The 286,616-nt window shown below is 49.5% G+C and overlaps 3 protein-coding genes, 1 non-coding gene and 1 pseudogene across 5 annotated transcripts; 3 read left to right on the top strand and 2 right to left on the bottom strand.

Moving 5' to 3' along the window:
• The window catches only part of LOC101537474 (mitochondrial ribonuclease P catalytic subunit-like), a 117,646-nt pseudogene extending 8,918 nt beyond the window's left edge, over positions 1-108,728 (bottom strand).
• Positions 108,729-137,686: 28,958 nt separating this feature from the next.
• HABP2 (hyaluronan binding protein 2) lies at positions 137,687-171,874 on the top strand. The gene is made up of 13 exons (XM_055119556.1): positions 137,687-137,811; positions 149,946-149,982; positions 158,553-158,663; positions 160,746-160,853; positions 163,247-163,363; positions 164,215-164,334; positions 164,797-164,968; positions 166,173-166,264; positions 166,936-167,194; positions 168,006-168,148; positions 168,493-168,627; positions 170,034-170,179; positions 171,521-171,874. Exons 1-13 carry the CDS (start codon positions 137,740-137,742, stop codon positions 171,677-171,679), a joined length of 1,671 nt encoding a protein of 556 aa, XP_054975531.1. The 5' UTR covers positions 137,687-137,739; the 3' UTR covers positions 171,680-171,874.
• A 180-nt stretch (positions 171,875-172,054) lies between these two features.
• Positions 172,055-249,478, bottom strand: NRAP (nebulin related anchoring protein). Of its 2 annotated transcripts, XM_055119554.1 has the most exons (42): positions 249,249-249,478; positions 248,690-248,784; positions 248,064-248,151; positions 243,575-243,679; positions 242,263-242,367; positions 239,420-239,524; positions 238,682-238,786; positions 237,712-237,819; positions 237,220-237,324; positions 233,963-234,067; positions 232,730-232,846; positions 230,386-230,490; positions 228,248-228,355; positions 227,200-227,304; positions 222,621-222,719; positions 220,845-220,949; positions 218,757-218,864; positions 218,390-218,491; positions 215,871-216,068; positions 215,155-215,259; positions 213,140-213,238; positions 211,142-211,246; positions 209,955-210,062; positions 207,180-207,491; positions 205,928-206,032; positions 203,213-203,311; positions 201,323-201,427; positions 200,483-200,590; positions 199,826-199,939; positions 197,728-197,925; positions 195,568-195,672; positions 193,668-193,766; positions 191,430-191,534; positions 189,940-190,047; positions 188,831-189,142; positions 184,178-184,282; positions 183,202-183,300; positions 181,663-181,767; positions 178,093-178,200; positions 173,740-174,051; positions 172,990-173,121; positions 172,055-172,391 (listed from the first exon to the last, which is right to left on the bottom strand). In XM_055119554.1, exons 1-42 carry the CDS (start codon positions 249,318-249,320, stop codon positions 172,287-172,289), a joined length of 5,193 nt encoding a protein of 1,730 aa, XP_054975529.1. In that variant the 5' UTR covers positions 249,321-249,478; the 3' UTR covers positions 172,055-172,286. The 2 variants fall into 2 exon arrangements, with proteins under 2 accessions (XP_054975529.1, XP_054975530.1); XM_055119555.1 differs by lacking the exon at positions 230,386-230,490 and having other exon boundaries at positions 172,056-172,391.
• On the top strand, positions 208,856-208,960 carry LOC129399552 (U6 spliceosomal RNA). The gene has a single exon (XR_008627172.1). It is a non-coding gene; the product is annotated as a U6 spliceosomal RNA (small nuclear RNA).
• A 12,266-nt stretch (positions 249,479-261,744) lies between the features above and the next one.
• Positions 261,745-286,409, top strand: CASP7 (caspase 7). Its single transcript, XM_055119265.1, has 7 exons — positions 261,745-261,826; positions 268,185-268,300; positions 276,960-277,081; positions 277,900-278,028; positions 281,708-281,883; positions 282,381-282,504; positions 284,966-286,409. Exons 2-7 carry the CDS (start codon positions 268,185-268,187, stop codon positions 285,199-285,201), a joined length of 903 nt encoding a protein of 300 aa, XP_054975240.1. The 5' UTR covers positions 261,745-261,826; the 3' UTR covers positions 285,202-286,409.
• Positions 286,410-286,616: the final 207 nt, after the last annotated feature.

Raw genomic sequence — 286,616 nt, 5'->3', positions numbered from 1 at the left:
ATTTGAAAAGTGTCTTTAGCCCTTTAAACTAGTGAAAAGCAAATTAAAATTGTGGGCCTTACCATCAAAATTTTTAAAAAGTAGAGGAGGGTGTCAAAAACATAAGTCAAAAGGTTGGTGTGTATCTGTGTGTGTGTGTGTGTGTGTGTGTAAGGCCCAGAATTGAGCCCTAGCACTACTATATACTTCCACAAGCAGTGCTAAGGACCCCCTAAAAAAAAAGAAATACAAGAAAAGAATAAAGTGCATGTTATGGGCCTGGAAGAATAGCTCAGTGACTTGGAACATCTGCCTTGCAAACATAAGGTTGAGGGTTCAATCCCTGGTGCCACCACATGTGCTCAGCATGTTCCTGATTTCGGGCTTGACCGCAGTTGGAGTAGGGGGAGAGCATCATAGCCAAGAGACAGGACTCCTGGCTGAGCAGTATGACCGAAAGGATGTGTGAGCATCAAGACCAAGAAGTTTGACCCCTGGCAAGCATGTGTGTGAGCACCACCACAACCCAGGTGAGCACCTCAATCAGAATGTAAGGAGGGACCACCACGAAAGAGGGCAGTACCACCTGGCATGTGTGTAAGAACACAGCTAAGGGAGCCTTCCGTGAGCACCATAGCCAAGTGTGAGCAGACTCTGGGGCAGGGATTAATAAAACAAACACACATAATCTGGTGAGAGCAGGAACCCCAAATAAGCGTGATGGAAAACAAGGCGGGAGTGAAGGCAGCCTTCCTGGAGCAACTGGCGTGTGCCAAAGGCTGCACTAAGTGCCTGTTCTCCAAACAACCCGACTCCACGGACACTATTTGCTGTTGCCAAATGCAAAGATCGGGGCCAGAAAATTACACTCACTCAGCACAGTTGTCCCAAAGCCACTCCTCCCAAGCAGGACTGAGGACTTAAGCCTCGCGGGACAGTCCTCCAAGACACGGGACATCTGAGGGCCACGCGCAGCGGGACCGGCTCTGTCCTGGGCTCTGGGAGGACCCATGGCTGCTTTTGTCTCTACTGGCCATTCTTGGCATTTCTTGGAGCCTTTTCCTTGAGAGGTCCCCTGTACCCTGTTTGGGGGACCCGTTCCAGGGACAACTCCAGACCGTGAAGAAGACCTGGCCAGTGGGGGCATCACTTATGATGCGGGTTCATACTGGGAAAGCTGCCACAGGAAAAGAGGCAGGGACCATGGCATCGACTTGGCTTGTCTCTCCTCTAAGCTGAAAATATTGAATATCTGGGAAGACTCAGCTAACGATCTTCAGGGAAGGCCTTCGAAATCTTGACAGGCAACATCAATAGCCTTTCGAGGCCTCCTCTCCCCACTCCCACCCTGCCAGGGGCCTGCAGGGGAGGGGTCTTGGCCCATGGTTCTAGCGGGTGGTGCCAACTGTGAGTCAGCGGGCAGATTTCCACCCTCCGACAAACACTCCTTAAAGCCAAGGGCTCTGCCTGTTTAGGGAAACACATTCACAGCTCTAAGTAGCTGGATGGGGGTGGGCGCTGGGGGTTGGAGTTTGGCCACATAATTAGTGGCGTCCCGCACTAAGGGTGGAGGGACAGGCTCAGCTTCCCCCTGTGCCAACAACCATGCCCACCATATGTGGGACAGCCGCATCCACCTCTCTTGTTCTTTGTAATTATTCCCCCGTGTTTGTTTATTTTTTCACACAAGTGCATGAGCTATTCATTTGGAAAATTCACTGTGACTCCCAGCCCTTGCCTTTTTATTGTACTTCACCCTCTTTTCAAACTAAGACCTATTTTCTTCTTCACAAACTCTATTGAGATATAAAATTACTATCATTTTCTCCTTAATAAAGATTGTAGTCAATTCAGTGATGGACCTTGAGGTCAGAAACGGTTACATTAGCACGGGCCGCGCAGCGAGACCTATAATTAGGGAACTAACTGTGCGGAACACTCAGGGCCATGGGGGTGGCTCCCGAAGTTTCTTTCCTGGCCTAGAGAAAGTTCGAGAAGCAGAGGTGGACAGAGGGTACTCTGACTGGTTTTATTCTTCCCTTTTAAAGATTTGCTCTTTAAAATCCTGTGCTTTTTTTTTTTTTGCAGACAAGGTGAGGGAAACGTCCAGAAACAGACATCACAAAAGATGCAGCTTTCTCTAACCCTTTAGGGAGGGAGAATCAATCACCTTGACTGAATTAATTAGATTCTTCAGGAAAGCAAGTATTTCAACTGGGTCTTGGTCTTTCCATTCAATTGATTGTTTGCCTAGATTGGCTTTTTAGCTCTGTCTGCACAGGGAGGTTGTCTCAGAGTTCCCTGGAAGACAGACAGCTGGAAGGTTCCAGTAAATGCTACAGACTTCTCTAGTTCTTTCTTTCTTTCTTTCTTTCTTTCTTTCTTTCTTTCTTTCTTTCTTTCTTTCTTTCTTTCTTTCTTTCTTTCTTTCTTTCTTTCTTTCTTTCTTTCTTTCTTTCTTTCTTTCTTTCTTTCTTTCTTTCTCTTTCTTTCTTTCTTCCTTCCTTCTTTCTCTCTTTCTTTCTCTTTCTTTCTTTCTTTCTTTCTTTCTTTCTTTCTTTCTTTCTTTCTTTCTTTCTTTCTTTCTTTCTTTCTTTCTTTCTTTCTTTCTTTCTTTCTTCCTTCCTTCCTTCCTTCCTTCCTTCCTTCCTTCCTTCCTTCCTTCCTTCCTTCCTTCTTTCTCTCTCTTTCTCTTTCTTTCTTTCTTTCTTTCTTTCTTTCTTTCTTTCTTTCTTTCTTTCTTTCTTTCTTTCTTTCTTTCTTTCTTTCTTTCTTTCTTTCTTTCTTTCTTTCTTTCTTTCTCTCTTTCTTTCTTTCATCCTTCCTTCCTTCCTTTTCTTTCTTCTTTCATTTCTTTCTTTCTCTCACTCTCTTTTGCTCTCTCTCATTTTCTCTCCTCTCTCTCTTTTTCTTTTTATCTCCTTTCTTCATTCCTCCTACTGCCCACCCTTTTCTTCCAGAATTTTCTCTTGTTCGCTTATTCTTTCTCACTCTCACTTTTCCTGTCTCCTTTTTTCTTCTTATCCCCACTCTCTATCTTGCCCAGTTCTCTCTCTCACTTTTTCCTTTCTCTTTCTTTCTTCCCTCCTTTCCTTTCCCCAACTCTTCCCCCCCACTCTCTACCCCCCCAACCTTACCAAGAGAAGACAACTTACTTTACTTTACATGAACAGAACTTTGACCCACCTCTCACCTCTTGAGGGCACAAGGGTATGGAGAAGGCACTGCAGGGAGAAAGTCGATTGGGAAATAGGGCCCAGGGTGGGAGGAAGGGAGTCAGGGTGGAAGTTCTGACATACACATTCAGAAGCCACAAAATCATTTTCCAAGGCAGGTAGGAAAGCCAGCTCATTGGGTACCTTGGCTGACCAAAAGCAAAACTGCCTCTGGTTCCACAGTTCTAAATGTATCCCAGATCCCCTCTGCACAGTCACCCCACAGCCTCCACCCGCTGGGACTGCAGATTCCCTGCACGGCCCGTTACCTTGCTGAGCCTCCTCCTGCCTCTCTTGCCGTGCCCAGGCTTCCTGCTCCTGCCATCACTCCCTGCTCCAGACGTGCCTCTCCTCTGCCTGCAGAAAGGCCACCTTGTTTGGCCTGGGAAGCTCTTGGTCCCTTCAGGGCTGTCTTTGAAGAGCTTCCCAGGTGAGTGTCCACTCTCAGTGGCTAGAGACTATATTAAAAGTGCTTGAGAGCAACGCTTTCTTCTTAAATACAAAACCGTTCCTTTTCTAAGGCCCCCTGTAGAGCCAGGAACATGCCCTGACTCTAGAGAAGGAAACATTCTAGCCCAGGGATTTTTGAAGCAGGGACACACCCAACTGAGAGGACAGCTTAAGTATTGTCAGCCTAGCACACGTGTGGCCCAAGTGGCTCTGCATCCTCGGTGCCCCCACTTTCCCGTGTGGTTCATGAGTGCTCATGGCTCTGGGAGGGAAGGCTGCTGAGCTACTTCAAGCCTGCAGGTTAATTGTATGGCCACAGTTTGGCAGAAACATCCTAAGAGCTCTGGGGTCTTCCTTTGGACACCTCAGGAGCTCTAGCCCAAGATTTTGAGGTCTTCAGACTGAAAACAGGCCAAGTGGAGATGAAAGTACTAGGACAAGGAGGCAGTACTGACCCAGGGCTACTTAGAACTTAGCTGTGTGACTCTGAGCAAATCACTTAACCCCTCTGAGCACTGTTTTCCCATCTATAAAATGAATCCCTCTCTTCTAGGGTTGCTAGGAGGATTAAATGACACAAGGTGGATATGGTATTTAGCACAGGGCATGCGACACGGTGGAGACTCAATAAACATTAGCTGTCATCATCTGCATCATTGTCTTGAGACTTAAAACTTGATTTCAGACCCATTTTCATCAAAGATGCCAGCAGCCAGGATCATGATCCTCCCTTACATTGTCAAAGAAGTTTGGTGAAAGTTATCTAGGCAATGAGTGCTTTCCAGAACTGTCTAGAAATTTCTCAGGGAAATTGAAGACAACTTGGAAGATAGGCATCTATCACCCATAAGGAAGCATGTCATCAGAGGTGTCCTAGCCAAGGTCAAGAAAACTTAGTGACTGTGGACAGGGTGAGAGTGGAAAGGGGTGTCTAAGGCCCCTGCTCCTCAGCCCCCTTCCATCTGTGCAGCTATGGAAGCAGGAGCTTTGTGGAATGTATCAGTCCATTAGTGTGGAGGATATTTTGGGTAGTATCTTACCTAGCAAGGGGTTGATGCAGATGTACATGGAAGCCAATGCTATGGCATCTGCTTTTGGGGGAGTAAAAAGATTCATTGAGAGGTCAATGGACAAGGTGTCAGAAGACAGAGCTCAAATATGTCTCTCTGGTCTTGGGGCTAGAGGGTTGCTGTAGGGTTTGGCTTTACATGAGAATTGACTTTAGCTGTGAGATAACTTTGTTTTAGCAACGAGAGCAGTTCATGAAAGGGAACTAGAGTGTTCCCAACATTTTCTGTCTTCTTGTCCTTTGGGGCTTCATTTTGTCAATGGCTTCATTTAACATTTTTTTTATTGCATTCCTGCAAGGTGTTGTATTAGGTTGTATTAGGGAACAGGAACTTTAGACTGAGACAATAATAATCCAATGTTTTAAATGCAGATTAACAGGTTGCCCCAAGGAGTAGAAAGGGGGGGAGGTGGGCACTGAGGTTAATGTAAATGCTGTGTATGGGGGCATACAGGGGGGAAGGAGTCCCCATAAGAAGAAACCTTGAGTTTGAGACAGTGAGAAGGAACCTGCAATTGCAGAGCAGAGACAAGAAGATCTTAGCAGATACAAATTCTGTGAGGTGGCATTGGAACCATACACAAGTGGTTCCAGGGAGTCAAGGGCGAGAAGGAAATCTGCAGCTGGATTATTTATCCAAGAGGGCAGCAAGGACATAGGACTTAGCATGTGGATGGAGCTCAGGCTGAGCACTTGTGGGCCATGTGAGGATCTTGGGATTTTACTCTAAGAGCAACGGGAAGCCACTGGTGGGTTTTACTTCTGAATGACATAAACGGATGGACTCATGTTCAATATCTTTTCCATTGTAACCATCCTTTATCATTGCTTCTTTCAAATCTTAAGAATCTTGTCTGCCTGGGTAGATCAAAGCAGGAAGGGAAAAGTCTTCTAAGAAGTCCATGGAAGTCGAGGAAAATATTGGAATCTCGATTGACCATAAAACAAACTTTGAAAAGCTGGAGAAATAGTCCCAACCGATTGCTGCTTCTGGGTCTGCTTTCAGCTCACTGGAGCTATAATGAAGGTGGTCCTTATCAGTCTGAGCTTGAGAAGCCTTAATTAGACCCAGATTTTCTATCTTTAAATTGCTCTTACATCAAAGGGAGAGTTATAATTGCAGGTGCTGCTGAGACTGTGGGCTGCATTGTTATATAGACGACAGCCAACAGCAGGTTGTGTTGGGATTACTGAAAAGCAATTTGCAGGGGAGGTCTATGGGGGAAAGGTGGTTCACCTCACAAAGCCTTAAAGAAGAAGAGCAGAACTAGCTTGAGGCCTGGGGGTGGGGGTGGGGGGAGTATGTTTAACCAGAAGTATTAAAAGAAGAATCAGCATTTTCCCAGCTCTCTGTCACATGTACCATCTGAAAGCTCTTTCCCCCAGGAGATGTGTGACTGCTAAGGTCCACTCCTCTGGAGGTCGCTGTGGAGACAGAGCTGGTTATCTGGAAGCTCAGGCAGCTGGAGGCATTGCATGGCCATTCCCCACTCTAGAACTTGGGTCAGGGGAATCACAGGCTTTTAAGATGCCCATAAAAAGAGGCCTGTTGGGTGTCTATCTGTGCATAGTGTGTGAGTGTAGCATGTATTTAGTAATGTGTATAGTGTGAGTGGTGTGTATGATATATTTAGTGTATGGTTCATGTATTGGGATGCATAGGTGGTGTGTGGTGTATGCATATAGTGTGTAATGTGTGTGTATTATGGATTTGAGTTGGATTTGAGATGTGGGGGGTTGTGTGTGTGTGTGATTGTAGAAAGATGCACTCTCACTGGAGAACCTTCTCTTGTTTCTCCAGTGCAAAGACACTAAGGCTTTGTTCCTAAGTTAGGAGAAATTGGGGGTATTTGTGACTTGCTGAGTCTCAGACTAGAATGTTTCCGTACTTACAGAAAGCCACTGACATCAAAGGGCTCCTCCCTTGCCAAACCTTCTGGAGGCAAAACCCACTAAGGAACAGCCATGCTTGTTTATTAACAACCGAGATACATTCCTACAGCTCAGAATGTCTAGGAACTAGTTAAGAAATGGTTTCCAGGGGCCAGAGAGACAGCCCCAAGAGCTTGAGTGCACGTTTGCATGCGCTTACACAGTGCACAAATATCCGCCCCCCACCCCCCAGTCAAACCCTTCGGCATCACGTCTCAGCTTCACGTCTCAAGCCAGGTTTCTCCCACATAACCTGGCCAGGAATCTCCAGAAGTGGCCTTGAGTTTATCCTGGTTGGCGCTTAGAGGCACAAAGCAAAACATCATCTTCCTCTTCCTTGATCTGCTTCGTAGAGTTCCTGCTGAAGTAGGAACCATGCAAAGAAACGGGGCGAGAAATCCTTCACCCTGCTTACTTACATTCTCATTTTGGAGCTCCTTTGTGAACATTCTAGAGTCTCTCAAGGTGAGGTCTGATCCCAGGAGCCATTGCTGACATGGTGTTGTCTACACTCGTCTCTACAGTCCATCGAAACCTCCGGTCAGTTCTGTGGGTTGACGGTGGGGGTAACAGGAGGGGACAGCCGTCTGTCAAAGGTCTGGAAACAGTGCTGCATGACTGTACACTTTACTTTCAGCAGTTTATTCTGGTGGTAAATAGTTTGGACCTCTGGGGGAGAGAGGTAACCTCTTGCTTCTTAAATTAGGATTAAGTCCCCAAGGCAAGAAAGCGTCTCCTTCTCTGTGGGCTCCATGGGGGGAGGGGGGGGCTGTCGCATGAGTCACTCAGGGCAGGGAATCCTGGTTTTTGCTCCAAACCACATTGACTTTTCTAATCAAACTGGCTCATCTGATTCCAATTATTTTTCCATCCTTTCCAAGGGCAGTGGGCCACAGGGTAGGCTGATGACCTGTGAAATTTCAATTTTAGAGAATGAAACTGGTTTTGGTTTATTCAAAAGTCAGCCCATTCCTCTTGTGTGGATGCAAAGAGGGTAAAAAGAGCTGCCAAAAGGCTGGGCCGTACATGATGACCCGGCCCCCCACTCCCGGCCCAGGCCCCCTGGAGAACTCTCTTCTGACGTGCTGGAGAGGTGGCCTGCAGCCAGGGAGCCGTGCACCAGCTCCTGACCGTGTCAGCAGTGCGAGCTGGGTGGGGTTGCGTGGGGGCAGGCCAGTGCAGATGTCCTGGAAGAAGCAGACGGGGTTGGGGGGTGGCTCAGAGACCTCTTGGGTTGGTGTGTAAGCTGGAAAGGAAGCGACTGGGTGTAGCTGCTCCCCGAGGCAGAACTTGTTCTTTGTTCTTTCAGACTCCACCCGTGACTCTTCAATCAAATCACCTGCACAGAGGCCGTGCTAATCTTCTCTGTGTCACCTGATGAGCTGGGGGAGAAGGCAGCTGGAATAGAGAAGGGGATTACTAAGTCAATGATGGTTGGAGGGATCCTTTCGGATGGGAGCTGTCTGCTGAAAGTAAATAAAGGACCAAACGTGATGGCCTCTCAGTATCTGTAATGCAAACCATAATGCCCAAAAGTAGAGAGAGAATATGGGGGAAATTTTCTGCCATAGAGGCAGGGGAAGAGGTGGGATGGAGAGGTACTGGAGACATTGGTGGTGGAAAATGTGCACTGGTGGAGGGATGGGTGTTTGATCATTGCATGACTGAAACTCAAACACAAAAGCCTTGTAACTGTATCTTACGGTGATTCAATTAAAAAAAAAAAACAATCACCTGCATACCCTCGGTGTTCTCTGTCTCCCCCACCCCAACGCCTAGCTTCCCTTGAAAGAGTCTCTGATTATAGGATCAAATAGACTCTTTGGTGTTTGTATACACAGGTCTGGAACTTAAAACATGGTCCTGTGGGGCAAGGGAGGGAGCTCAAAGGGCTGGGTTCCATGTTTTGCATGTGGGAGACTTGGGTTTAATCCTTGGACCTGCATGGATTCCCAAGCATCCTGCCTGGAGTGCCCTCCCCCCAAACAACAGCAAAGGTAATGGATCTGGAAAGATAGTGCAGTGGGTAAAGCACTTGCCTTGACCTCGGTTTGATCCCTCATACTTCATATGGCCTCCAAACCCTGCCAGGGCTAATCCTTGAATATAGAGCCAGGAGCATGTCCTGAGCACAGCCAACCATGGTCCAAAGACCTCCCTCTCCCCCGACTCAGAAGAGAAAAAGTGAAAGCATGATCCTGAGTTACAAAGAAAAGATAAGATAAAGAAGTAAAATGAAATTCATAGGCTATGGTTCACATAAAGATGCATTTAAAGGAGCACTGTGGGAAAAACAGAATGATCACATTTGACACCTGAGAAGATTTGCCTATGAGAGGAGAAACATCAAAATGGAATATGTAAATCAAAAGAAAGAAATAAACAAGTGAAGGAAGGACCCAAGCTGCTATGGTGGCAATGGAACATCATCTGGAAAATAATTTACTCAAGGTCCTGGTTTTAGGATAAAGAAATCATAAAAAACAACATAAGACAGCACATGAAGTGGAGGACCCAGTGTGTTTGCCTTCGTCTGCACTCTTCCATAATTGTGGATTTTATACCTGGATGCAAGGAATCAATGAGGAAAAAATATGGGCCATTCGTCCAGGACAAGCACGTTCCAGAAGAGCATGACAGCATTATTATAAAGCACAATCCAATGAGGAATGTTATAGTATTCAAAAACGCGATGATGATAGTGAGCCTTTCATTTTAGTCTTCTCTTTCTTGTGTAAACCTTGCTCTGAAGCTCCAATTTAGGAGTTATCTTAAAGTCTGTGGAGTCTGGCCAGACAACATGGAATTAATGAAACTGAGGAGGTCCTCTGAGATTCTGAAGACAAAATGCTGGTTGTCTTCTTAAGTCTCCTAAAGACAAGAGGACCCTAAAAGGCAGGATCTAAACAAAGGAAGTTCACAGCCATCAAGACTGACCGGGAGAACCAGTTGCATCCAGAGCCGAGTGAGAAGAACAGGAGGGAGGAAGAGGAGCCATGAGGGATGCTAAGGAATATCTGTGACCCAGAGCATGTGTTAGCAGCCTGTTTATCCCAGATGCTGCTTTCCAACCCACTCTGAATGTTTCATTGTCCAAAGTTCTTAATGCATTTTATCTCATTGTAGCCTAGCATAAGCTTCTAAGGAGGTATAGAATCTTTTGTTTTACAGATGGGAAAACTGAGGCCCAGAAAGGCTCAAAACCATAAAGAACATTTATTATAGAGATGGGCCTGAAATGGAGACATTCTGATTCCCAATTAATTGAATTTTTAAGGTAATACTAATGATAATTATTACTAGATGCAATGAGTATATACAATGGCTATAAGAACCAGGCGGCTTTTCGGGGGGTGGGGGCTATATTTTATTTAATGCAAAGGGACAATGATGTGGGTGAATTTGCCATCCTTGATTCACCACTGAATGTTAAGGTATGAAGAAATTAGGTTAAATGACTACAACTGCCCCGCCTGAAAATACGGAAACAGGGTGAAACTCTGAAGATGCATCTTTACCTGCTTTGCTTCTGCCTAGAGAACCAGTCTGTGATGTCCTGGTTCTTCTCAGGATAAGGAGCTCTCATGGATCTAAGGATGGCGTGGTACTCATCTCTTAACCTTAAGATAAAGAGACAAAACCTTGGGTCTTGGAGCTCGGAGGAAGTGGTGTCTGTAGTTTCTGTTGCAAAGTACTCCACCGTCTCAGCTCACAGATCTGGTCAACTGGTGGTCTCTGCTTCGGGAGAGACCCATGTCCTTTTTTCTAAAGCATGCACAGTGGAGCTCTCCATAACGTCTCTGGAGAACAAAGGTGGCTCAATGACATTTAGAAATTCTAGGTTAAATGTCACTATTTTAAAGTACAGAATTTTTTAAAGTACATAATTTGCCAGAGTCTTTATTATAAAAATGTGCACTATGCATCTTCATCTGGAGAGGGCAACAAATGTATCATCCCCTGCAGGTATTCTGCCAATGGTCTCATCCTATTCAAGGTGAAGTTTATGGGTAAATTTGAGCAATATTGAAAATTTGTTTTCATAGAAATGGATGGAAAAAAAGAGCCAATAAAAGGTCAAATTCACTCTTGTTTCACCGTGAAGCCTACATATATCCCTGCTCTCCAACTCGTGGTTACAACTCTCCCTGGCCCCCACTCATTGAGGACTGAGCACTATGCTTAGGTCTTACCAAAGTTGGGAGCCCCTTTTCTCTGTACACTGCAGTAGAATTCCAAGCCTTGACAGGTCAACCTTGTAGGAAGCAAACTGCCTTTATTTCAAACTGTAAAGGGTTCTGAACACTTTGACCTTATGAATTCATTTGGAAATATGCTGGAAGCTCTGAGCTTTGTTCCTGAAGGAGATAAAATTTATGGATACAAAATTTGCAGATAGTATTGAGGGATATTTTAAACCCCAAAATACATCTATGGAGCCCTTTCATGTAAACACATTGCCCATTGACCCCTCTGTTGGGTCATAATTATTTTCCTTTGTAGCAGTTTCACTGGATGCTTCAGTGGGTAGACTTGACCCATTCACAAAATTGACTCTATGGCCCCTCCTTGACCTTGTTGCCAAACTGACCAGCCGGGACCTATTTTATCCGGGGTGGTATTGGGAGGAGGCCCAGGGAGATTTATGAATTTGTTTTTAATTTAACAACTTCGTCTTTGTTTGGAAACAAAGAGGAGACAGATGGAACAGTCTGACCAAGAGACTTTGTGCTACTTTGTGCTTCTCTTAAGTCGTAAAATTGGAGGAGAAGGAGGATGAATGGGGAAGAAACTTTCACTGGGGCTCTGTGCTATGGGTCCCAGCAGAACATGCTTTTGTAATATGTTTGTCTTCAAGATCACCTTGAGGACAGAACCAAAATATGCTTATTTCTAAGGACATTGCTTCTGAGAGAGAAGCAACGATAACTCTGCTCCCTCCGTGTTTCAAACTCTCTCACCACTTCCCCACTCCACCCCAACCAACTTTCATTTTCAACATTCTTGTCTCATTTTAAGACTCATTCTTAAGTACACGAAAGTCAGGATTTGGGGCATTCTCAAAATCCAATCTGAAAGTGCTTATCCTTTAATACGATGACTTCGATCCATTCACACTTATTGTGATGACAACAGATGTTTGGATTTATTAGCACCCTTTTCTTTTGTGTTTTTCTTTTCCTCATTCATCAAATTTTTCTATCTTCCCACCTTGTTCTGTGTTGAGCCTAAGGCATGGGAGAAAACATCCTGTAGTTCTTTTAACTCATGAAACTACTCATGAGTGCTACCCTGACCTTGTGAAATCTTGTCTTTTGTGTTCTGAGTCTCTCTTCCAATGTCTGTTTTTCTGAAACTTGGAGGTCTCATTTAGAGGGGAAAATACTTAGTACTTAGCCAAGAAGTGAATGGGTGTTGCTCTTCTGGTCTTTCTCCCTCATGGATATAGGGGAGAAGGACACGGGCTCGCAAGGCGGGGGAGGGGGGCAGAGGACTTAGAAGCCTACCTGATAGAGCCAGAAAAACTTCATAATCTCAAGGGTATCACACGAGTCACCATCTGAGGACCGTGCACTGATGGCAGGGGCATTTCAACCCTCTGAATCTTTAGGACTGGAAAGAGGAAAGCAGACTTTTCCCCTGTTCCTGCCCCATCAACTTTTCCTCCCATGACTGTGGCTAATGAGCCTGTACTTGGAACTTAATCCCATGGCCTCCAGATGTCAACAATAGCTGTTGGTTTCCAGAAGACTCAGCCAGCTTCCCCAGTGGCTGGCCCAGTTGACCAGTGGCTATACACTTGCCCTAAATTTGGCGGGGCTCTGGGAACAAGTGGTCAGGGCCTGTGCCGAGCAGATTATGTGTGTCTGTGTGGCCCAGCTGAAAGTTCTTAATGCATGCCCTGAGAGACACAGCCCATAACAAGCAGTTGTAAATTGTGACTCCAGCCAGAGGTCAAGCGTTTTCACAACTCTTTGAATAGAGAAAGAAGACTCCAAGTGTCCCAATGCTTGTCCATAGTCTGGGAGCACTTCCTGTATCCAGAGGAGCATTGCCCACATAGATACTTAATGGGCAGTGTGAAGCACAGGGGTCTCGCTAGTGCCGAGAGGAAGGGTCACTGAGCTTCCTTGTGTCAGAAGGAACCAAGCCAAATAAGTCATCTGGGCCCCATGGGTGACTTCCTGTTTTATTTACATGGACACTGACGTTTGCTCTAAAGTGATTGTCTGAGGCAGTGGCCTGGTACAAGCTGGCTTGGCTGAGACATAGAACACACACAGACTAAGCCATGGAGGTGGTGGAACAGGGTATGCATGTGGCGGGAGGAGGGGTGGTAGTGAGTGAAGCTCAGCAGTCTCTACACATTGGCTGCAACTGGACCATCCAGAGGTCAAGGCCCAGGATGCAATTCAATTCAAATGACATCTACTCAAGTCAGGGATCTGTGCCTGAGTTGGAGACTCAGTGGTAGGAAGAGCTATCCCTCTGGTCAGATCCTAGCATGGAATCTGAAAGTGAGTTGAGAGTAAGAGGAACATTGACTGGGAGAAGACTCCAGGAATGGAGCTGACTGGGCTTCTGAAGTCTCGGAAGCCACAAGCAAAATGTGCCCCTAACCTGCAGATTTGACAACGCTCTGAGCTAGGATTCACTCTCTTCTGTTTCTGTTCACAGATTTCATGGTCTTTGGCCTCTGGTCACTTCACTTCTTTTTCGTCACTTCTGTAATCTCACCTTTTAGGATTTTGTGAATATTGAATTAGGTCAGATCTGTGGAGGGTTTGGTGTTGTGCAGGACATATAGTAAGTGTTCAATCAACAAATGAAAGCTATTCTTCTTGTTAGATGAAGTGGTCATTTGGGGAAGCAGAAGGAAAGTAAAAGAATATTTAGGGATAGCAGAACAAAGAGATGAATAGAAATTTATAAAAAGGACTGCATACAAAACTATGTTGGACAGGGAGTGGAGGTTTCCATGCATTCAGTGAATATAGAATAAGTGACTCTGGGTTAGATGGCATAGCACATAATACAACATAGTATATAATACAACAATGTACTCTTGTTCTCACTGGCCATTGTGCAGAGGAATCAGGAAAGGGTATAGAAATAGGCTCATTCCAAGGCAATACTTAGTCAAAAACAGAGGGTTTTGCTATGGAAAAGACACATATATAGGAAGCCATATATATATGTATATATATGTCTGTATATATACATATATATGAATATATATTCATGTATATATACATATATATTCATATATATGAAACAATCTTGTTTCAGAACACCATTGCTAGCAGTTCCACCATGCAACATGGTGCACAAAATTCACTAATACCATGGAATTCCTGGGAAGTCATACAACACTGAAATGAGTTCTATAATATGAGGAACATATAAAGGGTGAAATGGTGAGCAATGAAACTGCTCATCAGACTCCTTTTTTTCCTTCCCTGATTAAGTGACAAGAGTGCTGCTTTGTGATTTGGCCCCAGTTCTGGAGGTCATTGCATCCTTCTAACCAATAATAGGTTCAGAAAGGAGCATGAGACTCAACCAAAGACAATCTGACATGAGAAGAGGTGGGAAGGAGGTTCTGAGAACAGCTGCCCCTCTTAGTGTATCCAGAAAACATTTTCCTCTGCCACTCCTTGAAGGAGGTGACAGAAACCCCTGATCCTAGTATGATAGAAACCCCATTATACTCTCTCACAAAGGACCCTGCCTCTGGACAATGCTTACTCTACAGATGCTGGAAGGAAGGGTGGGAAGAAGATCCTCCATGAGTGAGTTGATTGGGAAGGACCAAATGGGAAGCACAGTTAGCTCTGTGTTTTCTGCCCCTAGACTAACATCATGGTTTAGTGTTTATGCCTATTTGAATGGAATTTTCTGTTATTTGCAGCTTAACACATTCTAGCATTTGAAAGTGAATAGGAATTTATGGGTCTATACCTCCAGTTGGGGCTAGAGCAGTAGCACAGTGGGTAGGGCATTTGCCTTGCATGTGGCCGACCCGGGTTTGATTCCTCCGTCCCTCTCGGAGAGCCCGGAAAGCTACCAAGAGTATCCCGCCCGCATGGCAGAGCCTGGCAAGCTACCCGTGGCCTATTCAATATGCCAAAAACAGTAACAACAAGTCTCACAATGGAGACGTTACTGGTGCCCGCTCAATCAAATCGACGGACAGCAGGATGACAGTGCTGCAGTTCTATACCTCCAATTACCTTCACCAACTGGTCCTTCACAGGAGTAACACATTCAAGTCCAGTCTAGACCCATCTGACAGATTATATGAAGTTCCCAGAATTTTCATTCTCATGTGAATGAGGAAATACTTTCCTGTTGAAAACACAATTGTGGTGACTGTGTGTGTGTGTTTACATAGAGCTTTCATTTTTAAATAAAATTTAATCAGAGAAAGCACTTTTTCAGAGCACTCTGTGCTTCAAGGACATATCTGAGCCACTTATAGTCATTATTTACCCATTTAAACAAACATGTGAGTTGGGTCTGATTATTATTTACATTTGTGGGTGAGGAAATGGAGATCCACAGACACTACATAACTTATCCAGAAATGCACAGATAATAAGTGGTTAGAGCTAGGTTCTAGTTTTGTTCAGCTTTTCAATCTGTGCCACAAGCTGAGTTCTCATTTAAGATGGCTGTACGACCCAGCTAAAAAACGTAAAAGTCAAGAGACATAAATGATAGATTAAAATTAAACTCAGAGAAATTATAAAATGAGAAAAACATACATTCATTTTTTTACTCCTCTCTGGGAAAGACTTCCTGAGCTTTCTGAGTCAGAGTATGAAGCAAGCCTCTCCTGCCCATCCCTCATCACTCCACCAGTAAACCGAGCCATCATTTCTCTGGGAAAGTCTTCCTCTCTAAGTCTGAGTGAAGGGCAAGTGAAACAACAACCTCTCATATCAGACAAATTCTGCAGGACCAGAGTGAGTTTGAAATAATTCTATATTTTTGCTAAAATTATTCACATAGCCAAAACATGGAACTAACCTAACCAAGGAGATGACTGGTTAAAGAAGTTGTACATATACTCATTGAAACACTACTCTGTCTTAAAAGAGAGAGAAAGAGAAAGAGAAAGAAAGAAAGAAAGAAAGAAAGAAAGAAAGAAAGAAAGAAAGAAAGAAAGAAAGAAAGAAAGAAAGAAAGAAAGAAAGAAAGAAAGAAAGAAAAGGAAGGAAGGAAGGAAGGAAGAAAGAAAGAAAGAAAGAAAGAAAGAAAGAAAGAAAGAAAGAAAGAAAGAAAGAAAGAAAGAAAGAAGAAGGAAGGAAGGAAGGAAGGAAGGAAGGAAGGAAGGAAGGAAGGAAGGAAGGAAGGAAGAGAGAAAGGAGGGAAGGAAGAAAGAAAAAAAGAAAGGAAGGAAGGAAGGAAGGAAGGAAGGAAGGAAGGAAGGAAGGAAGGAAGGAAGGAAGAAGGAAATCGTGCGTTAGAGAAATAGTACAGCAGGTAGGACACTTGTCTTACAAGTGATCAACTAGAGTTTAAACCTCAGCACTATATTATCATTTCCCATGCCCTGCTAGGAGTCACCCCCTGAGCACTGAGCCAGGAGTAAGCCTTGAGCACCCCTGGGTATGACTCAAAAACAAGAACAAAATTTAAAAAAAAAACCAAACCATTGAGATAAACTAGATGGAGCTTGAGGTGATTGTGCTAAGTAAAAAAGAAGACAATTTCTGGACGGTGTCAGTCATAGGTTGAATATAATTACCTTTTCCACTCTGGAGAAGCCCGTATTCTCTCTTGAACACCTATCTCTCTCTCTCTCCTCTCATAGTTCTCTAAGGAAAATTCTTTCAATAAAAGGGCTGAATTTCACTGAAAAATGGAATATAAATAATGGAAGCAGATGAATTGTCAGCCCCTGCCCTCCCCCGAAATCACTCCTCAACAGTGCCAGTGAGGGTGGCTCCTGAAGGGAGGGGTGGGCAGGAGCAGTGGCCAGAGTTGGTCTTTCTGCTGGTGTGACACGCTGGGACTTTTGTGGTGACTCTGATGCAGCCTATATCCAAATAAAGGTGTGAAGTAGCAAAAGGGAAATTTAAATTTTTTTTCTTTTCTAGCCACCAAGCAGGCAAACAAGTTAGGTCTGATTGAGAAGAAAGCTCAGGGGAGTCTCCGTCTCCAGCGCACGGCTTGGGCTCTCCCACCTTTTTAATTTTGAAAATGTTGGCGTAGTGCCTCCCAAGTCCCAGGGTGCTGGGGGGGGGCGGGGGGGGACGGCAGGCCTGAGGGGATGAGCTCCTGGCTGGGCCCTCCCGGCCTGCAGGTGCTCTGGAAGAGTGGCCAATGGGAAAAGCTTCCTGGAACCTGCTCCGTGCGTTCCTGCCGGCTCGGGACGAGGGCCTCCGCTCCCTCCGGCCCAGCTTCAGGTCACCAAAAGGAAATGTATTTAATTTTCAGATCCCTCCCAGAGCCAAGAGAATTCCAGCAAAACAGTCATAAACATTGAAAGAGTTGTCTGATTTAGGAAAACATTCCATCGGATTTAAAACGAAATATCCTGTGACTAATCTCCTGCAAGCTGGGGAAAGGGTCTAACGGCTCGCTGCGGTGGTCAGCGGGGGGACCCCAGAGAGACTGTGCCCCTCCCTCCCACGATGCTGGGAACGGTCGTACATCTCAGGGCTGAGCTTTCAAACAAAGGCTGCGAAGGCTTTGCTGTGTGATCCCGGAGACCCTCATCTTCTCAATTTGTCATTGATTTCCCATCAAGAGAGTTTGTGCAACTGAATCCCCCTCGCGATTCTGGCACTTCGTAAGCCAGTAAATAAAACCCAAATGTTAATTCTTACGAGCACAGCACTTCCTGCCAAGAAATGAATAACACGCCGTGGAAGAAACCCCCACATGCATCCCGGGAGGAGGGAGCAAGGAACCACGGAGTGGGGGGGGGTGGTGGGAGCCAGTTGCAGCAGTGACGCAAAGGAAGAAGGGGCTCCGTGTCTTGTAAAGGCTTTTGTTCTCCCTCCTGACCTGAATGAGAGCGTCCCATGGCAGCATGGAAACTGTACAGGGGCACTTCCATGGCAGAGTCTTGGTGGGCCCTGTTCACAGATGGAGAAACTGAGGCTCAGAGGAAATGAACAGCTTGCTTACTGATAGAGAAGTGGAACAACAGCAACCCTCCCCCCCACATGCTCTCCTCCCAGGGGAGGAAGTGTGAAGGGGTCTCCCCAACTATCCTAGACTGCCTGAGATTGAAGGGATGTACCTGGCAAGCAGGACATCCAGAGCCCAGGCCGTGAGGAGTTGAGGCACCTGGAACCCTCCAGCCATTGTCGTTTTTCCCGCAGGCAGAGCTGAACATTTGTAGAGTCTCCACATACATGGGCTGTCTGCCTTGCACTCTGGGTGACTTCACACAGCACAGGGTGGATGGGGCGGGTGACTGCCACGTTTCCCATGGTGCCTCCTTCGTGCTGGGGTGAACAGGAGAGCAAGTTGTAGAAGATCACGCACTAAGGGACGTGATCACGCAGCTGGACATCAAGCCAGACCGTTCGAGTTCACCTGCAACATGCCTTTGGTGATCCCTACTACTATAGTATCGGGAAAGTTGAGTTATTGTAATACCCCAAGGATCTTAAAGCAAATAGTGAGAAACCCTCAATATAGCTCTCTCTCCCCCAAACAGGACACAGTGTTTAGCATCATCAGTGATGAGGTGAACAGGGACAAGGGGAAGATGTGACACCCCCACCATGTGAACCAGACTGAAGCTTGAATCCCACCCTATTCGCCCCTCTATGAAAGTGGCAAATCACTGAGCCAACAGCGTCTTATTGGGCAGAAGAACGGTGAGGAGATGGCCAGAGCTGTCGTGAGAAATCTCCGTAATAGCTGAAGAGGCCGTGGTACAGTATCATCCCTTCCTGCCAGGGCTAGGGGTCAGGGCACTGCCATTGACCCAAGCTGACTAGGCACCATGCCCTACTGTCGGGGGCAGGCGCCTGGTCTGACTCTGGGGTCCCAGCGTGAGGGCCTGCTCTCTGCTCAGCCCACTCACTTCCAGGGCTGTGGCAACCTTCCCATGTGTGCCCTGGGCCAAGCTTCGGGTGATAATTAGCTCTCAAAGAGGGCCAGGGCTTTAATTCCAGCATCCTGACTCCATTACAGTGGAGATAATTAAATCAAGTGTCCCAAGTGGACACAGTGAATGAGGCAGGGTGGGCAACTTCAGAGTCATGGGTAGCAAGCATGGAGCCACAAGCATGACTCAGCATGGCTGATTAAGTCAGGGGCATTCCCCACAGCACTGACCACACTCCTCTGTTCTTCACTCTCAGTCCACCAGCTCTCAAATCTCTAGGCATGTGGATGTCCAGAAGAGTCTGGGACTTCTGCCTTTTTGCCCTACCATGAGTTTAAAGAAAAAGTATGAGCAGATATCTTCACCCTACCTGACCCTGTTTTCTCAAGTGCAAAAGAAATGAAACAGTGAAGGGGCAGCTTGTAAAACTGAAAGAGGAGCTTAGGATCAAGGGTATCCAGTCTCCCCCACTCCTGCTATGATTACGCTGCCCCCCTTGTCACAACCTTTGACAACCTCACCTTCACAGCCACAGTAGGGCTCCATGCTAGTTTCCATTCTTTTAATCTGAGGGGAGGTCTTGATTGACCCAGCTTACACTACATGTCTACCTTGTGAACCAATCACTGTGGCTGGGAGCAGACAAGATTTGTGTCAATTCCAATAGATCTATTGATCACCAGAAGCCACTAGGATCCATTCCTTACACAGTGACAAAAATGTCCCTCATATTGCCTTTTCCTTTCTCTAAGATGCAAGTACAGTTGTATTCCTATATTCCTTGTATGAGTGTGTATGTGTATGTGTGTATGTATGGATGTGCCTATATGTGTGGGTGTGTTTATATACAGTGTATGTATGTAGCATTTTTGAGTATGTATATAAATGTGCATGTGTGTTTGAATCTGTCTATAAAGTGTGTGTGTATGAATGTTGTGTGTATGAAGGTCATGTTTGTATGAAGGTATACCTGGTATGTATGAATGTATGCAAATGTGTTTGAGTGTGAGAATATAGAGTATGTGAATGTAAGTATGTGTGTGTGTTCATCCGCTGCAATATAAATAAGCATTTCATCATAGACATAATGCTCTGAATGGTGGTTATTCTAGAAGAATCTGAGGAGAGTAACTGGATGCTGCAAATACGCACTGACTATCTGAGTCTCAGTTTCCTTATCTAGGAAATGGTGAATTGTTAAGATGGCTGATTCTTGGGTTACTGAAGTAAGTAAATAATCCAGGTAGACTCAGTACTTAGCACAGGCTGGGCATCAGGTTTTTTTGGTTTTTTTTTAATCAATAGTCGCCATTGCTTCTTCCAAGTGAACTATTGCATGTATGCTTTAAAACAATAGTAAAAGAAACATACTCACAATGACATAGAAAAAACCGACCAGATCCCTGATATCAACAGTTTCCTGCATTCGAGGCAGACCCTGCGGGTATGGAAGGTCAGTTTCATGAAAGAGTGGTGAGAAGATTCTGAAGTGGCTCCCAGCACTTTCAAGAACCATCAACAGCAAATGTGCTCTTCACGGCCAATGTGCTCTTGGCAGCCAGTTTTGCTCACCACTTTCTTTTCAGTTCCTGACAGTTCTCATTTGCTTTTGAGTGGTGTTTGAGATGCTTTAAAAGGAAGAGGAGGACTCAAGAAGAGATCTGGAGGAGGAAGGAGACAAGAAAAAGAAAAATTGTCTTGATGGACCTTGGAAAAGTGACACAAAAAGCCATGAAGGATGGACTCAAAAGTGCTTAGAACAGTGAAGGAATCGTTGCTAACGGAGTAACTGTTTCCCGGACTGTATATGGAGGAGAGACAATCAGCTGAGTTCCATGCAGTGTGAGAGAGCAGGCCCGGACAGCCATCATCTGCCTCAGGAAGACAGTTAAATAGGAAACGTGCAGGGGTTCTGGTGCATGGCCCATGTGTTGCAGGAGGCCCAGAACAGATCTGTGGGTTCTGGAAGATTTCAAAGAATGCATCTCGAGAAGGGCAGAAGCTGCCACATTCACTTGAAATTTTCTTCCCAGCCCCTGTGGTTGACCCAAAGAATACCTAGCTCTACTACAACAGCAACAACAACAATGACAACAACGACAACAAAAACTGTCTAGAAAGTATTGTCTTGTTTTCAGAATACTTGGAGCCATGCTAGACCCACAGCCATTGGAGGAAGTTCATTCAGAAACCAGAGTCACTACTAACATTTTTCTCTGTGCTCGTGGTCTTGATGCAGCATCCCAGATGTCTCCGTAGAAGAGAAAGGGAATTAATTTGGATAGGTTTCGTTCATTTATCCGTCCATTCATTCAGTCAACAAATGCTTCCTGAGGGCCAGCTGTCTCTAAAGCCAGGCAAATGCTGAGGATGTTTGCGTAACTGAGACAGTCAAAAGCCTCCTTCAGTCTGTTTGCAGGAGAGAAGAGATGCCACTACCCTTTCATATACGTGGTCAGTGTCACCAGTAAATGTACAGGAGCATAGCCAAGGTGGTGGCTCAGAGGTAGAGTATATGCCTTGCATGTGTGAGGCCCTGGGTTCAATTCCTCACCTTGCAAGAGAAATTTTTAAAACGAGTTGCAAAACAGGAGCATATTTGGGAATAGAAGCCTGAAACTTAACAAGAAGTTGATGTTCTGGTCCCTGTTTCCAAATTACGACTCACCTTCTTTTCACTTCAGTTATTTTTTTAATAGTCATAAAGGAAATATATACTCATTAGGGAAAACCTGGAAAATATAGAAAGCGTAAAGATACAAAAAATCTCCCATAAACCACTGTTAAAACCACACTTATTTTATGCCTACTTGGGATCACATTGCCCTATATATTTGTAACCTGCTTTTTCATTTCAAATTACATGGTGAACCTCTCCTCCAGTCATAAAAATTTAATAGAAAACATCATTTTAAATAACCGCATCACATGCCATTCTACAGACGTGCCATAAATTATTTAATCACCCCTCTATTGTCAAACGTTGGGTTAGTTTCCACTCCTACAAATCATGCTTCAGCGGCTCCATGCTCCTAACTCTTCACTGGAGACGGCTGGGGCCTAAGACCTGTGTCCGGTGGCTGAGCCTGGAAGTATTAAGCAACGGTATGTGCCGAGCCGAGGTCCTTGCTCCCCGGAGCCATAAGGAGTACTGGGCCACGCTACCCTCCGCTTTGTTCCCCTGACAAGGTGGGCCTGTTTACCCTTCCCTGTCTTGACTTTCCTTGTGCCCCTGGGCCCAGGGCCAGGGGGCCCCCTGTCTGACCTGGCCTCTTCTCAGGATTATCCGGTTTCCCCTGATCTTGCCTCTCTTGGAACCCAACCTCTCATGTGCTGTGTGTTGTGCTTTCACCCTAGATTTACTGTGTCTTTTGCATTCTCTCAGGACTAGAGACCAAATTGGAAAGGGTCCCCAGAAATTAGAACAGCGTCTCTCTGAGAACTTATATATGTGGGGTGGGAAAAAGCAAAGCTTTAGCACAGCGGATAAGGTGTTTGCCTTGCACACAGCCGACCTGGGTTCGGTTCCTCCGCCCCTCTGGGAGAGCCCGGTCAGCTTCTGAGAGTATCTCGTCCACATGGCAGAGCCTGGCAAGCTCCCCGTGGTGTATTCGATATGCCAAAAACAGGAACAACAAAGTCTCACAATGGAGACGATACTGGTGCCTGCTCGAGCAAATAGATGAGCAACGGGATGACAGTGACAGTGAGAGTGATAGTGGGAAAAAGCAAGGCAATCCCAGGGTAGAAAGTTTTCAGGCAGTCCCAAAATTCAGACGGGGCCAACCAGAAACTGGCCCGGCTTCCTCCTGCCCCTTTCGTAGGATGCACTGAGAGAGGAACGTTCTTTTATTTGTTTTGATATATTGCCTTTGGGGGCCACACCCAGCAGTGTTCAGGGATTACTCCCAGCTCTATGCTCAGAGGTCATTCCTCTTAGAGCCTGGGGAGCCCTATTTGGTGGTGGATGAAACTGGGGTCAGATGTAGGCAAAGCAAAGGCTGTACTTTGGTATTATCTCTTTGATTCCAAGGAAGGACTGTTTATCATGAACTGTTCTTAGTCTGTGAACTCTGGAAACTTGCAAGAATGGCACTGTAGACCAAGTAGAAGAATTGCCTCTCTGAACAGCCTCCTTTTACCCATGCTATAGTAGTCCCTTCCCACTCCAAGTTTGACATAGCTAAGGGACGTGTTGGTCAACGAGATGCTAGGAAAGGTGACGTGAGTGCAGTTGGTGGAAGTCCATACCTATTTCTGCCAACCTTCTTGCATAAGTGGTCTCACTTCCTGGCAACTTATCCGCTGCCATAAGCTCGTACCAGGATTAGTCCAGGAAACAGTATCAAGAGCTTTGAAGCCATCCTAGAACAGAAGTCCCTACCCATCTGCCAACAGACTCCAGACACATGAGCGAACCCAGCCCAGATCAGCCAAACTGACTCACAGACTGTGAGAAAAAAAAAAAAATAAGCCGGACCTTGGGGCTAGGGTTGTTTGTTATTCAGCAATGAGAGGTGGGAATATTGAAAAGCAGAGAAAAAGAAGTAACCAGGAAGAAAGCCGGCAGGGGGAGGTGCAGCGATTGGTCCAAGCAGTCAGAAAATCCAACTCTGAATCCACATGAACCACTGCCAGAGGCTGGAATTTCACCCCTGAAATTGCGGTGAAACCTTTGGCTCCCCCTTTCCTATAGACACGCTTCCTTCTGGGTCTCCTTAGTAGCAGTCATGGGAACCGTGTTGTTGACTTTTCACAGGGGACATGTCCTGAAAGACCATCCTACTTCTGAGGAAGCTTCTGAAACTGCTCAACCATAAGGAATGTGCTCTAGAGTTCCCTGGCAAGCCCCAGCAGTGATCTAAGTTCTGTGGGTCCCATCTACACTTTTGCTTCCTCCCCTGCCCACATGCTGACCTCCAGCTCAAGTTTCACTGGTCACCAGCGTACATCATCAGAATCTTCCCAAACCAGGCAGCACCAGAGAGGGGAGGACAGATGCTCATCAACCATGACCAGTCTATAGCCAACCCAACCGTCTCCACTCCTATGCGCTTCTCTGCATCTTTGGAGTGCGCAGAGCTGTCAAAAGCCCCCTGGAGGAATCAAAAACACAGAGATACAGCTCACTCCGTGCAAATGAAATGACTTTGTTCTCTCTCTCTCTCTCGTTTCTTTCTCTTCCAATCTGGTTTCCGAACAAGAAATGCAAGTGGCGCTCCAGTCTTCCCTTAATATTACATGGTGGTTTCCATCTCGTCATTATTGCATTATATGTAGCACATCTGTTACTGGTCAGGAGCCAACTATTTAATTCTATTAGATACATCTATACAGCAAAGTGATAATCTACACCAGGTTTGTGGAACAAGCACTTAATACTTGGCAGCGAGCAGCCAGAGGCTTGATGCACCAGTGAGAGAATGTAGGGGGGCGGCGGAGCAGAGGGTCGCCAGTGGCCAGGAAAGCTCCAGCCTCCTTCCCAGCACGGGCATTCCAGTGTGGGAACAAGTCAGCCTTTCGATCGCCCCAACATCTGCAAGATATTGATGGAGAGGGGAGGGAGACGGGAAACGTTTACCTAACCAAATGCTAACTCTTCCGAGGGGATTCATGTCAGCGCAGACTAAATGATGTGAGAGCTGGAGGCACATGTGGTAGTATTTACCCCCCAAGAAATGGACACAGATCCATGTCTTGTTCGGTAAGTGCAGTGCCTTAGACGTGACTTCTGCAGCACCCCTGGGTTCCTATTCACGCTTCCTGGCTGCAGAGCCAGTTTTGCTTTGGGCACAAAGAGCGCAGATGGGCACTGTGTAGCTGAGGTCCCTGGCCACGGCTCTGACCCAAGAGAGGCAGCTCTGCAGGGCTTCCCGCTCTCCCCAACCCCCCCATCTTGTGGGGGATCGGCCCCCAGCTGCCCTCGCTCTCTTCCACAGAACTGGCCGCCTTTCATCTGCTTTTCCTTTTGCATTTTCACCCAGTGGACTGGAGGGAGGGGAAACGAATGATGATAGGATGGATGTCTAATTTCCTCCCTATCCAGAATGAAGAATGATTTTTTTTTTAATTTCAAAATTGACAAAGAGGAAGTGGGAAGGGACTAGTGGAAGAGAAATCCTCCTACTTCATTGATTCCAAGTAAGAAAGAAGTCATCAACTTATGTCTAAAGAACTGCTATTGTTTTATACGACTAAGACAGAAAAAATGCCAACTCTTCCACAATTTTTGAGATGTCATGAATGGAAGGATAGATGGCTCCTAATTTCAGAGATGTTACACTATAGGGTAAAAAAAAATTGTTCCTTAGGAAACTACCCCTGGACTCTCCCAAGACAGACCACTTATGATTTATGTGAAGGTGTGCAAGTTCTTCAACCTTATTGCCTTAATTTCCTCACCTGGAAAATGAGTACTGTGAAAGCAACTACCTCCAGTTGAATCAAAGATGAAATAAAGGAAACACTGTGTAAGTATTGGTTGTGTGACCTTCAAAATGTTGTGAAGTATATGAGCCTCAGATTCCTCAGTGACAAAATGAAGGTAGCAGTCTCAGACCCTCTTAAAGTAGACTAATGTTAGGATCCGCATAACAGGGAAAGGGAACAGGAAAGGGTTACTGGTTCCAGGAATGGGTCTGAGTGGACTCAAGTACCAGCAAGAGGTCCCTTGACTCCCTGTCTCCAGCTACCCTTGCACACAGCATTCTGTTCAGTCTCCCGTGAGTGTGATGTCCTGGGTATCTGTAGCACAAAGAGAACTTTTGTGGTGGGAAGACCCCAAGATAGTAGGGTTGTGTGTTACCCCAGTTAAACCTAATCCTTTTGAGCTAACCTATGCAGTTTTTTCAAACATCTGCTGCATGCATGCCCTGGATCTCTGTTCTCCTAAGGTCTCTGCTCTCTCAGAAAGTGGCCCAAGGGCCTGGAATAATAAGCTCTGCTTTATAGTCTAGCCAGCCCACCCGTCTTCATCTACCCCACCGAGGCTCTCTATGAACACGAAACCCAGTCATTCTGCCCAGACATGAGAACAGGGAGTTTTAACCAGGGGGTGCCTGGTGTTATGGTTGGATTGTGTGTCCCACCTTTCACGTGAATATTCATGTGCCGAGAACTGAATCTCCGAGTCTCTGATTGCAATTTGAAGATAGGATTTTTATAGAAAAATCATATCAAGCTGGCATCACTGGCAGTGAAAGGCAGTAACCCAATCTGACGTCCTCATGACCCTGGGATCCTGGAGTTGCACACACGGAGAGGGAGACACAGGCGGCCACTAGACAAGCCAGGGACAGTGACCTGGCACAGGTCTTCCCCTCTTTGGGCCTCACTGGTGACCCACCTTGCCAATACCTTCATTTAATTTAATTATTTTTGAATGGTTTTTAATGGAATCACTGAGAGATAGACCCTTACAAAGCTGTTCATGATTAGGTTTCAGTCATACTGTGTTCCGACGCCCATCCCTCCACCAGTGTACATTTCCCAGCACCAGTGTCCCCAGTTTATCTACCAACACCCCACCCAACCCCTGCCTCTATTGCAAGGCATTCCTCCTCCTCCTCCTCCTCCTCCTCCTCCTCCTCCTCCTCCTCCTCCTCCTCCTTCTTCTTCTTCTTCTTCTTCTTCTTCTTCTTCTTCTTCTTCTTCTTCTTCTTCTTCTTCTTCTTCTTCTTCTTCTTCTTCTTCTTCTTCTTCTTCTTCTTCTTCTTCTTCTTCCTCTTCTTCTTCTCCTCCTCCTCCTCCTGTTCCTCCTCCTCCTACTTCTTCTTCTTCTTCTTCCTTCTTTCTTCTTGTTCTTCTTGTTCTTGTTCTTCTTCTTTCTTCTTTTTCTTTTTCTTCTTTTTCTTGTTCTTCTTGTTCGTCTTCTTCTTCTCCTCCTCCTCCTTCTTCTTCCTTCTTTTTTCTTCTTTTTCTCATTTTTGTTTTTCTTGTTCATGTTCTTCTTTCTTCTTCTTTTTCTTGTTCTTGTTCTCCTTCTTCTTCTTCTCCTTCTTCTTCTTTTCTTCTTCTTCTTTTCTTCTTCTTCTTCTTCTTCTTCTTCTTCTTCTTCTTCTTCTTCTTCTTCTTCTTCTTCTTCTTCTTCTTCTTCTTCTTCTTCTCTCTCTTTCTCTTCATTGCTCTCCTTTTGGGCATTGTGGTTTGCAACAGATAAAGAAAGAGTACTTAATTTTAGAGTTTTAGCCTCCCAAAGTGGGAGATGGTAAAGTGGGAGGGATTTCTCAGTGGATTAAGCAAGACTTTATATGTGGTAGGCCTGGATTAGATTCTTAGCAACTGCATGGGCCCCTGAATACTGTTCAGAGCACATCCTGAGCACAAAGCCATGAGCAGAATCTGAGCACACTGGGTGTGGTCCAAAACTCAAGCTTTTTCCCCCTCCCCCAAGAAAAGTGTTGAATGACTTTTTATTGGTGTTTAAACTTCCCACTTTGTAATGGTGACCCTTAATATCTTAAGGCCAAAGGCCACTCTACCTATGAGATCAGTATGAGAAGAACCTTGGTAAATAAAAATGGAAGTTGGAAGTAAGAGGTCCCCTGGGCAAAGTTGAGTGTGACACCGGGAACCCACCTTGTCTGAGGTGGCGTGGGGATATGTTGGGAGGAGACAGTGTGGGACTGGCTGATGGAAGGAAGCCTCACTTTTATTCTTATTTATTTATTTATTTATTTATTTATTTTTTATTTTTTGCTTTTTGAGTCACACCCGGCAATGCACAGGGGTTACTCCTGGCTCATGCACTCAGGAATTACTCCTGGCGGTGCTCAGGGGACTATATGGGATGCTGGGAATCGAACCTGAGTTGGCTGAGTGGAAGGCAAACGCCCTACCCGCTGTGCTATCACTCCAGCCCCCTCACTTTTTTATTCATTATTCATTCTTTTGTTCATTTTATTCACTGAATGCTTTTGTTTGTGCTGACCAAAAACTCTTCATGGCTTTCTGAAGAATAATCCTGGCGAATTGGGGATTTGGAAATAGTCACAGTTTAATGAGAATTAAGAGCACAGGGAATCCTTAGGTCTGACAAAAGCGAAGGCTTTTGAAAGGGTTTGACTTTCTGTAAGCACAGAATACTTGCTTGTAACTGGGTCTTGGAGAAGTAGCTTTGTTGATCAAACTTGGCTTATCCCATGGCCTGGACCTTCCATCAGAGCCTCAGGAAATGACACAAGAACCCTGGTGGGGCTGAATTCCTCTTTCTAGCCCCTTACTGATAATCTATTCACTCCTGAATCCCCTGATCTGGGAGCAAGAATATCGCAGCCTTTGACTGCCAGCAGAGGGTTTAGAATGAGACGCCTATGCAATGCCTTGCCTGCCGAGCTCCCTCAAGCTCCGGGCCACCTCCTGGACACACCAGCCCCATCCACCTTTCAGGTTCCCCCCACAATGAACTGGTAGCCATTGGAATCAGTCTGGTGCCTCAGCATTTACATATATATGTATATATATACATATATATATGTATGGGCTGGAGCAATAGCACAGCAGGTAGGGTATTTGCCTTGCATGCAGCTATCCTGGGTTTGATTGCTCCGCCCCTCTCAGACAGCCTGGCAAGCTACCAAGAATATCTCACCTGCATGGCAGAGTCTGGCAAGCTATCCATGGCGTATTCCATATGCCAAAAACAGTAACAACAAGTCACACAATGGATATGTTATGGGTGCCCGCTCAAGCAAACTGATGAGCAATGGGATGACAGTGATACAGTGATATATATGTGTGTGTTTATATATATATATACGTATATATATATACATATATATATATATAAACACACACACACACATATATATACACTTTTTTTAATTGAGCCACTGTGAGCTACACAGTTACAAAGATCTTTATGATTGGGTTTCAGTCATACAATGATCCGATACATATACTTCCACCAGTGTCCACTAGCATCCATTTCCCACCACCAATGACCCCAGTTTCCCTCCCACCATTCCCCACTCCCCCAGACTGCCTCTATGGTGCCTCAGTCTTAATTTTCCTCTCTCCTTGGGGTTGGGGAGTTCTTCTTCAGACAGTGGGGGGTCCTTCTGCCTGAAGAACCTTAACCACATGCTTCCCCCCTCCCCTCCCCAGGGTCCCTGACCCTACTCAGCCTGGGCTTAGCTTGTAGGCTATAACATCAGTCAAGAAGGGCATCATCTGTTTCTGGTGGGCTTCCCACCCTGAGAACCAAGGACCCCAAAAACTTCCTATGGAGCTCTGTCCCCCATCCTAGAATCGCCATCACTCATTTCCAGGGGAGGTGGGGCAACCGGCTGCTTCTGCAGAAACTGAAAGTCTGTGAATACTCAGGTGCCCGGAGACTTATAACTCAATGCAGGTACTGCAGGTCCGGGGTCTCAGCTTATCCTCCGCTGCCCACCTCAGTCTCCTCCTCTCCTGCCCAGTGGGGGACCCGGCCAGAGCCAGGGCCAGCGATCCAAACCCCTTGCTGAGTGAGTGACTGTCCAGCAGCTCATTTTCAAAAGCTTGATGCAGATATTTTTCCTTCCTCTAACTTGCTGTGAGAGAAAAGGATGCAAAAGCAGTACCCCAAGGGACTAACTGGTGATTAATCTTGAGGAACTCCAAGCGTTAAGCATTCCAGTCCTGGAGCGAGCCTGTGATTGGGGAACCTGATCCAGCTGACACATTGGCTCGTGCCCTCGGCTCCTGCGCCAGTCCCAGTGCCCCCCAATTCCGGGGGGGCTCGAGGGGAAGGCTCGGTTTGAAAAAAGCAGACTTGGGCTCTGTCTTGGGAAAGACATCTGTTTGCAAGAAGAGCCTGCAAGGATTCTGTAGTGCTTTGCTCTGTGACATAGATGGTCTCAGTGCTCTTCCTCACAGCCCCCGTGGTCACACATTCTATATTCTTTTGAGTCTTTGGCTTTGGAAGCACATTGGGTCTTAGCTGACCCTGGGCCCCATGGTCACCCTAAGTGACATCGGTGACTGTGCACCATTCTAACTCCTCTTTAAAAGCAGTGTGGAGATGGAAAGAAAGTCCCAGGTAGAAGACTTGCCTTTCAGAAGGCTGACCTGGGTTCGATCTCTGGCACATAAAGCAGTCCCCTCATCTCCTTCAGGAGTGATCCCTAAGCAGAGGGCCAGGAGTAAGCCCTCAGCACTGCTGGAGGTGGCTTAAAAACATAATAATGATACTAATAAGAATGTAGATAGAGTGCATCCAAGGTCCAGAAAGGGACTTTCTACCATGTGTCCATTCTGACTAGGAAAGAATAATCCACCCGCCTCCCCCCGCCAGCCAGGCTTTGGTTATTCGTCTCAGAAGTGAGATTGACACTGTCCACCAGACTCCAACAGTGCTTGGGGAAACCAAGTCACTTGAGGACTATGGTCATCTGTCGGTATTTTGGCCCCTTCTTGGAGATTTACAGAACTTTGAAGGGCTTGTGCATGTAGCATGCTTGCAGTCATGCCTGGCACATGCCAGTGAAGAATCCACATTGGCCACGCTGGCTGTTGGTTTTGCCTAACATCATGCTTTCGGTGCCAGAAGGAGAGTATTTGACACCCACAAAAGCTTGAATTTCCTCCCAGTCGCTGTGTCCCTTGGGCTCTTTCCTGCAGTCATTGGACAGGAGGTTCTTACGCCCAGCTGAACTGGCTATCGCCTTCATACCCCGGGGTATGCCAACGGTTGAGTTGGGCTTTAGGATAGGCTGCTTTCAGTCAAGGTACATTTCTATTTGTCCTTTGGATCGTGAACCAATCGGGTGCAAAAGTACCTTTGGATAAAAAAAAAAATTAACAGGAAGGCCTGGGCTGCAGAACCACGACAGGGCATTTCCCTTCCATGTGTGAGGTCCTGGGTTTGATCCTCATGCTGCAAATAATAAGGATATAATAATTAATTACAACAAGTCTAGAAGTTAACAAGAAATAAGGGCAATTGATGGCTTCAAGCCACCTTCATTGTCTGCATCCAATCTTGTCCTTGAAATGGAACACGTGGGGTAGGAGGAAGGATTGTCATCATACCAACATTCTGGTTGAGATTTTTTTCACTGGGAATGTAAGCATTGGTCTCCCGGGCTATGTCTGAATTTTCTGGGTCACAGTGGTGATGTCAGATGCCTATCTCGCCCCCCCCCTCCACCTGGACTACCCAGACTTCTAGACAGAGCTGCCTATCTGGCACTTAACTCCAGGGTGTCACAGGATGTTTGTAGGGGCTGGATCCAGGGGAGCCCCTGAGCAGCTTTACCCCTAAAGGAAGGAGGCCACATTCATGGCCTCACAGATGCATGAAAACCTAGGTGGGGTGCCACCGTGTCCGGGATTGGAAGGCATTTGCATTAATTGGCCACCATTTACGGCTTCATTCCCAGCTCTGATTTTAATGAGCTGCTTCCGAATTTAATCTCCCAAATGTTCCGCCTCTGTCCACGTTTAATCCTGCAGACTGCTGACCTCTTCCTTATGCTCGTCAATACTGTTTACAAACATGAAAGCCACCCGGCAGTGTTTGAACTCTGGGCATCGCCATCGGTTATCGATAAGGAGAGGCGCCTCAGCAGGAGCGCATCAATACTAGGGGTCAATATTCCACCAGCAGGCTCGAGCCTGGTCCTTCTGCTCGAAATAGGGGAGCCAGCTTCAGGGGCGGAAGAGCGAGCAGACCTGCTAGGTTGTGTCCCCTACCTGACCATCTTCTCTCCCGCCAGAGTCCCTGCAGAATATCCAGGGACCAATGTCATGGTGGGGAGATGACTTTGGTTGAGCCAAAGGAGAAAGACCCCAGTTTGAGGAGGAAATTTCCTCCACTCAGACCCAAAGGACTGCATTTGGTGTCAGTTTTCTGCCAGGCTCCTAAAAGTACAAGCTGTATGATACAGGCAAGGCAGAACCTCCCTTTTCAAGACCCAGCACTGCCGGTGTCTATGGCTAAAGAGATAACTTGGGCACGGTGTTTTGATGAGCTGTGAAGGGTCAAATGTGTTGAGCAATGGCGTCTGGAGCCAGCCAGATTCAATTCCTGGAAGTCTGCCGCCCACTGACAAGGTCTTGCAAATCCTCAGTTTACCCCTATGTTGAATGGACTGAATACTGGTGTGAATGTGGAAGAGGGTTGGAGAACTCAATGGGCTTAAACACTAAAGAGAGCAGGTTGTTTAAGAAAAACGTATTTCATCTTAAGGGTTGGCCCATTAGGATGACGATTTTTATTAAACTTTGGTCATTCTTGTCATTAGAACACTTCAGTCCACCAATTCATAACTGAGGGAACTTGTGGAGTGGGGAAATGTCTTTTCCTTGGGACCCCAGTTTCCTCAGAAGTGAGATTTGAATCCCAACACCAACCTCTCAATGTCTGAGGAGTGCATAAAAATGGGTGTAGTCCTACTTCAGCTACCCTGGCTCCCTTCCCCTAATGCCTGTTGCCTCTCTCTCCTTCTGTGGAGCTATGTACATGTCCTTTCTTTCCCCAGTGCTCCTGGCGAATCTGAGGAAGTGCCCTCAGCCTTAACTAACCCCACTTGGTGCTGGTTACCGTGAGGCAAAACTAACTCCCTTCAGGACACTCCAGGTGGGCAGTGCTCATGTGGGCCTGGGGTTTGGGTTTTGTTTTATCATCACTAAAACATAGCCTTCTCCTTCACTCTGTTTTAACACTGCAACATGAGGGTATTGGGGGTGCCTGTTTAATTTAGGACTTGATTTTCACACACACATACACCCATGAAACAACTCCCACACCAAAGGTTAAGGCCCACAGTCAGGTCTTGTGCAATGTGACTAGGAAGGTGTGTTCCTGACTTCTGCTGTGGAGTCTCATCTCTCTCTCACTCTCTTTCTCCCTTTCTTTCTCCCTTTCTTTCTCTCTCTCCTCATATCTTTCTCCCTTCCTTCCTTCCTTCCTTCCTTCCTTCCTTCCTTCCTTCCTTCCTTCCTTCCTTCCTTCCTTCCTTCCTTCCTTCCTCCTTCCCTTTCTTCCCTTTCTTTCTTCCCTTTCTTTCTTTCTTTCTTTCTTTCTTTCTTTCTTTCTTTCTTTCTTTCTTTCTTTCTTTCTTTCTTTCTTTCTTTCTTTCTTTCTTTCTTTTTCTATCTTTCTTTTTTTCTTTCTTTTCTCTCTTTCTTCCTTCCTTTCCTTTCTTCCCTTCCTTCCTTCCTTCCTTCCTCTTTCTCTCTTTCTCTCTTTCCCTCTTTCTCTCTCTTTCTTTCTTTCTTTCTTTCTTTCTTTCTTTCTTTCTTTCTTTCTTTCTTTCTTTCTTTCTTTCTTTCTTTCTTTCTTTCTTTCTTTCTTTCTTTCTTTCTTTCTTTCTTTCTTTCTTTCTTTCTCCCTCTCTCTTTCTCCCTTTCTCTCTAACTCTCTCTCTCTCTCTCTCTCACACACACACACACACACACAAAGATGGTATCATTCTGGGAAGTCTGGATGTTCATGGAGTCTGCGTGCCAGCTGGATGGTGTGGTAGAGTGACATGTCACGTTCAATGCCCCTCAACAAGCAACCAGTTTGCTCTGTCCATTTGCCTGCAACTGTCACTTTTTTTGAGTACTGGAAGTCTAAGTACCCAGAGTCTCTCAGACTAAGGCGACACTTGAGCACCCTCCTGTGAGGGTATCAAATGATTTTCCTTTTTTTATATTATTATTATTATTATTGAATCACCGTGAGCTACAGTTACAAAACTTTCATGTTTGAATTTTAGCCGTACAATGATTGAACACTCGTCCCTCCACCAGTGCACATTTTCCACCACCAATGTCCCCACCAATGTCCCCCCTCCCCCACCCACTCTCTTTCCTCTATGGCAGATAATTTCCCTCTTCTCTCTATTCCACTCACGGGCAGAACAAGAGGAATGTGGGAGTAAGGTGGCTTAAAACAAGGAAGTGAAATAGTTCTCATGCCTCAAAGTGCTGAGAAGGCAGCTCCTCCCCTGAGGGGACTCTAGAAACATCCAGATGGTCTGATGGGACCTGTCATTTGTTCACCCAATTTCTTATTATATTTTATTTATTTATTTATTTTCCCCTTCCCTTTGCTGCTATTGTTGCAAAGGCCTGGAGGCCACACCCATGCCTGGGGGTGCTGCTTGAGTGTTGTGTTAGCAGAGCCGGCCACGGGTCTCGTTCTTAATCATGGTGCTCATAGAGGTTCCGGTTAAAGTAACCCAGGGGGAGATCACACTGCACCTGTCTGGGTGCTCTGGAGATTGTGCTCTCTCTAGCTGCACTGGGGGTTCCCGAGAGCAGAGCTGTGGGGACTGTGCCTGGTACACGTGGGTGGCAGCAGGGATCAAATCATGTGCTCACCCTCGCAAGGCAGGTGCCATTGCCCCAGAGCCCGCTTAGGACTCCACGGTTCACTTCTTGTACACCCCCATCCCCCACACCCTTTAAGCCTGTTGCGGACCCTGGAGGAGCAGAGCAGCGTCCAAAGTTTAACCTATGAATTTTGGCATGACTGGGGGGGTTACGAGTCAGAGACCCCTATTTTCTTCTAGAAGGAAAAGCTGAAGACATCCCATCAACTATGGAAACGGAATCTTGAAGTAAAGTGAGCCCCACGAAAGACTCTGGTGAGAAATTCCGGGGCTGCTGGTATTTCTGTGGACTGGGTTTTCAAGCCTAGTTGAGAGGGAGAGGAAAGCAGGCTCGGCAATGTTTCCTGAGCGCTTGGCTCGTCCCAGGCTCCCAGCTTCCAGAGGTGTGAGTTCACCAAGTGTGAGGCTGTGACGCGTGTGTTCCGTGCCCAAGAGCCACCTCCCCAGGCTTCTCCAGCAGAGAGACAAAGAGATGGGGACCACAAACTGATGGTAAAAATGTCCTGTTTAATGCAGAGCTGTTAGCATATAGAACATCTGAAGTCCCGAGGTACAGGACTGCACGTAGGTGTGATTGATCATTTACAGACGTAAAGCGTTTCAGCAGAGGCCATTCTCTTGGGGGGATTAACTCAAGGAGACACTGTCTCTCAGGGACATCTACACTGCTTTTATTCCTTTCCCTTTAGTTGTACATATTAAACAATTAAGTTTACTTCTTATTAATACTTGCAATTATTTGGATAAACACAGTAAGAGAAATAGATTCCAAAACTTAGTTCTCTGGGGTCCAAGGACAAAGCTGCTGGGTGTCTACCGTAAATCTCAGACTAGGTCCCCAGTCTGGTTCAGCTTGTCCTTCCTCATGGGGGTCCTCTCACTAAAGTCATAACGGCTTGCATCAAGACCGTGCTTTTATGCTTTCTAGATTGTTTGATTTTGATGCCGGGGTAGCGTCACTGCTCACCCCAGATCCATCCCAGTTTCATGGCAGGACCTCTCTTTGTGGGTGTTAGGAACTATGGCAACCAAAGCCTGATTCAAGTAATTATGACGGATGCCCAGGAGTAGATATATTTCAGAGGCAATCAATTCCCACATATTAGGGCACAACATTAATTCTGTGTTTAAGCAAAGAGCATTGCTCCAAGTCTATAGGGGAAATAGGAAAGCAAGTAACTCACTTCAAATATAAAGTCCAGAGTTACTAGAAGTTTGGCTTATAAGTAATCAAGACTGGCTTGGGGAATTGTGACAAGATGAGGTAAAACACAAAGGAAAGGTTAAAGATAAACTCGGGGGATTAGGGGTGCTCACAAGAGTACTCTTCTCTGGGAGGAGGAAAGGGGGCAATTCACTGATGAAGCCCAAAACACTTAGCGTTAATATCCAGCACAGAGGTTTGCATCCTCTGATCCACAGACCAATGCCGGTCACAGGTGTAAAACATTTGAAAGCAGTTGATCGACTACAGTTATGAACTGTCAGTCCGGAGACCCACATCTGGATGGGCTGTATTTGTGAGAACACGGAGGCTCAAAACCACTGGTGTGTTCAGCTCACCTCCTTCACTCCCGATGCAGCCCCACATAACAGGACAGTTATCATTTGCATTCAGAGACGCAAACACGCGTTTCAAAGATGGTGGAACGACTGGTCTCGGGTTGCATTAGTAGCAGGTGGCAAGGCAGGGATTTGGACCTGGATCACGAGTAGGCTGAGCCAGGCTCTGAGCCAGTGTGCTACCCCATCTGCCACTGTCCCCTCTTCCCCACTCCAGGGTATAACTGGTCTCCCCAACTGTCCTGAAGGGTTTTGCCCTAGTTTTCTGAAAAATCCTTTAGAGGTGCTTGGCTGAGGATGAACCCAAGCAACCCAAACCAATGGTATTTTAATGCTAGCATCTGCACACACACACACACACACACACACACACACACACACACACACACACCTCTATTAGGCAAGGCAGACTCCAGAGGAATCATTGTAAAGCATGCAGCTTTTGTTTGAAACTTAGAGGTTGTTTTGTTTTGTTTTGGTTTGTGTGCTTGTGTCTCAGGGAATCAGGCCCGCAACGTAAGCACCAGAGGCTGAGTGAAGCCAACTAAATTCTGAACCCAGGCTGGAGAGCCGGCACAATGGATGCTTCACATGGGGGAGACCCAGTTTTTGTTCTTGGTGCTGCCTGGTCCCCTGAGCACTGTGTGGATTGATTCCACCACCACCACCACGGACCAGGAGTAGCCTGTAAGCACTACCAGATGTTGTCCTCCACAAAGTGCTGAGGAACTTCAGAGAGCATGGGGAGAGGGATGATGGAAGGTGCCAGAAAGTTGGATTTTTTGTTGGTGTTGCTTTTGTTTTACTTTGTTTCGGTTTTGTTATGTCTGGGGGCCACATTCGATGAAGCACAAGGGTTGCTCCTGGCTCTGCACTTAGGAATTACTCCTGGCGGCTGTCAGAGACCTTATGAGATGCCGGGAATTGAACCTGGGTTGGCTGCATGCAAGGCAGGTGCCTACCAGCAGTACCTTCACTCTTCTAACCAGTGTTAGAAGGTTGGAAAGAGCCGCCGGGGAGGAGTCAGAACCTCTGAGCGGGTCAAGGCCCACCCCACATTCTCAATCTTTGGGGAAATTAGAAGCTGGATGCTCACAGAGGCCAGGAGCTCACCTGGGCCCACCTGAGGCCTCACCGCTGAAGTGATGCTCAGAGTGGCCGGGTGAGGGGCTCAGAAGCAGCCGGAGGAGGGAGAGCTCTGGACTTGGCTGAACCGGGGACAGAGTGTGTGGAACTGGAGGCAGCCACACTCACCTCTGTCCCTCAGGGGAAAACCACCTTATGGGGACCAGACCACCTGCATTCTTAAGTCCCCACCCCAGTTACTGTCTGTTGGAGGTTCAAGAGAGGAGCACAGACACCGGGCCAACTTGCCGCTGTCCTGAGACCCTGGTGGGCACCTTGGAAACCCAAAGGCTCTGACAGCGCTACAAAGCTCCTTTGCATTGCTCCCCCCTTTCTCAGATTCCCTTCCTGACCCCTCACCCCCACCCCATGCCCACCAAGACATGCTGTCCTATTTGTCAGTTGTTGGGAGTTTGCCAGCTCTCAGTGTAGCATGATCCTGGGGGTGACAGAGAGGGAACTGTCGACCTCCTCTGTGGTCCCCTAACTGGACGTAAGACTCAGTGCCAGTGAGTCACGTGGGGAGTGACTTCTTGGAGATTTTGACCTTCAACTCAAAACGTGCATACTTGCCCCTGAGCGGGAGGGCACTTGATGTTCCATTCAGGAAGGCTCTTCTGTAGGGGATAGAGCCAGCTACTCTGTGCCTGGGGTTTGTTCTCCAAACTTCCAGAACTTTCCTGAAGCATCAACAAGTCCTTGCTGGGTCCCCAATGGCGAAGCGATATCTGAAAAAAAGAGTCTTCACAAGGGAAAGCTTCAGGCTGCAATTTAGGACTTTCCCCCCCCCTCCTCCCCTTCTATAATTTTTTTTCTTGCTAATTGGCAGAAAATTAATGAACGAGGCACTGGCTGAGCAGATGCTCCTCCTGGAAAAAGGCGGAATTGGAGTTTCTCGTGCCCTCTGTTGTTTTGAACACTTCAAGGAGGCAGTAGCATGTGGCAGGTCAAAAGTGAAGAGAAGGTAACAGTACAGATTGTAAAGAACACATGGAAGTTGGGGCATGTGTGACTGTGCGTGCGTGCGTGCGTGCGTGTGTGTGTGTTTGTCTGTGTGTACACGCGTGCTCACACATGTGTCTGTGTGTGTTCTCTTTTGTTTTAACTTCCTTGCATCTGTTTTTTTCTTTTTTTTTCAAACCCATATTTGGCTGTAGCTCATAATTAGCAGCTAGGCCTCTGGGACCTAATTAACCAATTCAATTAACAAAAAAAGCACTCGAGTCACCCTGACATTTGTCAGCCATTAGGAGGGATGTCAGGCTGGCAGTTCCAGCCAAAACATTAATGGTGATGAGCTCATTTGCAACTCATGTTACTCCACGTTCCTCCTGGAGAGGCAGCGCTAAGCCTGACTGCCCAGAGCCTGACCTTCAAAGGTCACTAGGTACATCCCTCCTCGCTCTCTCCCTACGCAAACTTAGCTGGGACGAGCCTGTACTTCTGCCAATCCCCACCGGTTTCCTCTAGGGGAAGCCCCGTGCTCTTAGCTATTTCTCCAGCAGGTGAGAATTCAGCAGAGGTAACTGTATTAGGGATGAGACTTTTAGAATCTTATTACCATGATGATTTGGGGCCCGTGGGTGCCCGCATTAGTGTCCTGTGCTCAGCAGGGCAGCTGCTTCGAGCTCCAGCGGGCAGTTCCTTCACGCGGGCCTTGTCTTTGTTCTTGGACTTGATTAACTCCAGTATCTTATATAATGTGGACAGGTATTTACGGTCGCCTTGGTTATCTCTGCCTTTGATCTTCCTTAATTTAACTCCACTTCCCCAGCAGCCTTGGTTTAATAATAAGCAAGAAAGCCTCGGTTCTGAGAATCTCTGGCGCGTGGGCCAACAGGTAGAGGGGGAAGAGGGGAAGTCCTGCAGGATCTGGGTTTGTGTGGCAGCCTCCCAGTGAGAACACCTCCCTCCTTTCCTCACTCTCCTGGAGAACCTCCAAGTGCGGGCTTTGCCAACTGGGAGAAATAGAAGGAGCCGGTGTCATGATGAGATCTGTGCGTGGTGGTGGCGAAGAAGAGAAAGCTTCCACCGCAGGGACGCAAATGTGTAGCAAAAAGTCCTGAGGAAAGAGGTCAGTTTCTCTGGCTAACCTCCGTCCTTCACTCCCTCTCCTCTTCACACTCATGGAGTTTGTACTCAGGGCCACTAGGTGGTAGCTGCCACTGCTCCAGCCCTCATGACTGCATCCTAGAGAGAAAGAAAGAGGGAAGGGGAAAGAGGGAAACAAAAACAAACAAACAAACAAAAAAAAAAAACAAGAGCAACCTTTTGTGACCATTTGTCATTTACTTACTACCAGAAAAACAGTAAGTTCCCAGAAAGCCAAACATAGCAGACACCCATCTCTGCTGGAGTCCCCAAACTGGGTCAGCACCCCCATGCCAAGCAGAACTGGGAGATCCAGATTTTTTTCTTTTTGGGTCACACCCGGCGATGCACAGGGGTCACTACTGGCTCTGCACTCAGGAATTACCCCTACTGGTGCTCAGGGGACCATGTAGGATGCTGGGAATCGAACCCAGGTCAGTTGCGTGCAAGGCAAATGACCTACCCACTGTGCTATCACTCCAGCCCCCAGATTTTCTTTTCTTTCTTTCTTTCTTTCTTTCTTATTTATTTATTTATTTATTTATTTATTTATTTATTTATTTATTGCTTTTTGGGTCATACCCGGCGATGCACAGAGGTTATTCCTGGCTCTGCACTCAGGAATTACTCCTGGCGGTGCTCAGGGGACCATATGGGATGCTGAGAATCGAACCCGGGTTGGCCGCATGCAAGGCAAACGCCCTCCCCGCTGTGCTATCACTCCAGCCCACCCCCAGATTTTCTTGAATGCTGGACAAGAAAGGGAATCTAGGGGGAGGAAGAAAGAAGACTGTCTATTGGTCAATTAGCAACACCCGCCATACCGATTTATTGAAGTCCAAGGAGGGGACATTACTTTCTCTGCCAGGGCTTTGCAAGGAGGTGACACTGCCACACGGGGCAGGTGAGACAAGGGATGCACCCAGAGGTTGTCACTAGTCTAGGGTCACATCGCTGGCAAGGGCCAGTGCAGCGGCAGAGATCACACAGTGTGAGCCTGCTAACCAGGGCCAGCTGCCCCACCTCACTCAGCAGCCCTGGAGTGGGAATTCTTGATGCTGAAGATATTACCCAGCTGAAAAATGGGGGTTGGGGGGGGAACAAACCTCCAAAGACACTCTTGCCCCTCCAGCCTGACTCGGTGGTCTGCCTGGCGCTGCGCCACACCTTCCACACCTTCGTCACCTACAGACTTGGGTTTCATTTCCTCCAGAGTGTGCTCCAGGAAGACCCCCCCCCAAGCAACGCTGCTTGTCACCCTCCACTTTTGCCCATCAGCCCCCCAGTCCCAGCCTATGACCCTGTCAAGCTGGAGAGACCCAGGAGGAAACAGACCCCGTTTCCAAAGGTGACTCCCGACCGTTCTGAAAGAAGACTTCATTAATTGCTGGCCCCGTGGATTCCTGACTGGGGGAACAGGCTGAACTGCTTGGCGTGTAGCATAACCTTTCTCCACAGAGGGAGCCGGACATTCTTGGCAGGTAAGCTACAGGCCCCCACAGCAAATACCTCGAATTGGGGCCATTCATGCATGAACAATATAGCAGCTCCTTATTGTTTAGCCGCATTGTTCCGGCACAAAGAACAGCGGGCAGGTTCAATCTATTGGAGCGGAGAAGGCGCGACAGAAATCCTTGCCACGGAGCGTGTGATACCGATCACAGAGTCGCATCAGGGAACAGCCGCTGAAAGGAGAAAGTCATTTTCATCGCCGGACTTGAGAGGCTGCCAGTGCCTTCCCCGCTCCAGCTCCCCAGGACTCGGGCCTCGGAGCGAGCGAGCGTGAGGATTTTGTTTTGTTTTGTTTTTCACGCCACCCCACGAGACGGAGTTTCCAAAGGGACCAGGGGTAAGGCGATGTGAGGAGGGGAGGGTGGAGGGATGCACCGGGTCGCCCTCAGACAACGCAGGAGAACTTGGGATGGATTCCCGTTAGAGAACACGCTCCCCGGGGGGACCCCGTCGATGCAGGTGATGGGGAACGTGTGTAGTAGGACCTTTGTGGGACCATTCGGGGCCACGCGGCTAGGGTCAGAAAGTAGGAACTGGACTCGGCCTTGGAGGCTCTGCTCTTTCAGGCGACAGAAATGCCGCCAGCTCAGGTCACGCCCTGGTGCCCAGGGTGAGCCGGCTGGGAGCGCTGTTGGCGAGAGGAGATGCGGAGAGAGGATTTGCCAGGATTTGCTTCTCCAGCCTCGTGCTACAGCCTCGGAGAAGGGAGCGGAAACGCACGTGTCTGGTACTGCTGTTCCCGCCGCCTCAGACATGGCTCCAGGGTGCCGGGTGGACATGTGGGCACCGGGCAGTCTGAGTGAGGCCCACCTGCCAGCACGGCTCATGCCCCCCACTCGGCCCCCGGGGCCCCTGGTCACCACTCACCTCCTCTGCGCTTCTCCACCCAGACTCCCAGCAGCCACGAACGGGTCACCGTTCCCATAAGTGTCCCTTCCAGGGGTGCTGTGTGAGTGCACACGCGTAGAGATTTTTATAAGCATACAGATACACATCAGAGTCCCAATTATACACATTTACGGAGGCTGCAGAGACGGTACACAGAGGAGGCCACTTGCAGTTGACCCAGATTCAGTCCCTGAAACCCACCAGGAGTGACCCCTGAGTGCAGAGCCAGGAGTAAGCCCTGAGCAGAGCCAGGTGTGGCCCGGTGTTCCCCAACACATTTACATACTATCATCAAATATTTTATTTACATGCATCATATAATTATATTACTACATACATTACATACATATATTAATATATAACTATATCTTATAAGTATGCATAGCACTATATCACTGTCATCCCGTTGTTCATCAGTTTGCTCGAGCGGGCACCAGTAACATCTTCATTGTGAGGCTTGTTGTTACTGTTTTTGGCATAACGAATACGCTTGCCAGGCTCTGCCATGCAGGTGAGATACTCTTGGTAGCTTGCTGGGCTCTCCGAGAGGGATGGAGGAATCAAACCCCGCTTGGCTGCGTGCAAGACAAACGCACTACCCGCTGTTTCCCGTGCTGCCAACTCTAACCACAACAAGTATGCATATGTAACAAAATACAAATGATCTACATATTATATGATGCACACCATATAAGCATATATACATAGCATATGTTATGTAATATTATATAATATACATTTATGTATACAATTATTTATGATGTAGATTGTAATTATATATTCTATAAATATTACTAAAAAGGTCTTTATTTTTATTTTTAATTTTTTAAAAAATTTTATTTATTTTTTTTCCTGCATGGCAGAGCCTGGCAAGCTACCCGTGACATATTTGATATGCCAAAAACAGTAACAACAACATGCTCTTCGTGTTCCTGGAGTGAGCAGACGCCATTGGCTACCTTAGCACATGATGGGGACAAGTGAAGACATTTCTGGTGCCCGCTCGAGTAAATCAATAAACAACAGGATGACAGTGATACAGTGATACAGGGATAAATATAACTATGTATTTGTTATAAGGTAGTATAATATATGATACTTCTTTTCTATGTAAAACCTTTGGAAGGACTTTCTTTTATGTTGTCTTACTGGGGGTGTTTCCCTGGCTGTGTTTAGGGCTTATTCTTGCTCTGTGCTCAGGGAGCACTCCACAGAGCTTAGGGGACCCTATACAGTGCTGGGGACTGACCCAGGCTGGCCACACGCAGGCTAGCGCCTTAGCTGCTGTATTACTGCTCCCACCCCCGCCTAAACTGCCTTTCTGGACTTGGCTCTGTTCTTGGCTTTTGCCCTGAGGTGTGGACCCCACAGTTGGCTAAGCCGTTTGCCCTCCAAAAGGCCTCTAGGCTGTCTCCAGGTTTGAGATATTATTCGTGAGGTTTCTATGAACATGGGTCTTTATTTCTCTGGAATAAACTCCTGAGACCCTGTTAGCTGGGCCAATAGTGACGGTATATTAACTTTTGGGGGGTCTCCCAAATAGTGTTTGGGGTCCAGGGCCACTTATCCAGGACAAACTTAGTCACCTGGGTTAGAAGTTCAAGACCTGAGAGTGCAGAGCGATGGTGCTCAGAAGCAGAGGGGCTCTCCTGCCAGTTCTGAGGGTCACCCGGGCTACACCCAGTGATGCTCAAGGGGTCACGAAGTGTTCAGGTTCTAACTGGGGTCAGTGATCACTGCACTACCTCTCCAGCCCCCATCACTGCATTTACAAGAACTGATGTTTTCTAGGTGAGAGTACCATTTTGCATTCCCCCGGCAGTCAGAGAATGATCCGGTTTGTCTACATCTGGTGTTTGAGATTGTCTTTGTGCTTTATTTTATTTCAGTTTGTTTTAAGACCACGCCTAGTGATGTTCAGAGTTTGGTCCTGGCTCTGCCCTCAGGAATTACTCCTGGAAGTGCTTGGAAGCACCCCATATGGGATGCCTGGGATGGAGCCCAGGTTGGTAGCATGCAAGGATAGTACCTTACCCACTGTACAATGGCTCCAGGCCCTTTGTGTTTTACTTTAGCCATTTCTGTGGATGTACAGTGAGGTCTCATTGTAGTGCATTTTCCTCATGGCTAATGATGGTGAACATTTCTCCATTTATTTATGGGGCATTTAAAATATATATTCTATGGGGCCAGATAGCATAGCAAGTAGGGTGCTTGCCTTGCACATGGCCAACCAGGGTTTGATCCTAGCAGCACATATGGTCCTTGAAGCCCCACCAGAAGTGATCCCTGATCTTCAAGCACTGAGCCAGGAGTAAGCCTGAACACAGGGTAAGGTACAAAACTAAAAAAAAAAAGGAAAGTACAACAGTAACTTTATTAGATAGTTAAACTATACACAAACAAATTCTAGGAATGAATCCTTTGTCATATATGTACTGCAGATATATTTTTCTTGGATGGTTTTAAGCAGTTTTACATACTGCTTGTAACCTGCGTTAGCAATTTTTCCCCCTATATGAGTTAAAGTCTCTCAATCCTAAGTTTTCCAGCCATGAGGGCTTTGTGTGATGTCACTGGAGAGAGACCATCACCTGACCGGGAATCAGGTCTGAAAAGGGCGGCTGTGCTGAGGGAACAGTTGGGAACCTCCTTTTTCTCAAGCTGCAGCATCCACACCAGCCATTTTGCATACTTTTTGAAATGAAATTTTATTCCCTTTCCAGAGAACATGCTGGCATGCCATTCTGGTTCTTCTCTCCCCACTAAAATAGGCTCGGTAAACCCTCGTCTGTGTCTGGAAAGCGTACACATGCATACCTCAGCAATAGCCACGCCACCATGCAACACAAACTAAGTCCTGATTACTTCCATGGACCTCATCATCCTAACTTGAAAACCAGTCACCTGCCCGCCCCCACCCCACTGCCCAACAAAACCTACCAAGTGTTTGTGACATCTTCTCCGAGTCCCTGTGTGTTTAGAATTCATCTAAGCAACCCATGTCTGTGAGAAGTGTGAGCCTGCCGCGTGAATGCAGTGGTGCCTGGACAAAATGACAGGTAGAGCAGATGTGATCCCTGGCCTCGCCCAGCTCAGAGCCTGGTCTCTCCACCCCTTGTCAGTGGTGGCCTCGTCTCCCCTGCTCCCCACTTACCTGTCCCTCCCCTGTGCCTCCCCTGTTCTCCTATTGAAGAAGGCTTACAATGGTCTCAGAGTGGTTACACTCTGTCTCCAGATGTGGTCAGAGCTCTGAGTTCTTTTTATTTGGGGGAGGACCATGCCCAGTGGTGCTCAAAGCTTACTACAGGCTCTGTACTCAGGGACCACTCCTGGCAGGCTCAGGGGATACACAAGTGGTACAAGGGATGAACCTGGGTCGGTTCTTGAGACGGAGACGTCCCCATCAATGCTCTTTCCAACTATCTCATTTCATGTTGGGTGACTGTTCACGAACCTTGATTGCGAACCTTAGAAACTCAAAGTCTCTACCTGATGATGATCATATACCAAAACCCCACAATCTCTTCCACCTTCTCCTCCCATCTGGGACAAGGCCATGATACTTAGACTCATGGTCTTTAGAAACCCAAGTCTGGCTCATTTGCTCCTTCTTCCAGCGATGACCGACTGAAGGAAACCAAGTGGCAAAGAAAGCAGTTTTAGGAAAAGTTTGGGAGAAGTGGCTGGGTTGGGCTGGCCAATGAAGAAGCGATACAGTTTTTAGTTCTAATATATCACGAATCATGAATCACGAAATCCCGTTGATCGTCAATTTCTCGAGCGGGCTCAATAACCTCTCCATTCGTCCTATCCCTGAGATTTTAGAAGCCTCTCTCCACTTGGCCTTCCCAACGATGCAGCATTGGAGGCTCTTTCAGGGTCAGGGGAATGAGACCCAACTTGTTACTGGCTTTAGCATATGAATACACCATGGGAAGCTTGCGAGGCTGTCCTGTGTGGGCAGGAAACTCTCAGTAGCTTGCTAGTTTCTCCCAGAGGGAGAAGTAGGTTATAAGATATCGCTTCTGGGAGCTTGATTTTCAGTCTCTGGATGTTGGCCATTGATGGGATTACACACACCTGGGTAACTCTGCCAGTACCTTCATGCATGAGGCTTGTCCGAACGTGTGGAGAGGGGCCTTGAGCATGGCTGTGGCTAGCTTCTGGTGGTCTTCGGCTGCCGGGAGCTCTGCTCAGGGCAGGGAGGGAAGCTGGAGCCCATCCCCTCCGAGTGGCCCCGGGGAAGACAGCAAGGCTCTCTTATATTACTGTTCTAATATGAACAGTAGCAAAAAAAAAAAAAAAGGAAAAAAACTGTTAGAGTGCATCTAGTATGGGGGGTGATTCAAGGCATCACCCTCCAAGGATTATAGCGTATGCATTGGAGCTCCCCTAGATCTGCCAGATGTGTTTTTATAGGTCCCCCAGAAACCACCTGGGTTGCCTAGGTATCCCCAGTACCTCGGGGCCCTTGCATGAAACCATTGGCCCAGTTGGCCAAGAATTTCCAGCAGGGTTCTGGGCCACCTGAACACCTCTGGAGAACCCCCACCCACCCAGCCCTGCAACATCACACAAGTGAAAAGAAAAGAAGGAGACTTCCATAGCTAGGATGAAAGTTGTAAGAAAGTACAAAAGGAGACGGGGCTTGTGATAGAAGACCAACGTGATTCCCTCCTTACCCGCTGGAGATGAAAATTCAGCCAGCGCTTGCCAGGGACTAAGACTGCAGGCAGTGCAAGTGGTATTATCCTGCCGAAAACATCAAGATTTCTTTGCAGGTTTCTGAACAATGCTTTGTTTTTATCTCACATCTTTCCTAGAAGAGCTTCAAGCCTCTCTTGGTGACCTCTTTCTGGTCCATGAGAACCAGAGATGGGGCTAAGTGCCATCCTAAATGGAATAGCATCAGCAGAAGGATCATTCTTCCCCATGGACGGACGCTTTTATTCTTATCTGCCTCTCATTCGTCTCAGCTTGGCACAAATCCTCTACAAAGGTTCTCTGAATGAATGTTTTTCTCTTTTGTTCAAGATTGTAGAATAAGTTACTGCCTAAAGAAAGTTTTCCTCAACCTTAATCTTGGAAACAACAGATGGTGGTAGTGGAGCAAAATAACTATCTCAGATAAACAGGATCCTGTGATAAATGGGGTTTAGTCTTGGAGAACTCCATGTTTAATTTGCCCAGTAAAGTTCTAAAGAAAATCACAATTAAGGCTCTGAGAAGTCCTGCAAGTATCAGTCAGTGTATTTTTCCTAAGGTGGCATTTAAAATGCTTTCTGGACCGTGGAACACTTTTACTTATTTGTTTTGGGTTTGGAGGGGCCACCTGGCAGTGCTTAGAGGTCTCTCCTGGATAGACTATGCCAGGCATTGAACTGAGGCCAGCCACATGCAAGGCAAATGCTGTAATCCCCGTATGATCTCCCTGGCTCTCACTCTGGACCATTTTATTTTATGAGTGAGAGTTTCAACCTTTCCCAGAAACCATGCTCTTGAGAACAGAGTTCAGGAAGGAAGCTCAAGAGTTTAAGCTGGTGCACGGAAAGAAGGATGGAAGAATATCCTGCATGCTTGAGGGAGACAGGTGAGAAATCAAGAGCGGTGGGCACTTTGGTAGTGCCAGAGTCTAAAGAGAAGAGGGATGAGCACAGAGGGGTCGTACCCGAGGGCCACATCCTGGAGAGGCCCTGGCCAACACCGCTATGAAGCTTGGACCAAACTGAGGAGAGGCTCCGGTGTCCTACTCTGATTGGAGCAGCGAGGGGTCCAATCAGTAGACAAAGTGGGTTGTTCTGGGGGTTGGGTGGAGGATGCACTGCCAGGAAGATATTAGGATGTCAGTACTGGGGACTGCCTTGATAATTCAGAGAAGATGGAGTCTGGTGTATCAGCAGGGCATTCATGGGGTGTGAGAGTACATTAACTATCACCTAGTCAGTTCCCTACCTCAGTGGACCCTGGAGAACCCCTGCCCCCGCCCCACCCAGAGCAGGTCTGGGAACGTAAGCAGGCCTTGTATCTTGGGGTTTTGCTGAAAAGTCACACCAGGATCAATGACTTTGTGGCGAAGGGGAAGGGGACAGAGAAGCGGGCTTCTATCTTGTTCCTCCCAGCCAACCAAGGGCTTGCAGATTCTGGCCTCAGTTTGAGGCTTCTAAGTGTTCCCGGAGAGGATGCACCAGGAACCTTGCTAGGTGGTTTTGCCCTGCACGTTTTCTAGCTCCTCAAATGGGGCGTCCCTGAGCAGACAAGTCACAACAACATGTCCCGGTTATAGAATTTTCCCCTTCAAGCTCTCATGAAGTTCCAGCCTCAGACGCTGTCTTTGGGGGTTAAACACTGAGCCTGAATTAGGAGATCTGGGGCTTTGGAGGAAGCAGCCCATGGAATGAATGGCCAAGGCACACAGAGAGAGGGGGTCTGACCAGAACCTGGGCCCTCTGCCCCCCCCAGCCACAGTCCATACGGTCCCACATCTCGGGTCCCTAATGGGCCATCCTGAGTGTATTTCAGGGGAAATTTAATCCAGATGGTTTTGATTCATTTATACTTAACTCATCAAAACACTGTTTTGTTTTTCCTGGGAGGGTTTGTTTCCATTTGGGAAATGTTTTCAGATGTGATAAAAAGCCTTTGTAATGACCAGGGGAGAGGCTGGGAGTGACAGCTGAGCAGGTGGACGGCCTGGTTCGGAGATGTCCAACTTTGCTCACATTTTTCTTCCCTAATGTCAGAAATGGACTAGCTTAGAGAGAGACGGAAAGCTCCAAAAAAAGAACCGGGGTTGGCAGCTCTGTGTGTGTGTGTGTGTGTGTGTGTGTGTGTGTGTGTGTGTGTGTGTTGGGGGTGGGGGGTGGGGGGCAAGGGGAGTGGCAGGAGAAAGCCCAGAGCCCTGAACCCTGTGTAAACACTCTCCTGGATGCACACAGCCCCTGGACTCACAGTCGGGCTGAATGAATAGGTGCTGAGGGAATGAATGCAGGAATGAATGAGTGAATGAGCCTGGCCTATTGGACACATGCCAGAGGGCTTGAACAGCAACACCTGGCCAGTTTTCTCACCAAGTGACTGGTCAAATGACTGGTGCAGGCAGCCAGGCGGGTGAGAAGCTCCCAGCATCTGAGTGGGGCCCTTGGCACCTGGCTAAGCCCAGTAGAGTCCAGGGCGCCAGCGTGAGGCCAGCAGGGGTGGACGCTAGAGGCCCACTGAGTGCCTCCTCCCTCCCCCCATCAAACCCCCACAGCTACCCAAACCAAGCCTGTCCATCCCAACAGCCAAAGCAGCCACTGCTCAGAAGAGCTCTTGGGCTCAATGCCGATGTTGTTGAACCCCTTGCCCTTCTCCCACACCGGGGAGAATGGGCTTCTGACCAAGGGCGAGCACCCTCCGAGCCCCCAGAGGCCCCGGCGCATGAGGAACCTTCAGAAATGCTGCCATCTGGTGGCGCCTTCGAGTCAGCGCAGGGAGCTCTGGGGTCGGCAGCTCCCACCTGGAAGGCGCATCCTTCCCCACGCTCACGCTTCCCCATGGACCGCCGCCCCCTGCTCCGGAGTGGGCGCAAACTCGCAAACTTGGATGTCCTTTGCGAACTCGGGATTTTTCTTTCTGGAGTGTTTCAGACTATTCGGAACTCTTAGGAGAGAGCTCTTGGCTGAGTCCGCGAGGAAGGACCGCCCCCCAGGAAAGACCACCTGAGCGGGCATCCCCTCAGGGGCCCCAGGCACCAGCCCTCCGCGGCGCAGTCCAGCGGCCACTCACCCACTCCGGAGCTGGGCTGGCCGCATGCGGGCACCGTCTCAGCCAGCCCGAACCCTCTGGCACCCGGAGCCCTTTCCGCAGGATCTCCTAGACTGTGCGTGTGTGAACACATGCGTGCGTGCGTGTGTGCATGTGTGCGTGTGCATACACATGTGTACATGTGCATGTGTGTGTGCAAGTATGTGTGTGGATGTGCATGCATGTGTGCTCACACGTGTTTGTGTGTGCATGTGTGCATGCATGAGTGTGTAGATGTGTGTGTGAGGGTGTGTGTTTGTGAATATGTGCGTGCATATGTGCATGTATGTATGAGTGCGTGCATGTGTGTGCTTGTGCATACATACATGAGTATGTGAATGCTTGTATGTATGATAGTGTGTGTGTGTGTGTGTGTGTGTGTGCGTGTGTGTGTGTGTGTGTGTGTGTGTGTGCTCTCACATCTGCCCGAAGCTCCCGGCTGCCCAGATGTCTTTACCTCCTGCTGCAGAGCCAGCCTGGGGCCAAACTGTCAGAGGGGAACTAATGATCTCTGGCACCTTCCAGCAATCCTGGATGCCATCAGATCTGAGAAGGGCAACGGCCCGAGGAAAGAGGCTGGGACACAGGACAGTAGGTGCATTTTGACAGAAAAGAAAACTGGGTACAAAGTCTAGGATGCCCCCTATTCCCAAGGGGAGGTGGGCCCGCTGAGCCCCTGGGGGTAGGGGGCTGCTGCACTCAGAGCAGACAGGGCCGCAGCGGGTAGCCCCCCCTGCCCCACTCCTGGGCAGTGGTCAGATGTGGGTGCAGGTTTTAGCTCTTGTCACCCACCTCTAAAACCCCCTTTAAAATCACAGGTTCAAGTTCCTGCTCACCCTTTTGTTGCTTTGTGATTTGGGGGAAGTTACTTCACCTCTCTGTGCCCCATAAAATGGGGGAAATAATACTTATGGCCATAGAGGGCTTTGGGGGACATAAAGTTATTTTAAAAGACTTGTTCACGTTAAATAACATGCCATGTATATCTGGAAGCAGCATGCCTCGTGTATGCTCCCAAGATCCTGCCCGCCAGCCCCGGGCTCCCTGGCAGAGGGGCAGGGGAGAGGAGGACATGGAGGGAGGGAGCCGTGAAGGCCTGCTGACGTTCACGTTCCGGTCAGAGAGAATGTTCAGGAACACTGGGAGGAGGAGAGACTTGCAGAGGGGGTGCAGGCAGGGGTGTAAGACCAAGGGACTGGTGTGACAGCAGGTGGCATCCCCCTTGTCGACTTTACAGCTTCCTGCCATCCAACGGCAGGGTGGGCATGCGCTCACTTCCTGTCCCCCCCCCCCCCCCCGCCCAGGCAGAGTTGGCGGGTTGCAGAAGCTTAGTTCCTGCTAAGGAGGGAACTGGAGGCTGCTGGGGTCCTGTTCCTCTGGCAGGGTGACACCCAGTACTTGAAAGACAGCTGCTCCCTGTGTCTGACTCCCTCCATGGGCCATGATGGACTTGTATAAGTGGTCGGTGATAAAGGTCAACACTTAATCAGGGGTTGTTTGTTACTGTAGCACCACGCAGCCTGTTCTGACTGCCCAATGGGTAGACAGCAATGAACAGTTCTGCTACTGAGGGAAGAAAGAATGACACTGATGGGGCCGGAGCAACAGCACAGTGGGTAGGGCATTTACCTTCCATGTGACCGACCTGGGTTGATTTCCCAGCATTCCATATGGTCCCCCGAGCATCACCAGGAGTAATGCCCGAATGCAGAGCCAGGAGTAACCCCTGTGCATCGCTGAGTGTGACCCAAATAGCCAAAAAAAAAAAAAAATGACACTGACCTCATTCCTTCCCTTCTTTCTCTTATCATGGTGACATGGCCTGCTAAGAGTCTAGATTCAAGAAGGGAGATGCAGAACCATCTAATGGTGTTTGAAACAGGCTCCAAACAGGTCAGCCACCCTGTGGGTTTCTCACGCCAATCTAAGGAGGTCGGCAGGGCAAGTTGGCATTGAACTTGCTGCTGATGAGGAAGCTCTCATGCCCTCTGGCTCCCCTGCTCCCTTGCCTTCCAGCCCCTGGCTTCCTTCTCCGGGGGGTTCATTCAAATACCCAGGGGAATGGTTCTTAGTTGATTGTCCTAAAAATCTCAATTTTTACTGATGTATTTTGAAACCGATTCTGTCACGGTTTTTCTTGGTTTGAATCTACTCTAGAGACCCAACCTCCACGACAGCATTACACGGAGAAGAGAGACACTTGTCCCAAAGGCCCCTGGGATGGGATGACATGTGAAGGTGTCTTCTGAAGTGAAAGATCCGGCACGACATGAAAGACTTTCGTGCCGGAAGGTGCCTTAGGGATCAATGGTTCAACGCCCTCGGGTTCTCCAGGAGAAAAATGAGACCCGGGCAGATGAAATGGGCCGCCCAGATGATGCTGTTACTAGAATCACACTCAAATGCCTCGTCTCCCAGAGGCAGAGCTGACGGTTTGCAGAGCCTGTGGGGACACACTCAGCCTGTCCGGGAGGGCCCTGGGCTTCGGGGTGTGTGTGAGTTTCCAGGCAGCCTGGTGAGCAGCCAGAGGTGAGTGGGGTTCCTGCTGGGGGACCTCCTGCTGCTCCAGTGGACCCGAAGAGAGAGATGGCCTTCTCCCTCCCCACCCCCACCCAGGACATCTGCTGGGTGCAGGCCTGGGCAGCAGAGGGAGTGGGGGGTGGCGGAGAGGTTGGAGACTGCCTGGGCTGCCCCAGGCTGGCATGTTGGAGGTTATTAAAAATGATTGTGTTCCCATTGTACAGAAAAAAAAAACGTAGAGGTTCAGAGAGTTCAAGGGTCTGGCCAAAGTATCAGGGCCAGAAAAATGGGAGTTGGGGCCAGCCTCCTCCAACACCCCAATATTATGGCGCTATCACAAACTATCAGTTACCTGGTGGCTCTAACAACGAGCTTTTGGCTTGACCAGAGGACAGGATGGGATGAGGCTGCACACAGGCTACTCGGGAGTCTCGCAGCAACATTTGACCTGTTGCTTCATCCTCAAAACTAGCAGGAGCGTCCCTCTGAGCCTGCTCCCATCAGCCCATAGCTCTCTCCATTTCCCCGGGTCCCTGGTTGGGAAGCACTCACGCAAATCATCCAGGAAAACCATCTTGCCTCACAAAATCACAGTAGTGACGTCCCTTCAGCCACATCAGGGACCATGCCCAGCCCTGTGGGCGTGTCCAGTCATTCTCTTCCTGGCACACGTGCCCCTGGACCCTGCTGCTGGTGGTGCCTCCCAGGCTTTCTCCCACCCTCCCCTGCTCTCCCCTTGAAGGCAGACTCCCCACCCCAACCAGAGGCTACATCTGCTTCCAAGTTGCCTGCTCAATTCTCACCAAAGCCACCATCCACTCAGACATGACACACAGACCAGATTATCCCTCCAGTTACTTGGGAAATGCAGAAAGTTTGTAACAAAAATCCAGCCCTGGGCTCCCAGGTAAAAAAGATTCCTTTTGTGTGAGAAAGAGACACACTAGCACACACACACACACACACACATACACACACATGCACAAATGCACAAATTCACACATACAGACATTTACATGCATTACATGTACACACACGTACACACATGCACACATATGTGCATGCTCATACACACATTTACACGCATGCACACATTCCCATGCATATACGTAAGTACACACATGCAACATTTATGCACACACACGCACACACTCATTCATACCCCATGAAATCATGCACACCACCCTCCCTGAACCCTTGAGGCCCGCCTGCTGGGAAGAGGCCACAGAATAGCCAGGACCTGCCTCAGTTGGTTTCACAACTCCAAGGAAGCGGAGGGGCCTGTGGCTGTCTCCATAGATCGGCCCTTAGGTTCTGCATCGGGAAAACCAACCCACTGGCAAGTCAGTCACGTCCTCTCTCAGAAGGCCAGCCAGGGCTCCTCTATAGCACCCCCGCCAACCCCCATGGCAAAAAGCTACAATGAACATGCCTCGTTGGAATGGGTGCCCCCCTCTCAGACTCTGCCAGCCATTACCCTACCTCAGCCCCGCCTCACCACAGCCAGCGCCCCCAAAGTCTCCAGAAGAGGGTCTGTGGGGAGGACACAAGGAAAGGAAAAGCAGAAGCCGATGGGGGTCACTGGGACCCTTCCCACATCAGCGCTGCTGGGGGGGTTGTGAGGCGGACAGGGCAACTGCCAAGTGAGCATGAGTGGGGGGGACCGTAAGGAGGAGAGAGGGGTGGTCTCCAGGATCTGCCCCAGGGTGTGGGGGAACCCTCGGGGTTCACTCTTTCCCCGCCTCTTTCCCCCGGCAGAGCACTGTTCTCTCCCCTCCTCTGGGAGACACAGCACAGCCCCTTTGGGGGTTCCCAGTGGCAGCTCCAGACCCCAAGGGAAGCTCATCTATCTCCAGCCGAGAGGCCCTGGTCTCTGTCCCCACCCCAAGCCCTCCCAGGAGCACCGGCTAATATCCTTGGAGCACCAGCTCCATTTCTAGAGGACTTGACCTAAGACCGACTCTAAAACAGAGACACACAAAGTGACAGAATCCTCTGGATTCCGACAGTCACTGTAGATAGTGTCCTAGTTGTAAGAAAAAGAGAGTCCACACTATCAATAACTTTGTTCTTGAACTAAAATTTAAAAAGAAATAAAGATAAAAAGAAAAAGATCTCAGATCGGATAGGAAATAAAAGCCATACAAATGAGCAAAATCCAAAGCCAGAAATATGAGTAACATTTAATACAGAATAGGCATCGTTTTTTTTTTTGCACAGTCTGTGTATAGCTATAGAGTATAACATTCTCTGAAATGGCATAAACTTAAACTGTAAAATAGTCCTCAGTAAGCTATAAAGAATGAACATCAAGCGACACTTTTTTATTCTGCTGGGAAAAATAAAAGACCAATATAAAATGGTGCTTGAAAAATTGCATTTCTAGGTAACTGAAAACGTTGTTTATTTACCCTGAGAATGCAAAGGACATTCTGACAAACAACTTTTAGGGGAAATGTAAAAGCTATAAAAAATGTTACAACATTGTGTCTTTGAATACATTGTTCAAAAAAATTATCTAACTTGGAACTTGAATGATAGCGTAGCAGGTAGGATGCTTGCCTGCATGGGGCCTTAGATCCCTGGCACCAAAAATGGTCCCCTGAGCACAAAGCCAGGAGTTATCCATGAGTACTGCTAGGTGTGGCCTCCAAACCAAAAATCACCTGCATTACCTGTGTCACCTATAGTCCATGGGCACCAATAACATCTCCATTCATCCCTGTCATTGTGCTAGTGTAGCCAAATGGCCTCTGCTTGCTCCAGGAACACGAAGAGCATCAAATCATTTTAGCAGCCTCTCCTTACTCGTCCTTTCCAACGCTACTGTATTGGGGGCTCTTTCAGGGCCAGGGGAATGAGGCCCATTATTGTTACTGTGTTTGGCATATCGAATATGCCAAGGGTAGCTTGCCAGGCTCTGCCGTGTGGGTGGGATACTCTCGGTAACATCCCAGGCTCTCCCAGAGGGACTGAAGCTACAGGAGATTCTGGGCTGGAGCGATAGCACAGTAGGTAGGGCATTTGCCTTGCATGCGGCCAACCTGGGTTGACTCCCAGCATCCCATATGGTCCCCCACGAGCACCAGAAGAAGTCATTCCTGAGTGCAGAGCCAGGAGTAAACCCTGAGCATCGCCGGGTGTGATCCAAAAAGCCAAAACAAAAAATTAGTAAGCAAAAATATATTTTTTTAAAGAAATCATCTAATCTTTGGTATCAAATCTTTTACATGATAAATGGCAATAAAATGGCAACCCTCAACAAAATAGAAATAATTAAAAATACAACATAGAAATGAAGACATAATTCAGAGAAGAAGAAAAATTTAAAATGTGGCTAACACAGGGTCAAAGAGAAAGTACAGGACTTAAGGCATGTGGCTAGTGCAATGCCGGCCACTGGTGTGGCCCAGGAACCCCCCTCCCCCCTACCTCCCACCCCCTGTGCACACCCACCCACACCCCCACCACCACGCCACCCTATAGGGCCAAAGCAGAACCTCATCCCCAGGGCCCTGCATGATCCACCTTCCTGGTAACTGAGAATTGCTGAGAGAGGTCCCTGGGCCTCTTGAACACAGCTTGGGATCAATGTCCACCTCCGAAGCAATACCCAACCCAACCCACCCCCAACAACAACAACAAAACCACCAAGAGCAAGAGCTACTGTTTTGCAAAGATTAATGAGAAGAAACAAATGATGGTTGAGAAGGTCGTGAGTTGCCACGCAATCATGACAGAGCAGAGACATCTAAGGTACTAAGTTTTCCCCAAAGGTGACATTTTGAGAGCAGTCCAGAGTGTAGCCAGAGACACTGAAGTGATACACTGTATACATATATATATACATAGTACTATGCAATGGACTGGAGCGATAACACAGCGGGTAGGGCATTTGCCTTGCACACGGCTGACCTGGGTTCGATTCTCCCGTCCCTCTCGGAGAGCCCGGCAAGCTACCTAGAGTATCCTGCCCTCACAGCAGAGCCTGGCAAGTTACCCGTGGTGTATTCGATATGCTAAAAACAGTAACAACAAGTCTCACAGTGGAGACGTTACTGGTCTCCACGAAGGAAGGAAGACGGGAAGGTGAGAGAGAGAGAGGGAAGAAAGAAAGGCAGGAGCAAATCGATGAACAACAGGACGACAGTGCGACAGTGTTACAGTACTATGCAATTTTGTCAGATATTTATGTTCTGCCATCCCAGTCAAGAAACTGAACCAAGAGTTGCCTCACATAAGGATCTCTCATGAAAACTTAATAAGCAGGGAAAAGAAGATATAAATAAATAAATGCATAGTGAGGGCAGATAAACATCTACAGAAACAGTAAAAAATTAGATTTGAAAGTAATTAAAGAATGATCTGTAGATCTGTATATGAAAAGCTTGGAAGCTTAGGGAAATGGAGACGTTGTCAGAAAATTATTTTTAAAAAAGCCCATAATTTTAGAATGTGAAAAATGGAAGCACTGAATATTTACAACTAACAAAATGATAGATGTGGAGATCTAAAACCTTCTGCTCCGAGCTCCAGGATCAAACAGTTTTAGAAGTAACTTCTGTAAATTATCAAGTAAGAGATAATCCTTAATTTGCACATGTTGTTTCAGAAATCAGAAGAGGTGGAGGGAATATATTTTATGGACACAATGTACCTCCATTAATCAACTAGGAGAGAATACAATGTCTAGAAAAATATCTGCTAACAAAATTCAACAATGTAGCTACAAAAAAAATATAAAGGCTAAAAGGATATATTTCAGAGTGTAAAGATAGCTTAATCTAAGATAATTTAATAACACAATTTACCTTATTAATAAACTAAAGAAAAATAACATGATTATCTCAGCAACTGCAGGAAACATTTTTAGTGAAGTTCAATATTATGATCTTTAATCCAGAAGAAAGGCACTTTGAAAAAGTTCTCCTTAAATTGGTATATGCTCAATATAAAAAAATTGAAGCAAAAACTACACTTGATGAAAAGGAGATCAGATTTATTTCTTTAAGATTGCCAATTAGGGCTGGAGTGATAGCACAGCGGGTAGGGAGTTTGCATTGCACTTGGCCAACCCGGGTTCAATTCTGAGCATCCCATATGGTCCCCTGAGCACCGCCAGGGGTAATTCCTGAGTGCAGAGCCAGGAGTGACCCCTGTGCATCGTCAGGTGTGACCCAAAAAAGGAAAAAATAAAATATTGCCAACTAGACAAAGATATTGTCCTCCATTTCACTCTACTATTTCAGTCAGGGTAATTTGTCTGTTAGTAAACACAAGAAAAAGAAAGGAGGAAATGGGGCGATAGAGCAGAGGACTGGAGTGCATGCTCTGAGCTGGGAGCCCCAGGTTTGGATTCAGCCCAAGCACTGCATGTCCCCTCTGCACCACCAGAGCAACCACCAAACATGGAGCCAAGAGTAGCTCCCAAGCACTGTAGAAGGAGGAAAGGAGGAAAGGAGGGAAGGCGGGAAGGCGAGAGGGAGAGAGGGAAGGAAGAAAGGCAGAAAGGCAGGAAGGAAGGGGAGGGAGGGAGGGAGGGAGGGAGGGAAGGAGGGAGGAGAGAGAGGGAGGAAGGAAGGAAGGAAGGAAGGAAGGAAGGAAGGAAGGAAGGAAGGAAGGAAGGAAGGAAGGAAGGAAGGAAGGAAGGAAGGAAGGAAGGAAGGAAGGGAGGGAGGGAAGGAAGGAGGGAGGAGGGAGGAAGGAAGTGAAGGTGGGAGGGAGGGAGGAAGGAAGGAAGGAAGGAAGGAAGGAAGGAAGGAAGGAAGGAAGGAAGGAAGGAAGGAAGGAAGGGAAGGTGGGAGGGAGGGAGGGAGGGAGGGAGGAAGGAAGGAAGAAAAAGGAAGGAAGGAAAGGAGGAAGGGAAGAAGGGAGGGAGGAAGAAAGGTTTTTCATTTTAGCTTAAAAAAAAACTATTCTTGGGGCTGGAGAGCTAGCACAGCGGGTAGGGCGTTTGCCTTCCACGTGCCCAACCCAGGTTCGAATCTCAGCATCCCATATCGTCCCCTGAGCACCACCAAGGGAAATTCCTGAGTGCAGAGCCAGGAGTAACCCCTGTGCATCGCCAGGTGTGACCCAAAAAGAAAAAAAACTGTTCTTATTTTTTATTGTGATAGTGGTTATTTTCATAGTGACTTCAAGAGACAATAGAAAAACCCCTGATTTAGAAGATTTTGACAAGACTGTCACATGCAGGAATGATTTACATATCTCAATGGAAAAATAAGCCACCTCTGACTTCTGCTTAGGGTCATGTTGAAGGATCTGGGACAGAACTTGCCATCCTACCACAAGCAGCCAGAAAACAGAATATAATATATGAAACAGCTGTTTTCAGTCAATGAACAAGCAGCGGCTGTGAGCTCTGAAAAACAGACAAACAAATGAGGTAAGCCTTCTAATCCATGACCTTCTGCCTGAAGGAACATTCTGGAATACGGCAAAAGGAGGAGGGGAATCCCAAGCAACCCAATCCCAGTTTAATCCTTGACACTGCATAACCTCTCCGCACCGCCATCACCTCTGAGAGAACCTCCTCCAAGCCAGAAAAGAAGAAAAGAAAAAAAGTCACCGGACCTGACAATATCCTAATAGAAATGACCCAAAACACGAAAAAGGGAAAAATTGGTAAAAAAAATAATAAACAAAAGTTGTGTAATATACACATTGTGCTCTTAATTTGGGAGACAATATCAAGTGGCCTGACCTCTATAAAATTTTTCTGGAAAAAGAGACATCTAGAGGTAAAAAGAAAGACACAAAACAATTTGAAAACACAACTTTCCAAGTAATCAAGCTGAACAGAATTGATACACACAGTGATCCAAGAAGGCATAGATTTTCAGAGAAGTCAGCCACAATGAAAACCATCCTGAGTGTGGCTCGTGCCATTCAAATCACAGAGAATAAGGATCAAAATTTTAAAACATTCTAAGGAAAAACATGTCTATAACCCTATTCTCCACCTTTACTTACCTTAGTGACCCTCCCCTCAAGAGCCTTTTCACGCTCTCTAGGGCTAGAGTGATAGTACAGAGGGTAGGGTGCTTGCCTGGCATGTAGCTGACCTGGGCTAGATCCCTGGCCCCCCAGATGGTCCTCTGAGCTAGTCCGGAGTGATCCCTGAGCACAGAGCCAGGAGTAAACCCTGAGCAGAGCCTGTGTGGCTCAAAAAACAAAACAAAACACTATATATTTGCTTTTGGGGTCACACCCAGCAATGCTCAGGGGTTACTTCTGGCTCTGCACTCAGAAATTACTCCTGGCGGTGTTTGGGGGACCATACGGGATGCCGGGGATTGAACCCGGGTCGACCACGTGCAAGGCAAAGGCCCTACCCGCTGTGCTATCTGCTGCCCCAAGACACCATTTTTAAATACACCCCTTCCCTCCTGTGACATTTTAATTCCATGGATATAATGTCTACCTTTTCATATAGTAAACACTACATACTGTCTGCTTTTTTATATATATGCATATTACACAGAAAAGTACACTTTTGGCTCAAAAGATGGCACAATGGATTTTTTAAAAGTGAGGATGGGGGATGCTGCCTAGCAAGCAGGAGACTGCAGGTCCGACGCCCAATGTGCCCGCATGCGCAGAGAGTGGTGGTGGCCGTACCGCAGTCCTGGAACCCCAGTGGCACAACAGCGTGTGAGAGTGAGTTCCGGGTCATCCCCCACGTGTTTCCGAGCATCACACTAAGGGCGGGAGCCCCTGGGGAGCACCAGCGCCAGAGAGAGCCTCCCAGGAAGCACTGTGTGAGCACCACAGCAGCCCCTGTGAACTCCGCAGCCCTCACCTTGGCACGTGTGAGTGCAGAGGACCCAAGAGAAGCCTGACAGCACATGGCTCACGAGAGTCCCGCAAGCGTGAAGACGCTGAGGCAGAACACGGTGTCAAGCGAAGTGAAGGTAAGGGTAAGATTACTTTTAGATAAGCAAGATGGCAACCAGAAAAATCCATTATCAGAAAGGAAAATGACAAACCCCCTACAAAATAGATGTGTAGGACCACAGGGATGGTGCAACCTGCTGAGGGCACGCGGTGCATGTGGGAAGCCCAGGTTCTAGCTCTGCCATTGCACGGTCACCTAAGCACCACCAGGAGCAATCTCCAATTTCAGAAGAGATCGAACACATTCAGGGTGGTATGGCCATAGACACAACCTCCAATTTCAGATCCAGGCATAGTCCCTATGCGTGGCTGGGTGTAGTTCCCAAACTAAAAAAAAAAAAATTATTAATAGGTTTCAGTAAATCTAAGTCAATTATGTCCTAAATAAATAATACATTAAACCAAGTAGGGTTTGCATCAAGAACACAAGGGTAGATTAATATTCAAAAATCTGTCTGTCTGTCATCCTGTTGCTCATCGATTTGTTCGAGCGGGCACCAGTAACATCTCTCATTGTGAGACTTATTGTTACTGTTTTTGGCATATCCAATATGCACGGGTAGCTTGCCAGGCTCTGCCGCGAGGGCTCGATACTCTTGGTAGCTTGCTGGGCTCTCTGAGAGGGGCGGAGGAATCGAACACCGGTCGGCCGCATGAAAGGTGAAAGCCCAACCACTATGCTATCGCTCCAGCCCACTATTCAAAAATCAATAAATAAAATTCACCTTACTAAAAAGGGTAAGATATATACATACAGTAACATATATATATACATATACATATATATATACACACATACATTTTGGAGAGCCTGGCAAGCTACCGAGAGTATCCTGCCCACATGGCAGAGCCTGGCAAGCTACCCATGGTGTATTCAATATGCCAATAACAGTAACGATAGGTCTCATTCCCCTGACCTTGAAAGAGCCTCTATTGTTGGGAAAGACGAGTAAGGAGAGGTTGCTAAAATCTCAGGGCTGAGTGTAATAGAGATTTACTGGTGCCCACTGAAGTAAATGAATGAACAGCGGGATGACAGTAATACTAAAAAGGGAGAAGTTCTTTATGATTCTGTTAGTAAACACACAGAAAGATGTGAAATGACACTCTGGTCCACTCATGGTAATAATTTAACAAATTAGGAATAAAAAGTCACCATTTCAAACTGATAAACGTAATCTACCAAAAGTTACCTACAGCTAACATTATATGTAAACTTTTAAATTTGAAATCAAGAAAATATTTTTGTTTTAAATAATCAGTTCAAATTTTTCCAGAGATGCAAACTAGTGCAATAATAAAGAGAATAATTTTTTCCAATTAATGGCATACAATTGGAAAGAAAGGAGTGAAATATTCATTTGGAGAATTTATTTGACAGCAATATAGAAAATTTATTTGATAGTAACATAAAGAATCTACAAACATGCAACTATAATCAACATGCTAACTTAGTAGTATTACATGACACAAGATCATATGCCCAAACCAACTATATTTCCAAATATTAACAAAAAATAAGAAAATAAAATTCTAGAAAAGAATATTCTAATCTACAGTAATAAGTAAATTAGCACTGCCTCGTGTGAGTGGAGAGCTAAAAATTGACCATAAAAGTCCCCAGGGAACTTTCATAGATGATAAGTATGTTCTGTATTTTTATTGTACTAGTTATTATACAGCTATACCACTTGTCAAGATGTATTACAATTGCATTGAGTGCATCTAATTGTTTATAAATGTTATGTCAATAAAGCTGACGTCCAAAAACATTTTTTAAAGTCATTGAGTGATAACTCGAAATATTTTTATTTTTCTTCTTTTTTCCTTTTGGGTCACACCCAGCGATGCACTGGAGTTACTCCTGGCTTTGCACTCAGGAATTAATTACTCCTGGCAGTGCCAGGGGACCATATGGGATGCTGGAAATCGAACCCGGGTCGGCTGTGTTGCAAGGCAAACATCCTACCCACTACACTATTGTTCCAGTCCCTTAAAATATTTTTAAATGTCTACCCATGATAAACAACTAGAAAATAAAAGAGAACCCCCATCACAATTGAGGAGGTACATCACAGTCCTCCCTGAGCCAAGGGTATTGAAGTATTTGTCAAACAATACACAAGTCTTTGCAGAGAAAAGTTAAAATAGAATACATGGAAACAGACCATGTCCAGGAATAGTCTGGCTGATGTTTCAGTTCTTTCTACATTAGTTGTTGTAATTTGTTCCAATGAAAATTTCCCTTTTTTACATTAACTCTAATATTCAGAAAAATAAAACAGCACATACGTGATTTTGAAAAATTAAAAAGAACAAAGAAAGAAAACTTTGTCCTGTATGTTATGAAGACATCACTAAGACAGTAATAGAGAGAGTGGGGAGTTACAGACAAAATGGAAGAAGGAAGAGGACTTTGAAAGACCTACAATCTATGATAAAGGGATATGAGAACCAGAGGAAGAAAAAAATCTAAGGCGTTCAGTAGGGCTAACTGATTCACTGGGTGATGATGAATCAATCTGGGTTCTAATTCAAACCACATTCAGAAATGGATTCTGAGAAGGCACCAGTGTGAAAGAAAAATGCTATATATTCGATGGAAGGATGTATAAAATGATGGTTTTTGACTTTTGGATAGTAAGGAGTTCTTCAATAATATGCCAACAGCAAAATTCACGTGGCATAAATCAGCAAACTTGACTTCATCAAAATCAAAATTATTTTAACAGGCTGCTAGAAAGAGGTAGAGTTCAGTAGTTCTGTGACTGATGACATGGTCGCCCAAGTACCACCAGAAACAACCTCAATTTCAGACTCAGGCATAGTCCCTATGCATGGCTGGCTGTGGTCCCCAAATTGAAAACAATAATATGAAAATCATCAATGAGGTATTAGCAAATCTAAGTGAATAAAGTCTTAAACAAATAATTGGAAGAAGATAAGGGACACTGTGTCAACTCAAGCAAGAACAGACTACTGGGAATGGTAAATGAGAAGAGACAGTCCAGTGGGAAAGCACCAGCAGTTTCAAGAAAGGGAATCGAAGGGCTGGAGCAATAGCACAGTGGGGAGGGCGTTTGCCTTGCACGCAGCTGGACCCAGGTTCGATTCCCAGCATCCCATATGGTCCCCTGAGCACTGCCAGGGGTAATTCCTGAGTGCAGAGCCAGGAGTAACCCCTATGCATCACCGGGTGTGACCCAAAAAGGAAAAAAAAAAAGAAAGAAAGGGAATTGAACTGGTCCTTTCTTTTATATCTAAGCTCATTGCTAATTAGAAAGACACAAATTATATAGCTAGTTTGCCTATTAGCCAATAGAGATGCTTTCCGGGCTGGAGCGATAGCACAGTGGGTCATGCGTTTGCCTTGTACACAGCCGACCCAGGTTCGATCCCCAGCATCCCATATGGTCCCCCGAGCACCGCCAGGAGTAACCCCTGTGCATTGCTGGGTGTGACCCAAAAAAAAGCCAAAAAAAAAAATAGAGACGCTTTCCAGGCAGCTCTCGAGCAAGCAGTCAGCACGGAGCACAATCATCGGGAGTCACCACGCCCCAGTGTCCCTCCCCTGTGAGCACTGGGTGTTAGCCGAGCTTGAGAGGAATGGCCTGGGCGAGGCTGTGATCCCTCAGGCCCCGCTGGACACAGGACAACAAAGACTGACAGAGTGGCACTGTGGTCCCCACTCCCCAGATCAGGCTGGGAGACATGGAGTCTAGGTGTGGGCACTGGGCCCCCGACACCCCTGCTCCTTGCCCTCCTTGCCCTTTCCCAAGGAGGGAGAGAATGGAGGCAGCTGGATTCCTGTTTCTCTGGTGCATCTGACAAGCTCTGGGGCCCCTCTGTGACCCCATGCCCCCCTCCACAGCCGCCCGCAGCCCACGCCGGCCAGGTTACATAAGCACAAAGGCCAGTCACTCCCAGAGGCCAGCGGTACGCTGCATCTTTAGGACAAGTCTGCGGGCAGCTTTGAGGTTTGACCTATTTCTTCTCCTTCAGGAGCTTTTTTGGAAACTCTCTTTGTGAAGGTTTTTCCTTCCTTCTTCCTTTCTTCCCCAGGACTTTGACGTCAGCACGAAAAGGCCAGCGTGGGCAGAGCGGGGCATTCAGGCACACCACAGAGCAGTACACTCTTCCCCCCCTCCCACCTGCCCAGGACCTGGGCTCTGCTTAAGGTGCCCGCTGAACAAGGCTGTTTAGCCTCCGGGCCTTGGAGTCGTCCTCACTCTCTGGCTCTCTGTCCAGGGCAGCTGTCCTAGGTGCCTGTGCTGGTCCGGAGTCAACTAATTCCAAAGGTTAGTCACATTTGCCCCAAATGATTACTCTCAGAAAGAAGTTTCCAGAAACAGAGTAGAATTGCCTGGGGTGTAGGGGGGGGATTAGGTTGGTGACCAGCTTCACATTCTGTCCAACTTTCTCTCCCAAGCTGACAGAGAGGTCTCTGCATTTGCTACGCGAACTAAATCAGATGGGGACATCTTACCCAAGTGAGAGGTGTGCTAGTGACAGCTTTATCAGCCCAGGCTGCCCCAGTGCGAGCGAGCCTTTTCTGAAGGCAGGACGATTCTAGAATCCTCCAGAAACTGGCCGAGTAAGATGAGCATTTGTTAAAGGGCAGGAGGCCCAGGCAGGCCAGGTGAGGATGGTTGGCTGGCCCTGGTGGGCACTGGCCTGTCCAGAGTCACTGGGGGAAGCTGGCCCATCCCTGCCTGCACCTCACCCCCCCACACACACCCTCCAGCTGGGTCCTGCCCCCAACACTGAGCCCTTTCTCCTCCTCTCACACCCCTCTTTTACCATCTCCCTCCCTCCCTCCCTCCCTCCCTCTCCCTCTCCCTCTCTCTCTCCCTCTCTCTCTCTCCCTCTCCCTCTCTCTCTGTCTCTCTCTGTCTCTCTCTCTCCATCTCATTTTGATTTTCTCTTATTTCCCTCTCTCGTTTTTCTTTGCTCATTTCCTGTCTTTCCCAATTTATTTTTGAAGAAATTGGTGTTAATTTCCTTCTGCCCATCTTTCAGGTTCCACGCTAGTCTTCTCCACCTTCACTTCCCCTGCTCGTTGAGAGACAGAGCCTGCTGGTGCAGGACCCCATGTCTCCCTCCACACCCGCAAGCTGTTTGTGGAGGTCTTTCAATAGCAAAGATGTGGGTCATCCAGCAGTCATGGCTCCACATCAAATAAGCAAACACCAGTCCCCTCTCTTCTCTCTTCCTACATTCTCCCTCTCCCGGTTCCCTCCTCCTTCCCTCCTCCCCATCCCGGCTCTACCTGTCTCCAGGCTCTTCTGCCCCGGCTCTCCCTTCAGCTGTGAGAACATCTCAATTGTGTCCTGCCGGCAGATCTCACGGGTCTGATATTTTATACTAGGTGCGTCTGCTTTAACCATTCCACTTAAAAATCAAACCCATCTGCCCCAAACTGAAAACAGCCTCTCCTTCACCAGGGACAATAAATATTGATGACTTGAGGCATGATTGGCTTTATGATGTTTGATGACAACTGGTATCAGTTACAGAGCTTACATCATTAAAAAAAAAATGAACCCCCCTAGCAGGGATGTTGCATGTCAACAGACATTATTAAATGTCAAAAGAAATACATTTTCTTTCAAGGCCCTGAAATTCAAACAATGTGAGGGTACCGCAGAGGCAGGCAGTGTCAGGGCTTCGGACAGTTTCCCTGTGAAGGGAGGAATAATGTTCCTTTTTGTGTCCACCCCCATTTGTGCCAGTTGACCCTTCCTGGAGCTCTTCTGTAGCCAACCCCCCAGACCTTGCGAAAGAAATCCTCTCCCCTTTTATTAGATGAGAAGCTGAGCCCACTGGGTGTCTGTCTCCCTCCCCAAGGGGTCACCTCTCAGGGGCTGCAGTGAGGGAAATCGGAAATGTTGAAGTCACCAGTGTTGGCAGCCAGGGGTGAGGCGAGGTCGCTGGGGCCTCTCCTTCATTTGTATTATCTGTCTGACAATCAGAGCAGCCTTGCTCTGGAATGAAAGCCAAGAACCTGAGTCTGCTATGTGAGCCCGCTACACTTCTGTCCTGACCCTGACACATTCAATAAAATTGGTTTGAGGGAAAGTGGGGGCACTGCCAGCATTTCTACTGGGGGCACGTTTGGTCATTAGACAAGAGTTGAAACTGATTTTAAATATATTTGTATGCTTTATGGAGCTGGTTTCTTTTATTTTCTTCTCTTTTTTATTTTTTGTTTTTTGTTTGGGGGCCATACCCGGCAATGCTCAAGGGTTACTCCTGCTCTGCACTTAGGAATTACTTCTGGTGGTGCCCAGAGGATTGTATGGAATGCCGGGGATCAAACCCAGGCCAGCCACATGCAAGGCAAATGCCCTACCCATTGTACTATGTGGTCCCCATGAAGCTGGTGTCTGTCAATATAAGATGCTTCTAGAGAATCATGTGGATGTATTTAGAAAGATCATAAATTCTGGTGATTATGAGGATGGTTGGGTGAATTAAGTCCTGGAAGGAGATTTATCATAAGAAAAGTTAGTAGCGTCCTCTCAAGTTCCTATCTATCTTCCATTCCACCATTACTGGTTTCTGCACTAGAAAATTCAGACATCATCATTATGAGTGATGTAAACATCATCATTATTAATGACCCCTTGACAGTGTTGTGGTGAAGGGTCCAGAAACTGTCTGGGGTCAGGGTTTGAAAATGGAGAACTGAGAGGTGTCTCTTATGAGGAGCAGTGTGTCATTGGGAAGTGTCTGGTTCCTAGACACAGTAGGAGTTCAGACTAAGCAACTAGTGTCCCCTCTTATCTGTGAAAAGGAAATGCTATTACCTACCTCTTAACTGGAAGACTGTTGGAACTCTGTGTACAGGCACCAATGGAAGCTGGGGTGGGAACGAAGCTATCAGGGGAACCCTGCTGATCTCCTTCATATGACTCAGTGAACCCTGAGGCATCTCTCAGGATTGGGGCAGTTCCATCCAGATGGAGAACAGAGGGAAGAAGTCCAAGGAAGAAGAGAAAGAGTATTGGGTTTGTAGACGGATGATAATTGGGAGGTGATTGGCCTGTTTGGGTAGACCAGCTGTCCAAGAACTGGAAGTCCAAGAATGGTGCTGACAGGAGGGAATGTGGCTGGATGGGAATAAGGGGGGATAAGGAGACCAGAGTGAAGCATGGGTGACCTTGGGTGAAGAGAATGACACACTCGGGGACAGGTTTGTTGGGACTTTCGTCAATAGTGCTCTTGTGTTCACACTGACAAGACTTTCCCTGTTTTCTCTTGGCGTTGTTATGGTGAGAATGAAGTAGGATTGATAGGGAAGGCCTGTGTCCAGATTCAGACAGGCCCTCTCCAGCCCACCCATTACCCAAGGGATCTCAGTCACCCGCAGTTTAATAAGGGGAGGGAACAGACATCAGTGAGAGTCTCTTAGAAAGGATTTGAGATTTGTCCAGCAATTCTTCCCCTCAGTCAAACCAGAAAAACCACTGACCCTGAGGTATTTGGCGTGATGGTGCTCTGGCTCCTTTAAAGGCAAATCACTGTGAAGTGAAAATGTTTCCTTTCCTTTATACGTATACTTTAGCCTGGGCCGAGAGAGAGAGAGAGAGAGAGAGAGAGAGAGAGAGAGAGAGGGAGAGAGAGAGAGAGAGAGAGAGAGAGAGAGAGACGGGGGGGGGGAGGGAGAGAGAGGGAGAAGGAGAGAGGGGGGGGGAGGGAGAGAGAGGGAGAAGGATAGAGAGGGGGGGAGGGAGAGAGAGGGAGAAGGAGAGAGAGGGAGAGGGAGAGAGAGAGGGAGAGGGAGAGAGAGAGAGTCTGAGTGTGTATGGGTATCTCTGTATGAGTGTGTATATGTGTGCGAGTGTGTGAGTGATAGCATGAGTTTATGTGTGGGAGAGTATGCGTGTGTGAGAGCATGTTTGTGAGTGAATGTGTGTAGGGAGGGAAGAGGGGGTTCATTTTTTAATGGGGGGGTTATACCCAGCCATGCTCAGGTGTTACTCCTGGTTCTGCACTCCTGGCATTACTCCAGGAGGTGCTTCCCGGACCTTGTGGGATGCAGGGATCCTGGCTTGTCTGAATGCAGGCAAGTGCACTACTGTCTCTCCAGCCTCTGATTTTTACTTCTAAAATTAAACTAAGCAAGAGCAGATGGGGGGGGGGGGTGCTGTGTGTATTTCATAATAGAACCGAGGTCTTCACTGACATCCTCAAATTAAAAACAAAATCCCTGCCTCCACCTCCCCCCCTTTGGAATTTACCCCTTTAAGTGAGGTGGCAGGACAGGGTTCTTTGCCTGCAAGGAATTTAGGAGAGTCAACACGTTTTTCTTTTTCTAATCACATCTGTGCTTAGATTACTTAAGATGATTCACTTCTGCGAGTCACCTCGGCTTGTTATGATGGATTTGGAGGGGGCGGGGAGGGTCGTTGTTTTACTTTGTCTCCTTCCCCCCCACTTTTATGCTGTCCCTGTTGTTATTTTGTTTTTAGAGTAAAGATAAGATCCGCTCCAGGAAAGTAGTTGGGGGACTGGAGGGGTGCGAGACAAGTTCCAGTTGTCAGAATCGGAATGCATATCAGTTATGCTGGGAGACAATGAAAACATCAAAAAGCACATACAAGCCATAAAAAATTCAGGTCCTCTGAAGCACTGTGGCCCGCGCTTGGCGGTGCTGCTCATTTGCATGTCAGTTCCCACAGTGCCCCGCGAGCTCCAGATCCTTCCGTGCAGCCTGGTGGCTGAGCTCTGGGGAATGCAGCCAGCGGGTAGTGAGAGAGCAGTATTGGGGGCTGCTGCTCCCAGCGGGGTGGGGGGGGGCGCTCATTAGCCCCCATCCTTTAGGGAGCAGGACCTCGCCTTGAGTTGTTTGGGTTTGTTCATTGTGGCCTCCCGCTTCTTTCCTGGTCCTGATCCCAGTCCCCAAACGGTCCAGTCTGTGATGGGGATGGGGTCAGTGCAGGGGAGGGAAATTCCCCACTTCTGGACGCCTTTTCTGGCTGCAGTGCCAGTGCATGGGCCCTGGAACCTAAGACTGGAACGTTCCTGCTGATACGAGCACTTTCTCCCTACTCTTCTCCACCACGCCCCATGTTTCCGCCCCCAGAAGCCAGCACATGGACCATGCAACTACCAGGCACCGCTGCCCCCCAAACCAGGCCGTGGGGGAAAGAAATATGCCCCTCCACCACCATGAGACCTCATTTTGTGGGTGGCAAAAGGATGAGGGAAGGGTTTAAGGGAAAGTAAAGTGCGTGGTTGTGTTTTTTAATAGGTAAACGCAATAAAGATAAATAATACGGGTGGTGTCATGCTGTCCATCTATCACGCACTCCCTCATCCTGGAACACAGCTCAGGGTTCTGTGCCTCCTGTATCCTTATAATAACTCTGCCAAATCATGGTGTTCTACCTGGGGTGAGGGGGGTGTCTCTTACCCCCCCACTTCCCATTTCCCGCCCTTGCCTGCTCTACCCTGGCCAGGCCAGAGAGTCAGTTTTTCCACCTGTGATATTACCATGGCCCCTGGTTCTGGCACATAACAAAACACACGCAAAAGGCAAGTTTCCTCTTTGAGGTTCCCACCTGGAAGGATTTTTGCCTGATGTAGACTTTGATTTTTGAGCCTCACTTTCCTCCACGCTTGCAAAGGAGCTTTGAGGCTGGATTAATGTGGACGTCGGAAGATCTAGGCAGAAGCACGAGGCTGGACGCTCCAGGCCTGTTCCCAACGCCCCCTACCCCAGCACACCCCTCTCCCTGAAACTCTGAGCTGCAGAGGTGACATGAAAGTCAGCCCTGGCCAGGAATTCACAAGCTGCCCTCTGAGCTGAATCCAACCGCCTCGTTCGCTCCAGCCTGGACACAGCGTTTGTCAAGATGTGTTGAATCCATTGCCAGCATTTGAAAATTGGGAGCTTTTATAGCATCGCTGCAAAACTTCTGAAGATCTGGCTCCTCGGGGCTTCCACGTCTCCAGGTCTTCATAGTAAATGCGGGAGGGTATTAATCACATCCAGCCTAGGTTGTGAGGACAGTGGCCCCTGGGGGGAGCAGGCACTCACCTGCAGAACCTGCCTTGCTGGTCATCCCCTATACCCCGGACTTTTTGGTCTTAGAAGAGCCCAATCCTCCTAGGGCTGTTCCCGTCTAACTTCTGCACACCGTCGCAAATTTGGCAGAATTCATCAGCCCCATCTCCCCAAGTTTACCTACTTGATTAGCATTAGTCTCGGGATCCTCCAGGCGCAATCCCTTTGACAGCTGTTGCTGGTAGGGACCAGGGGCGGGGGGAGTGAGGTTTGGGAGGTGGCCAGTGCCAGAAGCCTTGATGCCTAAGCACTCCCGGCCTTCCCATCCCAGTTCCCAAACACAGACTTTTTAATTTTTTTATTTTTTAGCAAATGTGATTTTCACCTGCTGTGGCTGGGAGTCAGCGCTGGCCCCGCCTTCTTCACACATGCCTTTCTGCTGAACGCTGTGCGGGTTGAGGGTTGTTGAATGGCAAGGTGTGTCTTTTGAAAAATTCCTTCTCCCATTTGTTGTGTCTAATTTGGGGCTGCCAGCGGGCTTGGGTGTCAATGCCTAACCGCTATTTGGTCTCCCAGCCTGGTGTGTTGTGCCTGTAAAGCTGTGAAGGCCCAGATTTCCCTCCCCCCCCCACCCCCGCACATAACGTCTAAATACAGCCCTGGTTGTTTATTCCCACATGTGCCTCTAGGTTTCTGCCTGTCTCGCCAGCAGTACCGCAGACGTGTTGGGGGGAAGAGGGCGGGTAACCTAACCCTGGACTGTAAACTGCTGAAGAAAAAACAAAACCCTCCTGATTTGACAGATTGATGAGTGGAAATGATGGTCCAGGTGTTGGGCTGAGGCTGTGGGGTGGAATTTCATTGTTTCTTTGTCACCTAAGGGACAAGAAGTATTACAGTAGACAAGATTGAGAAATAAAGGCGGGTATTGAGAACAGGAAGTGTTAAAAAGTCTCTTTTTTAAAATCCCCTGCCACCCCACTATGAACTGGAATTCTTTATCAATAGCAATGCCTTTCATATTTTCTTATGCTCACCGAGTTCTGAGATAGTTACAAACAGGCGACACCAGCATCAATAATGCAGGTGCTGCGCGGATATGCAGAGAGAAGTCAATTCGAAGGCAAAAGATGCTTGTGGGATGGTTTCACCCGCATGTGCAAAATCCAGAAGGAAAATTGATGAATGGACAAAACAAAGTCAAAACAAACCACTGCAACAGAGCAAAAACCTTCTGAGGAGAAGAGAAAGGGGTGTGGAGGAGGGCGTGGTGCAAAAAGATGAGGGAAGGGTTCAAGGAAAAGTGAAGGGCTAGGTTGTGTTTTATAAAAGGTAAACACAGTCAAGATAAATAATTATACTAGTGCTGACGTGTGCCTTCCATCCATCATGCAGTCTCCACGAACAGCTAAGGCTTCTGTGTCCTGTATCTTTATGATAACTCCACCAGGTCATGGTGTTCTGCCCATTTTACAGGCACAGAGCAGTAACACTTCCCAAGCCCCGTGGGTAGAAGGGATGGAGCTGGTACTCAAACATACAAACCCTCCCGCATTCCCTGGACTGAGAGATTGATGGCGTTCTCAGCAGCTGCTCAGAGCATCTAGCAGATGGCCTGCCCGGATGGTGATAGGAACTGGCTTGTGGAGGATGCAAGAAAACTGGAGACAGACAAATGGGGTGTTGGGCCAACAATCCCATGACCAAATTAAACAAATACTTTTAAAAAGCATAAAGTGCCCCACAGGGACCGACTAGAGCAGTGCCTGGCTCCTCTCGATGGAAAGTCCTTGATTTTCAGAGCTGATGCCATGGTAGGTCCAGCGATAGGATGGACTGCCATCTGGTCGATTATGACGGCTCCTTCATCCTAATGCACATGCACGGACTGGAAAACTCCTCTCCTGGGACCTGCCCAGGGCTAGGATGGAAAGGCAGAGTCAGAACTTAGAGGATGCGCCGTCCATCTTCTTCTGTGTAAGAGAATGAAAGGGGGGTCTGGGACCCTAGGAGGGTGACTAGAGAAGCGAGAGATCTTCGATGAGCCCTGCTTAAAGCCTGACGACTCTTTATATGGTGATCCCAGAAAATGGGCAGTTGCTTAAACAGGCCGACCTGGGCTCAGCTTTTATCGAGCTGTGCCTTAGACATTGAACACCTAAGGGAGGAGGCATTGTCGGGAGCTGTGGGAGACACCAAGAGGAACAAGGTAGGTTCTCTGCCCCTTGCAGTTTACACAATTTCTCGCTGGCAAGGTAGCTCTAACAAAGACTCCAATTTCAGCGGGAGACCATGCATGCTTACCCTCTCATCCCCCCATGTGGCCCACACAGTAAATGTCTTTTGATGAATGACCATTGCAGCCAATGACGTGATTTCTATATGAGCTCTTGAAAAGATTTGTGAAAAAGATAGAAATGGAGTGTACATTGTATATATGTTAAAATTGGACTCCACTCATAGCAAGTATCTTAATTAACAGGAATAATAAATAAAGATGAATTTTTTTTTTTTTTTTGCCAGACACTACGAAGTCTAGCTCTTGAGAATCCATGGCAATATGGCAGCTACCTGGTCCTCTGGGACCTAACCTCTTCTGCTCTTTCTGTTCTTCCATCTTAAGCTCCAGTATTCCATCCCCAATATTAACTCATGGTAACAGAATGGCTGCTGGGATGCCATTCGTTACATCCATGCTCCACGTAGAAGGAGAAAAAGTGAAGACCTTTTCTTGGTCTTTACAGAAGACCTCAATGAATGTCCACTGACATTTCTCTAGCCATTTGGCATTACAAAGGAGTTTAGGAAATAAGCTCTTTTATCTAGACACACAATCAACTTTTTTATAAAATCTTGCTTCTGTTAGGAATGTGAGTAGTGGGTAAGCAACTCCAGATCCTTCCTATTAGAAGCAGGGCTCAGCCATTTTAAGGAGAAGACAAAGAATTCTCTAGAGCAATTCCTGTCTCTCTCCTGTTCAGTGATATACACAGCTCAGAGACATTCTTTATTGTGCCCTGACGATGTGGCAAAGATAAATGTGTGGGTGCCTGGGGCACCCAATTAGTTCCTCTGCGATTCAAATCCTACCGCTAAGGGCTTGGTTAATTGCGTTGACTTCTCCTTCATTATTTTCAGCTGTTTAAAGTGCCTCTAAGAATGCTCAGCCTCTATTTCCTAATGAAGCTTCTGTTGAAAAATGGGATCTGACAGGTATGTGAACACAAATGCCCTGCAGTGACTGGCCGAGCCCGATGTGTTGGCCAGGCAGCTAGATGGACAGATAGGCAAACAAAGTCTTCAGTTAACACCAGGTATTGCTCAACTGTGAACTGCCTCTTGCTCAGTCCAACAGGCTCTTGCAGGACATGTCCTGGCTACGACTAATCGGGACACTAGAATTTTTCACTTTTTCTAAGGCCATAAAAATTGCTAGCTACTGTGTAAGGTCAGTGCCAAGTTTCCATTCATGTGTTTGTTCAGCTTTCTTTGCATTTCCCCCAAACTAGAACCTGAGAGAAGCGCTTGATTTCCCAGGATGCCAACTCAACCAGTGTATTCCCATATAAGGAGATTGCCTCAAAGACAGAGGGGAGAAAAGGTCTAGACCTTTTCCTGTTCTCTTCGGTGGGGACACTGGGATGAGGTTTCTGGGGGAACAGACAGTTGATGCAGATACCCCAGGGGAGTCTCCAACACATTGTTAGCTTTGCAGATGTTACAGAGATGGGCCACTCTATGGAGAAACCATCAGCTTCTCCTAGGCCTGGTGTACAATGGAGATTGGGATTGTTCAAAGTCCCCACCCTTACCTATGGTCCAGTATTTGGAGGAAAGAGTGATCAAAAGGAGAGGAAAAAAATGATTCTCGTTGTTTATAATATTGGCACTGTTTACAGTTTCCTTTTCCTTTTCACTGTAAAATCCACATGAAAGGTAATCTTTCTTACTGACAGTAAGTTCTATGAATGGAACATAAGTAGTGCCCAGTAAGGTATCACCTTAAAGACTCTAGTGGTAGCACCACCTAAATTCTTTCTAGAATAGTTTACTTGGCTTCTCCCATTCCCCTTTGTTAAAAGTCTTTTGACAAATTTTCTCCTGAAAATTTTTCTTTGTATATATTTTTAATGTTCTTGTTGAAGTAACATTGGTTTATGGTGACTTACAGGTTTCCGGTGTGCTATAATATAAATCAACATTGGTTTATGCTCTATTAGTTCACCATCAGCAGTCTAGTTTCCACCTTCCACCTCTCAAGGACCCTTTTCTTCAGGTAACCCTCATTTTTGTTCTTACAGTTTAATAGCACTTGGTCTCTGTTATGCTTGTCTATTTTTTCATTCTTTATCATGCACAAATACATGAAATCACATGGTATTTGTCGTCCTCCATCAAGTAATTTACTTAGTTTGATTCATCTACCGATTCCTTTATTTGTGTGACTTCCATTCGTAGGTTTGAAATTTCTGCTCTCATTTCTTCCTGTATTTTTCTTGGTAGTCCATTCCAGTGCTTCATTCATCTCCTCCCTTAACTTATTGGATGTCAGTTCCATGGTTGCTTGGAGTAGGTCGACTCTCCTCCAGATTTCCTCTCTGAATTCTTTATCTGAGAGGCCATAGATGTGAGTAGCCCCTGTTGATGTTTCTGGAATCTTTTCTTCGGGGATTTTCGCGGCTTCTTCATATTTTTACCGAAGTATAGAGTGGGAACTTTGTAGTTATCTATTCCTGTTCCCTCTTGCTGTGGAAAGGAGGGGCTCTGATTGTGCTAAACTTCCCTTATTCACTGATTGCTTTTATAGTGTCAAGTAAGCTAATGGATATTTTGCATGAGTGGTTGAGATGGCTAAAGTGATTTTCAAAGAAATAGACAATAACTATTGTGCTGAAGTAACAAAGAATAACTGCGACTGCCGCTCTGGGAGGAGGCCACGCCCACATTGAGACCACGCCCAATAAGATACAAGCCACGCCCCCAGTGTCTTTCTGTTAGAGAGCCAGGCGGGAAGACCTCAGGTCGTGGGAAGCGGGGGACAGGAGTGGGGGGCCGAGGGTCAGTGACTGTACCTGGGTGGGCGGGCCGCAGTTAGAGAGGCAGATCGGGAGACGGGGCGCGCAGTACACGGGGCGGGGCAGCTGCAGGATCTCGGGGACCCCAGGTGGCGGGAAGCGGGGGACGGGGGGCCGTAATTTACTTAGTTTGATACCCACAAGTTTCGCCCATATTCTCACAGGTAGTAAGATTTCATATTTTCTTTAGAGTGGAGTAGTTCCCTTTATCTATAAAGACCACATCTTATTTATCCTTCCTCTATTATTCACATTCAGGTTTCTTCCAAATCTTGGGTATTGAAAACAGTGCTGCGATGAATGTAGACATACAAATATCTCTTTCACTTGAGGTCACCTCCCATTGGATAAAACTTGGAACATGGCTACACTTTATTTCAAGGGAGGCTAAAAGCATTGTCTCTAGCTGATCAGTCATGTAAATTTAGCATTTCCAAATGTCTGATGGAGATTAATCTCTAGGGTTTACAAATGGGAAGTTGGTATTTCTGGGAACTTTGGAAATTCCTGAAATCATAACTTACTCTAGAGAGACTTCCAACATTCTTCATACTCAACAATGACCACCTAATAGAATTGGTTTAAAACATAATAAATATTAAATTTAGTAAATGTATAAACAATGTGGCCTGTAATAAATAACCAAACATTGGAAAATACCAGTAAGAATTCTTGAGTAACATTCAAATAACGTAACATTCCGCTGTCCTGGCAAAGTGAAAGCACTATCCAGAGTCACATGTTAAAAGAGCTCATTTAAAGTTTGTTTCTGAGATCACTAGCATGTTGTATGTAAAATGCCTACACATAAAGTAAATATTGCTTATTTTTGTAATAATAACATATAATTTGCAACAATTATGAACACATACTTAGGACAAAAGCTACAAGATGGGGGGGGGGTGGACATTTTGTCCCGCTAGCCATGAAAGTCCCTTGAAATCATGTGATCTGGCCCCTGAATGTAACTGGTACATGCATTTTATCTGCCCATGGCTCAAATGCCTGTATTCTATCACCATTAATAATGTGATAAAGATCCAAATGGCCCTTGGCAGAAAAAAGTTTCCCCAACCTGAATTAGATCGTGACTAATTCGCTCCTATTTTTTGCCTGTCCTGGTTCCCCAAAATGTCAACCTTAACCTGCCCTTGCTTCTTGCTCTGACTTTCAACTTGACATTGGTAGGTTCAACCAAGTGATGCTTCTATGTTGACTTATAAGCTTTTATTTTTTTCATGAGAACTGCAATCCTTTCCTTTATGTTTCTTTACTGATTTCCTTTTCAGATTTGGGAAAGCAAAACTTTCCCCAAAAAATACTTCAAAGGAATTCTCACAGTGAAGTCTCAGTCAGGCAATGGGAAGTCAGTCCAAACTCTTTTCCTAAAAGACAAGAGACGATGAATTTCCGGAGAAATCTGCTCAGAATCATTATATCATTACTAGGTTTAATTTGAAAATACGAGAACCCCTGTTCAAATAAATTAAGAATTTAAAGATAGTCATCATATGTAATTAAAGCAAATCTGAGTTGCCTTTAAGCATGAGACTTTATACATGAAATTGGTTCTGTTTCTATTTTGTATTTAATTAAAATACAATATATGTATGTAACTGGTACATGCATTTTATCTGCCCATGGCCCATATGCCTGTATTCTATCACCATGAAGAATAATTCATTTGGGGGCTGGAGCGATAGCACAGTGGGTAGGGCATTTGCTTTGCACGCGGCCGACCCGGGTTCAATTCCCAGCATCCCATATGGTCCCCTGAGCAGTGCCAAGAGTAATTCTTGAGTGCAGAGCCAGGAGTAACTCCTGTGCACTGCTGGGTGTGAACCAAAAAGCAATAATAATAATAATAATAATAATAAATCTCCTCATCGGCCACCTCCAGAACTCATGGCTGCTTCTCCCGAAAGGGAGCATAAAATGAGGCTCCCATAACATGCCACCGGACTCCACACCAGGCTGTTTTCACTCGAGAGCCCCAGAGGGGGGTGGGTGAGATCTCTCCCTGCCCCAAGGGACCCAGCCCCGGCAGTCCACCTCCACTACCCAACCGCCACCACACTCCAGACTGCTTTCCACATGCTTGGGCCAAGCCTCACATATGAGTGAACATATTCCTGGACACATCATAAGACACTCCTACTCATTTTCCATAATTACCAGACCATATTTGATGGGTTCAGATAGTAGGCAACCAATCATAGAGGGAAATGTGTGTGTGCATGTGTGTGTTTGTGTGTGTGTGTGTGTGTGCCTCTCAGAGAGCCCGGCAAGCTACCAAGACTGCCCACCTGCACAGCAGAGCCTGGCAAGCTACCTGTGGCATATTTGATATGCCAAAAACAGTAATAATAACAGGTCTCATTCCCCTAAGCCTAAAAGAACCTCCAATACTGCAGCGTTAGGAAAGATGAGTAAGAAGAGGCTGCTAAAATCTCAGGGCTGGAATGAATGGAGACATTACTTACAGTGATTTTATTAAAAATCTGATTGACATCATTTTAAGTGACTGCATAGTATTCCATTGTATGAATTTACCATAACTATATAAACCTGAAAACTTGGAGAATTTGGTGGCTTATAACTAATCAGTCTCTTATCAGTTCCAGGGTGATGGTCAACCTGAGGCATTTTGTTCAGAGTTAATGGATAGGTCCTTCTGGGCTGACAGATTTAGCAGAAATTAAACAACATGACAGAGGGATTCCCTACAGGAGTGAGGTGTGAGAAGAAATTGGAATAGTTGTCTTTAGTGCCAGACTCATCTTTAACACTGTCACCTGTCATTTATATCTTGGTGACGTCAAGTGACATGTTTAGCCTTTCTTTTTTTTTTTTTTTTTTGCTTTTTGGGTCACACCCGGCGATGCACAGGGGTCACTCCTGGCTCATGCACTCAGGAATCACCCCTGGTGCTGCTCAGGGGACCATATGGGAATGCTGGGATTCGAACCCGGGTCGGCCGCATGCAAGGCAAACGCCCTACCCGCTGTGCTATCGCTCCAGCCCCTGTTTAGCCTTTCTAAATCTGTTTGCCATCATCGATAAAATGGGTCCAATGACCCATTTCACAGTCAATGCCCTTTTCCTGGAAAAGACCACATGGTTTCTATTTCAGACCATGCAGAACACAGGGGTTTGGTAGCAAGTGCTCAATTCTGTCTCTGTAAATGAGAGCAGCATCACTGATACATACATGTTGCAGACTAAGTGCAGAGGACTGACTATAGGTTGCTGGCCCCTGCCTTACTTCTGAGAACTGTTGTAAGAATAAAATGAAATCATGTGTGCTAAGTACTTGTTAAACTCCAATAATTACACTTAGTCCTGTGCAGGGCAAAGGCAGAAAGAGAGTCAGGAGTGGAGAGTCCTGGAGTGAGGACTAGTCAGGAGTGAGTAGTTTTGCAAGCTCAAAGGATGCCCCCACATTGGTTAGCAAGACACTGGGTCCTTTTCATCCATTTTCTTTTCCTGAGAGCCAAGATGCTTAAAGGAGGGATCTTGAAAATCTTCAAAATCAAGACTCAGTGGCACATTTCTATGCCACTCAGTAAGTGTTTTTGAAGATGAATGTTGTCTAATATGTATTTATAAAATGCATGATCCCAACCATGGGGAGAAGAACCTTGGGTCATTTTCCAGCTCTTTACTGGCATCCTGTTTATTCTGAAAAGAACCTCACTCCTCTTCAATGTAGTCATCTCCAACTTTCAAAGGGAGGGCTTGGGAAGGAATTTTCTTGAACCAGAACTCCCTGTATGAGCCACAAAACATTGGAGGTAGTTAAGGAGGATGGTGTCCCCGGGGTCAAAACAGGAATTTATTCCTGCATTCTCTTATTATTGGATCTCTAAAAGAGCATGGGAAGATGGGGACTCTAAACCTAGCTTAGCATAGGACCTAGGAATCTGTCATTAAATAATATTTAAATAATGAGAATGATTAAAATAAAAGGTCCCCAGGTGGTGCTGCAGTTCAGCCAAGCATCTGCTCTGTTTTGGCCAGCTTCCTGGGGGTGTTTAACTCCCAAACCTCTCTCTCCTAAACCCCAAGTCCCACGGGCTCTCTGATTTGCCTCTTCTGTTCTTTATCCACTCGCTGTCCTCACCAGAAGGCTGAGAGCTTCGAAGGCGTGTTAATACCCACAGCAATGGCTCTACCCTCCAAGAAGGAAATGATTTCACTCAGGTCTGGCCAGCTGGGAATGCTAGAACATTGGGGCCAGGAGGATTTCAGTGTTTCCAAGTCAACGCCCTAGGCGACCATACTGGTGGATGGGAAAGTCATTGATTTTCTGGAGATATTAACTCAAGTTTATTTGTTCAGTGTCTTTCAGAACCTAAGCCTAAGTCTTGCCTGATTTTATTTTTGTTTGGTTTTGGTAGGTTTGTTCTGAGAAAGAGCTTGAGTGGTTAAAGAAAAAGGTTAGTGTTTTCTTATTGGGTGACTCCTATCACTGAGTTGCGTGGCAGCTGTCTATTAAATACATGGTCCCTCAACAGTGGTTCAATGAGTAAACTAAGTTGGGCACTGGAGGTCTTTGGACAACACATGAAACTTGACAGTGTCTGAGATGGATGTCCTGAACATTCTCCCATGAAGAAGCCGTTTAGTCATAATCCCAGATCCTCCAAAAATAGTTTAAGGAATTTGGAGCGAGTGCTCAGGAAATCATGTTTATTATCTCGCTGGACGCCACACTTCTTGTGCCCAGTTCTTGCCTTATTCTCCATCACCAAGTCTCTCCTTTCCATTTATTGAGAGGTTGTCCTGTATCATAGCACAAACTTTCTTGTCCTACAACTATAGCAAGTTAGAGGAGGAAACTGATATTCAAGAGAGATTATTTTTGCAAATAATAATTGCTATTTATGGCATATATATACATAAATGTTATCCAGATAATAAGAATGTATTTCTCACCCACATTTATCTGATCTTCACCAATGCTTCCTGGCTCAGAACTCCCCTTGGACTTCTTAGTGCACCACTGTTAAAGGTGACTTTTTTCTCTTTTTTCTATATTAAAGAAAGCAGCTTTGGAAAACAAGCTTTGTGACTAGAAAATTGGAACTTCCAGGGCCATAGAGATAGTATGTGCCATGCATGTGGCCAACCCCAGTTCAATCCCTGGCACCACATATGGTCCCCTGAGCATAACCAGGCATAACCCCTGAACACAGCCAGTTGTGGCCCCAAGACCAAAACTAAACTAAAATAAAGTTGGAACTTCCCATCTCAACCTCCCTTCTCCATTGAATCTTCAAAGAGGGACTGAGGATCAAGTTTAACGGCCAATGGCCAATGTTTATCAGTCATACCCTTGCACGGCAGCTTTCATAAAACACCAAAAGAGGGTCTTCAGGATGGACATGGAAATTTGGGGGGAAATGGCATGGATGTTTGGAGAGGCTGGGGGCAGTGTGAGGCTTTCCCCCATACTTGTCCTACAGAGGTCTTCCATTTGGAGGTAGATAATGTCCTTTGGGAATCTTTTGTAATAAATCAGTGATCTAGTGAATTAAATGGGTTTCCTGAGCCCTGTGCAGCCTGAATTATAATCTAAGCTTGTGATGGACATGAGAGGGACATGGGAGGCTCTTATGTATCCTAGCTGGCTAGAAGAAGCCTAAACTCCAGCGGGAGGCTCTCATCTGAGGGGGAGGGTGGTCTTACTTTTCTGAGTAGACATTGCCAGAATAGAGATACATTCTTGGACATGCTACTAGTGTCCAAGAATTGTATGTTGAGGTAGAGAAGGCCTCCCCACCCATGGAATCAGGTTCAGAAATCCACCACTATATCAGCTTTGAAGTTGAAGGGGACAGAAAAATGACCTGCTACACAGAGAAACCCTAGTCTCGCTACCAGAGGCTACCAGCATCAGGGAGTGGAAAGGCCCCAACCTTGCTTGTCTCTGGTAGAAATGGAACCACAGCTAGACCCTTAGCTGCAAGGCCCCATCGCTCCTCGCCCTACAAAGCTGTTAACTCCAATTCCTTATTCACGAGGGCTGGAAGACGCCAGCGAAGCCAATTGCCTCAGCGTCCCTGGCCTTCAAACCAGGAACTCCCTCCAAATCTCCCTGCGCCTAAAGATCAGGATGACAGTTCCTGCCTTCCCCCAACTGGGTAGAGTCCCAGCTCCAGGTAAAGGAGCTAAGCTCCCGGGGAATAACCACCTACAGTCTATCCCTTGATTCGAATATTCCACCCCTTCCGAACAGAAGGAAATGAAATGAGTAACCCATGTCCACTTGGGTCAGCGGCCTTCCAGATGTCCACTTCCACCATGAAAAGTGTACTGGACTTCCCTTTCAATAAACATACTCGGTTTTCAGAGCCTCTGGAACAGTCATAAATTGCTTTGCATTTTGTCCCAAGAGTCTCATCCTGTTCCCATCGAAGCTAGCAACTTCCTGACACATTCCCATCCCAAGGGACCCGCATGTCTTCCAGCAGAGTCCGTCCTTTTGGGAAATCATGAAACACCTCCCAACCCCACACTTCCCCACATCTGCCCCAGCAGTAACTGCCTCCTCTCTGAACTCAGATGTCTCTGAACTCACATTTTCTGGCCATACCTTGGCCTAGAATCTCTGAGAAAAGGCTCAGGATTCAGGTTCTAACAAGACCAGATGCTGTGCTCCCCAAATATGAGATGTGCCAACCTAGACCTGATGCCCACATGCCAGCACTGAGAATGTGTGCCTCACAGACCAAGGCCACATAACAAGTCCTGCCAAAGCAGAAAGGATGGGGGTGGGGGTTGGGTGGGCTAGAATGGGCATGTCTGTGTTCAAAAATTTAGAAGCACTGTCTATTCCATGACTCTCTTAGGACATCCTAAGGGTCTGTGACACCAGCGTATCGGAGACCACGAGGAGTCCTACAGGCAGAGCTTGTTGAACTTCTCTAGTCTGTCCTTGGTTTGAATTTTATTATTTGTTTGTGTGGTTTTGATTTGGGTTTGGGGGCCATGTCCAACAATGCTCAGTCAGGGCTTACTTCTGGCTCTGCACCCAGGCATCAGTCTTGGTGGAGCTTGGGAGATCATCTGGGGTGCTGGGCGTTAAACCCAAGTCAGCCTTGAGCAAGGCAAATGCTTTACACACTGTACTATCTCTCCAGCCCCTTGTTTCAACTTTAATTGTGGGCCTTTCCTTTTGCAAATTGTCTGTTGCTCTTTCAAGGAATAAGCAATGAGAAATGCTTCAGGAGAGTTGTTCACCCTCCTCAGCCCCCAAACCCTCACTTCCTGCATATCTATTAGAATGAAACACTCAAAAGTTCCTATCAGTAATTCAGGAACCACAAGGGTAGCTTTTGAAAATCCTTTCCAGGTCTATACAGTCTCTATGGCACAACTCCCTGGAACAGTCGTATGTGAATGGCGCCCTCTGGAATTGTGTGATGTTACAGCCCTACAGCCTGCACCAATTGCCAAATAGAGAACTAATGAAGAGTTGAGGAATGAAAATATGTCCCTCTTTCAGAAAGCATTTAGAGGCAAGGGGCTTAGGGGAGGTGCGTGAGACTGGGGAGAGAATTTTCAAGACACTCTACTTTTAAAACTGCATGGAAAGCATTCCAGAATGAACATTGCCAATTGTAACGATTCCAGTAAACAAAATTACATTGAATAGAATCATATTTCTGCTTCTTGAAGCTTAACTCATTTTACATTTTCAAAGCATTTGACAAGAACACTTTGTATTCAGGTAATGCCTTTCATTCCCCAAGTCTCAAGAATGTAGAGGGATTATTGGCAAGAAAATTTCTCCGCCATGGCCTATCCTTCCAGCATGATGGCGGATTTCTAGCAGAAGTTGGAAAACTTGGGGAACTGAAAATATCTATGAACTATTGAGATGTGGTGAAGTCTGGTCATCATACAGAGGACCCAGCTTGGACAGCCTGACCCTGAGCATCCTATTTCCATGAATTATTTGAATAAAAATATAAGGGGTGGGTAATCCCTGTACTCTTTGGGGTTCCTTTATGATTTCACAATGCATCACAAGAGGCTGACTGTCTGCAGCTCCCTCCCATAGCCCAAAGGTACCAGTTTGCCTTTGATGCTGGTTTCAGATTCACCAAGGAGCCAGAAATGAGACACATATGAGCGCTGGGCTTAGGGAGGTGAGAAGGGCCAGCTTTGCATTCCCTCCTACCTCCTTTGCTCTTACTGTCAAAGACATTTTGTTACTTTTTTCCTCAGGAGAAGAATGCACCTTTACTAGAGAAAAATTAGTACAATAGGAAATGCAGGAAGCGAAGAATCTCCCATTTCAATGCATTTCCCTCCAGTATTTTTTTCAGTGCAATTTGAAAAGCGAATTGAGATCACATCAACTTTATAATCTTGAATTCAGAGTTTTATGACAGATTGAGTGCTCACCCTCCTTTTCTCATCCCACATAAGCCGTGCACTCTTTTCACAGCTCCTTGAGTTTTTGTTTTTGTTTTGGGACCACATCTGGTGGTGCTCAGGGCTTACTCCTCGCTCTGCACTCAGGGATCACTCCTGGTGGGGCTCAGGGGACCATATAAGGTGCTGAGAATTGAACCCTGGTCAGCGGCATGCAAGCCAGTGCCTTCGCCACACTACCAACTTCTAGCCCCAACCCACACACTCTTAAATACCAAGGATTTAGTGTCTTTCTCAGAATGTGACTCTGGCCCTAGCACAGAGCCTGATCAACAGTAATATTCTTCTTTTCTTTTTTTTTTTTTTTTTGGTCTTTTGGGTCACACCCGGAGATGCAAAGGGTTTACTCCTGGCTCTGCACTCAGGAATTACTCCTGACAGTGCTCAGGGGACCATATGTGATGCTGGGAATCAAACCTGGGTCGGCCACATGCAAGGCAAATGCCCTACCCGCTGTGCTATCACTCCAGCCCCAACAGTAATATTCTTGAATAAAGCAACAATGAGCCTGATTTCATGGAGGGGAAATACACCAGATCACATATGACCTTTCCTAAGTGAACCTGAAAGTCACCTCCAACTTTTCATTGTTATGAACAAGGCAGCGATTCTGCCATACTAATGCTTTTCCTGGGCTGGAGCGATAGCACAGCGGGTAGGGCGTTTGCCTTGCACGTGGCCGACCCGGGTTAGATTCTTTCGTCCCTCTCGGAGAGCCTGGCAAGCTACTGAGAGTACCCCACCGGAACGGCAGGTGGGCAAGCTACCTGTAGCATATTCGATATGCCAAAAACAGTAACAACAAGTCTCACAATGGAAACGTTACTGATGCCTGCTTGAGCAAATGGATGAGCAATGGGATAACAGTGCTACAGTGCTAATGCTTTTCCTGTTAGGATTTCTTCATAAGGTGTATTCTTGACAGGACTGTGCAGCTTTGAGTGCCAGCCATTAACGGTGTCCAACCTCTGTGGTATACCTACATCGTATCCTTCTCTCCCATACTGTCACTCCTGGGACCACATTCCAAAACTACCACTTGCCTGCACCAAATCCTGCATCAGGCTCCACTGAGAGAATCCAAACAAAGGTCATTCATTTTTAGCTGAAGTCTGAGAAGCACAATTACAGGATGACTTCCTTTAAGACTTGGGGTATGTACTATCTAGCAAGTCCTTTCCAAGTCAGGGCTTTCAACGCTTTTACCAACGCTTATTTTCACACAAAGATTTAGACTATGAACTGGGCATTTAGGTAGAGGTGGACACAAAGCAGAAGGGCCATCAGCCCGCGGAATCATTAAGCAGTTTCACTGCAGTTTGCTCTTCTCTGGTTCATTTGTCTTCGTTGTTTGCCTGGCTTTGTCTCCCTGCTTGTTCTTGGATGTGGGCCAGTGGTTATAGAGTTCTCTCTTTTGTCTCTACAGATGGAAGGGGAAGGGGGACAGGAGGCAGCGGGGAAAGGAACCGTGGAAGTGGAATGAGTAAGATGACTCTGGAATAATATTTCCGTCTCGGTTCTCTGGAGCAGCATTGGCTGCTTTTATTTTCAGGGGAAATGAAAAGACACAGACTGTGCTGGAGGCAGGTTTTTTGTAATATTAGACCCTCGCAATTGGGGAGGAGTGGGGTTCCAAAGTGAGGCTGCGTGTTTGGGGATTGTCATAGCGACCCGGAAAGCAGGTCTGCCCTTGGGAAGCTCAGGAATGAAGCTTCTCCCTAGCATTGCTGCTCAGGCCAGGGCAGCACATGGGGAGAGGCCCAGGCCTTTGTCCTGAAAATGAGGAACAAATCATTCCTTCCTGCCCCAGATGAGCTGGGAAGCTGGGACGCCTGGTCAGCTGAGCTGGAAGAACCCTGGAGGTGGAAGGGGGGGGATTTGGGCACTGAAGTTTGTGTCTGGAAGAGAAACTCCTTTCTATTCTTTTGGGTTTTGTTTTAGTTTGTTTTTTGGGGGGTTGGGAGAGCTTTTTTTTGGCTTTTGGGGGGTTATACCTGGTGATGCTCAGGGGTTATTCCTGACTCTGTACTCAGAAATTACTCCTGGCGGTGCTCAGAGGACCATATGGGATGCCAGGGATCTAACCTGGGTTAGCTGCATGCAAGGCAAACACCCTGACAGCTATACTATTGCTCCAGCCCCTCTACTCAGTTTTTATACATTTCATGTGATTGAGTTTCCCTCCTGCCTTGTTTTATTTTATGCAGATTAGAGAGAAGGAAGTTTGTGTTGAATGTTAGTTTCAAGGCAACTAAGTTGGACATGTAATGTCCAGAGCATGTCAGATACCTCCCCGTTATCCTAGTTCCATAAAGCCTTTCCCAACCCAACCCACCATTTCAAACAGTCTCTTCTCTCATCTGGGGAATTCTGGCTCTTCCATAAATCCATGCCAGGTAGGACCCATGTGGAGAGAGCTGCAGGGCACACACCGACATGATGTAGGTTTGGTTGATGCAGAAGCAACGGTAGCAGAGTTGTAGGTCTGGTTACCACAGAAGTAGGTATTGCATGGACCTCTGTGTACAGACAATGTTTTTCCTTTTCCTTCTGGGCATACAGATGGACAACACTCCTCTCCCTCTCTGGCCTTGAGGTAGGAACACGTGATTTAGAGAGACGAATGTACCCATCATTTCCAGCCAAATTCTGGCCCTCCATGCTTTGTCTTTCTGCCATTCTTGAAACCAAACATGCAGGACTCCAAAGCCCAAAAAGATGGAGGGAAAAAGATGCCCAGGTCCTGTGACACAGCTTGAGGTAACCTGCCCAGGTCAATGGGGGACTACCTGGAACATTGCATGAGTAGGAAGTCATCTTTCATGCTGTGGAGCCGTTGGCATTTAGAGCTGTTTGTTATGACCGGTATTGTACTCAAACTTCAAGAGTCAGATTCTTCCCAATGTATTTGTGTCATTGCACCTGATGATGATACACCTGGGTGGTTGAGACCCTCTGCCGCTTGTCCTGCCAAGCCCCCACCCAGGCAGCTTCCATAGAGATGCACTCCATCACAGAGAAAGCATAAGAGCATGCCAGTCCCCAAGCGCTGATAGAACTTTACAAGAAAAAATCCAACCCTATCAAAAAATGGGGAGAAGAGATGAACAGGAACATCTTCAGAGAAGAAATACAAATGGCAAAAAAGCATATGAAAAAATCATATATCACTAATCATCAGGGAAATGCAAATCAAAGCGACAATGAGATATCACCTCACCCCATCAGAAAGAATTCATCAGAAAGAACAACAATAATCAGTGTTGGTGAGCATGCGGAGGAAGGACAATCTGAGCATTCCTCAAAAAAACTAGGAATTGAGCTTAGTTTGACCCAGCAATTCCACTCCTGGGAATGTACCCCCAGAGGGCCTAAAAGCACAAAGCAGAAAAAGACATCTACACTCTGATGTTCATTGCAGCACAATATACAATGGCCCAAATATGGAAACAAACCAAATGCCCACAAACAGATAACTGGAAAAGAAAGTATGGTACATATACGCATAGAATACTACTCAGCCATAAGAAAATATAAAGTTATGTAATTTGCTGCAATATGGATGTATCTGTTGAGTGAAATCAATCAGAGGGAGAGGAACAGATTCAGAGCAATCATTCTCATGTCTGAGATATAATGGAACTTCATAGGGGAGGAGAAGAACTGGTCTTCAGCAGGAAGCTTGGTCCTGGGGCAGCAGGGAGAGTGAAAGGTTAGGGAAGGGAAGACTGGGGCAGTGAGGGAGGAGAAAAGTGCCTGTCACAGAAGCATTCTGGGGGAGTGGGAGGCAAACTGGGGACACTGGTGGAGGGCAGGGGGCACTGGTAAAGGGATTGGTATTGGGACAGTATATGCCTGAAGCCCAATCATAAATATCTTCATAATTCACGGTGATTCGATTTATTTTCAAAGGAGCATGCCATGTGTAGCCAAAGAGGCAGTATGGTGGGTAGGGCTTTTGCCTTGCACACAGCCCACCTGAGTTCAATGGCTGGTGCCCGAGCACTGCCAGGAGTAATTCCTGAGTGCAGCGCCAGGAGTTGTCCCTGAGCACGCCATGAGCTTGGGGTTTATACTGGAACCGAGTGGGAAGGAGTTCCCGCCACTGAGCTTCCAGGCTTCCAGGTCTGGTCTAAGCCACAGCTGCTTAGGAAAGTGCCGTATGACGCAGAACAAACCCTACCACGCTTCACACACACACCCTGCATTTCTCCACGCTGCTGTCCACACACGCATGAAAGGCTGCCTCGCCCTCCTCTTGGTCAGACTGATCCCTTTCGAACCTCCCCTGCTCACCTTCTCATTTCTGTTTCCTCATCAGTTGAGCTCCGTGCAGGAGCAGTAAGGAACCCTCCACTTTCTCCCTACAGTCAGCCCAGATTTCCGCCCTTCCTGACCCCCCGCTTCCGGTCACCTGATGAGAACAGAGCAGTCTCAGCAAGACCACCAAGGCATGAATTCCTAAGGGCTGCCCTGGAGGATTGTGACAATGCAGGAATTATTGTCATCCGAATTACACACACAGTGATTGCCAGTTGCACCACTGATGATTCAGCTATGTTCAGTCAATACTTTTGTCTTTTATAATTATATATGGTTTGGGAGCCACACCAGGTGATCCTTGGGGCTTTCTCCTGGCTCTGTGCTCAGGGATTACTCCTGGCAGGTTCGTGGGATCTTACAGGATGCTGAGGATTGAACCAGAATGCGCTAAGTGTGAGGCAAGTGCCCTAACCACTGTACTATTGCTCCAGCCCCAGCCAACTTCTTAACACCTTTTGCCTCCTTGTCCCCTGTGATCTGTGTCTAGGAACTGTCCCAGGATGCTGTGGGGATGGTGGAGGTGGAATGTGCCCGGTGGATGTTAGCACCCAGCCACCAGTAAGCCATGCTGAGGTTCTGAACTTGCAGCTCTGTTCGACAACAGTAGGAAATGCAGAGTCCAACCCTATGGCATAAAGTAGGGTAAACTGAGGCCCCAACCACCAGCCACAGAGGCTGTTCAGGATCTCACTCTCGAGTTTCCTGGCCAACTTTGAGGTGACCTTGAAGGAGGAAGTGCTGTACCAGGCGCCTCCAGCTGAGTGTTGCCGGCACCAGGGAAACAGCCCCCCCTCGTCCTGCAGGGGGGTGGTGAAGGTTAATGAATTGGGGTTTGTGAAGTGCTTTGAGATCCCGGATGAAAGGCGCCTATGAAGTCCAAAGCGCAGAGATGATTATGAAACCGCCTTGCCTGGGGTCAGACAGCGCAGGACAGGCGCGGCAGAAAGGGAAGACGCGTTTCCTTTCTTCCATTCCCCTGCCAGAACAACCGAGAGTGTCACCTGCTCCTGTGAAGAGGGGCCGTCCCTCTGCGGGCGGATGTCCTCGGGCCTCCACGTCCTGTCTGCTTCATCAGAGCACCCTGAGAGGACTGACCCAGCTCTCCCCAGCGGGACTCACCTGAATGGCAGGCTGCTCCCTGCTGGGGGAGGGGGTAGCGGAGGGAGGGGGGGGACTCTGGCTTCAGGGGGGTTTAAACGCTCAGGGAAGCTGCCCTACGTGGAGCAGAACACCCTTCTGCACTGCAGACTCTCCTAGACACAGGGACGGTCTCTGCTATGCCAAGTGCGTCTTCAACTATAAACCGGGTCTCAAAATGGGTCTTGGTACTGGCCATCCTGGCATGGGGACACAGGGGGTGTGACTATACTCTCTTGCCAGTTCCTTCCGGTTGCTTCTCTCCTTTGCCCTATCCTGGTCCGCCTACCTGGCCATCCCAGCGTTGGTTTTACACACACACCCTTCCACACTTTTGTCTTTGCCTTCCTTGCTGTGGACGCTCGTGTAGACGCCTCATTACAATGCAGACACCTGTCACTTGCGTATGTCAGCGTGGCAGTTGCCGCACTGATTAGTTAAGATGAAGACAAAAAAAAAAATACAGTGCCATATAAATAAAAAATTAGAGACTGTCACGGTGTTGTAAAATAGGTCCCTCTTCCGAGGCTGGATTGCCCCCCGCCCCCACCCACCCAGCAGCCATCCCTCTATTTCTGAGGCGTCCCAGCTCCGAGAAATGCTTCTAATGTCTTGTTTTTAGTGATTAAGTAGTTAATGATTTAATGAACTAAAAAAAAAAAAAACTCATTTGTTGCTTCCCCTGGACTTGGAGAAAACCTCAAAGAGCTGATTTTCTGTGTACCTCAGTCCAATATTGCTACCTGCTGGGATTGGAACACGGTCTCTAAATAAATTGCGAGTGGCCTTAGGCGGGTGCTGGAGTCTCCCTTTGATCCTGCCCGAGTGGAGGAAGTCAAATGTTCAATCAATCAATCACGTTCATAACTCGCAGCTACAATCAGGCTGACAACAGCCTATTATTTATTTTTAAAATCATATATTTCATTATTGCAAAACACACAGGCTCTCGGGAGGGGGAAGAGACTAAATTATTGATAAGCCAGAGAGATGATGGAGTTTGTTGTTCCTGCCATGCTTGTCACTAACTATTGTCAGGAAGAATTTACTAAGATGGAGAGTCAGGAGCGTTGGCCAGGAAAGCGTGTTGTGCCGCCGCAGAGACAGGAGAGAAAAATCTAATGCGTGTTCTTGCTCTCTCTCTTTCTCTGTCTCTCCGTCTCTGTCTCTCCCCTTGCATTCTGGTAGCAAAAAGCAGCCGAAGACAGAAAAGATTCCTATTGTAAAGCAAGACTTGAAAAGCCCCCTGATTTGATTGCTACAGAATCAGAGATCTGGGTCTCAAAATAGCGCTGTGTCTGGGAAAATCATTTCTGCTGGTGTCTGTGCATTCCTGGAAATAACAATCGTAACTCTCCAGAATTCCCACCCGGACAGGAGCCAGGCATATTTATTTGGAGTTGTGTGTCAGCTTAGGGTGGAAGCCATGGGCAAATGCTGGGTTGAGGCCAACTTTGGGGTTCATCCCTGCTGTTCCCCCCGAAAGACCCAACCTACTCTTGGAATATCTGGGAGCATGTGCAGTGGAGGCATCTTCTGGGGGATCTGCCTGGATTTGTGTCATGGGCTCAGGAGGAGAAGCCCCTTCCCCTGTGCACTTCTCTTTTCTGTCCTTGCAGCGAATGGCTCTGGAGACCTGATGACGCTCCCAGCTGTATCTCGTTCCTGTCCATGAGCAGCAAGAGTGGGTCTGGGGAGGGAGATGTTTTATGCACTGTCGCACTGTCATCCCATTGTTCATCGATTTGCTCGAGCGGGCACCAGTAATGTCTCCATTGTGAGACTTGTTGTTACTGTTTGGGGCGTATCAAATACGCCACGGGTAGCTTGCCAGGCTCTGCTGTGGGGGCGGGATACTCTTGGTAGCTTGCTGGGCTCTCCGAGAGGGATGGAGGAATTGAACCTGGGTGGGCTGCATACAAGGCAAACACGCTTCCCGCTGTGCTGAAGGGAACTGAAACGTTTGCTTCTGCTGATCCAGCTCTGGCCAAAATCCAGCATGGCTGTGTGGAATAAGCCCACCCCATCCATACCCCACTTTCCCAACTCACACCCCTACTTCTCTGTTCATACTGCCCCCCTATTCATACACCCCTTCCCCGTTCATACCCCACCCTCGTCCTTCAATCCCCCTCCCCATTCATATACCCCCTTTCCCACTCATACCCTCCTTCCCCATTTATTCCTCCTCTTCCCAGCTCATACCCCCCTTCCTTGTTCACACCCCGCTGGAGCACACACACCACCTGAGTAACCCTGGAAGCGCCATCAGAGCGCCAGTGTAGCTCATTTTGTGCTTGGAACTATTTTGCTGCTTTCAAGCAAAACTCCTTGCTTCAAGCATGGTGGAAATTGGGGGCTGCTGGTGTATTCTGGAACCAAAGTTCCTCCAAGAGGAAGGAGCATTCAAAATCCATCCGTTCAGCCTCTCCCTCCCCTTCCCGTTCCGCGGATTTGAAAATGGAGCATCAGAAAAATGAGATCCGCCAGGGCTGTGGCAGGAGGCCAGGCACCCTTAGCCCTCTCCTCGCCCACAACCTTCCCTGAGAGACTCGGGGGCTGCTAACACGGTGAGAGTCAGGAAAGAGCCGTGGGGGTCCTGGGCAGCTGCACAGCCAATGCCCCCCTGCTCAGGTGCATTCTTCCAGCCCCAGGTTCCTTTCTTTTCAAACAACAGAACCCCATGGAGAACCCCTGGAAGACAAGAAAGTTTAATTAATCTCAGATACTCCCAGTGCTGGCCCAGACAATGAGTGGGCCATGACCAGGACAGGAAAGAAACTTGAGAACCCCATGGAAGAGCCTAATTTCCTCTTGCAGCGCTGCCAGCGCCCTACCTGTTCCTCTGGGCTGGCACAGCCCCCGCTTGGGCACACGTGCCGTCCATGACATGACATGGGGTCCACATGCGGTCAACTCTATTTCATTTGTTCTATTCTTTGGGGTGGGAACATCTATCAGCACCGCCCCGTGGCACGTGGTTCAGGCAGTGCTATGAGTCACCCAGGTGGGCACCGCAGGGGACCAGGCAGTGCAGGAGATGGAACCCAGGGCCCCCCAGGGGCCAGGCTTGAGCTCCAGTCTTTGAGTCTCCAACCTAGAACCCCACCGCAGGCCTTTGCCTTTGTTGTATGAGCATTTGGCAGCCCACATTGGCGTCTCTGGGAGCGGAGTTGAACACTAACTACAGCCGTGGCTCCGGACACACCCAGCCCTCATCACTCAGGCTACGGGGGAAGCGACTCTTCCCTGGGAACCCGGGAGACCTCTGCTGAGTCCGCGAGTCATCCCACCCCGCCAACACCAACCTCGATTTTCTAGTCTGAGAACCGGAGCTAAGTTGTTCCTTGTCGCTCCACCAGCTGGAGCACACTGCATTGGGGGTTCCAACTCTGTTAGGAAGGGAGAGGAGCGGGGAGCACGGCAGAGATGCCCCGTGCTGGGGGATTATTTGGTGGTGGGAATTTATTTCGGATGAGAGAGCTTGTTGCAAATATAAGATTACATTGTTAATTACCTTCAGATGCTGACCTATGTCAATAAGCCGTTTCCCTTTTCTGGGATGGGAGGGCTTGGGGCTCCGAGAAAGGGTGGGGTGGGACGCTTTCACTTCCTGGCAATGACTTTTTGAAGCAGTTTCAAGGAAATTTTTTGAGGAGGCAGAAAGAGCTGCTCTCTCTGGCTGGCTGCAGGGGGAGATTCGTAGGACCTGCCCCTTCTCTTTCCTCCCGTTCATGGGCTGGAGAGGGGGGGATTTGTCTGCTGACCCCACACAGACGGCTCCCCGGTGAACACTGCAGTCAATCCCCATGTGCGTTTTTCTTTCCCTTTTGATGTGGGTTTGCCAGAACTGCCAACACAAGGTGCATGGCTGGTGGTGGGTGGCGGGGCGATGTCAGGGAGACAGATGGCTTGTTACCTGGCAAGATAAGACTCTATTAACTGCGATTTTCTGAATAGTCCTTCTCCCAGCCCTGGGCCCCTTGGGGGCCTCCTGTGATGGGTCAGTTGTATGATAACAATAGGCACTAATTAAACCGGAAGCTAAGAAATAGCAGGCCTTGTAATTTACAAAGCCCTGGGTGATAGGAATTTGGGTAAACACAATGAGATAGGGAGGGGAAAAAAAAGCCAACTTCATCCCAAAGGACAAAGAAATTAGGTTTTGAAAAAATAACGAGAGTGAGTGATGTAGAGAAACAGTACAATAGAGGAACAGAAATAAAACAGAAATGCTTCCAGCTTTTCAGCTTTCTACCAGTGAGGGGAACACAGGCCAATTTGGATTTAACTCTGTGGGCCACAGTGGAGCCCAGAGAGGGTGGGCCTGACTGTGTCTTGGAAGGATGTTAGGGATGCTCGGATTTAAGTTCCTCCTTAAAGAGAACTGGGGTTGAGGGGGGCGTGTGAAGGTCTTCATTCCAGACCTCAAATATGTATATATATATATATATATATATATATACCTGCAGCCAAGAAACAATCTCAACCTACAACCCCCAAACAAATGACACATTTAGAAGGCCCCCTAGTTGTGTGCTCAAAAGACTCACCAGCCACTGCCCCCAAACAACACCAACTGTTCTGCAGTGCCTGGCCCTCCTGGAAGGGTGCCCCACTTAGCCAGAGTGACCGTGTGATCCTGTGGGTGACGAGCGCTCCTGTTACAGCAGGACCGACCCCACCAGCTTCAGGCTCCCGTGGGTGGTGTGGGATATTTGCAGGCTAACCTCTGGTCTTCAGTAACAGAGCTCTGATTTACAGCTCACGCAGGTATGTAAGTCTGGTTCCTGTACCCTTTTTGTGGCAGGGGGTAAGCCTGATTTCCTGTGAAGGGAAGCCGGGTTCTTGGGTCTGCTTTTGCCCATCACTCTATCACCCTGTCAGAGGAGGCTTAATTGCTATTCCCATGTTGTTCATCACAAGATCACCCTTCCAAATCTCTATACTGTATCACCTTGACAAGTTCCTGTACTTATCACCATGTCCTATGTCACCTGACTTGTTTTCTGCCTCATCTGCCAGTTCCCAGTACAAACCAGCCCCCCAACCCTGTCCCCAAAGATGCACCCGGTATTAAGGTCATCAGAATCCTGGGTCACGGGCTTAGTCTTTGGAGGAGGCTCTACTGAGCCAGCACCGGTGCTAAATATATATATATATATTTTTTTTCTTTGTTCCTCCAACTGCACGCGGTTGAAGACAAAGACATGCTTTGTCCCTCCCCTTTGTTGAGCTAATCTGCAGCAAGCACATCTAGGCAGGCTCTCTTTACTACAACCTTCATTAAAGGCAAGAACCTCCATGTATAAGACAGAAATCCCACCCGACATTATGCCCCTTGCCTCTTCCTCCTTGCCTCTTCTCTCTTCTCCCCACAACTTTTCTCATCGTCCGCTGCTCACATGCACTTTCACCAACTGGCTTCCCCATCTGCACGCCTACTTATACAGTCAGTTGTGTTTTTATATACAGCCTATTCCTGACCTTTAGCTGCTTCTGATATCTGATTGGTTAAGGCCTCTGTAAACTAGGTTTTGTGAAACCACCAATCAGTTGAGAGTTTTTGTGAGAGGACCAATTGGAGGTCCTGATTTTCTGCCCTCTTCCTCTTCTCTCTTATTTTTTTTTTTTGTCTAAGAGATTTATGACTTGCATCTCCTACTAGACCCCATGCTAGCTTCCTACATCCTGGTTTTGTGCCTGGGAACAAAGAATCTGTTGAACTGTGGAATTTATAACAATGTCACCCCTAGCTTCAAAATAGAGGGAGTTTTGCCATTTAATGTCATCACATAAAAGGTATCATGGTCAAACAGAGGCAACAGAGAACCCGGAGGAGCTTTCTTGAAAGAGTAATGGAGAATGGGAAGAAAACACATGGGTCAGGGAGAGTTGCTTCTTTCTGAAGGACAGCTGACTTTGAGATCAGGCACACACCAGAATGGACTTTTCATTTCTTTCTTTCCTAAAGCCTGGCTAGCTTCCCTACACTCGATGCAACCAAAGGGACAGATCAGTCGAGAGATAGGCAGTGGATGGAGACGGGTGGAGAAAGAGCTTCGTTGGTGTTGCTGGTGGGATGGATGGGGAGATGCAGGGTGGGAGAGCAAGGCCACAATAAAGAGAGCTCTACAAGCTCCCTGCTTTGCCCACCACAGTCCTGCTGGTGAAGGGTCTTGGCAGATCAGGACTCGTCAACACTGCCCAAGCTCCTATATGGCAAGCGCGTGATGATCCTTCTAGTCTGGTGAAGGCAGCTGTCGGGCTGCACCTCAGATCCACTGGGTCCAAGTGGAATGGGAGCTGAACCCTGCCCCAAGTGTTCAGGGAGTCACGGTTCTCAGGCTGAAGGGAAAGCATGCTCCTTGCAGGCATTGGAAAAGTCTCTCCTGAACACAAGCTAGCATTCCCAGGTTTGTTCCCTATCCTTGGAGAAAACAAATTTCAGAAAGACAAAAAAGTAAAGCCAATACTGTACCACTGTGTCTTTCCCATTGCTCATCAATTTGCTTGAGCGGGTGCCAGTAACACCTCCATTGTGAGACTTGTTGTTACAGTTTTTGGCATATCAAATATGTCATGGGTAGTTTGCCAGGCTCTACCATATGGGAAAGATACTCTCAGTAACTTGCTGGACTCTCTGAAAGGGACAGAGGAATTGAACCCGGGTCTGCCTCGTGCAAGGCAAATGCCCTAACCGCTGTATTATTGCTCCAGCCCATTATAATACATAGTCTGATTAAATCTTTGCAACCACATTAAGAGGATATAACTTAGATCCTTCCAACTCCTGACTCTTGTCCTATCTCCTTTGACAATTAAAATGCAAGGAACCAGGTCACTAATTTAATAAAAACAACAGTAAATATGATGGTGCATTCTGGAAAAATCATGGAACACAAGTTTGGCTTAAAACCAACTAAAACCGCCAATGAATATTCAACACAAAATCCTGGAATAAGTATAGAAATAGAAGAAGGTGGTAAGAAAATTGGTAATTATTAATTTTCTACTAAACCATATGGACATAAAGTAAACTACTAATTTCCCGCTAAACCATAAGGTGAGATCTCCACAGTCAACCAAGAATTTAAAGAATAATGTCAGAGACCATTAAAGACTTTAAAGAAACTTGAATTTAAGAATAACCAATGCACTCTAAAATGTTTTTGTCTTTTTATCTACACACTGACTCTTTTGAAAGCCAAGACACTTTATTAAAAGGAGGAGGAGGAAAAGGAAATGTGTGACAAAGAGAACATAGGCTTCTCGAGAGAGAAGAGTATGAGAAAAAGACCCTGAAAAATAGTGGAAAGAAACTATGCACCACAAGTTGGGATGTGCATGACTCAGCAAGGCAAAGCATGTGACTTCTGCTCTGTAAAGCTGGTTGTAGGGACTTTCTTCCGAGCTGTCCCAGTTTAGGGCTCTCTGCGCAGACTCGGAGTACAGGTAGTCTCCAAACTCTTTGTGTTCAATCAATCTTATCAGGGCCTTGCCTTTTCTCCTCTGAAGTTCCCTTGATGGTCCAACCAGCAGGTTGGCAAGTGGAAGGATCATATCCGAGAAGTCCTTTCACCAGCACAGCCATAAGAAACAACTTATATAAGAAAAGAACCCAGAAATCCACTTTTATTTTCATTTTTGAGATTTGGGCCATACCCAGGAGCTCTCAGGGGCTACATCTAGCTCTATGCTCAGAAGACATCCCTGGCAGTGCTGAGGGTCAAACCAGAGGCGGTTGCATATAAAGCAAGTGATTTGACCCCTGGACTATCTCTCCATCCCAGAGATCTACTTTTAGAAAGGTTGGATTTCAGAGCAGTGGTTTCTGGTCTGGTGAATAGTTTCCATATGGGTTGGTTCTCTGAGATTGAAGGGTTCAACCTATGTGTCATCTTCCTTGTGTAGACTTGTAAAGGGGGAAATAAAAAAGAGAAATAATTGTTACCTTCTCAATATCCCTAGTCCAGAGGAACTTTCTAGATTTCACTTGGATTCCAGCTCTTCCTTCCTTGTGGGTGGGTTTCATTAGGCGTGGCCAGGGAACCTAAGTGAGGCTGTGGGCATTGAGCTACTACACTGCTCCCCTTTGGAATATGTGACCACAAGACTGGGACACACCCAGGAGATAAATTGCTGGTAGCCAAGTTCATTAGTTGTGAACCCGCAACGTTGAGTCCTGAAGTCCTGAAGTCAAGTTCAATGTTCTTAGACATTGGCTTACCAGGCCCTGTTTATACTGTTCCCTGTTCTTACATAGCCAAATTGCCTACCACTCTGACTGCTCTTCATTCAGATCCAGATGCCTGAACTTCTAGCTATTCCTTATAAGCCTAACTCTTGCCCCAGGACCTTCCACTCACTCACTCTTTCTCTTCTCTGAAAACTCTTCTCGTAATGGGTCTTCAAACCTCTCCAAGTCTTCTGCTGATCTCTGCTCAAAACCTTTTCTTTCAAGCTATCCCTAAAAGCTCCCAAGAGCCACAGCTTCCTTCCTCTCCAAAAATGTCATCTTCTTTCCAAGAGACTTTTCTACACAGCACTGATCACTATGTGACACATTATATGCTCTTTCATTTGTATCCTTAAAAAAAAATTTCAGTCAATTTATTGTTGACAAAAGCCACAAATGTTAATACAATTCTAGAGTTGAAATTGATTCAATAGCAAAGCTCCAATATTAAAATCAATAAGTATATAAACTCAATTTTTATTTGAAAGTCGTTATATCTGATTAAGTTGTTAAGTTCTTAAGTCTTGGTCTAAGCATTTATTAAGCTCTTTGTTGCTAGCCAAGTCTTCTGTGTTATTGTTCTTATTTCTTGGCTTCTATGTTCCTTTCCCATCAAATTTGGTGTGATCCTACAAGAATTTCAGTTTTGAAGAATCAGGAAGTGTTGCACGACCAAAAACTTCAGGATCATGGTTTGGAATAATGGGCTGACATGACAGTGGATACGGTAAATGGGCTTTGCTACCAGGTAGTCCAGGTAGTCCTGAAGTCCAGGTAGAGGGAGGCTGCCCGCCCTGACTCAGAGAGGGCTCTAGAGTCCTCAGCCTGATCACTGGGGTATCTGAAATTATTCACACTTTGACATCTCTGCAGAGAATATTTGTGAAGTGATTGTGTCGAGCCCTTGCCATGACTGCAGTGGTGGGGTGTGGGTGTGGCTTTGGCGGGGTGGTACTTGGCCTGCCCACCTCCCAAGTGAGTCCTGGAGATTTCAGCTTCAGGGACCAGCGTTTCCATGAATTTTAGCTGCTTGGCATGCATCTCCTCAGAGATTCGATCAGGAATTGGTAGAGCAGTGCCAGTGGGTGAGTCAACAACATGCCAGTGGCTGTGGGGGGGTGGGGGTGGGGGATGAGCCTCTTCTATTTATCTTTGTCTTTTCCCATGAAAGAGAAAACTACTTCATTCATACTTTAGCAACCCCCGGTCTTAGCACAGTCTTGTTCCCTAGTTGGTGTTCAAACGAATGTTCACTGAATTGAATTGGAATTCAGAGCTCCACATAGAGCAGTTGACCTGGATCTCTACTCAAGACACATTGTCGGCAACCCACAAAGACACCTCCCTGGGGTGATATATTAGAGTATCAGCCACTTCTTTGATACTTCAGAAACGCACACACACATGGTGGGTGGGTGGCACTGTGAGGTTATAATTAAATATTAAAATGGAAGATGCCCTCTTGTGGCTAGCTGAAGACTTCAAAGCCTCCCTGTGCGTGTTGTTTTCACTTTTGATCAACCTTGCAAAAGCTGATTTCTAGACATCTTTTTTTTTAAGCAGGATAGCAATCATTTCATGAGATACCACTTTCCTGAATTGTCAGTGATATGGGTATGTTATTCAACAGGAGACCAGAAGAGGCTGGCTCAGTCCCTTGCTTTCTCTTGGAGTTTGCGCCATAGCAACATCTCATCCATCTCTCATCCAGATACCCAAGAGATGATTTCAATGACATCATCATCAGCTTATGTCAAAAATGATGATGTCATCATTTTTTTCTCATGCTCTTTCACTGTTCTTGCACTGGCCATGCAACTTGCCTTGTGACTGGGGTCTGAAGTGTCAGTGTGTCAGCTGTCTGACTCCCACATGAAAAGAACAACCTCATAAGAGCTATCAATCCAAGAATAAGAGACACAGGAAGGTGATCTGAACCAAGGGAACAGCCTGAATCAGAGCTGCCTCAACCAATCCAAAGAACCCCTGAATGAGAATAGCATGTTTGATGTTGAAATTTTTATAGCATTTGTTACTCAGCATTATTATACCAAAAGCTGACTAATACACTCAGGAGGAGCTTCCCAGTGGTCAAGATTTAGGCTTTTGTTTTACTTCTCCCACATATTTCTTACAAGTCTTTAAAGATAAGGCTACCAAAGATATATTTGCCTAATTCACCTTTGGGATATTCTCCAAAGTATTAGTCAAAGTAGACATCACCAACTGTATTACTTAAGAGCAACAGCAAACTGCCACATTAAGGATGCAAGGAATGGACTAGAAATGACTTTCAGGTTGTCCTTTCCAAAGATAGAGTGATTTTATTTGTCTTTTTGGCCTATGTTTTAGAGGCAAGTCTACATATATTGACTACTTCGGTGAACTCAAAAATTCCTAAATTAGTGATCTATGTTTTCCTAGGTACAACAGAAAATCTCTCCCGGAGAGTCCGGCAAGCTACCAATAGTATCCCACCCACACAACAGAGCCTGACAAACTACCGGTGCCGTATTTGATATGCCAAAAACAGTAACAAGTCTCACAATGGAGACATTACTGGTGCCCGCTTGAGCAAATTGATGAACAAAGGGACAACAGTGCCACAGTGTTACAGTGCTACAACAGAAAAGACATCATTTAAAGACATTACACAGAGGTGAACCATTCCTCACTTTTAGTACAAAGTCTGGGGACTCAGCAAAGCTCCACTAGAAGACAATGTCAATTGTTACTGCAGCAGAGCACTATATGTGTAGTAGTGCACACAACTCTATTCTTACCTGGGTCAACCTTTTAATAACACTAATATTGATTGAGTATTTACTATATGCTAGCTTATTTATATACGTGATGGTTCCTTGCTCACGTCCGCTCAGTTGGATTCAGAAATACCATATACTTTATTTCTGGGTATATCTGTAAGTTGCTCCTTAATGGAAGCAGCATTTAAGTTGCAACCTAAGGACATAGTCTTCACAAATGCAACAGAGATTAGCAATTATGTTGGTAAACAAAGTAAGAAAGATAGTTCTCACCTTCTCACCAATGCAGCTGGGTTCATGCAATCTCTTGAACGTCTGGGTAGAACAGAGGGCAGAGGAAGGGTGATTTTGCTTTTGGCCTGGGCTGGAATATACTTCTTCTCCTACTCTTGAACGTCCATCCTTCTGGTTCCAGGATTTCAGACTGACTTTGAAATTCACACCACAAACCCCCAGTTTCAGGCCTTTGGACCTGGGACAAATTGCAACACTAGACTTTCTAATTCTATTTGAAAGGGACATATTGGGACTTCTTTCTTTCTCCTGTCAGATTTCTCCAACTATGAATCTCAGGAACTTCGTTTAGGGTTCTATTCCCATCCCTCTTAATGCAAATGAGCATCAGAGTGATGCCTCTCATGGAGAATCAATGGGACTCTCCGAGATCAATGCCGGCTTGCTATTCTCACATTGTGTGTGGTCCTGAATGTTGAGCTACCTGGTCTTGTATTCTTTGGACTCCCCAGAATCTGTGTTCTCTACTAATCAACCCTTTTGCTGTTGTAGTAGATACTGTGTACCAAACTTGGGGATGTTGGCTCCAATAGGATGCAAATGTCCCCCGCTTTTAAGATGCTTATAGTAAGAGAAGAAAAGCGAAAGGTGTTTATGAAAGTAAGTCTTTTTTATTATCATATTTTAGGTAACATGGTTATAATAGAGCTAACCTTTACGGTTACTGCACCCTCCCACCACCAGATCCTGCACCCCACCATCACTCTGCCTATGTCTCTTCTAGTCCACTTCTTTATACTCCACAACCTTCTCCCCATTGCTTGGTAACCTCATTTTTTTTATCCAGGACTGAGATTTTGTCATTGTTGGGCTGGTGCAATAGTACAGCAGATAAGGCGTGCATGTGCGCATTCCTAAAATATGTCTCACCTGTGTTCAACCCCTGGCACCACATGGTTCCCTGAATAATGCCATGTATATAGCTGTGGAGGTTTTCAAACACCACCTGGATGATGCTGATGGTCTCTGGCACTATGGAGCATGAGCAGCACCACATCCTCAGACCCTAGAACTATACCACTGACCCAGTGGCTGAGTATTGCCAGCAGTGGTTCTGGCGTTCCCTCAGCACCTCTTGGGATGTCTCCATTTCAAAATTTTTAGTCCAACCTCTTTTCTTCAAGGGAAGGGTGACATCTGATAATATGACGTATGCTGATGTCACACTGCTGGAAATATTCAGCTCAGCCTCTACAGCAAACATGCCTTCTCACAAAAACCCCGCCTCCAGGAAAGAGAAGAGCCTGCCAAGAGATTTTTCCAGGAGAAGCCAAGGTGCTAGACTGTTCCCAAATGCATAGTGTGGCCCTCATCGCTACAGAGACTGAAGAAAAACATCTTCAGGGACTTCTCCACTTGGCCATCTGTCACTTGGTCGCCCCCTCTGAGCAGTAACCGAGGGTGAGCCTGCCACCTTCCTGGAGACCAGAGTAGAGAGGAGACTTCAGGTGGATGAGAATGGCTGCATCCTTACTTGGTTTCTGCAGGTATTTCCCCAGAGGGTGAGAGCAGGACATTTGTCCCTAACGGACAAGTCTAGGGCAGTGGTGAGGGAAGCAGGAACAACCCTCAGACCTAGTCCCTTTCTGTTCTTTTGCCGTTCTCCTCCAAGCCCAACAGTAGGGAAGACTGTGTTGAGGGCATAGGAGACCCCAACGGACTGAGTGTAGTACAATTTCCATCACAGCAAGGTACCCTGAGTACCCCCAGGAATAACTCCAGAGCACTCCCAGGTGTGGACCCCAAAACCAAAAAATAAAATAAAGACGGTATCAGTTGCTTTTGTTGGCCAATGGTGAGTTATCTCATAGAACATGGGAGGATTCTTCTCGCTCTTACTTCCCACGGAGTCATAGTTCTAAATGGGGACTACAGTGACAGAAGTCATTTCTTGGAGAGAGCACTCAATTGTTGGTACAAGATCTCCAGTGTTCTCCCTTTTCTGTTAAATCCTATTCCAGATTGTGAAGTGGCTGGACCTATGTTTAAAAGACACAGTATATGGCCCTCATCCTATTCTCCTCCTCAGGATAACAATCCACAATCCAGAATACAAACGTAAGCCATTTCTCTCTCACTAATCATTGCAAACATCAATAATCAATTAAGGAATTGATTAGTATTTGCCTTAGAGTTTTTCCTCACTACAGTGATCCAGGAAATCACTTCTAATCAATCAGAAACAGCATTCATTACTTCTCTACCTGTCCTCGGGATATTTATTCTTCATTACACACTGTCTCTGTGTAATGCCATCTGCATTTCAAACTCCCATTCCTGTTTCCTCCTCCCATTACTGCTGAGAACGGAGAGCCAGGACCTTGCTTATGATCTTCTAGCAGTTTGGCATGGCCTTGTGACCTAAGGGTTGACCTAGGGTCCTCTCAGAGACTTTTGCTATCGCGATGATAATAGAGACACACACACAAAGGAGATTGGGCTGGAACCCATGCCATCTCCTTGTGATTTGAGCACAGACATAGCTTTTAACTAGAAGGAAAGATGCATGAAGACAATCAGCTTGCTAATTTACAATGACCTTGTCCTTTTGGAACAACCTGAGGATTGTATTGTATGTTTAGTAAATAGCAAAGGACCTTATGGCTAACACTACTTATTGCATTTCTCTTACATGAAGCCAAAAGTCTTCCTAACTGATAAAATCTCTTTTATGAATTTTTGTCCTATTAAGCACTTAATACATTAACTGCTGCCAAGGCAGTAGGGTCATTGTACAAATTTAATCAGCAAAATAGGTTTTTTTTAAGTATTACTATAAAATTCACATAACAGAAAAATCACTTTAATTACTTAAAAGCACACAAGTTAGTGTTTTTTTTTAAAGAAAAATGTTGTGCAATTAGTACTGCTATATAATTCCAGAATATTTGCATCATTCTGAAAGAAAACTTCCTGCCATTACAGTAACTCCCTACTTCTTCCTCCATCCAAGCACATCTCTAGGTCTCTGTGGATTTGCCTGTACTAGAAATTGCATATACATGAAATCATACAACACGGGATGTTTTGTGTCTGGATTTTCTCACTCAGCATATGTTTTCTAGGCTCATCCCTATAGCATGTATCAATACATTATTTCTTTTCATTACTGAATTTCATTACTCATTCATCAATGGACGGGCAGTTGAGTTGTTTCCACTTTGGAGTTATTACGGATAATGCTGTTATGAACATCTGTGTATGTGGTTTTAAAACATAAAATTTTAATTAACTTGGGTATATACTTAGGAATGAAACTGCTGGTCATAGTGTTGCTCTGTTTTTCTTTTTGAGGGGCTGACAGCTGCTTTCCACCATGATTGCTATTTTATATTTCCATTAGCAATATATAGGAATTCCAGTCACCTAAATCCTCATCAACACCTGCAATTCCCCTTTTTTTCATGTTCTGATTGACTTTCACATCATTATTTTAAGAAATATTAATTAGTCTTTTTCTTACTTAAAAGTAAGTTAATAACTATAATATCATATCAATAACTGCAGAGAGAAAATTTGACAAGATCCAATATCAATTCATTACAAAAACTCTCAATAAAATGGGGGCTAAAAGGATCATTCCCCCATACAGTTAAAGCCATTTACCATGAACCTAAAGTTAGCATTATATTTAACAGTGATAAACTGGAAGCCTCCCCTAAAAGATCAGGTACAAGACAAGGTTGTCCACTATCACCACTGTTATACAATATAGTAGAAGATGTTCTTGACATAGCAGTTAAGAAAGAAAGATATATTATGGACATCCAGACTGGAAAAGGGAAAAGTCAGATTATCACTCTTTGAAGTTGATGTGAAACTGTACCTTAAAGACTACAAAAATAAAAACCTCCTAGAAACAGTACACATACAGTAATATGTCAGGTTGCAAATTTAATTTGCAGAAATTCATGATATTTCTATATTCATGGAAGAGAAGAGAGAGAAATTTTTAAAAATCCCACTCACAATTGCACCTCACTAAAAACAAATCAAGTACCTGGAAATCAACTTAACACAAGATGTGAAAGGCTTACATAAAGAAAACTATAAATTACTAAAAGAAATGGAAATGTATCTCTTACTCATGTATTGGAAGGATTAATATTGTCAAAATAATAATCCTGCCCAAAGCACTATGTAGATTTAATGCAGTTCTATAAAAAATACCCCTGATGTATTATTAACAACAGACCAAATGCTTTTGAGATTTAAATGGAATCATAGTACTGCCCCCTCAAAATAGCTAAAGCAATCTTAGGATAAAAGAAGATGGGAGGCTTCTCTTTAGCCAACTTTAAATTCTACTATAAAGCCATAGTAATCAAAACAATGTAGTACTTGAATAAAGACAGACTCTCAGGCCAACAGAATAGAATTGAGAGTCTAGAGAGATCCTCAGGCATAGGAAGAGTTCATGTTTGATAATGGAGTAAAAGAGTATGAAGTGGAGATAGAAAAGCCTCTTTAACAAACTGTGCTGCAAAGCTAGTCATAAATTTAAAAAATGACTTAGACTGATGGTGAGTGTGGTGTTTGAATGAGTGCACGAGAAGCCAGTGTTACTAGTAAACCATAGAAATTGCAATTAAAAATAAATTTATACCCCTATCTCACACCATGCACAAAAGCCAATTCAAAATGGATTAAAGACCTTCATTTTAGACGTGAGTCAATAAAATATATTGAGGAAAACACAGACAGAGCATTGAATGTTCGTGACATTGAATTTAGAGTTCACACTGTCGCACTGTCACACTGTTATCCCATTGTCCATTGATTTGCTCAGGTGGGCACCAGTAATGTCTCCATTGTGAGACTTTTATTACTGTTTTTGGCATATCGAATATGCCACACGATAGCACAGCGGGTAGGGCGTTTGCCTTGCACGAAGCCAACCTGGATTCGATTCCTCCGTCCCTCTTGGAGATCCCGGCAAGCTACCGAGAGTATCCTGCCCCAACAGCAGAGCCTGGCAGGCTACCCATGGCATATTCGAATCTAGAGGTATCTTCAATAATTAAATGCCATTAGCCAAGCAAACAGGAGCAAAGATCAACAAATGGAACTACACCAAACCAAAATTCTTCTGTACTTCAAAAGAAATAACAATCAGAATTAAAAGGTACCCACCATTCATCTGACAAAGGATTAATAACCAAAATATATAAAGCAGTCATAAAATTTAACACACAAAAAAATAATCAACCCCATCAAAAAGACATACAGTTGGCCAGTAGTGTGTGGGGAAAAATTGCTCTGTAGCTCTTACCATCAGGGAAATGCAAATTAAAATAAGATTGAGATGTCACTTAATACCAGTGAGGCTGGGACACATTAAAAAGAACAAAAACAGTGTTGGTGCAGATGTAGTGAAAAGGGAACCCTCATCCACTGCTGATGGGACTGACAACTAGCTCAAAATCTTCGGAAAACCATATTGACACTTCACAAAAAGATAAGAATTGAGCTTCCATATTACCCCATGATTTCACTTCTTGGCATCTACCCTAAGAGCCCCAAAGCTCTATACAGAAAAGGCATTTGTGTTCCTATGTTCATTGCAGCGCTATTCGAAGTAGCAAAAATCAAGAATATATGTTTAACAACAAATGACTTGATAAAGAAACTGGCATATTTATGCAGAGGAATACTACTCAGCTATACGATAAAATCACCCTATTTGCTGCTGCCTGAGAACTAGTCTACAGTACTGAGTTCACCAAGGTGTATGATGGGGCATGGGGGAGGTACAGAAAGACAGAAGGACACTCAGGTGGAGGGTCTGGTATTGGAACATTACAAATAGGAAACCCTATCATTAGTACCATAATAAGTCATGGTGCCTAATGTGAAACAATTTTTTTATATTCTATTGCTTATTTCCTTGTGGAGTTTTAGGAGTTCTTTCTATGTGCTGATATTAAGCTCATATCGGATACATGATTCATTAGTATTTTCTCTCTTCCTATAGGTTGCTTATTTCATCATAATATTCTTTGATAATCAAACCCTTAAATTTCAATGAAGAAAAACTTACCTACTTTTGGTAACCCATCATTTTGGTATCATATTTAAGAAACTGATGCCTGAACCAAGGTCATAAAAATTTATATCTCTCCCAAACAGTTCCCACTGGTCCTTCTAGACTCCCGCTCTTCAAGTTAGAAATGTGGACAGAATGGACATGGAGCTCTTGAAACTCGGTGAGAACTGCAGGGTTCTGCGTAGACTGACTGAAAGTAGGGGACTGAGAGGGACAGAATAAACTTGTGCTGGTCTGGTTAGCTAGTGTTCGTGGCTGTGCCTCAGATGGTCACATCAGCCTCCCAAAGACTCTTCTAAGCACTTAACTGAGTTCTGCTCTTTGCCAGAAAATTCTTGGTTGCTCTCAAATTCTACTATATCATTAAGCTAAGACATATTTATCACTTGCTAGAAAGTTGGTAGACAAAATATGGAAGAAAAATTCAAGATCCATGCCCTAAAGAGTGCAAACCAGTTTTTTTAATGCGTCTCTTTCTTCCTTCTCACTTTGTTTCCTCCCTCCCTCCCTCCTTCCCCCCTCTGTACTTCCCTTCCTTCCTCTCTCCCTTTCTCCTCCCCTCCCTCCCTCCCTCCCTCCCTCCCTTCTTCCTTCCTTCCTTCCTTCCTTCCTTCCTTCCTTCCTTCCTTCCTTCCTTCCTTCCTTCCTTCCTTCCTTCCTTGCTTCCTTCCTTGCTTCCTTCCTTCCTTCCTTCCTTCCTTCCTCCTCCCTTCCTCCTTCTTTTCTTCCACCATCCCTCTCTCCCTTTCTTCCTCCCTTCCTTTCTTGCTTGCTTTCTTACTTGCTTTCTTGTTTTCTTTCTTCCTTTCTTTCTTTCTTACACCCAACTACGCTCAGGATTTACTCCTAGCAGGCCTTTGGAGACCAGATGCAGTGCCAAGAATTGTAGGGTCAACCAAGCTTAACCTTAACCCCTGTACTAGCTCTTTGGCTTTTAAAATAAACCCTTTATGTCTGGGGAACTCCATACCCCTAGGCATTCATCCTCTGACCAGGGCAGGAAGTGAGGGAACCGGTTTGAGGGACCCAGGAAGGAACCCACATTGATCCAGTTAATAATGCAAAATGGTAGGTAGGGTTGGAACAATATGATAGTGGGTAAGGTGCTTGCCTCACACACAACTGTTTCAGGTACAATCCACCATACCATGTATGCTCCCCGGAGCCAGCCAGAAGTGATCCCTAAGCACAGAGCCAGGAGTAAGGCCTGAACATGGGTGGGTGTGGCCCCCAAACCAAAATAAATAATTAAATTTAAAGTGCCCCAAACACTCTTCCCCACAGATAGTCACAAGACTGCAATGCAGGCTTCATTCCTCCTTGGTGAAAAGACAAAACCTCCTTGCTGTTTGCCAGGGAAGCAGTTATGCAACGCATAAGTGGATTTGATAAAATGACTAAGTAAAACACAGGCTTGAAAGCAGAGGGATTAAGTACCTAAGTCTTACACTAGAATCAGAAGAGGAACAAGAATCCGAGGTCGTGTATCTCAGTTTACACAAACATTCTCTAATTCTTATTTATTTTGTTAATGCTTTAGAGCTGGAGGGGGAAAGTTGAATGTTAGTTTCACATCAAAAACCTGTGTAAAGCTGCACTGAGCCGCCTGCACTGTGGAGGGAACCGGCCCTCCTGCCCCCACCTCACCCCCACCCCCCAGCTGGAAGGGCAGAGGGGACTCCAGGGCATGCTTCTGCACACGGTGATGTTCTTTCTAGAAACAGACCGATTTTAAGGGGCGGACTGGGAAGCATCAAGTTGAAGTTCTGGATTCTCTGGAAAAAATATGACATGGGGGCTCCAAGGCAAAAGGTCCTGGGCTCTTACCATTGCAGGAAGACAGAGGTAGCTCTTACAGTAGGGCTGCATGTCCTATGAGACTCCAACGAGCAGGAGATGGGTGGACACTTTGAGAAGTGCCCCATTCTGGTACCAGGGGCTATACATGGCTACCTCCTCGGGTTTTCAGAATTATGTGGTGAAAACTGTCTTCTCTGGCCTTTATCCAAAAATTCTAGGGGCCTGATGTGTTTCAAAATTTAGTTTTGCCCCCCTCCCTGCAGATTTTAGGAAAGGAACCCTTCGTGACACAGACCATAGAGTATACCCCTCCCCCAAAACACACACACACACACACACACACATACAGACACACACACACACACAGAGAACATTGTTGGCATCCTTGGGTCAAACATGGTAGCTTTTTCACACGGGCAGGACAAATACGAGTTATAAACAACTTCATATTGGTTTGTGTCAGATCGCTCCACTGGATGTTCTGGTTTCCAAGAGTTTGGGTATGGGAATGGCACGGGGGCAGCCTGGCAGCACAGGTCAGGGAATAAGGGCTGTCCTTGTTGGCGCTTGGTGTACCCTCTCCTCTCTCTCCCACTCCCTCCCACCCTCCCTCTCTTACTGTCATTTTTGGGGCCACACCTAGAGGTGCTCAGGGGTTATTCCTAGAGAACCATAATATCTGCACAGTCATATAGTTTAAACAGAAAAACAGAATGAAACAATTTTTATTTCCAATCTTTGGGGGGGGGGTCTCTGGGCACACCTGCTGGTGCTCAGGGGCTAGACCATATGCAAGCCGGGGATTCAAATTCAGGTTGGTCCTATGCAAGGCAAGGAGAGAGGCTGAGCCTAGAAGGGGAGAGGCATCTCTGAATTTGAACCTGGGCTTTTCTGCTTCCAAGCAGGTTAATACACTTCTTAGGCTCTCTTTATCTCAAATCTCTTGTTCTGGATTGATGAGGTCTACCTGGGACTACCGTGGTGAGGGTTTTGCTTGTAGAAACTATGGCTGGTGCTCGGCAAATGAACATGAGGGCTTTGTTGTTCTTTGCATTGGGACTGTGGAAGTGATGATTATGATAATAATGACGTCGAGGAGATGGACGGTGGTGACGAGAGCCACGCTGGTGGTAATGACGTTGATGATAATGGTGGTGATGATCCCGAGGGTGAGGATGACCATGCTATGATGCTATTGAGGATGGTTAGTGGGGATGACTATGGTGACAGTAACAGGGATGGTGCTGATAAAAATGATGATGTTGCTGGAGAGGATGGTGCTGGTGATGATCGTGATGGTGGAGGTGATGACGGTGGTGATGGTGAGGGTGACAAGCAGACACACGCACCTTCCTCTTGGCTTTTGACTCACAGCTCTTACGCTCCGCCTGCCCTGCCCTGCCTGTCTTCTTGGCTCCCTGGTTGCTAGGTTGCTGTCCCCCCGCCCCCCGCCCTCCTGGCCCTGACACTGTGACTGGTGTGATCCAGGCCCGGTCCTGCCCACATTGGGGAAGGGACTGAGAGGGACCGTTCTGACTTTCTTCCCAGCTCTGGAGCCCCAGGTTCAGCTCACACAACCAGGAACCTGAGTGCTCTCTAAATCCCGTCTCCCAGGGCCGAAGGACAGTGCCAGGAGATAGAGCGACAGCCTCTCCAAGTAGTTCCTGGGCTGATCTCCACACTGGAGTCTCCCAGACTGGAGGGAGAACAACCAGCTTTCCCAAGGCCGTGATGAGAGCCCTCCGCTGCCTTATCCACTCTCCTGAACAGGCAGCGTGGCAGGGATCTAGTAGGTGGTCAGTAAAGGTAGGGGACAAGTAGACTCACAAAGCAAAAGTCCACATGGCATAGGTTGCACTCAGGAAGTCAGGGTTAGAGTTTTGCATCAGTCTGTGGTGAGGGTCTTCTCTGAAGATTCATCACAGTGGACAGAATCAAAGCAACCACCGTTGCTGTCCCAGCCTCAGCCGCTGCTCAGAGGCCCGTCCGCGGCCTGCTGGTAGCTTTGTCTTTACTTCCCTCCAGTGGCCAAAGGCTGCTGCTGCAACTGGACAGCTGGAGATCTTATTCCAGCTGCGGAGTCTTCCTCCCGCAACAGTATATTTAGACTTCTCAAATCATTTTGAGGCCTACTGTGCACACTCATGTGTGATCCTTCTAAGTCCTTGAAAACGTGGCAAAGGAATGGAGGGTGTGCAATCAATAATGCCTGACCAGCACTGAAATGCTCATCAGAAAGATTCCAAATGTGAATCCTCTCTGGCTTGTACTAAACTGGGCAGAAAGGAAACTGACAAACTGGGGCTGACTTCTGCCCCCAAAGACCCAACAGTCTATTTGTAATAACCCTGAGGGAAGCAGCGATAGTACGGTGGCCACAATTCCCGCCTTGCGTGCAGCCAACCAGGCTTTGATCCCCAGCATCTCATATCCCCACCGGGAGTGATCCCTGAGAGCAGAGCCAGGAGTAAGCCCTAAGATTGTTGACCCGTGACTCCAAGACAAAGAAGCAAACAAAAAACCAAACAAAAAGAAAGGACTCAATCCGATAAAGGTTTATCAAAGTACTTGTCAACCTAAAGGCCAAGCTCAGGAACCAGATAGGAATATATATCTTGGTCATGTAACTCATTGCCTAGATGATCTTAACCAAGTCCTTTTTTTTTGGTCACACTCGGCGATGCACAGGGGTTACTCCTGCATCACACACTCAGGAATCACTCCTGGCAGTGCTGGGGGACCATATGGGATGCTGGGAATTGAACCCAGGATCCGCGGTGTGCAAGGGAAACACCCTACCCACTGTGCTATTGTTCCAGTCCCCATTAACCAAGATCTTTTATCATTCTAGGTGACCTTGAATAAGTTCTTCCATCCCTCCAGGGGACTTTGATCAAATTCCTCCTTTTCCCTGAGGATTGTTTCCTTATTTGCAAAATAGGCCTTCACAACCCTATGGATTAAACAAGATGATCTTTGTAAAGGCCTTAGTGAATGGTGCTGAGCACAGAGTAAGTCCTGATAAATATTAGCTGCTGTTTTAAGTAAGGTTTCTTTTTTTTTTTTTTTTTTTTGCTTTTTGGGTCACACCTGGCGATGCACAGGGGTTACTCCTGGCTCTGCACTCAGGAATTACTCCTGGCGGTGCTCAGGGGACCATCTGGGATGCTGGGAATTGAACCCGGGTCGGCCGCGTGCAAGGCAAACGCCCTACCCGCTGTGCTATTGCTCCAGCCCCTTAAGTAAGGTTTCTTATTGTTAGGTACAGATAGAGAACAGGGTGGGACACGTGATTCCTAGTCACCGGCTTCTCAAAAGCAGATCTCACATTAATTTTATTCTCGGAGCCCATTTCAACTAGGTATTTATTAATAAGATAATGCATCAAGGGCAAGATGGTCTGTAGGACTTTCCAGAAGCCAAAGTCCATCTGCTTCAGTTTCTCCCTCCTTTGCCCGTTGCAGACATCACTAATCTATCATTTTCTCATCTATACCTGTAGCTGACATGCTAATGACGTGAAAGACCACACGAATCAGCGAATCAGCGACAGCTCTCATCCCCACAGGATCTCAGAACTCTAATTGAGTTCCAGTTACACCCATGAAGCATGATGGGAAGGTGGCACATACTCAGATTTGCCTATTCAGGTCTGATAACAATGTGCCTTGTTTCAGGCCTGGAGTGTTGGGCATGCTTTGGGATGTCACTGGCAATTTCCTGCGGGCTCTGGCAACAGCAAGCTGGACCCAAAGGTAGAGTGACAGGTACGAGAGAGGGAGGGGAGAAAAAAAAAGATGAATGTATTCAGGGCCAGCCTCACTTCTGCTCAAAGCAGTGTGGGTAGGATGAGCAAAATTGCATTCGGGAGAAGGATGAACTGGGTGAAGGTCAGGGCTTAATTAAGAGGCCTGCGCAGCAATGCAGTTATTCCAAAAGACACCGCGAATCTGGGTCAAGTGTCCTTTTCACAAAATCACCAACAATGAGCAGGGGAAAAAATGGTTTTGGGTAATAGAAAACCAGTAAGTACCGTGGCCTGGACCTCTCATGTCCCCACTGCTAAGAAAGAAAGCATCTGCTGACGGCGACTCTCCGGCAATCAGATGGGAGGTCGGCGTGCTGAGGTTTAATCAGGAGACTCCGGTTTCTAGAGCAGAACAAAGTCGCTTGGGCTTGAGGGTCAGACAGGCCTGGATTTCAGCCTCAGCTCTACCACTTCCTAGCTGTGTGACCTCAGACAAGGTACTTAACCTCTCTGAACCTGGGTTCCCTCCTCCATCAAACGGAGATAATAGAACACTGTGTTCCTAGGGCTGTGGCAGTAATCAAATGAAGTGATGTATTTAAAGGTTCGTTCTAGGACTTGATAAAGAATACAGATTGAAGGCTGAAGAATTCTCTTTTGCCCCTGTGGCATAGCTGTTTAAGGAACAGGCTTGAAAGATGCGGTGCCTCTCCCAGTGGCCGATAAGGCGTGCTGGCACGTCTGCTTCTGAGGGCAGAGGCATCCCGAGTGGGCATGGACCAGGAGTGTTTCTTTCATCTAAGCTCATTGCACTGTTTAGGGCGGGGCAATGGAAGAGAAGCTTCTGGAATTCTATAGGTGAACAGCTCTGGGGCCGCCTCGTGTGGGCCTGTTTCCAAGGGATTCTGGAAGATTCGGCTTCCTGCCCTCTAGGACCCATACCCATTACCACAGAAGCTTACTGAGGGATATGCTGTGTCCCCCTAGCCACACCCACACACACACCATGCAGACACCCAATTATACCCAAGAGAAGTCCTAGAACCCAGGCTAGAGAGCAGAAAAGGGGTCCCTCTCCCCGGGATCCCACACCCCTCCTTGAGGGGTCTTTGGAAGAGTCACAGTCAGGCAGCAGCAGACAGAAAGTCTGGAAGGTTCTGACTCGTGAGTGGAGCTGAGGACGGAAAGGTCATCTTGTTTGGGGAGATTGGCCAGCACCCACTGGGAGCCAGGCGGGCCAGGAGCCCTCATCAGTGGGGACCCTCCGGCCTGCCCCACCCGCCCCCAAGTCCCACAAGGACACAGCAGTTTGTGTTCAGGCCTGTCCCCCCGGGGCCCCAGAAGCAGGACATCATGTCCCGGGGCCCTCACAGGCACGAAGGGGCAGAAACAGGTAGAAGTGAGGCGTGAGAGGCCGCTCTGAGGCCTGGTCTGACCCCTGCACCCACCCAGGAGCCTGGGCGCCCCCCAGGCCTGACCTGCTTCAGAGAGTCTCAGCTGCCAGGGAAGCATCTGCCAGGGGCCTGGGCCTGCCTGCCCGGTGTGGGGGGGGGACATGGTACCTGGAATTGAGTGTCCAGACAAAGCCCCACCCCCAGCCGGCCCGGGGTGAGTCACCCCCAGCAAGCCGCCGCAGGTGCCCCTGAAACCCGTTCTTTCATCTCCCGTCCTCTCTCGGGAATAAATAGGCCACGGGGAGGTTTTCTCTGGTTCCTATAATTACTCCAATGTTCTCTTCCCCACACGAATTTCTTCTTTTGCTTTTTTTGGTTTCTGGGCCACACCTGGGGTTGCTCAGGGCTTACTCCCGGCATGAAAGTCAAGGGGTGGCTCCCGCGGTGCTCTCGGAGCTGGTGGCGCTGGGAGTTGATCACGGGCTTAGAGAGCCTAGATGGACTCGAGCCTTTGGAGCCGTCTCCCTGCCTCCTGCACCACAAAGATGGATCTTTCAGAGGACAGGTGTCAAGCTCCCTGCTCTCCTTCCTCCTGTGATCCAAGGAGAGGCTCGGGGCTCCGGGCCAGGGTGCCTCCGGGGGCTCTCCTCCATGCAGTGGAACCCAGAGACCCGGCTGCTTCCTTTCGGATGCCCCCCGCCCCCACCCACCCAGATTCCAGGGCAGGGACAGGCCCTTCCTGGTTGGGGTCATCCCAGGGAAGGATTTCTACCATGTTCTGTGATAGCTACTGGCAGGACAGTGGGTGGGGGTGGTGGCCTGGGGTCAATTCTCTGGGAGATGCGATAGAGATGGACATCTAAAGAAGCCACTCAGCACCTAGCATCCTGGGGAGTCCTCCCCTTACTTCTATTAATGTCTTTTGAGTGCTCCCCAGACTCCGGGCCTTTCGGAGGTGGAGGAAATCGCCGTCAGGAGGGCTGGACTTGAGCCTGGCTTCTACCACCTCTACTCCTCCTGTCGCCTGTCCAGCCCGGTTGCTTTCTTCCTTCTGGGGCCAGTGTGGAGCATGTTCCCCAACCCCACGACAGGAAGGAGACAACGTGGAGACGACCACAAGCCAAGAGCCCGGCCAGCTTCCGGCCCACGTCTGCAGCCTCGTGGCTCCTCCAGCCCTCGTGGGATTCTCTGTGCCTGGGGCCTACCCTGGTCCCCAGAGCCAGCTTTGTTTCTCAGTCACCAAGCCACCTTCACCGTGTCCAGGAGGAACCGTCTCTTGCCTCTTACCAACATCCCTGCTGCGTGAAGCATGGCCAAGGAGGAAGCGGAGGCGTCCCAAGGAGGCCAAGGGTGTTCCCAGGGTGCCACAGAAGACACCCCAACCCGTGCGCACTAGTGAGCGCCAAGCCCGCGGCTCCATGCAGAGCAGGCGTAGCTTTCTGCATGTTGCTGCTGATTTCTCTTTTATCCACCCCCACCCATGCCCTGGACACGGCAAGGACTTGTCAGCCCAGAGACCATAGCTATGGTCAGGGCTGGAGCAATAGCACAGCGGGTAGGGCATTTGCCTTGCATGCAGCCGACCCAGGTTCAATTCCCAGCATCCCATATGGTTCCCTGAGCACCGCCAGGAGTAATTCCTGAGTGCAGAGCCAGGAGTAACCCCTGTGCATCGCAGGGTGTGACCCAAAAAGCAAAAAAATAACCAAAAGCAAAACATAGCCATGGTTACAGTTTGTGGAGGTGGATGCCTCCTGCCAGCAGTGGGAGCCTGAGGTCCCGGAATCGGGGGCAGGAGGTCGGGGGGTCGGGGTTGTCATGAGGAAGATAAGCCTGAAAGAGACAGACAAAGAGAGAGGCCACAGCCAGTGTCGCACTGGAGATGTGGGTTCAGGAAGGTGGCTGAGAGCCACTGTTGAAGGCTCCTCAGCTGAGTGGTCGAGGGGAGGTCTTGGGGTCTCCTAGTGAGGAGCGTTTGGGCAGAGATTCCAACCAGTGGGGGCAGGGGCAGCAGGGGGGGGGTGGGTGTAGGGGCACTCCCAGCTGGGGAAGGGCAGACGGCACTAACGGGGACCATGCCCGTGGCCAAGTGGGTGAGGTTGAGGTGGGGGAGGGGGGAGGAGGGAGGCAGATCACCAAGGAGCCTGGAGCCCCAGGTGGGCGTTTAGACTGGAGGCCACTGAAACTTTTGCTAGCTTCCTTTTATTTATTTCATTATTTTTGGATAAGCAGTTTCTCAGGCAACATTTAGGAGGCCCCTGATCAACTCCTAGCGACACTCTGACAACCAAGACAGTCAAATGCCACAGCCTGAGGATGCAGTGCTGCCCAGCCTCAGCCAGGCTGGGGACTAGCAGGGCCTCCTTGACAGAGGGTGGGGCTCTCCAGGGCTGCACCCTTCCAGGCACGGTGGCACCCCAGACCTACTGCTCTGAGACTGCAAGGGATGTCCTCACGTCGTACTGCCTCCCTGGCCCAGACTTGAGTTTCCAGAGACAGAATCGTGATGTTCGCTAATGCACACCAGTGCAATCTCAACTGCGAGGGGCCGGTGGGGAAGGTGGAGGGGGCGGGGGGCTATAGCATTGAGGGTCATTTTGCCCCTACTTTCCCACTCTGGGAGCACTTGGCAAAATCAAGAGGCATTTTGGATTATGCCAAATTTGGCTCAGAAGTGCCCCCCAGGGCCTCGCAGGTAGAGACTGGCGGTAACTCTCAACGTCCTAACCCGGGCAGGACTTCGCCTCTCCCGGCCAGCTTCCAAAGATGGTCTGGCCTAAGCTGTTGGCGTTCCTGAGGTTCAGAAGCCCAGTGTGGCCCCGCGATGGGCAGGAAGCTGAGCTCCCAGCAAGATGACCTTGGATGCTCACAAATGCAGTATCCGAGGCCCCCAAACCTCTGCCTCAGGCAAAATATCCCCATATCAATGTTGGAATTTTCTCAGATCTAAGGAGTCCTTCACTGGGAAGCATTCCAGGCCACTTCCTGCCTCTGGGCGCCTGCTGTGTGTCTGACCCAGCATGATGGATTTTCTGAGCTCGGACTCTCTGTGTGTGGACACAGCCCCTGATGTCCTGGGCACATCCTGCATCCAGAGGCATAACTTATGAGGCCTAATCCCTGTCTGGGGTAACAGTAAGTCTTCCCTGTAGACAAGCCGAGGAGGAGGTGGTGCCCCATTATTATTTCCTTAGGACAGCATTGGGGATTACAGGGGTCTCCGAGCAGTTTCCTTGAATGATTTAGACAGGACAGCTGGGGGTAGGGAAATCCATCCCTCCGAGAACACGGGACAGACGTGCACACATTTCCAAGCACACACATCCTAAGCTTACCAAGCTTACAGAGGGCACCACCCCGAAGGTGGCTCAGGGTCCTGGCCATCAGCTGACTTGACCACACTTTGCCCTGGGCAGGGTCAGAGCCAACAGAGCGAGGAGGTGGGTTTCACGGCGGGTCACAGGATCTGATCCCCAACTCACTCAGACAACTTGATCTTTGTGTGTGTGTGTGTGTGTGTGTGTGTGTGTGTGTGTGTGTGTGTGTTTCAATTCCCAGATAGCTTCTCTGGGGGCGCTTTCTTCTCCAACTTCCTGTGTGGAATCTGCCATTGATCTGCGTGAGAACCAATCATGGGACTTGATCAGCATAACAGCCAAGCATTGCTACCCCCGGTCACTGTCATGAGCGCCTATCTCACAGCTTTCCCTGTGTCTAAAGGAAGCATCTGGGTCCGGAAGAGAGCCTGGGGGGGCGGGGGTCTGTGGAGGCAGCAACAATGCTACATCCTGTTTTGGGGTGGGGGGCATCAAACATGGCTGTGCCCAGGGCATGCTCCTGGCTCTGCACTCAGGGATCACTACTGTCTGGAGGACTATCTGCGGTGCAAGGTCAACTGTGTGCAAGATAAGGGCTTAACTAACCTTTGCTCTCTCTCCGTGCCCTCACCACTTCCTTAACTGGGCCCCTAGGGATAATCATTGCTCCTCTCTGCACCCCGGTCTCTTCAGCTGTTGGTCAGGCCTCACCGCCCTTGCCACCTGGCACTGTTCTGAGCAGCCCAAGAAAGAATCCTGCGGAAGCAGGTTTCAAACTGTCACTGTCACTGTCATCCCGTTGCTCATCCATTTGTTTGAGAGGGCACCAGCAACATCTCTCATTGAGAGACTTATTGTTACTGTTTTTGGCATTTCCAATATGCCACGGGTAGCTTGCCAGGCTCTGCTGTGCGGGCTCGATACTCTCAGTAGCTTGCCGGGCTCTCTGAGAAGGGCGGAGGAATCGAACTCGGGTCGGCCGCATGAAAGGCGAACGCCCTACCGCTGTGCTATCACTCCAGCCCCAGTTTTCAAACTAGAGGCAGAAACTATACCCCTGCCCCCCTTAACTTGCAACTTTGCTTGCTGCGTTCCAGCCATCCACCGAAATCCTAAATTCCTAGGTCCAATAAGGTATTTGTGGTGTGCGGTGATTTGGGGCCAGTGCTCAGGACCTATTCCTGGCTCTGTGCTCGAGTGACTCCTGATGGGGTTTGGGGACATATGTGGTACCAGGAATTTGAACCCCAGTTGTCCACATCCAAGGCAACATCCAAGCCCACGCAGGCCCATACTAAGCCATTTCGAGAGGGATGGAGAGTCTCGTTCACGTAACTTTTATTATTCTGTTACAGTTCTGCTTCACCATGAGGTGTTGTTATGAAGTTCAACTCTGTCACCGGCAAGTATCTACAAGAAAACACATAGTCCCCGTCGAGTTTTAAACTTTTGGGCATCCACTTGTGGTCTTGGATGTACCCCCATGGCTCAAGAGGGAATATGTATGATGCTTGATGTGACGGGGTGGGACAAGAGGAGGAGAAGGAGGAGGAGGAGGAGGAGGAGGAGGAGGAGGAGGAGGAGGAGGAGGAGGAGGAGGAGGAGGAGGAGGAGGAGGAGGAGGACAAAGCTAGCCTCTCACAGACCTGCTCTCAATGGGACCCGGCTTGGTCCTATTAAATAGGGTCTGAGCTCGGTGTGAGCTCTTTGGGTCCATTTTCTTCATCTCACCCACTGAGGAGGAAGCAGCAGGAGCCGGTGCCTCAGTACCGCAGTCCACAGACACATTTGGGCTCTTTTCTGGAATCTTCTGTGGTCAGGCTCTGGGTGGGAAGAAGACATCTGTCAGGATAGTCTTCTCAGCGGAGGAACGGCTCCGGGAGCCCTTTGCTGGCTGACAATCTCTTTTGTGAAGAAGCAGTGATGGCTCCTCACCAAGGAGAACCCTCGCTGACCCTGTGATCTCCAAAGGTGCCAGTGCCGACAGCACAGGGGGGACCCTCGCTGCTGGGGATGGGGGGGGGGCCTGGCCCTAGCAAAGATCCAAACTCCAGGCAGAAGGACAGTTCTCACCCAAAGCGCGCTGCCTTCTCACTTTCCATCATATAATGGGAAAACCGTGTCTGTTGGACCATCCAAGTGGGGGGTCGTGCAGGGAACAAGAGAACACCCCCCCTTCTTCCCACTTCCTCTGGACAGCCAGCCCGGCAGTCACGGAGGAAAGTTCACACACTCGGTTTCCAAGTCATTTCTGTTTAGCTCATCAATAGTTGCCTTATAAGAACCAGCCCCGGCCTGCGCAGTCTTTTAAGCCTTTCTAAGCTCCAAAGATTAGGGTGAACGGAGGAGGGGCGGGGGGAGGGCCGATAAACCCCAGAGCCGAGCGCGTTCTCTGCCGGGCAGAGCAGGGAGGCGGAACTTGGGTTCGACTAATCCCCAAATTGAAACGGGGCCCGCACATCCTTCAGAGAGAGAGGGGAGAGCCGAGATGAGAGAGGCGGGCGCTCCCCCAAGCGCCGCATTGAGCGGCTTGTGCAGTGCAGGCGCGCGCCCCGGCGTCCTTCCACCCAGGCCGAAGGACAGGCAGCGCCCGCAGAGGACGAGTGGAGGGTGCGGGCCCCCGAGGAGGGTCGGGGAAGTGGGGACAGAGAAGGACCAGGGCCCGAGCCTCTCGGGGCGGCGCTGGCATGTTCTAGCACACCAGCTACGTCCCTCTGCTCCCCAGCCTGGGACCCCCCACCCCAACCCCGCAGCCAAGCTGCTTTTACGCCCCCAGAAATAAGGAGCCTGGGACACTGCCCAGGCTGGAAGGGTGGGGCTAGTTGGCGTCACTTCTGGTCAGGGAGCGACCACTCCTCCAGGACCTCACCTGCATCCCCACCCCCTCCTAGTGGCAGGTCTGTGCTTGCAGACAGCACCGAGGACCTTGTGGAGACAATACCCCTACATTTCCAGGGGACCCCTAGTCTACTGTCATCACAGAGTTGGTGGGTTCTGGGCTCTGCATGTGGGACCCCACTGGGTGAGAGCAGCCTGACCGATATTCCTGGGGCTCCAGGATCACTGAGAGTTCCCTTGTAGGCCCTGAGGGTCCTTCGGAGGAGCCGGTGACTTCCTAGTCACACCTGCAAAGACTGAGTTGACTATAGGGAGAAACTTAGTGCTGTGCCCCTGTGTCCTACGGGTGCACCTGCCTGCCCACCTGCCCCCTGCCTGCCTGCCCACTTGCACACCTGCCCACCTTCTCACCTGTGCACCCGCCCATCTGTCCGCCTGCCCACCGACCCACCTCGCCTATCCACCTGCCCACCTGCCCACCCGCCCCAGGTGTTGGGAGCAAGGATGGGCCGAGGCAGAGCACAGCCCAGCAGAGCAGCCCCAGAGCACCAAGCCTGGTCTTGTTGAACAGTGGGCAAGAGGAGGACAGGAGCTCTGGCTCAGGGAAGTGGCTCTTTCTTCTTCCCCTCTGGGGAAGACCGGCTAGCCTTCAGGCCCTGCATCCAAGCAGGAACTCTGGGAAATGAGGCATGGGGTGGGAGCTCTGTGGGGATCTTGGTAGAGTTGCAGGAAGACTACCTGGAGGAGGAAGTGCTGAAGGAAGACACTGAGCTGTTTCCTCCCTCCTCCAGGATCTGCCTGCTCTGTGTGTGTGTCGGGGGAGGGCTCCCCGCATTGGGGAGGAGATCTGGGGCACTGGGGACTTGATGTCCCAGCACTGCATCCCCCTAGGGTCAGGCTCTGTAGTTCACTGTCCCTCAGTTGGGTGGGAAGTTAGGTATCCCTGCTGGTCTGAGATCTGAAATGGCCCCAGGGAACCTGGAGGTAAGATGGGGACATACGAGAAAAGGCACCTGCCCGTCTTGCCACCAACCTGGGGAACTTGGGAGATACGCTGATCTGATGTGGGTGCTGCAGTCTTGGCTTGGTGTCAGCTTGTATGAGACCCTCAGCACAAACCCTCTCACCTGTTCTATTTCCTGTCTGCAACTTGATTGGTTTTATCTCTGGGGGGAAAATACCTTGCATGACTACTTTAAAAAGAAACATATTTTCAATGTTTAGGAAGAAATAAAAATATACACTTAAAAATGAAGTATGGGGTCTGGAGCAATAGTACAGCGGGTAGGGCGTTTGCCTTGCATGCGGCCGACCCAGGTTCGATTCCCAGCATCCCATATGGTCCTCTGAGCACTGCCAGGGGTGATTCTTGAGTGCAGAGCCAAGAGTAACCCCTGTGCATTACCAGTTGTGACCCAAAAAGCAAAAAAAATAAAAATGAAGTATGTTCAACATTGTAGCAAAGACATATGTTCACATGTTTTTTGTTTTTTTTTTTTGATTTTTGGTGTCACACCCGGCAATGTTCAGAGGTTACTCCTGGCTCTGCACTCAGGAATTACTCCTGGTGGTGCTCGGGGACCATATGGGATGCTGGGAATCGAACCTGGGTTGGCCGCATGCAAGGCAAGCGCCCTACCCGCTGTACTATCACTCCAGCCTTTGTTCACATGATTTTTTAAAAATTATAGTGAAGGACCTGGAGAGATAGTCAGCAGGTCAGGCACTGACCTTGCATATGGCCGACCTGGGTTCTATCCCCAGCACCACATAGGGCTTTTCAAGGCCTCTGGTCCCTGAGCACAGAGCCAGGAACAAGCCCTGAGCACTGCCAGGCAGGGCCCTCACACAAAAATAAAAAAACTTTTAGCGAGACACAAGAGACAGTGCAGTGGTTAAGACACACACCTGACCCCAGTTCAACCCCTGGCACCACATGGCCCCCTGAGCATCACCAAATGCAACCCTGGGAGTTTCCTTGTATGCCAACGTGGTCTGGATGTTCCCCACAGAGAAGGGCCTGAGCACCACATCCTCAGGTCCTCACCTTGAGCCACTAGACCAGTTGGCCAAGGAGTACCGGGAGAGATCCCTGAGCCTCTGGAGCACAGTTTGGAAGGGCCCCGAGCAAAAACATGCACCTTGTAAATATGCACTCATCTCACTCGTTGGTGGTATATAAAAAACATGCAGCACAAACAAGGTCGGAGACTCTGATCACAGGAGGGAAGTTACCAAGTGGGGTGAGGGGTGCTAGGAAGGGTACTTAGAGGAAGGGAGGGACAAGAAGGAACCTAGTGGCAGAGAGGTGTCGGCACTCTGGGGTGTTGGAGCATACAGTAGCACCATGGGCCTAAAGCAGTGTCCATATACTACTGTCCACTGTCACCTCCATTATGAACTGCTTATCAAAGATGCAAATTAAACATCCTAGTACTAAATGCCCCGTCCACGTTCCCTCTCCAGCCCAGGGGCAGCTTCCGCAAGTGCACAATTTCGAGTTCTTCTGAGGCTCGCCTCCCCGTCCCCCAATTCACCCTTTCTACTTCCACTCCTCACCCTATTGATCCCACACCGTATTGACCTTCGGTGGGGATAGATGAGGATTTAGTTCACTCAGGAGCACTCACCACCTTGCCTCCTTCTTCCCGATAGAACTAAATCACCGCTCTTAGTCCCTTCACTGATCTCCTTTGTCTAAATATTGCATGCTCCCGTAGTATTTAAAATAGATGCCTCTGCAGACTGCGTGCCTGGGCATGGTTGTGCAGCCCCATCTCCTGTCTGTCATCATTCCTCTTGCTTCATCTCTGCGCTCTCAAAATAGCTAACACATTGCGGGCTGAAATGCCACTCACCGCTCTGTGGCTACGCCGTACAGAAGCAGGAGAAGGACAGACAAAGAGAGGGGAGCGGGGGGGGGCCCCCCGGTCTGCTCTAGAGCAGAGGCCAGCCCGTGCTTGCCTGCGTGGAGGGCTGCTCGAGGGAGGGCAGAAGCCAACACAAAGGTGGGTGTCAAGGCAGAAGATGCTGGAAGTCGATGAACACAGGCTTCCTCTTGCCTACCTGCCCCCCACCCCCCGCCTTTTCTGCCACCCTGGAAACCATCATCCACAGACAGGGTTGGTTGCTTTCCATGGCCGCTCTGTCCGTCAGTCCGATATTCATAGCACTCCGAGATCATAGGCAGAGAAGACTGGAGCACCATGACAGGAGTCTGACCTCTGGGAGGGGCTCAATGGGACAGACACCAAATGGATTGCCTGGGGTGAGGGGAGCCTGTAGCCCGGCAAAAGAACCTTCTGGGACCAGAGCTATAGTACAGCAGGTAGGAAATTTGCCTTGCACGTGGGCAACCCAGGCTTGATCCCTGGTACCCTATAGGGTCCCCTGAGCCTGCCAGGAGTAATCCCTGAGCCGAGAGTCGGAAGTAAGTCCTGTGCACCACTGGGCATGGCCCCAAAAACAAAACAAAGAACAAGCTTTCTCTCTTCTAAGAAGAAATGCCCCAGACAGGACAGTTAAAACAGAGAAGGCTCATGCAGAGCAACCCAAAGGGAGTTCTGAAAGAAGGGAGTTCTGAGAGAAAGAAGTGACTGTGCAAAGGTCCTGCGGCAGGTGGGAGCCTGGTGTGTCGAAGTCGCCAAGCGAAGGCCCTTTCCCGAGCTCCCCCAGGACCTGACTTGGCCAGGGCAAGAGTTGGCGTTTTACTCGAAGTGGGAGTGACCCTGTGTTTGTGCTTCAGGATGTGCTAGACTGGAGGCCACAGTGGGGCTGCCTGTCCCACCTCAATGCTCAGACACCCTCTCGTCCTTGGGGAGAGGGGTGCCTCTCTTTGACAGAGGTCAGCTGTGTCTGCGAGCAGCTAGGGGCTGAGGGGAATCCCAGAGGAGCCGGGGTGTTTCTCCTCCTGGAATCCTGTGTCTCTGGCATCCCCCGCCGGGCGAGGGGCAGCCTGGCTGGGCAGAGTCACGTGCCGGAGAGCGCCAGAGACTGGCATCACAGCCCGGGCTCAGCAACCCTCTATTAACATTTTTTTTTTATCACCTGAACTCTTTTTCCCAGGCTCCGGGGCTCCACAGCAGGGGTCCCCATGTGATGGCTGCCAGGATCCACCCCCACTTTCAGGGAGCAGGGTTTGAGGCTCTACCCCTCTACTTTTCAAAGCTTTCCCCCCCTGGTCATCAGAGAGTCTCTTCAGGGCTGGGCTCTGTGAAATCAGGGCCTCCTCTCCCCGCCCCTCCGCGCGGCCTCTCCCCTCTCCCCGCCTTCACTTTTCCCTCTCCTTGATATGGAGTGCTCGGTGCAGAGCTAACCCGCCTCCGGGAGCTGCCTGAACGGGTTTCGTCTTCCATCAAAGCCGTGGAGGCTTTTTCGGGCTCAGCTCACAGCGCCTGGCAAAACTTTAGCCGCCGCCTTTGGAACCAGCTCTTCCCTTCAATAGCCAGTGTGAGCGCCCGGCATGGGCTGAAGACCGCCTGTAGGCTGGGTGGCTAGGGCGCAGATTTGGTCACTAAAGTGAGCCATTGGCTGGCCCACACAACTCGGAGAGCAAGGTTCTATCTAGAGTTACACTTCCCGCGTTTACATTCTGGCTTACAATGCTGATGGCAAGACTCATGAACCTCTCTAGGACTCAATTTCCTCATCTGTAAAATGGGGTGAATGACCAAAGCATCCTTTTTTCAAAGCATTGATGAAAGACTTAAGATGAAAATACTTGGAAGGCACTTGACACATGTCATGAGGAGTGAAGGGGTAGGGAAAAAAACAAGATATCCAACTGGTTTCTTATATATGCTACCCCATTGATTGGCTTGCACTTATTTACATAGAGCACAATATGTAGGATATCATTGGTTTGTCCTTTCTCCCTTGCCACAGAGTTTGGGCTTATCCGTTAATAATCTCGAAACAATTCTAGACTACATTGGTATGTCCTGCTCCCCTTGCCACTAGGAGCTTATATCAGTCACGCCCATCAAAGTGCTCCCAAGTCACTCCCACTCCTTTGTCTATAACCACTTCTACCAGTTTATCAGCTCTTCCCCTAATCAGACTCTGTTAATTTGTAAGGTCAGACCTTGCTAGGACAGTGAACTTGTATTGTAAGTTAATATTGTCTTTCTCCTCTCTTATGTCTTTTGAATAGTTTACTTTAAAACAATATTCTTTTTGTATGGACAAAGAAAGGCAGTTGTTAATATGCTTTGGTAACATGGGATTTAATTGGCTTCAAATATTATTCACTCCCGGGCATCTGCTTTCTCGACTTAAGCCTCAGCTGCCCTTAATTCCTAGCACCCCCAAAAGCAGAGTCCCAACGAGGGACGGGATGGACCCAGGGCAAGTGGTGAGTTATGTGCTACCCTGGCATCGAGATGGGCCTGGCCAAAGCCCCTAATGCTTAACTATATGTTAAGAGCCTGGTCATGGACATGTCATGTAATGATCCAAATGCAACGACGAGACTAGGACCCTGCTAGGGATAGGGAAGACTAAACTGACCTGAGCACTATAGTCTGAGATCGAGATGACTCCAGGAGAGAATGCTATAAGCTTAATGTATCTCTTGCTATGTCCATACAAAATGACTAATATTATGAATACTTATATGCTAGTTGGACAAGGAGAGGAGAAACACACCCATGGGATTCCGCTCTTGGGTGGGTGTCCTGCTGAAAAGGAATCTGTCCTAGAAGAAGCATCCCCTAAGGGAAAGAATTTTACCCCCTATTGATTGTGACCACACCTATGTGTAAGTCTCAGACCCTCATTCTGGGGTATTTAACTAGTCTGTGAGAGTGGGCTGGGAGTCAGTGCCAGTCCAGTCCCCGGCCAGTTCCAGGGCCAGATCTGGAGAAGCTAGATCAAGATCCAGATCCAGAGAAGGAGAATGAAGTAGGATGGGGGAGGAAGAAGCAGGAGGAGAATCAGAGGAGAATGGAGATGGGAATGGAATAAACTGCAACTGAGACCAACCAGCCTGGCTCTGTTCCTTCCTTCGCCTGCCTCATCATCACCATCAACCTCCCCGGGGTGGGAGAAGTGGCTGGAGACTACCGAACGCGGGTGGCGGGAGAGACAGCGCCCGCTGCCCTGTGCCTGGTGCGGTGAGGTGCTCCCCTCCTCGCCCCTTTCTTTTTCTTTTTTGTGTTTTTACACAACAATACAATCTGATCGGTGCAACCAATCAGAGAGCAAGGGGTGGTGACGTGTGACCTAAATATAAATGCAGATGGCAGTATGGAGGTGGGGTTTGCTCTGTGGGTGGGGGTTGCCGCTGTTGGACTTGTTTCTGCTGCTACTGAGAACTCTGGAAGAGTCATCCCATAGAGATGTGCCCATATGCGCCATAAGTAGACAATATGACACCAGTGGTCAGCATGCTAATCTCACCTGCTGTCCACAGGAACCTGAAGTTAGTCAAATCAATTATTCAAGAACGTTCTCTGTCCTTATAACCATAGAAATCTCACCAGTGTGGATGCTGAGACCCTAGAGGAGACAAATTTCTGGAGATGACACAGGAAACAAAGGATGGGGAGGCAGGACTGGGGTGTTTCACTATCTCCCAAGGTCCATTCTCTCACCAGCGCCCCCCAAGGGCCAGACTCCCTTAGCAGTCAGAAGACAAAAAACCAAAGCAGGTGAGGGTGGGAATCAGCTGAGAAAGTTCATGGACAGTTGCCCAGTCTGCGATTTCCAAATAGTGAAATTTGATCGAATCCGGTATTTGCTCTAGGTAGAATGTTCATAAAGATAACAAGAAATACCCACAAAGTGCTTTCCATATCCACCCCTTAGAGGACAGCTTCCCAAGTCCTCTAAGGTCAAGAAACTGGGGTTGAGAGGGTGGATTTGAACATGTGTTCCCAGCGGCCACTCCGTCCAGTCCAGCCTGAAAGTGATGTGGTCACACATACTTGTCCCCTGTAGGGCTGGGGGGTGGATTCAGGAGACTGAGCCAGGAACAAGGGCCTGGACCTTGAGGAAAGGTCCTTGGACCACCCTTGCTAGACTCCCACTTGTCACATACACCTCAGATCACCCCTCAACCTGGCTCCATTCATAGCCACATGGTAAAAGTTAGAAGAACCATTCCCAACACCCCCAAATAAATAAGCAGGTGGCAGCTGGGGGAAGAAAGATGCTGGATTCTATTACTGTAGTAATTATAGATAATGCTATAAATACAGTGTCCATGAATTTCTAAGAAGGCATTCACATCCATTTCTCAGCCCCAAGACTCCAGGTAAGCCTGGGCAGTTTTGGGGGAAATGGTAACAACTGGACTCCACCCCCTGGCTTCCGGTCAATCCGAGAAGCAAGACCCCAGCTGGGCCTTCTCTGCAGAATGGGCTCTGTGGTGAAGCCCACAGGTTATTTAGTTAGCAGACAAAGCAAGCCAATAAAATGAGCTCCTTTGTCTTTTTGTGTCTTCCTTTGGGGGGGGGGTCATGGAGCGGGGGTGGGAAAGGGAAGAGGGGGGATGATCTCACTGCTGTTTTGAATAGTCACCTGGGGCCCTTATTGGCAGGGAGGTCAGATGTTGCATCCACCTCGTCCAGCTCTGCTGAGACATGATCCTACTGATCTACATCATCACCCCAGGGGCTTCCTTGCCCAAGGTAGAATCTATACAAGACGCGGGAGGGAAGAGTGGGGCGCGGAAACCAGAGGGCTTTAGTGACTCACCTGTGCTAAAAACAACGAGAGAGTTATTCCTCTTCCAGAAATGATACCTCAGGGTTTCTGGCTTCACTCAAAAAAAGACCAGCTCCCTGGCAACCTCTCCTGCAGGGCAAGGGGACTGACGCAGGAACAGGCCGGCCCATGGAAGAAGCCTGTGCACCCCTGCTTGCCAGAGTCCCCCACCCCCACCCCTGTACTCTGCCCTAACATCCTGTACCCTGCTGTGCCGCTAAGCTATGCTTGCCATCCCTGACACACTCAGGCTGCCTCCTTGCACCTCACAGAGGCATCCTGCGGACGCTGTGTGCCGCCCAGGCACAGTTCAGCCCTGTGTGCACCCCGGACACTGTTCCATTCCTTCCTTCAGAGCAGTCCAGAAAGGTGAAAGTTGGCTGTGCGAAGAACTTCAGGTGTCTGACTCAACTGCATCTGCCTCATTGGTTCCAACTGGGAAGATCAATCAGAATAAACCATCCAGTCTCAGGCCATGGAGTTCGAGTCAGTGACCACAGGGATCCAATCCGAAACTCCCTCCCCCTGCTACTCCTGCGTGTAACAGCGACCCTCTTGCACGTAGGCCCCTTCCAAAAACCCATTCCCACTCGGGCCCCTCAGAAGATCCTTGTGTATGTATATAGAATATATGTTGTGCATCAAAGATAAGTCTATTTTATATTATACAATTATGGAGCCCCTGCTGTGTGTCATGTGCTGGCCTTCTAAAGATGAGAAAATAACGTCTCTTGGGACCCATATTCCGGTCCCGAGGAGTCACATGCCAAGGCCTGAGGCCAGATGCCACAGGAGGTCCAGTGCAGCAAGCCTCACCCAGGAGAGCAGGAGCTGAGGGTTCCAGGATGAAAGGGTGAAGCCGTCAGGCCACCCTCGGGCCGGTGGGGAGCTGGGGAGGGAATTGGGACCTAAGTTAGGGAAGACTCGGGCTCAGCGGGGCAGCTTCCGGTGGGAGTTGAGGTGCAAGAGAGAGTTGATGGTGTTTGCCAGAGAAGGGCTTGCGGAGAGAGCCGGGGCCAGCTCAGCAGAGCCTGCCTGCCATGCCTCTGGCCTGGACTTCGCCCCGCTGGCCAGGAGGCACTGCTGACGCGTGCGCACTCTAGGTGGGGCTTAGAGAAGGCGGTTCCTCTGTCGTGGGAGGGGGGTTGGGGGGGCAGCATGGAGAAATAGGAGACTGCCGTGGAATTCTCCACGCTGATGTTGCTGCCTCAAGTCACGGCACGGGGCTGGGAGGACAGGGCCGGGACAAACATCTGGTGGGTGCACACGCCACTCACACACACCCCTGCAAAGGTCTGCGAGCTGGAAGAGGCGCATTCCGCCTCCCCAGGGAGAAAAACAAACTGGCGAAAGGGGCCTCTTCCCCAGCCTGTCCCCCCGCCAGCTGATAAGCTCTGATTGTGCAAAGGACTACAGAGAGGCTTCGAGGAGCACGCCCCTGGCAGCTCACACACCAGTATGGCTCAGGCAGGGGTGAATGAACTAGCCGGCAGAAACAAGACCAGAACAGTCCCTTCTGTTTTTCTTTTTCAATTTAATTTTTTTTTTTTTTTGCTTTTTGGGTCACACCCAGCGATGCACAGGGGTTACTCCTGGCTCTGTGCTCAGGAATTATTCCTGGCAGTGCTCAGGGGACCAAAGGGGGTGCTGGGAATTAAACCCATGTCGGCCGCGTGCAAGGCAAACGCCCTACCCACTGTGCCATTGCTCAGCCCCTTAATTTTATTTTTAATAACTTTTATTGGATCACTGTGAGATATAGCTACAAACTTTCATTATTATGTTTGTCATACAATTTTCGAGCACCCATCCCTCCACCAGTACACATTTTCCACCACCATTGTTCCCAGTCTCCCTCCTGCCACACCCACTCCATCCCACCCCCTGCCTCTGTGGCAGGTACTTTCCTTCTTATGCTCTCCCTAATTTGGGCATTATGATTTGCAATAGATACTAACAGGCCATGATGTTTGGTCCAGAGCCTACTTTTAGCACATAACTCCCCTCCCGAGTGATCCCTCCAATCATCCTTTACTTAGTGGTCCCTTCTCCCTCCCAGCTGCCTTTTCCCCCAATACAGCTTCAAAACTGTGGCGTGATCCTCACGGCCCTCATCCCTGCTGTCCTTAAGGGTCAGGTGCTTCTGGTGAGGGGGTGCCGGCTCTCGGGGGCCCAGTCCTATCTCGCCAGCAGGACCAGATGACCTATTTTAGCAGTAAGGCTGGTGGGAGTGGCTGGGACATTTGTCACGGAAGCTCTGGGCTAGTGGAGGGGAAGCTAGAAGGATCCCCCTTACCATTTGGCCACACAGCCCTGACTTCCCCCTCTCACGTTCCATTCAAGTTGCCCACCCACTTGTGATCTGCCACTTGGCCAGTCGCTCATCACCCCCGAGGGTGGGGTAGCTCAGGAGTTGAACTCTGACCTATGTGGCTGTGCTTCTTTCAAACTTGAACCACTGAGAGCTGACCTGGGCCCATCAGGACCTACCAGGCTCTTTAGGAAAAACGGGGCCTCCGTTGACTGGGGGGCTGAGAGCCTCTTGGTTTCCCCTTTCGACCTGCTCCCCGATGGCATTACAATAAAAGTAGCTCTCCTCCATGCCCCAGGAGGCTCCAAACCAGCCACGATCATGGAGGGGGAGGGGGGCTGCTGAGTCCTACGCTGCCTTTCCAGAACCCCCACATCCCACTATGAGAAGGGGCCACTTTGCAACCATTCCCGAGGGTGGGGAAGCTTTCTGAGGGGACGGGAGTCTGTGTAAGACCCAAAGGAGGCCCAGACCCAGAATCCTTCTCCAAAGGTTTCAGACAACCAGGTTCACCAGCTCACTTGTTACTCCCAGGGCAAAAGGGGCCTGTGTTCAAGCATAGCTGACCATCCACCTGGACCATCACTTGCTTCAGCATCAGCAATTTAATTCTTAACATCCTCCGGGCTGGTTGGCTGGGTCTCCGGTGGAGCCTTAGGCAGTTATATGGGAAGTCCCTCCTACGGACTCCTGGGAAGATGGGTGATTTTGTTGATGGGTACAGATGGCTTTGGAGGACACATTTCATCATCCATTTCATTGTCCTGACAACCCCATGAGCTAGGTATTAGTGTTGCTCGCTTGTCCCAAATAAGGAAACTGAGTCACAGAGACGTTAATCATTGCTTCTCCACATAGAGTGTGAGAGCCTTCAAGATACAAGCCATGGGTGTGGACTGTCTTCCCATCTCTACCCACAGACTTATATCCAGGGTCTCACATAGAATAATAACATCCAGGAAATAGACCATCATCACCAATATGGTTCTCAAATGACCTCGGGTTGGAGAGTGTGTGGGTAAGGATGAGCATGACTGAGCATCAACTCAGAGATGACCTACAAGGTCTCACGAATCCCATTTTGCACCTGTCATTCTTCCTATACGCCTTCCTCCAATTCTCACACACCTTGTGGAGTTTGGGTTGGACCTTGGCAAAGACCTGGTTTCATGGGTAAACAGAGTGATTGGGTACTGCTCTCTCTCTCTCTCTCTCTCTCTCTCTCTCTTTCTCTCTCTCTCACACACACCAATAACTCCTATAAAACTTGCTTCATTGATCAGTGTTCCCAATTTGGAGGCTGCTGCCTGGTTTCTGTCATCAATTAAAAATCCACCAAGACATGGAATGGAAAAAGACAGATGGAGCAAGACAAATGAAATAAATGTGCAATAAAATTGAGTACTACTGTGGGCCAATCGCTTTCACATGTTATCTTACCTAATCCATACAAAGCTTATTTTTTTACAAAGCTTATTTTTTATGTTTAATCTTGTTTATTACATGTTTTCATTTACAACCTTTCCATTTTAAGTCAGTTCCTCATCTTTTCCTTCATGCTATACATGTTATGTATTACATAGAGTATAGAGTTAGGGAATCTGGGGACTGGAGGGATAGCACAGCAGGTAGGGCATTTGCCTTGCACACGGATGACCCGGGTTTGATTCCTCCATCCATCTGAGAGAGCCTGGCAAGCTACCGAGAGTATCCCACCCGAACAGTAGAGCCTGGCAAGCTACCCATTTGATATGCCAAAAACAGTAACAACAAGTCTCACAATGGAGATGTTACTGGTGCCCGCTCAAGCAAATCTATGAACAACAGGAAAACAGTGCTACAGTGTATAGTTAGGAAACTCATTAATAATGAAAGTGAGGAGCACAAAGTTCATAGTTCATACCAGGAATTCTACTTCTATGACTAGAATCTAGAGAAACTCTAGTTCCACAGGAAAACACACACAAAAAAAATGTTTCCAGGACTGCTTCTCATAGTTAAAAACTGGAAGCAACCTACGTTTCTCCAAGCAGGGAAAGGAATTTACAGACAAAAGCCAATGAAAGAATGTTCTTAACAATGAGATGTCAAGATTGTTAATCACCAGATCTGTTTCCTCTGCTGGGGAAAATCATTTCACATTGATGCAAATGATTGATGACTCCCACTCATTCAACAGCATTCAATGTTTATTTAAGATAGGCTCAAAGAAGTCAGGCAACTTGCCCCAAATCAAGTAGATGGCTTGGTCACCAAATCCACGTGATGTCAACTCAGGCTCTTGACAGCACACTGCTGAGGGAGCAAGTAAATGTGCTGAGGAAAGATGTTCAGACCAGGCAGGGTCTAGAAGTACATTTGAGAGGCATGTGCTAAGATCTGCCTTTATCAACAGAAAAAGAGCTTTTGAAAATATCACCACACACTCTACTGAGAAAGCCGACAAGTCTAGACAGAAGGGGGCACATCAGTCTCCAGATCCCTCCTCTCTTTCAGGTTTTCTCTTTACATTGAAGAGAGGGGAGTTGCTTTTCAACATCCAAAATGTATGCAGAGTTTTATTCAAAACTGTTTAATAAATCAAAGATACACTTAGAACAAGAAACATCACACAGCCCCAGTGATAGCTCTTTGTGAGGCTGGAGGAGATCCAAGGGGCATGTTTGTGTTTCTGTGCAACTGATTGATGGGACAGGAGGGATTGAGGTGTGGGGGGAGGATGACACTCCACCACAGACAACCCTGGAACAGAGGAAATTCAGATTGTGAGAGGTAAGACGGAAGCCCCACTGCAAGATTAAAGAAGTACAAAATGGGTAGATGGATTGTTGTGTGAAGATTCTAAAGTGTTTTATTCATAATGGGCCGTATTGCACCTGGAGATTAAACAGTTATACTGTAGGTTTCTATGATGTTAGGGTTCTAACATCATTCCAAGCCTCCTAGATCATCAGTGAATGAGGCCGGGGTTCAATTTGCTAAGAGGGAGACACCTATGAATGTGCAGTCCTTGGCTTGACATGAGCATTTGCCAACAAGAGGTGCATCTAGTCAAACAAGGCTGACCGCTATCTGTGCATGCATTCAGCCAACCAGCCAGCCATGCATTCATCAAAAAATATATGAACACCCCAAGTCAGGCCTAAGTGGAAAGATAAGGACATGGTAATGACCTTGACAAAGATCTGGTCTTACAAGGCACACTACTTACCTGAGAATGGCACTCGATGAGGCTGAAGAGATAAGCGAAGACTAGAGCAAATAGGATCTCCCTGAGAATTGGGATTAGGGATCCATCAAAGAGTTTTAAGCAAAAGAGTGAGCTCAACTGGGTTCAGTTTTTATATAACAAGTGCACTTGGATGATAGAGAATAGATTTAACAGGAGATAGGGGGTGACACCAGTGGGGGATTTTTTTGCAGGGGACCTGGTGGAAGATGTGGGCTTAGACTACACAGGGGGCAGTGGGGTAGAAGGTACTGGGAGGATTGGAGATACATTTTTTTTGGCTTTTTGGGTGACACCCAGAGATGCATAGGGGTTACTCCTGGATCATGCACTCAAGAATTACTCCTGGCGGTGCTCGGGGGACCCTATGGGATACTGGGAATCAAACCCAGGTTAGCCATGTGCAAGGCAAACACTCTACCTGCTGTACTATCGCTCCAACCCTCTGGAGATACATTTTTGAGGTAAAAACACACCAACGATTCAGGTTTGGGGGCGGGAAGAGAAAGACAAGATGACTTCCAGATCTCCCACTTGAAATCAAGGTTGTACCATTTTTCAAGATGCAAAGTATTCAAAGAGAACATCTGTGCCTCCCACCCTGCATTAGGTGCCGCTTCCAAAGCACCTAATTTCTTCTGGGTCTCAACTTCGTGGCTTTTCTAGACTCCTGGCTTAGCTGGATGGTTGTGAGCCCGACTCTGCCAATGCTGAGGAACCATATAGATTCCAGGGTACCATTTTTTCTCTGGGGCTACTTTATGCTATTTACCTAACTTCCACCTGTGCTAGTCAGATTTAAAAAGTAAAAACCTCTTAAATGTCAAATATGACCTGAATCTGGAGCTAGAGGAACCCTTTGTTTTTCCTATAAAATCATGCCAAATGATTAGGGTTTTCTTTTCCTTCAATCAACAGGGAGCTTAGTCATCTCTTTGTTGCTTTCCTTAATATCCGTGTTGCATTTATATTTCCATCACAGCAGTCTGCTTTTCTCCTTGGTATTGATCAGCCCAACTAAACATCTGTTATTGTCTGCCCCGTAGACCTGGATCACCTGACCATGTTGGTGGCTCCAGTAACCACTGATTAGACCAAACAGAGGCTGGAGATGTTGGTCAAAACCGAGCCATTCACTGTTCCTGCACTAGATATTTAAGCCAAGGTTTGGGGATGGTCTGCTACCAGATCCCATCTGCACAAATGAGAAACTCTTTCTAAGCTGCCAGGAAGGCTCTGGGCTGAGTCTGCTTGGAAAATCCTCACTTAGCCAGAGTTGTCTTACACAAGACACTCCATTTTGTGGGGTAGAACCACAGTCAGTGAAGGGAGGCCTACAGCACAAAGTGCCCAGCCCTGTTAGCTCACAGCAGTAAGCTCTGGCCACCAGCTCTCGAAAGTCCTTTATGAAGCTCTGTTACAAAAGCATTGCCGCTCAGCCACTCCCTATGCACAGTTCTTCTCCCTGCAATCCAGAATCTAGGACAACCCCCTATTTTCTACTCACAAACTCCAGTCTTTCTATGTGTCCCAGGAAACCCCACCAAAACCAACTGGGCCTCACTTTGCTGGAGGACGTGGCTGATTCGCTAAACTCTGGGCACTTAGCCACACCCAATATTAAGAGAGCAGAGAATCTGGTAGTTGTGTGGGTGTTGAGAAATCTTCCATTTTTGATGCATTACTTTATTTTCTTCCTAGTAAGTTCTTTGGTGGTCAGGGTACATAGCAAAATCACTACCTGAAGACGCTAGAGTCCAAGTGATAGATTAACAAGAACATCCAACTTGAAGTCAGACCCCTGTCCTGGAAAACCCGTGGGAGAAGGGCTCTGTGAGGGGGTGAGCTTCCATGCCCTGCCCTGAAGAAGGAGTCTGAGAAGTGGACTTTTCAGCATGTAGCACCCCACAGGGGTGCTTACCACACCCATGCCCTCTGTGTTGGGCACTCAGAGCTCTGCACTAGGGAACTTAGCTTTGCATTCTCATGGACCCAGGACATGGAATGAAAACCACTTTATCCCTACTTGGCAGAAGAGGAAACTGAGGCCCAGAGAGATTAGGCGACTGACTCAAAGTCACACCACAGGGATGTAGAAGAAGCGTAATTGTACCAGCTCTGTTGCCAGTTCAAGCTGCCATTCCTAGGTGCTCCTCTCAGCTGTCTCCCCCGCCCCCACACAGAGGGAAGCCAAATACAGGTGACAAATACAGGTGGAGGGAAAGGAATACAGGTGAAGCAGGTTAGTCTGGGCCTGGCTGGCAGCCCATGAGCCTCTACACAGGTCCCAAGGCTCCCACAGCAGAACAGGGGTGCTCTCTGGTGTCATGGAACCCAACATTGAGAAAATATCCCCCAGAATACAGAGAAGATAGACTGGCATGAAAACATCCAACTTCGCAGTAAGGGGACTAAAGTCTCTCCCAAAGGGGCAAGTTCCAACTCCCCAGAGAAGCACTTCTGAGAGAAGAAGCTGCCCTTTGACTTAAGAAATAAAAAAGTTTTTTTCTGTCAGAGAAGTCTCTCCTCCAGGGCTCAGGCAAAATTTTACTCGATTTCACTTTACTGTAGTGATAAAACTTTAGAGAAATAAAAGATAGTACATGCGAGGCCTGCGTTACTACACAAAGAGCAAAGTATTCCCTTTGTTAGCTTGAATTATAGGGAGGGTTACCTGTCAGGGAAATGCACTGGGATTAAAAATAACAATGGCCAAATAACCAGTGTTCACTTCCTGTTGACACAGGAAGGAAAACATTTTGGTTAGTTTTTAGGCAATCTGTACACAAAGTTGAAAGGTCAATTGTTCAACTAAGGCTGGACTGTGGCAAGGAAAGGAGCCACCTCTATTACATGAGTGACTCAGAGATTTAACCTGCCTGAGATGGTTCATTTCCACATTTACCTGCCCTCCCCTCCCCTCCTCTCCCCTCCCCTCCCCTTCCTTCCCCTCCCCTTCCTTCCCCTCCCCTTCCCTCCCCTTCCCTTCCGTTCCCATTTCTCTTCCGTTCCCATTTCTCTTCCCATTTCTCTTCCCATTTCTCTTCCCATTTCCTTTCCCTTCCCTTCCCTTCCCTTCCCTTCCCTTCCCTTCCCTTCCCTTCCCTTCCCTTCCCTTCCCTTCCCTTCCTCTCTTTCTTCCTCTTTACTTTCTTTTCTTTGACTTTTGGGGCACACCTGGTGGTGTTGAGGGGTTACCCTGAGCATGTGCTCCAGCCCTTTGAGGCCTCTCTCTGGTCCTTTTTCTCACCTGTGCCAACTCTGAGAGCTTTGAGCCCTGAGGTATCCCAGAATCTGAGATACTGCCAACCCCTATGCCAGCCTAGCAGATTCTTCTTAGCAACCAGATCCCCATAACGGCCTCACACCGACCCACACCCTCTTAGCTCCCACTGTCCCCACCTCCAGCCCCTCCTAGGGAGCCTGTTCCACTCCCGTTTCCTGCTTTTCGCACTTACCACCCACGACACCGGGAGACTCGCTCATTGCCCTCCTCCACTGAGCGCGTGCTTCTCCAGAGTGAAGTCTGTGTCTGCCCCTCTGTGGAAGCTCTCTGTAGATCTCTGGGGACGCCTGAGGCATGTGCAAGGAAGGTTCACAAACAACCTGAACTGTGTTTAACATTTCACAAATGCTTCCATTTTGCGCCTCCATTTTCCTTTCCCCCGTGAGTTGGGGTGACTCAGGCAGTGTTTCTCACCTATTTTCTGGCTGTGGCCCCCTTCTGGCCCTGCTTCCTTCCTGTGCTATAGGTTGTCCCCTCCTCATTTACATGATTTTCACCTGTGTCCCCCTTGGGATACCCTGGGGTCCCACAGGAGCCCGTGTGGTCCCCGGTTGAAAATCTCTACGCTAAGAAGTACAAGTTACCACAGTATCAACTGTCCCTTTAATAAAACAGTTACTCATTTGTTTGCTCCTTCAAAACATATTTATGGAGCACTTTAGCTCGTCCAGGCAGGGCCCAGGCTTCCCGGCCAGGCCTAAAAGGTGAGCTGAACCAAGCGAGTATGTCTGCACTCATGGGCTTTTGGCAGGGTAAGAACCAGGCATGAAATGGGAGTGCCCGCCTGCGTTAGCCCTACCTTGGGAAAGCTGCAGAAAGATCCAGGCTGGCTGCCACGGGAGACGCCTTTGGGCTGAGACCCCAAAGGCTTAGTGGTGAGGTGAGTTTGCGGGATGAACCTGCTCAAGAATTTAAGGGAGGAACAGTTAGGCTTGGAGAAAGGATGAGAGCGGATGTTCCCAAGATTATTAGGCCTACTACTCCCTTTCCAGAAACAGAACAAAACACCAAAACAAAAAAGCTCCGTGATCTGCTCCCCAACCCCGAAATTTCCCTTAGGAACCAACAGGAAGCAGCTCCCAGTTGTACCAACGGAGGCCCAGGTGGCTATAGCAGCCCTGGGTTGTTCCAGCGCCCCCTGGAGGTCAATAGTGCCCATTGGCTTGGTGAGGAACTTGACCGCTAAAATGTACTGATATGCATGCACAGTGGGCACAGGTGGGTGGGGAGTGGTCCAGGAAGGAATGGAAGGCCACCTCAGGTAAGATAGAGACAGCAGATGGGGATAAAGACGACGATGGGGGTCATGGAAGAGGTCAGTGTGTGTGCGGTGGGGGGAGGGGGAGGTTCTCATTCATGTTTCAAGGCCCCCAAGTAGTGGGGCACTGAGTCTGCCTGGCTCAGGGCTGCAGTGAGGAGGCACTCCGTGACCAGGCTCTGGCGGGGAGTATCTGAGCAGTTGGACCCAGGTGCCTGCAGGCGTTTCACAGCCCCGATTGGCTGTGCCTGGCTGTGGGACTCAGGCCGAGGGTTCCTGGAGCCCTTCTATAGCCAACCGCGGGCGGTCAGCTGTTCACAGGAGCACGATGGTGCTGATTAGACAGATCAGTGGTGTCCGGGAGAGCCCTCACCTTAGAGAGCTGCGCGCACGGGAGCTGAGGAAGGAATCTAGGAAACCCTTGGCCCCAATTTGAGCATTATGATTCCCCTGACCCTGGATCAAAGAAAGATGCCAAAGAAAGTGGGGGGGAGGAAGGAATGAAAAAGTAAAAACCTTATGTAATGAGATTTAAAAGAAAACTTTTGAAGCCAACAAGCAACCAAGGGCGATGCTTCAAAGGGCCCAGAATCAATGTTTGTCAATAGCAGTTTTGCATCTTTTAATTTATCTTTCATGAAATAAAGCGTAATGTTATTAGGAGCCTGTCCATGCCTTAATTCTGCTTTGAGATTTGATGAATCAGAACTCTATTAGCATTCTGTCCCAATCAGCAATGGTATAGACCCGGGGAGCAATCTTCCTGCTCTGGAACTTTCTTCCTGTGGCCAGGACTCGAGTTAACAGCCATAAGTTCCCCCCCCCCCCCCAGGTTCTGCATCTCCCAATCTTCCTTGGGAGATTCTGCCCAGAAAAGCAGCCACCCATGAATCAGCCCAGCCACAAAGTTCCCATTTGTTTAATCAAGATAGTTGGTTTGCAAAACATTAAACAGTATTTGATGCCTAGTTAATAATTTGCATCCTCTCTGTTTATTCCTGAATCCTTAGCGACTGATTGCCCGCCCCCTCCCCACCCTGTCTCCTAAAAGCAGAGGCCAGCAGATACTGTACTTGGGGCAAGACAAAATCCCTCAGTCTGTGAAGATGCTGGCCCGAACATCACTTCTCCAAGTAGTGCTGCTGTTAACGGAGCTGGCGGGAGAGGCAGCCTTGGGGGTGAGTCTTCTTTCCAAATCCTGGGAGTTGAGAGGCGCAGAGGCGAAGAGAGCCATGTCACTGGGGGGTGGGGGGGACGGATGAGAAGCTGTAGCTGTGAAGGGCTGACGAGGCCAAGTGGAGCGGGTCCTAGTGTCCAGCGCGCATACGTGCACAAGAGTGAATGCTCAAATGCATCAGACTTCTGGGACCGTGCTGGATCCCGACCGGGGAATCCTTTGCCAGAGATCCTGGCTATATACTGGCCGAGGCGGATTCACATTGAGTAGAGGCCCTGTGCTTTGGACTTTGTTTTGCAAGCCCCGTGGAGGGGACAGAGAGGTGGACAGGAGCCGAGGGACCCGGTGCTATGCAGCATGGGGCAGGGGGTGTGAGCAGAGGCGCTGGTCTGGCTGACTCAGACACTTGGGAGAGGTGAGCCATGGAGGTGTGGGGGCTCCTTGCTCTCTGCCCTGGGGGTCCTGAGAGCTGGCAGGATCTCGGGGGACATATGAGAAATGGAGCCTCCTGGGAGGCCAGAAGGGAGGTGGCCGGAGGCCTGACTGTGGGTGTGGGGGTCGGGGCTCCTGAGGCTGCGCTGGACCTGTGGAATGTCAGGCGAGTGACGTCACCTCTGCGCGCCTGTTTCCTCTGCTGCAAACCAAGAGAACTCCGTCGGCCCCTGACAGGGTCACCAAGCTGACCGGAGGCAATGCAGGGAGCTTTCTCTACGTGTTAGCTCCTTGCCCCGGGCACTTGCAGAGTGAACCCGATTTCTCTATGCAAAGTTGAAAATTGGCTCTTTGGTTGGTGAAGAGGAAGGGGTGGGCTTGAGGAGTGAGAGGGGATGAGGACAATGATAGCTTTATCATCACCATCATCATCATCATCATCATCATCACTATCATTAGTTCTTGCATTCAAATACAGGACCTCATTCAATGCAAGGCAACACTCAACCATTCAACCACTGAGCCACATTCCCAGCCATTTAATTTTATAAAATACCTGTGCATCTCCCTCCCTTTGCCACAATCCTGCCCCCTCTAGGGCGTCTCCTGCAAGAAGCAGATTAAATTCCAAGTTTTCTGATGCTCTTGTTTTAGTAACGACAGACTCCCCTCTCTCCACCACCTCCCCCCATTCCTCTCTCTGTACACCGTTCTCAGACACCAGCCCGAGCCCCGTGCTGAGTGGCCACAAAGCTCAGCTATGAAAGAGTGTTTTTGTTTTCTCAAAACTATCCTGCTCAGAAGCTGCAATGATAGGCGATGACACAAGTCCCTTATACCTTTTGATTGCTTCCTGGATGGCTGGGGCTGAGGTCCTGCTGGCATACCTCCAGAACAGAGACTAGCGGTGACAATTAGTTCCCACAGGACCCCAGAGAAGATATCAGTGAGAGAGAACGAGGTCCGGAAGTTGTGGGTAAGGAGGCGAAATGATGCTGTCTGTCTTAAGTTCACAAAAGGTCATGGTCCCCCCCAAATCCCATGTTTGGGTGTTTCGTGTTGTTGTTGCTGTTGTTGTTTCGAATCCTGGTGAATTTTTAAGGTTAATGATGAAATTATTAGTCAATCATGGGATGAAAGAGAAAATATGAGTTAGCCTTCAGGCAATGAGCTTAGCTAATTCCAAAGAGAGGATTCAGGGCTGGGCCACTCTCTCACCCCAGATGTGAGCTAGACAGGTGGTCGGAGGGAGCCGCCACTCACAGGCCCACAGGGATGGAGGGGACAACTGGCTCAAATACTTTTGTGTGTGTGTTGGGTGGGGGATGGGGGTTCGGGGTGTCATGGGTGGGGAGAAAGAGCCTCTTGGCCAGATGGGCTGGGCTATACCTCCCCGGATGTGGGGCTACAAACAATAACCACCTGCTCCTGTTTCGGGGGCAGCCCTGAGTTCCTGGCTGGGGGCTCTAGTGGTTGGATCAATTCAACTCTGGGAAGACCCTAGAAGTGAATCCTATTTGGTTCTTACTTTACTGATATCAGCGGGACCACCTGTCTCCAAGGTCTGGATCTGGGGGGCACCAGGCTGAGTTCTTGAGCTCATCTGGTGTCGATTCACATGGGCCCGAGGCCCAGCCCAGGACTCGCTTCTTTAGACCACAGAGCTGCAGGGCCTGGTCCTAGGCGTGAGAGGGGGAAGGAGTGTCCCTTGTCCGTGGTGGACGGAGTGTGATGGAGCGTCCATGCCTGAAACACAGCTGTCCACGGGGGCTGTAGGGTGGTCAGGGAAGCAAACCCCATCTTCCGGGAGTCAGGTTGCCCAGCTGGCCTTCTGCTGGTCCTGTGAGCCTCAGTTTTAATTCAGGGAGTCACTATCCAGAGACACCTGGGTCTTCTGCAACTGAGGTAAATACCAAGAAGCCCCTCACCAAACACACATATACACACACACTCACACACTCACACACACACATACACAGACTCACACACTCACACACACGCAAAAAACACTCACACTCACACATACTCACACACACATACACACATGCAAAAAACACTCACACACACACACACACACTCACACACGGCCTGCCTGCTCTGGTCTAGATGTGTCTGCTCTCACCTCTCAGCACAGAGCTTGTCCTCTGCACGGCCTCCGTTGTCATCCCCATTTGGCCGAGGAGAACAAAATCAGATATGCTCACTGCCCGGCCAGCCAGGCCGAATTCCACTCTTGTCTCTGTAACTGGGCTTTTTGAACCCTCGAGTCTCAACGTTGGCGTTTCCCAGGCCCTGAGCCGCCAACACCTTCGCTCAGGTCAGAGGTGGCCCGAGGCAGCATGGGGGTCCTCCTTTCGGTTCACAGACCAAGTTTGTCCGTTCTGCAAGTAGAGTTGACTCCAAAAACACCTTTATTTTTTTTTCTTTTGGAATGAGTTAGCAATGCTTGAAAATCGGAATTCTGCACATCCAAATACAAACCTCCAGCGTTTCTGGAAAGTCTATTGTTCTGCTAACACCCGCCCGCAAGCCCGCCTGGGTGCAGGGAGAGAAGGGGTTTCCGCTCCCGTTTCCACGGCCCTGACCCCTCTGCTGCCGCTGTGCATTATCTGCCTGGTTCTACCTTGGGCTTGGAAAACAAAAAGAGAGAGAGACAGACAGACAGACTGACCGACCGACAAACAGTCCATTCATTGTTCCGAAACATCCAGGCTGTTCAGGAATGAGCCCACTTTGAAAGCTCACGTATCTGGATTTATGTCAGATCCGATCTGACCTCCAGATGCCGACGGCCCCCACACCGAAGCAGGCCTTTGACCGAAGATCCAGGCTAACCTTTGCAGAGTGGCGCTGCCCCTGTCTGTCCCCGTCAGGCCTCAGAGAAACCTCCTCCCCGCCTTGCTCCAGTCACACACAGTCTCGAGGCACGACAAGGCCAGACTTCCAACTTGCAACTGATGGGTTAAAAGCAAAACAAACCCTCGTTCGAGGCCTCCTTCCCCTCATTAGCTACGACAGCGTCCGCGGGTATTTAGGGAAATCAGGTCGCGGGGAATTGCATGTGTCTATAGGCACAGATATATTTATATTTTAAATTCATTAGAGTCCCCTAAATGCTAAACCAATTCTGCTCTCACAGAGAGACGGCACGGCAGATATTCGGCAGCCGGGATTTTAAATAAAACATGCTTTTTCTTCATAATTAATATAACAAGGTTTCTTGGCTTAGGACTTGGCAAAGATCCCAGGGAGCGTGGGGGGAGGGGAGTGGGGGTTGGTGTGCGGGCTGTGACCCGGCAAACCAGTTCCTGGAAGAGCTTGCGCCCAGCGCAAACCTTTCTCCCTTGCTCCGAGTCACACTACCCCAAGCCAGCCGGCCAAACTCCCCGGCAAGGGCCGAAGATCACAGTGTGTCTCTGCAGCAGCCACACGTGAGTGGCTCGAGTCTCACCCAGGCCAGGCATTGTGTGCTGAGGTTTACTGTCTCTTTATTGCGGTGGGGCCCACTGGCTGCCTCGTTCCATGGACGAGATGCTAAGGAGTGACCGCGTGCGCCCGAGCTGGCCTCTTCACGGGGCCGCAGGGAGCTGGGCTTGGAACTCGGGTCGGATGCCAAGTTCCGGTCTGGGAACTCTGCAGCCCAGGGTGGCACTGTCAGACGTGACACCCTCACAAACAAGGGACTGTTGCGTGAGGTTTCAGAAGTGTCAGAAGGACCCGGGGGCTGACTTCAGCTTCAGTCGCACCTTCCAGCTCTTCTGTTCCACCCCGGAAGGATTCGGTTTTGCAGCCGAGCTCACCAAGGAGTTCGGTGTTCCCCGACTGACTTCAACCACGAGCGAATCCAGCCTCAGAAATTTGGCCCGCGCTCCAACTTTTTCTTTATGCCTTTAAAATACATACTTATCTATTCTAACGAAATCGATGGGGGCGGGGGGTGTCTGTGCTCAGGATCACTCCTGGTGGTGCTCTGAGCACTACATGTGGTGTTAAGGATCGAACTGCACTGGCTTTCCAGCCCTGAATAGCTTAATTTTTTTTTTAAAAGAAGGAAACTGTTAGGACTATAAACAGAAACATCAAACAGAAACACAAAGGCATTGAATTGTCCCTAGGGAGGGTGGTCAGGGCTAGAAGGGGCTACTAGCCTGAGTTTGAGGAGAGAAGGAGCCACTCAACCAGCATCCCCCAGGTCTGTCTTTCTGCAAGTCCAGGAGGGCTGCTGGTAACACTGGGATGGGAATGACTGTTCGGAGGTTCAGCCCACCCCGGTCAGGTACCAGTGTGCCTGGCGAAGGTGGTGTGTACTGGGGGGAAGGGGGTAGAATCTATGTTCCAAAGCGCAGAAAACACAAAAGTGAGCAGAGCGCCAGGGGGTGAGGTCAGGAGTGAACTCAGTTCCCCATGATGCAAAGTAACTTTTCTGAACCCCTGAGCTTTTCACCGGGGTTGGGAGGCTAAAGCCGTTTGCACAGGCATTGGTGTCCAGACTAACTTCTGATTTCAGTCGCCTTAGTTCACTTCCCGCCTCTAGTTCATTTGCTTTTTCCAAGTGCTCCTAAGAGCATGACCACATCCAGAAGGTGCGTCTCTGTCTCCAGTCTCTGTGTCAGGGATGGCCTTGTGTCTGACCTCTTCCCTTCTCCTCACCAGGCTCCCAGATCCAGAGCCCTGGGGTGTTTCATTTGTAACAAGTTCTTCTGAACAATCATAATTTGCAAAGACTGCACTACCCCTAAGCAGCCAAATCCCCTGTATAAGACAGAAGTTTGCATAAAGACAGTCACCTTAAATAAACTGGGGAAACAGAGAGATATAAATGTATGGTTTTATATATATATATCACTGTATCACTGTCATCCCATTGTTCGTCGATTTACTCAAGCAGGCACCAGTAACATCTCTATTACATTCAGCCCTGAGATTTCAGCAGCCTCTCCTTACTCGTCTTTCCCAATGATTGGAGACTCTTTCAGGGTCAGGGGAATGAGACCTATCATTTGTTTTTGGCATATCGAATATGCCACAGGTAGCTTGCCAGGCTCTACCATGCGGGTGGGATACTCTCGGTAGCTTGCCAGGCTCTCTGAGAGGTGTGTATATATCTTTTACTGTAGGAGTAAGTGCTTGTATATATATATGTATGTATATATATGTGTATATATATATATAATCATCATCCCGTTGATAGTCGATTTTCTTGAGTGGTCTCAGTAACGTCTCCATTCTCCTAGCCCTGAGATTTTAGAAGCCTCTCTTTACTCGTCCTTTCCAACAGTGCCGCATTGAAGGCTCTTTCAGGGTCAGGGGAATGAGACCCATCATTGTTACTGGTTTTGGCGTATGAATATGCCACGGGGAGCTTGCCAGGTTCTCCCAAAATATACATAATATATAGATATTAATATATGGTTTGGGGCTAGAGCAATAGCACAGTTGGTAGGGTGTTTGCCTTGCATTCGGCCAACCCGGGTTCGATTCCCAGCATCTCATATGGTCCCCCGAGCACCGCCAGAGGTAATTCCTGAGTGCAGAGCCAGGAGTAACCCCTGTGCAGAGCTGGGTGTGACCCAAAAAGCAAATATATATATATATACATATATATGTATGGTTTGTGTATATATTTATATGTTAAATATATAGATATAAATATATGGTTTTGTATATATTTATATATACTAAATGTATCATCATCATCATCATCATCCGTTGACTGTTGAATTTCTCAAGCGGTCTCAGTAATATCTCCGTTTGTCCAAGCCCTGAGATTTTAGAAGCCTCTCTCTATTCGTCTTTCCAATGATGCCATGCTGGAGGCTCTTTCAGGATCAGAGGAATGAGACTCAGCTTGTTACCAGTTTTGGCATACTAATACACCATGGGGACCTTGCCAGGCTCTCCCATGTGGGCAGGAAACTCCCAGTAGTTTGCCAGGTTCTCCCAGAGGGAGAAGTAGGCTATAAGATATCATGTGGCTGCTTTGCAGCTGCACGCTTCAGGAAGCTGGCTTTTACGTCTCTGGATGCTGGCCATTGACAGGATTACATGGTACCAGGGGCAATCCTTGGGTGTGACCGCCTGGCTACTGGAAGATGGGAAATATGGGTGGAGGAGGCCCAGTCCTGATCCGAGCAGCCTTGGAGGTCTCGACCCTGGGTCCCACATACCTGGGTTCCCCTGCCGGTTCCTTCATGTGTGAGGCTCATCCGAACATGTGGAGAGGGGCCTTGAGCATGGCTGTGGCTAGGCTCCAGAGGTCTTCGGCTGCCAGGAGCTCTACTCACGGTGGGGAGGGAAGCAGGAGCGCATCCCCTTCAAGGAGCTCCCGGGGAAGACAGCCAGGCACAGGGGTAAGAGACTCTCTGTGTTGCTCTCCTCCAGGGCCAGCATTAAATGTATAGATATAAATATATGTATAAATATATGGTTATATATATATATATATACAAAACTACAGTTTTTTTGAAAAGCACCATATGGTTTTGCACAAACATTCATCCCAGGGTACATGTTTGCAGTAGGAGGTGGAGTAGGAGGATGGTATGAATGTGCAGTGGGCAGCTAACTGGCCCCTAGGAATTCTGTGCTCTGTTACCTTTGTGCCTTAGCTTGACCTGTGTTTCTGGTCCACCAGTGAGACCCCGCCTTGTGGAGCTTGTGCTCCAATCCCTGGCCTGCATTCAAGACCAGCAATGGCAGCCTCTCTCAGCGGTGGTGCAGACTTCCATCCTAGCTGGCTGACGTTAAGGGTAGACCAGCTCTGCTCTGGTGGTTGGAGACATCTGGTCTACCACCAGATGATGGTGGCAATCCAAGTGATGGGCTCCACTTGGGCCCCAACTTTCACCCCACCCTCGCCCCCTTGCAGGTGCTACAGTGTTCTGACCCCAAGGAACAGACCCAGTCCTACCTCTTCCCTTCACTCCTTCCCAGTCCTCTGGAAATGCTTTTCCTCAGCTAATCCCTATAACTCACCAGCTCAGATGTGCAGGAGCCTCTGCTTTTTTGTTTTGTTACCCAGAAAATTGGACTGGAGCAATAGCACAATTAGTAGGGCGTTTGCCTGGCACACAGCTGACCCGGATTCGATTCCTCCGTCCCTCTCCAAGACCCTAGCAAGCTACTGAGAGTATCCTGTCCGCACAACAGAGCCTGGCAAGCTATCCATGATGTATTCAATATGCCAAAAATAGTAACAGCAAGTCTCACAATGGAGATGTTACTGGTGCCCGCTTGAGCAAACTAATGAACAACGGGACGACAGTGCTACAGTGCTACCCAGAAAATCCAAGAGTTCTGAAGGGAAAGGCAGACCCTGAGATGATCATTAAAGAAGGAGCAAATTTCTAGAAGAGAAATTTCTTCTCAATGATGTCTGCCTGCAAGGAGCGGGCATGTGAGTTAGTAAGACTTAGAGATTCGGGATCTTCTCTCTTTGTTCCTTTTCTCTGCTTTCACGGACCAACCTGAGCCTCGAGGAAAGCATGCACTGAGCACCTTGCTAAAGTGTAGACCCCCAGGGAAACTGAGGGTCCCAAGTCATGGCTCCATGGAGAAAGGCTGAGTGTGGAGCAGCCCAGCCGGTGAGCAGATGGACCCAGAGCGTCTCTCTGAGCCCCTTGCAGTGTGTCTGCCTTCCACCAGGAGCAACCTCCTGAGCACGGGACAGTAGGATGGGGAGCAGTGCCCACATGCTGGGGCAGCTCTGCAGCTTCAGGAAAGGCTGTGCTGGGAAGAGTGGGCAGTGGCTGACCCGCCTTTGAATCTGGGTGGAGGATATGCTCGGTGCTGGCCACCAAGGTGTGGCTGACACTGGAGCCAATTTTCATGGCCTTCCGGCAGTCCCTGGGAGCTAGTGGTCCTGGGTCCTGTCAGGCTTGTTGGTCTGCTCAGGTCCTTCCCAGGACTTTCTAAGAGTGCCCCGAGTCTCAGAGGACCCAGGAGCCCTCCCATCTCCTCCTCCATCCTTTGCCCCAACCCTTCTGAAACAAGGCCAGAAGGAGCTTGTGGGAGGTGGGCGTCAGGGCAGCGGAGATGAGACCCCCCAGCCTCTGAGGCACGGCTGCTCCATCAGTAACCAAGAAACCAGACAGAGGCATGGAGAGCATTTCACATGCTCTCGGACCCGTCAATTCTAGGGGAACCGTGACCTGTGATCATAGGGCTCCTCCTTTTGGAATCCGCAAGCCCCAAGGGTAGAGGGTTCTGTCTTTTCTGGGGGTGATGGGCGGGAGGGGTGGAGGCAGGGTGTGGGGCCACACCTGGCCGCCGTGCTCAGGGATCGCTCCTGGCAGTGCTTGGGGGACCATGCGGGGTGCCCAGGAGCGAACCTGGGTCTGCTGCGTGCATGGCAAGAGTGCCACCTGCTGTGCGGACTCTCCCTCCTGCGTGGGGGCAAGGAGTGCTTGGAACACTTCCTTGGCTGGTCCGGGGGGATGCTGAGAGGCAATCAAGCCCATCCAGGCCCTCCTCCAGGTGCAAATCAAGGATCCAGACTGGCTCACGTAACCAGTGACTGGCCTGTCCTTCCCCCTTGCGCCCCCCACGCCCTCTGCCCCTCTGCAAGTATCCAGGCTGGCATTTGACCAGCCACTTCCCACCTCTCCACTCACTTCCAATCCTTTGGGTGCTCCGGCTGCCTCCTCCCCCTTCCCAAAACGCGTACATCTCCGGGGCTGAAGAGGGGGTGGGGAAGGGAGCACCCGCCTCAGACTCCTAGAGGGCCAGTGGGATCAGAAGCCCCCCCCACCCATCCCCCACCCCCGCCATCCCTACCCCTGCCCCACCCCAGCCCAGACTGTGGCTACTTACATCTGGGTTCCCCCGATCTCGGGTTCCTGGGAAGGGCGCGAGCGCCACCTGCTGGCTGCATGCCGCGCAGCACCTACTGTCCACGCGCTGAAGTTAAAGCCGGGAAAAGGCCCAAGGCTGGGGTCCTAGAGGAACAACTTGATCCAGTTTATCCATGCTGCCCCTTCCCCCTCGAAGAATGTTCTCTGAAGCCCCCGGGTGAGAGAGCTGCTATGAATTTTCAGGAATTTTCCTCAGTGTTTAGCTCAATTAGGAGAATTCTGCAGGCCTGTGTCAGTGTAGGCGGGAAGGGACCTCCATGAGGCCAGGGGGAGCAGCGGGGGCAGGCAGAGATGACAGGCTGTCACCAGGGCTGACATGTGTCCTGGTGCTTCTCTCGTGGTCCGTCCTTGGCGTCTCCTTGGAACTCACATCCAGAGCTGCTCACCCCATACTGCCAGGCCCAATCATACTTGGGAACCCCACCCTGGCCTTCCTCTGCCAACCACCCACTCCCAGACTCTGCCCCCTTGATCTCTCCTGCAGAAACACGCAGGGCCCCCCGGGACAACTGAACTGGCACAGGCTACCAGTGGTCTCTGTCTGCTTCTACGTGCCTCCTCCTCCCCTTCGCTTCACTTGCATTTGTCAAGCAAGAGTCCGGCCCCGCAGGGCCTGTACCCAGCTCCTTGCAATAGTGGCTCTACCTCCAGGGCCAGGCCGCCCTGCAGGACTGTTTGAAGCCCCCCTCGAGGCGGTGGCAGAGCCTCTCCCAAGAGTCAGTCGCAGGCCATGAGTGAGCTAATGAAATCCAACTCTGAACCAAGACTCCCTCAGACACGCCATATTCCAATCTCCCGCGTGGGTTGGGAACGGCCTTTGCAGTCTTGGCTATCGTTGAGTCTAGCTCAGACACTGCAGGGGTGGGGCAGGTCTCTGGCTCACGAAACACCCCCTGGCCTTTGTTATCTTTCCCGAGGGGCCCTTTGCACAGGGTCCAAGTTGGTGGCGTCATGGTTCGGATCTTCTCTGCTCCTCATGGGTAGATTCAGGACAAGTGTTTTGGTTCAGAACATGGATGATGGGGCCAGGAAAAGGGCTCAGGGGGCAGAGAAAAATGTTTTGCATGAAGAGTCTCCCAGCACTGCATGCCTCCCCGCACCCAGCATTTCTAAGGGTGAAGGACCCCTGAGCTCTGCTGGGTGTGGCTCTTATCACATCACTGAACCCAAATATTGAACAACCCAGCCTGATTGGTTAAATGTGGTCAGGACTGGACTTGGAGCTCACAGAACGTGATGCAGGAGGCCAAGAAGGACCCCAATAAGCCTGTCCATCATGCCAGAATGCATTCTTCCTTGGCTGATCCAGCATCTGAGGGATTCCCAAACGGTAAGCAGGCCCATGTAAGACAGGATGAAAAGTTCTAGAGAGCAGTGAAAGGAAAGGTACCCAGAAGTCCAGATCCATATAGACTCAGAGAAAAACGCATATTGGCAGCCTCAACTTTGGGACCACCAGGACCCCAGGGGGATGTCCTAGGTGCCAGAACACTTGTTTTCTGAGTCAGAAGCCTGAAAACTAAGCCTTCGAATCACCAGACAGGAAAGAAAGTATTTGGGGCAACACAGTCTCTGTCACAACCGCTCCTCCACGGCTGCATGAAAACAGCCCTTCCGGCTGCATAGCCAAGGTGTGTGTGGGGGGGGTGGTCAGGGAGGTGCAAGTTCCAATAAATTTTGTTCAACAAAAGTCACAACTACTGGTGCCTGACCTTAAACTGACTTTGAGGTCTTGATGTGAAGGGCCTGGTTTGCTGACCCCAGGTTTAAACAAGAGAAATAAAATATTTCAGATATTAGATGAGTAAAAACTAAGTTCTGCATTCTAAAAGCAGAAGAGACTATTCAACTCCATACTTATTCAACCGAACTTCCGGGGGAATGCCCAGGTGCTCGGCATGACACAGGGAGGGTAAAGTATCAGGGTGTAGACAGTCTATTCTGGGGGACAGAGCCTGAGGGGATGCCCCCAGAATATGCCCATCTAAACCCCATGCTGTTCGAAGGCCTTGGAGGGGGGGGCGGTGGGAGGCGTGTGGAGGGGGCGGGCAGAGGAAATGGGGAGGGAGTTACACGGATAGACAGTCTAGGAAGGTGACATAATGGGAGCAGAGTGACAGTCACCAGCGGGAGCTGACTGGGCAGCAGGAACAGAAGTGCAGTGGCCCTGTGAGTCCCCACTTCTGTCTTGACTGGACCACTATGGACCCGGGATGGGTGACTGGTCAGGGGCCCAGCAGGAAGTACAGGATGGACAGGGAGGTGATCCATAGGACAGGACAGAGCAGGATTTTGCATTTGCTTTTGTTTTGTTGTCAGGGAAGCTCAGCCTACAGTGCTCAGGGGGGTCTTCCAATACTCAGGGGTCCACTAGAACCTGGGGCCTGAGGCCAGGCGCTCCATGAGCACCCGGGCCTGGGCGCTGTGTTTCCTCCAGAACAACAGGAAGCCAGGGGACCGTTCCAAGCCTCAGTCCCCTCCCAGTCCTGCCCCCAGAGAGAGCAGGAGTCCCCAGCCTCTCACAGCTGTTCACTCATCCCTAGAGAGGCTTACAAGAGGATTCTTTGGTGCCTGGCTGTGGCTGGGGGGTGGGGGGGCGGCAGTGTGTGCCCAAGCAGACAGGAGGTGCCCGCCCATGTCATCCTGGGACGAGCCCTGGGCAGCCATGTTCCAAGCCAGCCCAGGATGCAGATTTGGGGGTGGTGCAGGGGGATGGTACTACCACCTGAGTCTGAGCCCACCCGCCCTCCAACCCCGGGCCCAGTAGAAGATTAGGGCGTACCAGTGCCCTGGGTGAGAGCTGGGAGTTCCCAGCTGGCCCGCTCAACCTTGCTCTGTTTCTGTCTTCCAGTTCTCCCTGAGGTCCCTTCTCCAGGACCCAGATCCAGGTAAGTGGCCAGGGGCTCCCACAAGCCAGGGGAGGTGCAGGCGGGTGACCCGGGGCTCCCCCCAGCCTCAGGCCACTCTGGGGAAGCAGAAAGCGGGCCCCTGCCTGGCAGAACTGGAACAACCTCAGGGTTCAGGTGCTTCACAGCTATCCCGGGGGCCTTCGAGAATTTCCTCCAGAAAAGTGGGACTCCTAGAAAAGTCCACACACGCACCAGTGGACCTGACTTCAAGTTGCCTATGGACATTCCTGATGCCTAGAGCCGGGACCACCAGGGGAAGGGGCAGATGCAGAGAAACGCTTCCATTTCACGGAGGGGGGAGGGGAGGATTGGAGAGGGGAGAGACTCGCCCAGGTTCCTCACACAGCCCGTTGGCAGCTGAGACACACACAAAGGTCAAGGCAAAGCAAGGCAATGATTGGTCCCGTGAGGGCCTCCCCCGACCAATGCCCCCCTCCTCCATGCTGGGCTGCCCCTTCCTGCCCTCACCCACCCTGGACTCCCTTTGCTGTCCTGAGACCCAAAGGAGAAAACGCCATTCCTTGTCCCATTTGCTTCTGGGGGCCTCCACCTCCCACGGAAGCCACCTGAACTGGTCATCCCATGAGGAAGGAGGTGGACAGGCAGACAGGGACACCGCAGTCACACACAACCTCAGTGAGTATCTCTGGAGAGAGCCCAGAGGTCTGACCGCCGAGTGTGGGAAGGCCCGTGCTTTCCCCCAAAGCAGCATCCACTGACCTGTGATTAACATCCTTGGAGAAGCTGCTGTGTAGTGTCCATTGGCCACCCCAACATCCACCCAAGGAGTCCTTCCCTGCTGCCCTCTGCCCATCTTCCCTGAAAACTGTGCAAGCACTGCAGAAGGGGCCACTGTGGCCCAGGGTCCAAGAGACAGAGCCGTGCAACGTGGGTGGCCCAGAAGCAGGAACAGGGCCCAGAAGACTCTAGGGACCTCGCTCTCTGCAAGTGTCCACAAAGACGCCTTCATCTGAGTCCACGAGGGGACAATAAGACGCATCTTTGCCTCCAGACCGGTGCCACCGGCCACTGGTGCCTCTACTGTGAAGGGCACCTGCAATGACCCTGCATCTGTGACACCCCAGGGTTGTGCAGGGAACTGTTCCCGCGACTGAGCAGACGCCCAGAACAGGTTCTTTCACTGCACCCACCAGGCTTTTCAGGAAATAAAACCAACCGGAAGCTGTAGGTCACAGCTGATCTGAAAACAGGTGACTAGAAGCACCGCCCACATATCTGAACAAGAGGTAGTGAGTTCCCCGTCACCGGGGGCATCTAAGCACAGGACAAGAACACACTTAGCAGGAGAGGATGTTGGGCTTGACAGGGGAGATTCCTGGTTCTGCTGAGAGGCAAGGACAATAACCCAAAGCTCATGCCTGGCAGGTGGTTCTGTCCCCGGCACCGCCGACGGTACCCAAGCCTATCTGGGTCAGGCCTGGATTGCCCTGAGCACCGCTTGGGGCGGCCCAGGTAATCCCAGCATGGCAAGAGCCGGCAGCACTGAAGTCCTGGGCCCTCACGTTGTCCGTGCACCTGGTTGGATGAGAGTCACTGGGAGGGGCGCAGGGCCTCCTGACCACCCCAGAGGCGCAATAACCCCCTCGCCCCCAGAGGAAAGAGAACTTTGCAGAGGTCGTCTGAGAGCTCGGTCAGGGTTTGAAGGAAGCCTGGAGCACATCCCCTGGGCTCCCGTTTAGGGATGCTCTGTTCACCTCTGACTGGTGAATCGAGTCGGAGATAAGGCAGGGCCCCCGGCAAAGAGCAGGCGAGGCTTTTCCAAGCACCCACTGGTCCTGAGTGTGTCTCACACGGGGTAGGCAGTGGGGTGGGGAGAGAGGCGGCCACAGCTTTGATGGAATCTGTCAGACGCCGGCCTGCTGGGACCAGCTCTGAGCCCCCGATCAGGGCCAAGCCGCAGCTCTAACCGGGCTTGCCAGAGACAGTGTGCGCTGGGGGCCCTGCCACAGGCCCAGCGAGTGGCCGAGGCGGCGGCCATCAAACAGGAGCGAGCAGGTGACACAGCAGCCCGCAGGCCTGCTTCAAAGCCGCCTGGGCCCTGCGCAGCCGCACGGGCTGAGTCCGTCCATCAGCTGTCCGCCACCTGCCAGCCGGGGCTCCTCTGGGCCTGCCATGCCAGCCGGCTCGTCAGCATCAAATGCAGGCCGGCGGGGCCGGGGGCTGCAGGAGGCCCCCCGAGGAGCCGTCTGTGCCAGGGTGATGGAGGAGGCCCACCAGGCTGGCGTTCTTGGGATTTCTGGTCTGCCCCCACACATATGGCGAGTCTTTAACCCGAGCCACCGCAAAGCCCAGCCCCGGGACGCCGGGCTTCTTCCCAGAGAGCCTGGCCGGGACTGCAGAGAGGCTGCAGGCCCGTGCCGGGAGGAGATTTACGGACGCCGGCTGCTTCCCGGAGGTTTGACAAGATGCCCTCGAAGACTGCAGGACATGGAGAAGAGCCCGGGGACCTGAAGCGAGGTTGCGCGGGGGTCCTTGGCATTTCCTTCTGCCTTGCTGCTTCCTTCTCTGGGAAACTTGAATGACTGGGGTGGCAGTGGTGGCTCCTGTGACTCAGCACATGCCTGGCAGGCAGGAGGCCCCGAGTTCGATCCCCCACATCGCATGGCCCCAAGCACCGCTGGTTGTAACGACCATGAATATAAATAAGGGAGAATGGAGAGAGAGAACAGCGGGCAAGTTCTCGGCCCCGCATGTAGCCGACCTCCGTGAGATTCCCCCACACCACAGAGGTAGCCTGAGCACTGCCAGGACTGACCTTTGAGCATAAGTCCAGAGTGAGCCATGAGCACCACCAGGTGTGACAACAACAACAACAACAACAACAACAATGATAACAATAATCTGTCACGACTGTCATCCCATTGCTCATCAATTTGTTCGAGCGGGCACCAGTAACATCTCTCACTGTGAGACTCATTGTTACTGTTTTTGGCATATCCAATATGCATGGGTAGCTTGCCAGGCTCTGCTGTTTGATTATATTATATTCACTGTATCACTGTATCACTGTTATCCCATTGGTCATTGATTTGCTCGAGCGGGCACCAGTAACGTCTCCATTCGTCCCTGTTGCATGCAAGTGTAGCCGGATGGCAAATTGGGGGCTCTTTCAGAGTCAGGGAAATGAGGACCATCTTTGTTACTGTTACTTTGTTACTGTTTTTGATATAATGTAATATAATAATATATTATACTACATATATATAGTATATATATATATACAATATATAAAGTATCATATTATAATATATGATACTTTATATATTGTATTGTTTATATATTATTAATATACCATATAATATATTTTTATAGATAATAATAGTTAATTGTTACTGCTATTATTATTATTATTATTATTATTATTATTATTATTATTATTGGGCTGGAGCGATAGCACAGCAGTTGGGCATTCACCTTTCACGCAGCAGACCCATGTTTGATTCCTCCGCCCCTCTCGGAGAGCCCGGCAAGCTACCGAGAGTATGGAGCCCGCACAGCAGAGCCTGGCAAGCTCCCCGTGCATATTGGATATGCCAAAAACAGTAACAATAAGTCTCTCAATGAGAGACGTTACTGGTGCCCACTTGAGCAAATCAATGAGCAACGGGATGACAGTGACAGTGATTATTGTTATTATTATGGCCTAGAGTTAAAGGAGACCATGCAACCCTTTGTTTGGCCTAGAGCCTAATGCATAGCAAGTACTCAGTACACAATACTTACTCAGTACACAATAGCCTAGAATTAGGTCTCCCCATTCTTCCCATCAGTTTCGTCTGTTAAAGAGACAGATTCACAGTGTCTTTAGACCTACCATGAAATATTCCGACCCCTCCTTCTTCCCCCACGCTTTTCCTTCTAGGGTCTAGGCAAGTCTCAACTGTCTTGCTGGGCTCTGGAGCACCCTGCGTGAGGCTGCAATAAATCCCTCTCTGCACAGAAAATCACCTGGATACGCTTCTAGACTCCTCTGAGCTATCTAGGCATTTCCTTCCTCAGATGCCTGAGATGCTGATTGCACATCCCTCCTTCTCCCAGAGCCTGTTTCCTCTGCTCAGCACCCAGTGCCTGCCATGTGCTGGCCTATCAGAAGCAAGAGGAGCCTGGCCCCAAAGGGGACCCTTTCTCTCTCAACACAAAGCTGACCTGTACCTAAGGCCCAGCGTGGAACCCTGGGGGTAGGAAGAGAAGAGAGATAGACTTGGCCCTTGCTCTTGAGAAACCAACTCTGGCTGGAGAAAACATTCTACAGATCCAGTTATAACCAACCCCAGGAAGAGATGCTACCCCAGACCCACCCAAGAAACTGCACTCATCCTGGGCCACTGAGGAATGTTCTAGTATCAGAAATGCCTATCCTGGGGCTGGGTAGGGCATCTGCCTTGCACGCAGCTGACCCAGGTTCGATTCCCAGCATCCCATATGGTCCTCCAGCACCGCCAGGAGTAATTCGTGAGTGTAGAGCCAGGAGTAACCCCTGTGCATTGCTGGGTGTGACCGGAAAAGCAAAAAAATAAAATAAAATAAATGCCTATCCTGCTGGCCAGCCACTATCAATGCAATCGTCGGGGTCCACTTGTTATCACTGCACGATGTACTGCCCTAGACCCAGCAGCTTAAACCTCTGGCCATGTACTTAGATCCCAAATCTGTGGGCTAGCTTAGGTTTGCCTGAGCATTGCTTCTGGTTGGGACAAGCCTCCTTGGTCCTGTTTTATTTGTTTGTGGTTTGAGGGACACACCGGGCAGTGTTCATGGTACCAGGTGGTGCTGAAAATCCAAGCTGGGTCTCCCCCACACAAAGCATACATGCAGCCCCCTGAGCTGTCTCTGCGGCCCGGGGTTCACTGACCTTGGCTGGGCCTCCTCCTGTGCTCACCGTCAGCCAGTCAATGGCGTGGGCTTTCTCCTAGGTCTGAGGTCCCGTGGAGCATCCAAAGGCCTGCTGTGGTCTATGTTCCCTGTCCTCTTGGAAAATAGGCCCAGCTGCTCAGGAAAAAGGGGAGAGGAAAGGCTCGCGAGGTCTGGGGTCCAGGTTGGGGGCTAGGACTCCATCTTTTCACCTCATGCCACTGGCCCAAGCAGATCCTAGAGACCAATCCTGACCCCAAAGGTGGAGAACGGGCTCTGTCTCTCAATGGAAGGTCCCATTCCAGAGGTGTCGCTTCTGGAAGGGGTGAAGAACGGGCACCATCTCCCCCTGAAGTTGCCCAGACCACCTGACTCCAAGGTGGAATTGGAGGCCCTTGGGTCTCGTGTTGGCCATAGCTGTCTGCCACACTCTTTCTTTCTCTTCTCCTTCCTTGTCCAGCCTCTGTGTCCCACCTGGACTGGAGACTTTGGGGGAGGACAAGGGCTCCTTCCCACTCCCTCTTTGGTCTAACCCACCACAATTCCCCATTGAAAGCAGTGCCCCTACTCCTAGAGTTGGACCCATTGCTGCCATCGCCAATGGGGTTAACTATTGACCCCATTGACAAAAGGAGTTTTCAATCTGAGATGGAGACACCTTCCCCGCCACTGCTCCTGAACAGCGCCTCAGATCTGGTGGTAGTGCACCCCAAATGGGAAGGATCCGGGTGACTTCCTTGCACAGGCTCCCTGGTGCCTGGCTCCTGGTGACCTGGGAGCACTGGGTGGCTTCTCCTCCTGCTGGTCCGGGACTGCCCGGGCACCTTGCCTTTCTCGGCTAGAGTCTGAACCAAATCTGCATGTTGTTATCCTCTCTTTAGCTTCTTAGAGATATGAGCAGCTCTGCTGGCAGAGCTGGATTTAAGTCAAAAATTTTCACCACCTAGAAAAACCACAGTAGAGCAGCTGTGGCAAAACTCACCCATCTCAAATCTCTATATGAAAAGATTCTTTGGTTGTTGTTGTTGATTTGTTTGGGCCACACCTGGCCTTGCTCTGGGGTTACTCCCGGCTCTGCCTTCAGGAATCACTCCTGGTGTGGCTCAGGAGACCATATGGAAGGCTGGGGGTTGAACCCATGTCAGCCATGTGCAAAGCGAGAGAGCCCTACCCATTGTACTACCTCTGTACACCCACTGCACAATTCTTAATGGCTTAGCTGATCCATCCGTCTGACCCTGGGAGAAATTTCAGGAGTCATCTGAAGGCACTTATCTCTAAAAGCCTGTTGGGAAAACAAAACCAAGCTGTGCAGAGCAATATTAAATAAAAGATGGAACCCACTCGCTACCAAAGCCCGTTGTCTCTCCCAAATGTCAGTTTGAAATCTTTCATGTCAAACTCAGACAAATATTTTTTCCCCCGCACCCTTTCCCTCTCTGTCCCTGCTTTATCATCGCTAGATGGAAAGAGACTTTATTTGCTCCGCGAAGACAATGGCCTTATCTTCCACTTGGATCCTCGTCCCTGGAATGGCGGCCTCCTCTGGGAGTGGGGAACAGCAGCTCGGGAGAAATAATGAGCAAGCAAAGGGAGTCTTGACTTGACACTGTGATAAATGAGGTGAAACTTTGCCAAGGAACCAGAGTTGGCGTATTCAGAAAGGAAATAAAAAGATTGCTCCGTTTTAATGGGAAATATAAAACAGGCATTGTGCAAAAGTCGAGTTTTCAAAAGCCAATGAGATAAAGACTATAAGGGAATAACTGAGAGTAAGATAATGTGGTTGATAATCAGGCTGAGGTAAGTGCCCTCAGCTGAGCCATCAGCTGGCTGGCAGGAAGCCCTTTCAAGTTTGCTATCTGCATTTGCTCCTGCCTCATTATCATAGGCATCTCTGGACCAACCGCTCCTTCCGGCTCCCTGGCAGGCTTGCCGTACCCCCGCCCACTGGAGAGAGAGCAAAGTCAACCCGGCTTTCTTCAAATCCCAAACTTAGTTTCGGAGCCAAGGACACTCAAGGTCTCAGACAACAGGGAGTTGTGTCCTGTCTTATACACACAACACAAGTCTTCCGAGTGGACAGTTCATTGTGGGGTTCACAAATGTGAGCAATGCCATACATAGCCCTCTCTCACAGAGCAGCTCCATGCACAGCCCTCTCTCACAGAAACAGGAGCCATGAAACTCTCACACTGAGACAAGAGCCACACCACCCCCTCTCACAGAGACCGGAATCACGCAGCCCTCTCTCACAGAGACAAGAGTCATGCAGCGCTCTCTCACAGAGACAAGAGTCACGCAGCCCTCTCTCTCAGAGACAAGAGTCACGCAGCCCTCTCTCACAGAGACAAGAGTCATGCAGCCCTCTCACAGAGACAAGAGTCACGCAGCCCTCTCTCTCAGAGACAAGAGTCACGCAGCCCTCTCTCAGAGACAAGAGTCATGCAGCCCTCTCTCACAGAGACAAGAGTCATGCAGCCCTCTCTCACAGAGACAAGAATATGCAGCCCTCTCCCACAGAGACTAGAGTCACGCAGCCCTCTCTCACAGAGACTGGAATCATACAGCCCTCTCTCAAGAGACAAGAGCTATGCAGCCCTCTCTCACAGAGACTGGAATCATGCAGCCCTCTCTCACAGAGACAAGAGTCACGCAGCCATCTCTCCAGAGACAAGAACACGCAGCCTTCTGTCACAAAGACAGGAACACACAGTCCTCTCTCACAGAGACTAGAATTGTGCAGCCCTCTCACAAAGAACAAGAGCCTTGCAGCCCTCCCTCATGGAGACAAGAGCCTTACACCGTCTCTCACTTTCTCAAGGTGATCCTTGATGATTCCTGGTGAGAATGATAGTCCACGGGGATGATTGGACGCCTTTCCCCACAGCACATGTGAATAATTTCGAGGTAGTAGTAAGAAACTGGTTGAAATAGCTGAGCCCTGCAGTCAAGCTGGTGCAATTTAGTGGTTAAATGGAGATAAAGTGCCTTAGATTAGGCATGTCCTGCTATCTATTAGTTGTGTGGCCTTGGGCAAGTTCCTCAACCTCTTGCTGCCTCAGGCTTCTTAACTAAAAAGATTTAATAATAAATTTTTAGAATTGTATGAGCCTGAAATGAGATGCTTCACATATAGCACTTAACACACAGTCTGATACATCATAGATGCTCAATACACATTAGCGGCTGGGAGTTGTTTGAGAAAGTGAGAGAAGTTTGCTACCACGACAAAGTGGATGACGGCAAGTCTCTTTGACTTCACTAAACTAAAATGACCGATAAAGTCCTATCGAGAAATTTGCTGCATAGAGACCCAGCAGGGTATGCAATGCCGCAGATCCCATATAGAACCAGGGAGAGCTTCCAGGTACCATTCACCATCCTGCTGTTAACAGATGAGAAAGTCAAAGCACAGAGAATGATTGATCTGAGGTCTCTGTTAGTGGAAAGCCAGAATTTGGTACCCCCTGCCCGCATTGCCAGTCAGGATCCCCAGACCCTGTCAAGTGCCAACACTCCCTGCAAATGAGCACTCATGATAGAGAACCTCTTGTTCCCCTCACTGGAGTGAGGAGCTGGAAAGACACGGTTCCTCCTTCAAGTCTTAAATCTTGAAGAAGGGAAAATGCTTGGGTCTGATGATGAGTTTCTTCTGCCCCTTCCCACTCATATAGATTGGACTCCGGACTACTATGAGTACTACTATGACTATGACAACCCAGAAGAGCAAACTAGCAGCCCTCCAACCTACAGTGAGAATCCAGACTGGTACTACGAGGAGGATGGTAGGCACCAAAGCTCTCTGGAAGCCCTTGTGGGAGGGGGAAGTCCACCCTGGAGGGGAGGTGGTTATATATGTATCTATGTGGGGACTTCTTTCCTTCTCCCCTATGATCAGCACTATAAAATAGCTCTTGGAAAGATGACACTCTCCCAGTTGGAGTCACATGCTAGGGGACCGGGCAAGTTATTTAAGACCATCTCTCGCAACCTCACTGGTGTCTAACCCATGAAGTCATTGAGGTCAAGGAAAGAATTGACTCAGTCAAGCCCTGCTGTAAGTGAACACAACATTGGCAGGCCTTCTGGCTGCGTGTAGAGGAGTCATGTTCAAAATCAAACTCACAGCGGGGTTGAGGGTAGGTGCTAAGTATGCAGATGAGTCAGTCAGTCTTCAGCTCAGGCTGCAGCATCACCAGTCCAAATGGCCATCCTCCTCTGCCCCCAGGGATGGAATTTTCTTTCTCTATTTACTCTTCAGCTTTGCACATTTGTGTGTGGAAGAGAGTATATTTTTGAGTGTGAGTGGTGTATACATGAATGTGTATGTACAAGTGTGTGTGCATGTGTGTGGTATATGTAAGTATGAGTGTGTGGTATGTGTGAGAATGTGGAGTACATGTGAGTGTGTGCATCTGAAGGTGACTGTGTGTGGTGTATGATTGTGTGTGAATATATGAGTGCATTGTATATGTGTGTATGTACATGAGTGATCTGTGTGAGTGCATGTACATTTGACAGCGTGTGGTTTATGTGAGCCTAAATGTGTAAATGCATGTGTGTATGAGTGTGTGACTATGTGTGGTATAAGTATGCATGTATATTAGTGTGTTTGTGTGTGTAGTGTACTTGTGATATGTGTAGGTGTGGTGTAAGTGGTTAAGTATTAGTGTGTACATGTGTGTGGTGTATGAGTGTGTATATGTGTAGGTATGTGTGTCGTCACTGTCATCCCTTTGCTCATTGATTTGCTTGAGCGGGCTATGTTGTGTGTGAGTGTGTATATGGGTGGGTGTGAGTGGGTGAGTATAAGTGAGTGTGCATATTGTGTGTGAGTGGCGTTATGTGAATTTGTGTATATGTTGGTACAGACATGTGTACTCACTACCAGAGTGTGAGTTTGTCTGCATGCGTATGTGCATTTGTACCTGTATGTGGGTGTTTGTGTGTGTGTGGAGAGAGTATGAGTCTATGTGTGGACTCACTTCATGTATGCTTCTACTACTCCTGTTTTTGTTTTTGTGGCATCTTAACCTAAGCAATATGATAGAAGGAAATGAGGAATAAGCCCAAGTCAAGCCACGTGAGTCCGCAAGAAGAGGGAAGGGAAGGCAGGCAGCCACAGAACAAAAGCAGCATAACTGCATGCAGTGGCCTGGAAGGTAGGGCCAAGACACGGGGCATCAGGGGAACATCAGAAGGGACCATCAAAACAAGAGCCGGGCTGAGGGATCCTAGTTCCTGAACCAAAGAACAATGCGTGTGAACAGAAGGATAAAGAATTCCCCAAGGGAAGATCCATTCAGACAACCATGAAAAGCCAAAAGCACAGATGAAATATGACAAAATCTAACTGAACAAGGAGTTGAAGAAAGATGAAGGCCACTGGGTCACCTCCTCGCCGTCAACTCCTCTGTCACCCTCTCGCCTTTGGTCTTCTTTGCTGGTGTTCAGAAAGCTCGTGTTTCATTAGGGGTGGGTTTTCTTTCCACACTCCTGACCTCCACCCCTGAGCACGGGGAGTAAGGGATGCCTCAGCATCAGAGACAGACCCCATGGCACTCCCAGCAAGACTGGGAGGATACACATGCTGAGGGTGCAGAGAGGGAGTTTCTCTTTGAGAAAGGCTCATGCTAAGCCATCCGAAGGGAGATAGCCACGACTCCTTGCCTGTTCTCGCACTAACACGGCTCCTGCTCTGGTTGCATGAATGCACTTTCTCTTGCTCTTTAGAGCCACGTTTGCCCCTGAGCCTGATCACTGTCTGCAGCTACTCTCTCAATTGGGCCAGGACAAAATCCTGAGAGCTAGTGATAATTTTCCCCTGCTTCTCACAGCAAATGTTGACTCAGGCTCATGTGTCTTAGATCCCTGCTTGTCCAATCCATGTGAACATGGTGGCACGTGCGTCGTCAGTGGGGACACCTTCCAGTGCAGCTGCCCAGCCCCTTTCTCTGGAAACAGGTGTCGTAATGGTGAGTGCGTGTCCTGCAGATACACTCTCTCCTCTGAGGTGAATAGGAAGCAGTTCCTCCCCCAACTCAAAGGGGTAAGCAAGGGTCTTGGTGGTCCCATGGAAATGATTAAAACCACATTGCTGTGGGTCCTAACCCATGCCTAATGGGTTCACCAGCACCAGCATTTTCTCCCTGAATCCCCATACTACACAGGTCTAGGAATCTGTTCTATAGATGAGATTATTGAGGCTTCTAAGGGGCGCGGAGAGAGAGCTGGACTCCAATCGAAAGGAATTTCAAACTAAGGATTCTTGTGTATTGTTGTTTAGAGAGCTTAGGTGCAAGAGAATTTTTCTTTACAACTAAGGAAGGAAAGATCTTAAAGTACATGAAGCTCAACTCAGAGAGTACAAGGAGCAAACAGAGCTAGTTTGGAGAAGACCAGGACATTGAGCCCTGCTGCCTGATACCTGCTCCACCCTGCTTTTTCATCCTGCCATTCTCATTGTGGATATGTGGATAGAAGTTGTCTGCCTTTAGTGAGTTTGTGTAGACAGACAATGAGGCTGTATGATAGAGAATCAGGAATAGAACTGCCAAAGACTAATTAACCCCTGGAGAGAGTCTGGATCCAAATTTCACTTAGCAAACATTTAACTGGGCTGGAAAAAGCAGTGACAATTTTCAACATACTTCATTTTATAGTCAGCTCCTTTCTTCTGTACCCACTTCATGAATTACTTCAATTTTTGATCCTATGCAAGTCTTTCGATAAATGTTTCAGGATCATTAGTGGGGTACCAGAAATAAACATTGGATGTGTGTTCATCCTTTCGCTTCTCTAAAGAATGATGAAACTATACACAGAGAGTGAAATAAGATTTAAAATGGAGAAATGCTAGCTTCATCTCTTGAAAGTTTAACAGTCATCAAGCTTTTAATAAATTGGAAAAATAAGAACAATAAGAAAAGAGTTCAGAAGAAAGTATAAGACAGAAGTTTCAGGACCACGGACAGGGCATATCTTTCCAACTTGGTTTCCCAGTCCAGTATTCAGAGTTTAAAATACTTTATAAGACTGGCCAGTGCTTGGAACTGACCACAAGTGTGTGCAGGGCCGAGGGTAGGTAAGATAGAGAAGAGAAAAATATAACAATAGTAGCTGGGAATGATCACGCTGGACAAAATCTGAGGGTTAAAAGTAGGAAAGAGATATTCTTCATAACCTCCAAGTATCAATACTGCAAACCCCAATTCCCAAAAGGAGAGAGAGAGACAGAGACAGAGACACAGAGAGAAGAAAAGCACCTGACATAAAGGCAGGAAGGGGTGGGGGTGGAGGTGATGAGAGGAAACCTGGGGACATGGGTGCTGGAAAATGTACACTGGTGGAGGAATGGGGATTGGAATACTGTATGGCTGAAATCCAATCATAAACAGCTTTGTAGGGGTCTATCTCACAGTGATTCAATGTTTTTAAACATTTTTATATGATTTACTGAAAAAAATTCAATATTTTAAAACATTTTTACATGATTTACTGAAATTCTCTTGAAATTCCAATAATTTCAAAAATTCAATGTTTTTAAACATTTTTATATGATTTACTGAAAAAATTCTCTTGAAATTTCAATAATTTCTTTGCTAATTTCCAAAAAGTAGATATTTGTCACCTAATGTTAAAAATAAAAATCCAAAGATATATTTACAAAATAAAAATAAAGTAAAATACTTTTTAAGTGAGGTCATAAAATTGCCTATGCATGGATGAGCTTAGAGTGTTATGCTGAGAGAAATGATTCAGAAGGAGAGGGACAGATATAGAATGATTGCATTCATTTGTGATATATAAAAATAATAGTATGAAACTACTATACAGGGAACATGATCCAGGAGGACTGTCAATGGTTGGAAATCACCACAAGGGTGTGTGTGAGGGGGGCAGGGGGTAGGGTAGTTAAGATAGAGGAGGGTCCATTATGACAAAAATTAGTTGGAAATGATCACTCTGGACAAGAACTGAGTGTTGAAAGTAGGTAAAACAATATACATGATGACCTTTCAGCATCTGTATTGCAAACAATAATGCCTACAGTGAGAAAGAGAAAGAGAGAAGAGAGATGCCTGTCATAGAGGCAGACTGGGAGGGGTGGGTTTGGGGGGTGGGAGGGAAACTGGGGACATAGGTACTGGGAAATTACACTGGTGGAGAGATGAATGTTGGGACAGTGTATGACTGAGACCTGATCCTGAACATCTTTGTAATGCTCTGTCTCAAGGTGATTCAAAAAATAATATTTAAAAAATAATCCTAAAGCAAAATAAATAAATAATAAAATACCTTTTCAGTAAGATATGTTCTCCAAAACAATGGGTTATTTTGACTCTACTTTTCTATGGCTATCCCACAGTACACAACAACTGCAATGACAACCCGTGTGGCCGGGGTGAATGCCTGATTACTCAGAGTCCTCCCTACTACCGCTGTGTCTGTAAATACCCTTATAGTGGTCCAGACTGCTCCAAAGGTAAGCACCAAAGACTCGATCCACGCTATGCTTTCTCTGTCCTCTCACCCTGGAGCATCTGCACGGCTACTTTGTGAAGGTCCATTGGGAGTCCTTGGGTTATTGGCACTGGAGGTAGCAATTTTCACTAAAGACTTTTTAGAATCATCATCCCCAAAAAGTCCAGTGGGAGTGAACTGATTTGTGCCCCTGCCCATTCAAAAGAAATCATGGCAAAATTCACTTCCTCCAGGAAGTAGATCCTAATCTATTCCCAGAACCAGGAAGTAGATCCTAATCTATTCCCAGAACCAGGAAGTAGATCCTAATCTATTCCCAGAACCAGGAAGTAGATCCTAATCTATTCCCAGAACGGACCCTGTAAATCTAATAAATCTAGATTTAGTGACTGCTACAAGTCACACATTATCCTTACAGATTCACATCTTCTATCCCTCCCATTCTCCAAAGTACAGTGCAAGGAAGTTCTGCAAAGATATATAAACCTAAAATCAGAGAGGTTAACTAAGGTATTCATATTCACACAGCTATGAAATGGCAGAGCCAACTCGCAACATAACTCAGAGCAGCTCTCAAACTTCTGTTCACTCCATGCCTCCTGTTTCTCCTTCTTGTGTGACACATCTATGCGTACATTTATTTTTGCACAGCCCTTGTCATATTACCTTATCCAGGTTTGTTTAGGTTAACGAGGTTTTTCTGTTCATTTAGTTATGTATGACTGGATTTTGCTTTCCCCTGTGGTGGCCTATCTTTTGTGAAAGAAGGGACACCAGCAGTGTCACCAACCCTCTCCGATATAGCTGCAACTCCTGAAAGAGCTTTTCAGGCCCCACTTCCTGTGTTCACAGTGGTTCCTGTGTGCAGGCCCAATCCCTGCCAAAATGGTGGCACCTGCCTCAAGAATCGGCGGAGATCCAAGTTTTCCTGTACCTGTTCCAGTCCGTTCAAGGGGAAGTTCTGTGAAATAGGTGTGTACCTCAGCCAACATGCCAGCAGAAACTCAGGAGCCACAAATGAAGCCTCTGGGATCATTTCCTGTGTTAGATTTTGTTCCTAGAATGAAGCTCAAATAAAGCTTCCCAAGCTATTTATGCCAACTTAAGGGCGTGGGGACATCCGGAAGGTAGTATAGGCCACCCAAGATAACTAGGCATCCCCTGAGCCTCCACCCCAACCCTGGTCACCAGTTCTTGTGTGGGCCCAGTTGAAGAACCACGTCTTCACCCATCCCCACAACCTCTGTACGTGATGTTTTGAGAGTGGGGTCAATATACAACTTCAAGTCACTGTGTATGTGGGATTTTGTGGTAATATCTCAGTGTGACCAATAGGTAGGCCCAATCATTTCACTTCTTGATACACCCACCAAGTCTTTTGGGGACAGTTGCCAGATGCCGCCAGTTCTCACATGCCCGCCTGCTTTCTCCGAGGTCCTGACGACTGCTATGTGAAGGACAGCTACTCGTACCTCGGGAAAGTAAGCAGGACGGTCAACAAGCACCCGTGTGTTCACTGGAACTCCCACCTCCTCTTGCAGGAGAAATACAACATGTTTATGGAGGGTGCCGAGGGCCATGGGCTGGGGGAACACAACTTCTGCAGGTAAAATATTCCTCCTTCCCCACGCTGTCTTAGCTGCTTGTCAGAATAAGAGTTCTCTTTTTTGCCCCTTTCCCTGTTTCCACATTTTCTATCAGTCAGTTTAGAAATTTGGAGGTAGGGCACTGAAATTCACCCATCTTCTTTCCACAAGGCATTTCTTCTATAGAATAGGGTCAGTTGTACTGTTATAACAAACATTTCCCGAATGCTGGTGACTTCAATGCATCAAAAGTGAGTTTTTGTTAATCCTCTATGTTTCCTGTGGGATGTCGGGTCACATTCAGGGACCCTATGCATTGCCGGGGGACAAACTGGCATTGGCCTCCTGCAAGAAAAGTGCCTGAACTAACTTCCCAGGTATTGTCTACAGGGGTGTCTCCATGTAGAAGTGATGCGGAACCTCTGTCCAGACATTCTATTTGTAGCCCCACCTGGCCCCACGTAACTACAAGGCAGAAACATAGAGAAGGATCTCCAGGGGAGGAGCACTGTCTCTGTCACATGGATGTTAGGGTTTTCCCAGGAAAGAGGAAGCTCTTCCTGGTGGGGAGCTACCTTCCTCTCCGCTAGCCGCCTCCAGACCATTCCCCAGCTTCCTTTTATGGCTCCGTATCTAACTAAGGCTAAGGACACACATGATCTCCACGGAAGGAGAGGCGAAAGCTCCAGTTCTGTTTCAACCAGTTCTGCTAAGCCAGGTGATGTTCCTGGCATGAACTATAGTCACTGCCCACGTTGACTCATTCTGATCCTTCCCGCCATGGAGCTGTGTTCATGGCCAACCCTTGGATGGCCTTTCTCAGAGAATCCCCACACATGGAAATGGAGCACTGCGGGAGGACACTGACACTTACCATGTTTCTGTGTTGATGTCACTTTTATGACAAAGAAGGATCTTCAGCAAGGACCTCGGTTCTTTTCCTAGCAAACCATTTGATAGATCCAAGGGCTCTGATACAAGGCTTGAGAACTGCTTCCTGGTCCTTGAGATTCTCCTCTGGAGGTTAAGGTTTTGCAAAAACCAAAAGCCAGACCAATATAATCACCTGTGTGTGCCAGAGTTTGCTAACTGGCTGGAGGCGTGAGCTGGAATGTGGTCCCAAGGGAGCACGGAGACTTGATACTCTCTTACCCAAAGGCCCTTTCAAAAGACAAGGTGGTTTCACCAAGTCTTGACCCTGGAGGTTTTGTTTTCTTATTTTAGAAACCCCGATGGAGATCAGAAACCTTGGTGTTTCATCAAAGTTAGCAATACAAGGGTGAAGTGGGAGTACTGTGATATATCACCGTGCTCAGGTAAGAACATGTTTCCCAGATGGCCCCAAATGTGTAAGTGGGGATGGGAGTGAGGGACAGGGGTGGCACAAAGCCACAGAATGATGATCCTTGTACCCCATCTCTTCTGTCCTGGTCTTCCCACCACATTTCTTTACCAATCCCCGTTCATTCCCATGCCTTCTCACGCCAGCATTATATTCTTGGGTGCTTGCACTAAACCACTGGCCCACTTGGTTGAAAATTGTCAGTGGGGGGCTAGAGCTATAACACAGCAGGTAGGGCATTTGCCTTGCACACAGCCAACCCGGGTTCGATCCCCAGCATCCCATATGGTCCCCTGAGCACCACCAGTTGCAATTTCTGAGTGCAGAGCCATGAGTCACCCCTATGCATCACTGGATGTGATGCAAAAAAGAAAAAAAGAAAAAAGGAAATTGTCAATGGGGCCCTCAGACTTCCTGAGCACTGTTTGAATGCCCTCATTCAAAAAGAAAAAAAGAAGAAAGGAACATCTGGGCTGTGAATTCTAGAGCCTTGCTTGACACCAGCCTATGTCACCCCTGCAAGCCTGTGCAGGCTCTGCTCTGTGCAGCCTCGAGGTGTCTGCCCTCCCATCACACCTCTAACAGCTCCTTCCGGGGACTGGAGAGAGCTGACACGGAGTGACATGGCTTTCTTGTGCCCCACAGACACTGTGGACGCTGAGGAGAGCCCCACAGGCTCCCTGACTTCTCTCCCAGGCTTTAACTCATGCGGGAAGACCGAGATGGCAGAGCGGAACCTCAAGAGGATCTACGGTGGCTTTAAGAGCACGGCGGGCAAGCACCCCTGGCAGGCGTCCCTGCAGACCTCACTGCCACTCTCCGAACCCATGCCCGAGGGCCACTTCTGTGGGGGGGCCCTGATCCACCCCTGCTGGGTGCTCACTGCCGCACACTGTACCACTAAGTAGGTGCCCGCTGGGACAGGAAGCCTGGGAGGTGGGGTTTCAGGGGTCCCCCTTTCTGTTGGAATAGCATCTCGGCGGTTCTGGCAGGAGAGGCTTTCTGAACGGACCCAGTAGCTCTGTACACCTGAGTAGTAGGTCTGGCCTGCTCACTCCCAGCAATGCACACGGACTCCTGAACCTCTTGAGGACTGATCCCTGAGCTCTGAGCCAGGAGTAAGCCCTGAGCTGTACAGGCAGGAGTGTCCCCCCAAACCAAAGTGTGCTGCCATCTCCCCAAGTCACTGGGGTTGGGGGTCTGCAGTCACCACCCCACTCTTTGTCTCAGAGACCCCCACTGCCCCCAACACACACACTGCGAAGGGGACCTCTTCCCCTGCATCCTCTAAGTCTGTGATCAGAACGAGTGTCAAGAAGCCCAGGTTTGGGGCCTCCCCATGCCCCCCATTTCCCCACTTAATTCCTCTAGGACTCTAGGAATGGTCCCTCAGAAAGGGCAAAGGGGGGCAGATGCCAAAAGCATTTTCTGCAGATGGTAAGTGGCTGTTCTTGGGCCAAGCCAGGGAGAAGGAGGCATGGGGTCTGAATGCCAGCTGCCATTCAGACAGCACTGCACCGGGGACACCCTTTCCACCTCCCTTCTCCTCGGAACCCCAGGTCTGCACGCTGGACAGCATCCCAGGAGAGGATGCCCAGCAAGCACAAGACCTGGTCACATGTCGAGGTCCTCCCAGCACCCCACGAGCAGAGCACTCTGGCTCCAGTCCTGCGTGTCCCAGGGCGCGTTTCCAACCTTCACGCTTTCTCCTGCAGCTTGAAAGCCAGACATCTAAGAGTGGTGCTGGGGAAACAAGACCTGAAGAAGACAGAGTTCCACGAGCAGACCTTCGGGGTGGAGAAGATCATCCCGCACAACCACTACGATGAGAATGATGACATTCCTCACAATGACATCGGCAAGTCTCGCCTGGGCGCTGCGGGGCATTTGTTTCTCTTGGTGGGAGGAGAGCTGAGTGGGGCTTTCTATCCCAAGCCAGCCCAAGTTTTCTCAATCAAGCACAAACTTATGCTTGTTGGGGTGGTGGTGTTGTTGCATGCTGGGGGACGAGAGCACTCTCAGTGCCAGGGACTGGGTAGGGAGCACCTATTTCCAGGGACCAAACCCGGAGTCTCCCACATGCAAGATGACTCCTGTTCCTGACTTATAACACCTCTGTCACCGGAGCCCTGTCCCCCAGCTATAACACCTTTATAACAGAGGGGACACCTATTCATTCATTTCTCTTTCCCTGCCATCTAGCTTTGCTCAAGCTAAAGCCCGTGGATGGGCACTGTGCCCTGGAATCCAAGTATGTGAAGACCGTGTGTTTGCCTGAGAGTAACTTTCCCTCGGGGACAGAGTGCCATATCTCTGGCTGGGGCATCACAGAAACAGGTGAGTCTAGCTATGCATTCTCCTGCGACCTCGGTGAGTGATAGCAACCAAAAATAAAGGGTCCAAGTCACTTGTTCCTCTGAACTTGAAGTCAGTGCTACATAGAAAACTATTATCCAAAAGAAGAGAGGCCGCTCTTTCGAGCTCCAAGTCAATCTCATCATCTCTGGAGTCTTTCCTGACCTTCATAGCTAAGTCTGGTCCTACCCCTCATCCTTGACCCTCAAGAACTGATCCTGTGGGGCTGAAACAATAATACAGCAGGGAGGGCATTTTCCTTGCATGTGGCTGACCCGTGTTCAATGTCCGATATGGTCCCCCAAGCACTGTCAGGAATAATTCCTTGGTGCAGATCCAGGAGTAACCTCTGAGCATCACCAGGTGTGACCCAAAATAGGAAAAGAAAAAATGGACTCTGTATCCATGGAGACCTTCCTCCTTCCCTTGGTAGATGAAAAAGAAAATGGATTTGGGAGCCAGATAGATGCTCTAGATTCTTGATTTTTGTTTGCAAAGCCCATACTTACCTGTTAAGTTTGAGACTGTGGTTTCAGGGGCACTGGAATCTGATAGCAATTTTCCTAAGCCGTACCCCAGGGTGAGAACCTCAATTTTTCTCCCCCCCGCCTAGTGTTTTGGTCAAACCTTGCACATACTAGGTGTTCAATAAAGCTTGGCTAAATCCAAACCTTAGATTTGTTACTAGGATTTGTTTTCCCTTTTAATAGTAACTGAAGGATGAATTTTCCCAGAGTACTGAAAAGAGTATCTTCTGACACAATGAATTCAGAAAAGTATTTTATCCCTTTCCCACACACTCCAAATCGAGTCTTCCACAAAACCACATCCGTAGTCATGCAAAGCACGAATCTTGGTAAGCAGGCCCATAATCTAAAAGAAAGTGCGGTGCACTATGCAAATTTTGTTAGAAAGTTTTGGGGAAGAATAATTGTGATTATTTGTGAATTTTGTTGCTGTTGTTTATGCAGTGCTAGGCCTTGAACCCAGGTCTCACGCAGGCAAGAAATGTGCTTTACCACATGCTTTTCCCCGGGCCCAGGAAAGAAGATTTTATAGCTCTTTGGGTTTAGGGTAATCCCTCCACCAGAAAACATTGTTTGTGGTAGTTCTCTAAATATCCCAGCCTTAGACTGGCTGGACCTGGTTGATTGATTAGGACACCCTCGCTGCCATCCAGGACTCAAGGGTCCCAGCAGGAAGATAGAAGAAATGGTCCTGGTCTTTGGGACAGACCCAGCCTATTGTGCAGGCAAGGCCAGGGAAGAAAGCCAAGGACCCCCCCAGCTGAGGAAGATGAAGAAAATCCCTTCTTAGCACTGCTGACTTCTGAGTGGGTATCCTAGGCAACCAGAGAGGCTACTTCCTTTCTCTCCTCCACCCCCCAGGACGTGGGTCCCGCCAGCTCCTAGATGCCAAAGTGAAGCTGATCACCAACAAGGTATGCAATGCCCGCCGACTCTACAACCAACAGGTCGATAACAGCATGATCTGTGCAGGAAACCTGCAGAAGCCTGGCACGGACACCTGCCAGGTGAGAAGCCAAGCGCCTGTGGGGAGGCAGAGGGTGGCAGGGCACTCAGCTCCCCAGCTGCCCCGGGGCTTCCAGCTTTCCCCACCTGGGAGCAGGCAGCAGCTCAGTGGTCCTAAAGCTAAGACCCAGCAGACATACCTGTCCCAACAGAGGTGAGTCCACCCCATCCCGGGGTGCAGTATTGGGTCATGGAGTCTAATCATGATGCCACTCATGGGAGAGGCCTTTGCCTCTGACAGGTGCTAGCTCGACCCACGGAACCTGAGTCTTAAATGTCAACACCAGGGACTGTGCTTCTGTAGTACATGGGAGGCTGGTGCTTTGGCTTTGGGACTGGGTAGTGTGTGAACAGCTTGGTATAGAGTGAAATGCTAAGACTCAGGACTGGAAGAGAAGGATGAGAGCCCGGAGGATTCACAGGAGCATTAACAACTTAGTGTGTGCATGAGAGAGAGGGAGAGAGAGAGAAAGAGAGAGAGAGAGAGAGAGAGAGAGAGAGAGAGAGAGAGAGAGAGAGAGAGAGAGAGAGAGAGAGGAGAGAGAGAGAGAGAGAGAGATTGAACTACCGGGAACAGTTAAGGGTGAGGGACCCTTGGGGGCCCTTCCGTGGTCACAGGAATCTTAGGGTCCACCTGCCATTTCTTCTAGTCTGGGGTCTGTGCTTCCTCAGAGGTCTACAGCCTGGCAAGCCCCAAACTGACTGATCCTTCTACTCAGTATCACTCAGCAACCCCTCCCCAAACTCTACCCCCTTCCTGCTGCACTGGGGCTGCTACTGCCCCCTGGGTCTGTGCAGTCAAGACAGCGTCACCTGCTTTGGAAACACGGGCCTAGACCCTGCTGCCTCTGGGCACTGATCCCCACACAACTGCCCTGGAGACCCTGGAGAGGCCCCCATGGAAGGCACTGCCAGCCCCTTGCCCTGGCACTGTGGGAACAGAGACTCCCAAGGATATACAGCAATGAGTCCAGAGGATCAGGGTGAGGCATCATGGTTAGCCCATGGAACCAGGGTAAGTAGTCAGGGTCACACGTGGGACCAGGTGAGGCTCAGGGGGAGCCAGGAGACCAGGGGGAAACATCAGGGGGAGCCTCAGAGTGAGATACAGGTCGGGGGGGACACAGGACCAGGGCGAGAAGTCAGCATGAGCATGGCACATGGCCCACCAGAGGCTACTCCCCAAGCCTCCACAGGCTCTAGCCAGAGCTGCATGTCCAGTTGGGCACTGAAGAGCCGTGTCAGCATTTTTCAGAGCCACCGGCATCGCCAGCCCTCCCACCCCCATTTCCTCCCGGGCGCCCTGACCCTTAGGGCTGAATTCCTGTGTCTTTTCCCTTCAGGGGGACTCCGGGGGCCCTCTGACCTGCGAGAGGGATGGCACCTACTACGTCAGTGGGATCGTGAGCTGGGGCATGGACTGTGGGACGAAGCCGGGCGTCTACACCCAAGTGACCAAGTTCCTCAACTGGATCAAAGCCACCATCCACCAGGAGAGCTGATGAGGCATCCTGCGAAGCCCAGAGCCGGCCCTCTTCAGCCCTCGGGGAGGCGAGACGAGGCAGGGGGCCCTGTGGCAGGCAACAGTGCTCTAAGCAGAGACTCCTGCCCCCAGCCTGGGGGGTGGATGGGGGCTGGGGCAGCCCCTCACCAGTCATCCGCCTCCTCCCACCCGACTCCCCCAGGAAACTGCAGAACCGTCGGCGACTGTGAACGCTTCCTGCCCAGCACCCGCACCTTCTAGAAAACCAGCACCACCCACCCCTCTACCTCCGACGTGTGCAAATACAGGACTTGGAGACAGCCAGCCTCGGCGGCGATCACCTTTGCCATGTTTATTCCTCATCCCGGATACTCGGAGCCTGCAGCCCCCCCCCCCACACACACACACCTCCAGGAAGCAGACAGAGGACCCCCCCAATGCACTGTTCGTTGGCTTTCAGGGCTGCGTTTTCCAGTAACAGGCTGAGCTGGCGGATGGACGGGTGCGCGCTGCTTTGACGGACGGGCGCGCCGCTTTGACGGCTCGCCCCGCTGAAGCCGTCTCAGCACGGCTCCGGCGCGCAGATCCAGCTTCAATCCCAAGGATCCGGGGTGTGCGCGGCTCACTCACAACACCAGAGCCTTCCTCCTTTTGACGTGTAGGATTTCAGTGGCATCTGGGTTCACATCCCCCCTCTGATTACCTCCAGTCTCCGTAGCCTCTGGCCCCCCCTGCGGAAATCAAACAGCTGCCTGAGTTCAAATGAGCCATCCCAACCCCCGGCCCTTGCTCCCACAGAGGAAGCTGTCTCAGATGCCCGGGGGGGGGGGGGGGGGGGAACATTTAAAATGCTCCCCCCCCCAACCCCTGGCCTCTCCCCTCCCTCCCCTCCCCGGGAAGAAGGACCCTCAAGGCCCCAGAGAAGGCTGCACGTGCTCATTTAGCCCATGGCGTCTTTCTTCTGAACAAAGCAGGGTTCAGAAACTGGATTGTGGTGGCCGCAAGTCCCTGAGCCTTTCTGCCAATGTAACGAGCACGCAGTCGGCCCAGCCCAGGCCACCGTGGCCCGGGATTGATGTCGCCCCAGTCGGTTTGTCTCCGCAGAACTAATGGCTGTGACTTCAGAGCAAACCCTGCAGGAAGCTTAACCCGCGGGTCGGCTGCCTGGCCATCCCAGACCCAGGAAATTAGGCGCCTCGCTCCTGTGGCATCTCACACATCTTGAGAGCCAGCTGGCCTCTGACTGGAAAATAAAGTTTGAAAAGAAGCAAGGAGTTTGCCTTCTCTCGAGTCCTGGCCAGCAGGTGGGGGCACAACCTGGCTACTTACGGCTGCACCCCACAGGGCCAGGCCCCTGGCATGGGCCAGTTCTGCCGCGCGCCGGGCCATCTCCACTTTGTAAGAGCCAGGAGGGGTCCAGCCAATACCACGGGTCAGGTTCAAGTCCGATTTGTACTTGACCTGGAGAGAAGAGGGAGGCAAGAGGAAGCTGTCAGCAAGGCACAGGGTGGCAAAGACTCAAAAGGCGGCTGGAGGTGGGTACAGCCAGGATACAGGGCACCCCTTGGGGGGGGGCCTGCGGAGCCAGAGACAGTCAGCATCTTACTGTCCTGCCTGTCATCAACCAAGTGATGGCCACCACAGGCATGGGGTGCAGGGTGGGAGTCCCCTGCCTTCTGTGGCTCTGTGCTCGGAGACTCCACCTCTGGGTTTTAGCTCCATCTGAGACAAAGCAGAAGGCTTAATAAGGGGTGGCTACAAGCCCCCGGTGACAGGCTCTTAGGACAACCCAGAGCTGGGCTCCCCCTTCAAGTCAGCTGGGCTTCCCCTCACTCACCCGTTGACTGTCTGCCACTGATGGCGACTTCCCTAGTCCCTCGCCTACAACCAACACCTCAGTTCCTCTTCTGGGGCAGGGAGTGGTGCATGGTGGTTGTGAGGGGGCGTGTGGTGCTGGGGAAGGGTCTGCACAGAGCCGCCTCTCAGGCAGGACTCCAGGGTTAGCAGAAGGCCTGGATGCTGCCCGCGCCCTGCTCAGCTCCAGAGGGGAGGGAGCGGCCCCCGGGAGGGCCTGCTTACATCGCTCTGCAGCTGGTGCGCCTTCTGGGCGTGCTTCAGGCCCAGCTCCTCCGGGTCACAGGTGGGCTGGGGCAGCGGCTGCCTGTAGTGGACGTCGCTAGCCAGCTGCTGACTCCTCTTGGCCTGGAGGAAGCCAGGCTGGTTGGGGAGGCTGTGGAACTGGGACCGGCTCTTGGCAAAGTCTTTCTTGTACTCATTGTCACTCTGCAGCTTGCCGACACTGAGGAAGTGCGTCATCCGTGGGTCATCTTGGACGCTGCGGTACCCGATCTGTAGGCCCCGCTCTCTTTGGAAGGCCTCTTTGTAGCGGAACTGCGGGTCAGAGGAGCAGAAAAGGTGACGAAGGGTGACAAGGGGGACCTCCCCTCTGGGGTTGGTCCTGAGGAAGCTCAGCAGGACATTCAACAGTTGAATAGACACAGCTTTGGACGCGAGCTGGCCCGACCTCTGAGGCCTGCTCTCTTCTTGCTGTGCGGCCTGGAGCCACTCGGTCTCGCTAAGCCTCAGTTTCTCCAACCGATACAATGAGAGCTTAAACCTGCAGCCCAGAGGACACGAGCATATTCAGTGGGAGATGCAATTTGAGAGGGCAGCATTGGTATCAGGATGTCCCCGGACTCGCTTTTGCCTCTGCAGACCCCCCCAGTACACCGCTATACATGGGACAATGTTCCCTAATAAAAAGATCCTAAAACGAGCTTGCCAGTCCCTCCGCCACAGGCGCCAAAGGGCTATACCCAAACAGGAAGGAGAGCCGGAAACATGATCTCCCCACCAAATCCCACACTCAGTGTGGCAACCAGCCAGGAAGGAGCCAGCCAAAAGGAATCTTTTCACTGAGAAATGAGGGTTCTCCACCCACATCAGGCACCCAGCCTTGAGGACCCGTACTAAAGAGACAGGCCTCTCAAAACGTTTAACTTTTAGTGCTGGAGAGAGATCATTTAAGGGGATAAGCATATACTTTGCATGTAAGAGGCCCCAGATCAATTCCCCCAAGGTACCGGGGGTACCGGGGGAGGAACCCCTGAGTACAAAGCTGGGGACAGCCCACCCTCAAAACGGAGCTTTGAAAACTGGGCTTGAGATCAGGAGACACAAGAGGGAGTGTGGGAGAGTCTCCCCTTAATTAGCAGGTCTGTAAGCTCCGTACCCAGAACCCAAGGAGGGCAGTGAGAGCAATACCAAAGCATCCATGTCATCAGGAAGCTAATCCGGAGCTAATCTTCAAAGCACCTGCCAGGGACCAGGGTCTATGGAATCTCTTTGCAGGGACAGACAGAAGGTTTTGTCTATCATTTTGCACCCGCCCCTAGCTTTGCTGCAGCTCATCAGAGCCTCCCAGAAAAGAGACTCAACTCCTTCTTCTGGAACCTGGTCATTGTCATTTTCTCCATGGGGCCACCTCTATATTGTGTCTAGAGGGCAGTCAGTTGGGTCTATAACTGCAGTCCCACAGCAACAGACTATCGGTATTCATTTGGTGGGGGCGTTACTGTGGAGGGGAGGGAGGCCTGAAGACTCAGTCTGGGTGATGGAGGCTGCACACTGGCAAATTAAGAGGAGATTCTTCCACCCACCTCTTGCATCTCATGCTATTTTTTTTTTTAGGCCTGGGTTTCATTAAGTTGGAATTGCTGTTATTGGCATACTTTAAAAGCATACGACTGAAGACATAGCCTCCAATCAGTCAGAAATGATGTGCAAAGAGAGATTATCACTACTGATAGTCTGGAAACAGCCTCAAAGGCAAGGATCTATCAAGGTTAGACAAGGAGGCCTTGGGACTGGAGTGATAGTACAGTGGGTAGGGCATTTGCTTTGCATGCGCCTGGCCCAGGTTCAATTCCCAGCATCACATATTGTCCTGGGAGCACTGCTGGTAGTTAATACCTGGGTGCAGAGATAGGAGTAACCCCTGAACATTGCCAGTGTGGCTCCAAATAAAAAAAAAAAATTCAAAATAAACCAGGAGACCCAGACAGCCTCAAAAGTTCAAGAGACAACTACAAAATAGGGCAAAGTAGGACAAAGTAGGATGATAAGTTTAGTACTACACACGTATGGGCCATCCCTTCAAGATTGGGAGAGGTATCTACTTTGCTTCTGAGAGATGTTTTGCTCAAAGATGTGAGTAAAATGAAGAAACAAAAGGATATGTGACAAATAGAAGAGCTATATAAAACCTCAGGAAAAGATCATAATGAAACAGAAATAATCTATCAGATAAAGACGTCAAAGGAGCAATCATGAAGATTCCTTCTTCTGGTGGGGGTGTGTCCCACTCGGCAGTGCTCAGGGGTTACCCCTGGCTCTGCACTCAGGAATTACTCTTAGCAGAGTGCAGACGACCCTCTGGGATGCCGGGGATTGAACCTTACCTGCTGTGCTATCGCTCCGGCCCCAGTCAAAAAGATTCTTAACAAGCTCAGAATAAAGGGTAAGGATAGTGAAAATTTCAACAGAGACAGAAAATAAAAGCAAGCACCAAACAGAAGCCACTGAGCTGAAGCATATAAATACTGCACGGAAGAATACAATAAAGGGATCTTTCAGCACAAGTTATGAAACAAAATAAGTGAGCCTGAAGACAGAGCAGAGGTGCTAACCTAAACGAAAAAGAACAATTTTTAAAATAAAGAGAGCCTAAGGGATATATACGACAACATCAAGTAGAATAATATTTGCATTACAGGGGTTTGGAAAACTTAAAAAAATAATATTGAATACTTTCCAGTGGGCTGGAGCCATAGTACAGTGGGTAGGGCGTTCACCTTGCACGCGGCCAACCCAGGATCGATTCCTCCGTCCCTCTCAGAGAGCCTGGCAAGCTACCAAGAGTATCTCGCCCGCACGGCAGAGCCTGGCAAGCTACCCATGGTGTATTCGATATGCAAAAACAGTAACAAGTCTCACAATGGAGACATTACTGGTGCCCGCTAGAGCAAATCGATGAGCAACGGGATGGCAGTGACTTTCCCAATATGGGAAAATAAACAACTACTCAGGAATAAGAGTTTCAAATAAAATAAACCAAGAGAGAATAATACCACAGCAGAAAATACAAAAATGTCAAAAACTAAAGAGTTTAAAGAGTAAAACATGTCATATATAATCCTAGATACACTATCATAAAACTACCATCAGATATTTTTCATCCAAAAACTTTTAGGTGAGTACGTATATAGATAAATTCCACACTTTTCTGAGAAAAAAATACGGAATAAATATAAAATCAGAGTAGATCAATTTCTTGTAAAAAGATGGAATCAGAAATCAAAAGCCTCCCCTCAAGTAAGAGTATACAACTAGATAGCTTATCTGGGGAATTCTAGTGAACATTCAAAGGGGTGTTAATGCATATATTTCTCAAACTCTTATGAATAAGCTGAGGAGAGAAGAGGAGGGAACACTTCAAAACATTTTATGAAACTAGCAGTGCCCTGATATCAGAACCAAAAAAGGGCATCACACAGAAATCAAACCAATATCCTTGATGAACATAGATGTAAAATTTCACAACAAAATATTGCCAAGCATGCTTTCACAGGATCATAAATCATGAATAAATGAGATTCCTTTCAGGGTTTCAAGGATGGTTCATATTCACACAACAAGGGAACATAAAAGTTATTAGTAACTCAAAGGATGATGAAAGAAGTATATAACTTTATTTTAAAAATCATATATGATAGAAACTCTCAACAATGTAAATATATATATATATTGGCTTTTTTTGGGTCACACCTGGCAATGCTTAGGGGTTACTCCTGGCTTTGCACTCAGGAATTACTCCTGGTGGTGCTCAGGGGACCATATGGAATGCTGGGAATCGAACCCAAGTCGGCCGCGTGCAAGGCAAACACCCTCCCTGCTGTGCTATCACTCCAGCCCCTCAACAATGTAAATATAAAGAAAATGTACCTCAACATAAAATAGGCTATATGGGGCTAGAGAGTATAGAAGTTAAGGCACGTGCTTTGCATGCCCAGTTTGATCCCTGATACCATATGGTTTCCTGAGCATCACCAGATGCAGCTGAGCCCACACCTACTCCCCGACCCCTGCCCTGAGCACCACCAGTGTGGCTTGGCTAATCCATGGCACCACAGGGCTTTGCACTGAACTGCCACCCAAGTTGGTCGAGAATCACTGAGAGGGACTACTGGGGTCTCTGAGAGCCACTTGGGAGCCCCTTCCACAAATCAACTGCTAAGTGACTGATGCAGAATTGGGATTGAAACCAATCTAGGGCGCCCCCCCGATTTCCGTCTACCCAATCATGCTGTACTTCAGCTAAAAGCCTCTTGCTGCTCATGTTGACTGAGGGGAGAGAGGATGCAGGAGACTCACATCGCTGGCGATCTCCCTGGAAGCCCGGGCAGTCTGGAAGGGGATGGCATCCAGCCTGAAGTCACAGCCGCCAGCACGGGTCTGTTCCCAGGAGTTCCTGTAGGCTTTCTAGACCAACAAAGCAAAGCGCAGAGTGAGCAGAGGCAAGAACGGAGGTGACCAACCTGTGGCTGGTCCTCAACATCCCCTCTGTGCCTCGTTGGTGCCCAGGATGGCACAGACCAGGCTTAAATCCATCCTGAGGACCTTCCCAGCTCAGGAATTGAGGGGAGAGCTGGTGAAACTGGAGTTCAGATGTACACATCAGCTCTGCGGGGGGAGGGGGTTGTCTTGCCATCTCTTATTCTTGCTCATTGGCTACGCCTCTCCACCCCATCCTTCCCATTCAGACTTTCTTTCCACCTTTGGTGCCCTGGGGCTGAAGCTTCTAGAGACCAGAATTCAAACCTTAAGAACCAAAGAAAACCACAGACCCCAAGGGCCCTTCCTCATGTGCTGGCACACAGCGGGTGGGAAGCTGCATTGGCTTTCCAGAGACCACCCCACCCCCACCCCAGGCTTCTTCCTCTGGGACCACATCATGCCACTGCTATAAGCTTGCTGCATGCCGAGGCATTCCTGGTGCCTGCATGCAAGGAAGAGCTTCCCTGAGTTAATGGGACTGTCAGGAGCGTTGACCCAGTGCCTGACTCCGGCACACTACATCCCCCTTTTCCAAGTTTCCCCTTTCCACATCATCCTCACACTCCCCCTGGGAGTCTGAAGCACTTCCTCTGCCCTCGGGCTGACCCATGTCACTGACATCTGAATCTCCAGGCCTTCACGGAGTCAGTGGTTTTCTTTCTAATAAGGAAACAGCTCCGTGGGAGGAAGCTTCCAGAAACGCCACTGGACGGCTGTCTTTCATTCAGGCACAGAGAGGCGAGGTGGCAGGTGAGGCCCAGGGCCAGCGGCTAACAAACTGACAGCATCAGGCTATGGCCAGTCCCTCACTCCATGAGCCAGGGCAAATCAGGGCCCTGAAGAGCCTTCATTTCATCCCTCAGACTCAGAGTTCAGGGCTGGGGTTCTGTTCCTCAGGAGATGGCGATGAAACAAAGGAGAAATACATGGCCCATAAAAGCATAGTGTCTCAGGGAACCCCGTAACTAGAGGGGACCCCAAAGCTCCTGGGCCAACATGGTGCATCCTATCACCTTATGCCCAGCATCACCATCTCCTTCATCTCCTTCAGGTCCCCTCCCAGACCAATATCTATGATGATAAACCACAAGTCCCCGTCCCATGAGATGCCAAGAGTCCAGAAGCAGTAAAGGCCATCATGGTTGGGGGGAGCCCCTTGGGACCAGCTCTCAAACAGGCTGTTAAAGTTGAGTTTAGCAGAAGGACTGAGGGTGCTGGAAGAGGGGAGGCACCTTCAGACAGTGCCAACCCCAGCTCCCCATCAACGTTCTGCTTCCACTTGGGTGGTCTCTCTGACCTACTGACCTCTGACCTCAGCAGGGCAGCACTAGGTAGACAACCCCCTACTCACTGGAAAGAGCAGTCCTGGGGATCACCTATAGGCATCCCCACCAGATCCGTGCTGGGTCACCAGGTCCGGTGACATACCAAGCTACACTGCCTCAAACTCCAGTGACACCCCCAACTTTGGTGTTCAGAGCACCTTGATCTTTGAAGAGGCTCTGTAACTGGGGGTGCACTCGGGAGGACGGCCCAGATTGGCATCTGCCCCCACCCCCAGCCTCCACCCTCATACCTGGCGCTGACTCCTTTTCTCCCCATCACATCTCCCTGTAAACTATTTGCTTGGTTGACATCACTTCCTGCCTGCGTTTTTCTGCTTCTGTTGAGATTTTTGCCTTGCCACTGGGAGTCTTTAGATCCTGGAGGCGCTTTGATTTGGAACCCTGGGCATTGCTCTTCTTTATCACAGTGGGCAGAGTTTTGTCCTCATCCTCACACATTAGAGGCATTTGATTTTGAGTTATTTCGGCTGCCTTGCACATCTCAATGGCTTTCGTTGCCCAGGAAGGTCACTTTCCCCGCCACATCCTCCTCCCAGAACACTTGATCCAATTGTGCGCACTGCACACGCCCCCAAGGAGGGCTCCTTTCAAAAGGGGTTCATGAGTTCTCCATATCTGCATGCCCAGTGGCTGTTTTCAGCTGAGACTCTGCAACCCCAGCATACTCCGGAGGTGGGAGGAGGCTCCCAGCCCGGGGGCGACCATCCATCCGTCCTGGGGTGGTGGTGGAGCCCTAATGCCAGGCCCGGGGGTCTCCAGGATCTGCTCCCTTGGGGGCTTGCCTCTCCCTCTCCTTGCAGCATTAATGAGATGAAGGTTTTGTCCCAGCACTGCTGAGGGGGGAGGCCCCGCTTCCCCAGATGGAGGTCAGCCCACCGGAGCTGCTGTTCTAAAATTATCCCTTGCACATCCCTCAAAGGCATCAAATGGTCCTAATCACTCATATTTACAAAGCACCGTGGCCTTCACTGCGTGGGATCCCACAGGGCCTTACAAACGCAACAAACTAATACACACGCTAACTAGAAGGCATCTCTCTGGGGTGAAGGGGAGCAGCTGTTGATCGGCACGTAGCCCCAGGACACAATGGCCAGGCCCGGGAGGGAAGAATGGCCAGCTCTGGGAGGCCCCATGCGGCCCCAGACCGACACACTCGCCTGTGTTATTCTGATCTGACGGCATCTTTTGATGGTGCCGCGGGCTACCTGTTATCCTGGATCACAGCGATGCTGGCCAAGCGGCCGCCTATTCTATTACAACCAGGGGCCTCCAACCCCTGCCAACAACAAGCCGGGATCTGGGAAACAGCAACCTGGTGAGCCATGCAGAAGGGACACATCCAAGGAAAACCAAAGTGCAGGAGGTCACAGCCCAGCACAAAGAATGAATTGAGTTTAGACCCGAGGATGGGCTGCTTACAATGGTGGCAGCTTTCTCGACATTTCCAGTGCATGGAGAGAAAGTCAGTCTCCGGCCCCAAAGTTCTGAAGCTCTGAGTCGCCAGGGACAGGGGTCCCGGAAACTCTGCGTGTGTGTGTGTGTGTGTGTGTGTGTGTGTGTGTGTGTGTGTGTGTCTGGGGGGGAACAGGTGTTCTATCTGCCAGGGCTGCTCCCCTGATGCAAGCTAGCACCTAGCTAAAACCCTGTGAATGCGAGGCCCAGACTCAGAATTTCAGAGCAGGAAGGAATGCCAGGTATCCATTTCATAGTGGAGGAAACAACAGGCTCAGAGAGGAAAGTGTCAAATCCCACTCCTGCTCCAACACTGTCTATTCTAAGTCCTCTCTCCATACAGCCTTTCTTATAAACACACAGGAACAAACACAGTCCAGGGTGCTGGAGAAATTGGACGGTGTGTAGAGCACTTGCCTTGCACGAGGCCAACTTGGGTTTGGTCCCCCGGTAACCCATGAAATCCCCTGAGCCCCGCCAGGAGTAATCTCTAAGCCGTTCACTCTGAGCACCGCTGGGCGTGGCCCCCCAACCAAAACCAAGTACAATTCAGCTACAGAAACATACAGCCAGAACAGTGCTCACTTACATCACTCAGATGCAGTGCGTTGAGGCGGGCCCTGGTGAACTCCGGGTGGTCGGGGATCAGGGTGTATCGGTGCCGGGACTCCTCGTCCCCTGATCTGTACAGGCGCTGTGGGAGACAGACTCATGGTCACTGGGGAAGGGACTGGAAATGCAATTCTGGGGTCACGGGGGCCAGTTCACCTCCTGCCTTTGTCCTCCCAGCACAAGCCACCAGGAGGCCGGAAGCCAGACCCATGTGTAGGCCAGTCCCAGATCTCTGTCCCTTGGAGGTCCAGGGAACTAGAACCACCCGAGGCCACAGGGTTCTAGAGACCTGTCTAAGATTTGCTCCAGATGGGACCCAAACAGCGCCTGTGCATGTTACAGTGCCTGCAGCGTTAGAGAAAGTGCATAAGCTTCTTTACTCAATCTTTCCTATCTAACCCTGACAGTAACAATAACAACTTGATAAAGTGAGTAGCATGAATAAGTCCTTTGTCAATGATAAAACAGCTTCATGGATATTCAGAAAAGTCAAGTTTTTCTTGTCCACCTGGGGTCCCAGGCAGACATGGTATTGGAACCCCACTGTTTCTTGGCCTTTGCCAGTGTGAGCTGGCGGGGAAGCTCTGTCCCCTGACAATTTCAGAGAAGAAAATGACAACATTCTAGCCTTTGAAATAACTGTACATGGGAGGAAATGGGTAACATTTTATGAGAATAAAAGCAGAAAGTAGCTAATGTTGGGGGTAAGGGGGCGTCTCCCAAGGGCTCAGAGGTACCTCCTGACCATACCCAACCAGCAGAACCAGCAACTCAATCCTAGGGCACAAGATGTGGTGCCAGGAACTAGTGGGGCCACACCTGGTGATGCTCAGGAAGCCAGGTGATGCTGGGAATCAAACATGGCCAGGTGCAAATGAAGCATATTCATATCTTCAACCCCCATACTCTCTCCCCCAGACAGTCTCTTTCATCTTTTATTATTTTCCTAAGTGGGTTCAGTTCACCTTCAAATTCTACTACTATATCTGAACAACTGAGATATGTCCTCGCTACTGTTTCGCAAAGAGAAAATAACTCAGTGTTATTATTATGATTATGAATCAAGCCATACTAAGGCAGGGATATTTATTAGGATATTCCAGATACTGGCTAAAAACTTCCAGTCCTTGGTTTCTACTAAATCTTCCTCGAAATCAGTTCAGCACATCCTTCAAATAGAATTGAGGAGGGGCTGAAGTGATAGCACAGCGGGTAGGGTATTTGCCTTGCACGCGGTCAACCCAGGTTCAATTCCCAGCATCCCATAGGGTCCCCCGAGCACCACCAGGAGTAATTCCTGAGTGTATGAGCCAGGAGTAAGCCCTGTGCATCACTGGGTGTGACCCAAACCCCCCCCCCCAAAAAAAAACAGCTGAGGATGGTGGGGTTGAAGATGGGCATGAGGTTAACAGAAGCCCAAGTTCAGAGGCCAAGTTCACAAGCATCCCAGCGAGCAGCCTCCCCACCCTCCACCCCCAGTGTCAGGGGTCTGGGGAGATCGCACAGAAGCACCCACCTCATTACAGTGCAGGTAGCTATTCTTGGCATGGACCAGGTCTGGGGAGTCGACCACTGTGGTGAACTTGATGCTGTCTGGTCTTCTGCGGTATTTGCTCTGTACAGGGAAGACAGACATTGCCAAGAGACGCGTTGAGCACGGTGCGATTTCCCAGGCACAGTTCTACCACCTCCTCGGTGCCAAATAGGCCAAGGACAGTGTTGGGGAATGGTCTTGCTTCTTGGTGGGCCCCTAACAAGACTTGGGGAGAAATGCGAGAGGACACTGCAGAAAGGAATGTTTTATGGGTATTTCTATTCCTGAAAAAAAAAAAGTTGCAAAAGACCACAGCACCTGGCCAGACATTCAGGGAGGGCAGCATTCAGCATGAACGCAGCTCTGCCTAAAGCCTGTCAACAAGGGACTCCAGGGGACCAGAGAGATAATATAGCACATGAGGCACTTGCCTTTTATCCAGCTGACCAGGGTTGGATCCCCAGCACGGGATATGTTTCCCTGACAGCCGCCAGGAGTGATCCCAGGTCACTGATAGGGCAGTGACTTGAGTTAACTTAAGTGTCCCTGTGTGACTTCTAACACCATCTGAAATCGAAGAACCCCTAGACACACTCTAAGTAAACGTGGTAGGTGGGTGGAAAGTTCCTAGTAACTGGGTGGCTCCCCACCTCCCCACCATGGAAATACTGCGTCAGCTTAGATCACAGTTCTCCAAAACACTTCTGGAACTTTCTGACACACCTTCCATATTTCATAGGCCCCATATATACAGTGCCTTTAGCAACTCCGTAAGGGAAATCACTTGGGTAGTGCTGGGAGTCTAGGTTGTGATTTGGTTGCCAATAGCCTGAGAAGTACACTGGGACTCAGTGGCTGCGGGTTACTGGGGAGTAACCCCATCTCCCGCCCAGAGCCGCTTCCCTGGTCAGTGGAGGGAAGTGCTGGTTGCAAGCCTGGGGAAAATCCAGTATGGTACCTCACTGATGAGCTCCCCGGCCTTCTTGGCACTCTCCATCTGCGGAGAGCTCTGCGTCAGCCATCCTGTGCCCTTCATGCCCATCAGGTCTGACTTGTAGCGGAACTGCAGAAGGAAAAGAGTCGATTTTTATCAGGAACGTGTCTAGATGATGGGCGGCATCTCACGGACAGCCTCCACACACAATAGCACTTGCAACCAGGCATCCTCGTGACATTTCCACGCTTTCACGTGGGGTATACTCTGCATGTAAATTTGGGGGTTCCAGTCGCCAGGAACTCAGTAGTGGATCATGCGGGACCCCCAGCCCCGGCCCCTCTGTGAAGGGACAGGCTTGAAAGCAGACGGTAATGACGGACGGCCATGAAATGAAACAGCCAAGACAAACACCCAGACCTGGCTGATATTTCATCCTGGCTGATTTTTTTTTTTCATTCTGGCCCTGGGGCCATCGATTGCCCGTCTAATAAGCTTTACACACTTTTAGTGGATAATAGGGTTTTGAGCACTGGATCAAGCCTGCTGTGACTCAGAGCAAAGCACTTCACCAAATTGTGACTCAGTTTCTCTCTGTGACACCTGAGGGTCATAACCATTCCTCTGTTCTCCTGAAAACAGGTGGGCGTGCTCAGGACAAAAGCCAACTTGACACACGGAATCTTTCCCTGTCAGGTGGCGGCAAGGGGAAACCATTAACCCTGGAATCAGCTTAGATACAAACGACTAAGCGGATAAAAGCCACTTTAACCTTTCCGTGCCTCAGTTTACCCCCTTCCTACAGCTAGTTATAATTTGCTTATGTTGCAAAGAGACGGGGGAGGGGGGAGGGTGCTCAGATTTATCCATGTGCTTCATTACCCAGACTCGGAAGATAAAAACTCAAGCATCGCCCCTGGGAGAGAACAAGCAGCCTTGCTCTAAGACAATGGATCCAATTAGGAGCCTCTTCTAAAGTGAAGCCTTATTACTCCCGTTCCTTGACCTGCCCTGCATTCCCCACCAACGAGACTGTCGCCAAATGCTTTTCATCTTCTCTTTATGGAAATTAGGCATTTTTAAAGGTGGAAAGAGAGTCTCTAAGGAAATCTCAAATTTTGGATCTAAACGAAGTTGATAGCATTTCTCTAATTTAGATAGATAGAAGCTCGGCTGTAACACGAAATATCACTCTGGAAATCAGCCTTTCGGCCTTTTTAGTTCCCTTTCATTTCAGGATTCCCAGCGTTCCTCGCAGCTGGCCTCAAAGGGGGCGTGTTTCTGATCTACTGTCTGCCGGTTAATGCCCCTGTGCAAATCTGACTTGCTTTCCAACTGCTGAAGGAGACATCACTCGGGGTCAGGAGCAGGTTTCAAAACCCCATGTCAGTGAGATTGCTTTTAATACCGCGATCTTTCAGTCTACACCGGCAAAGCTTTTGCCTTCCACTCTGATAAAGAACAGAGAAAATTGGATAAATTTCTAAGTTAGTGAGAATAATCCTAGCGGGCCTCTTCACAGCCAGGCCTCGCTCCTTTCATACGCGAGATGAAGTGGGGAGCGCTCTTTCAACTCGCCTTTTGTTGAGCTGAACAGTACGATCCGCAGGTAAGTCAGAAAGCAAGATGCAGGTTCCCCAAAGATCTGGCTGCGCCCCCAACTCTCTTACAAACGGACGGTCTATTGATATTTCTGCACCCAGCCCCGCTTTGACTATTCACGCAGACCCTAAAACACAAGACACCTGAGCCAGCCTTCCTCATGAAAACGGGGGCGAGGGGCGGAGGGTTCAGGGGGCTCAGCTGCCCCAAGATGGCTTCCAAGAGGAAGCCTAAGAAAGTCGGACACTGGCACCGGAGTGATCGGACAGCGGGGAAAGCTCTTGCCTTGCAGCTTACAGCTGAGCCTGGTTCAATCCCTGGCATGGCAGATGGCCCCCACTCAGAGTGACCACTGAGCACAGGACCCTGAGTACTGCTGGGTGTGGTCCAGCATCCCACACCCCAAACCCAAACAAACAAACAGACAAAAATAATCAGGCTCGGGGCTGGAGCGATAGCACAGCGGATGGGGCGTTTGCCTTGCACGCGGCCGACCTGGGTTCGATTCCCAGCATCCCATATGGTCCCCTGAGCACCGCCAGGAGTAATTCCTGAGTACAGAGCCAGGAATAACCCCTGTGCATCGCCAGATATGACCCAAAAAGCAAAATAATAATAATAATAATAATAATAATAATCAGGCTCTTGTGCAGCTATGTTCCCAGGCTGATGTCTGGCTAAGTTTCCCTTGCACATTTTCTTTCTTTCTTTTTTGTTTTTATTTTGGACCATATCCTGAGGCTCAGGGGTTACTCCTGGCTCTGTACTTGGGGGTGACTTCTGGCAGTGCTCAGGGGACCATATGGGATGCTGGAGATTGAATGCAAGTCAAGTGTGTGACCGACCTGCTGTACGAGCTCTCCAGCACCCACCCCTCCTGCACGTATTAAAGGCCTGGAAGCCACCTTCAGATTCACTCCTGAGGGGGTGAGGGGGATGTGTCTCATTTCCTTTGTCCTCATTCTGGGAAACTGACAGTGGACGACACAGTTTCTTAAGAAGCTGTGAATCCCCAAAGCTGAGTCCACTCCCTACCCCCCCACCTAACACCTCCACCAAATCAATATCTTTAGTTCCCCAGTGGAGAGAGAAAAAGGCAGAGAAAGTGAGTTCAAGGACGAAGACCCTTAAGTGACAATTACAAAGGCTGGGATTCCACGTGCATTTCAGGCTCCCAGTTTGGGGCTCTGCCAGCTCCCTCTGCCCCCACTGGTCTCTGAGTCTGGGTTTGCCCTCCTCAGCAGGCTGCGCTTCTCCCCGAGAGCATCAGCCATCAATCATCTGTGCAGGGCAAGGCCATTCTGTGGGGCCCCTGGGTGGGTGCCCCCTCAGGCCCAACACCTCCCCTGCTCTTCGTTCTCCCTGAAGGCAAACCGCGGGATCCAGAGCCAGGATGCGAACCCAGTGATTCAACGTTAGTCTCAGCACATCACGCCCACGTGCCCTTCCCACCTGCCAGGACCGCAGAGAGGGGACCAGAGCAGCTCTGTCCTCAAGGCTCGGGAAGAGAATATTCTGGAGAGCGAGGAGTCAGAAGAGCCCAGCTCCTAGGCCAGGCCCAGGCCCAGCCGCCCCGCCAGGTGCTTCCTAGAGACCCATTCATAACTGAGAACTGTGCAAATGTGTCCCCGAGAGACATGGGTCATACCGAGAAGACAGTTTGGGTGGTGATACTCAGGGGGGGGGGGGGACTATATTAGTGGCATCAAGAGGTTCAGGGTCACTACAAATCAACGGGCAGTGCCCCCTGTTCCCAGATATCCAGGGGACCACTGAGAACTCCGTAAATGAAAGCTGGGATTCATGTGACCACAGTCCTATGAGCCTAGACAGATGAAGACCACAATGCTACAAAGCACCGAGCCTGGCACACATACATGCACCTATGAGCACATACATATACACACATACATATACACAGAGAAACACACACACATATATGCAAAACTATAAATATATATACATATACACACATATACACACATCCCCTTATACATACACATAAAACACACCCACGCACATATACACACACCCACACACGGCACCTGCCCTCTGGGCTGGCCAGGATGTATCCCCAGTGTTCCCACGTTTCAAACAAGGAAACTGCCTCCAGAACCTCTTCCCCCAGAACCTGGGAGGGACAGCTGCTACCCAGCCACCTGCCCCTCGGGGCTTCTGTGTCTGCAGCTCCTGTTGGAAGCTTGCGTCTGGGTGGCAAGTCTGCGGGAGAGCTGATGGTGAATGGGGTACATTTTGGGCCCCTCAAGGGGCCAATAGGACCCACCTCTTAGCAGAAGCAGCTCAGGTCACAGTTACTCCCCCTCGTCATCACCAACATGCCTAATGTACATGGCCCCCATCCCAGCACCATCCTTCAAGCACTCAGCCACTCACTCCCTCCACCCTCCTCGGTTTGGGGCAGCCCCATGCTGACCTATGTTCCCCTGTTTGCTGGAAATCTCCGGACCCTGAGCTTTTTGCTTACATCCAACCTTTTCCATGGGAACTACCGAGTTCCCTTTTCTGAGACCTCCCAAGGGGTGCTCAGGAGACCCCAGAGCCCTGCTGGCAGTTCTCAAGCCAACTGGGCATTTGGTTTGCAATACAGATACCAGCAGGTCAGCACAAGGACCCAAAGATGCAAAGATGCAGTGCAGCTCAGGTCCTGGGATGCCAGAGGGTACCGGGGGGTGCTCCAGGGCGGAACCCAGAGATGCTCAGGGAACCATGTGGCCCTGGGGACTGAACCTGGGCCAGGTGCTTGCTTGGCATGCCCGCTAACCAGCTCCTGGCCCCAAGGCGCCATGCAGACACCCACAGCCTGTCCCACTCAGGGCGGGCACCCCTGTCAGCTCACTTCTTCACGTCCCTCACATCCAAGGACACTTGTGATGTTTGGACTCTTGCTGGCCACTGTAAAACCCCAGATCTGCCTGGTACTGGTGTGTGCTCAGTGAGTGTTTGTTGAATGACTGAACGAGGGCAACCTCAAGGCCCAGTGGGGGTGGGGTGGGAGGTCCGAAGGGAGAAGGGGGGGCGTGAAGGTGTCCGGACTCCGTGGAGGGGGGGGCCTACCTCGCTCTGCAGCGCGTGGGCTTTCTTGGCCCAGGACATCTTCAGGTCCTCAGGCAGCGCCGTGAACTCGTGGCACCGCGTCCGGTAGTCGTAATCACTGGCCAGGGCCTGGGCCTTCCTGGCATGCACCAGGGGCACCATGTCCCCGGGCAGGTGGCACTGGCCCCGGTCGCCAGCCGCCTCCCGCCGGTACGCCAGCTCACTCTGCAGCTGGCCCATCCGCCGGCAGTGCCGGAGCCGGGGGTCATCGCTGACGCTCTGGGCCCCGATCAGTTGCCCTCGCTCCTTCACGAAGTCGTGTCTGTAGAGAAACTAGAGGGGACGGCCAGGCGGTCAGCGGCCACAATCGGCAGGGTCGACGGGGGGGGGGGGGGGAGATGCACCTGCTCTGACACTGGGCAGCGGCCAGGACAGTGAAATGACAATGAGCAGCGGTTGGACCCTGGAGCGGGCATCCCCGCGCGGAGGGGCGCGGACGATGAAAATCCCCCTGCTTCTGGCTTCCTCGCTAATTAAAACTAGAGCCTCCAACCCAAGGGGAAGAAGGTCTCACACCCCTTCTATGTCCTCTGGGCAAAAGCAATCGATCAAAAAGGGGAGGAAAAAAAAAAAGAAAAGAAATGTGAGCTTTATCCCATCGCACTTGGCGGAACATTCACCCTACGGACCAGCCGCCTCCGTTTGAAGTCCGCGCTTTCTGCGATGTGTTTGTGGGAATGAAAAAGTCACCTTCACGGCCCGAAGCCGTGGGAACTCTCAAGCGGGAGGTTGAAACACAGCCGGCAAAACTGCACCCCAGATGCGGCTGAGCTGAGGCCAGAGGGGCCTCCGTGTTCTCTCCACTCAAGGGGGGCGTCAGAAGCAGGCAACGGTCTTTGCCAGAGGCCTGGGCACACACAGTGCCCTGAGAGGGAACAGCCTTCCCGCCCGAGCCTTCTGCCCGAGTCTACCTTCCGAGTCTGCTTTTCCTTCCGTTCAAGCAGCTCATTGATAGCTGATAGGTTCTGCGGGTGACATGCTGTCTCACAGGGGAAACCCACGAGAGTCACTGTTTTTTACATCGCCTTCACAGGAAGGAGGCATGAGGGGAGGCCAGGTCATGAACTCACATCACTGGCGATGTCTCCAGAGACCCGGGCAGTCCGGAAGGGGAGCGCGTCCATCGTCAGCTTGTTGCCCTGGGCCCGCAGATTACGCCAAGACTCCTGGTATTTCACCTACAGTCAGGAACGGATATAAATGTGGATCGTCTTTTAAATTTTATTTGTTAGTTTATTTTTTAAATTGAATCGCCGTGAGGTACACAGTTACAAGGTTGTTCATGGATGGGTTTAAGTCATACAATGTCCGAACACCCATGCCTCTACCAGTGTATATTTCCCAACACCAGTGTCCCCAGTTTCCCTCCTGCCACCCCCACCCCCACTCAGCCTGTCTCTATGGCAGCTCTTTCCATCTCTCTTTTTTTTCTCTCTCTCTCTCCCTCTCTCCCTCCCTCCCTTCCTCTCTCTCTCTTTCCTTTTGGGCATTATGGTTTGCAGTACAGATACTGAGAGGTTATCATGTTTGTTCCTTTATCTACTTTCAGCACACAGTTCTTACCCAGAGTGATCATTTCCAATCTTCTTTGTCATAGTGGTCCCTTCTCTATCCTAACTGCCTTCTCCCCTCCAGCACTTGAGGCAGACTTCCAACCATGGACCAATCCTCCTGGCCCTTGTTTCTACTCTCCTTTGGTATTAGAGTCCTATTATGTTTTTTCCATCCCACAAATGAGTGCAATTATTAGATCATCTTTTTAAGAACAAATAAACAACAACAACAATAAAAAGTTGGAGTGATAGTACAGGGAGTAGGGTACTTCCCTTGCATGTGGCTGACCCAGTCCCTGACATCCCATATGGTCCTCCAAACACTGCCAGGAGTGATTCCTGAGTACAGAGCCAGGAGTGACCCCCGAACATCACCCAAAACCTTCCCCCAAAAATAACAGTTATCAACAGAAAAAGACTCCCCATTTTATTCATACAAAGTTCCAGATCCTGTTTCTGCCAAGTCCAAGCTTTCTCTTTGGTGGAGAAAAGCTCATTAGCAGGACTGGAGAGACACTGCAGTGGGTAGGGCATTGGCCTTGCACAAGGCAGACCCGTGTTCAATCCCTGGCACCAAATATGGCCCATAGAGGTCTGCCAGGAGTGATCCCTGAGAGCAGAGCCAAAGGGGAGCCTGAGCACCACTGGGTGTGGCTCAGAAACCACAAAGAAGGAAGGAAGGAAGGAAGGAAGGAAGGAAGGAAGGAAGGAAGGAAGGAAGGAAGGAAGGAAGGAAGGAAGGAAGGAAGGAAGGAAGGAGAGAGAAAAAGAGAAAGAGAGAAAGAGGAAAGGAAGAGGGGACAAAGGGAGAAAGGAAGAAAGGAAAAAGCTCATTAGCTTCTCCCAGGTTAGACGAAATTGTCGTGTGACTGTACACAAAGGAAGGTATATTTAACATGGGCACCACCCAAAGAGACACATTTAGTTCCTTTGGACGTGAGAAGATCCAGACATGGGCACGCGTGGCTTTGGTGCTCGCGTGAACTTGAGGGGTGGAAAAGGCTTACGTCACTCAGATTGGCTGCGTTCATCTTCGCTCGTTCGAACTCGGGCAGCCCCAGCGTCATGGTGTACTGGTGCCTGGATTCCTCCCCTGCAGCTTTATAGAGGCGCTGGGTAGAAGGAGAAAAGGTGCTGAGGCTAAGTGGATGCGTTTCTGTGGGCTGGGGCCCCGGTACACACTTGGGTGGGTTAGAAGGCCGAGAAGGCTAGGTTGTGGCTCATGGGACCTGGATCACAGGTAGTGTCAGCCCTGACAAAGGCACTGCTTTTCACACGTGGCTGGGTCAGTACGAAAGGAATAGGTCAGACACTTCTTCATGGGGAGGAGGCTGGGAGCTAAAGGGCAGGGAGGCACACCCTACAGGCATAAGGTCTGAGTTTGGTCCCCAACTCCATGTGGTCTCCCAAGCCCTGATGGGGATGGCTCTGGTGGCCCCCAGCATCACACAATGTATACCTGGTGTCCCCCAGTACCACTGGACTTGACAGAGCTGCACTGCCAGGTAGTAGAACTAACCATAAAGCCCACTTGGCTGAGTACTGCTGAAAGTGTTCCCAAGTGCTCTGAGCATTGCTTGGGAGTCCCCTCTCCTGCTCAAAAGACACTGATTTGGGGACTGGAGAGAGAGCACGGGAGTTAAGGTGCTTGCCTTGCATGTGGACTGCCTCAGTTTCATCCCCGGTACTACATAGGGTCTCCCAAACATCACCTTCCAAAGGAAAGACCCCTGAGGCACTGCCACGTATGGCCCCCAATCTTCTCACACCAAAAGATACTACTTTTGATGCAGTCTAGAATATGTCACCCCCAAATATAACTCCTCTGCTCTGTGATGTGCCATGGAAAGATAAACACCCTCTGGAAGTGTCACGGAGAGCTTTGCCTCATTGATTGATGCAGCATTCGGACCAATGCTAAGGTGATTAAAGGGACAGCTCTGGGGGGGGGTGGGGGGCAAGGAAGGCACACAGACCCTGGTCGGAGTCCTTCCCTCTAGCCCAGGCTCCCTTATTGGGGCACACATGCCTGTGTTGTCAGGGTGCCTCCGCCCAGGACACAAACATCTTTTCTCATGGGTGTGGGGTTGCTGAGTTCTCCTAAACAGTAGCCAGCAGCAAACACTGGCCCAGCACTGAACTGCCAGAGGTGACAGGAAGTTCCCATGAGAATTGGAAAGGCAACTGAAGCCTTGCTCCCCAAGATATTCCACCTCCTCTTGGACCTTTCTGATCCCAAGCTGTGGTTCCTTACTCTTTGAGAAGTCCATGTTGGAAGGGGAACCTCAAAACTAATGACAGTACCCAGGTAGGTTCTCTGGCATCTTCCTTTCTCTGCCAAACCCATAAGAGCCACTATGGCAAAGCCACCTGGACAGGAACACTGAGGGGGGGGTGTCTCAGAAGAGTTCTACCCCCACCCCCACGTCCCCTCTCAGCCAGCAATACTCATTGGGAATTGGGTGGAAAGTGGGTGAAACAGGAGAAGGGGGACATCTGAGAAACCGGGCACCACCACTGTGCATATCAGTCCTGAGAAACCCTCAAATGTCCCTCAATAACAGCCGGGCTGGCAACGGAGGAGCGGCGACTGAATTCATCTCCAGAGAACGAATGAAGAACAGGTCAGAACTCGTCAGGCCTGGATGCACAAAAGAGCCCCATAACCACGTTCATGCAGATTTAGGGATACAGAGTGGAGCCCGGGCCCCTGAACTTCCAGCCAGTTCCCAGGAGACGCTACTTCTGCTCCATGCCTGCCCACGGCAGAGGAGACATAGACTAGGCACACATTTCCAGCCCAGCCTTCTCTACTTTTAGAAAGTGGTTAGGATCCGGGTAAGGAGGTTCTGTTCTTTCAAAACTTCCGTGCCCAAATGCCCACATCTTCCATCACCCCCTGAGCTCCAAGTCCACAAATACATTTATTTTTTTCCCAGCAACCCAGCATTATTTGTTTTGGGGGATGGGGAGTCTCTCAAGCAGTGCTCAGGGGGCCTGAGGCTTTGTCCCAGCAATTCTCTGCCAACTGGACTGGCACTTCAATAACATGACCCAAGGATATGGTGCTGTCCAGTCTCTGGTGCTGATGGCCAAACCAGCTATGCTCAGGAGCCAGGTAGTACCAGAGATCAAACCAGGGTCAGTTGCCTGCCAGGCCAGCACCTTCCCCCTTATATTATCTCTCTGGCCACAACAATCGAACATTTTTCAAAGCCCCTTTGAAAGCCACTGGGAGCTGTTACCTCATTGGTAATCTGGTTGCTGAGTTTGGCCTGAAGGAGGCTGGGTGTGTCGGTCACGGCGGTGTATCTGAATGACTGGGGATGCTGGCGATACTTGCTCTGCATTCACACACGGGAGGAAAGAAGACACAGTAAGACAGAAATCCAGGAGTCCCTGCATGTTCGATGCCAACTAAGCCTTGAAATGAAGACTTTGCACATCAGCCCGGGGATCGAGTCCTTCTCCTGCCCCTGGGACCCAGTCCTCAAGGGATGAAGCCCCAGAGAGAAGTGGCCAGAATGGGACACCGAAGCATAGTGAAGGCCACCGGGCCCTTTGTCAGGAGTGTTAGTCGTAAGATCACTGAAACGGGAGTTTTGCTCCCGATCAGTAGCCCAGGCCGTGGGGGTGGACCCTGTTGGTGCCTAGCCTGATCATTAGGACGAGTCCTGGGATACTGCCTTGCCAGCAGAAAGCAGAACCAGGACCCCACTTAGAATTAAGTGGGCGAGCAGAAGCCTGTGAGTCTGGCTGATCTGGGAAGGATTAACAGGTCTTCCTTCATCTGCCTTGGTCATACATTAACAACTGGCAGCACACACAAAAGCCCTTCTAAACAGCCCTCCTGCTTATCGCAGACCCCAGATGTGAGGAGGTTGTGACCTACGGAGACACAGAGCCTACGTGTTCAACCTTGCATTCCTCCCCTGAGACTGTAGCCATTTGCTTCAGGGACATGGCAGGACAATGTATGCTTTGGTGTCCTTGTGAGACAGGTTTAGTCTGTGCCCCAATGTTCCTTTGTTAATGATTTTTTTTTTTGTGCTTTGCTGAGTTCTCTGGAGAAGTTTATGATGGGGAAGCAAATAAATAGAGACCACCAAAAACTTTTCCTCACCACGGAGCCAGAGAGAGCCGTGGTCCTCTGTGTTTCCACATTCCACCCACCTCCGACTGACTGAGTATTCACACAACAAGACCAGAACAACAGGCAACTCTGAAAGTCCACAGGCCTCTGCCCCACTCTTGAGATGGGATATGTTACATTTTGGGTGGGTCCAGATATCTGCTAAGCTCCAGGGGGGATTCTGAGGAAGCCTGGGGCTTAGACCACTGGCTTTGGAGGTTTCATTGGAAAAGCAAAGCACAAAATTAGAGCCAAGCTGTCCCCTGCCTTATCAGGCCTTGTCAGCTGCGCCCCACCCCACCCCCGGCTTCTCTGACAGTGTGAGAGCAGAACCTGGCTGAGGGCCCCAGGTGACCACCTGGGCCTCGTTTCCATCACACCCTCCTGCCTTTTGCATCTCCCACAAGCAGAGTCTCAGAGCCCTGAAAAAGATTCCTTGATCGCTCAAAGAGCTTAAAGGGAAGCCACAGTTCCGCATGTTTCCATGAAACTCGAGATGCTGATAGTAGCCGGCTCATTCCCAGCCACCAGGAGAGTCCTGTGCTTGGATTAGTGGTATTCTATACGAAGACTGACCCCGGGAGGTCTGAGTGAGCCCATGCTACTGACTAAGGTGCTGAGGCTCAATCAGGGCAGAAGACCATCTTGAGGTCACACACTTCTGAGCGCTGACCTGGTATCTCAGGTACCGTCAGCTGGTTCCATGGCCCACCCTCTTTACTTGGTTCCCGAGGGCTGACGGGCAAAGGGAATGAAGAAGGAACATCTCAGAAGCCAGATTTTTAAAAAAAGGCTTGTATGTTAACAGGGGATCTGATTCACTGTCTGCATAGCTGCCTGACACAGCACCTGTGGAGATGGGGAATGGAGGAGGAAGAGGCCGGGGAGAGAGAGCAGCTCCGTGGCAGTGCCACAGCCCACCCCTCTGCAGCGAGGAGCCACCTGCTTCTCGCAGAATCCCCTCTACCTTGGGTACCATTCCCAGCCCCTTTGCTTCCTGCCTCCCAGGTTACCTCGCTGATGAGCTCAGACGCTTTCTTCCTGCCTTCGATCTCCAAAGTGCCGGGAATGACACAGGCCACGCCCCGCATGAAGTTCAAGTCCGACCGGTATGCGTTCTACAGAGAGCAACAAAACCAGACTGGAATTGGGGTGGGGGGTGGGGGCAAGAACGCAAAGGATGGGCAGAAGACCCACAGCCCAAGAGCACTGGGCTGAGAGCCCAGGGCCCTGCTCTCGCCCAGCTGCAAGTGCCATAAGGTTCTGTCCGGAAACTCAACCATGAGCCCAACAAAATCAATGTCTGCTGTTCCTCGTCCTGGGAGCAGGGCAAGGGACATGAGGTAGAGCTTTATCTCAACGTGCACACTCCAAAAGCAAAGCGGGTGGCCGCGGAGAGTCAGCTGTTTATGGGGTACAGGGTTTAATGGGTCTCCGCACACAAAACTCCACACCAGAGGGTGGAATGAATTAATCATGAGTTAGGAGAGAACAAATAATTTGTTTAATATTTCTTATGACAGCCTTATGCCTAAAAGAACTATCAAAAATACTCCAGTAAAAGGAAATTTGTGAAAATTGTTGCTTCTCACCAAGGGGTTGTTAAGTCTTTGTATGAGGATTTACTAAGCTATTTATTGCTAGTGAGTCTTCCGTGTTATTGGGGTTTTCCCCTCCTTTGGTTGAGTTTAGTTGGCTTCGGTGTTACTTGCTCATCTAGTTTGGCGTGTCAGCAAAGGGGGCAGGCTTAGGAGGCGGTTTGGAAAATGGTGACAACAGTGAAGGGAAGGTCACTCAGGTGGTGGAATTGACGCTGGAACATGAAAAGCCCATAATAACTGTGTTATGGACAACTTTGTAAGCCATGGAGCTTAAATAAAGTGTGTGTGTGTATGTGTATGTATGTATGTGTGTAAAGGGTCCAGTCAGAACAATAGTATAGCAGGTAGGGCATTTGCCTTGCATGCAGCTGACCCAGGTTGGATCCCCAGCATCCCATATGATTCCTGAGCACTGCTAGGAGTAATTCCTGAGTGCAGAGCCAAAGTAAGCCCTGAGCATCTCTAGGTGAGACCCAAAAAGCCAAAATGCAAATAAGTAAATAAATAAACAAGGAGTTGCTACACTTACTGCCCTTCAGCCTCAGAAGCACCGGGGAGGTGGAGGGTGGTGGTGGTAGGGGGTGGGGGTGCCTTCCAATTTCTCACCCCGAGTGGCCCAGGGCTCTGCTCTGGGTCCAACACCCGCCCTGCAGCTGCAGGCTGGCAGTTTGTGTCTCAGGAACACTATTCGCAGGACAATTCTGACCATCTCCAGGAGAATGCAGGGCCCATGTCTGGGCTCTGCTCAGCTCCCGGCACTGCCACACAGGGGCAGGGTGTTATTTCCCACACGGGCCATGCTGGCGTGTCTGAGAGCCCAGAGCCGGCGGGGGACTTGGGCAAGGGGCACAGAGGGGGCTGCTGCCTGCGGGGACGAGAGCCTTGGTTGCAACCGCACTTCCCAGCCCTCCTGGGCCTATCTGCTGCAGAAAACAGGTGCCAGGGACTGAACCTGCACCGCCAAGGCCGGGGAAGGCTCCCCAGGATGCCGAGATGGCATGAGAAGGAGGCCTCAGGACCCAAGGCAGGGGGCCCCAGCCAGTCCCATCCCTCGCCTCTGTCACATGTTCTGTGCATCCTTGCAGAGGATGGGGGGGTGGGGGGAACAGCACTAGGAACCCCCCAGTTCCACTTGGAGCCAGGACTGTCAGTGGTTCACCCTGATCACAGATCACTGGAAACCTCAAGGGCACCTCACCAGATCCCCTCTGTGCCCCCTTCTTCTGGGGGTCCTCTTGGGCAAGTGCTCCCCATCTTTGAGCAACACTCCTCTTCCTTTACAGAAGAGGGGGAGAAAGATGGACCAAACTCCCCAAATCTGTGTGTGTTGGCGGGGGAGAAGGGTATTAAGCCCCGGGAGGCATCAAGCCCTGGGAGGCAATGCTGGAAATTCAGCAGGAATGGATAGGATTAGCTCTTGTGAGGAGCTGGGGAGTGACTGGGAAGTAGTCAGGAACACAGGTGTGGACGGTGCTCCCCAAACACCGAGCCTACAGCAGCTTGTGTGTCCCTGTCTCGAGGGCACCTCTGAGAGCCAGAGCCCCCCCCCCCCCCGAGAAGCCGCCCGCTCACCTCACTCTGCAGCAGGTGGGCCCTCTTGGCACAGCGCAGCCTCAGGTCTTCGGCCAAGGACGTGTGCTGGGGCAGTGGGCGTCTGTAGTCCTGGTCGCTGGCCAGGTTCTGAGCCTTCCTGGCATGCACCAGGGTGACCATGTCCAGCGGCAGATGGAACTGTGCCTTTGAGTCTTCGAAGCCTTTCTTGTAATTCACCTGTAGGGGTGGGCAGACCAGGGGTTAGTTCACCGCCGGTGTGTGCCGTGGGACGTCAGGCAGAGCAACTGCAGGACCAGTGATCAAGGCAAGCCTGAGGGGTGCTGGGCTGCCGGGCTCCTCCCTCATGGCATCCTGAGTAGGACAGGCTCAAGGCTCTGGTGCCCGGCACCCCAGCTCCTGGGGCCCTGGACTTGGAGGACAAAGATTCTCCACAGCATCCTCCCTAGTGGGGGATGTCGTGAAAGCTGAAGGGACAGCTACCTGGCCAGTGACTTAGTGGGCAAGCCCTGCTCATCCCCTCTCAGAGGCCATAGACAGATAGCCGACAGCTGGCACTTCTCGTCCTCGCTCCCTCTCTCCTCAGCCCACACCTGTGGCCGTCTCTCCCTGCACCGTTCCTGCAGGTTTCTGAGAGGATCCAGGAATGAGGCCTAGGCCCCACAGAGACACAACGGACCTTCCTCTCTTGCTCACTTATGCAGAGCTTCAAACACCGGGCAGCTGACTCCTGATAAATCTAGGGGGTCTGAGGGCCGAGTATTCCCCCAAAGTCTCATATACATCCTCAGGGAGGAGAGAGACCCCCATCTCCAGACCAGGAGCACATTTGCACATTCAGTGCTTGGAGGAGCTGCCTGAACTTCCACGAAGCTCACCCCAGCTTTCCCGGGGGTCAGACATATGTCTCGGCCCTTCCGGTTTCCTTCCCAGAGGTCCAGCCCTGATTCCCCTAATCCTCTCCTCTTGCAGAGCACTAGGCCACGGGCAAGCCCAGTCTAAGCCCATACCCTGAGCTTTACATCCCAGGAAATAGAGACACAAGGTGGTTAGAAACAGAGAAACCCGGGCAGACCTCAGCAGGGAGTACAGATAGCTGTGGAAGGAGCAGGAGATTAAAGTTGGCTGGAGCGACAGCACAGAGGGTAGGGCATTTGCCTTGCACACGGCCAACCAGGGTTCGATTCCTCTGCCCCTCTCAGAGAGCCCGGCAAGCTACCGAAAGTATCTTGCCCGCATGGCAGAGCCTGGCAAGATCCCCGTGGCGTATTCGATATGCCAAAAACAGTGACGACAAGTCTCACAATGGAGACGTTACTGGTGCCCGCTCGAGTGAATCAATGAGCAACGGGATGACAGTGACAGTGATACAGTGATACAGGTCCTGGCACTTTCTAGCTGAGTCTGGGCATGACACTGAGCCACTCAGAGTCTGAATCAGTGAAACAGGCTGCATGAAAAGATGGAAGACAGCTTGATGGTAATGAGACACTGTGTAGAGAAGTGTATGGTCCTGTCATGTGGTATATACATGAGATCCCATCACTGCCATTGGATCTTCTGGGAGCCGAGCAGGCAACATAAATGAATGAAGCAGGAAGTGTGTGTGTGTATGTGTGTGTGTGTGTGTGTGTGTATGTGTGTGTGTGTGTGTGTGTTCGGGTAGGGGGGGAAGCAGGGGACAAGGGAAGGTTCAGTTGGGGAGAAAGTGGTGATAGCAGGACTAGAGAGCCCAGAATCTCCAAAACTGGAGCCTTGAGGAGTCGACCACCAGCAACGTCAAGGAATAAGGGTTCAGTTCCTGGCTGGAAGTCTGAAGCTTCAGGTAAAAGGCTTGCACGCGTTCAGTCTGCAGACGGAACAAAGTCTCTCTGGGGTGTCCATTCAGTCCACGTGCCCCTGGGGGCAGCTCTTGGTCAAAACCACAGAAGGGCCAGTCGGAAGGGAACGCACCTACCTCTCAGAGGACGCAGGAAGACACTGAGTGAGGCCAGCCCAGCTCTGGCAATGTCACAGGGCTGTGCCCTAGCCGATGTCCCCAATCAGAGGGACAAACACATGGGGGCGGCACCTCGGGGAGCTGGGAACCCCCCGTTCTGTGGCCGCTTCTCCTACTTACTTCGCTCTGCAGCGCGTTGGCGTGCACTGAGTGCGCCAGGCTGAGGTCGTCCTCCAGGCTCTTGGAGCCAAGCATCTGTCCTTTCATTTTCTCAAATGCCTCTTTGTATTTGTACTAAAGGGAAAGAGAGCAGGAGAGAGTCAGTGCTTGGGCACAAGGGACACGGAATGGAAGAGGTGGGGATTGGGCGAACATGTTTTGTTCTTTTGACTGTTCACTGGGAGAGTTAAAAGAAAATGTGCAGGAGTCCTCAAACGGGCGATTCTTTCATATGCAAGACTCCCAATGACTAAAGGGCTTGCTATGAAATGGCAGGACACGTGTGAGCACATGGGCGGCCGGGCTGGAGGGAGGTGGGTGCATTGTTCCCGGTCTCTTCACATGCCCGGTCGTGGCGCATTTCATCTGCTCAGTGTCCATCTGGACGGTCCAGCATTGGGGGCTTTGTACCCTGATGAGGGGCGTCTTTCCCATAGAAGGCCTATTTTTTTTTTCTCACTGGTTGTTATCTCATCCCTCTGCCACAGTCAGGTGGGAGAGGAGAGAAGGTTGTCCACAGGCCAAGGAAGGCAGAGGTTAGGGGCAAAAGAAGTTAAAAAAAAATTTTTTTTTAATTGAAGGGTTCATTTCAAACATCGTCACGTGATGGCTGCTTACATCGCTGATAATTTCCCCAGAAGCCTTTGCTGCCTGGAACGGAATGGCGTCCAGTCTCAGTTTATAGCCACCGTCTCGAAGTTTGCTCCACGACTCCTTATACCGGGTCTGTTGGGAAGGTATGCGCAAAGCAAGATTTGGAGGGGGGGCACCTTGTGGACTTCAGAACCCCCCCTCCCAAAAGAGTATCTGGTTTGTGATGGGAATTCCCTCCTTCAACTCCCAGCCCCCACCCTGCCCCCCCTACCACAACCCCTGCTGGAGGTAAAGATCATTTTGGCTGAGCAAGAAAGACTGTCCTATTCCAGGCCTGCCTTTGGGGGCAGGGGGCAGAGCCATGGGGCAGGGGTGGGGTGGTTCAAAAACAAGCACTTTGAAGTCAGAGAGATGCAGAATTCTCCGAGCAGCAGGGCGGCTGGATGAAGGAGTCACAGGACTGCAGGGGCATGGAGCACTCTAGGTAGGAGAACTGCACGGTCTCCATCAAAGCACAAGCAAAGGAGGTGTCAGTGGACAGCCGGGCGGGGAGGAGGGAAGGTCCTGGGCCCCTGCCCAGCCCCGCTGCTGGCTGCACTCAGCGACGCTCTGACACGCTCCTGTTCCAGCCCCTCCACACGGATGCCCTTTGCGGGAGGCAGTGCCCCTCATTTCCCTCTGGTCAGTGAGTTTGACTTGCACGCGCAGGGCCCAGGGCAAAAGAAAACGAGGGGCCCCATGTTGGGGAAGGCTACACGTTCCAGCAGGTGACAGGAGAGCAGTGAAGCAAGAGCAGGACTTAGTGCAAGCCACGAGCCCCAGGTCTCCCGCCCTGGGTCCCAGCACCCCTTCCCTGGGCCTCACCTCACTGATGTTCATGGCGTTCAGCCTGGCCAGCAGGACTTCGGGGAGGTCCGCTGTCTGTGTATAGTGATGCTTAAGGTTTTCTCCTTGTTCCCTGTAGAGCCTCTGCAGATGGGGAGAGGGTTTAGGAGACCCCGAGCCACCCCAATGCAGCCCCAGGTTATACTGCCGAGACAGAGAGGCAGCAGCTGCCTCTCTACGAGGAACACGGTCCCACAAACACCAGCTCTGCCTCAGTGCCCCTGCCTGAGCTGACGGTGAGCCATCGAATCACCCCCAAACCCACTTCCCAGGGGACCACGTGTCCTGAGGGAAGGCACCACATGGCACATGGCTGAGACACAGGTCAAAGGGGGTCTAACATCTGGCCTTGTGCTCCCAACCTCTGCCCTGGGAGAACTTCAACACTCAGAAGGTGCAAGAGAAGAGAGTGAGGAGGGACCCTGGACCCATTTCTTTTTCTTTCTTTTCTTTTCTTTTCTTTTCTTTTCTTTTCTTTTCTTTTCTTTTCTTTTCTTTTCTTTCTTTCTTTCTTTCTTTTTTTTTTATTGGAGTGAGTATTGGGGCCACACCCAGCAGTGCTCTGACTTACTCCAGGCTCTCTGCTCAGGGATCTTTCCTGGGGAGTCTCAGGGGATCATATGGGATACTGGGGACTAAACTCAGCCGGCCACAGGCACGCAAGTGCCCTCCTACTTCTTTGGCTCAGGCCCTGGGCCCACTTCTATCCTGCTCCTCCTTCCTCTCCCAGTGACGATTCTTGGATTAATCCAAGTCTCCCGGGTGCTATTCACTGTGTTGTGCGGTGTGCCAGCAGTGAACAGTGACACATGGAGTTGGCAGGATTTTCCATCCCAAGTCTCCTGAGACGTGCCCAGGTTTCTCCGTATCACAGCAGTGCCCCCTAGAGTTGGTTAGGGTAAGGCAGGAACCCAGATCTCTATTTCTCCCTAGGAGAGTTTCCCATCATTGACTGGGTTTCTGAGAATAATTCAGTTTACTTTGGATGGTTATTCTTGCCTGATTATTACTAAATGATCCACTGCCAAGGCTTCACACCTGTAAAACCTTTCGGAACATATTCGGACAGGCAATTCGTGCCTCCCAGCAGGCGTGTGGAATGTAATAGCTCAAACAGGATAAACTGCTTCCTTGGGAAGCAAAGCAGAGAGCTCTGGAGCCATGCTGGATTTGTACATCTCTGCTGACACAGAGGACTGTTTGAGGATGCTAAGAAGGCGTGTCTGCACACACTAACACCTGTGTGCCTCGCGGTCCCAGCCAACCTAGGTCAATATGTGTCCGAACACAAATTTTTACAGCACCGGGATTTCAACAAAGCCCACTCAGATCAGAACTGGAGGACAAAGACCAGATATCAATTTTGCATTGTAAAGGGGACACTAGAAATAGTCCAAAAGTTAGCCCAAGGTGCACATGTCAGACCCAACTCTGTTCAACGTCTTGGACAAGTTCAGAGCACAGGAAATCCTTTCCCTGGGGTCCCGTGGAGACCTACTCGTGTGACTTCAGCATTCCAATTAGCAAGATTTTCACCCCCAAGTTCCAGTCCTAAAAAACGTCTGGAAACAAAAGGATTGAGGAAAGGGCCCTGCCACAGGCAAATCTAGGAGACTTGCAAATGGGAAGGAAAGAACCCAGCGGGCGGGCAGCGAGGAGGCACAGCCCCACTTGGCATCCTCAGCGCAGCAACTCCCCATTTGCATCCTAATGAGGACGCACCCCCGCTAAGGAGCGCCTCGGCAAAGGAAGAGAAGCTCCTTCATCCTTAGAACAACAGAAGGAGCAAGTCAAGAACCCCTCGGCTTCAATCGCAGTGTGGGAAGGGGGGCTCTCACAGAGTCATAATGTATATACATTATCACTTACATCCACTGCTTGGGTATAACTAATTCTGGCCTGGACCATCTCCGGAGTGTCTTTAATACTGGTAAACTTCAAAGCATCTGGATGCTGACGGTACTTCTTCTGTTGAGCAGGAAAAGATCAAAGCTGTGAATTTTGTGCTGCTCTTTCATGCCATTTGAAAGAGAAAATCATAGGTTGCTTGAGATTAGAGTGAATTTGTGAACATAATTATTATGCGGCTTCCTCCATCTTTATATCCTAGGTGCCTTCAGGTTAATATTTGTTTCAATTTAAGAATAACGTCATGTCAATTAACATTAAAGTATTGCTACCTGGTGCAACAAAAACACCTCAAAATTAGATTATTCCAATAAAGTGTTGAGGGTATAAACTAAGGGTTATTTCTTATAGGCTTCACATACTGTCTTGCCATTGTTTACAAATCTTAGTTTGGATCTCCCAAGCAAGAAAGAACTTTCTTTATTATGTTTATCAATTAAAATGTTCTATTTACACCAAAAGACATAGCAGGGATTACCACAGTCAAAACTCTTGCTTTGAACAGTCATTGATTATAAACTGTTCAATAATTATAGGATCCACTGCATTTCAGATTCACAAGTATTCCCTAAAATGTTACAATAGCAAGAAAAAGGCACTATTATCAAAAGGCATCACCATACAGTTCAAAAGGGAAGGGGACAAAGTACTAACAAAACCTTAAAAAGTACATTTCCAGGAGATTAAAATGGTTATTATCATAACCGAATTATAAAGTATCTTTTCCCAAGACAAAGAATTATTTTATAAACACTTGCATAAATAGTTGGGGTGGACTTCTATCTACTAGGTGGTCTTAAAAGACAGTTCAGTATTTAGCCAAAGTTGACCCTTCACCTGATTTTTTTGTAAACAAAAATTTATTGGCGCACAGCCACATTTGCTCATTGGCATATTGCCTGTGACTGCTCGAAGGTTGGTTGTGATGACGGAGCTGAGTAACTTCAACTGCATCCACAAAGTGAAAAAATAAATACTATCGGGTCCTCTGCAAAGGTTTGCTGAGTTCTGCTTTACGTGACAGGTGTGTGCATCTATGCACCTTTCAACAGAGCCTGAAACTCCAGAGGACAAGGAAGTGGTCAGTCCAAGAGGACTCTAACCTGGACACACGCCAACTGAAATAAAGTAGTTGAGACAAGTTGCTGAAAGCTACTGAAGTTTAAGAAGCAAGGCATAGAGCAAGGACACTAACGGAGAAAAGCAAATTTGTTGAGAACATTTGCAAGAATGTTCCAACCACGGAGGCACAAAGGTTCTGGAAAGGTCTCTGGGTCACCCAACTCCGACTCAAACAGCAATCTTCCTGCGGTCTGAATTCTCGGTATAATGAGCTTCATTCCTCTCGTCCTTCCATGAGCAGACTTATGAAGAGTTTGAACTCACTCATCTTTCGCTCCTCTAAGCTGTCTTTAATTAGATGGAACTTCTTAGGCAAGAAGAGTCTCCCCTAAGCTCTAACACCTTCTGAGGCTGGAATTGGATCCATATTCCTCAACCTCAGGCCACTTTGAAAGCAGCCGAGAGAGGACTGACCACAAAATGCACACCCCTAGGAGAACTATTGGCTGCAGACTTGTTAGAGGCCCACAAAAATGGAAGGAGATGGGGCAGAGGCTTCCTGTTTTCATCTCTGTTCATTTAGAAAGTTCTGGAAACAAGTTCCCAGGCTACTAGCAGCCAAATCTGGATAGTTTCAAGGTTATGGTCATGAAGGCTTCCATGTCACCCACAAAAGCCCAGAAAAATCCAGGCTACTCTGGAGGCAAGAGAACATGTATATATCACTGGCCCTCTGAGCAAACATCTTCCCAGAGAAACCGACTGGGAGATGGGCCTGACTGTGATCAGGCGCTGCCTCCTGTGAGCATAAGCCAGTGACCCCCCATCTCAGGCAATGATGTCTGGGACCCCAGTGCTTGTCATAACTGGGGTCAGGCTAGAAGCCACAGATGCTGAAGAACGTTCTACATGTAGGGCCCGGATCAGACACACAACAAAGAAACATCGATATATTAAGTGTCGAGGATGAAAAATGTTGGAAAAAATAAATAAATCCTTTTGATCTATTTGTTTGGGTGTCGGGGACCCAACCCAGGGCATCACAGGTAAGGCTTGCAGTGGCCCACTGGTCTCCCTGGCCCCTGGTATTTGTGTTGTCAAGGAGAAGGAACTGCTTTCTTATGTCGCTAGGGTGGCGACAAGGAGTGGGGTTGAAGCCTGCCCTCACCCACCTGAAAAAGAGAACTGGGTCCTGCCGGCTGCACCGGTAACTGTTCAAAACTTGTTCCCACTTCCGCGGTGGAAGAGGAGGTGGGGAACGCGCCCAAAGTTCCACAAGGGTTTTCGGGGCACAATCAGTGTACCTTTCATCAGAGCTCCGGCACCGCTTCATTAGAAAGGTAACTCAGTGGGTAGCAATTGAGCTCCATTTGATTGTCATTATTATTCATAATTTCATTTGTCACCCACTTTGTTTTCACCAGGGGCTCTCCGGGGCCCCTGCCGGCTCGTGTTTGGTATGTGCTTCTCCCCTAATTACCAGCCCTGGTCTCGGCTGGGAGGCCTTTCATGTGGCTTCGCCTTTTTCTTTGCCTTTCGAGTGGAAATTATTTTAATTTTATACAGAGATGCCGAATGCAGTCGGGCCTGTTGCCGGCCGAGAGGAAAGCTCACCTCGCTAATGAGTTCTCCTGCCTTCTTCGCCTGCTCCACATTTAATGACCCGGTGGCGACCCAGCCCGTGCCTTTCATCCACTTCACATCTGCCCTGTACTGGTTCTGACAAAGGAGAGAGGGAAGAAAGACGGGCTATTGTCTGCGCCGCGTTTAAAGGGCCATTAGCGGCTCCCCGAGGCAACCCGGGTGCCCGCTGAGTCAAATTAGATGCCCCTTTGTCTTATCCATTTCTGCACAGTCACAGGTAGCGCCCGCATGTCAATGAATTTCCCTGTTAATTGGGGGCGCCCTGCTGACAGTGGCTCGAGACCCCACCCGATGCGATGTGGGGGTGCAGCGGGGCGGGGCGAAATCAACCTTCTGCCTCATTAGGAGACTCTGGTGCCCTGGGAAAGAGGCGCATCGCCATTGTCTGCTGCCCTCTTGGTTGGCTCCTTGTTGAAAATAACAGGCAGGGGAGAAGAAAACCCAGGTGGGCAGCTATTCAGTGGAATGGCACAGGGTATCTGAGGCCCCCCACTACGCTGGCTCCTTCCTCTCCAGCCGCCCCCACAGTACCCGACAGGTAGGGGCCCTGGGGAATTCTCATTACTTGTCACTGAGCCTCTGGTTTAAAGGCAGGTCCTCAGAGAACACCCTTCTGGGGGGCGGGGGTGGTGGGCTGAAGCCCCATCTCTTCGGAATAACCCCCGACCCCCGACGGAGGGGCGTTGGGGCTGCCCTGCTCCCAGCTTTTGCGTTAAGCTCCAGTGCCAGGAGCAGCTTTTCCAGCTCCCTGAATGCAAGGAGGGTTCCTTGTGTCCAAGAGATGACAAAAGGGGAAATGGGAGTGGAACCAGGTTGGGGAATCACAGGGGGCAAGGGAGGAGCACAGGATGGGGAAACCTCTTCCTCTTGCTCTAAAACTGAGGGGACTCAAGGGAGGGAAAGAATCAGGGATGCCCGCTCAGAGCCGGCTTCCCTTATACATGTCACACACGTGAACCCTGGGCAAGAGGAAGAAACCTATGGAGATCCCATTTCCACAAAGGAAAAAGAGGCCTGAAGATTTTCTCTTGGTGGTCTGGAATTTCAGATGGGCAGACTCTGAAGGGAAGCCAGACCACCACCCTTCCTTACAGGGAACCAGGACTCAGGAACCTGTAAGTGCAAATAATCTGCATGGGGGGTGGGAGGTGGCGGGTGGGGGGGATCCCCAGCACTGACCCTCGCCCACTCAGACATGCACACATGCACACAAAGCACTTACATCACTCTGCAGACCATAAGCCTTCTTGGCCCACTCCAGCTTCATGTCTGTGGGCAGAGCCGTGAAGTGATGCGACGCCGTCTTGTAGCCCACGTCTGTGGCTAGATGCTGAGCCTTGCGGGCGTGCACCAGATGGGCCATGTCCAGGGAGATATGGCACTGGGACTTAGCCTCCTCAAACCCCTTCTTGTACTCCAGTTCACTCTGCAGCTTGGACATTAGCAGCGAGTGGCTCATCTGCGCGTCCCCTTGGGCACCATTAGCCCCAATGAGCTTCCCTCTGGACCGCTCGTAGTCCTCCTTGTACTTCACCTAAGGAAGAGGGGAAGAGCTTAGGGAGATCTCAGAACCTTCCGGAGGAATCATTTCCCTTCCAACCAGAGGGTGTGGGGATCTAGCCCAGGACAGACCATAGGAATCTATTTAGCTTTCTTAAGACTCTTTTTACAGGAGCCCGAATTCTAGAATAACTTGATTTTCTGCCCCTGAGCAAGGAATTCAGATACAGGCACCCCGGTTCGCAAGAAGGGTGGTGGTCAGACCAGATAACCAGACCCATATCACATGACCCGTATCACAAGACTCAGGACTGCCCCTAGAACCGGGACATTCCTGAATATTGGCGCGAATACTGATCTCTAAAACCATAGGCTAAGGAGTGATGTCCTTTTAAATGGATTGGTTAAGAAAGTTTGCAATATTACAAATCTATTGGCTATGAAATGCGCGGGCTCTGCTGTAACGGCCGGGGAAGGCCTATATAAGATCTCCTTTGGAGAAGCTCGGGGTCTTTTGCCCAACCTGCTGGACCTGCGTGTCCGTGTAGGCGGCTGGACCCTGGCTAGCCAGTCTTACAATAAACCCTGCTTGCTGTTTGCAGTCTCTGGAGTCTCTTTGTCGTTATAGGGAGATCTCGATCTGCGCCCTAACAAGGGTTAAAACAAAACCAGGCAACAGAATAATCCCATTAGAATTAGTCTCATTTTTTTCCCTTTGCTTTTTGGGTCACACCCAGCGATGCTCAGGGGTTACTCCTGGCTCTGCACTCAGGAATTACTCCTGGCGGTGCTCGGGGGACCATATGGAATGCCGGGGATTGAACCGGGTTGGCCACTCACAAGGCAAATGCCCTACCTGCCTCATTAAAAGTTTGTTTCCTGGGGCCAGGAAAACAGTACAGCATGTAGAATTTGCGTTTGCCTTGCATGCAGATGACCCAGGTTAAATCCCTGGCATCCCATGTGGTCCCCAGAGCCCACCAAGAGTAATCTCTGAGTGCAGATCCAGGAAGCCCTGGACCACCACTGGGTGTGGCCCCCTCCCCAAATAGGTTCACCTCTTCTGAATCACTGACACATTTTCCTTCATCAAACATCAGCATAAAATGTTATCTCTCCTTATTTCTCTTTTCACTTCAGCTACCAAAAAGCCCAATAGAACGTCCGACTTTGAAGCAGCCTACTTCCAATTTCCTTATGAAATCCCATCTTCCTCTAAAAGGATCTGTCTTTCTGGATTTTCATGAAAGCCATTTTAAAAATCATTTTTGGTTTTGATTTTTGGTAATTAATAGTGAACATATAATTTATTTTTAAAGGTAGGCATGACACGGAAAGCAGGGCATCCAAAATGCAACTGCTATTTGAGAAAGAAGCTCAAAGTTAAGAACCAGCAGAGTGCTCGCTTCGGCAGCACATATACTAAAATTGGAACGATACAGAGAAGATTAGCATGGCCCCTGCACAAAGAACCAGTAGAGTACATATGAATAAAAATATTTTGGAGTATGGGAAATAAAAGGAGCCTCATAGCATGGAAATGCACCTGTGCATGCACACACATGATCAAGTCTGATGAGGATCAAAGAAAAAAATCAACAGGACATGCTCAGAGAGCTATAGTATAGCAGGATGCCACTGGGTCATTATTTTCAACATTCTCAGCACTGTGCCACCAGGAGACTTGGGCTACACTCTCGTCTCCAGCTCCAGCAGCAGCAGCAATGTGTGCCACCATTTATCCAACCTCGGAAGCCAGGATGGCACCACCCCCTGGTCCTCACGAGACTTCTGCTAGTACTGGTTTGTACAATGACACCACTGATGAGAACAGAAGGTAAGCCAGGGCATCCCGAGCCCCCTCCACTCACACACACATAGACGTGCCTCTTCTGTTTGTTGCATATACCGGTATGTCTTATATGTGTGTGTGTTTCATACATATGTGCCCAATATCATGAATGTTCATGCATTATATATCGATGTATAGGTATGTGTGCATCATGTGTGCAGATTTATCTACTGAAAACAAGTAGCTCTTGATGACGGAAGCAGAGTCTTTATCTTTCCTTCATCTCCAAGGGACTGTGGAATACTTTATGCCCACTGGTTCATGTCATTTCCTCATAACCACTGGCGATTTGTCAACAAGTTAACTGAGATCCAGGAAACTTTAAGCCCAGCCCCGGGTCCGTGCTAAGCTGTAGAGAGGGTGGGAGTTTACTCAAGGTTGCTCTAATGCCGATGCTGGAATGTAACCAAGAACAGACTGCCTCCTCAGAGAGCCAAGGGCCCCCCTGGGCATGGGTCCATCTATACAATGGGTGATTTGTATGTCACTCTCGCCATTGCCGTTAAGAATAAGGGAGCACCACAGGAAACCAACGCACAGATGTGCCGGTCCCCCTGCTCGGGAAGGCCCACACCAGATCACACAGGAGAACTGGAGCTTCCCCAACATGCAGTGCGGAGCAGGTGGTCCCAAACCCTCACTCACCTCACTGGCCAGGTCCCTCTTGGCTCTGGCTGCCAGGAAGGTCAAGGAGTCAAGACGCAGCTCGAACCCTTTGGCCTTCTGATTCTCCCAGCTGTTCTTATACAGCTTCTAAAGGGGCCAGGGTGGAATGGAACAGTCACATGTGAGAGGGTCCCTTGGGCTCCGTGAGGACATCTCCAGAAGAGCCAGAGAGTCCTTGATGCCCACACCTGATGTCCGCTGGTTCATGTCATTTCCTCTTTACCGGCCATCACTGGCTGTTTGGATGTGTACTCTGGACACGAGCTGCCCTTCCAGCTTTGCCTCTAGGCCTCTTCACACATAGAGCAAGAGCTGGACACCGGGACCTCACAAGAGGCCATGGCCATGGACATCAGCCATGGACACTGACCATGGGGTGAGCATACAGCCACTCTCTCACACACTGGCTGCACCCTCACCCGCCTCCACCCCAGCCGCGGCTCCCCACTCACTGCTCCCTCCTGCCTACCCACCCTCTGCTTCAGGGTGTCCTGTCCCCCTTCCTCTACCACTCCTCCACCCAGCCCCATCCCATTTCCTGCGCTACTTCACACTTCAAGTTCTTTCTCCTGAAAGACGCTCTTCTCTTCCTGCGTAGCCAGGTTAGCCTCGGCTTTTCTTTCCACCTCTGCCCTGCGCCCTCTGCTCAGATGGGGACCTCAGAGACCCAGGAGAGGAGTGGCAAAGCTCTGTGGTGCCTCCTCCAAGGACACAGGGGGAAGGTCAGGCCCACACAGGCCTTCAAGTCTCTGGGGAGAGGAGCCCAGGACACACATACCAAATCACAGAAGCCCCACCCGCCAAATGGGGGGAGCCTCGGGTTCCCTTCCTTCTGCTGAGGGGATTCTACCGGAACTTCACCCCTCGAAGTGGCAGAGCAAGGAACCCACACAGGCAGATCGGAGCTGGCGGAGACTCAACTCCCCTCCATCACTCCCTTACACTGCTGCCACCCCGACCCCAGAACACCCATGGCCCCTGACCCCACCATGTTCAGACGCAAGTGCCCATGAGCCCATTCCCAGAAAGATCGTCCTCCCTGCCAACATTGCTGGACAGCGTGAGCTCCGTGGACAGCAGCACAGCCACGGTGCTGCTGGATTTGCTGAGCCCATCTCTCCCCAAGGATACAGCACCCCCCACCATGGCCCACCCCTGGGCTTTACCTCACTGAGGTTGGCGGCGTTGGTGCGGGCCTGCAAGAACACAGGCTCGTCTTTGCTGATGCTGTACTGATGGACAGACTGCTCGTTCTCTGCTCGGTAGGCCACCTGTGGGCGAGAGACCCGAGGGGTGGGGTGGGCGTCACAAGAGGGGTCTTGTCCCTTACAGTTCCCAGCAGACCCGTGCTGCCAGGCAGGCAAGAGGGAGCAGAGGGGAGAAGGTAGCGAGACGTTGAGGCAGAGGAGAAGCAGGCAGGTGCTGGGAGAAGTAGGGAGCAAGGCTGGAAACCCTACCAAGGGCTGGGTCCTCTCCTCTCCCCTCCGAGGGCAGCGGCTTCCCCACAGTGTCCCCATGTACTCTTCACACCCGCCGTCAGAGGGATGAGAGGAGCACAGACGGCCCCATGGGGAAAAGAAGCACAGGGCTGGGAGGTGACTCCAAGGCCACAGTATATTGTTTGCAGGCAGGAGCCCCCGGTTCAATCCCCAGAAGGTCCACCAGGTGCTCCCTCCAAAAGCAGCCACATATTTACCTGCAGCCCCCGCCCCCCCCAGGAATTCTTATGCATTTGTCGGCACTCACATCTGGAAAAGTGAGTCTAAAAAGACAGCAGGTGGTGGGCATCTTCCTGCTCTTGCTCCCTCACCGCCTCCCTCTCCAGCCCCCCAGGCTGGATTGCCAACACTGCCCATGACAGCGATGGTCTCTCCTCTGCTAGGTGGGCTTGGACACTTGGGAAAGAGAGCTTCTAATGTCCCAGCCAGAGACCCACCGGATGGTGGACACTGAAATGTGGAGAACGTGGTGGCACGGCCGGGAGCTACCTATTGGGTGTGCATATGAGAAGCAGCCAGTGCACAGCCCCCCGAGGGTGCACCTCCTCCTCTAAGACAATCCTCTAGCAGCTCCAGAATTCTGGAGTGTTGACTTTTATCCCTGAAGAGTGCAAGAAGGAGGAAGAAAGAAAGAAAGAAAGAAAGAAAGAAAGAAAGAAAGAAAGAAAGAAAGAAAGAAGAAAGAAAGAAAGAAAGAAAGAAAGAAAGAAAGAAAGAAAGAAAGAAAGAAAGAAAGAAAGAAAGAAAGAAAGAAAGAAAGAAAGAAAGAAAGAAAGAAAGGAAGGAAGAAAAAAGAAATAAAGAAAGAAAGAAAGAAAGAAAGAAAGAAAGAAAGAAAGAAAGAAAGAAAGAAAGAAAGAAAGAAAGAAAGAAAAAAGAGAGAGGGAGAGAGGAAGGGAGGGAGAGAGGAAGGGAGGGAAGGAAAGAAAGAAAGAAAAAGAAAGAAAGAAGGAAGAAAAGAAAGAAAGAAAGAAAGAAAGAAAGAAAGAAAGAAAGAAAGAAAGAAAGAAAGAAAGAAAGAAAGAAAGAAAGAAAGAAAGAAAGAAAGAAAGAAAGAAAGAAGGAAAAAAGAGAGAGGGAGAGAGGGAGGGAGAGAGGAAGGGAGGGAAGGAAAGAAAGAAAGAAAAAGAAAGAAAGAAAGAAAGAAAGAAAGAAAGAAAGAAAGAAGAAGGAAGGAAGGAAGGAAGGAAGGAAGGAAGGAAGGAAGGAAGGAAGGAAGGAAGGAAGGAAAGAAAGAAGGAAAGAAAGAAAGAAAGAAAGAAAGAAAGAAAGAAAGAAAGAAAGAAAGAAAGAAAGAAAGAAAGAAAGAAAGAAAGAAAGAAAGAAAGAAAGGAGGGAGGGAGGGAGGGAGGGAGGGAGGGAGGGAGGGAGGGAGGGAGGAAGGAAGGAAGGAAGGAAGGAAGGAAGGAAGGAAGGAAGGAAGGAAGGAAGGAAGGAAGAAGGGGCAATGGGGACGGGAATTATCACTTGGCATCTATTCGTCAGAACCCGGGGAGATGAGAGGTGGGGAGGGCAGAGAAGCCCCGAAGCACCCCAGAAGTCTGCAGAAAGCTGTGCACAGCCCAGCTGGTCCCTGCACAGTGCCTGGGCACTGCCTGAGGCTGCCCGCCAGCTCTCCCTACCCATAGCCCATAGTCAGTGGGAGGGTGGCGGCCCCCGACTCACCCCGCTCTGTAGCTCCTGACTCTTCTTGGCATGCTCCATCTGGGAGCTGTCGGCCACGCTGGTGAACTTCAACTCATCCACCCTCTGCCTGTAGTTTTTCTGTGTCCAAAGAGAAGAATCCATAGAATTAGGATTAGGCTGGCCTCCACGGCATGCAACATGCCTCCCCCACTCCCTGAACTTTTCAGCATTTCCCACCAGGAATGTTCCAGTCGGTCCTATAGCTTAAACTAGATGACACACATCTAGCCTGCTGGGCCGGTGGGTTTGTTTCTGCAGTGGGAGCTGAAAGGAGTCTGTGGTTCTCCCCCAGGGGACCCTGTAGGTACTCGCTGACCCACTTCCTCCATGGGAGTCCTATGCTTTTCCAGGGTGAGGGCCTCTGGCTTTTCCTCAAGTGGCCAAAACTGATGAGAAGGTGAGAGCTAAGAAAGAATAACGCGCATGTTTGGGGAGATCAGGGATGACCAACCCCTGAGAGCTGTCAGCCAGAGGAGTTAGACACCATCTGAACCCCAAATATGTATTAAAATAATGAAAATGTCAAATCTCCTTAGAGAGAAAGTAGTCCCAAGAAACTTGTCTTTTTCTAGTTCCAGCGAGTTGAAAATCGAAACTTTTGTAGTCCATAATAAAGGGGTCAAAAAGCATTTCCGCAATTGGGAATTCCTGGTCCCCCTATACTTCACACGAGTCCATCAGAAGTAGCTATTGTGGAGTCAAGAATTTACTCTTTACAGGGTTCAGCAGGAATGGAACAAGGGCAAAGGGTGGGCGCCCCCAGGAGCTTACAGCTCAGAAAGCACTGGAAGTAAGCTGGGCAGGGACATTTCTGAGACCAGCTGGTCCCCTCACTGTATGCCCAATCCAAGACAAGTGGGGACTCTGCTTGCTCCACTTACATTTTAGTTGGTCTAAAAAGATAACCAATCGGAACCCTACGGATTGCTTCCCACCCCACCCCTCTTCTCTATAATGCAACCCTCTATGCCTGTGTCCCAGAGAAGATAGCAAGATAGCACATGATAAATAACAAACTCTCAGGTGTGCTTTAGGAGTGCAGTATGGCTGCCTGGTCCAGAGCGGGGGGGGGGGGGGGCAGATTAAACAGGAGATACAGGTTCTGGTTCTGCTGCTGACTGCACCACGGCATTTTCCTTCTGACAAATAGGCTACGATCATTGTCAACACACATCGAACTGTTATGAGCCACTGGCAAACAATCCATCCCCCCAAAGAGGCCAAGGAAGGAGAGCCATGATTACCTAATTCCATCCTGGCCCTGGACCACGGGCAGTGCTCTTATTACCGTGGACACAAGCTATGTCAACTCAGCTGTCCTGGCCTTGACACAAGAATCCCCTTTGAAGATCCCAACAGAGCTCCCGAAATAGTCCCATTGCCCAATGGATGCCCTTCAGTCGTCTCCTCTGCCTGCTGCCAGAGCCATTGACATGGCACAAAGCAAAGCACATGCTCAGAGCAACAAGCAGCCATAACCAGGGGATTCTCTCCCACCTCCTTTGTGTATGAGAAAGCGTGGAGCGACTTATCTGGGGCCTGAAGAGTATGTAAGGCACAGGTGTCATGAGAAGGCTGGTCTCCAGATATCAGGTTGTGATTCTGAAGGAGGCACCAGCCTCATAAGATACACATGCATGCACACACATGCATACACACAGACACACAGACACACAGAGAAAGAGAGAGAGAGAGACGCACTTCCCAAATAATACACTTGCTAACTATATCACTGCCCTTCTGAACAATTCTTTGGCTCTAACTTAAAGAAAACAGACAGGTTTCCATGAACACCTCACCAGGAAGTCTTAAGGTCTGGAAAGTTCCCTCAGGAGTTACATGGGTAACTACAGGTGCACATGAACACACAGGGCTCTGAATTACCCTCAGAAGAGACCTGGGGTTAGGAGAGGGGTGAGCAGAGGACAAAGACACTCTTGGCAGGACCCGGGCGCTGAGAATTACTAGAATCCAGGGCTCTAGGCTCAGGTTACCTCGCTGACCAGCTGTCCAGCCTTCTTGGCCTGTTCCAAATTGAGGCTACCCTCGGTCAACCACCCAACGCCTCTCATCCATGCCAGGTCCGCCTTGTACTGCAGCTGCAAGGGAGAGAGATGAGACTGTGATCAGATACCTGGGCACAGAGTGGGCAATGGGAAAAGGAGAGTTAGCAAAGCCCTAGCACTTGCACACCTGCATCTGTCTTTCTAAAAGACCTCGCTGCCCCCTAATCTTTTAGAGTTAGTCAGGCGGAATGCTACTTGGGGATTGATACCACAAGACTCCTTTTGTATTGTATCTCAGTCCTGAAATACCCTCACTGGAACACCTTACCAAAGAGAGGACTTCTCAGACTTTTTGACCAAGGGCTTTGTCTGCCAACCAGCTGAATTCCAACACTGACTTACCATCATTGTCGGTACTTTCTTCTGCACTGTTTAGCCTCATCACTAATAGGTCCTGACTTTAGCTCTGTGCCCCAAACATCACCCCCTTGTCTCCACTGTACCTATCTCGACACTCTAGTCTCCGCTCTGCCTCCCCTCCCTGGTCTTCCTCCCTGGAGCTGATACATCTCCAGCAATTCCTCCCAGGCCTCTGGGTTCTACAACAGACCCAGCATGGATTCAAAGCTTCTTCACAAATGTCACTCTGCTATTGCAATAATTGCAAGAGCTGCCTGGGGAGAAAGGCATGAGCCTGGGCTCACCTCACTCTGGAGCCCTGAGGCCTTCTTGGCCCACTGAGTCTTCATATCTTCTGGCAACACCGTGTATTCATGCAGCTTTTCTCGATAGTCCAGGTCACTGGCGAGAGCTTGAGCCTTCTTCGCATGCCTGATGTTTACCATGTCCATGGGCAGATGAAACTGAGTCTTACTCTCTTCAAAGCCTTTCTTGTATTCAACCTTGAGAGTACCAAAGTAAGGCCCATTATGCAAGGCCTGCCTTTGCAGGAGTGATAAGAAAACATAGGGGGAAAGTGGAAATCTTGCAACATCTGAAAGTGACTTCTGGGGAACCAGCACTCTGGGCAATGCCATCCATCTAGAAAATAGGACTGGTCAGGTCTGGGCTCTGGAGGGCGGTGGCACTGGGGAGATTTGGTTCCACATCCTTGGTCACTACCAGTCCTAAATCTTTTTTTACCTACCTGCTTCGGGAGGAAGATACTTTCTGGTTTCTAGAAATACTTTAAGAGGCAGAACAAAAAAGCTGGGGCTCCAAAGCTCAACAAACTTGAGTTCAAGTCATATCTCTATCCTTTGCCTCCTGGATGTCCTCGAGAATACCACATCTTTGCCCTTAAGGGTTCATTTTCTGTGGCAAAATTAATGAAATTGTAGCTGAAACGGGTCTAGTGCCGAGACCAGCATAAAATAAGCCTTTGAGGAATCTTAGCAATGAAGATGGAAACAATGACCGATGATGGTGATAGCAGTGATGGGGCGGGTGGTGACAGTGGTAACGGTCATCAGTGGGGCTGACCGGGAGGGAGGCGATGATGGCAAATAATAGTGATGTGAGGATGGTAACTCATGGTGCTGATGCTGATGGCAGGGGTCATGGTGGTGATGATGATGAGGATGGTCATTAATGGTGATGTACGTGGTCATTCATGGTGGTGGTGATGGTAATTAATGATGGTGCTGCTGATGAGAGTGGTGATGGCAAGGGTGATAATGGCAAATACTGACAGTGGTGGTGATGATGGTAATGATGGTGTTTGTGTTGGCAGTGATGATGGTGGTGGTGGTGATGGTAATAACCGAGTATGATGACATGAGAAGGCATTATACTATAGTAGAAGCAGTACGGGGCCAGCGAATCTAATTCTAGAGTAATTCTCTACTCCTACCCCATCATCAGTGACTTTGCATGAGATAAAGTCCAGGGTTTAATCCCCAGCACCCCATAGAATCCCCTGAGCCTCACCATGAGTGAGCCCTGAGCACAGGGCCAGGAGTATAGCTTGAGCACCTTTGGGTATGCCCCACCCACCAAAAAAGGCAAGCTTGGTCCTGATTTCTCCAACTGCAAGTATAAAATGTCATTTCATTCTCTGTCTGTCCTAGGCTGAATGCTAAGTGTCTCTGTATGATTCATGACTGGACGCTTCAGGAGACTTATTTGAAGACCTGTCTAAAATGAAGACCCGGAGGTCAACTCTCACATTCCAGTCAAGGGCCTGAAAACTTCTCTGTAATGTTATAGGCTGCATGACTGAAGCCCGAAAAGCTGCCGTCATCACTGAGGCCTGGTAACTGTAAAGCAAAGCATGATGCCCGTGAGTCCGTTTTGCCTGTTTGGCACTGCAGGGAAGACTCCATTAGTTGCCAACCTGACCCTTCCAGCAGAACTCAGACTTTTGGTAAGTGACTGTGACCGCAGTTAATCACTAGTCAGTAAAACTGTACATTAGCAGCAGCATTGTAAATGGTTGGAATCTAGATATAACAGTTGTTTGCTAGTTTTCTTGGGGCGGGGGGAGGCAGTCCCCCAAGCAGTGCTCAGAGGGTCCAGAGGCTACTTCAAACAATTCAGCAGTTCTTGGCCAACCGGGCCTGGCACTGCAAAGCTCCAGTCCCCTCCTAGTGATATAGCACTGCCCTGTTGCTACAGTGCTAGGGGCCTTCAGAGCTGTATCCAGCACTGCTTGGGGCCACTGAGGGAGGAGGGGATATGCAGTGTGTCAGGGGTCCAACTCAGGGTCTTGCACATGCAAGGCATGCGACCTCTGGCCCAAGCTCAAGGCGTGGCCTCCTGCTCACTATTTTGCATACTATGTGCATTTGGAGTCACCGGATTCACCCAGGACACCATGCAGATAAATAGGACGCTGACTCCCCAACTCTTTAAGGAGAACTAAGCTCCAGTACTGAGGAACCCATTGGGGGTTCTTTCTTCTTACAGCCCCAGGTCTCGAAAAATATCCTGAGCACCGTAGTTGCTTGGTTAAAAACCCACGGAATAAATCAATGTAGCCGGACACCTTTGTACCTTGATCAGAAGATGCCGGTCCCCCTTAGGGAACACACTTCACATCTACTCTCCAAGAACAGGATGCTTTGGCAAATAAAGAAAGTGAGCAAACCGCTCAGGCAAGCTCGGAGAACAACTGTAGGCAGAAGTCAGTACAAAGGTAGCTGTCTCCGGTGGAAGCAGGCCCCGCAAAAAAACTTTAAAGCAACACAATTCTCCAGAAAGGGTGGGGAGGCACGAAGCTTACCTCGCTGCTCATCTTGGCGACCTGCAGGGAGTGCAGAAGCTTCGAGTCGGGAGTTCCCATGACTTTGCCTTTTGTTTTCTCATACTCCTCTTTGTACTTAATCTTGAGAGAAGGAAGAAAGTCTGCCATGAGTGAGAGAGCAGCCTGGCACCTAAGGGGCTCTGGTTTTTAACAAGAGTGAGGGGGAACAATTCCGGGGGAAAAAAATATAAATAACACCTCCCCGCTTGCACAAACCCAGCAGAAGATGAAAGTATTGCCCTGTTTACAATGTTAGCTGCCGTTATTTTTTTTTTTCCAGCAGGCCCACTGGCGTTTGATTGGGACGACTTGGAATGCGTTTCTGAGCTAATGAGAGGAAACCTACATTGCTAGCAAGCTCTCCGGAGGCCTTGGCAGCCAGCAGAGACATGGCATCCAGCTTCAGCTCGAATCCTCGCCCCTTCGTCTTCTCCCAGCCTTCTTTGTACTTAACCTGACAAACAGAAGCACCGGTGAATAGGAGTGACGAGACTTACAGAGAAATCAATGTAAAACTCCAAATTGGTTTGTTCCTCTTCACAGCTTTACAGGCAAGAATCTTGGCTGCAAATGACCAAAGCGATCATAGCACTCATCAACAAAGACCTGGACTTCTTGGGGGGCAGGGGTGAGGGCTCAGGACCCAGGGAAGACCCAGACAGCTGACCCAACTCCTCGGCTGTCTCCTGACCACATGACCTTGAGCAACTGGTGGCCTGTTTAGGCCTGAGTTGGCCCGTTGTAAAGTGTAAAGATATGATCACTCTCTCTCCTCTCTCTCTCTCTCTCTCTCTCTCTCTCTCTCTCTCTCTCTCTCTCTCTCTCTCTCTCTCTCTCTCGGTGGGAGTGACAGTAAAGCGGCTTGCCTATAAGTGGGCCAGAAGTTGATCAACTGCCACAGAGATGTGAGGCATCCACCTCACCACGCGGACAGCCCATAGCTTAGTGGCCTTTCCCTCAGTACCTTCTATCATAAAGTCATCTCCACATGGGGAAGGCTCAGAGATAGCAATAAGTTCATGAGGGCTCATGTGGACTAAAAGGGGCATGGCCAACTGGACTCTCTGGTCTGGGTTTTAACCCATGGCATCACCATGGCCCTAGGTATGTGCTAGGGATTATGATAATGGGGTAATCATAAAGAGTCTGCCTCGGGACCCAGTTGAGCATAAGAATTCAAAACTGTTAGTTAATTTAATTTAATTTTCTTCCCCAGCCCCGCTGGGAATGAGGATCATTCCTAATCTGAGTTCACCTGGGGCTCCAGGAAGCCTATCGATTTAAGACTGATACGAGAAGGTAAATTTCCAGGGTTGAGCACTGACTTCCATGACCTCAGGACCTGCCTTGCAAGCCTGAGGCCATGAGTTTAATTCTCGGTGTCGTCACATGTGCCCAGCGGGATCCCGGCAGCTCTGCTCTGAGACTCCCATCACCACAAACTGCTGCTCGGGGCCACACCGCAAGCCAGGCATAGGGGAGAGCATCAAAAAGGACCGTAGGCACCACAGCGACCCCTGGTGGGCACTACAACCACAACATGCACCTGCAGCTAGACGGTTGTGACCCCCTCACTGGACCTGTGAGCATTGAGGGTGATGACCTGGTGTGAGATCATCAGTGATTCCCCACAGTGAAAGTGTACAAGCTCCACAACCAAGAGCTTTACACTCTTGTGTACCAGAGTGGGATACCCCACCACCGAACAGGGGAAGAGAAGGAGGGATTTTTATTTACTTATTTATTTTTGCAAAAGGATAGAGGGTGGGATTTGGGCCACACCCTCGTGGTCTCCAGGACTCAGTGCTCTGGGATCCTTCCAGTAGTGCTTGGGGACCACAGGGTGCCAGGTATCAACCCCTGACCTCCCACGTGCAAAGTCTGCTCTCCAGCCTGCTGTGTTCTCTCAACAGCCCAAGAAGGGAGAATTTATTTGTTTAAGTTAACTTTTCCCCACATGGTATGGAACCATCCAAATCAGCTTTGATGCTGCTGCTGCTGGTGTGTGTGTGTGTGTGTGTGTGTGTGTGTGTGTGTGTGTGTGTGTGTAGAGGCAATGAGCATTAAATACAATGAGAGAATACAGCAGCTGGTAATGTGCTTCTTTTACATAAGACTGACCCAGGTTCAATCTCTAACACACCATTTGGTGCCCCCTGTGACTTCCCAGGAGTTATCCCTGAGCCAAGAGCAATCCCTGAGCACTTTTGGGTAGGATTCCAAAATAAAACAAAATAAGAGTTAAATGGCTATCTTACCACCCCAGTGAATGATCCAGTGTCTCATGCAGAAGTTACAACACTCTGGATGCCTTTGGTGAAACTCTCACTGCACACGGAGCCCATTTGTTGAGCCAACCTGGTCCTCCAGCTTTAACTCAGTGATTGCCGCCCCCATCCCACCCACCCTCAGTGAGGTAAGTTTGCTGGCTTACCTCACTGAACAGCTCCGCATTGGTTCTGGCCTTCACTAGCTGAGGCACATCCTGTGGCAAGGTATAATTCAACTTGTTCTTCTCATAGTCAGCACGATAGTTCACCTGTTGGTTTAAAATAAAATAATTTTACCTCATGGAGGTTAAATGCAAGGTTCTCAAGAAGGCCCAAGGAGAACTTTGAAGAGAACACACTCCTTTTCCCCTCCGAGAACATTAGTGGGGAGAAAATTTCTGGAAAGGGGCCTTTAACCAAGAGAAACTAAAATTTTATGTTAACAGATAGAAGATGTCAAATGAAAAATGAAATAATGCAATGGCAGCCTCCAAGGAAGGAGTGTGAGGAAGAATTCCTGGCGGCTGCCTCACCAACTTGCCTTTAAAACACTTGAGGAAACTTTTCTCTAACTCATGGCTATAGCAGAAAAGGTGCTCAGTGCTGAGGAGATACGCAGAGAGTAACTACCAAGTGCCTGCCCGGATGGCGTAAGAGGCGTCTTCCACAAGCACCGAGAGCCCGCCCGAGACAAGGAGTGTGATTCCCACAGGAGAGCATAGTCTTCCTCCCGTACCAGCCCTGCCCAATAAGGAGCCTGAACCTGAGAGAGCCGCCTGCTCTGTCCCATGGCATTCTGCAGCCAGGGGGACACGAGGCTCCTCTGTGGCAGAGGGTTGGCAAAGGTCTATCTGGGAGAAGGACAAACCACCCAGCTTCCTGCACAAACAATTTGTGAGAAAAGGAGAGATCCAAGGGAGACCTCGGGATGTCGTAAAGACACATCAGTCACAAAGTAAGTATGGGCCTTAAATTCTGAGTCAAGCAAACAATAAATGACAGTCACTGTTGTCTAAGAGATGGGAACACTGACTGCCGCTTGGACAATGTTGATTTCAAGAATTTCTGCTCCAGGCCCAGAGAGATAGTACAGGAGTACAGGGCAAATATTTGTCTTGGATGTGGCCCACTCCAGTTCAATCCCCAGCATTTGCAAATGGTCCTCAGAACCCCACCAGGAGTGATCCCTAAGTGTCCAGCCAGGAATAAACCCTGAGCCCTTCTGGGGGTGGCCTCCTCAAAACCAAACATACAAACAAACAAAAAAGAGTTACTGTACTCTTTCTTGATTGATATGATAAAAAAATGAGGTAAGTATGTTTTTTTAATGTTCCCAGAGATTCACACTGCACTATCTCTAGATCATCATTTATAGAATCACTGTCACTGTCACTGTCATCCTGTTGCTCATCGATTTGCTCGAGCAGGCACCAGTAACATCTCCATTGTGAGACTTGTTACTTTTTTTGGCATATCGAATACACCACGGGTAGCTCGCCAGGCTCTGCCATGTGGGCGAGATACTCTGGGTAGCTTTCTGGGCTCTCCAAGAGAGGTGGAGGAATCGAACCTGGGTCGGCAGCATACAAGGCAAACACCCTACCCACTGTGCTATCGCTCCAACCCAAAATACCTGGGATTTTCTTCAAAATCACATGGGGAGGGTGCAGTGGAGAGGGAGATAGAGGAAGCCAGACTGGCTGTAAACTGATTATCAGCCAAGCTGGGAAATGGGCCTGGGGGCTGTCGTTTTGCTGGGTCAGGAATGTGGGGGTCCTCATCATGCTGTTGTGTCCACCCTCGACTGGGTGAAGGAGCCACAGTCAGAGTTGTTAGCCACAGCCCTGATGGAAGGAAGGGACTTGGGGAGCATCCCGCTCTCCGGAAGCGGCAGAGCCACCCCAGGTCCCGGGCCTGCTGGGCAGGGAGCGGCCACTTACGTGACTCAGCTGCTGGGCATTAATTTTGGCCTGAATGATCTGCGGCGTGTTGGTCACGGAGCTGAACTTGAGCTTGTCGATGCTCTGCCTGTAGTTGGCCTGGGGACAGAGACACAGGAAGATGTCACAAAAAATATAACATGCAAATGTCTTCCACAGGAGAGTGGATAAATGTACATGCAATTTGGTGCATCCCTAAATGAAATGTTCAGGGTGATGAAAATCAGCTGTTAAACCATAAACAGATAAAGAAAAAAATCATACATATTACTAAGTGAAGAGACTTATTAATAACTTGAAATGCATATTATTCAAATTCAGTTAATCTGAAAAACTACATAATAGTTTTTCACCCAGCCGAGCTCTGCTCCTCCCAGGGAGCCCTACAGAGTCACACTTGAGAAAGTGTGACTTTCTTCAAGTCACCAGCGGCAGGTTTTGATTACAATGGGAGACCCACAGACACCCATTCCCCGGCGAGAAGAAGAGATGGAAGAGGGAGTGGCTGAACCGGAACCCCAGGCGGGCCCGGGGAACATCGAGCAAGTGTCAGGGAGGTGCTCATGAACCCTGGCCCCCAGCGATCCTGTTTTCAGACCTCATGGAGACAGCCCTCCATTCTCTCTAAAGAGGGGGCCTAAAACTGCTGACCACGCCAGATGTTGGCCAGAACACACCTCTGTGGAGGCTGTGGGCATTGATTGTGGATGCTGCAGGCAGAGGTGTGGGCTGGCACTACCCACCTGGGAAAGCAGTGTGGCATTTGGGCACAAATGCACCCCCCCACCTCCCCGAAAACCAGCTCTGAGGAACATTGCCCAAGAAACATGGGCCCTTAATAATAACTCAAATTGTGTATCAATACCTGCGGTGCTTTTCTAGATGTGTTTCATACTTGAAAGGGTAAGAAGAGTTTTTTGCTGTTTGTTCTGGTTTGGGTTTGGATGTTGGGTCTCCCTCAATATTCATCAAGGATTACTTTACACTCAGGGATGACTCCTGGTTCAGGGGAACGTATGGGGTGCTGGGTATCAAACCCAGGTCCTACATACAAGGAAAGCACCCTACCTGGTGTACTATCATGCTGGCCTGGAAAAGAAGTTTTTTTGTCTTTTTTTTTAAGAGGAGAAAGGAAAGAGACACAAGTCCAACCAAGGCCACAGGGGGTGATGGAGCATTGATAATCTTGGAAAGACATTTCTGGCCTGTCTTTACCCTGGACACAGCCCCTGGATGCCCCCACAGTCTCCTGTCTGGAGTTTCTGGTGATAGAAATGTAGGTTTAGGAGAGAAGAAGGGGGATGCCCAGAGCAGCCTGGTTCACCGACTCCCGGTTCCCCACAACTTTGTAGAGTTGACTAATGAATGTCAAAGAATAATTCAAGAAGAGAGATACGACACACAATGACAACAATGTGGAAACCATATTTTTCAATTATTCCAAGAAACTAGAAGACATACCTTGCTAAAACTTTATCATGTTTAAATGCTGCCTACTGTTCAATATTTTTAAAACCCATTGACTTAATGAAATCAATGCAAGAGTCAGCTTGCATACTCCATCTCTCCCTGCACACATTCCATTCCTGCCTGTCCCGACATCGGCAAATAACAATGAAGACTAAACACTACCACTTACTCCTCTGTGCCTGGTATTAGCTCAAGTTCTTTATACATATTTATGCTTGCAACCCTTGCAGCCACCCTTCGGGTAGGTGCTATTATTAGCTCTCCTGTCCAGTGAGAAAACTAAGGCACAGAGATCCCAAGTGACAGACTCAAGGCCCCACAGCAGACATCAGGGCTGGAAGGAAAAACCTTGTGTTCTGCCTCCCCTACGTGGATTTCAGCCTGTATGTGTTCTATGAGTCTGGCTTACCAAAATCACCATCTTGGAAATGCTGTGGTTTTACAGATGCACCAGGGATTCTCCATCACCAGAACCAATGTTGTGTGCACAGGGAAATATACTCCAGACACAAACCAATGAGTAACAAATTAGCTTTGAGAAAAGGGTCTAGAAGGGTCCTGATGATGGCCATAGAGTGTTTTGTTGGATTTGAAGACAAGTGGCAACACTACTTTGTGCTTTTTAGTTAATGATTCCAGGAGAACAGGTTCAGTACATTGGAGCTCTGGCTATGGGGTATGTAGGGAAAATTAGTAAATATAAAGGTTTTTTTTATGTCAACCACTAGAGAGGTTAGAGCACAGTTTTATTTTAATGCATAAATTCAGAGGAAAATTATCATCTCATAGCCATCTATTAGAATTCAGAATTATGCAAGACAAAGTGTCACAGAAACTTCATTTTTTAATGGCACATTACTTCCCAGTGATTCTGCATTAAGCATACTGCACAGCATAATTAGTTTCCTCTGCAGGACATAATTAATAGTCCCCATGATTAATCACAGCTTCACAACATCAGAGGTTGCTTGGTCATTGCCTCAGCCTACTTTCTGCGGGGACTTTTGCTAAAGTTGGAGTTTTGTTTCAATGCCATGAGTGCTTATAAGATACATCAGAAGGGCACACGCTCTAAATTGGAACTGGTGCTTATTTGTTCAATTTCATAGCTATTGGATGACTTTAAGGTGAACGGACAGAGAGACCCCCAAATGTCCTTGCAAATGGATTCTCGGACTCTCTAGTACTAAATTTCCTACATTAAGGTGGTAAATGCACATTTACTTTGGAACTAGAGAGATCTACGTGGGAGTACTGGCACCCAGACCCAGCCAACTGCCGTGAGGTAGAACCAGGCCCACAGTCCCATGGGAGTTCTAGCATTCAACAGACACCTCAGAAATACAAAGGATCAAAAGGTTACTATGATTTGTACCAGTAATGAAGAACCTGGAAGAAACAGAGAACATTTTTTTGCTTTTTGGGTCACACCTGGCGATGCACAGGGATTACTCCTGGCTCTGCACTCAGGAATCACCCCTGGCGGTGCTCAGGGGACCATATGGGATGCTGGGAATTGAACTCAGGTCGGCCGCGTGCAAGGCAAACGCCCTACCCGCTGTGCTATGGCTCCAGCCCCAGAAATAGAGAAATTTTAGAACTATGCAACCTACCAAGACTAAATCAGAAGAAAATGGGAAACCTGAACAGGTTGATGACAAGCAAGAACTTGAAAGAGTAGTCAAACTTCTCCCTTCAAACTAAATCCTTGACCACAAAATTAAGGCTACCACATAAAGGACGATGCTAAGAGTTTCTAATGCACCATGATGGGGACATCTTGGCAGTGTGGTATGGGGAGTGTGGTGTGGAAACCTCAGATATCTGAACATTTATACTCTTGTAAACCAAAGTGAATGTAATGAAAAAATTTCAAATAGAATGAATTCAAATAAGTTCAAATTCAATGAAAACATTTGCTAAACTAAATTAACAAATTAAATTTATCTGTATTATAAATTTAAATAAATTCAACTTCAATTCGGCAAATTAAAATAAACTGAATTAAAATAAAATAATTAAAATGATATAATTAAAATGAAACTGGACTGGGGAGATGGCTCAAAGACTAGAGCATGTGCTTTGCATGCAGGAAACCCAGCATTGCATGAGCCCTGAGCACTGTCAGGAGTGACCCCAGGCACTGAGCTGGGAAGAACTTCCAAGCACAGCTAGTTGTAGCTCTCAAAACAACAAAAAAAGTTAATGAATAAATAAATAAATAAGTATTTTTAAAGATAAGAAATAGCTTATTTTGTCTTTGTATTTTCCTATGCTTTTAAATTTTTCTGTAATAAACATGAAGTAAGGGCTGGAGCAATAATACAGCAGGTAAGGCGATTGCCTTGCACTCGGCTGATCCAGGTTCGACTCCTCCGCCCCTCTTGGAGAGCCCGGCAAGCCACTGAGAGTATCTTGCCCGCACAGCAGAGCCTGGCAAGCTCCCCGTGGCTGTATTCGATAGGCCAAAAACAGTAACAACAAATCTCACAATGGAGACATTACTGGTGCCCACTTGAGCAAATCGATGTATCTGTGATACAGTGAAGCATGCAGTAAAATTCTTATGATCAGAAAATAATAAATTTAATTAACTATACATATGTCTTTGTGGATAAGCTGAATGACAAATAAATTAAATTCCTGCCATACATAACAAGCATAATAATGAGTAATATAGTCTAAATTCCATACTTATTTCCAAAATGCTCCTGAGGAAAAAATTGCTTAAAAGTGTACCATTTTCTCAACCTAGAACCATTTTATTTTACTTCCTTCAGTCCTAATTCACAAATTTAGAAACCAAAATCAAAAAGCACTCTTCACTGCTAAGGAACAGTTACTTAAACGTGTCCAGAAGAAGACCTAGTCAACCCAATTCTAAAAGATTAAATAGAACCTAATGTTATTTTAAAGGTTGGGGGTCCTTTCTTAACTCTGAAAAATCTGTTTTCAAACATGTTTATGGACTTCCTAACAGAATAATTTCCCCTCTCTCAATTCCTTTCGTGTCCCAAAAACTGTTCTAGCTTCCCCTTCCCACCACCCACCTTCTACCCAAGAAAGGCACAAGGGATAAAGCAGGAAGGATGCCTGGAGGAGGACTTACATCTTTCAAAGGCACCAGCTTCATGGTTGTTTGGTAGGAAGGAGTAAGAGTTGCCGGGTAGTTGTAGTCAACAATATCATGTTTGTAATCCGCCTTGTAGGCAACCTAAAATGCAAAGAAAAGAGCAAGAGAAATTAGTTCCCACTTTCTTTTGACCTTGCGTGAACATCATAGGAAATAACTGAAAAGTAACCAGAAACAAAATTAAATCAATATCATCACCTCCAAAGAAAACTCAAGTGTGTTAACACGTTGTCTTTAATTAACTTAAATACTTCCCCTAAATTAATCCAAAATTTTCATCTATAGCACATTTAATTTTTCTTATTAATTATAAAACCCCATGCAGCTTTTATTAAAAAGAAGCATTTGCACACTATGATGCATTTGCATTATAATGGAAGAGCTGCTTGACTGGCTCTAAGAAAATAAAGGAGGAGTTAAAAGTCTCGGACTATTTTTCCAAAGGTCTAATTTGACATACTCAAGCAGAGGAAATCTGACATGTGTATGTGTTAATACTAAAATCAGTTTCTTCTAGGTGTCCTTAATGTCCAAGATTTGCAACTTAGTATTTGCAAACCTATAAGTGGAACTGACAAAGTCAAAAAGTAATGAACAATTTATACAGGACAAGGAAACTGGGGGCAGGATCTATTTTTTTTTACCTCACTACCTTGACTGGTGTCTAGCCATAGTGGGTCTTCGTGAGCACAAGTGCTGAAGAAATGAATCAACCCACCCACCCACTCACCAACCTATGCCAAATGCACACTTGGGAAACTGGTGGAATTTCAAATCAGATGACATTCATCCATTTATCTTCCCCTTTCAGAAACTAAAAGCTTTTCTTCCCATGGCTCAGTTGATAAATAAATTGATGCTTTTGAAAAATGTTAAGGGTTTTGCCTGGCCTTGGTTATATTGATTAACAATTTAGAAGCTCTTGTGGGTCAAAAGGCTAACGGAGGTTAAAAAGGAATTGGCTGAAATGTTCATGTCCCAACTCCCCCCACCCCAAATGTCCAGGATCAACAAAGCGACTCACGTTGCTGGCCAGATTTGCAACTTTCATGGCATGGAGTGTCCGTTTGTCCATACCGACCCCTTCATAGTGGCCTCTCATGTGGTTCTTGTAATTTTCTTTGTATTTGTTCTGCATGAAAACATGATACTGTCAGCAAACACCAGTCTCCTCCTGGCGTGGTCGAGATAGACTATTCATTTTCATGCGCTACACTGAACATCTAAGTGATTAAGCAGAACCAATTGAAGTAGTGAGTCCATCACTGAATTTTTTAAAAAACAAAACACCTTAGAACTATTCTAAAATTTTAAACAAGCATGAGAAGTTAGACGAAGGGAAGCATACAAAACAATAGGTTCTGATGGGCACAGACAGCATAACTCAGACCTGATTTGGTTGAACATTTGCCACTGTGAATACACTGTATTTTCCCAGTCTGAAGCTTATGAGGATGGAGTCCTCTAAAGGCCAAGTACTGACTGTGGAAGCCCCACGTGCAAAGCCCCATGCTGGGTACTGGTACCACTCACCACATTTAGAAATGCTGTCACCTCTCTCTCTAAATAAATAATGAAACCTGAGCTCTGCCAAAATCTGCATCCAAAGATTGGATGCCATTGCAACCATGTGGAATCAAGATGCTATGTCCCAAATGCAGTTTATCAAACAGAGAGCAAGTGGGGTGACAGGAAGTCATACACGAGAGGCTCTAAGTAGTGTCTGATAAAATATATTAAAACCAGGTACCCTAGGAGGTCATGAAGTCATGAAGATGCAGAGAAGCAGAGTATTTAAACAGGCACAATTATATTTTTCTCAGACAGTCCTCACAGCTCTAGTTCAAAAAGATTAAGCAACTTCCCAAACTCAGCCATTTGGCTAATTATGGAACCAGGTAAACCAGATCCAAAGATGGTGCTTTCTTTCTTTCTTTCTTTCTTTCTTTCTTTCTTTCTTTCTTTCTTTCTTTCTTTCTTTCTTTCTTTCTTTCTTTCTTTCTTTCTTTCTTTCTTTCTTTCTTTCTTTCTTTCTTTCTTTCTTTCTTTCTTTCTTTCTTTCTTTCTTTCTTTCTTTCTTTCCACCCGGAGATGCACAGGGGTCACTCCTGGCTCTGCACTCAGGAATTACTCCTGGCAGTGCTCAGGGGACCATATGGGATGCTGGGAATTGAACCCGGGTCGGCCACGTGCAAGGCAAACGCCCTACCCGCTATGCTATCGCTCCAGCCCCAAGATGGTGCTTTCTTTTAAAAGTTTTTTTGGTTCACACCTGGCAGTGCTCAGGGGCTACAACAAGTCTAATACTCAGGGGTCTGTCAATCATGGTGGTACTTGGGAACTCATGTAGTGCCCAGGATACCACCCTGGTCTCCTGCATAAAAAACATGCACTCAGCACTTTCAGCAATCTCTGCTGTTCCAAGGTTGGTGCTATTAACCTCTGCATTTTTGCAAAGGAAATTCTTCACTGAACCTCGTGGAATCCCTTGCAGTTAAAAATTTTACCTTTAAATATGGCTCAGAAAAAAAAAAGTACAATCACATAACCTGGCATGGGTAGTTGGTGCTCTTAAGGAGACACCACCAGATAGTTCCTGCGAATTTCTTAGTTTTCAAATGCCACTCAAGCACATAAATGATAATCTGTAAGATGGGAACCAAGCTTTGGCTCCCCAGGTAGCTGTGAGGGTTAAATGAGTTTGGATATTAACTAAGAGACACAAAGTTATGTTGAATGGGGTTTTCGCATGCTCAGCCAAGCTCTCAGAAGCAGCCAGCACTAGGACCCAGACACTACACTACATGAAGGATGCAGAAAGGTAGTCTGTCTGCCCTGAGGACTCAAGTCGAGCATATGACAAGAGTCATGGCTGAATCTAACCCTGCACGGGCCAATCCCAACAAGTAATTGAAGACTGCGTGAACCAATCCTGGCAAGGAACCTAACAGTGCATGGGCCAATCCGGGCAGGCAATCGGCAATGCAATGCCCTAGCTGGCAATCTAATACTGCAATACTGCGTAGACCAATGCTGGCAGGCAATCTAAATCAAATTTCACAGGTCTCTGTGGCATGCTCTCCCAAGACACTTTCACACACGCTTAGGAGATGGAGTTCGTAAGAGGAACACAAACAAATGTTTAGCCATTGAAAAACTCACATCACTGGTGAATTTTGAGATCTTGCTCACATTCCTGAATTGAGGTGTGTCACAGTAGTTGATACTGTGACCTTTGCTACTTTCCAAGTCTTTCTTATACTCCACCTTGGAAATCAAAACACCAGATGCACAACAGAATCAAACCTAACATCACTTTTTAAAATGCCACCAGGACTCAACCAGGTTAGGTTTTGATTGATTTTTGTCTGGGTTGCTTTGATTGGTTTGATTTGGGCTAAACCCAGCAGCAGTGTTCAGGGCTTACTCGTGGCTCTGTGCTCAGAGATCACTCCTGGCATGCTTGGGAGCCAAGACAGAGCAAGGTGTCTTGCACATCAGGCAATTGCTTTAATCCCTGCCCTATTGCTTCCGTCCTGGATTTCTCTCTTTTATTTTATATATAAAACTTTTAACCCAGGATTTTTAAATACAAGGCATAAAATACTGGAAGTGAAGAGTATTATTTTTCTTTCAGGCAATAAGCATATAAATAACCAATTTGGTTCTGAAAAATTGAAAGTGTAAAGTCCCTTTCAAGAGCAAATATTGGTAAGGTTGGCCAACAGTCAGTTGGTGGGAAGTGTCTATTGGGGTCATATCTGGACTTATAGTCATGTTCTGTTTCTTGATCTGGTTCTGGTTTCATAGATGTGCTCATAGAATAAATGCACTCATTTATTCTATGGCTCATAGAATAAATGCACTCATTTATTCTATGCCTTCAATAAAAGTTAATTGATGAGGTAATCTTCACAAAGGTGTACAATAAATGGAACCACTGGCAGATGCAATGTCTCCTCATTTTAAAAGGGCTGGCAAGTTCGGCCCTCCTGAGTAGCTGGATGTAACATGAACTATAGTGATATACTAGACCCCAAGTCAGCCCAAGTCATTGGAGAAGGAATCTGAAGGCTGATCTCCAGAGAGAGAGGTAGTGTTGGGCTTTTTGCTGGGCACACATTAGGACAAAAAGAAATAGATGCTCCCCTTGTGATCTCTGGCCAAAGGAAATATGATTTATTATTCTAGCTTATCACTGTCATCCCATTGCTCATCGATTTGTTTGAGCGGGCACCAGTAACATCTCTCATTGAGAGACTTATTGTTACTGTTTTTGGCATATCCAATACGCCACGGGTAGCTTGCCAGGCTCTGCCTTGCGGGCGCGATACTCTTGGTAGCTTGCCGGGCTCTCTGAGAGGAGCGGAGGAATCGAACATGGGTCGGCCGCATGAAAGGCAACCGCCCTACTGCTGTGCTATGATACCTTTACTAAAGATTCTAGCTTATAAAGCTAATAATAGCAATATACCTTTGAAAGATATAATGCTCACAGTATGATATAAAAGTAGAAAACCACAAAACTATATGTACAGTCAAATTATCATACCATAATTATGCAACTTTATATCAATGTTTTATCCAGATAAGAAAGGCACTTCAGAGAAGCTACTAGGGTATGAAAGAATATGGGGGTCTAGAAAGGATATTTCCTCACAAAGCACTTCTAACAATTCTAAAACTCTTAATCACTGGGTATGCAAACAAAACAGAGTCTTCTAGCAGCCAATTAGGCTTTAAAGGTAAGGGAAATTCATGTGGTACACGCGTTACACAACTCTCAGGAATCTGACTATGATAATATAAGAGATTCCATGTTGGAAACACTTTTCTCAATCTTAAATTACTGCTTGATAACAATGTCATTTTATTATAAAGTTTGGTGCAAATGCAATATCCAGGCAATCAGAAATCTACTGTCTGGATTTTGAGTCTCTACTGTTTTTGGGGAAAAATTGAGGCAAGATTTTGAACCATCATACGAAAGCTCACATCATTCAACCCTTAACAACATGTTAGTGATATTCTAAATAATGTCTTAACCCTGTCAAAATAGAACTATAATCACACTGTCTCCTCTATGGATACTTTTTTGTAGCATTTTCAGCAGTTTTCCATATCAGACAATACAAAATATATCATTTCTGTTGTGCTTTGGGACAGGAATTGGGGCTTGGGATGGAAACATCCCAAATTTCTGGTGGGAAGGTGTAATGGTGGTGGAATTCATGTTTGAATATTAACTGTAATCAAATATTGTGAACCACCTTATAAAATAAAAAATTTTAAAAAAATTTTGAAGCATTGGAGAAAAAATGAAATTCATATATGTCTCTAAGATCGCTTATGAATTGCTGTTTAAAGGCACAACCAGTCTTGAGAAACTGGTAGTTCTGGTGAGGCCCATGTGAGATGTCAAGGTCCTGCATCCTGGGGTCATGGAGCCCATCCCTAGGGGACAGCAGAAGGCACAGCACAGAGGGTGACCACCACCCATACTCACCTCACTCACAAGCTTGTTCACACTCTGAGCCCGTTTAAGAACCAAGTTGTCTTGGGCAGAGAGGGAGTGATAATGAGCTGCCCCCTTCATCTTACTGTAGTCTTGCCTGTATTTTATCTGAAAGAACACACAAAGAGTGTCAGGAATTGGTGCCGGCAGAATTTTCATGTCAACATTCACTAAATATAAAGTTATGATGGAAAACAATCTTCTTTTCTTCATTTATTTCATAACCTTTAGGACTCATTTGTATTAATGCCTTACTGATGCTTTCCACACCTTTTATACTCAGATGCTACACTCTATTTCTGCATAAAGTCTCAAACATTGCTGGAGCAATAGTACAGTGAGTAGGGCACTTGCCTTGAACACAACCAACCCAGGTTTGATCCCCAGCATCCCATAAGGTCCCTAGAGCACTGCATAAGTGATTCGTGAATACAGAGCCAGGAATTATCCCTGAGCATCACAAGGTGTGGCCCAAAAACAAACAAACAAAAAGAGAATGTCCCAAACATATTCCAAACCCTTCCTGTCCTGTCCTACTCTGTTTCTGTCACCTCGGCTGAGGGATAGAGTCCCTTTCTTCCCCTTTCAGGGCAAAAGTGCACAACTATGGACACATGAATAATAAAATAAATTCATGGTAACAGAGTCAGCGAGAAAGCAAGGAGGAAGGCGTGAAATAACAGGTGTCTGTGCTAGACCAGGTCCAAGTTGGCTTATTGGCTTGACAGTGAACATTCACTTTACTAAGTTTATTTATAGACCCTCTTTAAGGGATGGTTCGCTGGCCAACATCCTGCAATTAAAAATATTTTTATTAACCAAGCCACACCCAGTCTGAAAATCACAGGAATTATTTTCATCAGCAACCCTCCAATTTCTGGAAAGATCCTTTTGACTACATCTCTCCTATGCCCTGCTGTTCTGGCTGGACCAGCACTGGCTTCAACTGATGGAGAATGAGCTACGCTGTTTGTCTGTGCCAATCTTCATGAAGCAGGACACTGTGACCGAACAGTCCAAATGGGACCAAAGAAGTTGATACCAGAAAGTTGGTGAGACATTGAAGGCTAACACTCTTCTCAGCTCAACTCGGAGTCATACGTCCCTCCGGCACTTTCAGAAAAACACAGTCACACATCCCTCCAGCACGTTCAGCACACACAGTCCTAAAGTCACGCTCCTCTTCCTCCTGTGGTTCCCTAGTTGTTCCAAGATGGTACTTACATCACTAGCAAGTTCATTGGCTTTCTTGGCATTCTGATAAGCTGGTGTGATCATGGCCGGGAAGCTGCCTTTTCCTCTTTGTTCCTCACTTTCGTCCGGGTAACCCTGATGGTCAACAGGAACCTTTCATCAGTAGTGCTTCCTTTCCAGTGTGTGGCAGAAGAGCTTATGATCTCTGTCCTACTGCCCATCACTGGAGTGGCCATTCTTGCTGTCCACCCCAGTGACCCCCTTGGGAGCAGTACTATGTGCTTAACATGGAAGACACTGAAGAGCGGCCTGGCTTAATAGTGCTCAGGACACAAGTAGCACCAAGCAGACGTTGACTAGTACCAAGGTCATCAACCCCATTTCCACAAGAGAAATCAAGACTCCCCTTGTCTGGGGAAACTGTGTGATGGAGCATTCCTTTCTTCACCAATACCAGGAAAGGAGTCTCAAGTGCCACCTTTCTCTGGAAGATTAGCAGATCTATGCAGAGATTGTGAACAACCCAGGGCCCGCCTTCCCCAGTGATGGATGTGAAGAAAGAACAGTCTATGACTTTTGGAATCTTTGTAGAGGGAAGCAGGGGAGGGATTAACATTGCTGTAAGATGATCTGAAATGGGACTAAATGTCTGCTTGGGCATATCAGAACTGAGTCTTCATTTCATTCTAGCTCCTCCATTCATACTTACCCCCCCCCCACTGAGGGGATCGTAGCTCTCTGGAAGCTTCCTTGACAATCTCTGTGGAAATCTCCCCTATCATGCACTTCAAGACCCAGCAAAGGCTCATTTCTCTCTGGGGATCTTATTCCTGGCCCAGACCTTCCTCAAGCACACTGCTTTCTCGGTTGTATGCCCACACACTTTGCCCACAAATCTGAAGCAGCCCTTGGTCTGCTCCCTCGGCCTCATGACTCTTTTGGCCTCTGACCACCTCTAAGGCGGGGGTCTGCCTGCTCAGACGGAGGCCTGCACATGTGCGTCAGCAAGACAGCTGGTTCAGATGAGAACACCCAGGCTTCCTTTTCAGCCAAGGATGGCAACTGTTTGGCCTAAGTGCTCCTTTATGTTTGGTTTCCAAGTTAAAAAAATCTTAGGGGAGCAAGGGAGGGAGGGAGGGATGGAGGAGGAGAGAGAGAGAGTGAGAGAGAGAGAGAAATGAAAGAAAAATAGAGGGAGGAAGGAAGGAAGGAAGGAAGGAAGGAAGGAAGGAAGGAAGGAAGGAAGGAAGGAAGGAAGGAAGGAAGGAAGGGAGGGAGGGAGGGAGGAAGGGAAGGAGGGAGGGAGGGAGGGAGGAAAAGTCTCTAAAATTTTTTTGTTTCATTTTGCCTATTATTTTATATTATAAAGTTGATTAGCAGCTTCATACTTTACTGCCTATCACTACATGTTATGTATATAATTCTTTTGGAACAGTATTTCTTCCTACTGGGGACTTGACTGACTGCAACTAATAAATTGGACACATGGGATAGTCCATTAATCTAAAAATATATCCACCCATTAGGAAGAAGAATGGTTTGTTGGCTCTACAGCTATTTATAGTTTATCTAAGAGTGTGCCTGCTTCTCTCCTGCCCTCCTCCTCAGGTCCTGGCAAATCCCACTAACTCACACAGTGAAATGTCACACTAACAGTCCGCTCAACAGTTGCCAGCAGTGCCATCAAACAACACTGGCTCTGATTCCTGTGTTGGTTGTTCACGTAACTGGAAACACTCTAATCATCAAGAACCAAGCACTGCAATCTGCACTCACCAGTCATTGATATGTACAGAAATGGCCAGATACAAATAAGAAAATATATATCATGAGCTAGTGGCAGATGGAGCCCCTCCAAATATAGGATAAAATATCAGTGCCAAACACAGATACAAAGTCCTTGTGATTTTTTTAGGTTGTCCTAAGCACTCTAAATAACATATATAAAACAGAGAATCCATAAAACACATACTACACATACTTTGATTGCACTGAAGGACCCTTGGAGTAACTTACTATGGACTTAATAAAATGGCCTTTTTCAAGCCAAAGCATACTTTTTGCTCAAATAAAAAACTGCAAACGGGACACAAGCTATTCATACACATCATTACTGTTGAAAAGTCATATATATGTTGTAGAGCCTACAAAATCAAACGTACAACTAAGAAAAAAACATTAGCTAATCCCACCGAATGTACTCTTCCAGTACATACACTTGGTAGTCCAATATTCTCCACTTAGAAACACGAAAAAGTAATGTTTCCCTTTCCTCCTCCACTTTCTATCTAGTGCCAGAAAATAGATGAGTGTGCAAATAAAAATTAGCTAGTAATTTTTCATCTCAATCTTTTTAACACCTTGTCAAAATGTAGTTCATTTAAGAAACAAAATCAGGAAAGAGGTTTTCATTCTTTGACATGCAGCTTTATCAAGCTGCCTAATTAAGAATCCATTTGTTAAGAAAATGAATCCTGCTACTCAAGAGCTCAGTATGTTCCAAGACATACTTTAATATCTACCGCCATGCGTAGGGAGTGACGGGCTATCAAGAAGTCTGCCTTAGTCTTGGGGGAATGTTTTTTTTTTTTGAAAATTTTATAAATTTATTTATTTATTTTATTCTTTAATTAGTGAATCACTATGAGGGTACAGATACAGATTCATACATTTTCTAGCTTGTTTTTCCCTCATACAATGTTCGAAAACACATCCCTCCACCAGTGCCCATTCTCCACCACCAATAAACCCAGTATCCCTCCCACTCCCCAATCCCATCTTCCCCCTCAACCTACCCTGCCTCTATGGCAGGGTACACCCTTTTGATCTCTCTAACTCAAACTGGGTGTTGTGCCTTGCAATAGTGGTATTGAGTGGCCATTGTGTTCAGTCTCTAGTCTACTTTCAGCACGCATCTCCCTTCCCGCTCGGGATCTCCAACCACATTTTACTTGGTCTTCCCTTCTCTATCTGAGCTGCCTTTTGAGGGGGAATGTTCTTAAATGAATGAATGAACACTTGAGAATGCTTCATTTTGTGCAAACCTATCATATTTCTATCTTCCTTTATTGAGAGGGAAGGTGCTTGGAATCTATTTCCTAAGAAGAGTCTTGTGTAATTGCTTGATCCTTTCAGACTTGGAAAATCTGCTTTTTATCAATAGAGCAAAGCTAAGGCAGAGTCAGGCCCCAGTGTACAGGTGCACAGGCTGAGTGTCTCAGGCTAGCTGTTTGATATCACGAGAGCTGACGGTGGAAAAGTCTCTCTGAAAGTCACTTTCCTCATACCTGACCAGACAGGGCCATGCATTCCTTTGTCAGTGTGCCCTCAGCTCCAAGAGCTGGGCCAACCATCCCCTTCATTTCCCTTTGGTACTGCTGATGGTACCTCACCTATTAGGAGAGAAAGCACAAATCCAACAAATTTAATCTTCTCTGCACAGGGGCCCCAGTGATAACAAATATATACCCTGGGGGAGGCAATTTTTTTTTTTTTTTGCTGTTTGGGTCCAGGGAGTGTTCCTTAGATAGAAAAGTTCCTTAGATAGAAAAGCATTGCCTTGACAAAAAGGATTTAGAAGCAAAACGCCCACAGTATTCCCCAGCACCCTAAGCATTGTTGGGAAGACCCAATCTCCTAAATTCTTTTTATTTAACACTATGAAAGGAGGCTCCTGCTGGAGTCCAAAGAGCATGAAAAAGTAGACAGGAAGTTGTCTCGCTAGGCCCAGGGGACTTCCTCCTTCCTCCCTCCCATGACAATGTGTTGTGAACACTTACATCACTTGCCAGTTCGTTGGCTCTTTTGGCTATTTGATAAGCTGGGGTGATCATGGCAGGAAAACTGCCTTTTCCTCTCTGCTGTTCACAGGCCTCTGTGTACCTCACCTGCAAAATGGGGAGAAAGGCAATCACTCCCAAGGCACATCTGCCAATAGGAGAACGAGTGACAAGTTCACTAGAGTTAGCTTCCATAACACCCTGCAGGTTCTCAACACAGAACTTAAAGGAACACTTCTGGCTTATTGTTCTAGGAATCAAATGCGTCTAATCTACCTTTTTATTCTCATTCCCAACACAGCTCCTGGCACACAGAAACCCTCAATGTGAAATCGCGCACATATTTGCAAAATACCTGGTATGTACCAGAGAGCCAGTTTGGGCACAGAAATAGAGTTTCTGACCTCAAAAAACTGCAGGTGAAATATGGGAGATAATTAAAGTTTCCCAACACAAGGAAACCACTCAGTAAGCTGATCCTGTAAACATGCTTCCACTTCCTATCAGAAGAACACCGAGCTCTTGGTCTTAGGTCTGGACCAGAGCACATGGTAGAAATTCTCTTGAAATTCTGTCTGATAATTTGCAGAGGCCAAGAACAGAATTCTTCAAGATTAGTCTGGTATATCTGGCTTTCACAAAGTCAGTGCTAATGGACTCCTTCTACTCAACCTAGACCTTAGTTCTTATTTTTTCAATGTTTTAGTTGAATTTTTTATTTTATAGTTATTCATAATAAGTTATACATTCATTATTCCAACACCAATCCCACCACCATTAGATTTCCCCACCACCATTACTTTAAATTTTCCCACCACCACCCAAGCCTGCCCCCAAAGCAATGGATCTTAGGTCTTCCCAGCCCCATCCAAGACTGAGACACTCTTGCCAGTCTCCCTCCCTCCACTTCTGAATCAGTGAAGGCTAGAGAGGACCATGGAGGAGGATGCCCGCATCCATCATTCCTTACATCACTTTGATGCTGTCCCCCTGCTTTGGCCCGCAGCAGCTCCGGTGTATCAGCCACTGTGGAGAACCTAGAGATGCGCTCGTCGTGGCCTCGCTTGTATTCCACCTGTGGAGGAGACAGCAGAGACAAGGTCACACTCCTAAGCCTCTGTGTGCCCTCTTACGTAGTCCCCACACTCAAGACAATCCTGCAGTAAGTTCATCTGGCTGGCTTTCGGGCTGAATAGAGAATGGACAGATGCTGCTAGAAGCCTGAAAGAGTGCCAAACCCTGCTGAACACTCACAAATACTGATTTTTGCCTCATCTCCAAAATAATAGTAGAACTACTCCATTTTATGAACAAATGGCTGGAGATCAGAAGGATTAAGCAGTTGGCTTCTGAGTTTAAATCCCAGACTTCTAGGTTCAAAGTCCAAGCTCTGAACGAACAAGTTATGCCACTCTTGAGGAAGATCTGCCAGCCAATGGATAAAAATCAGTGTCCTTAATGTTGAGGCGACCTCAAGAAACTGTTTGGCACAGTCTTTGCATGAGCAACCTGGTTTTCTCTCCAGGTTGATATGGTCTAACCAAGACACAGGATAACTGATGGAAAATACAGGACCATGATTGTCTCCATACTATTACATTACCAGTACCCACTTCCCCCGGGCACTCTCAGCAGTTGTTTTTAACACCTGGGAACTTATGAATGACAGAATCAATGTGACCAATAGTAGACATAAGAAGACACTCACTTGACTGGCCAGCTGGTTGGCTTTCTTGGCCCTTTGGTAAGCAGGTGTGATCATGGCTGGAAAGCTCCCCTTGCCCTTCTGTGGCTCATAGTCTTCTGTAAACTCCTGATGGCCAGAACCAACGTTAGTATGAGAACCAATATGATGTCAGAGAAGAACTAATACAACTGGAATAGCATATGCCATCAGAACCCATGGACTGGATTTATAAGGTATTTGAAAAATATTCCAGTCATCTGGAATGAACTGGGAAACGGTATTCAACAGGTGGTTCGAATAACACCTTCACAATGTGAAGAAATTATATTTTCCAGATCAAAGATGCTTATATTATGCAAAGCCTATTTCCCAGATCTCAATGCTTATATTATGTGAAACCAAGCACTGCACAGCTCAGGAGACCCAAAGACTCATGACTCGAAGACTTAGAGAGCATATGATTATGGAGACTTTTCTATAGTCACCCACTAGAGCTAGCATTGCTAAGCATCCATGTCCAATGTGTACTTTTCCCCCCTCTAAATTTTTGAGTACTGGGGCTGGAGCACTAGCACAGCGGGTAGGGCGTTTGCCTTGCATGCAGCTGACCCGGGTTCGATCCCCGGCATCCCATATGGTCCCCCAAGCATTGCCAGGAGTAATTCCTGAGTGCAAAGCCAGGAGTAACCCCTGAGCATTGCTGGGTGTGACCCAAAAAGCAAAAAAAATTTTTTTGAGTACATGTAATGATTACTTTTCTTAACAATACCTATAATGTTAGCATATTTTATTTCTGTTTTCTTTTCCTTTCTCAAAGGAAAAATTATTTAAGACTAATGATGTTTGCCAAAGTGGTTTCCACAAAGGACAGATGCGCCAGGTGTGTAGAAGGGACTAAAGCCATATTTCCCAAAGTGGGGCACCCTGAGTATATATACCAAGGGGGGGATGGTAGAGGACACTGGGAAAATCTAGTGGAGTAGTAGTAGCTTCAGGTGCATAGGGGAGCACTTGATGTTTGTTTGCTTATACCAGGGGGCCATTGAGTAACCATCTTCTGAAAAGGGGTCAGCATGTCCAAAAAAGTTTGGTTATCTCTAGGCTCACAGGTACAGGATGCTAATTGCTAAAGAGTTCCACGATGTGGGCTAAATTTGCCTTTCCTACCTGAATACCTAAGGTGTCCCTTAAGGAACCAAAGGTCAAAAGTCTAACATGGGCCTCAAAACTGGTTCCCTCCACAAACTCTAGAAAATGTTTCATTTCTTCACCTTTGCCAGCTTCTAGAGGCTGCCATATTCCTTGGTTTGTGATCCCAACCGGCTTTGACCCTTGCTTCTGTTGTCACTTTGCTCTGAATCTGGTGCTCTTGCTTCCCTCCTTACAAGGACCCTTGTAATTACATCATCAGGGGCATTTTCACCCTAATAATCCTGGATAAACTTCTGAAGCCAAGACAGGGCAGTGCCATCACCTTTGAAAAGTCCATTGGCTTTTCAATGTAAGGAAATTGACATCCAAATTCCAGGAATCAGGACTTGGAGTTATGTCTTCTAAGCTTCACTTTTATTTTGTAATACACAAACCAAAAAGCCACTCTGAGAGGCTGACCTCACTATCAGGCAGTGCACAGTCACAGGCTACAGAAAAACTCAACTCTGGAATAGAAGCCAAAAATGCTGCCTCTCTCAACGGGAGGGGGTGGGGGGAAGTGCCTTTGTTTCACAGAGCCAGTTCATAATTAGTGCATGGGGCCTTACTTTATGTTTTCATTTTTCTTCTTTTGTTTCTCTTCCTCTCTTTAAATTTCCCTTATTATTATTTAATCTCACCAAAAAAAGTAAGCCTTCAAAATAGGGGGCTAGGGGCATGGAGGGTTAGGGGTGTGGGGGGGCGGGGTGGAGCTATACTGGGATTCTTGGTGGCGGAATATGAGCACTGGTGAAGGGATGGGTATTCGAGCATTGTATAACTGAGATTCAAACCTGAAAACTTTGTAACTTTCCACATGGTGACTCAATAAAAAATTTTTTAAAAAAAGTATTTGAAAATCATATGAAAGATGGCAGACCACAGAGATAATGCAGAACATATTTTCCCTTAGCCAAACAGTGTTGTAACAATAGCAAATGTACTCAATTTTAATATGAAACATTAAATATTTTACATATAGAAAAAAATACTAGACATGGGGCTGGAGCAATAGTACAGCAGGTAGGGCATTTGCCTTGCACGCGGCCGACCTGGGTTCGATTCCTAGCATCCCATATAGTCCCCTGAGCACCGCCAGGGGTAATTCCTGAGTGCAGAGCCAGGAGTGACCCCTGTGCATCGCTGGGTGTGACCCAAAAAGCAAAAACAAACAAACAAACGAAAAAATACTAGACATCCCCACTACCACCGCATTCCATTGAAAGCAAGGCCATGTGGATTCTGTCTCTCTGTCTCTGTCTCACTCTGTCTCTCTGTCTCTGTCTCTATCTGTCTCTCTGTCTCTGTCTCTTTCTGCCTCTCTCTCTCTGTCTCTCTCTGTCTCTGTCTCTGTATCTCTCTCTCCCCATCCCTTCCTCAGATGATCTGATCATGATCTAGGTACATACGCGGTGTAATTTCCAGATCTTGTAAAATATCAACTTCTTTTATCAAAACTTTCTAATGATCACTGGGAAGATGGGAAACTTACTGGACTCGAGTGAGTGCTCCAGACATTTTTTTCTGTTTGTCTTATTATCAATAGACTGAAACTTATATAAAACAGACTCGTTGGGAGAAGAAAGCATTGTTCTCTACCACAATCTTCAACATAAAGGAACATCTCAAGTAAATTGCTCGTGAATGACTCAAGTAACTTCTCGGGCACTTACCTCACCCAGAGCCTTCCGAGCCTCAACCATCCTTACAATGTCAGGGTCTGGCAGATCTCCTGGGTGCCAAGCGTTGTCTTCTCCATATCCCGCCCAATAGGCTCTCTGGAATGGAAGCCCAAAACACATATAAACACACCTCATGCCATGTGGTGGGCAAACACCCACAGTCCCAGCACCACTCATATATTTGTCAGCATTAGATAGAAACTATCTTAAAAGACAGAAAGAGGAAAAGTGTCTGCCATAGAGGCAGGCTGGTGGGGAAAAGGGTGGTGATGATTCAATTTAAAAAAATTATCTGAAAAGTAGAAATTTCTATGGTTTAACTAAACTGTTCATTCCTTTTAGGCCCGAAAATAATCTGACATCCAAGTAATTAAACTATTGGAACCATAAATATCATAGAAGTATCACATTTAAAGTATCATGTCTTTGCTCATCATCTCTGGGCAATAGTGAGATGCCATGAACAGGAAATCTGGGATTAATCACCACTATTCAAACAAGCTATAAAAGCGCACTGCAATAATCTGCCTGTTATAGGTCTGAACACATTTGGCTAAGCAATTAATGTTAATAATAGGGAAAAAAAGGAGAAAAGAGAAAGCAGAGTTTATCTTTTGAGATATTAATATTATATCTAGGGAAATAAAATTAAGGGGGAATAACTAGCAATTAGAACTCCTACGGAGAGGAAGAGGGTTGAGATGATGGACAAACTTACTACCCTTTGAACTTTTGTACAATAAGAAACAAATAAGAAACATATGCTGTGAGTGTTGTGTGTAGAGTTCAAATGAAATGGCTAAGTAATTTCTGTGTGATGAGGTTGTTGATTGAGAGCAACCATATATTCTTAGGGGTGGTGTGAGGTAGAGAGTAAACCCAGGGCATCCAGAAAGCCATGTGGCCAATATGGGGATGACAGGCTAGAAAGAAGCGAGTGCAGAAGAGAGGAGGTCATCTCAGGAGCCCTCAGCAGGGCTCTGGCAGGAGATGACATGGCCTAGGAGTTGGGACAGAGAAACCGGAAATGGGGCAGAGCCTAGGGAAGTGTCAATGGTCAAAAGAACAGTAATAGAAATTTGAGGTCTGAAGGAAGAGGTCAGCGAGCATGAGCAAGATCAGATGTGGTCGTGGCGAAGCTACGAGGCAGAGATGCAGGTCTCAGGGACACAGCTCAGATTCACAGTGGTCACATGGACACCAGCGTGATTTCCTCTAGAAGAGGGAACGGCCAGCATTTCACAGGCAGAGCTTTTCTCTTTCTTTTCTCTTTCTCCAACCCTGAACCTAACTCTTCTCTCACCTCATTCCCCAGTGGCTGCCTGGTAGGTACAGCTGTCCCCTCCTTGGGTTTCATGTCCCAGTGAAAGACTGATTTAAACTGTTCACCATCCTCTTGGTCACCAATCTGCACAATGAAGAAGTCATCAGTAACGCTTCCATCAGAGAAAACAAGCAACCTACGGCTAAGCCCCGAGTCTCAGGTGGGAAGCAGCCTGAGAGCATCACAGCTCACACTGCACCGTCAGTCTCACCGTGGCTGCTTCTGCTCCACCAGCCAGGACACCCCACAGAGCCCCTGCTGTGTGCCGGGCCCTATGAGAAATTCAGTTAATGCCCTTATTGCATGTACAAGGTACTCAAATTAAGGTGACCTCAGAAAACCCTGCCGTCAAGAACCCAAGTTAACTTTAGTCTGTGCAACAATCTCACTCAAGAATTTGCTAAAGACAACATGTTAGTGATATCCTATAGGATGTCTTAATGGCTCCTGCCCAAATTGAACACTCTTCACACTGTTTCCTATATGGACACTTTTTCGTAAGCATGTTCAGCAGTTCTTCATAACAAACAATACGAAATATACTATTTCAGTTGTGTTTTGGGACAGGGATTGGGGGTTGGGATGGAAACATCCTGAATTTGCTGGTGGGAAGATGTAATGGTAGTGGGATTGGTTTTTGAATATTGGTATTTGAATGGTAATCAAACATTGTGAACTAACTTATAAAATTTAAATTTTTTTTTAAAAAGTAATGTGGAGGGCTGGAGTGATAGCACAGTGGGTAGGGCGTTTGCCTTGCACGCGGCCGACCCGGGTTCAAATCCCAGCATCCCATATGGTCCCCTGAGCACCGCCAGGGGTGATTCCTGAGTACATGAGCCAGGAGTAACCCCTGTGCATCACCGGGTGTGACCCAAAAAGCAAAAAAAAAAAAAAAAAAAAAGTAATGTGGAGTTCATGCCCAATTCAATCAGCTTAATCAATGGCTGAATAAATAGCAGTGTTCCTACATTAAAAAAAATATGTTAAAGAGCTGGGCCCCACAAATTCATGTAGGTGCTCTCCAAATACTTTACAATGTTCCCTTTAACATCTTGATATATAAAACACCTTGTATTCACTCTTGGGCATAGGTGCAAGGTTGGTGTCAAGGTTTGTGTTTTCCCAGGTAAACATCTGATCATTCTAGTGCCATGTATTAAAAGATCAGTCTTGCTGCACTAAACCAGGTGACACCTTTTTGGGAAATCCAGTGACTGCATAAACTCAGCTCTATTTCTGGGTTTCGTGTTCTATTCCATTGGTTTACTAGTACATACTTATGAGTTATTTTTATTACTTTTATAGGAAGTCTTGAAACTTGATAACCTTTAATTTTGTTACTCAAGATTTCCTGGCTATTCGAGAATCTTTGTCTATTCATAACAATTTCCTAGTTTGAGACTTTTTAATGCAGCTCCAAAATATTTAACACATAAGTGGAGAGATCTCTACATGCTTTTTCCCTAGGAATTTTGAGAAACCACTATGAACATCACCAAGACTGAAGCCAAGGTTTCTGGTTGGCAGTTCTACAGATATTTTTTAAATAGTTCATTTGTCCCGGAGACAATCTTATGCATTATAGGATGTTTAGCAGCACAGCTGGCCTCTGGCCTCCAGATGTCCAGCATACTCCTCCACACTAATTGTGACAATCAAAAGATGATATTACCATGTGTTCTCTGAGGGGTAAAATTGCCCTCCTTGTGAAGTTTGATTTAAAGACTTAGAGCTCTGCACACAATAAAAATAGACGCTCTGCCCCACTTCCAGAAAGCTCTATTTGTTATCCTTCCCCAGAATACAATCCCTTCACTGAGAAGTGTTTGTCTATACCCACAAGATTTGTGATTATACTAAGAAACAGGAAGAGGGGGAAAGTCGTCAATGTTACTAGTAAGTTAAGAAAGAATCTGGGATTAAAGTTTCATTCTCTGAACAGAAAATAAGCCAGATGTTTTCTCCTAACACTCTGTTCCCATCTACCAAGTGGGAACTTTTCTGTTAGTAATTATTTATGTATTCATGTTTAAAGAGTGACACTTAGAAACAGGAAAATGCTTATCTATCTCAAATACCAACTCACAATCTTTAATTTCCTCCTTCATTGTGATCAATAATGCACCCCTTAAATTCTCTATTTTAATTTTAGTGCAGGCACATTAAATCTGTGTCCACTGAGTTGACAAACTCTCTCAGAGTTGCAAGTAAGAAAGTAACCCATTACACTCCCTGGGGTACTTTTAAATAAGGAACTTGGAAAAGGACAGGGTTGCCCATTTGATATCTTGTAGAAAAGGAGGAGAAAGTGATCTCAATTGTTTGCACATACATAAATACATACAGCATATACCCTAATAAATATACAAAAGCACACCATATAAACAGATACTTATATAAACATATGTACATACATCTATACATATATATGTATACACACTCCATATATCCATGTATGTATATACATGTACACATTCACACAGACATTCACACAGACATACATATCTCAGTGTGCACATGTACATAATCATATTCATGCATATATACATACATTCATATATGTGCTAACAAATCTAAGCACACAGTCCTTATAAGAAGTTCACATCTCTATATGTAGCTGGAAATAAAACCAGTGATAATCCCAACCTCATTCCTGCTAGGGGCTACCACGCAATTTTAAAAAAGTGAATCCCTATTGCCTCAAAGTACGGTAAATATTGTGTGACCTGGCATTTGACTATAAGGTAGAGACATGGCAGTTGAGGCCTAGTGGAGAGGGAAAATATATAGTTACTAAGGGATTTTTTTTTTGCTGGGGCAGGGGCATTCTCAACTATGATCAGGGGGTGCTAATCCTTGCTCTGCACTTAGGAATTACTTCTGGTGGTGTTCGGGGGCGCTATGGGATGCCGGGAATTGAATCCAGGTCAGCCGTGTGCAAGGCAAGTTCCCTGCTGTGCTATAGGCCCAGCCCCATTAAGGGATTTTTTTAAGTGAAAGTATCATATATAAAGCAGCTCTCCACAGCATAAGTACATCTCCTTGTGTCTAATCTATCAAACTCTGGCTACACTTCTGCCAACACACTGGATATCTGAAAACATGAGCTTTTTCCCTCCTGGAGTTTTCTACCCACAAAAGTACATGGAATTAGACCAATGGAGCAGTTTATGCGACATGTTATAAGCCAAACAATCTGGACCTGCAGTTGCTAGCTGCTGGCTAAAGCAGAACAAGTGCTTGAGAACAGTCTCAGCCTCCCCACATGCTGACAATATTCAGATGGTTCTTGTGAAGAATAAATAAAATGACCTAGTCAAAAAGCTTGGTGTACTCTTTTGCACTCTAAGAAGAGTTCCACTCAATATGTACTTTATAGTTGTCTTTAACATCATGCATGAAATGAAAATCCTAAAAGAATTAGACTTCTTAATAGTCTAGGATTGCTTGTGAATTCTTGAGGCTGATGAATCATTAGGAATTCATCATCTGGTGAGCAATTCACTGGGCCTGTGTCCAGCAAAATGTGATCATCCTAGTATCTACTTTATGTCATCATGATGTGTATTAGATGAATGAAGAAATTCTACACTAAGTACTATATAAAAATTTTAAGAATATAATAAATTCACAAGCGATGTGAAGCCCTTAGCAAAATTAAGTATTCGGAAATATCAAAGTAAAGATAAAGACAGTGTTGGTCTAAGGCACCTGCTCTTGAGCAGGAAGAATGCAGAAAGTAAATATAAGGAGGGTAACATTAGGAAGACAGAAATCTTCCTAGAGAGCCTTTCCCCTGTGTGTAATTTGCTAATTTTAGATAGCTGCTAACTTTGTCCCACCAAGCCACTTCTTGTGGGGCGTGGGGGAGAGAAGATAAATGATTCATCATTATATCAAATACAAGCTTTGATCAATAGCCAATTGTTTGACAAAAGACCACTGACCCTTTTTCAAAAGACTGCTTTATCAATGCATCCTTCTGGTCAACCCATCCATGACTCCCAACAAAATAATTTTGACCTACCCCCTCCCAAGGGGAAAGAGGTGGAAAATTTTGAATACTACTGAATCCAGAGAGATTTAAAAGAGAGGAACTAGAGGCTTTTAGTTTTCTGTACTAAAATATCACATGATGGAGGACAAAGAAATATCCTTGTGATATGTACTTTGTTATGTGAACTTTGATGTATTAGGCACCTACTGTATGCTCAGTTTATTATATGGCTGTGTTCTTAGCTGGCAGACAGATAACAATGGCAACAAGGATCTCAGTTATTCAAGAAAATTGTCCTGAGATTCATCTGTCCTGGCAGGACATTGCCATCTTTGCTGTGTTTATGGAGGAAATTGGCAGGTTCACATCTGGACAGAGATACTAAAAACAAAAACAAAGTCCAACAGGTGCCTGAGCAAAGAGATTAACTTTCAGAGATATTTTAAAATTGAGAATGAAGTAACTTACCCCAGGAATGGCTGCTGGAGATTTCCTCACAGTTAGGTTTAATGGGGTATGATAGACACTCGTGAACGTGTTGTTCTTGGGGTTATGACTGCACAAACAAGATACAACCAAAATTAGACTATGCTTTATCTGAGGTGACAGACTATTCTTAAAAAAAATCATGGTCATTTTTCAACCCATCGTTATGAAACAACAACTAAGTGCACAGTTTAAAGCAGTAGGCTTGAAAGAGGGTCGAAGGTAATCAGATAAATTCAACAAACATAACTCAGAGCCCAATATAACTGGAAAGGATCACTTTGAAACTTTCTGAAAAAAATTGACAAGGACTCTGGCATTGCTTAACAGAAAAACATGTAAAGCTCTGTAGCAGCTACATTTTTCTGCTGGGGGGGGGGGGTGTTCTGCCCAGAATTCAACCAGAGCCGTTACTATGGGACAGATTTGATCTCTTGTAAGAAATTCGAAAGTTCCAACTTACACCCCATGACATAAAATCCTGTCTGAGTTTCCTTGACTTAAAGGAAAACTTTTGGATTTAACCCTAGAGTTTATTTTGAACTTCTTACTGCATTCTTACTAAAAAATTAAAACCCAAGATAGGTGGAATAGCATCAAAAACTTACGCGTGACAGTATGGCCTTTTCTGGTGACTCACAAAGTTATTAACTGAGAGCATCATCTTGCAAATCTCACAGTGAAAACACGCTTTATGCCAGATCTAGAAATCACATAGAAGGGACTTAGCAAAATTACCTCCTTTTCTTTTCTTTTTTTTTTCTGAACTCAGGATTTTTATGTTTCTGGATAAAACTAACATTTAAGAAAATGACATTTAAACACACACATAAATACACTACTGAAATACGTTCAACAAATAACTTTTGATTGTCTTAGGGTCACACACCAGCGGTCCTTGGGGGTTACTTCCAACTTTGCAGTCAGGGGTTCTCTGGGGACAGCAGTGCCAGGGACCCAACACAGGCCTCTTGTATGCAAACTGTTCGATAATAACATTTTTTTACAGTGTAAATTAAATATACAATGGTAGGGAAATTTAAAAAGATGGGGAATATACCTTTCTTATTTTTCTTGGTTGGTGGTTCAGAAAAAGCCCACTTTAGAGGAGAAAATAAAGTTCCCATTTTGCTATGACTCCCAAAGGCTAAGGTAACTCCTACTCACCTGGTCAAGACAGTTGATTTTCTCAGCAGGATACACGCCAAACCCACACCTCGAGCAAGCCTGCACGTTCATCTTCCAGTCGGTCCTTCTGCCCGTCCAAGAGAGAAAACAACAGAGAGAAACAACAGGCAAGAGATGCCAAGGGCCGGGGCTGCTGTTTCAGTCTTTCCCAAATCCCAACAACTGTTAAATTCCTGTGGGCACCTCAAGCAGTTCCAGTCCGACCTCCGCTTTCCTTTCCTGACCTTCTTCTAGCTTGAAGGCAGCAGCGGGATGGCTTTTAAAGCCACCACTTACTCAAGGGGCTATTTTGGCGACTCGCTCAGCACGCATGGGTCGGAGGAAAGGTAGCGGTATTTCGAGCTGACACGCTTCTCTAAATAGAAAAGTGAAGTCACAATGGCATCGTGTTGATGTGAGTGACCAAATCCCGAGTGTGATCAGGCAGCATGGCGCAGTTTCACAGGAGCTGCGCTCATACCCCAAGAAAAGCACCCAAAAGAGTATTCATCCTCTCGTCCAGCAATCAACTTGGAACGGCTTTTGCAGCATGAGTCCTGTGACTAAGGCGGGGAGGCCAACTCCCCCCAGTGTAGGGAACCAGCAAGACTGATTCTCTCTTCAGTGGGGCTGAGGGGGCTATACACCATTACCGGATTTTAGCTTTATCTGTTTGAGGTTTGTTGTTGTTGCCAGTTTGAGTTTTTGTTTGTTTATTTGAGTTTGTTTTGTTTCGGTTTGGTTTTTGGGCTACTCTGGGGCCCACTCAGGATTTACTTTTGGCTCTTTGAGTTCAGAGATATCACTCCTGGCAGTCTCGGAGAACCATATGGGATGCCAGGGAATGAATTCGGATCAGCAGCTTGCAAAGAAAGCAGCCTACCCACTCGGGCCCTGTATATGACTTTTTTGAGATGTCTGTTCTCTCCATAGAAGTATAAGGTCCACTGAAACATGTTCCTCGTGCCTTGTTAGGTCTTGCCCCTGTGTGCAAGTGCTCGCTACTCGAGTCAATGAAGCCACTGAAAACTCAAAGACGCCTGCAGAGAGAAGTAGAACCCCGGGAAGGGCAGGGGCCTTCCCAAGAGGGAGGGCACACTCGCTCCTGTAGGAAGCGACCCCACCTCACCCAGCCACCTTGGCATGAGGAACTCAGGATTAGCATTGCCGGACTATTGCCAAATAGTCTATTTTCCCCCACGGAAACGAGATATCTGCACTTTCCCCTTAAAATCCTGGGATTGAGACTAAAGAGATAAAACAAAGCCGTGCGCATTAATCAGCAGCAGCCTACTGCTATGTGACCTCTGACCTGAGTGCTCTGAGTCTAACCTAGGGGTGCAGAGAAATCTGCAGAACTTTTGTGTGGGACACAGGAAGAAGGCACAAAGCCGAGGCCAAGGAGCGTTCAGCTGAAGCAAAGGTGAGGGTACAGTCTGAGGGGTCCCCAACAGAGAGGCAGTGGGGCACTGGGGTCCCTAAGGAGAGAGATTCTCAAACTGAAAGGCCGCCCGAGCACTGGGGCACAGCCAAGGCCAAGAACCAGGGCCCTAGAAGTTTCCCCCAGCCTCGGGAATTCCCAGGGCCTTACCTGAGAGGAGGACTGGGAGCTTCTCTAGTCCCGGAGCAAGAGTCTCCTCGGGGAATGAAGGTCATCAGCCTGGCCTCCTTGAAAGAATCGGCTGCCCCCTCCTCACTTTCCTCTTTCCTGCTCGTCGTCTAGTTGGTGACACCCTGTTAGCAGCTACCGCTCCCCTCAGCCTGTGAGAGCTACCCTAGTGAAAGATGTTCCCGTTGGAAGACCTTCACTGGGGACGCTGGGGGACAGTTAAGGTGCACGCCATGCACGTGGCCAACATTAGATGTGGTGCCCCCCATGGAGCATCTAGGAGACCCCCAAGCATTGCCCGGTGGCCCGGGACAGGCTCCACTGTGAGACCAAAACTCAGCAGGCCTACGTCTTGGTTTTCCCCATCAGAACGTCCCGATTTCTCAGAAAACAATATCACCCGGGGCAGATAAACCGCCCCGTGGCAGCAGCCAATCAGAGTAGGGGGCCCGGGCAGTGGCGCCCAGCCAAGCCGAGAGGGCCGAGGGAGTGGAGTCACGGACAGGACAGGGACCAAGAATTGGAAACATAATGTTGGTCCCTGAAGCCATGGGACGGACAGGGACCAGAATTGGAAACATTGCCAGTTCCTAGAAAAAATGCTGATATGTAACCAAACTCTACATAAGCTTCTTAGAATTCGGAGTCGGGGTCCTTATCAAGACTCCACTGCTTTGGATGAGACTTGGACCCCAGCTCGAGTTACTGATAAACGGGGCCTTGCATTTGTATCCTTGCATCTGGTCTGGTCAATGTGCAAGCGAAACTCCCTTCCCGGGACATAACAGGTGGGGCCGGGGGCTCTAAGACGACCCCTGAGAGTGACCAACAGGCCAGGAGGCCAAGGCAGAGGCGAGTCCTGGGCAGTCTTTGCTGGTCTGCCATCCAGATGTGCTGCCAGCTTTACTCCTGGTTCTGCACTCAGGGGTCACACTCGGCAGCCTCAGGGTACCACCTGGGGTGCTGGGGGATGAACTCAGGTCAGCAGTGTGCAAGGCAAGAGCCCTGCCCTGCTGTCCATGGCTCGTGCTGGGCTTTTTTAAAAAGTCACGACCCATAAGGAGTTTGTGATCAGAACCTCCCCAGCCTTGTTGCACTTTAATGATGTCCTCAGCATAGGCCTGGGCTTCCTTTTGCAGTCCTCCTCCTTTCCTTCTTCTTCCTCCTCTCCCCTTCTTTCTCTTCTTACTTTTCTTCCTCCTCCTTCTCCTCTTCATTTTACTCCTCTATTTTTTTTTTGGCTTTTTGGTCACACCTGGTGATGCTCAGGGGTTACTCCTGGCTCTGCACTCAGGAATTACTCCTGGCGTTGCTTGGGGGACCATATGGGATGCTGGGGATTGAACCCGGCTCAAACCACATGCAAACTATCACTTCTGGCTCCCTCCTCCTTTTTTTTTTGTTTGTTTGTTTGTGTTTTTTCATTTTTTGTGCCATACCCGGTGATCCTCAGGGCTTACTTTATTTTTAATTTGCACTCAGGGATACACTCCTGGTGGATTTGGGGTACCATATGGAATGCCGGGGGTCAATCCCAGGGCACCCAGGTGCAAGGCTAACACCCTACCCACTGTAACTATTGCTCGGGCTCTGTCCTGTGTATTTTGACCCCCGAGGATGGCACTGGCCTCAGCCTCCTACCTGGGTTTGGTCATCCGGGAAATGAGGTCACTCTTCCTGGCTCTCGGGATCATTTCCCATCCCCTCCGTGGCTGTGGTTGTGAAATGGTTTTGAAGTGACAGATGACACATGTGAAGGGGGGAGGTGCGAGAGAAAGCTCCCCTCTCTTCACAGTCATCCTCGCAGGTTAAACTGGGGTGTTCCTCCTGCTGGGCGTCATGCCTACCCTAATTCTCCCTAGGGCAGAGCTGGGGGCAATCACTGGGGTTCAGGGAGTTCATTGGGGAAGTGGCCCCAGAGGCACCGGTGAGGACAGAGAAAGGGGAGCCCCTGAAAGGCCTCTTCTGAGCTCACGGCCACTGTGGGCAGCTGGGGCTCCATCATGGAGGGGTCCTACTAGGAAATGATGTCAAAAGTGCCTAGAGTGCTCCACAGAAGGATGCCAGGAGCTAATTCACGACCCCTACACACACACACACACACACGCACGCACACAATGGCTGGGATCTGCCTCTACACCCTGAGTGTGCAGCTGCCCCCGACATGGGACAGACTCTAGGCTTCAGAGGAGATGGGGAAGCAGGAGTCAAGGGAGCGGGAGGCGGGCCGTGGACGCTGGGGGAGCGGGAGGCGGGCCGTGGACGCTGGGAGATGGCAGAGGCACGGAGCGAAGATGTGGCAGCCCGGTGGCCTGAGAGAGAACCGTGGCTTAAGGCATTTGCCATGCACACGGCCAACCTGGGTTCGAACCCCGGCCCCATGTGTTCCCTCAGCTATTGCCAGCAGTGGTCCCTGAGCGCACAGGCTGGGGTAAGCCCTGAACACTGCCAGGTATGGCCCACAAATCAAATCATACCCACCAGCTCAAGGAGGTGGTACAGGGTGCCCCTGGAGTCAGATGGTAGGGGAAAGTGTTGATCTGTGATGCCGTGAGCTGCCAGCAGAGGTCTCACCCCTGCTCCTCCCCTACACTTCCTCTACCTTCTCCTCCTCCTCCTCTTCCTCCTCTTCCTCCTCCTCTCCTCATCCTCTTCCTCCTTTTCCTTTCCATTTTTTTTTTTTGGTGGGGGGCTTTTTGGGTCACACCCGGTGATGCTTAGGGGTAACTCCTGGCTCTGCACTCAGAAATTACTCCTGATATTGCTTGAGGGACCATATGGGATGCCGGGGATCAACCCCAGGTCGGCCGCATGCATACTATCACTCTGGGCCTAGCTGCGCACACAAAAGGAAAGAAGTCACAAAGCAGGGCCTTCTTTGCAGTGCTCACACTTTCCGGGTCAAAGCTCCCTGACTGGGGTGCTAATGCAATAGGGAGGGAGCTTCCCTTGCTCATGGCTGACCCGGATTTTATGCCCGGCATCCCATATGGTCCCTTGAGCACTGCCAGGAGTGATTCCTGAGTGCAGAGCCAGGAGTAACCCCTGAGCGTTGCTGGTGTGACACAAAAACAAAACGAAAAAAGGTCCCTGGGATTTGAAAGATAGTACAGAGGGTAGCACTGTAGCACTGTCATCCCGTTGTTCCTGGATTTTGCTCGAGCGGGCACCAGTAATGTCTCAATTGTGAGACTTGTTGGTACTGTTTTTGGCATATCGAATACACCATGGGTAGCTTGCCAGCCTCTGCCGTGCAGGTGGGATACTCTTGGTAGCTTGCTGGGATGGAGAAATCGAACCTGGGTTGAGGTATTTTCAGGGGCGGGGGGGGGGGCAGTTAAACCAGGGCAGAGTCGAGTCCCATAGGTACTTGGGATTTGGTGGTTCAGAACCAAGTACCTGCTTGGCAGTGGCCACAGTGAGTCGGGGATTCCTCTGGGGGGTGAATGTGAGGTTACCCGCCCGGCCGGGCGGTTCCCAGGATGTCAAGCACGCCATCTGCTGGCTGACAGCGTGTGCAGCTTGGGTTCACAACAGCAGGTGTGTGCAGGAAAACCAGAGAAATAAACTGCTTCCTGTCAAATGTAATCCGGTTTAGACTACTGCCAAGTTGAAAACTACCCCCATTCTTTTTTTGGAGATGCAGTTTTGCCTTTTAGTCAAAGCCAGGGCCACAAAGTGTCAAGAGCAGGACAGTAAATGTTGGCTTTGTATGTCCCGGATGAACTCTGCCCATCTTCATTTCTGTCTTTGTTCTAGAAGCCTTACGAATTGTAGAACACCCAGCGATGCACAGGGGTTACTCCTGGCTCTGCACTCAGGAATTACTCCTGGCGGTGCTCAGGGGACCATATGGGATGCTGGGGATCGAACCCAAACGCCCTACCCGCTGTGAAATTGCTCCAGCCCCTAGAACACTTTTCTTAGCTCCTGGGTCATGCCAAAGAAGGCCCAGATCGAGGCTAGCTGACCCCAGGATGTCGCTTGCCACCAGACCTGAGTCGGTGGGGAGGTTGGGGGCAAGGTGGGTGCTGCAGGAAAGGGTTAAGAATTGATGCAAACCGGGGCCAGAGCGATAGCACGGCGGGTAGGGCATTTGCCTTGCACTCGGCCGACCCGGGTTCGATCCTCGGCATCCCATATGGTCCTCCAAGCACCACCAGGAGTAATTCCTGAGTGCAAAGCCAGGAGTTACCCCTGAGCATCGCTGGGTGTGACCCAAAAAGCAAAAAAAAAAAAAAAAAGAATTGATGCAAACCCCCTGCTCCACTTGACACCTGGCCTGAGGTTGACCCCTACGTGGAAGCGCATGCAGGGCTAAGTGGGACTATCTGGTTTGGGTGCCCCCTCCCAGGGCCACGGTGCCATGACACTCTCTGAATTGTTGGGGAACAGTTTTCCCCCACCGGGTCTCAGCAGACGTGGGGCAAAGGATGACGGGCCCTCGGAGAAACACCCTCCAGGAACAACTGATGGCGGTTCACCTTATCGCCAGGTACACACATAGTTTATAGAGGGGCCTCAGTTTACAAGGAAGTCCAGTCACGTGAAGTTCAGCATGAGTGGCCTAACGCTCTCCAACTCTGCTCTGCCCTGGTCCAGTCCCAATCAAGGCTAGATGCCGCGGTTAGGATGACTGGCTGAGCACATATGACAGTTTCTGGGTCTAGGGCTCAGGAGACCAGGAGGTCGAGGGAGGCTCAAGCCCGAACACCCGGTGCTGGCTGACACCCTGTTCTTACGAACTTTGCCCCGATACTCCCTCTTGCGAGGCTTTGCTTCTGGGCTGCTGTGCAAGGTCGGGTCTTATCTGCACCAGTGTCTGTCACCGGGTGCCACAAGGAATGACTAGGTGGAGGGAAATGGAACTTTCGCTCTGAGTCGAGGAATGGATATTTCTGGGGCTGGAGCTATATATAGTACAGTGGGTACAGAAGTTGCTTTGTACACGGCCGACTGAGGTTCAATCCCTGGGCACCCTATAAGGTTTCCTGAGCCCACCAAGAGTGACCCCTGAGGGCAGAGCCAGTAGTAAGCCCTGACCACCACTGGGTGTGGCTCAAAAAAAGAAAGAAATGGCTATTTCCTGGGGCTGGAGAGATAACGGAGTGGGTAAGGCACTCGCCTGGCATGCTGCCAGCCCAGATTCCCCCTGAGGGACCCACATATGGTCCCCTGAGCACCCCCAGGGGCGATCCCTGCCCATAGATCCAGGAGTAAGACCTAAGTGTGACCGTGTGATCACATGACTTAAGTATGGCCTCCGAAACCAAAGAAATAAATGGATCTCCTCAGGGCTGAAGATCGTAGATTCTGAAATTGTAACCCTTGGATCAGGGGTTCCGAGGTCTAGTCCATCTGGGACCAATTGAAAGAGACAACACCCCAGTAATCTGACACCGAGGGGTTGACACGATAACGTATCAACTATAAACGGGAACTGGAATATCAACAGGTTGGCAACTAAGATGTCAAGAGGAGTATAAAAAAGTACAGTGACTGGTCAGAGCCATAGCACAGCGGGGAGGGCGTTTGTCTTGCACGCGGCCAACCCGGTTTGATCCCCGGCATCCCATATAGTCCTCTGAGCACTACCAGGAGTAATCCCTGAGTGCAAAGCCAGGAGGAACCTGTGAGCATCACCGGGTGTGACTCAAAAAAATAAAAAAAAATTTAAAGAGTACAGTGATAACTGATACACTTGCAGTTAATATGTGCTTTCTAGGGCTGTGACTGAGTGGCTTAAAAGTAAGAGATATAATTTCTCATACTGCAGAAGGATGGAGAAGGCCAGGGTCAAGACATTCTCGGGCTGGTCTTTTGACAGCCTCTCTCTCAGCCTGCAGCCGCCCTCCTTTCCTCTGTATTTCCCACCATCTCCCTGGGTCCCCATTTCTATTTCTGATGTCATCCATATTGAACAGGAAGACTCTAAGGATCTCACTTGCCCCCCCGCCTTTTTTTTTTGGCTTTTTGGCCACATCCAGAGATGCTCAGGGATCACTCCTGGCTATGCACTCAGTAATTAGTCCTTGCGGTGCTCAGGGAACTAAAGGTTTCCAAGGATGCCAGGGGTCGACCCCGGGCTGGCTGTGTCCACGGCAAGTGCCCTACCCACCCTAGTATTGCTCCTGCCCTCACTTTTCCTTTTTAAAAATTGTGTCTCCTTCTGCCTGTGGGGCAGGCTTGAGTTGGGGTGGGGAAATGCAAAATAATGTTGGTGGGAAGGTGTAACGGTGGTGAGATTGGTGTTGAAATATTGAATGTAATCAATTATTGTGAATAACTCTATGATAATAAAGTTTTAAATTTTAAAAAAATTAAAAAATTGTGTCTCCAGCTAAGGTCAGGCACCACACAAGCACATTTTTGACACAGAAGAACTAAAAGCATAGAGCACAAAATTTTCACTATCTGGTGACATTACAACACACCCACTACTGACATATGACAGAAGAATTCAGAAGTCTTGGGTGACTAGCACCTCTTCCAAGAAGCCCTCCTGAGTTGGTATGCTGGCAACAGGGATAAATTCGCCCTGGAGAATCCCATGCACACTCTGCTGTCTACGTAACGACAAGTCACTCAACGAGGCGTTTCTCAGAACACCTCAACACTGTCTAGGACGATTGGGCAGCCCCAAGTCCAGGTGAAAGTCCTCAAATACTGACCGTATGCCGAGTTAGTGGTGATTCAGCATAGGACCGGGGTGAGGACACTCCAAGTCATCAGAATATAATACACGTATATAACACAGGTTGCATGTCCTCTGTAACACGTATGCCTAATCGGGCGCACTATGACACAACTAACAGCTTAGTTAGTTAGCATAGCCTAGCAGCTTCACACGGCCAGAGAGCCGCAAGTCCCTTCACCCCTCCACAGGCCCCTCACCCCGTCTCCTCTGCACCCCGAAGTAAGACCCCAAATCCTGGAGGAAACAGAGCCAAGAAGCCAGTGTGGGACTGTCCAGTGAAATGTACAAGAAATCTGTCTTCCAGAACTTTCTGGAAACCTACCCTCTAGGTACCCAAGAAAGCTGTTCAGCCGGCCACTGGATGCTTCCAGGAATGGGAGGACAGGGGACCGGGCGATCCAAGTGAAGCACAAAAGCCACCTGTTCTGCAGGAACCGGATTTCCCAGACTCCAGACCAAACTGGAGGAGGCCTCGGAACCACTTCCCCGGCCCGCAGCCTCTCTCCAGCGCCACCTAGCGGCTCCTTTTAGCATGGCGCCACAGTCCCTGTAGCCGACAGGTGACCCGTCTGAATCCCTCCTTTGGGGAAGAAAGTCTGCCCCGACCCTGAGTTTCCCACCCTTCCCTCTTAAACAAGCTGTGGGCCAGCGTGTGGGGGAGGGCCAGTGGGTCTTGGCAGGTCATTTCTTTCACTTGGGAAATCCTACAGCGGGGTCCTGTGTAAGGTCATAGCTGGTCCCCGCGGCTCTCTGACGGTGAGAAGCGATCACGTGGGTTCTGCGGGCAGCTGGGAGGCGGGGCCCGGGAGGGAAAAGTCAGAGGGGCCAGCCCAGAAGCACCCACCAGGGCATCCCCTGGGAGATCATCTGGGGGATGCTGGGCTTTGGGGGACTCGTGCTCTAACCACAGAAGCACACAATGACAGGTAGAGCAATGACGTGGTGAAGGCCAGAGAGACACCACAGGCGCCAAGGTTAGCAGAGATCCCAGGGGCCGGAGGATGGCGCTCAAGGATGCTTTGCAAGATGAAGTAAGTCCTGGTTCCATCTCCTGCATACCTAGACACACACACACACACACACACACACACGTGTTTGCATACACACACACACACAGAGAATATTCTTAGTATCAGTACAGTCAAGTGGAGGGAAAAGTTCAGAGTTCCTCCCTCCCATAGTTCCATGATTTTACCTGTTTACAATGTGATAATTAGGCCTTAAAGTGATCCCTTTGGACTCTTCCCCACCCACCTATAATAAAGAGCCGAAAACACAGCCAAGCTTTCCTCCAATCACCTGTCTGAGGCAGCGACAAATACCTGTGAGCAAAACAGGTGAGTATTTGCATGGTGTAATTTATGACAAAGCCTATGATGGATGGACAATTTATTACTTTTCTAGATAACTTGATCCTGGCTATGCCAGTAGCAAGCTTGTAATGCGGGCCATTGTTCAAGCCTTGTTGTCTATAAACTAAGTAGATTTTCTTTTTTTCTTTGTTCTGGTTTTTGGGCTGGGCTTACTCCAGTCTCTGCACTCAGGGATCATTCTGGGCAGCTCAGGGGATATGTGGGGTGCTGGGGATGGAACCCAGCCCCGGGCAAGGCTGGCGCCTAACCCACGGTATTATCGGTCCAACCCCGAGATTCACTTTAAAGGTTTGCATTTCCTTGCATCTCAGAATTAACCTGCAAAATAAAGTACCTTTCTAAAGTAGGTTATCTAGAAAGTTAGGTAATTTGCTTTACTAACAGAAATTTTCATTTCATAATTTTCTTTAAAAAGGAATTCTCTTGGTCTCTAACATTGTTTCAGGGTTTATCGGGACTGAGGTTACTCCCGTATTTCAGAAACATGGATGGAGAGAGTGGTACGGCCTGACAGCCTGTTGTGGATGCTGTAACGAAATGACAGATTTTTAGGTGACAGATACTTTCTTCACAGTTGGAGGGGGTGGGATGGGGGGAGTAGTGGGACCAAGCTCAGCGTGCCAGCAAACGCCCTCTTCTGGCCGGATTGTCAACTGTGACTTCTGACTTCACCTGGAGTGAGATGCCAGGGAGGCTCTGTGGCCCTTTACAGGTACTTTCCTGGGACACTGCTGACTTGCCCATTGGGCAGGGCTCCGTCCTCAAGCCCGTCACTTCTCAGAAGCACCTGCCTCTTCAAGTGAGCTCCCAGGGCTAGTTCTTGGCATAGGAAATAGGACAGGGCGGGGTAATATCGTGTGTACCATCTCCTTATCAGAACACGGAACTTAGTACATTGAGAAAGTCAGGGTTTTTAATGAGTTCTAATTATTCCCTTTCAGTTGCGTGGAGGCGGTGCCTTAATTTTTTTTTTTTAAGCTGAGACACTGACATTCATATTAGTTTCAGGTGTCCATGGATATCTCGGTTATATGTAACCCGCGCAAATGGATGACTAAGGATAGTCGAGTTCATCTCAGCATCACCGTGACTGCATTTTCCTCTGTGGTTACCCTTTTCTCGGAAGTCATGGTTCCAGGTCACGCGCCTGGGATGCTCAAGGGTCATCATTCCTGGCTCAGGAATCACTGCTAGAGAAGCTCAGGAATCACTGCTCAGGGGACCAGATGGGACGCCGGGATCGAACCCGGGTGGAAAGCGATCAAGGCAAACGCCTGACCCGCTGCACTATCGCTCCGAACCCGGGACAAGCCCTTCTTAAACCTTTTGTTCCGTGGGATTTTTGCGACAATATTCAAAGGGAGGGGACCAGTGGCCGCTAACAAGTCCCAGTCCCCGGCAAGGCCATTCCCAGCGGCGGACGCATGGGGGCGTCCTTGGAACCCCAAGGCGGTGCGCGGCCACCGCCCACCCGCGCAGCGGGGAGACCACCAGGGCGCTCACGGCCCGCGCGAGGGGCTCGGCTCTGGGGTGGGCGGGGGAGGGAACTGGTTCAGAGGCGGGTGCCGAGCACCCCACCCCCGGGGATGTGACTGGGGTCCAGCGTCCCGGCGGGGGCAGGTCCTGCTGATGGATGGGAGCACTCGAGTGGACACGCACGTCGCGGTGTAGACCGGGACAGCGGCGGGAGTGGGGGCACGGCTGCAGGGGGACCCCCAGCCTGGGCCCCGGGATGGCTTCGGGTGGCGACCCCCGTTGGGCTCCGCTTGGGACGGTGCGTGCCAAGGGGGGAAGCGCGCGCTGCAGGAAGTGGCCGCCCGGGGGGACGTTCTGAGCGTGGACAGGCCCCGCGTCTCGGCCCGCTCGGTGCGGCGCGGGGTCCGGAGCGCGCGGCCCACCTTGCACCCGGCGGGGGTTCCAGACGGCGCGCACGGGCTCATTCCGGGGCTGCCCGAGACCCCGTTCTGCCGAGGGCACGCCCGAAGCCCACCCCGTGCAGGGCACCCACCCCCAAGACGGTACCCGCGGCCCACTCCGCGCAGGGCACCCCCGGGGAGGTGATGCCCGCGGCCCACCCCGCGAGGGCGCCCCTCGGAGGCGGGGCCCGCGGCCCACCCGGTGCAGGGCGCCCACCCCCGAGGCGGTATCCGCGGCCCATCCGGTGCAGGGCGCCCCCGGGAAGTGATGCCCGCGGCCCACCCCGTGCAGGCAGCCCCCCGGAGGCGGTGCCCGCGGCCCACCCCGTGCAAGGCGCCCCCTGGGAGGTGATGCCCGCGGCCCACCCCGTGCAGGACGCCCCCCAGGAGGCAGGACCCGCGGCCCACCCGGTGCAGGGCGCCCACCCCCGAGGCGGTATCCGCGGCCCATCCGGTGCAGGGCGCCCCCGGGAAGGGATGCCCGAGGCCCACCCCGCGAGGCCGCCCCCCCGGAAGCAGGGCCCGTGGCCCACCCCGTGCAGGCAGCCCCCCGGAGGCGGTGCCCGCGGCCCACCCCGTGCAAGGCGCCCCCTGGGAGGTGATGCCCGCGGCCCACGCCGTGCAGGACGCCCCCCCGGGGGCAGGACCCGCGGCCCACCTCGTTCAGGGCGCCCCCCGGAGGCCGTGCCCGGGGCCCACCCGGTGCAGGGCGCCCCCCAGGAGGCGGGGCCCGCCTCCCACCCCGCGAGGGCGCCCCCTGCAGGAGGGGCCCGCGCCCCACCCGCGAGGCCGCCCGGAGGCGGGGCCCACTGGACCCGCCGCGCCGCGTCCTCCGCCCGCCCCTTCGAGGCGGCTCCTCCCCTGCCCGGGGGCGCTTTTGCTTTCGCTTCGTCACCGCGGGCCCCAGACTGACCCGGCGACGGCGACGGCGCGGCCGCGCGGACCTGCTCGCACCCTCCAACTGCCGGGACCCAGCGGGAACGGTAACTCGGGCGGCCCCGGCCCCGCCGGTCCCCCCCCTCCCGCCGCGCCGGCGGGGCGGCGACGTCGAGAAGGTTCTCCACGCCCCCTGGCCGAGCTGCCCGCGCGGGGGGACTGAGCCGGGCGGGAGTTTGCAGCGGCGCGTCCCCCGGCTCGGTCTCTTCTCTCTGTCCCGGGGATGGGGGTCACCTCCAGCCGCGCGGAGGAGGGGCGTGGCGAGCGGCGCCGTGGACACAGCCGGGGCACCGGGGCCCTTTAGACCCACCTACGAAGTGCAAAGGGGGGCGGACCCTCCAACTACTGGGATTTCCACCCCCGTTATACTCAGCCCTATCCTTTGGGGGGGGATGTGGGAGTCCTGAGAATTATTGCCAGGGTCCTGCTGGACTTGGGGGTCCTGCACCCCGGCCTTCGTCCCAGCACCCACACGCAGGCCGGGGGTCCCCCGCCGCCTGTGCCTTCGGGAGCTGTTTCGCTGGAAGCGTGGCCTCAGCCTCTCCGAAGAAGCCCAGAATGTGCCCTGAGCCCCCCCGGGCAGAAGGGCACCCGAGTGCCCAGCCCTCCGTCCCGTGCTGGGGGGTGGGGGAGGGCTGCTCCTAGTCTCCCCAGGGAAACTGATTGGGAAGGGAGGGGGTTCCCCATTGCATTGTGCCTTTGGGGTTGGGGGAAGCAGCTGCGGTGATTCATGCCCCTACTCTCCCCATGGGGGGAGAACCAGCCTCAGACAATAGCAGGAAATGGTTTTCCTTCGGGGGGGGGGTGCCCTGCGCCCCAACCCTGCACGGTGGTGGCCCTGGTAGTGTGTGTTTACAGATCGCCACTCCCGAGTTTCTTCTGCGCAGGAGCTGTTTGAAATAGAGATAAGATTTCAGAGTGCCAGGGGGTGGTGCCCTGAGAAGGGGCTCAGGAGGTGAGACCACATTCCCTCTGGCCCCCTGAGCATCACCAGGAGAGACCCCCAGCACACAGCAGGGAGTGAGCCCAAGCCCATCCCGTGTGGCCCACTCTCCTCTGCACTACTCTCCCCCCCCCCCCAGATAAAATAAAACAGCACCAGGGAAGGCGAGTATTTGAATTTCCGGGGGCAGTCCGAGGGCACCTCGCCCTGGGTCTCTCTCCCTCCATCCTCTGCCACCAGTCCGAGGGCACCTCGCCCTGGATCTCTCTCCCTCCATCCTCTGCCACCTCCGGGTTCCCCCGTTTCCCACATGAGGGAACTGTGCTTCCAGCTCGTGCCAAACTGATTCAAACCCAGACAGCTCTGCCGGTGGTGGTGGTGACAGGGGTCCCTCACCCCCCTGGGTTCTCCAGGGGCGCGTCCACTGTCCCCTCTCAGCACTTTGTCCAGGCGCCTGTGGGTCATGAAAGGGGCCGTGACTCAGTTTTCCGTGTACTGCTGTGGACTGGGCACGCAACGCGCGGGGGAAGGATGGAGCCGGCCGAGAGTATTCACGGCAGGAGCAGCAACGGTGAGAGTAGCCGGGTTGGCGCCCGGGGCCTGGCCCGGCCTGTGCGTGGTGTGGCTCGCACCCTGACTCCCCGGAGACGTGAGGAGACCTGGGCTGAGGATGTGGGGCTCACCTGTGCGGGGATGCGCAGGATCCTGGGGTGCCGGGGCTGGCACCCGGCTGTGCTGTCTCCTGGCCCCCAGGACTGCACCCCAGTCCCGTAAACGGGGTGAGAGGGAAAGGGGTGCACTCTCCAGCAGGCAGGGCTGAGACCCTGGGCCTTCCCTGAGGGCGTGAGGTCAGCGGGCGTAGTTGAGGCAAAAGCCGGGCCTCTCGCCTCTCACCTCGTTCTGGGCAGAGTCACGGCTGCTTTGTTTTTAATTTATTTATTTTTTATAAAGTTGTTCAGGGGCTGGAGCGATAGCACAGTGGGTAAGGCGTTTGCCTTGCACGCGGCCGACCTGGGTTCGATTCCTCCACCCTTCTCAGAGAGCCCGGCAAGCTACTGGGAGTATCTCGCCCGCACGGCAGAGCCTGGCAAGCTCCCCGTGGTGTATTCGATATGCCAAACACAGTAACAAGTCCCACAATGGAGACGTTTCTGGTGCCCGCTCGAGCAAATCGATGAGCAACGGGATGACAGTGACCGTGATGAAGTTGTTCATGAATTCATTCAATATTCCATATTCAATACCCCCGTCCCACCACCACTGCGCCTTCGCACCCATAGTTCCAGTTTTCCCAGCCACCCCCCAAACCTGGTTTATTTTGTATCTCTTGCTAGAAAATGATGGAAAAATATTTCCCTTAGAAGAAGGTGTGTGAAGGTCGTGGTATCTCAACCCTGAAGCCCTGCAGCCCTTGTGGCGGAGAGAACTCACGTGTCCTCACGGCGTAAGCCCCGTGTGTTTGTAGTTCCGTAGTTCCCTAATCGGGTCGCTCGCCTTCTCCTTTGCATCCCAGCCAACGTGCCCTGCGAACTCCCGGTTTCGGTTTCGGATTGGCGCCCTGGCAGGCTCAGGTGTGAGGACGTGGGCCCTGGGCAGGGCATCCCACCACACGGCCAGCTGGCACACACTCCGGACGGAGGTTGGAGGGGTACCGCCGCGCCGCTCAGCCGTGCCCACCATCAACCCAGACGGGGCAGGAGGTGTCCAGCAGGAAGGCACTTTGGGGGCCCTTTGGACCAGCTTAACCCTCAGAGCAGACCAGCCCCTGCCGCCACGGCCCCGGGGGTGGGGGGGATACAGAAGCCAAGGCTTGCGAGGGTCCTGCTTCATCACGGAGGAGTCAGGGGTTTCGTGAGGGGCCTCAGCCTCTTTGTCCCCCTTCTCAGACCTCAGGTCAGACCTGCCCTCCGGGAGAGCCTTCCCCAGCCCCCACCCCCACCCCCAGCAGCGAGTCCGTGGTGCTGCCCTCAGCCCAGCACACGGCCTGGTGGGTTTCTGCAGGGGGTTCTCGGGGATGGAGGAACGGCCGGCCCAGCCTTGGGGCATCAGACCGCGCCCTGGCCTTTTCCCCAAAGGTTGGCTCAGCCCCTTCCTTTGTTGGGGTTGGAGCTTCTTCCCGGGACAGCCTCCTGGGTCCTGACCAAGGCTCCAGGCTGAGCCCTTCCGCCCGAGGTCTTTCCTCTGGTGGGTTTTATAGAATGTTCCCTGGGGGCACAGTTGGCTGCTTTGCTGTGAACATCCAGGTTGAAAGGGAACGAGTCTAAGTAAAGGAAATGAGATTAAGAAGAGATTTTGCAAAAGAAACACGCCGGATGAAGGTCCCCTGGGCGCTGGGACCCACTTGTCTCCTTGAGGCTGGGCTGGTCTCTCCTGGGGTGCTTTTGGGAGACTCTAACTGCGGGGTTCCCCCCCCCCCGTCCCTGCCCTGCCTTTCGCCATCATCTCTCCCCCACTAGCCCAGGATGGCTTGTTCCTGTGAAGCTGTAAACCCGTAGAAACCTCACTACAGTTGTAAAAGAGGATCCCTCAAAAAGCAAAGGAGAAAAGTCTCGGGAACGGGCTGGAAGGACCCCTTGGACCGTGCGGGGGATATACTGACAGTTTGGTGGTGCACGCGGGGTACCCCTAGGACACAGGAACCTGCACTTGCTCGTAAACCAACCTTACCTCCACAAAAATAATTCTTTAAATTTAAAAGCCATGTCTAAAGTAACGTACAAACTATGTTAGCTTTAAGAAGCGAGCGTTATTTGTCTCTTCCTCAAATTAATTGACATTAAAACTTGAGTGTGAAAAGAAAGATCGAACTGCTCCCTCTCTGGAAACGGGGATTGGGGATGTGGGTTCTGCAGAGAAGGCAGGAGGTCGCCTGATTCTCGCACCCTGTGGAGAGGGGGCCATACTCCCCCCGTTTGCCACCCCCTCCCCATATCTCCCCTCAGGCCAGCTGAAGGTGAGGGGATAATGGCCTGGGGTGCCCTGGGCCCCTTTTGCACACCTACCCCCAACTTGGCTCCTCCTGTCCCCAGAAGTCCCGACTGTGCTCGGGGCAGCATGGCCAGTGAAGTCGGTGGCCCCCGGGACGATGGCTTACGTGAGGCAGGACGGAGAGAGATGGTCACTTCCTCTCGGTCCGCCTCTGTCTCCCTGGGGCCCAGGGTTACTGGGCTCTTGTCTCGCCCCGCAGGAAAGAATTTCAGGAGTAGACGGGCAATGGAGTAGACACTGGGTTTATTTGGAGGTTTTTAGGAAGGGGAAGGAGGGAGAGACAGCGAGAGAGAGAGTAACACGCTCAAGAGAGACCCAGGCTTCTCCGAGGGCGGAGAGAGCCCCTGCATACATCCCAGCGCGAGACATGGAAGTCCACATCTCAAGAGGGGGGAGGCGGGGGACACATGTGCTGGGCCATGTGGGCACAGACAGCACGTGGGCTCAGGCAGTACACGTGCCCTTCCTGTGCTCACGGTGGCCTTCATAGGGTTTTCCCAAGCTGCGCCAGGCGGGGCTTTCTGCTCGGTAACGTCTGCTGCTAGGGTTGTTTCCAAGGGGGTCTTCTTTGAAAAGCTTTTTTTTTTTTGCTTTTTTTTGGGTCACACCTGGCGATGCACAGGGGTCACTTCTGGCTCTGCACTCAGGAATCACCCCTGGCAGTGCTCGGGGGACCCTATAGGATGCTGGGAATCGAACCTGGGTCATCCGCGGGCAAGGCAAACACCCTACCCGCTGTGCTATCGCTCCAGCCCCCCCGAAATGCCTTTTCTTGACCTTTGTTCCTGCTGGATCTACTCTTGGAGGGTGGGCCCGGCCTTCTCTGGTCTGGGCTAGCTGAGGGTTCCCCAGTTCAAGGCAGGAATTTCTGTAGGGAGGGTCCAGTCTCCTCGGAGTCGGCTGTAGAGAAGGTCGTATCAGGTCTTGCCTCCGCATCTACCAGGCGGGTTAGTTAGACTGGGGGCTGGTGGCCTTGTTACTTCCCAGCAACTTCATTGCCATCGTGTGTGTATGTGTGTGGGGCTCGGGGCCGTCCCTGACCTGCCTGCCTGCGTCAGTCAGGGTCTTGTGTCCGTCCTGCTCCACGTGGACAGGCAGGTGTGGGGGTTCCCCCCCGGGGGAGCCTCCAGGCTGCGGACGCTCTCTGCCAACAGTGGCCGCTCTACACCTGCTCGGAGACGACAACCACCGAATTTGGGGTCTCAGGGGGTTCCGTTGGCTGCTCCCTCCGGGGCCGGAAGTGGAGCTGGACTTTGGAGAAGGGGCTTGGCCTTCAGCTGCCCCCCTTCCTTCGGGTTGTTTCCTTGCTCCCTGTTGAATTCTTTTGGGGGTGTTTGTGTGTGGCGGGGGGGGGGGGATCGTGTAGGTCTGGACACTCTCTCAAGCCTGCCCAGGAGATACAGGGGCCCCACGGGGCATTCTGAGCCAGCCACGTGTGTCAGCGGGGCCAAGGGCCGTGGATAGCCGTGTGCGCATTGCCAGGAAGGTAACCTGGGCCAGGTTACATACAATCTGCTGACCGCAGTGCTCCCTGCTGGGCTTCCGCTCTCCGGGGCGTCCTGGCTGTGTTCAGCGCCCTTCGTGGGTGTGCCCCGAGCCGTCAGCAGACGCCAGCCGCCGAGAGGGCAGAGCGGAGGTGAGAGAGAAGCCCGGGAGCCCCTCCCTGCAGAGGCCGGCGGGCCAGTTCCCCGGAGCGGAGGTGGGCACGGGTGCGCCCGGGGGCTCTGGGGAGGTTGCTGGGATCCGAGGGGGCAGGGCTGTGGGGCCTTTGCGGTGCTGGACAGATCCAAGTCCACTTTCTGGCTGTGTGGCCGAAACACACGTCAGCCTCGTCCAGCCCCGACTCCTTTTCTGGACAAAGGCGGGGCGGGAGGGCGGGGCTGTGTCGCTGGCAAGGGCGATTATAATAGTGATAGCGTGGGAAAGATAAGGTGACGGAACAGCCGCGCTCGCAGTCTTTCCCATCAGGTGGTTTCTGTTCCTGCCCTCGACCTGCTTACGGGAAAGGGAGACGCGGGCGGGGCCCTTTCTCTCGAGCCGCGCCTGGCCCCTCTCCGTCAAGTGCTGCCGTGTCCATATTTCAGCCCCCGTCGCCGTCTCCCCACTCTGGTCCCGGCAGAGAGCAGCGCTGGCCCGTAGCACAGAGGCCTGATTCCCGGAGTCGGCATCCCCACCCATGGGGCCCCCAAGAATCCCAGGGCTCATGAAACTTGGTGTGACCCCGAAAGCGAAAAAGAAAATAAAGAAATCAGTGCGTGGGGGTGTGGAGAGACAGTGCCGCGGCAGGTGAGGCTCTTGCCTCGTACCCAGCGCAGTATCTGGTCTATCTACCCCCCAGCCCCCGGGTGGGCCAGGAGCGATCCCTGAGCACAGAGCCAGGAGTCTGCCCCGAGCGCTACCAGGTGTGTTCTGACAGGAGCATCTGGCCGGGGCTCTGCTGACACTGACCTCCCGGGGTCCTTGCCTCCTTGCAGATGGCCGATGACCAGGACGTGTCTGTGGAGGGGGCCGCCGGGGATGCCGTGAGCACAGACGAGGACACGACGGACGCGAAGCCAGACCGCTCCTCTTTCGTCGCGTCACTTTTCAAGTAAGTCTCCTCCTTCTGTGGGGCCCCCCCATCCTGCCCCGGGGGCTCTCAGGCCGGGCCCCTTTGGTGCCCGCACACAGGCCTGGGGCCTTCCTGCCGCCCTGCGTGGCCGCACTGCAGTTCCCCAGAACAGACGCATCCTGTTGGCCGAAGGCGCCCCCTGACCTTCCTTGAGCCCTCCGCCATCAAGGTCTGGTTCGTCCCTTTGACTGTGATTGTCATCGTTTCACTGATTCAACTCTCAGCTCCTCAGCCACTCCCCACCTCCCTCCCCCAGCCAGGTGGAGGTGTGGGTCAGTGACCTCTGACAAGTGGGGAAACAGAGGCAGGAAGAGGCTGTACAGTTAATCTCTGACGGCAGGTGCCGTGTGGCAGCGTGGAGCTTCGGACCATGGCGGGACCCCCCCCTTTGGGGGTCCTGCTGTGGAGTCTCTGGGCAGGCAGGCTGCAGAATGCCGAGGGAGGGGTCCCGTTTTTTCCCTTGCTGGGGTTTGAGGGGCTTTGGGGCCTTTCTGGCTGGGGGGTGGGGGCAGTCCTAGAGCCTCAGACTTGAGTCTCCAATGCCAGCCCCGCTGGGAGATGCAGGAGACGGGGAGAGGCAGGGCCCCACCCCCACCCCGTCCCTGCAGTGCTCCCAAAAGCGGGTGCTGAGCCGCCCCCCGTGGCCCCGCAGAAACAGCCGGGGACGTGTCAGATGGGCTCGGGGACCCCGCATCCTGCTTCCTAAGTCCTCTGCATTGGCTGTTGTTCTGATGGGCTGTTTGGTGCTGGGGATTCGCCCCCCAGTCCCTGAGAACAAGGGTTTGCCCGCCCACCCCAGAGGGTTGTCAGGCCGGGTCCTGCCCCCTCCCAGTCAGAGGAGGCGTCCAGGCGGTGGTGATGGCTCCCACTTCTCCGCCCCGGGGAAGCTGGGTTGATCAGAGGGCCAGAGTCTGAGCGAACGAGAAATGGAGGAACCTTCCAGTGGTCATTTCGTAAGTGTGGGGAGACAAGCCCCGTGGTGTCCCAACCAGAAATGAAGCAAGCGAACAGTGTGTTGTCAATATTGGACGTTTTCAAATCATTTCTTTTTCTTTTCTTTTCCTGGGGGCACCATTTCTGATGGTGCTCAAGGTTTAGCTCTGGCTCTGCACACGGGTCACTCCTGCAGGGCTCAGTGATCAAACTTGGAGCCTGGGGTCGGACCCAGGCTGGCCTTGTGCAGGGCAAGCACCCGGCCTGCTGTGCTGTGGCCTCGGCCCCTTAGTCATTTGTGCAATCTGCTAAGTCCACAGTGAGTCATTGACCTCCTCTCTCCGCGCACAGTGGGTCTGGACAGCTCTCACGCATAGAATGGGAGGTGGTGTTTTTGGTTTTTTTTTTTTTCTTTTCTCAATTCTACTTTTTAAATTCTACTACCTTGCACGTTTTCTCCAATGTGATTGGCTGTTGAACAACTTACATGATTTCATCTTACATCTTTCTAGAATGTATCTCATCTCATAAGTTTTGAGGCGTTTTTTAAGTTAGGGGTACTCTACAGTAAGTTACTATTCTTATTTCCTAAAATTAGTTAGTGCTTTGACTACTGAAAATTCTCATTTGTGTTATCCTATTGTGATTCATCAAATTAATCATAAGGGGGCCAGAACGATGGCACAGCAGATAGGGCATTTGCTTCCTAACTGGGTTTGGTCTCTGGCATCCTGAGTGCAGAACCAAGGTAATTCCTGAGCATCCCTGAGTATGACCCCTCCCCCAAAAAATAAACAAAAAAACCAAAATAAAATCATGAAGCAGAAATTACATTGAAATTATAACTCACAACAGGAAGGATGAGCTTCACAAGTGAGTTCAATGTTTCTCTTAATTTATTTTAATGTAGGAGAGTGATATTTATTCAGCTACTGATTAAGATGACTAAGGCAGGCACGGACTCCACATTACTTTAAAAAAAAAAGGTTTTATCGAATCACTGTGAAATAGACCCTTACAAAGCTGCTCATGTTTGGGTTTCAGTCATGCCTTGGTCCAGCACCCATCCCTCCACCAATGCACATTTCTCACCACCAGTGTCTCCCATTTCCCTCCCACCACCCCCCAGCCCCCAACCCCTTACCCCCAGCCTGCCTCACTTTTCTTCTTTCTCTCTCTCCTTTTCCTTTTGTGCATTGTGGTTTGCAATACAGGTACTAAGAGGTTATCGTGTTTGTTAGGGGTGTTCAGTGTTTTCATTGGGAAGGTAATGCTGGAGTCGCTTTCTAACTGGGTGGCAGCTTTGGGGTGTGGCCGGGACTGCCGAGGCTTCGGGAAGTGTAGGGAGGTAGCCCATCCCGACCCCGAGCAAGCCTGGAGTCACAAAATCCATATGTGCAAATTTTCAGCAGATTTTTCTGTCTCGGTGAGGTCTATCCTGAGACAGTGGAGTCCAGCCCGAGGAATGGCAGTGCTTTTGGATTGTGGAAGCAAGTGGCCACTGGGGGCTCTGCTTTAACGACCACCCCCCGCCACCACCACCACCAGTCTGTTCAGCCTTGCGCAGGTCTGAGATTCACTGTGGCTTTTGATCTCTTTTGAGATTTACGGGTCTTTGGAGCAAGGCTGGTAAATGAGCTTGTATCACTGAGCCAGAGATGGTTTGTGGGCTCCCACAAACCTAACTTTGGGCTACTTAATTTTTGGGGAAAGTTGGTCCCAAGTAGTTGGGGTATAGCCAGAGGCATAGCAGCAATTTTGGAGTATCAGGAAGCCGGAAGGCACCGTCAAGCTGCTGAGGCACTCACCCCACGGGTCTAGGTTGACCTGCTGGTAGTACCACATCTCCTGCAAGGTTAGTTCATTATTAAACGGACACATAATACTTGTTGCTGGGAAAAGAACAAGTTTAGGATCTCCTGTTTTTCCCTCTTCACAGCTTATAGCACAGAGAAACCATGAGTCAATGCAGGGCTGACAGGAGTTTTGTTTTAATCACAGCAGTTAATTCTCAGATGCTTTTGGCCATCAGAAATGGCAGCTCAGTTAGGTCCTGCTTCAAGTGGGTTGAAGTAAAGAATTGAACGTCACCTGACCTGCAAAGGGAATCATTCCTCAAATCCGTGGTTTTCCAGTTCTGAAAGGTACACCAAGAAAGCGTTCTCGAAACTTCTCCAAGCGCTGTCACTTCTGTTGTTCTCCGTAAAGGCAACTTGGTAAGCCCCAGAAGTCCAGGAGACAAAACAAGGGGCCACAGAGGTAGTACAGGGGGCAGGGCACCTGCCTTGTGCATGGACAGTCCAGATTCCATCCAAGACACCACATACAGTCTCCCAAGCCCCGCCAGGAGTAAACTCTGAGCACTGCTTGGTGTGGCCCCAGACAAATAATCATAATTAAAGTTAATCAGTTTTTGTCTGTGCTTTTTATTTTTTGGTAAAATCAATTTAAAAATTTTAATCATGGTCATTTTGGCTTACAAGAAGTCAAGGCTAATAGCTTCAGGGGCATCGTGTTGGCATGATCTGCCCCATTCTACCTAGTTTGTGGCAGAAAGCAGAGCTTCCTTGCTCAGAGGTGCGTAGTATTCCACTGTGGGTATCTGTCATATCTCCTGTGCCCACTCCTCTACCGTAAACAGAGGCGTGCCCATGTCACTTCACATCACCATGCCTATGCTGGCTGGGTACCTATTCGGGAATCTGCAGAACAAACGGAAATTCCCTTGTTGACCCTGCACCGTTACCATGCTTTTTTCGAGCAGAAGTCACAGTCCGCATCCACACCGCGTCAGGCGGATCCTTCTCCCGTGTTCCTGGCTGTTCGGAGAGAGGCCATTCTCGCGGGGCCGAGGCGATGCGTCTCTGTTTATTGGACTCGGCGGTTCGCTGCTGCCCAGAAATGAGCATCTCTCTGTTCCCGCCCCTTGGCCCCTCTGTGTCCCCTCTGGAGAGGTCTCTGCTCAGCTCCTCTATGTCTCCAGGGTTTTTGTTTGTTTGTTTGTTTGTTGCTTTTTGGGTCACACCTGGCGATGCACAGGGGTTATTCCTGGCTCTGCACTCAGGATCACCCCCGGCGGAGCTCAGGGGACCATATGGGATGCTGGGAATCGAACCCGGGTCGGCCGCGTGCAAGGCCCGCTGTGCTATCGCGCCAGCCCCAAGATCTCCAGGTTTTGATGGCATTTTTGTCATGACTTGAGTTTTGTGAGCTCTGTATGTAACTTGGATGTTAGCTCCTGGCCAGATATGTGCCGTGCTATGTATTTCCTTCCAGTCACTAGATTCGGTGGCAAAAGGCTGTTAAATCTTACTCTGTAAACATTGGGGGGGTAGCAGTGGGGTGGGCCACACCCAGCTGTGCTCAGGGGGTGCTCCCAGCTCTGCACTCAGGGATCACTCCTGACAGTGCTCCGGGGACCCCTGTGGTGCTGGGGATCGGGTGACAGTTGGCTGTGTACAGGGCAAGTGACTCAGTCTTCAGAGCCTACACTGGCTCTCCAGCCCAGAGCGAGGCTGGGGGTGGCACAGAGAGTCTGTGGATCATTAGAGGGGCAACCCAGAGAGAAGCTGCAGACGGGAATCTCAGGGCGGTATTGAGTTAGGGGGCTGTTGATGTTCTCCGGTGAGGGTGGGTGGGGTGCGGGGGCTGGGGGTGGGGGACAGGTAGGACACGGGGCAGGTGGAGGCAGCAGCAGGAGTCCTGGGTCACTGTGGAGACCTTGCAGCAAACCGGTTTCTGGGTTTCCAGTGGCAGGCGCCGGGCAGTGTGACGGGGCCAGGGTGTGAAGCGGAGGGCAGCAGCGCGGCTGGCCCGTGGACACCTGCACTTTCGTTTCCGAGCCCCAAGGTGCCCTGTGGAATCATTGGTTCTGCTTGGTTGAGCAATTTGGGGTGGCCTCAACCCGGCCTGAGCGGTGGGTGGTCTCCTCCAGATCTGGTGCAGCAGCCCCAGCCCTGCTGCCTCCCATCCTGACCCAGCTGCAGTGCCCGCCCCTGCCCAGGGTTTCTAGCGTCTGGAGGGCAGCCTGCCCTGTGGCAGAGACCTGTAGGGGTCTCCTTTGCTCCGCAAAGCCTGGGCTGGGGAGAGCCATCCCCCACCTGCCTGGGCTTTTCCACCTCGCCGCCACTAGGTGGCAGCACAGCACCGCTCCTGGTACCATGCCCTGGGGCCTCTGTCCTTGCTTTTGCATCTCAAAACCAGCTTTGTGTTCTGCCTTTCCGGTGACCAGAGAGAGGCGGCCTGGAGGGAGGGGTAAATGTGCAAGGATGCGGGGGGTGGGGGGGGGGGTGGGGGGGGCTGAAACCTCGTCTCAGGGTTGCTGAACCCTGAGGTTTGGATGCCCCATGGGGTCTGGGGGCAGAAGCAAGTACCCCCAGGTGTGCTAAAGACTGGAGCTCCCACACACAACACACACACACATGCACACACACACACACACACGCACACACAGCCCTTGCCACCAGGTGCTCTGGTCCTCACCCCAGGTGCTTTGACAGCCACAGGCAGTAGCTTAGCTCCCGGGGTGCTGAGGAGGCGGTGCTGGAGAAAGGAAGGATGAGGAGGGCCAAAGAGGGGACAGGAAGAACCTGCTTCTCAGGCCATGTCCAGGCCGGGTGCCCAGGTGCTAGGAATTAAGTGGAGGCCAGAGCCTGGCCCCCACAGGCACTCTGGGAACCGAGAAGCAGCCCCGGGGCGTTTCCTTTCCCAGGAGAGACGCCCCCACCCAGGACTGCCCCTGGCTGCGTAGAGTCAGTGACATCTGTGACGCAGCAGCCTCGGCCAGTGACAGAGACAGTAAGCGGCAGTGACTCAAGTGACTGGTGCGTGGAAGTGCTCATGGTCAGCCCGGGCTCAGGCTCAGCCCGCCTTCCCCCCACCCGCTCCCTGCTCACGGCCCCAGGACCTTCCTTGCTTTTTTGTCTTTTCTCTTTTGGTTTGTTTGCTTATTTGGTTGATTGGTTGGTTGGTTTTGGTCCCCACCCGACAGTGCTCAGCAGTCATTCCTGGCTCTGCACTCAGGAATTCCTCCTGGCGGGCTTGGAGGACCATGTGGGACACCAGGGATCGAACCCGCACCTGAAATCAAAGGAAAAAGAAAAACTACCATGTGTTACTTGATGCTCTCTGGCTCACGCTTGGCCATGCTTAGAGATGTTGCCAGCTACAACTTAGCATGTGGTTGCGTGTTTAGTTTTCCGCTCTTAAACTCTGTGCTCAGGGGAGCGTCACTTTCTGCCCAGGGGCCACTGCTGCTGGTGGGGAGGAGCCAGGACGTGGAGCCCGGCCTTTGTGCCCGTCAGCAGGCACCGGGCGGCCTCGTGTCCGGCCGCTGTGTGAATGGTTCTATAGAAAAGCCACCCCCGCCCGCTGCTGAGTCAGCTGAGGGCCCCGCGGACTGTGCCAGCCTGTCCCCCCAGTTCGTGTTTCGGAGAAGAGTGCCCACTGCCCGCCGTCACGGGAACGGGACTGGTGCCCGGTTCTGACGCAGACGGGGTGCTCGCTGATGGAGGCAGACATGAGGTACCACCTTCCCCCCGCCCTGCTCCTCCGCTGTGCCTGGGTCCTGCCGTGTGGGCACTGCCGGGTTGCCCTCCGTTGAGTGTCGGCGCCATGAACGGACCATCCCCCGATGTTCAGACCCGGCCTCCCGGGAAACCAGAGCTCTGGCTCCGAACGAAGCCTCCCGACGGAAGTGGGGCCAGAGATGCGCTTCCTCTCCCGCTGCTGGGAATCTTAGGAACAGAGCTCGGGGCGGGTCTGCAGGGGCCGATCAGTGAGGACAGAGCCCACGTCGGGGAGGGGCTGGGAGGAAGCCCGAGTGGTCCCCCGAGTGTCTCCTGCAGGCAGACTGTGTGTGCGTTTCCTGCCCTGCCCAGCAGGGCTCCAGGGCTGTGGTGCTGGGCACCCTCTCGGGGCTGAGGACCAACCCTGGGCGCCTGTGTGCCAGGCGCACGTTCCAGTCCTGTGTGGCTGCAGTTCACAGGGTTCCAGCACCTTCTAGGCAAGGCCCAGTCCCGGGGTGCTGGGAGAGCCCCTTTAGAACATCTTCCCGGGGATGGACGGCCGCCTCCTTCCCTCCTGGCCACCCTGAGGCCACCGCGGTGCTGAGCCCAGGGGCGCCCATCTCTGTGCAGCCCCGGAGCCCCCAACCTTGCCCACCCCGTAGCTGCTGTGTGTCTGACGGCCTGCCCGGCTGCAGCTGCTGATTCCCAGGAGACTCACTTCCTTAGCGACTGACCCTGCCGGGGCGCACTTGACCTCCCCTGCGGGCGCTGATGGGGAGTTAGTGACCCGCCACATCAGCTGGGGACTCGCCACCCCAGGAGGACCGTGCCTGGCCTGGCCTGGCCCTGCAGAGGGCACTGACCCGCCTCCTGGTGGTGCAGTTGAGGCAGTTGCAACTGAACATCAGGGCCCGAGACCTGAGAGGCATCCGGCAAGGATCGCACATCACAGTCACCTTCCAGAAGCTTCTGGAGCTGCAGGTCAGCCTGCTGGTGGTGGGCTCCAAGGCCACCCCCCGGTGGAGAGCAGGCTGTGCTTAGATGAGGGTAACTGGTGGCATCCCCCTGCAGGGCTTTGGGGAAGCAGCTGGGGTGGGGGGTTGGGGTGGCCATGATCCGTGTCCCCCACCTCCCCCCCGCCATCCAGCACCTGAGAGCGTCAGGGCAGTGGTCGCACAGGCCTCCAGAGGGCCCCAAACTCCAGGAAAAAGCCAGGACTTTGGCCGGAAGAGACCCAGAGAGGCTGGGAAAGGGAATTGTTCTGGGGCCGCCAAGAAGCCTGAAGTGGCTTCGCGGTCCTGGACGCGCTCATTTCCTCTTTCTCCGTGAGGCAGGGCTGACGTCTCGCAGTCGTGCAGATGACAGAGAGAGTCTGTGCACAGCAGCCAGCGGCTATGAGGACTGGTCAGTGTCCGTGGCCGGCACGGGGGCGGGGCTCCAGCTCAGAGGGCAGCAGCTCCCTCCTGCCCAGCTCTCGCCAACAGAGGGGTGCAGGCCTGTCTCGCCCCAGGTCCTCTGTGGTGCAAGCAAGCAGAGAGAAATTACGTCCCCGGGTCAGGGATCGAATCTCTGGGCCTTGCTCCCGCCAGTGTACATGTGTACCACGTTTCATGGCTGATGAGGGGTCCACTCAGGGGTCGCCGGGCCCTGGGCTGTTTCCCACCCCTTGGCTATTGGCCGGAGCGCGGCTCTGACCATTGGTGTGCATTTGCCCTTTTCGGCATCCTCGGGTCCTTTCAGACCGGACCATGAGGCGGGGCCCTGCATTTGCCCCGGCGTTGCCCTCCCGGATAGGGCTGCTCTCTTGTGCACCTCACTCGTGCTCAGAGCACCATCCATCCAAAGGACGGTTTTGACCCAAAGGGAGAGAGAGAGTATAAGAGAATGTGCCTGCCACAGAGGTGGGGGGAGGGGGATGAGGTGAGGTGGCGGGAGGGAGGGATGCTGGGGACATTGTGGGTGGAAAACGGGCGCTGGTGGAGAGACGGGTGCTCGATTATTGTATGAAAGTATGTAAGTCTGTAACTGGACCTCACGATGATTCATTAAAAAAAAAAAAAGGAAGAAATACAACAATTTTCACACACACAAAAAAAAACTGTAAATGTAGTACATTAGGAAAAAAGAGAGAGAGAAAAAAAAGGACGGTTTTGTCCCGTTGTCTTGCACCACGCTGAACTGACCTTCTGTTCCCCCAGTAAGAAGAAGAAAAAGGAGAGTGTTTGTCCAGACCCAGACGCTTCGTTTCGGTATAACATGAATTTTGAGAAGATGGGCAAGTGCGTCATCATCAACAACAAGAACTTTAATAAAAGCACATGTGAGTGCCAAGGGACTGCTGCCGCCCCGCGCCCGCCCTCTGCCCCGGCCCCCTCGCCTGCCCTCTGCCCCCGCAGTTGTGGACGTGAGTTAGAGGTTCGCCAGGAACTGGCTGTGCCCATCTGCTGTGCCACACGGGCCCTCCACAGCTGGTTCTCCGGCGTCCAGGAGAAAGCGATGTGGGGGAATTGGGAGCCTTCAGTCTTTTTTTTTATTATTATTATTTAATTGAATCACGGTGAGATACAGTTACAAAACTTTCATGATAGAGTTTCAGCCATAAAAGGATCGAACACCCATTCCTCTACAAGTGTGTGTTTTCCACCGTCAATGTCCCCAGAATCCCTCCTGCCACCCCCACTCACCCCACCCCCACTCCGCCTCTAAGGCAGCCATTTCCCACATGACTCTCTCTCTCCTTCTGGGCATCATGGTTTGCCACACAGAGACTGAGAGGCCGTCCTGTCTGGCCTTTTATCTGCCCTCCGCACACGTCTCCCATCCTGAGCGATATCGCCGGCCATCACTGACTGGTGATCCCTTCCCCATGCCAGCCGCCTTCTCCCCCAGCCCATCCCGTCTTAAGAGGCCATCGTGTGCATTATCTGCTGTGGGTAGTGGCCCTCAGGTTGAAAAAGGCAGGGGCGCCAGGTGGTCCTGCGTGGAGCTAAGACTCGCCCCGAGAAGGTCCCCCTGGTGGTGGGCCTCATGACCGGCTCCTTTGAGTTTGCTTCTGGTCGCAGTTGCTCTCCCGAATCGTGACCTTGGCGACCGCTCCTGGCCTGGTGGTGCCAGCCGTCGCCTACCCAATTCCCCCAGGCATGGACACCCGGACTGGGACAGACAGAGATGCCGCGGCACTTAACATCTGCTTCAGAAACCTGGGTTTCGAGGTGATCATCAAGAACGACCTCACTTGCCAACAGATGGTGGATCTGCTTCAAAAAGGTACCTGTCCCTTTTCTCTCCCTGCCCCGGGAGGGCCGATTACTCTTCGTCCCTCCCCACCTCACAGGCCTGTCTCTGGGGTGGGGTCTCTCTCACCTCACCTCACTGCCAGCGGGTGGCTCCCACGTCTCCACTCCGCAGGCCGATTCCTCCGGAGGTCGTACCTGTGTCCCCTCTGCCCAGAAGGCATTTGTGTCGCTGTTCCTCTGGGGGCAGCTGGGAACCAACCATCCTGCAACCTTCCCGTGCCTGTGTCCTCCGTGCCCCCGTGAGACCAGGCTCTCCCGTGGTCGACCCAGTCATAAACGCGGGACAGAGCATCGTAGGGGGTGCAGGGGGCCCGAGGGGACCCCAGAGGCTGGCCGTGGTCTTGGGGTCCCAGGGCTTATGCCACTCTGGCGAGAAGAGGCGTCTCGGGCAGGCGTCTGGTGGTGACCCCTGTTCACGCGGTGGCCCCGTGTGGCCACTCAGCAGCCCCTTCACATCACTCTCTTGCCTTTCCTGGTTTCGCAGCGAAAGGAGAAAGGGAACCTCAGGCCAGAGGGAGAGAGGTCATTCTAAAGCCAGCGCAGGGCCCGGGTTTGATCCCCAGCACTGGGTGGCCTCCGTGGCACTCTTGATAGTCCTCCACCAGCCCCCACCAAAAAAACCCACACAATTTAAAAATAGTTAAGAATGCTATTTGGGGGGGGGCAGGGGGAAGCAGCACGCCCAGGTCAGGGCGGGCTCTGCACGCAGGGATCACTCTCAGCAAACTCGGGCCCATATTGGTGGCAGACATTGAACCCTGCTTGGCCGCATGCTGGTTGGCTGCTGTACTGTTTAAGAGTGACTTTTTTTTTAAGAACTGGACACTTTTCCTAGGTTGTTTGTTTGTTTGTTTGTTTATAAAACACCCTCTTGGAGAGCCCAGCAAGCTACCAAGAGTATCCCGCCCGCATGGCAGAGCCTGGCAAGCTCCTCATGGCGTATTTGATATGTCAAAAACAGTGACAACAAGTCTCACGATGGAGACGTTACTGCTGCCCGCTCGAGCGAGCAAATCGATGAATGACAGGATGACAGTGCTCCAGTGCTTCAAAACATGGATCCTAAAAGCTGCACCCATGTCGGCCACATGGCAGAGCAGACTGGAACTCTTCGGTCTGATTTTTTTTTTTCTCTTTTTGGGTCAAATCCGGCAATGCTCAGGGGTTACTCCTGGCTCTGCATCTCAGGAATTACTCCTGGCGGTGCTCGGGGGACCATATGGGATGCTGGGAATCGAACCCAGGTCGGCCGCATGCAAGGCAAATGCCTTACCCGCTGTGCTATTGCTCCAGCCCCTCTTCGGTCTGATTTTGGGGTCTCATCCATGGACTAAAAACTCGGCCCTCTGGGCAGGACAGCCGGTTGGGGGCTTTCCTGAAAGGTCCCAGCTTTTGTTCCTGGAGGACGGTATAGGAGTAGCCACGAGAGAGACAGAGGGTTGCTCTGAGAGATGTAAGGGTCAGGTCCCAGGGCGCGGCCCAGCTCTGGCTCCTGTGGTTCCGGAAAGCCAGTGGCTCTGTTGAGCCCCAAGCAGGCCAGGGACACAGATATTAATTTTTTTCCCCCCTCCTGGTCCCGTTGCGTTAGCAAAGGGGTAGCTTTGCTTGGCTGTGGAACAGATTCCAGCGAGGGGCAAAGTCCCATCTCCGACTCGCACTTAATCCAGACAGACGGTGCCAGTGCCGGGGGGGGGGGCGGGGGGGGGAGGGTCTGGCGGGCGAGGCCTGGTGGAGCATCTCTCATGAGAGCCACCCACATGGTTCTTCTGGTCATCAGACGGAGGGTCCGGTAAGCTGAGGAGGAAGACCGATGCCCCCACCTTCTTCCTGTTTGCAAAGCAAACAGAAAACCGCTGCAGACCCAGAGGTGTCTCGGCAGCTGGTTTGGGGCACCCACACCGGGGCTGTCTCCATGAAGAGCCAGAGGCTCTGTGGCACCTGGGCTGGGAGCCCGTCTCCGCGGCACCCACAGGCGATGCCTCCCTGGACCAAGCCAGGGCCCCCCGCCCCTACTTTATTGGTAAAATAAAGACAGAGGCCCCAGAGAGGGGCTGAGTAGGTCAGTGCATGGCAAGTGCCTCTGTCGCTGTCACTGTTGGCACAAGGCAGGTGCTCGGAACCTTCGAGTCCTTCCTCTTCAGCCAGTGTTGATGACTAACCCCGGGAGTGGTGCCCGGGTCAGGGGCAGCTTGCCGGGCATGTGCCCTCACCGTGGCACTATCTCCTGACCCCTGGAAGGTTGTTTTGTCGGTGATGGGAAAATCCTGAACCAAAAATTGACCCTCTCGGCCACCCGCCAGCGGTCTTCTGAGAAGCGCGATTTATATCCGTGTCATGCCGTCCCCCCACGTCCCACGTCCTTCCCCAGATGCCCTTTCACCCACCAGAACCGAGCCCTCCGCCCTGTTGGACACTCGCCTCATCCCCCTTCCCTTTCCCTCCGACCCCTGGCCTCGGCCCTTCTGCTCTCGGTGTCTCGAGCCTGACCGCTCAGGGTACCGCCCCGAGTGGACTCCCTTGTTTCCCTTCCTTCACGTGGCAGCTGTTGCTCGAATAGATGGTCTCCTGTGCTTGTCCCGAGGCCTCTGCCCAGATTCTTTTCTTAACCTTTTTTAAAAAAAAATAGATTTTTTTCGTTGAATCACTGTGAGATGGAGCCTTGCAAAGCTGTTCATGATTAGGTTTCAGTCGTACAGAGTTCCGACACCCATCCCTCCTCCAGTGCACGTTTCCCAGCACCAGTGTCCCCAGGTCCCTCCATCCCCGACAACCCCACCCTCCCCACCCTCAGCCTTCAGCCCGCCTCTGTAATAGGCACTTCTCTCTCTCTCTCTCTCTCTCTCTCTCTCTCTCTCTCTCTCTCTCTCTCTCTCTCTCTCTCTCTCTCTCCCTCTCTCTCTCTCTCTCTCTCTCTCTCTTTCTCTCTCTCTCTCACTCTCCCTCTCTCTCTCCCCCTCTCTCACTCTCCCTCTCTCTCTCTCTCTCTCTCTCTCTCCCTCTCTCTCCCTCTCTCTCCCTCCCCCTCTCTCCTTTTGGGCACTGTGGTTTGCAGTACAGGTACTGAAAGGTTATCATGTGTATCCCTTTACCTACTTTTAACACTGTTCTTGTCCAGCGTGATCTTCTCCAATTCTTACTGTCCTCCCGGTGCCTTCTCCGTCGTACCTACCCTCCGCGCCCACAGGCTTGTGTTGGCTCCCAGCCACTGGCCAGTCCGCCCAGCCCTGCTTTCCCCGACTGTGCCCAGATTCTGGCTCCGTGCAGGGCCGTCTCGCCCACGTACCGGCAGGAAGCCCCGGCACAGCAGGTCCCGAGAACTGGCCCCGGGTCACCCATCTAATGGACAGTGGGGACCACACCCCGGAGCCCCGGCATGGACTGCCGTCACCCCCGGAAGTTGCCGGAACCCTTTCCCACCGGGGGCTCTTTGCCTTTTGAGGGAGCCCCGTTCTGCTCGCAGACAGTGAAGATTCCAGACTCCTCCCTGTCTGTAGCTTCTCCTCATCTCCCGTCTCTGGCCCGTTGCGGGGTGGAGGGAAGGTCCCTCCACTGCACGCCCTCCCTCCCCCATCTTTCTGTTGGTCAGTGTGAGCGGCAGGGCTGGAGGGACAGGCCCGTCACTTCTCCCTGCTCCCGTCGCTCCCTTGCAGTGGCCGGCGAGGACCACAGGAACTCGGCCTGCTTCGCCTGCATCTTCCTCAGCCACGGGGAAGAGAACATCATCTACGGGACCGACGACAAGATCCCCATCAAGGAGCTGACGTCCTGTTTCAGAGGGGACAGGTGCAGGACCCTCCTGGAGAAGCCCAAGCTTTTCTTCATTCAGGTACTCCCTCCCCCAGGCCACCGCGGTCGCAAGTGGGGGGCTGAGGGTCCTCCGTGCCCTCCGTTTGAAGGCAGAGACGGGCAGCCTGGGGTTTCCACCTCCTCGCTGCCCGGCCGTGGATCTGCGCCGGGGCCCAGGGCTGGGGCATTTGAGACATCCTCATATTCCGAGATGCAGGACTTGCTCTCTCTCTTTTTTTTTCTGCTTTTTGGGTCACACCCGGTCATTCCTGGCTTTGGGTCACTGGTTTTTGGGTCACTCTTGGCTTTGCACTCAGGGATTACTCCTGGAGGTGCCTGGGGGACCATATGGGATGCTGGGATTCGAACCCGGGTTGGCCGCGTGCAAGGCAAACGCCCTCCCCGCTGTGCTATCGCCCCAGCCCAGGACTCGCTCGTTTGATGAGAGCTTTATCCACCCCCGGAGCCCCCCCTTATCTCGGAGTCTCTGGCGGCTGCCCCGGGAGCAGCCCCTCACTTCCCCGCCCCTCTCCCTAGGCCTGCCGGGGCACTGAGCTTGACGATGGGATCCAGCCTGACTCGGGAGTCTCTGAAGAACCGACCCCCCGGTGCCGGCTGCCCCTGGAGGCCGACTTCCTCTACGCCTACTCCACAGTTCCAGGTGTGGAGGCTCTGGGTGTCGGACAAGCCGGGGGGCGGGAGTGGGCCGGGCCCGTTGGCTATTGCCGCAGCATCAATGCTTCAGACCGTGAACATTCTAGACCTCTCCCTGTCTGCAGTTTCCCCCCGCTGGTCTTCCTGCCCTGGGGTGGGGGGAGCAGCATGCCCTGGCCCAGGTCTCATCTCCCTTCTGGAGGTCAGATTCCCACCCGGGCTGGGAGCACGTTTCCTCTGGGGAGCGGGGTGCCCTGCTTAGGTACTGGCTCTTTCCAGAATGCCGGGACCGGCTGCCCTCCTGGGCTTTGGGCCGCTCCCTTCATTGCAGGCCTCAACGCCTGACCCCTTTCCTGGGCTCACATCTCTGCCTGTGGAAACTTGGGGCGCGGGGAGGAGCGGAATTCTGCTCTTTCCAGGGCTCTTAGAATTAGATTGCACCCGCTAAAGCAGAATTCTCTCATTCCTGAGCACTGTTACTATTGAGAATTAGAAGAACAGACAATGCTATGGCACTTTATAATTGGGAGTGTGTGTGTGTGTGTGTGTGTGTGTGTGTGTGTGTGTGTGTGTGTGTGTGTGTGTGTGTGTGTGTGAGAGAGAGAGAGAGAGAGAGAGAGAGACTATGTGTGTACATGTGCGCGCCTGCATGCAGTGTGTGCATGTGTGTGTGAGTGTGGATTGTGTGCTTGTGTGTGTGTGCATGTGTGTGTGAGTATTTGCATGTGTGTGAATGTGTGAGTGTGTGCGTGTGTGTGTGTGTGTGTGTGTGTCTTTCCCTTATGTCACTGTCCTTTCAGCAGCTGTGTAGGGAGTTAGGCTAGGCGTTGCCACTACCCTGCTATGTTATAGATGGAAAAATACAATTATTTTTTTTCCAACTTGAGTGCTGTGCCCAAGGTCACAGAGACATTTCAGTCCACAGAGTTATAGCTCAGATCAGGGTCCCTGCACACGGCAACCTGCTGCCCACAGGAGCCCAGTGCCCAGTAAACCAGCCTCCAGCCAGCCCGTCCGTCACTCACTGGGCCGAGGTTCTGGCCTCAGTCAGTTCCGGGAAAGCCCCTCCTTAGCTGAGACTCCTCTCCTGCCAGTGATCCTCAGGGTTGGTGCTGAGGGTATTGATACCCGTGAACAAGTTGCTGTGTTTGCACACACACACACACACACACACACACACACACACACACAAAGAGCTCTGGGCGGGTGTGGGATTTTGTGAGAGGGTCGCTCCCAAGCTCTCTGCCCCACGTGGAAACAGGTGTATAAACAGGGGCTGTGTTCCCAGGGCACAGCCCAGTTCTGGCTGCTCTTGAGGGGCCACAGACCGGGACAGACGTGTGTGTGTGTGTGTGTGTGTGTGTGTGTGTGTGTGTGTGTGTGTGATGTGTGTGTGAGATATGTGTGTGTGATGTGTGTGTGAGATGTGTGTGTGAGATGTATGTGTATGTGTGTGTGTATGTGTATATATGTGTGTGTGCGTGTGAGATGTGTGTGTATGTGTGTGTGTATATATGTGTGTGTGTGTGTGTGAGATGTGTGTGTGTATGTGTGTGTGTGTATGTGCGTGCACGCATGCGTGTATATGTCTCCTGGCTCAGGGGGTTGGAAGTCCAAGGTCAAGGTGCTTCTGGTTTGGTTCTGGGCGAGGGTCTGTGTCTTGGCCTTGTGGCCGAGCACCCCTCCCGCTGCCCTCCAGGAAAGCCTGGCATTTCCCTCTGAGGAACACTCGCCACTTGGGATCAGGCCCCACCCTGCAGCCTTAAGTAAGTTAGGAAGCTCCACCAAAGCCGTCTCTCCAGGCTGCAGCGGCAATGCAGGGGTTAAGGCTCTGTCCTTGTATGTGGCCGGTTCTGGTTCTGTCCCCAGCACTGCAGGAGTGACCCCTGAGCACAGGGCGCCTTCCCCTTCCCCTAGAATTCACAGTGTCCCCTTCCTCCCCGACCCCTACTTCCTCTCCACTCCTCTCTCTCCCTCCTTCCCTCTCTTTTTCCCTCCCTTCTCTCTTCTCTTCCCCACCTTCTACCTCCCTTCCCCCTCTCCTTCCCTCCCCCTTCTCTCTCCCTCCCTCCCTCTTTCTCTCCCTACTCCTCTCTCTTGCCCTCCCTCTCCCTCCTTCTCTCTCTCCATCTCTGTCCCTCACTCTCCCTCTCTCTCTTCCTCCCTCTCTCTCTCCCTTCACCTCTACCTCCTTCTCTCTACCTTCTCCCTCCATCCCCCTCCTTCTCTTTCCATCTTTTTCCTCCCCATTCCACCCACTCTCTCATTCTCCTCTCTCTCTCCCTTTTCTCTCCATCTCTCTCCGGTACTCTCTCCCTCTCTCCTCTCCCTCCCTCCCTCCTTCCCTTCCTTCCCGTGTGATGTTCCCAGGAGCTGGCCAGCAGTCCTCAGTGAGATGGTCCGAGACAGCCTGACCCGTTTCCTAGTGGCCAGGTCCGCTGACGGCGCTCTCCTTTCTCCCCCTGAAGGCTACTACTCGTGGCGGAGCCCCGGCCAGGGCTCCTGGTTCGTGCAGGCCCTCTGCACCGTCCTGCAGGAGCACGGGAAGAGCCTGGAGATCATGCAGATCCTCACCAGGGTCAACAACCTGGTGGCCAGGAACTTCGAGTCCAGGACCAACGACCCACGCTTCAACGAGAAGAAGCAGATCCCCTCGGTGGTCTCCAGGCTCACCAAGGAGCTCTACTTCGGGAAGGCGCCCTGAAGCCGACACCCTGCAGAGGGACCCGTTGTTGATGAGCCAGGTCTTTGGGGCCTGTTTTGCAATGCTAGGAAACCTTCTAGGAATTTAAGATCCTTTCATTTAATCTTAGTTTCCGGGATTGTTCTGGTTCAACATGAAAGAAACTTTCTGGTGCTGCCTTTGACTTTTCAGAGATTCTTATTGCCTTACACTGTAATCCACGTGATGCCTTTCTAGTGTTCTCCTCAGACTCATTTCTGGTATGTTTCTTTCTCCTCTATGTCCTGCTTAGCACATACAACACGCGTGACCTCTGCAGATGACTCTTGGCCGTGTTCACTGCCAATGGTGCTCTTGCTGGTTTACAGGCAGAGTCTTATCTGCACCTGACAGAGTATTCAGGGCTTAGTAAAAATGTGACTTTCATCCGCCAGAAGGTGACTATTGCATGAGCTTCCCGTGGTTTGTCACTGGCTGAGGGCAGATTCCTGTGCATGAAAACTTGAGAAGATGGAGGGGCGGAGGGTGTGTGTGTAGGGAATCAGTGAATCGTGTAAGATCAACCAGGACAAGAGAAGAAACCCTTCTCGGCGTTTCAGTGGAGGGGATTGAATAGAGCGACTTGGCTCAACACGGGGAATGAAACACCCAATCACAGGCGACTGTTAGCACCTGGTGTTGCCCTGGCGCGTGGTTCCCTGGGTGCCGAAGCTGGACAGAGTTGTTGCCTTCTGTGCCGGTCAGACAGTAATGGAGGAATCGCTCCTTCTGACCCTCGGGCTCCCTGTGGCATCTCATTGTCTAGAACCACCTGGCAGAGGGCAAGGCCCTGGGGACACGTGGCTTCCCACGGTGCAGAGCAGAGCAAAGCCTCGAAAGGCTGGGGCGGGGGAGAGATGGGTGGAAGCGTGGCCCATGATGTGAGTCTGTCCAGTCCTGCTCCCCTTGACTGTTATCCATCCATTCTGTCGTTCATTCATTGAGCTGCCAGAGACCCTACACTTGGCCTTCATGCAAAAATACATGCAAAATAATGTCTTAGCGAATTTAAAAATTATGCCAAGCCTTATTCCGAATGCAACTTTGTTACCTCCGATTCCATAAGTGAGGGGAAAGTATATGGCCAAGATTTTTGTGCTTTGTTTTCAAGGTGGTATTTTAAATCTGGATAAATTGCTACTTTATTTTTCCCAATAACTAGTTTATAAAATATTTATACTTTAAATTAAAAGGTGGTTGTTTAATTTTAATGCATAAAAGACTCCGTTTGCTTTTCTTTCAAGGTTCTTTTTATGGTAATGGGAAAACGAGAAAACAGGATAAAGAATTGACCTTTCTGATTTGCTATAAATATAATTCATATTTCTCTTGAAGCTGGAACACTGATTTTTAAAATGTCAGTTTTAGGGGGCTAGAGCAAGCAGGGCACTTGCCTT

Source organism: Sorex araneus, chromosome 11 (assembly GCF_027595985.1).
Source record: "Sorex araneus isolate mSorAra2 chromosome 11, mSorAra2.pri, whole genome shotgun sequence".
Taxonomy (NCBI): Eukaryota; Metazoa; Chordata; class Mammalia; order Eulipotyphla; family Soricidae; genus Sorex; species Sorex araneus.
The sequence above is the reverse complement of the archived record's forward strand: the minus strand, read 5'-3'. Positions and strand labels throughout refer to the sequence as shown.

Coding starts and splice junctions, on each gene's coding strand:
- HABP2 (XM_055119556.1), top strand. CDS start 137,740: ATGCTGGCCCGAACATCACTTCTCCAAGTAGTGCTGCTGTTAACGGAG. Junction 163,364..164,214: donor TGGTCCAGACTGCTCCAAAG/GTAAGCACCAAA, acceptor CTGTGTTCACAG/TGGTTCCTGTGTGCAGGCCC. Junction 168,628..170,033: donor CTGGGGCATCACAGAAACAG/GTGAGTCTAGCT, acceptor TCCACCCCCCAG/GACGTGGGTCCCGCCAGCTC.
- NRAP (XM_055119554.1), bottom strand. CDS start 249,320: ATGAACGTGCAGGCTTGCTCGAGGTGTGGGTTTGGCGTGTATCCTGCT. Junction 215,260..215,870: donor CCTCAGGGCTCCAGAGTGAG/GTGAGCCCAGGC, acceptor TCTCCCTTGCAG/CTGCAGTACAAGGCGGACCT. Junction 190,048..191,429: donor ACGCAGCCAATCTGAGTGAC/GTAAGCCTTTTC, acceptor TCCTGACTGTAG/GTGAAATACCAGGAGTCTTG.
- CASP7 (XM_055119265.1), top strand. CDS start 268,185: ATGGCCGATGACCAGGACGTGTCTGTGGAGGGGGCCGCCGGGGATGCC. Junction 277,082..277,899: donor GAACTTTAATAAAAGCACAT/GTGAGTGCCAAG, acceptor CAATTCCCCCAG/GCATGGACACCCGGACTGGG. Junction 282,505..284,965: donor CGCCTACTCCACAGTTCCAG/GTGTGGAGGCTC, acceptor CTCCCCCTGAAG/GCTACTACTCGTGGCGGAGC.